The sequence below is a fragment of the Pagrus pagrus genome, assembly GCF_965226575.1.
Source record: "Pagrus pagrus genome assembly, chromosome: 21".
NCBI classification, from domain to species: Eukaryota; Metazoa; Chordata; class Actinopteri; order Spariformes; family Sparidae; genus Pagrus; species Pagrus pagrus.
In genome coordinates this window covers 9,573,783-9,827,485 of record NC_140208.1, presented here as the reverse complement: position 1 = coordinate 9,827,485, position 253,703 = coordinate 9,573,783, and the positions used below count along the sequence as shown (strand labels likewise).

Below are 253,703 nucleotides of genomic sequence, written 5' to 3'. Positions count from 1 at the left end.
GTGGACGGCATCCAGGTCTCCTCCAGTCGAAAACGGATCCATTCGAAGACCGCAGAGGAAAATAAATTTAGAAAAGAATCAAGGCCGGGACCGGCTGGGCAGGAATTTGTCAAGAGAATAGATGAGTCAAGAGGTAGCATCAGATCTATAGAGTCATCCTGCCTGTAGAGAGAAAAAAATGATGCTTATTAAAGCATCTTTAATCCTCAAATGTCAAACACTTCTGCTTTCAAAGCATGACTCTCCATTACCACTCTAATTCCCGCAGCAGACCTTTGCACCTTCGCTTTTGTCGACGTGATGTTATATGTTGTTCGACATGGCAGAGACGCGGCCTGGACTTCTCTCGCAGGCATTACGTAAACCCGTAATGAGGAGCAGCCTGGCGTGATTAGTATAGTCCTGGGCACATATTAAACCCTGATTGGATGACACAGAGCAAAACTCAAACATTTCCCATGCAGTCATGGCGGCTGCTCATTTACCCGGGTTTGTTTTGAGCACCGCAGCTGGTTTCATTTCACCCTTAAGAGTACGCATGAATATTTAAGGTGCTGCACGTAGCCGATGAGACTACCTGATGGTCTGTTTAACCAAGGCCGGCTGCTTTTTTTTTCAGCAGACTCCCTCTCGTCTTTAACTACTACAGCGCCCCAGTGAGAGTCCCCTTGAAAACAATTGATTCATAGTCATCTATCTCATAGCCGAGGGCTGGGCAATCACAGCCAGAGAATCGAATACACCACACTCCTGTTCCACCAGGGAGAGGAGTGTGTAATGAAATAACCGTCCTCTCTGCCTTAATTGTCTTTTTGGCCAATGGCATACAGATTCAGGAGTTGGTATGTTGTTTTTTGATCACCGATGGAATTAAGAAAATCATTTAATTAGGGTGTGTTTTTGCCAGAATAAAATGTTAGCGGTTAACGTTTCTGCAAAGCATTGATACGTTCATATTTTTACGTGTCGTAGGCTCCATACCATATTGACACGTACGTTTACGTTACATGTTTTACGTATCTGGAGGTGGAGGGGATGGTCAAGCCAGGGACCACTGTTCAAGACTGAGTTACTTCTGTGTTCCAACATTTGTAAGCGTTACAACGCTGGATATTTTTAAGTAAACGTCAGGACAATTTCGAGATGTGTTTGAGGCTACGAAAACTGTATATTTTTGATGGGAAGTAGGGACATCTCTAGACATGATTGTGGCAACAAAAGCGAGAAGGCTGCTAAGCCAGTGACCACTGTTCAAGACTGTGTTTCAACATTTGTAAGTGTGACACAACTGGACATTTTAAGGAGACCATGGAACAATATGTGCAAGTCTATTATTGTCAATAAGCATGAGCTGGTGGCCTCACAAAGGCGAAATAGTACCATTCACATACGCTAAACTCAAGAACAGCTTCCCAGTATGTAAATATATGTTTAATATGCTTCTTTAAAGGGTCAGTTCACTGAAAATTACACAAACACATATTTTTTCCCTTACTTGTGGTGTCTAGGGATGCAAACAGTTGGTTTTTTGTGTTGAGATTTTGAGATATCTGCCTATTAATCTTTTGCAGCCGACACAATACCGTGGAGATGAGAGATTTTAATAGTGAAAGCACGACAGCAATGTGGATTAACATAAACGGATTCTTTGTTACACTGGATAACCCACACCTAAACGCGTTTCAATGAAAACTCTTGAAATACCACAAGAGCCGAGAAGGAAAATGTTAAGTGACCCTTATTTAAAAGAAAAAAACAGGATTCTAGGAGAGTTGTGTGTTAATACACACAGATATTCACGGCACACACACATTTTCACTCAACTCCGATCTCTCAGATTGTGCAGTATGCAAATGTTTTGCCATCAACTCGGCCTAGCGGAGAATGACAGGAACATTTGATGCAGCGCGGCTTTTTAGTGGAGTCCCTGCAGAAAGCTATTTTCACAGGATGTTATGTATGCATTTTTCAGACAGATTGCTGCAGGAGACAGGAGCTCAGGAGGGGAGCAAACACGACTGGAATGAAACACAAGCCAGAGTCTGCTGAATGAAGCCAACCACAACGCTAGCTGTAAAGAAAAGCGGCATTCATCTCGCATTTTTGCACAACCAAAATAACATGTTCAATAAATCTTTGAAATCCTATCCATCAAGCCACCCCAGGACTCATGAGAGGAAAATTTAAACCATTTTATTCTCGTAGTATGAGTCATTTTGGCGTTTCAACTCTACTGGTTCACACAGAAGCAATACTTGTTCGTTTAATGAATACATTATTCAACCAATTATACAATACGCTGAGAATCACTGTGAATCTTTGACTCCCCAATCTGCTTCTGTAGTTTATTAGCATAATATAAATAAAGTATAAGTCATTACAGTGAGTGAGCGTCTTGCCACCCCACACGGGGTTTATACAGTGAGACACCTTTATGAAACAGTAATATTCAGGGCGTATCATTTTCCCTGTATAGAAAACAGAAACAGGTTCCAGCTGTGCAGATCACACATGAACTGATTATTAGTCTGGAGTGCATAATAGATACACGAGCAAACAAATCACACACACACTTTATTAATATTGTTCGATGCGCTCTTCATTAGCTCCCTGCGGCTTCTATATAATCCACCAATTTAAATTTGAAACAACAACTTTATCTTTCTGATCATTATCACATTATTTTAGCAAACACAGAATCAGAAATGTTCCAGAGTAAAGGACAGTAGTGAAAGAAAATAACACTCATTTATTTATTTATTTCCACCATATCGTGCATTTGAAGAACACAAGTTGACCTAATTCTTCCAAAACATCCTCCAGAGATCACAAAGCACATTTTTCAGTAAAGGAATGATAAAGCCTCTAAGAGTTAGAGCATGGATACCTGATGGGATGGCACCAGACCAGACCGGACCGTATAATTACGTCCAGGGTTGGGCCGGGATCAAACAGATCAATTGTCATGATGCTTTCAAGTTCTTTTAGTGAAAATGTAGTAGTTACTGCCAGAGTTAGGAGGGTTACTTTAAAAATATATTTCAATACAGTTACTTATTACCTGTTAAAAATGTAACCAGTAACCTATTCAAAGTATCACAATATTTAAGTAATGTAACTTGGTTGCTTTTCCAGTTACAGACTAGTATATCATTCTTTATTTTAAAATTAAAATCCTGTTAGTAATCCCCTTTTCTACTGAAAGTATCTGTAATCTAATTACATCTTTTTTCCCCTGTAACTTAAATGGAATACATTGCGTACGTGTAACCATAGTTTTAAGTATATGTATATATTTTTTCATTTTTTATTTATGTGCATAGAATAATACATTTTCATGGTCATCTACGCTGCACATGTCTGTAATCAGGGTAAACAGGCAAACTGTAACCATGGTAACAACTGTGTGACAGGTTAACAAAAAACTGAGCTTTAAATAGTATGTTGTTACAACCCTTTGCTTATGTTCTGGTTAGGTTTAGGGTGAGGAAAAGATCAGTCTTTGGCTTAAAATCCCTCTTTGGTCGCCACAATCCCAACTGGTCACAGGAAATACATCTGGAAATTGGAGATCTCCTTAAAAATCTCCAATGGTATCACACTTACAAACACTGAAACACAGTCTTGTCACCACTCTGGTCACTGGCTTGGCAGCATTCTCGCCTGTCACTCAAACAACATCTCCTCCGCCTCATGCTATGATAGTCATGTCATAAAAATGTAATGTGAATGTGATATGACCCGTACTGCAGATATGTCAATATGCGTATATGTGAACGACTCAGTGGTTTACAGAAACGATACCTGCCAACATTTTATCCTGCCGCCTGGGCTGAACAATTACACAGCTTGTTCAAGAATCAGAGCTTCTTCGATAAAAAGGTGGTTAGGATGTTATTTTTTTTACAATAAAATCCCTAAAAACATCCCATTAAACTAACACTAGTTTGGCCACTTATCATTTATATCAGGTAAACCTGTCCGTCAATCGTCAGAAGGCTTCTGATACTACAGAAATTGTTGCACAGTTATGCCCAAGAGCAACCAGACTACCCAGATAAATACCTTCACTCCTTCAGTATAACCAAGAGCTGGAAAAATCACCGTGACAGATCACATACATTGAAATACCAACATATCCCTCCTCTTACATCCTGCTGCCGTTTATGTGTGGTGGATTAAAGGAGGCACAGGCGGTGAGTGCTTCAAGAAATGTGACTGTTTCCTTGGCTCTCTGCAGTCTTTCCCTGGAGAGGCCCAGAACCCAACCCTGCCATCTGCTGGCTCCATCCAGGTGAACAAAAACTTGTACCGGCAGATGACCCAGGGCACCCCGTGTTCCCACACACGAGGGGAAAAAAAAGACGTCAGACATCCTGATCGCATTATCCATTTCTAGGATTATGATTACAAAAATGCCACTTGTGTGAGCAATAACAAGTGCTCTGAAATAGTCTTGGCAGGAAGAAATGGTTCATTTATGTAGGAAAGAGAGAGCAGGAGGGAGAAAACACGGCGAGGAGAGAGGGAGAAGAGAAGTGTGGGGAGGGTCGTTGGAGGGGGGTTTGAATGCTTCTGAGAGGTGCCTCATTTTCCAGCACCATCTGTTCTTGGTTTCTGCGAGCTGGAAGCCTCGTTTGTGTCAAACACCTCCCACACGCTCCGAGCAGCCAGACACCAACAGCAAGCCTCCATCACCTGTTTCAAACAACTGCACAATGTGACCCGCTGCATCCGTTAACTACTAATCACACCATGTTTGATGATGTTGTTAACCCGCTGCTTGAGAGGTTCCTTCCCTCAGGCTCCTTTACAAAAAGTTCCAGCCCGCCCCTGAGCCACGGCTAATCTGTGCTACGACGGAGGACGACAATGACAAAGGTTAAAGGAGGAAGAGAGGGATGGAGGACCGGACCGGACCTGGAGGCTGAAGGCTGGAGTCAGCCCAACCTCCACCCCCCCACCCCCCCCAGGAGGACAGAGATAGAAAGGAGACAGAGGCGCACGAACAAGGCCATGCTCCTCCATTTCAATCAGCCGCTGCCGTCTCACATGGCAGCAGAGCATCCGGAGGGGAGGCGCCGTCATGAATCCTAATTGCTCCCTTTTCACCACATTGCAGGGTGTTTCTATGCAAATCTGTCCAGAGAGGTATCTAGTTTATGCAAGGCCAACTGTATGAACTGAAATGTGAGCAGGAATCTCACTCAGACAAAAGCCTTGGTGGGGAGATGCTGGTATTATAATTCATTTGGATAAATTATTCATTTTGCACATGGCTCTCCTGAGTGCAGGACAGAGCGCGCTTTCACACACGTTGCTAATGTTTTGACATGTATGTATTCCACCACGTCGACGGGCTCTGGCCTCCAGTTAAGATATATGGCTTTAATAAGAGTGACGAAGATGCAAAATAATGAGACGTCTGGGAGGAGAGCGCAGGAGTGTCCGCGGAGAAGAGAGACACGGTACCATTATTCTTCGGCGTGCGGACGTGTGGCTGTGGCAGCAGATTCTGACACAGGTTTTTTTTTCTTCTTTTAATACCTTTATGAATACCCAGCGACGCACATTTGCACCTCCATTGTCTTAAAAATTGAGAGGGCATTTGTACAACTGTAACTGTGTAAATCTTTAGATTTGCTCACAGTCAACACAAGTGGCCAACAGGGACCGCGTGCTGACACGACGAGCATGTTTTATGTTGAATCCCTGTCACCATCTTTCTCTTTGCTGTTTCAGCACAATAACACACACTCAGGGATTGATAAAAGTCATTTCATTTACTGTAATACCTCCTACACTTTTCTAGCTTCTTGCTACGTAAACACGTGATGACAGCTGATTCTTTTTCCTGATGATTTGGACTTCTTGGAGCCGCGGTGGTAACGGGTTGGACCCATCTTCCACCGTATGTGCTGAGGTTATTCTCCTTGTTTCTTCAACCCTTGCTCTTAAGCTTCAGTTGTCACTTATGGTCAGGGTCTAATCCAACACCTATATACACCAAGCAGCAGAAAAGTACTTCCCAGTGACTCTGATAATTGATTAATCGCACAAGTGATTTGGGTCACTATCCACTGTCCTTGCAAGAATGTGAAAAACACGAGGCTTCAGCACTAATCAAACGGGGATGTCCAAAAGTTAGTCTTTTTTTTGTGCAGGATTCGCTCTTTATGTTTCCACAGACAGCGCTGTTAGCACATTCCTGGGAAGTATTGTGCCAAAAAGATGGCAACCTTGGAAGACACTCACCTTATTCATCTGCCCCAGACTGCTGAAGCCTCATATTAGCTTCGGCTGAACTAAACAATGGATTTTTGCACAGAACAAAGACTGTGAGGGCTGATTTTCTCTTCCACTACAACTGAATTTAACACCTCTTTAAGCATTTAAGTGATGTTTTATGACCATATATACTCACATGGTCAACATGTTACCTATATATGTTAGTATTGACATGACATTATTAGTTTTTTGACAAAATATTCCCTTGTTTGATACGAGGAAGTACAGTTCACCTGTTTCTGCCAAACTCACTTCACTCATGTCCGGTCTCGCGAGACGGCCTGTTGTTTTTACGTAACGTCTCAGGGCGGACGGGAATGATTGAAAGTAGGATACAGTTGATCCGTTGATCCGTGACTTAAAGTAAATGTGGCCCAGGGGCCTACAGAAGAGAGGCCCTTCCTACTTCCTACCCCCTTATCACAACAATCCAAACCAGACTCGGCCTTCATTTCTATCCCAGCTACACACTTGTGAAATTTCGTGACACTATCATGTGGCAGACAGAAATATAAACACCTGGCAAAGTACTCAAAACTACAAAACCACAGTTCCTGCTGCAATAGGCGTCTCCAGGACCACATTTGCCACCGTGACGCACACAAACAAACACACACAGACTCACAAGGCGAAAACAAAACCATGCACATCCTCATATCTACACGACTGAATAGGTCGATTGTCAGCTTCCCCCAGAATGACATGACGGGCCTTTGTCCTCTGGTCTCGGTTGGTTTGGTTTTTACAAGACAACAACTTGGTTACGTTTGTGGCTTTGGTTCAAATCAATACGTTACTGCTGTCACTACCATTACACATACGTACTTTACCTGAGTAACCTACGTTATGCACGTGGCGTCTCTTCACTACATTAGAACTCGTTGACTTCTGGTTTCTCCTGAATGAAAGTCTTGTGCTTGTTTATCCCAACCGTCCATCCTCAGCCTCCTCCCTGTACGGGCTTTTCACTCGATGTGGTTTTGTAGAAGAAATAATACAAACACAGATGTGTTTATTTTTTTCCATAACTGAATAAATAAGCTGTTCTCAGTGGAAAATAAGCTCCCCAGAACACCATTTGAAGCTAGAAAAGGTGGCAGGGTCCGCCCGATGTAAACAAAGCTAAACAGTATGAAATTGTGTTGTCCTTTAAGGTCAGTTTGTTTATTCAGTCATGAAAACAAAGAGAGTTTGTTTATTTAGTTTGTTTATATAAAAACTCAGTCAATGGAGATTTTTCTCTTCTTTTTAAAACTACATAGTGCTCCTTTAATACCGACTCTTCGCAGCTGTACGGTTGCCACTTCATGGGTTTGGATCTACAGTATATGGCCGTTTTCCTGATGAGGACAGGCTTACAGTATCAATTAACTATCAATGGCTTTTCAAACATGAAGACACGCTGCTCTTCTCTCTTTTATATTTTTGCAAATCTCACATGTTTTGGATCTTTAAGTGTCGGTCAGACAGAACCAGACAACTAGTGAAAATGATGACCAGCTGTAATGTTTCTTAAACCGGTGCATGTTTGAGATTTACCGTTATATTACACTGTCCATGTTGTGTTAGTTAACTTGATGATGGGTCACACTACAATAACACTTTACGTACAGTGTTATAATATGCATAATGAACAAATAAACAGGCCACACATACTAAAGGTGCATCCATCCCCAGGCCTTCTACACAGAGGAATCCAGCACTGTTTCCAGTCCAACAGGGGAATCTGCGTCTTCACTTACTGCCTGTGCTGTTGCATCCATTAATAAAGCTCAGTGAATAACACCACTAACAGCGCGTGCTGATTGATGACCGGCCATGTCTCGCGGATCAAACACCACTGTCGTTACACAACTCCATGTAAATTGCGCCGATCAATACGAGCTGTGAGGAGAATACAATGAAGCCCATCTCTGGGTCCGACGCGCGGTCCACATTACGCACAAACGCGCTCTGGACACGTGGGGGGGGGGCTCTTATTACAAACCCCTGTCCCTCACAAATGACCATAATCTATACCGTGCTCTCCAATGGCTCTCCTGGGGAAGCCCCCCCCCTCCTCTTCCTCATTTCATTTTTCATCTCATCCTCTTTCACTTTATTTCCCAGTAATTCAAACCCACTAAATCCAAATATGAGGAGACACGGAGCCCTGCTGTTTTGACAAGTTAAATGACTACGGGCGATGATGATGTGCTTCCCAGCCAAGTCTGTAAGCAGCACACGTCGTCAAGCCACCGCCTCGACTGGAAAAAAAAAAAAACGCGCGTGTTTGTGCGCGCACGGCGCTCCTCCATCCCTGCAGCCACCCCGACCCCTCTCTGCAGCATCTTTTTTTTTTTTTTGAGGTGAAATTGAAATGGATTGTGTAGCTCAATATTTTATTGACATCAACTTCACAGAATGTTGCTACAGTGACACCGGGGATAATTATTTCACCACAGATTTCTTCCTCTCCGCATTTCTCTCCCTCCCCTCCTCTCCTCTCTCCCTCTCTCTTTCTGCCTTCCTCCAAGCCCTTCCATTCCTGTAGAGAATTAGTTCTGCATAAATTACCCGGTGGAATATATTGAATCAGTCTCCAGCCACCAAAGGCGAGTCTGTGTGGCTGATTACCGAGCCAGTGCGCACAACATGCGTGCAGGCAAACACACACATGCGATGGAGGAGGAAAGAGGGAGTAGGGGGGAGGTGGGGGGGCTCTGAGCGAGGAGCTGACACCATTGCAGAAAACATGGTACGAAGAAGAGGAGGAGGAAGAGGAGAGGGGGAGAAGCAGCCAATCTGGGTATGGAGAGTGAAAGCAGTATTAGCCACCCTAGCTCTACACACACTATCTGCTCATTACTTAGTCATTAGCAAGGGGCATGGTTTTAAAGGAGGGAGGGATCAATCAATTGTCATGGGTCAATGTTTTGCAGCCCCATTATGAACCTTGGGTGGCTCTGTAAATTAAGCACAGTAATTACTCATGTTAATTACACCAAAGATGGTGGGCCACATTGATCTGCAAATACACTCTGCATAATGTAAAAGGTATGAAGAGTAAACACCGGAGTGTTTAGGAGAGCATGGCGCGCTGATCAAATGAGGGAAGAAGAAGAGGAAGAAGAAGAGGAGGAGGACTGAGGGGCTTTCTGATCATCTCTGTACTCTAAAGCGTGCAGGGCTTGATTAATTGAGTAGCCGCTTAACAGAAAAATAATGTTGATGATTGATTAATCGACTAATTCATCCAGCAAAAACACATTCCCTCGTTTCAGCTTCTAACATGCTTCTTTTTCTCTGTTTAATTGAATGCATTTGAATCTTGACCCCGAGGTCAAGCATTGCATTTGATTGCCATTTCTCACCACTCTCTGGCTAAATGATTGGTCAATTAATCGAAGAAGAAGAAGAAAAAAATCATCTAGAGATCGCTGCAACTGGTGCCTATAATTACATTAATCTCTAGAGCTGGTGGGGGAACTGCAAAGGGCATTATCAGATCATCACACACCCTAAGGGCTCCAGCAAAAAAGGGGGAATTTTAATTCATCTGAGAGCATTTTCCTCAATCTAAATCTAATACTGTATTGAGCACGGGGATGGTGACCAAATCCCCCGGATCCCCACTCCTGGGAGAGACCCAGTTTTCCCTCGATCTGAGCAGTCTTGAGATATTCAATTCCTCCACAGGGAGTACTGTGTGTACGTACACTCATGATTGGACGATTAGCCGGCTGTATTTGATACACAGCATCCTACATGGGGGATGCTCAAGAGGCACTCTCAGGGAGGATCATGCTGAAAAGCACTGCAGCAGTCCCTTAAGTGTTTTTCAACATCGTTCCTTATACTCTTCTTTACATATATTTACACATCTGTACGCTCACAAACTTACGAGTCCCCTGATGCAAAGGTTTCAAAGGCACCGGGCTCGTTCAGACAGGTTTTTAGAAAGCACAGGCCATGTTGAATACAATATTAGAGGTTTAATTAGAGGCCTTTGTAGATCTAAGTGGCAGCAGGATTAGAAATTGGAAAATCAGATCCAGCCAGGTAATTTTCTCTGTCGGTGGTTACAAGTTGGCAGGACAATTAATCAGCACAAGCGCGCTGAGGAAGGAAGTCCTCATCAGGAAGTAATCTGTCGCCATCAGTGCTTCCAAGCCGATGCATGAAACAACACAGGTATCAAAGGTTGGTTCAGTCTCTGCACCTCCTCTCTCTCTAAGCCTTTTTCCAGCTGTTGGGAATGCATTTGGTGCCATCTAGAGGTAAGACTTCAGACTGCGGCAGATATCTGACCCACTGGGGCTACAGTGATGTCTTTTGAATGAGGCACATATAACATCAGTGCAGATATAATGTAAACACACCCCTCAGAAATAAAGCTGCTTCCTGGCTGCGTCCCTGAGCTATGCAACTTGGCAACACCCCGAGCCATAAGAAGACTAGTCTCCTTTCTCCCCTCTGACGACACATCGATTCCAGCCTTTTTGTGAAACCCGTCCATAACAAGCCTCAGCAATCGATTTGTCAGGAAGTGCACTTATTTGCTTTCTTGATGTGAATTAGATGAGAAGATTTATACCACTCTGATGTCTGTGTGTTATGTTCAGAGCTAGAGCCCGGAGGCAGTAAGCTTAGCTTAGCACGAAGACTGGAAGCAGGTGGAAATAGTTAGCCTCACTGCGTCCAAAGTTAAAAAACTAAATTTAGCCTAATTAAAATTAACAACAGTATAAGTTTCCTGACTGTTACTTACTTATTCCCTCATTTTAGATCTCGTTACCTTGTCGGCTACCTAATATAGCTTACTGGTATGGTATCTGTCACTGCACCAGGTGAAAGATAATTTGTTCGTCATTATACAACTCTCTATTGGTGCAGCAAGAAATCCCCCAGAAATAGTTAAGAGTTATGTTTTTATGTTATGTGTGTAACCAATTATCACCGTTATTCTTTGCTTCCAGTCTTTATGCTAAGCTAAGCTAACTGCCTCCTGAATCTAGCTATGCACTTAACGCTCAAAGTGGCGGCATCAGTCTGCTATACTTGCTCTTGGAAAAAAAAAGGGATGTTACCTATGGAACAACTTTTCACTCTTATTCTTAGAGATAAATAAAATATTTGACATTATATATCCAGTCCAGACTTTAATGGTAAATGGACTTGCATTTCTATAGCACTTTTCCAGTCTACTAACCGCTCAAAGCGCTTTACAACACTTGTCACATTCACCCATTCACACACACATTCATACACTGATGGCAGAGGCTGCCATGCAAGGTGCCAACTGCTCATCAGGAGCAATTTGGGCTTCAGTATCTTGCTCAAGGACACTTCGACATGCAGCTGGGAGAGCCGGGGATTCGAGACCAGCGATCTTCCGATTACTAGACAACCCGCTCTACCTCCTGAGCTAAAAGAAAAATGAATGATTATGAAAATCTGGATAAAAGTATTATTTTTACATCTTATTCAGTCAGAAAAGGTTGTTTTTATCCGTCTGGTTGTCTGATGTTAAAAGGATCTATCAGTTATTCATGCATGAAAGAGTTGCATTTTTTAATTAGGGTTATTTAAGTGATTATTGTTGAAGATTAAGGGATTTAACAAACACAAACCTCTATGGAAATATGACACATTTTGGCCGCTAGGTGTCAGCACTCACTTCACACTGAGCGTGCTCGTGCTCCCTTCTCTCTCTTTCTGGTAGTTGTTGTGCATGGGCTTGTGCTGCCTTCGGGTACTATCGTAAAATAGAAACTTCTACAAACCCAGTCATAAATAAATACGGGTTTTCGTTGGCTTAGTTGCAGATTACGCTTTCGTTGGGGTTGTCTCTAAATGATAATAAGAAAATAGAAGATACGATAAAATTACTCTTTGCTACCTCAAAATAAATCCAACATGCATTTATTTCGTGATTACAGGAGAAAGTAGTTCATGATGTAAATATTATATTGATCACTTACCATCAGGAGGGGACACCACACTGCTGTAATCCATGCTCCTAGAAAGTCACACCCTGTCAACTTTTTTGATCATTCAGGAGTAAAAACGCTAGATTACTGATCGACCGTGAAGGCAGCGCCGCTGAGGCTCACACGCTATCAACACATTGCATGCTGGCTGCTAGCATTCCCACAACATGGGACAGCAAAGTGACAGCGTGCTGGTCACAAGTGAAGCCTAGCCTGCTGGACATGAGGACAGAATTAAAATTAAAGTAGTCGTGTTGCTATTTGTTAAGGAAAAACTGCCAAAATGGTGAAGGAGCAGTTCAGAGAGACAGATGTGGCCAAAAAGATGTGAGTACAACAAACTGCTAGCTAGTTAGCTAGCTAGCTAGCTCGCCGGCTAGCCAGTGTCAGACAGCTTGCAAAGTGGCTAATGTTGACAAGTTGTTCAGTACGTTCATATAAAAGAGGATACAGTAGAACTAAAGTTACCAAAGTGTTAAGTAATTTAGTGGCGTTAAAGTTAAGTTGTTGTAGTTCTGATACGGTAATGAACTGTCAGCTAACTTTGCATGGTATGCAAAGAAATTCATGTCAAACTGTTCAAAATGCAACAGTTGAGCTGCTGTTTATTTTATCTGCACAGTAGCTACGAGTGTCCATCAAGACATTTAGATGACGGATAGTGGGGTGATGAGAGGATACATTAACCTGAAATGAGTGTCAGTTAGATGTTTTTTGAAGTAACTTGTTTATCACTTATAGAAGAATGTGTTGCAGCAGGAATACTGATAAGACAATAAAGCAGACAGTAGCCTGTTATCTTCAGTTGAACTGTAAGGTAACCTTTCCTTTGCTTTTCTGTTTGTACTTGTTTACAGAAGCCACATCTGCTTTGGGATGAAATCTGCTGAGCAGATGCGACAGCAGGCCCACATCCAGGTGGTCAGCAAGAATCTGTACAGTCAAGACACCAAACACACTCCTCTGTCCTATGGAGTGTTGGACCACCGTATGGTATGACATGAGCAAACACACTTTATTGCTGCTCGAACACATGACAACACACTCCTGTACACTGTGTAGTAGGGGTAGACCGATTATCAGTCCTCACTGATTATCGGGGCCGATATTCAGCGTTTTCTTGCAGATTGCCGATGAAATAAAACTAATTAATAAATGTGTTACTTTGGCTCTGATGCGACATCCTCTCACTCAATCTTCCACCCACAATAATATCTGATAGGTAACACGTCATAATTAAAAGCCTATCAACACTGCATAATCTGAATCTGCAATGCAACTAGCAATGTATGTAGTGGAGACGAAGTATTACGTAGCTGACAAAGGAAATACTCTTTACAAAGTACCTCAAAATTGTACTTCAGTCAGCCATCATAATCAAACTGATGCAGGCATAACTGCACAGGGTTAACAATTAGTCATATACACGCATTGAAGGAATAATCACATAAAAAGTAGTATTACGTCGTCTAATTTTATCATCCATTTCTGATATGAAGCATGACATCATATAGCTTCTAGGCTCATCTCTCTGTCCTCATGCTTCCTGCAGGGCACCAGTGAGAAGGACAGACCCTGTTTGACATGTGGGAAGAATCTGGCAGATTGCTTGGGACATTACGGCTACTTGGATCTGGAGCTGCCATGTTTTCACGTCGGATATTTCAAAGCCATCATAGGGATTTTACAGGTGAGTTTACAGTCAAGTAATAAGTCAATGAGTTTGCATAACAGATGACACAGATACACATGGTCTTAAAAGGCTGGATATAAATAAACAAATGAAATAATGTCCACTTAAGATGGTCATTTGTAGACTCACATTATTGAATGAGTTGCTTAGCATAATCAGTAGGGAGACCAGAATGTAATCAGAAGGCTCATACTCCACACTGTGCAAGAAGAAGCATTGATATTGGTTGAAAAGATGACTTCGTGTTAAATGCAGCAAGCAGTAATACCATTTTTCCATTGGGTGTCACTAGACTGTCAAAATTAGAACAGGTAGAATAGACTGGTTTTGAGAATATAGAGTTCCCTCAGTCTAATGTGGTGTTTTGTCATGTCTCCAGATGATTTGCAAGACGTGCTCGAGCATCATGCTGACAAAAGAGGAGAAACTGCAGTTCACGGATCAACTGAAGAGGCCCAACCTGGCCTATCTCCAGAAACGAGGGCTGAAGAAGAAGATCTCTGACAAATGCCGCAAAAGGACAATCTGTCTCAGTTGTGCCGCTTTCAATGGTGAAAAGAGATATTCTCATCGCTGATATTTACTTTTTGACTTCTCGTGGCAGCCATCCTGATGCAATAATAGGCAAAAGTTTGAGTCAAGTGTCTCTTTTACCCTTTAGGACCGGTGAAAAAGTGCGGCCTGCTGAAGATCATACACGAGAAGTACAAAACGACCAAGAAGGTTGTGGATCCTTTTGTGTCAGAATTCATGCAGTCCTTTGATATCGCCATCGAGCACAATAAAGTGATGGAGCCTCTGCTGACCAGAGCACAGGTGACCTTTTCGCTCTTTCACACTGTGCAGCTGGTTTCATTAGGTGTGGCATAGCAAGTTGTGAACAGCAGAAATATAGCCGGGTATCAAACTGCAGTATTATTCACTTACTGACACAATAACTGTTTAAAGTTGACTTTGAATGGTTGGTCTCATGAAATACAAGCCTTCATTTGGCCTCATCTTTCTTGATTATCATTGCCTCTCTAGGAAAACCTGAACCCTCTGGTCGTGCTGAACATGTTCAGGAGGATTCCCCAAGAAGACATTTCCCTGCTGCTGATGAACCCCGAGGCAGGGAAACCTGCCGATCTCATCCTCACCCGCCTCCTGGTGCCTCCTCTCTGCATACGACCCTCTGTGGTCAGCGACCTGAAGTCGGGCACCAACGAGGACGACCTCACCATGAAGCTGACCGAGATAATCTTCCTCAACGATGTCATCAAAAAGGTTCATATCTGTTATTGACAGTGGCTACTTATGATGTATCCTGTACAGGATATCCTCAGGGTCTTAGAAGACTTCTCGTTGAAGACTGTATTTCAGACTAAAATAAGGGTCTTATTTAAAAATAATGAGCTGTGGTGGGCCAACTGACTACAAGCTACCAATATCATCATCCCTCATCCCAACATTATTTCAGTTTCCACCAGCCTCCAGCTAGAAAAAATCACATTTTTCTGAGCAAACAGCTTCTTAACAATAATGCCAGAGGGCAAAACCTGGGTCCAGGGTCATCTCAGCATGAGGGCATATCTCCTTTACCTTCAATGCTGCCTATTTAGAGGACTTATTTTCTAAAAAAACAAACAAAAGTTTTCAGATGTCTAATTTTTCACGGAGAAGGCCCACATTCACAAACTCTTTTCGTATTTAGCATCGGATGACGGGGGCGAAGACCCAGATGATCATGGAGGACTGGGACTTCCTCCAGCTGCAGTGCGCTCTTTACATCAACAGTGAGCTTTCTGGCATCCCCCTCAACATGGCACCTAAGAAATGGACAAGAGGATTTGTGCAGAGACTCAAGGGGAAGCAAGGTAAATATATTTTTCTGTAATATGGACGCAATCTTCACAATTATCTGGGAAATGAAAGAAGATACAACCCCTACTGTATATACCTCCCAAGACTGATTTTTACCTGCGACATTGCCTCATTTTTCTTAAAAATCTGTTAACTCACCAGTTTTCAGTTTGGTAAAGTAGAGAATAAAGTAATCCAGGACAGTATAAAACATTCAATATGGAGAAGAAAGTGCACATTTTTAATCGCAGACTGACTGATTTATTTACTGTAAAAAATCAGGTCGTTTCAGAGGAAACCTCTCAGGAAAAAGAGTGGACTTCTCTGGCAGAACTGTTATTTCTCCCGACCCAAACCTGAGGATCGACGAGGTGGCTGTCCCCGTGCACGTAGCCAAAATCCTGACGTACCCAGAGAGGGTAAACCCTGCTCCACAGCTACAACAAATACACTGAACAACCACTTCCATGACAGAACTGAAGTCATCTAAATTTGATATTATATTACAGGTGAACAAAGCCAATCTGGAGCTAATGAGGAAACTCGTCCGTAACGGTCCTGAAGTTCACCCCGGAGCCAACTTTATCCAGAACCGTCACACACAGATGAAAAGGTGAGGATGGCTGCTTCTGCCCACAGGTTAAAAACCAGCTTACCTGACGTGGATCAGCACATAACATGAATCCTCTTTTTCTGTCAGGTTTTTAAAATATGGAAACCGTGAGAAGATCGCTCAGGAGCTGAGGTTTGGTGACGTGGTGGAAAGGCACCTGATAGACGGAGACATCGTCCTCTTCAATCGGCAGCCGTCTCTGCACAAGCTCAGCATCATGGCCCACATTGTAATTTACATCACAAAAGCTCCCTCTCTAATTTCTAAATGACATGAGGTCCCCTGATAACTTATCCCATTTGAATAAGTCATTCGTTGTTAATATTTTCCTCTCCTGCATTAAATAACTTTGGCCCTTTGATATTCCCTTTTGTTGATCACATCTCATCATTATTCTGAATGAACCCTCCGCGGTTTGCTCGCAAAAGTAATTTTCAGGCTCAGCGCAGAGACCAAAAGTCACTGTTTTTATCTCTTGATCAGAAAAAAATGAAAAGAAATTACTTTCTATGACAACCTGAAAAAACAGGAGGAAAATTGAAGCAAATGTGGAATCTATTTATACTTTTATGCTCTGATAATAACTTAAATTATCTACTGAGCAGAAATAATTATCTGTTTTGCACTGATCAGGCACAGAGATCCGTGACAGATGGCAACAAAATAGAAAATTGAAGTTATTATCTGCGCCTGAAATTTTCCATCATCTGTCCCAGTAAACCGAAATAAATTACTAAATTTTCCAGTTTTTTAAATAATCCGTCTGTCCATACTTCCAGAGTTTAAAATTGTTTTATTCAGTGTTCCTGTATTCGGTCTTTATTCTGATCATAAAGTAAGTCTCGTCTTTGTTGCGTCTTTATTCATGACATTTGTTTTCACTCACAGGCCAGAGTCAAACCTCACAGAACCTTCCGGTTCAACGAGTGCGTGTGCACCCCGTACAACGCCGACTTTGATGGCGACGAAATGAACCTTCATCTTCCTCAGACAGAAGAAGCCAAAGCCGAGGCCCTCGTCCTGATGGGTGTATGTATCATCACAACGCACGTTTGTACAGTACAAACGCATCCAGTAGTGCAGGCATTGGGCAATGAAAAGCTGCCTGTAGGAACTGTATTGTTCATTGGAAATTGACTGCAATTTAACACAAATTACTCTCCTTCCTTCCAGACAAAAGCTAATCTTGTCACTCCAAGAAATGGCGAACCTCTGATTGCTGCTATTCAGGACTTTCTAACAGGTTAGTGCCTTGATGTTTGACAGATAATCACAGTGCTCCTTTATGATGTGAGGCTCCAGGAGCTTTACCACAGATGAAAGGGAAAACTGTCATTTCCAGCACATGTATGTGTCTGGAAAAGCATACGATGTATGTTGAACAGGTCACTGATTGCCTAAGTGCTTAAGATATTTAAAGAATCAATAACCATTTTCTGTTTTTCCACCTGATGGGGGAGCACTTCAGTCATATTTCAACAGCTACTGTGTATTTCATTTCCATTAACCTTTAAGAATATTTCTCCCTCCTAGGAGCGTACCTGTTGACGCTGAAGGACACCTTCTTTGAGAGATCAAAAGCCTGCCAGATCGTGGCATCCATTCTCGTGGGCAAAGATGAAAAAGTCAGGGTCTCTCTCCCCCGCCCGGCTGTAATGAAGGTACATCGCTGTTGTGACATTGTTGCATAACTCTTTGTTTGTGGCCTGCCGCTGACATTGTGCTGTGCTGTGTGTCCATCAGCCCATGTCTCTGTGGACGGGCAAACAGATCTTCAGCATGATTCTGAAGCCGAGTAAAGAATGTCCGGTCAAAGCGAACCTGAGGACCAAGGGCAAACAGTACAGCGGCAAGGGAGAGGATCTCTGCTCCAACGACTCGTGTGAGTTTCTTCAGTACAGCTGCCACTAAATGCATCATATTAAAAGGTTTTATTTGGCTACATCATGAAGTTTAATGTTCTATATAATGTCAGTTTATAACCTTTAATTGAAAAAGACTTTCACAACATAGGCTCAAGTGCAGCAGCAGAAACATGCAAAGAGACGAAAAACATTTCAGTAACAAAGTCGTGTATTGTCAGTCATATTACAATCGATGCACTTTTATAGTTCAAGATCAAAAACAATCACAAACCTGTTTGCCTGTTTGGTTTTTGGAGCATTCCACAACTTTCTCAGTCTTTTGTTGCCCCTGTCCCGACTTTTTGAAACATATATAAACCTATATTTACAAAAATCAATGAAGTCGATGAGGTAAAACATTAAATATATTGTGTTTGTACTGTTTTCAATTAAGTTTGTGTCAAAAAGAATCGGCAAATTGTCACAGTCTGTTTTCTTTATTAACTTTTTTTGAAGGTGATTTGTCATTTGACAAGTTTGTAAACTCCTTCCTGCAATGCAAACATAGAGCTTGTATACAGTTATTTATCAGGGTGGTATGAAATATTTAAAAAGTCAACAAAATCACATCAAAAATAAAGGTTTAATGCGCTGAACTTGCATAGCCATACGTTAGACAAAACTCTTTACGTGTATAAAAAAAACTTAAATGACACGTTTTGTTAGTTTTTGATCAGGTTTCTATGAAACATCAGTTCGGACAATGCAAACATTATCATCTCAATGGACCCAATTTGAAGTCTGTTAATGATAATATTGTGTTAATGCCCATTTGGATTTAAATTATAATTTAAAAAAAAACAAAAACAAACTGAAGGTCTTTCAGCCTTCACCAACCCTCTCAGAATGCACCAGGGGTCTTCAGGCGAGCTCCCACGCTGTGTTGTATTCACCTTGGTCGTCTTTCTATTCTGAGATCTAATGACGTCTGTTCCTATCACTTTCCCTTGTCTCACTCCCAGTTGTGGTGATCCACAACAGCGAGCTGATGTGTGGTAGCATGGACAAGGGCACCTTGGGATCTGGTTCCAAGAAGAACATCTTTTACATCCTGCTGAGAGACTGGGGACAGCTGGAGGCCGCTAATGCCATGTCCCGCCTGGCAAGACTCGCTCCTGTTTATCTCTGTAGGTGGTCAACTTTTATCTTCCAGTGAACTATAAACTGAGATATCTGTCAATCTAAGCAGAAATAAACCCAGAAAAATATTTAGTTAGGATCCGTTTGATTCGTAGTAGGTCATTGTAAACCCTTTGTCTACAGTTAGCAATTCTGCTAACTGGAAAATCCATAGAGATATTGATTGAAGCTTTTTCTTAACCCCGTCATTCAGCCAACCGCGGGTTTTCTATCGGCATCGGTGACGTGACACCTGGCCAGGGTCTGCTGAAGGCCAAACAGGACCTGCTGGATGATGGTTACCAGAAGTGTGACGAATACATCGAAGCCCTTCAGACGGGAAAGTTGCAGCAGCAGCCCGGCTGCACGGCGGAGGAGACTCTGGAGGTGAGTGTGACGCCATATATTTATACATTTATACATGTCTTCTGGATCCTCGCTGCTACACATCACTTAATGAGCCATGTGCCACAACACAACACATGTAAGGGTTCATTTAACACCTTTATTTGCAATTGACACCTTCCCCGCATATGGCACATTCACACCAGGGGTGACTCATCAGTTGTGTGACACACTCTGACCTCAATAGAGGCCAAACACTGTCATTAATAGAATAGTTTACAAATTAGTTGATGAGCTTTCTACTTCCCTTTCAGCAGCTGAGCAGATCTGTAGTGCAAGAAGAAAACTAGTTGGCTAATAGTGTAAATGCCACCAAAACAGTAGATGTTTAATAAACCTTAAACAGACAAGATTTTCCAGCTGACCCACACAGAACAAGGCCAGAATAGAAGCTGAATAGAACCTTTATCTGCAGGCAGCTGCTGAAAGAGCACCCCAACACACGACTACACCTTAGACGTATAAAGACTTTTTGTTATTAGCATCTATGCAAGTGCTTTAGATTTGGTTTGTGGCACAGCAGTAATTGTGGCCTCGCTGGCGAGTACACCACGTGCATCTTCCAGCACTCAGCTTATTTGAGAAATGGCCGTATTCATGCAGTTGAAAAGGAAGTAGATAGAAATCTTGAGTTCACATAACACGCGCCTCTTGGTCCGTGTGGATAAAAACATTTATTGGACCTAATAAAAGTTGTTTGTTTGTTTGTGTTTGTTGATAGGCGCTCATCTTGAGAGAGCTGTCCGTCATCAGAGACCGAGCCGGCAGCGCTTGTCTCAGGGAGCTCGACAAGAGTAACAGCCCTCTGATAATGGCTCTTTGCGGCTCCAAGGGTAAGCTCGCTAAAAATTCAATCTTCATTTTGCTACGTGTTTCTTTTAGTACAAGACCTTTTTGTGAAGGCCGAGGACACGGCAGCAGCAGCGGCAGCCTTAAGATTGTCAGTAATCTGGAGGCCTTTTTCCCCAGAACCAAACAGCTCTTCAAATACAGATAAAATCAGCTCCACTCTTCTGCTCAAATGGATGCTAAATTGGGAAACTTTGCGCATGTTTCTTGTACTTTTGATAAGATTCATGTTTTGTTGGTGTTCTTACTGTGACTCACCTTTAAATCTGTCTCCTCTGGCTACATACAGGATCCTTTATTAATATCTCTCAGATGATTGCCTGTGTTGGCCAGCAGGCCATAAGTGGCTCAAGAGTGCCCGACGGCTTTGAGAATCGATCCCTGCCTCACTTTGAAAAGCACTCAAAGGTAAGATCCAATTTATTTACTGTAATCAATTGTCTTTGTGTTCCTCGAGGGGAGCATACACATTGTATTCTGAAATTGTTTGTTGGGAAGTGCTAAGACATGCTAAGATGTCTCCTTTTTCTATTGCATTATTAATTGTCACATGATATCGTCACCATGTGATGTCACATCAAGGGTTCACACAGACTTTCTTTGATTGATTTCAATTATTTTGTCTATTCGTATCTCTAAGGATCATGTAAAGAGGAAAAACAAATGAAATGATTGGATAAAGAACATCAAAACTGCAGAACAACAATAAAAACTCTAGTCACATTTCTATTATAATTAAAAGACTTGCTTTGCTCGTTCAACAGCTGCCTGCCGCGAAAGGTTTTGTGGCCGACAGCTTCTATTCTGGCCTGACGCCCACAGAGTTTTTCTTCCACACCATGGCTGGACGTGAGGGTCTCGTGGACACTGCTGTGAAAACTGCAGAGACTGGATACATGCAGGTAACGCCACATAGCTGAACGGAAGTGTGTGTCTTTAAGGCCTGTGTTGTTAGTCCAGTAAAGTACATGTTGAGCAACAATAACAGCGATCTCTTCATCACTTCTGATATTTCTTTGCTCTTTAAATAAAATCCAGCTCAAACTTTGCTTTGGAATAAGAAACGTCTCAGACGCCAAACACAGGCTTACTGTATCAGGGTAGCTAAGGGGTTGGGGTTGTGTCAGAGACCTCTTCAAACACATATTCATAATCGCTGTTGTCTTTAGAAAGTGACTAACATGCATCATCACATAATTACCCTTCAAGGATATGACATTAAACCTCACATATGCCCACACATCATCACTATCCTGAGGAAGACATGCACTCGATCTGTCTTTTACGCTCTTTAATAACGTTATACCACAAAGCCGACCCACAGTGCCCTTCACTGAAAAATGCTCTGTGCAGTAATGGCCTCCAAAATAAACAGTTTTATTATATAAAATGGTATAAAAGAAGCTGGCCTTCCAAATACCACCTAGTGAAAATAATAATTATCAAAATAATAAAAATCGGTGATAAAAAATGATGATGATTTAAAATCTTGACAGAAAAGTATTTTTACATGGCATAACGAACTTGAAAACCTTGTAGTCAACACAGTCTGACAAGCCCTGAATGTAACCATGAAAGTTTGAATTAAAGGGCCAATATATATATAATAACATTTAGCCTCACTCGATGTCGGGGAACAACTTTTTGCTATGGAAGGATATAGTGGAGTAAAGTCGTCGTTAGCAGAGTGACATCACACTCCCTCTCTGTTGCTGTTGTTGTTATTATTATTGAGCTGCTCTGTTTTTTGTTTTAGACGGCCGTTCTGGCCACTCGTGCATGTGCCCCCCTCCCTTTGGAAGCATTTGGACCGCCCCGTTTATAGACACAGCGAGCAGAGTTGTGTGTGTTCCGTCTTCTGCCACTTTTGGGGACAAACACCAGAGTCAAGACCCCATTTTCACTTCCTATTATTACCTACCTACCTATCTAACTTCTATTAGTATTTTCATGCAAATGCAGCCTGACTCTCATTCCCAACTCTGCTAGTTACTGAAGCAAATAATAGCCAAGATACATCCTCATGCTTGCCTAATGTACTTACAATCGTCACCTGACATGGTCCACAAAAGGGAAACTTTATTTGGGAGTGAAGGGAGAGGGGGGGCTGTGGCCGACACGTTGGTTTGTTTGGCCTAGGATGCTGGCGCTGAACTGCGACCACTAGTGGTGCTCGATTTGGCATTTAGGACCTTTTTAATTAAATTAAGATAATCCACAAGCTTTATTTTGGTAAGATGGCGCTCAATGTTTTAACTTCTAGATGTGACTTAACTAGATTATGTGTACACAGAATCAAATTTCTGTTTCAGCAAAGTGAAAACTAGCAGAGATCACTGGAACCATTCAGGAACAACTATTTAAATGAATACATGATGCTAAATTTCTTTAGGGTCTCTTGGATGTTCAGGACAAATTTCAACCCAATCCAGTGAAAAGAAGCCCTTGGTGAGGCTGAGAGGACAGAGAGACAAAAACATGACAAATCAGTAAATTCTCACAGGGTTGCATCTGCGGTGAAGTTTCAGATAAATACGTGGATTGTGAGTAATTTCATTCATTTGTTATCGGTGCAGATAATTTACTTTTTCACCTTTGTCCGGACAGAGGCGTCTGGTGAAGTCCCTGGAGGATTTGTGCTCGCAGTACGACCTGACGGTTCGCAGCTCCACCGGCGACATCATCCAGTTTATTTATGGCGGCGATGGACTGGACCCCGCTGACATGGAGGGAAAGGATGAGCCGCTGGAGTTCAAGAGAGTCCTGGACAACATTCGAGTGAGTTTAATCGGGAGTGAACAGTTTATGGACATGCTTGGCCTCGCATTTTCTTTCTTTGTGGTTTTATTTATAAAGCCCAAAACAACACCCGCATTGCCTTGGGCTTTGCAATCTGTACAGTGAACGTCATCCTCTGTCCTTAGACCCACGATTCGATTCAGGGAAAACTTTAAAAAACCTTTTTAACAGGAGGACGACTGAGCAAGGCTGAGTCACATGGCCACCACCCCACTGTGGTGACCTGGAAGAAGACAGGCCACACAAGAAAATTAGCACACACAAAAAAAACCTTTCAGTATGTAAAAAGATTTCTAAAAAGTTGGTGTTCTCTAGTTGAAATGATAAAACAAATCTGGAGAGGTGCCGCTCATGACCAGAAGGTCATCCGTTCACTTTCCAGAGTGAGGAAGAAGTCTTTCCTTCATTGATGCAGGCTCAACCAACCTATCCTGAATCAGTGAATACTTGGATTGAACAAGGGATGGTTGTCATCAGCCCTGTACCATAAAATGGACATATATTAAAAATGCTTCTCTGTCTCAGAGGGGCTTCCTGTAGGGAAGAACTTTACATCTGTGTAACAGTATAATGTGCCAGCGCTGTGGGAGAACAAATACCGGTATATATAGAGTAGATTCCCACTGCGAGAAGCCTCCCGCCAGCCAGAGCGGCTGCTCATTAGCAGCAAAGCTCCTTATTGAAACAAGGAAGCTGAATAGTTGGAAAAAATCATTTTTACTAATAAATCTTGCATCATTTGAGTTAATTGGATAAAATTACAGGAAGTTTAATAGATTTTCTCTGCAGGAAAGTGGTCGTCTTGGCAGAGTAATTTGATTGCTGGTTTAGAATTGATTTTCCGGCTAACAGTGTTGTTAAAGGAGCGCAGATCTCTAGGCTATTTTAATGGATTAGATTCACCTCCAGGTCTTTGCTCATTGCTCAATCCTCTACATCATAGATGTCATCTTTTTGTTGTTGCATTAAAGGCACTTCAGGATGAAAACCATCACTCCCAAATTAAAGGGTAACACAATTTTACACATCAAACATGTTTACAGGCCTGCGGAGTACTGGTTATGTAAAAGGGTGGAATAAAGCCTTTTGTGGCTCCAGAGGAAGCGGCATGTAATCTAATTGAATCTGCCTCCAATGATGTTACTCAGTGGCTCGGTTGCATTGTGGGTAATGTGGGCGGCATGCTCTGAAAAGGTTGTTGCGCTGACGCTCGATGCACATTGATTTTGATCAGCTGCAAAATGAACAACGAGCTTCCTCCATACACGTCTCACCTCCAGTGAATCGTGGGCATAAAAAGAAAAATCCTAAGCACTTTTTGCAAGCAAGTTTTTGTATTTCTGGCCAATGTTATAAAAAACTTAAACCAGATAACGCAGCAAGACAACGTCCTCAGTTATGTTTGTGAATTGAAGACGCATTTAAAGTGGAAACCAACAACTTCAGCCCCCCTAGCGTTTCCAACTGAAGTGTTTCTTTTTTACTCAGACTCACAACCACCAATAACACAGAACAGTTTAGTTTATACATTCGTTTAGTCCATAGTGGAGACGTGAAAGCAGATAGAAATGGTTTCAGGCTGCCAGCCTGTGTGGATCGCCAGTCAGTCTTCATTTTCCCAGGAGATTTCATGCCCCATGGCAGACAAAATTACTCAGTGAATGCACAGTTGATAGGGAACCAATCTACTCGCTGAAGGTATCATTATTCTATAGCCATTACATCGTGCAATCAACATTTACCTCATGATGAACAGTAAATGAAACGCTTGTCTATTGGCAGTTGAATTTGTCACAACTGCAAGAATCGGGCCTTTTTATAACCGTAATTAAGAATGTATTGACTCTAGTCTCTAGGCGTCTGTGTTATGTCGTTATTATGGTGTGATGAGCAGGCTGCCGTTAGTGTATATTGCCACCTGTGTTTACCGCAGTGAGTGTGGTAATTAATAGCAGAAGCCTGTTTGCAAGAGGAGATTGATCCCAGGGAAGGAGAGCTCAGCAGGAAAATCCTCTGCTGCATGTTAATTTGTTTTCAGCAAGGCCTTTTTTCTTTTTTCAAATTGCACAAACGGTAATAAAAAGAAAAAAAGTGCAGAAATCTGTCACTAATCTCTCTGTCCCACATTTAACGGTACAAGCAAATGTTGCGATAAATGCCAACACATGCACCTGCAAGTAAATGCAGATCAGAATAAATATGAGCGATACTGATTGTGAGGTCACTTTCTTTTTGTACTGAGGCTGAAGTCACTTCAGATGCAATTAGAATCGCCTATCAGGAGGTGTTAACCCTGAATGAGGGAGCCATCAAGAACTGATGACCTTTTGAGCGAGCGCTGCTTATGCAGTGTCAGCAATGAAAAATCTCTTTTTTCCATTCCTCTCCATTGTCCCTCCCCCCACACAGGCGGTCTACACTTGTCCAGATGAGCCGGCACTCAGTCAGAACGAGCTGGTCCTCACTGCAGATGCTATCATGAAGAGAGCTGACTTCCTGTGCTGCAGGGACAGCTTCTTGGAGGTAAACTCAGCACAACACAAATGTATTTTTCTATTTATTAGTTTTATTAAAGATCCCCTCCACACATGTATTAAGGCATGAGATGAGATTCAAACTCAATCTCAGCAATATTTATTTATTCCATAACTGAATAAACAAGCTGTTCTCGGAGGAAAATAATGTCCCTAGAGCACTGTTCGAAGCTAGAAAGGTGGCAGGGTCCGCCACGTAAAAACAAAGTAAAACAGTATGAAACTTTGCTGTCCTTTAAGGTCAGTTTGTTTGCGTCAACCTTCTTTCCCAAATCTACACGGTGCACCTTTAACACGACGTGTGCTGTCCTTTAAGTATTCATGTATTCAGCCATGAAAACAAAGAGAGTTTGTTAATTTAGTTTGTTTAGGCATAAAAAAATAAAACGCCAACCTGTGTTTCAGAATAAAACTTTCTGTTTTGTACAAAGGTAGAAAACTATGCAAAACTTGTGTTAAGGTTTTGGAAGCTAGGTGCTTCTCAATAGTACTGTCTCAACTCAAGTGTTATTCGGCATTTACTGACTGATGGTGCAGTGACGGTGACAGTGGTTAATGGTGCAGAGAGAAAATCTATATGCCTCCTGTGGTCATCGCGATGCAGCGCTCCTCATCCTTTGTCGGCTTTATGCAGTGTGCTATAATGAGGAATAACATGGCAATTATCACTGTGTTATAATTATCGTTATTACAGTCCAGAGAAACACCGTCATTATATGAATTTAAAGCCATGCAGTAAATTGTGTGCAGGCTGTAATACATGTGAACCTTTCCCCTCCCTTTTGTGAAGGAGTTAACAGACACAGGCTCAGAGAAGTACCTGGAGGTATTGTGACAGAGCATGTTGGATTGTGGTTGAACTGAAATGAGAATGGTGTGAAGGCGAGCGTTGGAACGGTTGAATATTTTATTCAAGTTGTCGGTGTGCTGCGATCCACGCTTTCACATCTGACTGCTCTTTTTAAAGCACTGCTGATGTTTTTTGTAATGTTGTGATTTACTGGGCATTCTCAACAGTTTTATTGTAATAATAACGACTGCATGAGATGTGTTTCATGTGTCAAACAGCACACAGGTTTGTCCTAACATATGAATGAGCCTTTCGACCCCTGAACCTGTTGAATTGTCTTCCCTCAACTGTAGGAGATAAAGAAATTTATTAAGAGCATGTCAGATAGGATCAAGAAGACCAGAGACAAGTATGGCATCAACGACAACGGCACCAGCGAGGTAGGCCCCACACACGGTGGATTAATGTGCCGAAGCAGCAATGTCCTTCAGCTTTACATGAAACTTAATTGCTTGTCTCTCTACTTTCTGTTGCAGCCAAAAGTTCTTTATCAACTGGACCGCATAACTCCCACACAGCTGGAGAAGTTCCTTGAAACCTGCAGAGACAAGTACATGAGGTACAAGACACTTGAGTCATTGGTTTTGTTTGTTTCCTAATGTCAACAGAGCATGTACTTTTTGAGAGGACTAAATTGGTTTGGAAAGAGTTATTAAGGTATTTCAGAGTTGTTTTTATGTTCCCACGCACCCAAAACCTGTGTTTTTGCTGCAAAGACACACTTATCACTTATCGACAAGGAGGTTCAAAATGCGCCTCTGGGTTTAGAAAGTTGAGAGGAAGAAAGTTGAGGACATAGGCACTTATGCCAACCTAATGGAGGAGGAAGCAAAAAAGTCAGTGGATTGGCAAAGTCATAAGGCTTCCTAATGGTTCCTATGGGAACCATGGGTATCTGTAATGAATTTAGTGTCAGTCCATCCCAAGAGCCACTAGCAGTCTGTTAAAATGTGTTGGCAGCAGGGGTGGTGTTTTTCAAAACCAGACTCTCTCTTGAGGCTGTTAGGATGATGATCATTTTGTATAATATCTGCCAAGTTTCCGCTAATTGTCAGTTAAATGAAAACAATGGATGTTAAGAGACTCTCTTCTCGTGTGTTTACTCCTCCAGAGCTCAGATGGAGCCAGGCTCGGCGGTCGGGGCCCTTTGTGCTCAGAGCATCGGCGAGCCTGGAACTCAGATGACCCTGAAAACTTTCCACTTTGCCGGCGTCGCGTCCATGAACATCACTCTAGGTGTCCCTCGCATCAAAGAGATCATCAATGCCTCCAAGAACATCAGGTACGATATACAAGTAAAGAGATGTTTCTTCATGTTACCTGTGCCAGAGGAGAAAAAGAAAAAGCGTTTTCATCTTTTAAAGTCAACTACAGGCTTTGTAGGAAGTCGTATAATGACAATAATGTGTGAAGAGTAATTTATTGAAAGTCCTCTGCTCACCGCTCAGCACCCCCATCATCACTGCTCATTTGGATGTGGAGGACGACGCTGACTTTGCCAGGTTGGTGAAGGGAAGGATCGAGAAAACTCTTCTGGGAGAGGTACTTCACGCCTATAATAACTTACTCACTTAATCGACTGATGTGCTGAGCCGTGATAAAGACAAGGTCTCGTGTTGTCCTCTTCAGATTTCTGAGTACATAGAAGAGGTTTTTCTACCAGACGACTGCCTCATTCTGGTGAAATTGTCCCTGGAAAGAATAAGACTGCTGCGACTCGAGGTATCACTGCTTCCCTTATGTTACTGAAACAATGTGTTCATATGTCACAGATATTTTTCACGTCTATTTCCATGGTTAGAAATGAGTCATCAAAGCATTTGGCCATAATATAGAAAAGGCATCTGTGACCCTCATTCTTGATATCGGGGTTGATATGACTCACCACTTAAGTCTTTGTTCTTCCACATACTACAGCTCATGTGAGGGTTACAGCTGAGGGCTCTCTCAGTTTATTGTTACCAGGTTTTCAAGTGCTACAATATAGATGAGAGCTTTTGTGTGTGTGCGGTGTGTGTGGGTAGCCGTGCCTCTGATTCCCTTGACGTTTTTCAGGTTAATGCAGAAACGGTGCGTTACTCCATCTGCATGTCTAAACTGCGAGTGAAGCCAGGAGACATCGCCGTGCACGGCGAGGCGGTCGTGTGCGTGTCTCCACGAGAGAACAGCAAAAGCTCCATGTACTACGTGCTGCAGTCTTTGAAAGAGGAGCTTCCCAAGGTGAGAAAAACATGTTTGAAATCAAAAACAAGCCAGGATGCACGAGACAAACACAAGCTTAAACTGATTGATGAAAACTATGTCTTACATTATCTATTTTAAGTCAACAGCACAGTGAGAGTGAGAGAACATGGATGAAAACCTTTTTGCACAATGATTCTGCTTACTCAGATACTCATACAGTATCACAGGTTCATATGGATGGTTTTTATATTTTCACTTGTATCACCATGTGACTGAAGAAGAGCATTCATTGGAAACGTCACTAGTACATAAATTGCATTTAACGGGGCAACAGTTTACAGAGTTGTTTGCAAAAATGATCCTTCCTACTATTTGTGAATCAATCGCAGTATCTGTCGAAATAGCCGCATAATGATTTTTTGACCATATTGTGCAGCCCGCTTACCGCCACATAGAGCTTTCTGCCATCAGTAGTGAATGTTCAGCTATTCGCATGTCCAGGAAGACAGACCAAAATGAATTACGCTCATTAAATACTTAATAACAGTAACTTGGAGTTGTGCTGCTGTAGGTTATTTACAGAGTTGGGTCATCCTCCTCCGTCAGGTCACCTGGCTTAAAAACTTTCTCGTTTGTCACTTGAAAGGTGGTGGTTCAAGGTATCCCAGAGGTCGCCCGAGCTGTCATTCACATCGACGAACAGAGCGGCAAGAACAAGTACAAACTCCTGGTGGAGGGGGACAACCTGAGATCTGTCATGGCGACGCACGGAGTGAATGGAAGCAGGACCACTTCAAATAATACGTATGAGGTATCTACCGAGGGAGATTTTAAGCCTGGATTAGAGGCACGCATGCGGGTTTATTGAGGTTCAGTGTCTTCCATCTGTCACATGGCTTCAGATCTGAACAGACGACAGATTGTGTGAGAGAATGTGTGTATGGATCTGTAGGTGCAGCAGCAATCACGTCAAGGTGTCGCAGCAAGACACTATTTTAGTGTTCAGGTGAGATTGGGAAGAAAAAGAGATGCAGAGCCAAGCTGCTCTCCTCATCTTTCACTTTGTGCATCCTTGATTCCTTTCCTTACCTCCTCACCCTTACAGCCTACCACTGTATTTTATCACTCTGTCATATTACAGTGCTTTTTTTTACAGTGGTGCGCCCAACTTCTTCATTTAGTTGAAACCAATAATACATTTTTATTGAATTCTTAAGACATTATGTAAATGATTTTAACAGAAACTATGTTTATAGGAATAAGGTGGATAGAATTTAAAATCAGAACAAACAAACACTACACGCTAAAAATGACAATTTAGCCCTTTGGGCACTAATAGTAAAACGAACCTTAACAAACCAGCAGTTGTGACCTTTTCCCTTGCGTGGTTGTAGCCATTTTAAAGCCACGAATAGCCTCTCGCATTCAAATGTCCCCCCCCCCCCCCCCCGACACTTTTGCAGGTGCATTGCCGCTGCATCCCAGGCTTTGTGAGGCCCAAGACGATTGTTATTACTTTACAGAAATGCAAACAAACCAGTGTTTTCCCCCCATCCTCATGTGGTAATGAATGAGGAGACTGTCATGACAAACATTGCCAGATGTCCCCTCCTGTTCTTACCAGCAGACTTCTGTTGAATCTGAATCTCTAATTTGTGTTTCACAGCCTTGCTCACATTTTCTCTCCGGTTTATTTCAGCCTCTGACAGAAACCAAATGATTTCATAGCAGGTTAAAGGCAGTCACTAGCAGGAATTTGCTGGGCTGCTTCACGGAGGTCATACTGTAGTCTGACAACAAAGCGATCGGGCGATTAGAAAAGTTATTATCGCTGCTGAGTGGAGCATTCAGCAATGTCAGTGAAGGCTGCAAGTAGATTTTATCTCAATTTCAAGTATATCCATGGGAGGTGGTGGCTCTCTCTGTGTGATTTTTGAAATGTAGCCCACCTCAACTACAAGTGATTACAAGTTGAACCTTTACAGTAGAATACACAGTTACCTTACCTGAACTGATGTGACTGATTACTTTTATTGATTGCGGGGACTTTTCCATGTATTTTTCTAGGTTGAGAAGACTCTGGGAATTGAGGCTGCTAGATCCACCATCATCAACGAGATTCAGTACACCATGGTGAACCATGGAATGAGCATCGACCGGCGTCACGTCATGCTTCTGGCAGATCTCATGTCCTACAAGGTGTGAACAGTAATAACCTTGGAGCACGTCCTCGTAGTATCGATGTAGTTAGAGGTAATTTCACCTGTGTGTGTACTGTCGTCCGTCCATGCAGGGGGAGATTCTGGGAATCACCAGGTTCGGTTTGGCCAAAATGAAGGAGAGCGTCCTCATGCTGGCCTCCTTCGAGAAAACAGCTGATCATCTCTTCGACGCCGCCTACTTCGGACAGAAGGATTCTGTCTGTGGTAAGCTTCATCTCTGTAGTGAAATAGCACTCAAACCTTCGATCGAACCGGGTGTCAACATTTCCTGTGTTCCTGTTTCAGGCGTGTCGGAGTGCATCATTATGGGGATCCCAATGAATATCGGAACAGGACTGTTTAAACTCCTCCACAAGGCCGACAAGGATCCCTCTCCAGTCAAAAGGCCTCTCCTCTTCGACAGTGCAGACTTCCATATACCTCTGATCACATAGCATTGATGAAAGACGCAGCCTGCTGTCCACGGACATCTTAAGATCATCTTCAGCAAATACAGAAGTGCCTGCCGGAGTGTCACTTTCCTTTAGGATTGTGTCTTCTTTTTCTGCTGATGCCACAGACCGTATGAACGTTGCATTTTACTTTACAAAGTAAGTTCGTTGGCGTGTAAGAGATAGTGGGATTGCTTTTTATTTCAATTGAAGGAGGAGATAACAAAATACTGAAGAAGCTTTAAACAATTGTTCTTTACTGCTTTTTTACTTGTTTGTAAAACAGTGTGTTTCCTCTGTTATTAGGATGTTACTTAATTATATGTTTCCTCGCTGCATTGGCACTGAACTCCGTGAAGTTCTTGCCAAACTTGAGAAAGATTACCTCCTAATCATGAAGTAGACATGATGTGATTTTGTTTTGCGGTATAATATGAACTGTTTGTTTCTTAGCATTGCAGTTTACCAAAAATGACTTTTCATTCACACTGTAAGATCCACTTCCTCAATGTTCAGTTTGTCTTTTCTGTAAAGATTCAGATCAGCAGCGGTTCATTGAGGTTAAGATTTCCCATACTGTATGAAGCCTTTTCATATAATAATGTAATAATGTATATAATGTAATACAAATAAATGAACCAGAAAATCATGGGGAAGAAATTTTCGAGTCGAAGGCCAGAATCATTGACTGTTTGCCAATCAATTTTTAAACGGCAGTCACCTCAAGTGTCAACACTTCTTGGGAATGAACTATAATGTTCGAGATATTGGGGGGAGGGTTGAAAAAAGTAGGAATAACCGCAGGGTGCGCCTTGTTTTATTATAAAGTGAAACATAATGTTCAGGCCTCCATTGATTTAACACAATGTGTGCTGAAAACAAGGAAACAAGTTGTTCATTTTATTCAATAGAAATATATTCTGATCTGCATTTCAAAAGAAAGACATTTACTTTAAACAAGTGATTACATCTTCTTCAAATTGAAAACAACTTTAAAATCAACAATCTGCACAGAACCATGAATAAAAGCCAAGCTGCCATTACCGAACATATAAATACAGAATGTGTAATAACCTTTAAATATACAACAAAATGATTACATTCACCGGAGTCTCATTAAGACATCAACATTACAAAAATATTGTCCACAACACCATTTAGTAACATTAAAAACACCATTTTGTCCCCTGTACAGTGATTTAAGGGCTGCGTGAAGTGCAAATAACTCGATATGTGCTCCTCTATTTCAATCTTTACCAAACTGCACTGTGCTTGCAGGTTCCTCCTCCTCAGTTAAGCAGCAAAAATTCAAAATAAATCACAAAATCATTAAGCTGTTGAACCGAAAATCAGTAAGATGTATTTCATTCTCTGATCTGAAAGATTTAAAAAGCAACAAAAACGTCCAAGAGACTTCACGGTAAAAAACAGGTCTCACTAAGAAAATACAGGTTTGCAACAGAGTCATTTTGTGTGAGCTGAGTGCACATTTAGCCGCGCAGTGAAAGCAGAGGCATCATCTCGGTCATCCTTTGCTGAAAGTGTGGCTCTGTTAAGCCATAGCCCTCTGTGTTGTGTTTCCAGACGGTTTCCATCGGTAACAGTTTGTGCCCATTTGGGATGAGATTGAACATGGTTCCTTCTGAGAGGTTGAATGTCCTGCAGAGACATTCAACAGAAACTATTTTTGTGCTTCACATGACAACCTGCTGTTATATTGTCTGACCAGGGCAGACTTTAAGGGAAAATGGCCTCTTTTTGGACCTTTGCTTCCTTCCTTGCTGCTGCTCTCCTTACCAGAATGAAACAAACACTCACTACTGGCCCCACAGAGATGGCTTCAAGCTGTTGGACTTTTTAAGCGTTTGAACAGCAGCTGTGATAATTGCATCCTACACATCTGCAGCTGGAAGGGGCAGCAAACGAGAGTAAAGTTCAACAGATAAACACCTGAACCTTGAGCCCGGTTCTCCTCATTTGACCTGAGAGGAGGTGTTTGCCGGGAGTTCTGTTTGGATGGTGGAGATTTTTTCACCCAGGCCAATAATTTCCAGCGAGCTCTCTCCATGCGAGGAACTTCCAGGGGCTTTCTCTGCCGAGTTCTGCTTTGAGCTGTTACCTTCATCTGATTGGAGGAAGGCCTCTCTACTCTGGGGTTTGACGAACTGCACGCTCAGCCTGGGCGCCACCGCAGCGCGGCCCTGCTGGTTGCGTTTTCGGATGCATTGGGAGAGGGTGGAGACGCAGCTCTTCTTGAAGTTCTCGTTCATGAAGGCGTAGACGATGGGATTGTTGAAGCTGTTGAAGAAGCCGATGGCCTGAACGATGGCGATGATCATGTTAAGTGTGACTCCGTCGTATTTGTTTTCCAGGTCATCTGGACAAGAGACAGAAGTCAAAATGATTAACTTGACAGAGACTTCGAATTATGGCAATGTGCGCTGAAAGGGACAGTTCACCCCAAAATCAAACACAATTTCCCTTTCCCTTACGTGTAATGGTATTTATCCATCTAAACTGGTTTGGTGCACCCTCTGGTTTTCTTGTAAGTCCGCTCTACTCTGCTTTCATTGGTTGAATTCTCTACGCTTGGCTCAAACTGTTAACTTGTAGTGTCTCTGGGCAAGACAGAGCGGACAGGTACTAACTAGCCCAGAGACACTGCAGCTTATGACAGCCCAAGAGGTTGGTGTGTTCACCTGGGAAACTACAGCTCACAATCCAACTCAACTAGATGAATAAATAGCACTGAAAGCACGGTGAGGTGAAGTGTGTATGTGTATGACTCCAGCAATACTTACAGTACTCAAACAGCATGTGGACCGTGTGGAAAGGGGCCCAGCAAACGGTGAACAGCAGAACTATGGTGATCATCATTTTGACGGCTCTTTTCTTTTTCCTGTAGGAGGTGAAGTTATTAGAAATCAAAGATGTAGTTTTTCTGTAATTATTCTGTAAAAGTGCAGAGTAGTCAAGGCAACACTAAACTGTCATGGTTTGGGTTTTTGGTAAGTGGTTTTCTGTTTATTTTGTAGATTATATCCCGGTGTTCTGCTTCCTGTCTTTGTCTTTTTCCCGCCCTTTTTCTGTGTACACCTGTCTTCCATTATTTAATCATTTGAGTGTATTTTAGCCTTTGTTTTCCTCTCACTCTTTGTTGGTTCGTCTGTGTCTCCTGTGTTCCTGTGCCCGTTACCCAGTCCTTGTGTGTCCTTTGTATTTGAATCTCAGTGGCTTCTGGTTTGTCTTCAGTTTTGTATCTCTCTTGAGTTTTTTCCTTGGACTTTCCTTTCCCTGCCTCTTTTTTTGTTAGATGGGGTGTAATTTGCATACTGGACCGTCTGTCTTAGAAAAAAAATAAAAATACAATTTGTTCCTCTTAAACTCAAACTTCAAGCGAGCATGGTGATATTCCTCTTTGAGCAGATGAATGTGAAAACAGCCTTCTGATGTTGAACATTCATCTGCACAGTGAAGGTCAAACATTGGCACTTCTGGCATTTTGAATGCTTGCCTGTCACATGTATTCTCCAGAAAAAAAGATTTTTCCCCGGCCTTCCACAATTCATACATAATGTATACACAAAATGACCATCTAAACTCAACTATTTAACCGACCAACATTAAGTGTTGGTAGGAAACACGATGCGAGCAGCGCTCAATCCCCTTCACCAGTGGGAGTTGCTAATACAACAACAAGGATGTGATCCCTCGCTGGCTTCCCAGCTGCAAACACTTGCAACTGTTTTAATTGGAATTCAGAAAAGAAGCCAAAAATACCCTGTGAGGAGATTATGCTTATATACTAAATATTTGTATGTGTTGAGAATACACAAATATTAATACGTCTGGATGTGTCTCTGCTGTGTAACCTACCTCGAGATCTTATTGATCTCTCTGTGGTTCATGGTGTTGAGGACCGAGGAGTCGCCCACCCTCTTGCGGATCCACAGCTCGATGCCGATGCGCGTGTAGAGGAACAGCATGGCTGCCAAAGGGAGCAGGAAAAGTGCCACCATGATGAAGGTGGTGTACACCTGCCTGTGAGTCACAGAGCGCCAACTCTCCTGACAGCACACGTGGTAGTGATCGTACAGGAAGTCGTACTTCACCTTGAGAGGGAGGAAGACGAGGGTTAAGTCCTGGAGGAACAATCAAGGACAATCTGGCGTGCAACCTGTGATATCACTTTGAAATATTTGTGTCATGCTCTGTTGTTTATCGTTCATTTATCAAATAAAAAAATGATGACGTGCGTTGTTTTGTTGATACTCAACAGTGAGTTTTTATTTTATTTTTTATATGCTATCAAATAGAAATAAGCTTTATTGGCGAGAATGTTTAGGTTACATTATTGCAGAAGGAGATCGACAGACTCAAGATAACATACAGTTTGAATATACACACTCTTAATCACTTAGAGGCATTTAGTGCTGAGGTCAGGCACTCTGCTATCATCTCCTCTGTAGTCGTGGCCAAAATGATTTCTAATTTACTTTGTGTTTTGGTGTTTTTGTCAAATATTTGTTATCATTTTCTTTTGCTTTCGATATGAGCTGGTTGGGCAACTCTCAGGACCAGCCGGTGGAGTGGAATCCTTGGGACTGAAGGGTCTTGTATGAGAGCCAGAGAGGGTAGCTAGATAAGAGGGATAATATTGTAGCGACTGACAGTCTGTGTCCCGGATTTGTCTCCTGGTCACAGAAGCTGCTGCAGCAGCCAAAGATGAGCAGATTAGGTAGAATATTCATGAAAACACCCACATCTGGTCCGCTGAGACAGAGAGACCATGCAAGGCAATATTCAACAGACAGTAATCTGCCAAACAAGAACAACATCCCTTCAATACCAAGTGCACAACACTGGTCGGAAAACTATCGGCAAGATTTTTAGCTGCATAAATTAACATCATCATCAGGAATTTCACTATAGTATGAGTCCACTAAAACTGTCCACTAAATACTAAAACAGCCACTGAAGTCCACTAAAACAGCAATGCAAAACAAAAGTCAAGGACTCTCAGACACACAACATTGTAGAACAACAACAGTTCCACCAGAACAGACAGATACATCACAGCAAATACAGTAAGAGAGCCGGGACACGGGCCATGCTGATCTATGCTAATCTCCAAGGCTGCTCCTGGCAGGTCGTAGGAAAATTAAATGGACTGGCAGGACTGGCCAAACAACAGGAAATCAGAGACTGTTGTGCCCACATCTCTACAGAGACCTGTCTCCACCACTACATCCCGAATCAAGCTGCTGCACTTGTCGGACGGACAAGTGTTGCAAGCCGACAAAGAGGTGGACTCTGTGTTTACATCACTGATGCTTGATATTCAAATGCAGTCTAAGTCGTAGTCCAAAAACTCTTCAGTTACCACCACAGTTTCTCCTGTTTTTCTGATTCTTTGGCTTTAAAAGCAAGTAGATCTTTATATTTACAGTCTCGACTTCACAACAATTCTATGCTCTTCAGTGCTGAATCAGTATTTCTGATATTCAGCTGTACAGTAGGAGTGTTTTTTTGCAGTCACAGCTGAAAGAGGCTACATAAAATGCAAGATAATGGCTTGCTTTGAAGGGCACCGCTCACCTGTAGCTGTTGCACAAACAACATCGGCGAACCCACTATCAGTGAGGCGATCCATACCAGCCCTGCAGGACACAGAGATAAAACACAAACGAACTGTCGATGAGATTAAAATTGTGTGCAGAGAATACAGCTTTACACATTCAGCAGGTGCCTGGAAGTTTAAAAGAGAGAAACCTGCAGGTGAGTAATGCAAAACAGCAGTCAAAGCAGCTGCACAACTGAAGTAATCTTTCCTGTAATTAACAGGCTGCCAATCACGATGAGTCTCTGTGAGGTTCCTCTGCCTTTCTCTGCTTTCAGCTCCACAGGTCTTAACACACAACACCACACCTGCCGATGTTAGGTTGTGAAAAAGAGGGAGGTTTCTGGTGTACTAGAGGAACGCAAATTAAAGAGCAGTTTGGCTTTGTTCTCACTTTTGAGCGCTAATATTGATTGAATTTCAGATTAAAAAGGAAAAATCCAGTAACTCTTAACAACCCTTTCATCACTAAAGAGCTGTGACAAATATATGCACATTTCTTACAGTTGAAAAGTAAATATTATTTTGCAATCGGCAATACTAAGTGGCGATAAACTATATACCTTACCCATATAAAATGCACCCTGTATAATATTTACAGTACTCTTTTCATCTCTAATGCCTAATGAGCAATCTTTCTTCTCTTTCCCCTACTAAATCTCAATAACGCTCTGTGTGAACCTGCTCCTCAAGCAAGCGGATTGGTTAATCCAGCTCTATTTTTAATGATGGCAAAAGAAGAAACATGTAAACATTACGCTTAAAACCCATTCAAGCAGGGAGACAACCAACTCAGCCCCATGCAGCCCTGTGAAACACCTTTGTCGCTCTGCCTTTGTTGAGTTTTTTTTTTACTTTAATTGAATTTCCCAGAATCAGAGTATTCATTTGGCTGCCATTGTTAACGTGTGTGGCACATGAAAAAAACAAACACACCCACTCCTACAAGCTTAACAAGACACTCTTCCAGACATTGAATACCTAGCATCTTGTATGCTCTTTTGGACGAGTACTGCCTCCTCATTTTCAGCGGGTAGACAATGCCCTGGTATCTCTCAATGGCGATGCAGGTCATGGTGAGGATGCCGGTCACTATGGCCGTCGTCTGTACAAAGGGCACCGTCTTGCAAACGAGAACCCCTGCAGGAAAATCAGAGGGATGAAACAAAGAGGCAGTGAGCAGCAGCAGAGATAATCAGGCATGTCTATTTCAGTTCACATCACTCCTTTTGTTCGACAGGGAACAGAGGAAAGCTGTCACTTCGGTGTGGACGTCACCTCACTGACTTCTCTTTGGCGATAAGGCTTTTAATAATCTCACTCCACTATATCAGTAATCTACTAATATCATATAGAAGGCCCCTCGGGTCCTCTGAACAATGCCTGGGGTTCGCTGTCCTGTGTAACAGCTGTCTCCCCCTGGGGATCAGCTCAGTTTACTCTCTTGGCTCTTTCATATCACAGTCTTAGACCAAATGTCAACCTCCGGGGCTGTTTACAGCCTGGCACGAACACAGTTTTGGTCTCTATAGCTTATTTCTCCAGTCACAGACACCAGTGTCTTGCATTATCGAGCAACAGCAGACCGTCGAGCTCTGGAGGAGACAGCAGGGAGCCCAGAGCTTCCGGAAGAATAAACACCCAGAGTCGAGGACAGGACAGAGTCTGTTTTATAAACTTCTGGGATTGAGAAGTGGATTTATCTTCAATCTCGCCTCTCAATTTCTTCAGCAGCGAGTGTGGAGTGGCTGAAATCCATTGCAATGTACTCTAATTCTCTATTTGACTGCTGAATTGGAGGGAAAATGTACTTTGCTTGATGAACGTACAGAGAACAGATGGGAGAAAGAAAAGACAGCAGGATAACAAAAGAAACTGAGTGTCTGGTGAGTGCTGAGTTCGGTCAGAAACAAAACTGAACACAAACACAGACGCAACTAACTCAAATAAGCACGGATGATTCAGCGATTGAACTCACACAAGAGATAAATCTCTATGAGCGTGAGCACTGATGGTTTGTTAGCCTTGTCTAGCTTGGCAGCTTCGAGCTAGGTTAATAGACTCCCTTCAGCTCCATCCACGCTCCACCTCTTCGCCCATTTTTTTGATTATCTGGGAGCTAGGCAGAGTCATACACCCTGCACCACTTACCACTTGCTTCATTCTGGCTCTTCAGAAACCTGCGGGTGACGTCACAGTGTTTCTGTCCACTATAGACAGTAAAAAAAACAGTTTTGCGCAAAACCACTCAGCAAACTACATCGTCTCGCTCATTATATGTCAGCAACAGAGAGTGCAAACGTTCTCAATGTAAAGAAAAGATAAGCAACAGACACAAACAATTACAAAAACCTCATATTGTCTACACACGTGACAATATATAGTAAATCTAGCACGTGCCTGGGTACGAAAAGTGGGAGGTGCACGACCACGACCCTGCCTGCCAGGTTTAATTGAAACGACAGAGCCACCATCCCTGACGACACCCGAACACAGTCGTGACACACATTTCTCAGTTAACGAAGGACAGAGCTGAAACCCTGGTGACACTGACCAACAAAAATATTTCTTCCTGAAACTAATTGTGACGCATTGTGCGCATTTTAATAGGAGCGCATGCTTTGAGCTCAGCTTCTATTGCTACGATACGCTGCACATCAGCTGTTCTGTGTTGTTAAGTGCATATCTATATACAGTGTTCTTGTGTGTACCAGAGGATGGTGTTACAGATATTGGCCATGTAATTATATTTCATCTGTAAAAGCTTATTTTCTGCTGACGTTGAGAAGACTCTTTGGAGAAAAATTGCTTTCTGGTGCTTTGTAGAAGAGTATAGTATAAAGTCAGGCGTCCATCATATCAACAGAAGAGCCTTGCAAAGCAATACATAAGGCTACAGTTGGATCAGTGTTCATTATATTGTCAGTTGCTTGGTTTTTGTTGGCTTACACAAAAGCTAGAAAGTGCATCTTGTGAAAAACAAATAAAAGAAACAGCCTGTAAAATGCGTCAGAGTTGTGCACTCATCAATGCACTGAGTGCTCTAGTGGCACAGATTCGGGGCTGACCACCTGCTGGTGGTCGCCTCAGGTTTGTGACTCAATAAAAAAAACAAAAACAACCTGTGGTTTCTATTATTTCTAACCCTTGAGGAGACCCGAGGGCTCAATCTGACATTTAGAGGTGTCAGCTCCTGCTGCAGCTTCCCTCAGCTCCCTTTGTTAAGTCCTTGATATCACTCGATCAGAGATTATTTATACAGGAAGGCACCTTTCAAACAAATCAAAACACAAGTCACAGTGCTTTGAAAACACGGTATAAAAACAGGTTTAGAGACTAATGCGCACCCATTGCAATGAAATAAATAGTTAGAATAATAAAAGAAATGGAAGTCCATATCAGTGTTTTGTTGCCTGATCGACATACTGTAATTTGCAGAGTTTGTGGTTTTGCTCACTCAGTTATTTTGAGTCGCAATGACATGATAATTACTTTGCTTTTTTGAGTTAATAACACATTTGACAGACTGCATTATTAATGTGCTTGTACATTACAACTCAGAATTTTAACATTTTGAATGTTAATGAGGTAATAAAACACAGAAATGTTCATTTTTTCCATAATTGAATAAACAAGCTGTTCTCAGAAGAAAATAAGGTCCCAGAACACTGTTTGATGATGGAAGGTGGCAGGGTCCGCCACATATAAACAAAGAAATTGTGTTGTCTTTTAAGGTCAGTTTGTTTATTCAGTTTATTAAGGCACGGACACTAAGACAGATTGTTTATTTAGTTTGTTTAGGAATAATAGTAAACAAGTCAATGCAGATCTTTCTCTTCTGATTTCTTCTCCAAAACTACGTGATGCACCTTTAAATTGGCGCATTTATAATAAGACTGTGCGTCCTCATTCAACAGGTAGCCTACATGTTTGCATTTTCTTATCTTAAAGTCGTCCCAAGTGCAAATAAGAGTAAAGTTGTGCACTTTGGGTGAAGTTGGACAGACACTCACAGACTAGAACTTCTCGGATCAGTGATCATCAATTTTCAAAATAAAATAAAATAAACTTTATTGCCCTGTGGAAAACGCTTCTTTGCTCGCCACGTGGTCTTTAAAAGCGTGAAATCTAAAAGTTCTGGGAAGGTTTCAAACTCACCTCCGAACCACTCCGAGGAGATGTTCTGCAGCAGGGTGAAGGGTATGCAGAAGAAAGTGATGAGCAGGTCGCTGACCGCCAGGGAGCAGATGAAAATGTCCGTCGCCGTCTGAAACGCGCGCTTCTTCACAACTATGTAGATGACCAAACTATTCCCAGCCAGGGCCATGGCGAAGATCACCATGTACATGATGACGAAGGTGGTCTTGGCGCTGTAGGGCAACTCGGGGATGTAGACGAGCGGCTGGATGTTGTAGGTGCTGATGAACTCCTGGCGGCTCAGGTTGTAGTACTGGAGCATCTCCTGCAGCACCTCGGGGGTTATCTTGTTGCTCCTGTCTCCTGAATCTGTCGAGGCTGCAGCTGCTGATGCTGCTGCTGCTGTTGCTGCCATCCCGTAACCAGAGGCAAGAAGTCACAAGTGGGAAAAATAATGAAGAGTCAGAGAATAAATCTTCTCTTGAAGCCACAGATGCGTCTCTGTGTTGCGCTGCTTCCTTCAGCCAGCAGGACATGCTGCTGCCTGCTGCAGCTGTTGCTCTGTGTGAGTGTGTGTGTGTGTGTGTGTGTGTGTGTCCATGCTGAGCTGGTGACCACCAATGACAGGTCTGCTGGCGAAAATCTCATGTGTGATGTATGAATTTGTTTTCCTGCATGGTCAGTAATGATGTTAGGGTGGCGCTTTAAATCTATTATAGTGGACACAACAGGGAAACACACAATTATATGTTACTCAGTGGAGGAAAGTAACGTAGTACATTTACTCATGTGCTTAGGTGCAATTTTGAGCCACTTGTACTGTATTTTTTATTTCTGTTTTATGCTACTCCACTATGGAAAACCATTTTAGTCAACATTAAATAGATAATTACATAAAAATTAAAATACATTATAAAATAATTATATAATTTAAATTTTTTTTAACCATTTTTAAAAATGTATTTATTTAAAAGGGGCGCTATGTAGTTTTGGAGAAGAAATTTAAATTCATTTTTAATATTCACAATATTAATGAGGTAATAATACAAACTTATAAATATTTATTTTGTTCATAACTGAATAAACAAGCAGTTCTCAGAGGAAAATAAGGTCCCCAGAACACTGTTTGAAGCTAGAAAGGTGGCAGGGTCCGCCACATATAAACAAAGAAATGGTGTTGTCCTATAAGGTCAGTTTGTTTATGCAGTTTATAAAGTCATGAAAACGAAGATAGTTTGTTTATTTAGTCATAAAAAATAAAAATATTTACTATAATGCATAATGAATACTTATTTGTGGTACTTTAAAGGGTAACTCCACTCATTTAACACAATGAAATATATTTACAGGTATTTTGGAGGACTACTAGATATGTGAAAAAATAAGCATAAAGGCTTTTGTGGCTCCGGAGGAAGCTGCATGTTATCAGACAAACTGCCTCCAGTGATGTCACTCTGTGGCTCAGCTGCATTGTGGGTAATGTAGAAACATGTTTTGAAAAAGAAGAGAGTGGAATAAAAATGTTTTCCTCACTTGTTTTTAAACGGTCTTATCAGTCCCAACACTGTTATAAGCGGCGATGCTAGACCAGTGGGCTGCTTTTTTAAAACTTGGTGCCTACAGTACTCACAATGCAATGCCACAAAATACTTTATTGTTATGTATAAGGCAAACACTCTGGTGAGGACCCACATGCACAAACACAAAGGAGGTCCAAGACGAGCGTCTCAAGGATGTCAAGGGCCTCATAAGGGCTCAAGGCTTTTTAAACAGTCTTTTTATATTTGATTTAATGTGTAAGAGGTCAGAGTAGATATTAATGGTGGGAAAAAATGCATAATGGCACGTCAAAATGAATTTCTTCTCATTTGTTAGTTAAATATTCTTGGTGCAAGCTATTTATTTTTTTTACGACATTTTGACAAATTCTGCTTTCAAAAAGTGAGCTTTCCCTACATCTTTCTGTGCATGTATAAGTGCTGGCAGCAGAGTTGTTACGTGTCTCATCTAGAAAGTAATTATATGGGCGGCGAACTGCAATTTGCTTCAGCCCATACCTCTCAGGGGAGCTTGTACTGTATCTTTAGCGCTATGGGCTCTTTTGTGATTCATTCAAATGTCATTTTGACATCCTGAGAAGTTCAATTTAAGTGAGGTGCAATTGCCGGAGTGTTTAATCATATTTCAAAGTACACCCGCTATTCAAAGTTGTTCTCCGGAAGTCTTTTATGTAACTGCTTACAGCTCTTACAGAACAGAGAAGCTGAGCTGTGTTTGTTCCAGTTTATACTTTGTCTTGTTTTTGCTCCATTAAGTTGCATGACATTTCCTTTTTCTAGGGTCATGAGCTCGCACAAAATTTGGTCTGTTTTCCTGCACCATGATGATGGTACTGATCATTTTCTTTATGCTGTGTCTCGTTTCAGTCCTTTCTGGATAAAAGCCTTATATCAGAGCAGTGATTCATCACCTACCCAGCAGCCGTCACTGCTGAGTTGTCCTGCTCTGTTCCTGCCACTTAAAATGCATATTCACCTTCCCAATTAGTCACAGTGTATATGCAGAGGAGAGATAACAGATTTTTTTGTGTTGTCACACTGCTTTTTTTTGGTTCATACATCAAAGTTCTGCCTAGATTGCCAAAATGTTGCCAGACTTTGCATTCTCTGTGATTTAAAAGGCTGTGTGAACTCCAGCATCAGACACACTGTTTGTGAGATTAACGCTGTCGGAAACTTAATGTAGAATCATGTTTTTTTCTTTTACTGGCAGATAAACTAAACAAAAACATCCACTAAAGGGTAACCGCCACTGCATACGTGAAAAAGTAAAACCATTTGTGGCTCCAGGGGAAGCTGCCTACAGTGACGTCTCTCATTGGCTATGTTGCATTGTGGGTAATGTAGGCATCAGGATGTGAAAAGCAGTCCACTGGTCTAGCATTTCACTTCTATAACACTGTTGGACTCATTAAGGTCAGTTTAAAAACAAATGAACAAAGTCGATACAGCAGAACCAGACATATCACCTCTTTTATTCCACATGTTCTTCTTCCTTTTCAAAACCTGGTACCTCCATTACCCAAGATGCAACTTACCCACTGAGTGACATCATTGAAGGTACTCTGTTAGATTACATGCAGCTTCCTCTGGAGCCAAAAGATGATATAAACTACTTTTTTCACATATGCAGTAGTCCTCCCCATGACCTGTCAACACACTTTATGTGTAAAATTGGTGTAGTTACCCTTTAATCGCTGAACACTGGCACGGTTTAATCTTTCCTGACAGAAGACCAAATCACAAGATGTTAGGAGTGTTTCATTATATACAAAATTAACACTCTTTAGCCGTGCTATTGGCTCTAAGAGGCGATATTTAGGTGCAGCAGTACTTTCAGCGAACTGCTAACATCAGCATGCAAATAGTGAAAATGCTAATGATGCTGATGTTCAGCACATGTATATTTGCCATGGTCCTCATCTTTAGTTTCACCTGTCAGCATGCTAAATAGCAGTAAATACAAAATGCAAGTGAAGCGAACAGGAATATCATCACTTTTTTTTATTATCATAAAACAAAGTATTGGACAATTTAATATCTGAACAGGTGATGGCTGAACAGTTCATCTAGAGCCAGTTCAAGTGGGGCATTAATGTCTGAGACAAACTTCATGGAAGTCCGTCCAATAGTTGATGAAATCAAAATTTCAGGTTTCAACCTCATGGAGCAAATGTCAGGGGATCAATGAAGTCAAGAGGCCACATCCGCCAGGGACCAGACCAAACAAATCCCACTGGCTCATGGTGCCATGGCAACGGGAGTGCAGCAGTCCTATAGAGCTGCACGTATGCCGAGCTCTGATAAGCAGTTCTGAAAGTAAAGCCGGGCAGCATTTAACAGAAGTGGAGAGACTGTTTCTGAATACATTTATTCAAAGAAAGGGATAATGGTTCTGTCAATCTCAACATAATTTATAAAGCAAGGCCTGTATTTGATAAGCCGTTTCAATGTATTGCCATCCCATAGCTGAGCTTCAAAAAAAAAAGGCAAAATGTTTTAAATTGCAATGATTTCAACTGAAATTTGCAGTGCTTACAAAAATCGCCTTTTTGTTTGGACAAAAAAAATCCATCCAATTCTACAATTTTAAACTTTGTAGAGTTTTAAAAAACAGATTTATGTGCACAAATTTCACCTCTGATCCATCCCATTCACGTTGCAAGCCTGCCTCTAACAAAACCCTGACCAAAGATTCAAAAAAATGTCTGTACAAATGGGTGCCAGCCCGAAACGTGCTCCCAAACACTTTCTGGAGGAATAATTGAAAAATGTTGCCCCTGACACTTCCATCCATCCCATTCACTTTGCAAGCCTGCCTCTAACCAAACCCTAACCGTAGATGTGTCAATTTTCACAAGTTGTTCCCCCTGAAAGTGTTTAGGAGCACGTTTCAGGCCATTTGGGGTTGGTTGGTACCTATTTGCATTGACATTTTTTGGATCTAGGGTTAGGGTTTGGTCAGAGGGTTGTCCGCAGAGCCTTTGATGTGCAAAACCGATACGAGACTGGTAAGTAGAGCGTTATAGTTGGAAGCTTAGGGCCGCTGACCAAGCTGCCACGTTTGACCAGTTGGGAGTAAGAATATGTTTTGTCATATCAGGTTGCATGCATATGAGCAGACTTGGTGGTGGTGTGACAGCTAGTCAATACAGGCGAGACTCCACTGTTTGTAATACTGAAACAACTGAATATGTTTAATGACAGGCTGGGACAATGTTCAGCCATGTAATCGACAACAAAACCAGGACAGGCTTTCTTTTCCCCTCTGGCTATGTGTGGATTTGTTTTTTTCTTCTTCTTCTTCAAGCCCAAGCCCTAAGGCAGCCTATTTGCAGCGCACCATACAGGGAATGTGTTCCTGCTGCACCAAGCTGCCCTTTTTAAAATTCTTTCTCTATAACTTGATACCAGTGTGCCCACAGTCCACGTCAGTGTCCTGTTGAGCAGCAGACAGGAACTTGTTATCTGTGACACACAATATCACCAATCGCTTTTTCACTTGCAATGATAACAAGCTGGCGAGTCCAGATGTTAGGCAAGTGTACAGTAGTGTACTGATTACCATACCCACCATCTTGTTAGGATGCTAACATTAGCTATTTAGCTGTGTACAGTAGTAGAAGAAACAAACAACTATGTGGTAAATTGAGAAAACTGCTACGGAAAACTCATTTAGAGTCTAGCAAGTGTCTAATGAATCCAAAACATCACCAGAAACGTCTTTACAAGCCAGGACGACTGTGTTGATGCAGTGGCTTCACTCGCCATGATGATGTAAATTCAGATTTAAAGGTTTGTAGTTCTGGGGAAGAAATTTTAATCAGAAGAGAAAGATCTTCACTGACTGATTTTTTATTATGCCTAAACAAACTAAATAAACAAAGTCTTTGTTTTCGCGACTGAATAAACTGAATAAATAATAAATAATAATTCAGCTTTAAATGAGATGACTCACTTAGCTGAACTTGACTGAGTTGTTTAATTAAACATAAAATAGTTAAACTCTACTAGGCTTTGCATACAAATGTCCTGTCTGTCTGTCTGTCTGTCTGAGAATGGCATTCACTCATTGTGCTCAGATGCCTTTGTGTCTTGTTTAGTTCAGGTTTCATAGCAACAGAGGCAACACAGAGCACCAAAGGTTTGGAGCTGGAGCCTGTTTTCAGAGGTAAAGTCGATCTTCAAAGTTATGTTTTTATAAATCTGTAATGTTATTTTTCTGGTAGAACATGAAACATTAATTTATTGGTCCACCTTGAAAGTTATCATAGTGGACTACTGGAGTGAATCAAGTTTGACAAGTCTCTGTCCTGCTCCTTGTTAGATTTTAGCTTTAAAATGCCTGTAAGCAGGTTTTTGCAATCAAAATTGAGTATTGATATTTTAGTATTTCTATCACCTCAGTTCAGAAAGGGACTTTCACAGTTTTTTCTTGTATTCCCTCAGATTTAAATAAAACCTCCAGCTGTCATTCCAAGAAATGTCGATAGCAGGGACTCCAGACTCCCGGGGGACGACAGGAGCGAGGAGCCACAGTCAGACTATTCAGGTGCCGTTCACAGCTGAATTTACCAAGAAGCTGACGACAAGCAGTCCACGGTTCGGCGCCTTGAGTCACCACTCGTTCTTCTCCCGACACAACCCTCATCCAAACAGGGTGAGACATATTCAAGGTGAGCAGGTTGATTTGAAAATTAAATACATTTCTTGCTTCTGTAAATTGCAGTAAATTGATGTTTTTCTCATTTCTTCAGTACAGACGTCAGAAGGTGTTTTGAACATTTATTTATATTTTCCCTGGGTAATTGACGGCAATACACAAAGACACAATGAATACATGAAGTAGACAGATATTTCTGGTTCCTATCCAGGTTCTCAAAATGGTTTTCAATTAATTTGCAAGATAGAGGATATTGGAGGTGTGTTAAATGTTGGCACACTGCTGCTTAGAGCTAAATGCTCACAATGACAATGCTAACATGCCCATATAATGTCATTTGTCTGCTCCGGCTCCGATGAGCAGTGAAGAAAATAATTTCTGTCCCTTTTCCAACGCAATGCTATGGCGCGTTTAGTTTTCCATCGTAAATTGGGGGTTGAGTTTGAAAGAGTAACCAAAAGGTAAGCATTTTATCATTGTCACTGACCTCCTTGCTGCTTTGCTTGCTTGTTTCTAGTTTTCCAGCGTATTCATGACATCAAATGTGACACGCCAGAAAAACAAACAGATAAACAAAATGTCAGATAAAGAAGTCAATGACTATTTTTTTTTTTTTAAACTACATATATGTACTCACTAATTGTGATGTAAAAATGGTATTCTTTCTTTTAGTATTAGCATGCTAACATTAGCTAGCTTACCAATGCATTAAGTTTATGTTGGGATAATTCACTGGTGGTGCTGTAGAGGAAAGAATCAGTGGATAACCAAACTTTGTAGGATTCATCGTCTGGGCAACATTAATATCTGTCCCAAATTTAATAATTTAATGAAATCACTTCACAAAAACATTTCACAATTGGTAGCGCTAGAGAAAAATGTCAGGCATCACCAAAGTTGTTGGAATCCACCATCTGGGGACCGTGAATGTCAAATAGACCTCCTACCTGCCCAGCACCAAAGACAAAATTAGAATCTAGTGAGTAAACACAAGTGGAGCATTTGGCAGCTAATATGTTATCAGCTTAAACAATGTATTTGATATGTTAAAGCATACGTTCACCAAAAGTCTTAGTCCTCAAAACAATGGCGTCTGTTTAAAGCAATTTGGGATGTCAGAGCTTTCAGAGACTTGGATTACACCAGAGAGCTGCATGGAGCCATTTTAAGCTTGTTTTTTTTTAATGTTTTAAAACAGCATTTTGGTCAGGTGAGCCAAAAATGACGTTTTCCTTTTCAATTTTGGGTGAACGTATCCTTTCAAGCAATTATGTGTGCATGTCTTGCTCCGTCTCCCACAAGTGGTATTTTTCCTTTACTACCGTCAAGTACTGTAATCAGAAAACTGTTATCAACAGACTCTTAAAACCACATTTCTTTAACAACTTGGGTCACACTGAAGAACCACAGTCCATTTAATCACAGGTGATTACTTATAAGAGCTAATTACGTGTTATGCATTAATTTAGCTTCAAAGGATTTCACAACTTTGCTCTGAAACCAGCAGCTCCTTATTCCAATGTTGCTGTGGAAGCATCTGTTCCTGAGATGATTTCTTATTCACAGGTTCCCTACTGTGTATATGAATCTTTTATGAGTGTAGCTCTACAGACACTTAGATAAGCAATATGGTATATGTCAGAGGGGTCTGCATTATTGGCAGAGAGGAAGTATTCCTCATCAGATTTTGCCTCTGGAGGTTCTCAACACGGTCTTTGATTTCAGCAGGAATCTTACTGATTGCCCCACACTTCTGAAGCATTTTAGCCCCTCTGTGTGTGTGTGTGTGTGTGTGTGTGTCTTTCCCCCAGGACTCAACGGTCGCCCTGTTTGCATGGTGAGAGATGACTGGTGTGTCACCTCATCATTATACCCTCACCCACTTCTAAAGAGCCACATCCTCAGGAGGGCGGCCGGTCCGTCCTTCGCCTCTCCGGTGTCGCAGAGTCTTTTTGGAGTCAGAACTAATAAAAGCAAATCAGGTTTGTTTACACTCACACACAACGGCTTTAATTTTCTCATTACGCCACTAAAGTGGGCTTCAAAGAATCCCACTGAGCTTATGTAAATTTTGCTCATTATTTCACAGCACTGTTTTCAGAAGCCTGGAGGGATGAACTGAAAGAACTGGCTGCAAAAGTCAGTTCGGCTTCTCAGGCACAAATGGACAAAAAAGAGGTATGACATTGCTGTAATTACTGCCACCCACTATGTCCCACCCATACGCAAACCCTCCAGGACAAACAAAGACTACTAACCAAGAATAACAAACTACTACTTGCACTTTAGCGCAATATAATTGCAAGTGCTGCGAAGTAGAGATTATGTAAATAATGAACTTTAGTTGTATTTCCATCACTCTGTTTAGGGGAAATGGTAAACATCACACCTTCGAAAAAAATCTGCATGTAAACAATGTCTTGTGACCACGTCTGGTTCCTAAGTTCCTAAATTACTAACTAATTTTAAAAAAGAAGATGATAGTGTGACATATTTTAAAGTGTTTCTGTACTGAACAACATGATCTTGTTTTCTAGGAGCAACCAGAGGAAGAATTACCCCGCCGAAAGACTCAATATTCAGCTGAAACTGGGAGGATCATTCCTCCACCCACCAAGTCTTACCAACGCAGATCTCATTCCCAGGGCCTGGTCTACCCTCAGCTCTTCCATGATCAAGAGCTCATGGTGAAATACTCTTCCACTGACGTCTAGCTTTCCATCAGTTGTGTCACTGAGAAAAGTTCGGGCTTCAAATGAAGGACAGCCATTTAATATTTTTTTTCCGGAGATGAAGGATTTAGCTGCAGATTAAAAGCAGCTTTCTAAAATCAAAGTAATTCTCCGGAGCACACAGCTTTTGCAAGGTCACGCTGCATTTGCGTTGTCGCTGGAAAAAAAGCCTCCCAGCGCAGCTTTGTCACCAGGGGGTTATGAGAAATTCAAATAAAACTTAGATACAGTACAAACATATGTGGCTTGCAAGCTAATGTTGTGCTGGTCTTACTGCTCTCTTGACAGGTGTTGGAGCTACTTTGTCAGATCCTGCAGACGGACTCCCTGTCCACAGTCCAGCAGTGGCTTCTGCTCACAGGCCAAAGAGGTGACATTTATTTCTCATAGATAATTTCACTATGCATGCTAATGTGCTAGTGCATATTGTTATAATTACACATTATAAGAATAATTCAGACTGTTGACAGAAGACAAGCAGCTTTGATGGTACAGAAGCTCCCAATCACTTAAATAAATAAAATATCTCCCAACATGTTGTTTTGAATGGCCCAACGTGCACACGAAGCGTCATGAAGCATGTCAAACTGCCTCAACGCCCCACCTCCAACCTTCACTTTTTTTTTTCAGTGACAGAAAAGCAGCTCAGGTCACTCCGTTTTCATTTGACACTGAAAAACTGAAGGTTGGAGTTGGGGTGTCAAGGCAGTTTGACATGCCTCACAAAACCTGAGAGAGACAGCTAAACCCAGCTTGACGCTGCCCACTGCTGCACCCTGTGAGGACACTGCCCTGAATTCTCTCTTCAGTAAGGACCAAATACAGCTATTGTTCCCTCATACTGAGGGAGCGTAATAATGTTCTGTCAGGGGGAGCTGAGACTGACCCAGCGGGTTTGACACGGAGGCTGCATCAATAATATCTGTGTCTTGGGGCGTCCTTGTGGCAAATGAGGATAATATGAGACTCACATCCGTGGAGGTGGCATTTCAAACCTGATGCCTGCAGTGCACCATACAGGTGGAGCATTAAATGACATGCATCAATTATTGATCAGTGGCTAGGGAAGCAAGCTTGTGACCTCAGGGTTGTCGGCTCAAATCCCCAAAGCGAAAGGCAGCTCTTGTGAAGAAAACTTAAAAACATCCTGATTCTCATGACGTTTCTGCAGTTTTCCCCTTGTTTTTCACAAGACTGGCATGTACCTGTCCTAGTGGCGGCTGCATGAGGGGCAGGGGTTAAATAATAAATAAGAAGGGTACCAGCTGCATAGAGTGGGAACACAGGGAACACACAAGGACCAAGGAACAGGCACAGGAGCACATGAGACGCATGGATGAAAACCGACGAACCATCAAAAGTGTGAGGGTACAACACAGGCTTACATACAAACCAAACTTCACGAGGCTGATGTGACACAGGTGTGGGGGGGAAATCAGGCTGGAGAGGAACACAGGAGGGAAAAAGGGACCCTGGGAACACAGGTAAGCTGGGAGTAGAGAGTGACAACAAGACACAAGAGGATATAAGTCCAAAACAAAAGAGTAATTAACAACCAAAACAATGACGGTCGGCGCAATTGCTGCATTTTTTTTTTTGTTCGTTTTGTTTTTCATACATGGGCAAAGCATGAGGGCAAAATGATTATGATTATCCATTATTATGTGTATTTTGAGGCAGATTAAACATTTAATTGCTGAACTTTCCGAAAGGTTAATCACAATCAGTTAATGAAGTGATGCCTTTGGAAACCACTGACAAAGTAGTTCATTTAACTGACATTTAAATACATTTTACCATTGCTGCCAGTCCTTCGTCTGCTCCTGCTGCCCTCAGAAGATTTAATTACTTTATAAATTGCTTTTTAATTGCTTTAGTTAATACGGTTATTGGTATCATACAGTGCAAGAGCGTATAATTGGTTGCCGCATTGCCGATGAAAAGAATCATTGAACTGTTGTCTTGGCATTGATGTTGTGCTCCCTCAGAGAAAGACCTGGTGATGGGAATGATCAAACAAGCCCTTGATGGTGTCGACCCTTCAGGCCGTCATCAGCAGCTACAGGCTCTTCATCCTGGTGCGTCTCCGCCGGTATATGGTCCATCATTCGACCAGTCATGGAGAAAACCACAGAGAACAAGGTCAGGAGTTCTCTTAAATTTTCATCTGGTTCTCCCTTTCAAAAATCTCTCAAGCTTATTTACTGTTCTTTCTTTACCTCCATAGCTCACACAGAGTGAACCGAGCTTTCAATGTGGACAAGCCAGGTAACTATACTCCTCTCGTTCTTAGTGTGTTTTAGTTTGGTGTTTGAACATTTGCTTCTCTTCCTCTTGCCTGCCGAAGCAACTTTCATCTTAAAACACCATCAGAGTAAATGTGTGTGCTTGGATTAAATGACAGTTCTTTCCCTTCCACGATACCGTCTATAGGAACCGAGTCTCTTTTCATTTGGCAGCAGTCTGTTTGATGGCACAGCAGGTGTTCCTGAAATCCATTGAAATCCCTCTGCCATCTCCTGTTTTGAAATGTTCTTTTTTCCTCCGGTGAATTTCTCTTGGTGGTTCCTTCATGTCTGGGAGTCTTTGAAATTTTCTTATTCACAAAGGCCAGCAGGTGATTTGAGGGAGGATGCCATCCCCCTTGTTAACCTGCCACCCCCCCCTCTCCATCCCCCAGTGGCAGAAGAGTGTGCAGGGGCGGAGGGTACATTAAAGGACACCTACGCTTTTTCATAATTTTCCTTTCCCTCAGTGTTTTATATATGTTCTTGTGCATGTAAAAGATCTTAAGTTAACAAAGGCCAAAGTCCGCCCCGACAAGCAGGCGATTGAAAAGAGCTGTTTTCACAACAGGCGACAGACAGAGCTAGCCAGTGCATTCAGAATGAACACTTCAGGAAATGTATGTAACAACTTATATTGTCAGCTTATTCTATAGAACCGAACAGATAGACCTGTGGCAAATGTACAGTACAGTGATTACTGGCTTTGCACTGTTTGAGTCTGACTCTATATTCTTTTGCAGAGAGGATCGGAGATGCAGAGGTCCTTGAAGTCCACGTGGAAGCTCAGGATCACATGCAAGATCCTCCCCCTCGGCACACAGAGAGCGTGTAGAGTTCCCAAACTTTTCATCATGGCGATAACTGTTTTATGGTGTCCTTGTTATGACAATTGATGCGTCCATGAGTCTTTCTTTTGCATATTTGCTTAATAGATGTTTCTTAGTAACAAAATCCAAATGAATGAGAGGACTTCTCCAGATTTCATTTGCATTAGGGTTAGGGGTTACATAATTGTAGGCCTATATCACTTTTCTGGAGGATCATGTTTTCAGATTGAGTGGTAAGTTTAACAAGTGTAGCCTGTTGTTTGAAGGGACATTAAACTTCGATTATAATGATAAATGTTCATGTGGTTTACTGCATACAGTGGGCCTAATTAGAGTACTGATGCAAGCCAAAAATAATTTTAAAACAAAAAAATGCTAATATTAATGTTTTTTCCATCATACTGTGTGGTTCTCGGGGTGGCAGTGTTGATCTGTCCACCATTTCGGTCCAGATTGAAATATCTGTACAAACATTTATGGGATTACGTTTTCTAACATTTTCTCAGCGCCACCATGAAGCTGACATTTGTGGTTTGCTGTGAAGTGTCTTGACAGCTATCGGACAGATTGCCATGAATTTTCCTTTTTCCCCAAACTTTTAATTCATCCAATACATACTTTGGTTAGACTGCAGAATGACTAACATCCTCTTCAGTCCTGGCTTAAGTGCTAACAAGCAAATGTCATCATCCTAACAAGCTAAACTAAGATTGCAATAAACATTATACCAGCTTAACATCAGCATTGTCATTGTTTCCATTAACTCTTCTCCAGTACAGCATGGTTTTTCATTGTTACTATGTTAGCAGGTAGCTAACAGCCTCAGTCTTGTTTAAAAACAATACACGGTGACTTTGTTTCCTCATATAAAGGCTTTTTAATTCTCGAATAATGCTAACAAGAAAGTAGGTGACTCTTGGGTGTAGTCTGACTCATCACCGGATGTGGACTGTTGATATAAACCTGCCATTGGGCACCTATTCCCACCCTTCATTCCGCTTTCTGCCGATAGCGTTCTCAAAATGCATATCATGAGAAACAGCAACAGCCTCAGAACTAGCAACCTGCACACTGGAAATGGTAAGTCGCCCTAACATTACCCTGGTTGCTAACACTAGTGTAAATGAGCTAGCCACCGGGATTTAGCGCATTGCACAATGAGAACTGAATACAATGTCAGGGGTGGGGCCAGTGTAATGTTGTAATTACCGGGTTTGGCATCTTTGTCATATTGGCTTCAAAGCCCTGTACTTGCACCGACCTGGTCGCTAATTGTACAAATGTACACAAGCTAGCAGCTGTTACCTTTTCTATCGGAGGATTTAGTGGTGTCACTGCCAGGGCTTACCTTCCCAACGTGCAAAACAAGTCACCCAAAACACTATTTGTCAGGGGAGGGTTGCTGCATCCTGGGTTTAGCGCCTCCCAAGATGATTTTGATTGGTTAAAAGAAATACAAACAAACCATTATGAATGAATTAAGTCTCACTTCTGATGACAACTGGTGTTCTGGCGGTATAGCAAACCTGCTAACTGCATAACTAACCAGCAGACCTGAGAAGCTTCTTTCCCTTGAGAAGAGTTAATGACAAAAGTGATGAAAAGTATACTTGCAAGACCCATGTTAGCATAATCTTGGTTCTATTTCTTTCTCTCGTCACTATCCCCCCCTTTCTCTGTAAAGAGAAATGTACCTAGCGTACATACACACATTGCACATCAGGTTGGAATTGGCAAAATATTATCAAGATTAAGCTGACCTAATCACATAGCAGACTGAATGAAATGTCACAATATCACATATCATTTGCAAGAATGGCTTAGACTGTCATGCTAGTGCATGTTCGTTCTCTTATAACAGTGTAAATGGCAATGAAAAACACTATCAGTCCAAACTGTCATATTATGAAACAATTTTAAATCCAGTGATTGTAGAAAATAATGAGTGTTGTGATGGGACTGACTTGAGAAAACGGATTTTGAAGATGGTGACATTCAACTTGGGCTGCTGACATTTTTTAAAAGTCAGGTCTGTAGGCAGATGAGTGCATGGCAGAGCAAACAGGTGGAGAGAAGTGAAGTCTGTGACACCAAGATAGGCAAGAAGGCTGGAGAATCAAATAGTAGTTGGATCCTTTACTTAAACACATATAACTAAAAGGTCATGGCTCTTAATTTAATACTGATGCCCTAATATGATCAACATGTAACAAGCAAAGTTCATCCCCGAGGCATTCAACCAGCCTTCTCTCATCCACTTACCGTACCTCGATCCCCTTCCTATCATTCTCAAACATTTGATCAATTCAAATAAAACTACCTTTATGCTTTCTACCTTTACACGGTGATGTGGTCTTTGTTAATTATGTTACTGGCAGCATTAAAAACTCTCCTCTGGTCTGGTTGCCCTTTTTCCAATAATGTTCGAAAAGAGGCCCTCAAGCTTCGCGTTATCTTTGGCTCAGAACTGCCCATTGATACTCGGGAGAATTAAGTGGTCTTTATAATGATAATAATAATAATAATGTAACGTCTCTATAATGTCACTGGTGCATTTCTAACCAAGATCACGTCATTCCTTTCCTCTGCAGAATGAGAAAAGGTCATTCATGCTTATCTCTTCCAGACTATTTCAATGCACTTTATTCTGGAATTAGCAAATGTAATACCTAGGATTTTAACACGTACAATGAGAAGTGACCACGTTGTCACCCTGCCCTTTGCTGGTTACCTCAGAGATTTAGAATTGATTGAAAGACTTTGATGCTTGGATTCAAAGCCATTCTTGAATGGTCTGGGCCTTTGCCTACGTCTTTGATTTACCCACCCCCTATGAGCCCGATGGCTGCTGGAGATCCTCAGACGGGGCACCACTAATTGTTCCAAAATCTCGACTCATGACCGTGGTTACCGAGGTTTACTCATGACACTGGATCTCAGTGTTATGAAAAGACAGAATCTGTGGTTGATCAAATAATGTAGGTAGGCTTCGCTCCTTCCACATCGAGTAGGAATGCCGGTCTTGGACTGTCTCAATTCCCCGGTGTTGAGAAGAATTTGATGCAAACCGTAGCGTGCTCTCCATCGAGTGAATGCATATCCGTTCACTCTTGTTTTACCTCGGTTTCTATCACTCTCCCTCTTCGCCTTCTTTGCCTCCTTCATCAGAGGGTCCTTTTTCTTTTGCAGTTTCCACAGTTATTACAGTTGTTCCACCGTTACCTGTGGACAGCGACCAGGGAAAACAATGTCACTTTCTGTTTTGGTTGCGCAATGAAAGATGTACTTCCTTTGTGCTATAATTCAGCCTGGTAGCAGACCGAATAGCATAGTGAAACTGAAGTTTATAGGGAACAAATCTATATGCGTATGGTGTCATCTTCTTACAGCCATTCTGTTGACAGTCTACTGACAGTTAAACTGATGGTATTTGTTATTTATATATTTTTTTCCCTGTTCATATCTGAAGTTCTGGGCCTTGTTTGCTTTTACTTTATGTTTTAATTACAAAGCACTGACTTTGTTTTTGAAAGGTGCCGTATAAAATAAAGTTATTCTTATTATTGTTGACGAAGTTGTCAGTCATTCAGGTCATGGTAATTCTAAGTGCTGTATCGTAGGCAACTGGACTTGTTTTCCAGTTATTATTCTAATTATTATGCTCTTGAGTGGGGCAGACAATTAAGTGCGATTTTAAACCCTGAATTGGCCACTTCCAAACAATAGTGGGAGCTTGAGGGGGGTCACAACGTCTGATTAGTTGTCAGCATGATCAAAAATCTGGCGCTGGACAGATGGATTAGATCGCTGGCTGTCTTATGGTTTTAGCATTTCTGGCTATCAAAATATTTGTGGTTAACTGTAGTGAGCTTGTTTAAATATTATTGAAGTATTATTTTACATATTAAGACTTAGAGGTCTTGAATTAAACTGCAGTGTAACGAAGCTGAATCAGGACAAACACTTTTTTATTTCTTTTTCAACATTTTTTAGGACACAGATGTCTTCATTTGATTTGTCAATGGACAAAACTGACCAGTGGTTCCTCAAGTTCAGTGTGAGTGCCCACGTCCTGGTCTGTCAATTGATCCATACAGTGTGAGCATAAATGTTGCAGGGGTCAGCCGGTGCAGAAAGGCTGAGAGTGTATGCTTACACAGCATACAAGTTGTGTGCATTGTGTCAGTTCATGGCAGCCATTTGCTGCTACGGAGAGAGAGAAAAAAAAACAGAGAACATGAAGAGGCGGAAGCTACTTCGCAGCCTTTTCTATGACCTCATGCACATTCACAGGAAGGAGATGAAAGTTTTCAAGGACACAGCCCTGAGCTGAAAGATGTACAGACTTAAAGTACGACCCACTGAAATTCAGCTGAAGACTTCCTGTCACAAGGCTGCATCAAAAGAAAGCTGAAGAAAAGATAATAAAAAGTACCCACTGTACCCACATGTCTGGATGTAGTGTGATGACGTGACACCAGTTTAAAACAGAAAGGCAATGTTGTCTACTGGCATTAGGAAAATGAGTCAATTGCCTATTTCTAGGTGGTTTACCCATATTTTAAAAAACCTGCAGATACAGGCTATGGTTTTTTGGGGGGGTGAAAAATGTAAGTATTTAAACTGCAATAGCTGATATTTTGGTTGTAAAGACACACATAATTGACATATCACCATATAAGTTGATTTTAGTTGGTACTTACAGCTCCAGCTCTAACAGAGCAACATCAGTCATTTGGAGTTGTGCTTCTGGCCACCTGGTGAATGTCAGTCCACTACTGTCTTTTGGCTCTGTTTTTGCCAAACCCTGAAGGGAATATTTGGCGGTCTAGCTGCTGTGCCGCTGTGTTCGCTATCTGATCGCTAACCATCTGCTATTTGGTAATGGGCAAGTGCAATGTGGGGTTTTAAGAGCTTTTTTGCTGAAAACAGCTGCCTGGTGTGGCTGAAAATTGATGCTATGAAAGTGGAAAGTTGACCAAAACAGTGAAGTTGTAGGCTAGCGGGCTAAACGATGAGCTGCAACTAGTCATAGAGCCACGTAAAGGCAAGGAGAACTGACGATTTCCCCTTTAGGTTCATAACAACAAGCTGAAACCTCTCACCATGTCTTCAAATTATTATTTGATACTTGGAGTTCTTCTGTCACTAAGTGCCCAAAAAAGCCAATTAATATTCTGCTTTTTCAGTAGTGTTTTTTTTCAAATTAATTGGTTTTGGAGATTAAGCACCACTCCACACAAATTTAATGCTCACAGTCAAATGCTAAAGTACTCTCTTCTGCCCCTGGTAGAATTTGCGTATTTTATAAATATAAAAAAACCTTTAACAGACCTGGAGCAAATAACATCAGCCCACACACAACCACTCTGAATAGTAACAGAATAATTGTGCCTTCACAATGAAATAAACAAACATGGGAGAATCGCTGTAAAGCTCTGCAAGCCAAGGGCAGCCAGGTAATAAATCACCTTTCATTGTTTCCTTGTTATGCAACCATTAATTATAGCAGCTACAATGTTTCCTCATCATATTTACAATATAATATCAGGAGTAACTGCATTACGAGAACACGCTGTTTCTTTATTCCCATTTCTTCTATGTGGATGGTCTCTGAGCACAGCCATGAAATGCATTATTGAGACCCCTTTTACAAAAAAAGTCAACTGGGAGCTTTAAAGAGTCAGCCGACGCTAAGCTGCAGCTATGGCATATCTTTGCATGCTAATCCTGGAGTTAGCATCACCGTGGTTCCCTTGACAAAAAGCCGATGAGAGTTTGTTGGTAATTACGCATTTCATGCAGCATGATAAACTTCACTAATGAACACCACCTTCATGATTTTTGAAGCGTAAATGAATCGCCAGGATTAAAAAGCTAACGTCAGACTATAAAAGGAACTACATGGCGGTCGTATGATTTCAACATCACTACCACTAAGCGTCTCACTACATTATCGTGTACATACTTATATAAAAACTATGAGTTGATCAATATACAAGTTGGAAAGTTGGAGTCAGAAAAGTTTGCTGCTAAAGTTTGCCACGTTGTTAACGTCGCGACTTGCGAGCTTCCATCTTTTTTTAAGACATAAACACTCTTCTTAAGCTTGTGTTAACCACAGTTATTATTTCAGGCATCTAACTGACAACCCATGTAAAAAAACCATTGGAACAAAGGGAACCAGAAATGCAAAAATGCTCATTTCTGGGTTTCCTGCAGCGTTCTGTTGTCATAATTCAGAAATTCTTTGATCACTGAAAAGACAAAAATAGTTGCACAACTCAGGCTTGTTTGAAGGAGAGAAAGGGGTCGTTATGTTACTGTTGCATACATGTTAGGCACCCCAGCCCAGGAGAGCTCAACTCAGCAGGGTTAAACTGGTAATGGAAAAGCCAATCAGTGTGGCAACATGAGCTTGTGAAAATAGCCACAGATCATCACAACCCACTACTTTTCCGTTGGACAGGCATAGAGCTAACAGCAAAACTTCAGGAACCATAAAGGAAAAAGTTTTTGGTGCTGACAGCATATTGAGCAAAACTGGTAAAATACAGTCAAAGAAGTGTCAGTGAGCCATTTCATCCTCAATACAGGTTATTTCCCGAGAGCTGGAATGAAGGCATCATTATCTCCAGACACAGCCAAGAAGGGCTAATACCCCAAAAATGACAGGAATATTTTTAAAATGGCCGAGCTCTACTGCTGCTTAATCAACTCATGTTACATCGGTTTTATTTATATTGGCTAAAATTACACTTTTGTCAAGGAGGGCTTTATAGTCTCTGCACCCTCTACCGTACTCTCGGTTTGAAAAAGAAAAAAATATACATTTCCAAGAACTACCTGATATCAGACTAAATATTTAACTTCATTACACTTTTGGTTTACTTGCCTGGGCCCAGACTAAGGTCTGGACCCAGGCAATTCCTTGAAGATTTAAAACACCAAATGTAAATTAGGTTTATGCCTTAGCAATGACCATAAACGAACACAAAGTGATGCTGTTGGTAAAACCTTCACTGACTGTGAAGTTTAAACATGACAGGAGTAACTTTAAAAGGATGTGCAGCGAAGCAAGGCTTTTATCTCAGCCCCCTGTAGTTCAGTAAAGAAACCTGCTCAGAAATTGGGAAAATATAACTAACCCTAACCCGAACTCATAGACCCGGTGATAACATTTTTCCCTTTTGCAGATTATTTAGGTCTTCTGCTACTTTAAAGACAGCGGACATGTGAAGCCCGAACTTCTTACAAAAACCTAAGCTGTTATCGTAAACCCAAAGCAAACAGATGTGCAGTATTTGCTACTATTATATAGTAGTCTAGACTGAGAAAAAACATGACAAGTCAAGTCTATCAACACAGACAGACCTGCTGTCCAGAGAGGAAAGATTGTGTTCACTCTGGAGACATCGAAGCATTTCCTCTTCCCAGACTGTGACTGGTGCCCAACTATAGCTGGTCAAACCCTCTCTGTGCCTTCAGTGTTTATAATTGCTGTTATTGAAGTTATTCTGCACTTATTTTTGTAAATGTATCAGATGCTTTTTAAGCATTTAAGCTATGGGCATATACAGTATATGTAAATAAAAGTGTTCAAGTAGAGGAACACAGAGAAAGGTCAAATTGAGTGTCTTCTAGATCGTTAAAAAAGAAAGAAGGGAAGGCAAACTGCAGTCTGACTCTCAGCATTCATTCTCATTTCTATTAAATATCAGCCAGAATGCAGATTGATTGATCAGTGAACACTGTCATCTGAAGTGACAATGATAAAACGGTGCAAAACAGCTTCAAAGCGTCACAAGATGAGTCCCAAATTGACCAGACATGCCAAAAAGACTGCACTAGATGCACAAAAAGATCACAAGGGGACATAAATCAACCACAAACAGATGCTAAATGAGCATAGATAAATCCTAAGAGACTTAAAATGACCACAAAAAGATGCATACTGCCTACAAAGAATCAAATTGACCACCGAGAGTCGCAAAATGACTATAGAGGGACCAAAGCAACCACAAAGCAAATGAAAAATAGGAAATAGAGACACAAAACGACGTTGAAAAGATGCTAAAGGACCCCAGCGAACCCAACCACAAAGAGGCAGCTAATGGCTGGAAACAGAATATGATTGCAAACAGAAAAAAAAGGTATAAAGAGTCAAAAAAACACCCACAAACAGACAGAAGACCACCACGAATAGACAGAAAATGTCTACAAAGAGAGACCCCCCCCCACCTGATCCTTGTGTGCTTGAGGGCTTGGTGTAATAATGATCCTGCCCTCTCTTCAGTGCCAGATTGTTCCGTGTCGTCCGGTGACTAGGCTACTGATTATTCCATGTTTCTTGAATGCTTTCGCTTGGCTTACGTGCAGATACCTCATCCATCTCTCTGCTCAGTAATCAGCTCAACGGCCTTCACTTCCTCACCTGTGATCCCTAATCCTCTCAGGAAACAAAGTGAAATCACTCCACTTTGGCTCAACCTGTTCATCTGCCTGCCCTAATCAAGTTCCCTTTTGTGAAAATAAACCTTTTACCTAACACCTGTCTTCGTGTCTCTGCCAGCAGCCCGGACATAACATAAAACAACCATAAAAAGGAAGTAACAGAGGCAGAAAATGACTGCAGACAGAACACTACGCAAAAGAGACACAAAACAAATATAAAGTGGGAAAAAATTACCACAAACAGACAGAAATTGACCACCAAAAGACAAAAAACACCTAAAGGAATTAAATGACCAGACAACAACTACATGGGGAACTGAAAATGACTATGAATTAAATGGTCACAGCATGCTTTATCTGCTATTATTCAACATCCACATCAGGGTTGCTCCTCAATGGTCTTTTAAAACTGCCCACTTGACCTCTCAGGTCAGCACTGATCCATTGTAGCTCCAAGAATTAATTCAAAGCATGAAGAAAATTAGTTTGGATACTACTCTGCAGAAGATCTGTGATGTTTCTTTGCTTCTGTTCTGTCCGTTATGCTGTTTTTTTTTGTCTTTTTTTTTATAGATCTGCATTATATTTTTTCATGCTTTCACTTAACCTTTATGTTGTTTTTATTCAAGTCTGAAACTTAATTAATTTCCTGTATTTTATTCTGTCTTTTCCTTATGAGTGTGTTACAGTATGTAAATCACTTTGAACGACGGGTACAAAACAAGACAAGCTTCCTCGAATAGTCACAGTTGGTGCATTCAAGTCATGTAACACTTGACCAGCACTTCATTTGCTTAATCGATTTTAATTTTCAACTCAGTTTAATGCAACTTGATGTCTTGACACAAGGCCAGCACTTGATCACACTCATTTAGGGAATCATTAGCATGTTCGTGCCAATGATACGGCTTCAGAGGCCTCAGAGACGACTGCTCGCAATCCACAAGCGAGTCCTTGCTTTTGCCTCTTCCCTTGTGGCATGACTGCAGTTTGAGTTCAGCTGGCCCGGTCAGCAGGTGAAGTTCAGCATTCGCGTCATGAATCCTTCCCACAAGGACACCTGTTTGCTCTGGCGATAAGAGGCAGCTGTCTCCTGCTGCTCTATCAGCAACGCTTCTGCAAGGCAGCATTGAGAGGAGAAGGCAGCACTGGGCCCTCTACCAAGTATTTATTACAGATATGAGAGTAACCCCCCCTTCACACACACAGTTCGCAGTAATGCCTCATATGGAGGAGAACGACGTGGAGCTCCTCCAGAGTGAGAGGGTGGAGCTGAAAGCAGATCTGTTTTTTCCTTTCCTGCAATATCTATTTTGAAAAAGAAGCGTTGATGATGAATTGAGGAGTCTCACAGCCTGGGGAATGAAGCTGCTCCGTAGTCGGGTGTTGAACACTAACTTAGATGAGGTTTGACTGACAATTCGAACTCTCTTGGGTCTGCTTGCGAGGAAGTCCAACATACAGTTGCAGATTGTTGTAGTCAAGCCTCAAGAGAGTGTTTTTCAATCACCTTCATGGGTGAGGCTGTGTTGAATGCTGAGCTGAAGTCAACAAACAGCATCCTGATGTAGCCGTTCTTATTCTCCAGGTGCGTGAAGACTGAGTGAAGGGCAGTAGATATGGCATCCTCTGTGGGTCTGTTAGTTAGTGGCTGGAATCGTATGTGACAAAGAAATGGTAACTAAACTACCATTAAAGGAGTTGAATGAATGAACAAGTGAATCTGAATGAATCAAATCCGAAACTATTAAGTTACCACTTCTCATCAGACCCAAGGGAATGTGTTCAGAAGTGGATCACATATGCTGAAGAGTCTCTTTTCATCGCTGATTTTGTAGGACCGACTTCGAGATGAACTCGTGGTATATATATGTATATATGTTTTATGACACCACTTACCAGCCATCACACCCAGCATGCGGTTGCCTATAACCAGAAACTGACGTGCCCTCGCTCAGTGGTGGCTCAGTCACTGAACCACTGTGAACAGGCCAGTGGCAATGCTTAGCTCAGCAGGTGGCAAGCTTTTATACACACCTGAAAAAATTGACAAAATAATAATGGCCTGCTGTGTTCTGCACAATATTGCAGTGGAACACTTCACCCACCAGCACTTGAGAACATGGAGGTTGTTGGGTTTGTGTGATGTGACCCTTTTTATTCATTTTTATTATGTAAGCAGATCACTTCTGTTGCATTGTGGAAGGACCAAGGCCTGTACTCGAAGCACATAAACCGCAGTGGCATCCACTTGATGGGTTTTTATATCTTGTTATTTTAAATTCCCTTATTTCTTTCAGTGTCCCTTATTTGTGAACAAGTGGATGATTTGCTAAATAGTCTTTAATATCTCTGGTTGACCTTGTACCACCAACTTTGAGATGATCTCAGCTTGGGTAGATCATCCTTTCCCTCCTTCCACTGTTTTTCAGCTTTTCCAGCCTATCAACCGCTCCCCTGTTTCCAGTGTTTTTCCGTTCGTTTCCCTCACCTGCGTTTTTCACCCCACCTGAACCTTATCACCTCGTTAGTTTTGTTCGTCCTGTGTTTCCACTTGTGTTTGACTTGAGCCCGTTCCTGTGTCAGTCTGTGGTACGTTTCTGTTTTTTTTTTTGTTCCTCTTGTTTTTCCTGAGTTGTACTTTGCTCCTCTTGGTTGATACTTTGTTTAGCATTCATTTTTCTACTTTGTAGTTTAAGGATTTACGCTTCTCGGTTGATTTTGGTTTACTCAGCTTTTTGTAAAAAATAAAGCTCACCTTTTGTTTTTAATCCTGCCTGCCTCCCTGGTGTTTTGCAATTGGGTCCTCACCTTTTTACCACAAATTGTAACACATTGTTTTCTAATGATAAGCATTTGTTTCCTTTATTCGTACACAAATTGTTTAAAATCTGCATGTAGCTTAAAACAGAGGTGCATATGGAAGGCTAATGATTAGGTAGAATCCAAGTGTTTAAATGTGGAATTAAAGCAATCAACCTCATTACATTTCCTTTTGAAGATTGAACATTTGGATTGATGCTTACTGTTGTTGTCTTCAAATCCCAGCTGATCCTGGAGTATGCTGTCTGGATGTTTCCTGGCTGTGGTCTGTCACTGTCCAGAGGAACGTCAGACTGGACCCCTGCAGAGAAAAACCTCTCTAGTGATATCCCCAGTGTGCTCATCCATGTCTGTTTTGACAGTTTCCTGGCTCCCCTCCCGTGGCAGTAATAGTATGCCTGGCATGCAGCAGTCATTTTATGGTGTCACTTTTTTCTTTTCTTTTCTTGAAATTTCACGTAGAGTTTTTTCTTCTGCACTTATAGCTTTAATTGCAGTGGTGTCTTGACAGCTCAGCCATGAAAGATATTTTCATTCTGTAAAAGTTTCTCTTTATGCTGAAAGGTTATTTTGTCGTTGCTGCCCTTAGGTGGCATTTCCTTCCCTTATTTCTTTTCTTCTTTTGTTGAGTTATATATTAGCCGTTGAATGCCAGTGGCTTGTTGTTTTCTGGCTTGCAAGTGGCCCTGAAGTCTGCTGCTTTTATGTTATAACTGGTGCGTTTCCAAATTTTCAGCAATTTCCAGCAATTTACCATGCACAGGCACCTGTTCAAGATCAAATGAAATTAATCAACATAACACTGGTGGCTAAGAACAGACTTGGCTGTCAGCACATATTTTACAAATCCCACATTGGATTTTCGAACTTTTTTGAGCACTGCAAGATCAAAACATTATTCCACAATGATTGTGGATTTACAATATAAATCAGAATCAGGCAAAGCATTATACATTTGCATACAAATAATGCAACTTTGACTTTCAAATTGCAAGCAGAAGGTCTACACCTAAGTCCCATTTTTTATGCAGGTGGTACTCTAATCCTTCCTGGTAAGTTCTGTGGAAAACAGGCGTGTCCAAATAGGATGCATTGAACAAAAAGGTGACTTGGTATTAAGAGCGAGAAAGTCCAAGTAGGGTTTAGTTTGGGGTTGATGGATGGGGTAAACAAATACAGGACTTTGTCTTAAGATGTCTGAGGCACTCGAGATGTTGATGAGTTGGAAAGCCTTTAATATCTCATGGCTATTGAATAATAGCAACAGTAAAAACATGGCATGGGCATGTTTTAACTCATCACCCTGCTGAGTGCATCAGACTTAACCAACACTTCTGAACTAGTAGGATCCCAAAGTCAGTGTTTGCTTGTTGAAATGTTAAAACGCTGATAATACAGCTATTTGTTTTTATCGAAAACCCAGCTAAGTAGATTTGTTGCATAAACCTACACAAACTGCAACATGTGGTAACTGGCCATTGATTTCTCGAAGCCATTCATGCATATCACTGCTGACCAAACACTCCTGGTTGGCCCTGCGGGAGCAGGGAGAAGGATATTGCACTTTACAGAAGGAAAGGGAAGCAATCCATGCAGCGTTGGATAATTAACCCCAACTTGCTTTTCCCTTACCACCTTCTTATTCCCTCTCTGTATGATATATGTAGGCACAAGTGTATAATGATCTCAGTCTGTAACACGTCCGACAGTTGATTAGCATTCGTCCTACTTGCTGTGCAGAGATTTCTTTTGCTCGTGCAGAGAAACCCCATGATTACCATTCAGATGACATCATGTCATAATGAGGATAATTACTGTACGATTGTAGGACCATATTGATGTTTTTTTTCCTGTTCATTTATCCACATCCAGTGTTTGATTAGACCCATGTAAAGCAGTGAAGTGCATTTGCCTCTTTTCACATTATCCACAGCTGGCTTATCAGTGTGACTGACAGTCGACCTTACAGAGCGGCTCGAGTCTTCGCCGTCGTTCAGGGTGACATGTCAGGGCTCTGTAGTAGTGGTCCCTGGCAACTGGAGCAAAGAGCTTGTAGTAAAGACTGACACGTCAAACTGCATCCGCCAACAAGTTCTAACCTCTTTATTTTGCCCATTTTAAGTGTATTGACTATTTATTTTTGTATTCTTTTATGAATCTGTGCACATGATTTAGTATTTCAGGCTCTCATCAATAATTTGTGCTGTGTGAGGTTCAGTTTTATTATCATTGCACACAGCAATCATTGCACACAGCAAGTTCCAGTACATTGTTATCTTAAACACATTTTAGAGGATAACGGACTGTGTTCCTCTGAAAAATTGGATTTTTTTCTCTTTTATTTTAAAAATGGTATTTTTCTGAAGCTCTTCATGAATACAGATGGATGCACAGTAAGTACAAAGAACATGGCCTCATTAAATCTGAAATAAAGAGGACAAATTATTAATTGAGGTTTAATTAAGTAAATGTGCGCCTTTTTTTTATTTGAAAGCACAAATTATTCATTTGTGTCCAGGGTTGACATGTTTTAGTTAGCAGCATACCACTAAACCTGGAGCTTACATTACCCACAATGCAACTTAGCCACTGAGTGACATCACTGGAGGCAATTAATCAGATTACATGCAGTTTCCCAAATTTCTCAACAATTATATAACATCTTGCAGTAAGATTTTCCCCTCTGTGTTGCATCCGATGCTGTGTCTTAGTTGATAAAATTCACGTGTGGCCTTCAGTGCTGAATTAAGAAGAGGCCCTATCTTCTTCTCTGCCCTTATCTCGGCGGGTTGTCCTTCACAGGCCGTATAAAGACCAGAGACGCGCTCTGGTACTTTGCTGTCACTGCCAAAGACAGACAACATGCTGCCTGCTGTTGTAAAGCTCTGCTGTGGAATCTCCTACCCCCATCTGAGGAGTGTGGCAGGTAAACACTCGCAATAACCTGAAGGAAGACGATTCTCTGTTCTATTTTCACACAAATGCTGCGATCCCGGTAAGACTACTGAGCTTTTTCTCTCCTGTTTCAATCACGCAGGCCTTCAACGCACAGCTGTGGCAGTGATAGGCCAGGAGATAACACACCTGCAGAGATGGGGACTGATCCAACATCATATGAGAGCACATGCTGGATTAAAGTGTGATGGTAAAAAAACCAAACATATTTCTTTTGGTTTCATGACATTTTTTTATATATAAAGCATAGCTGTTGAAGATTACAAAGAAGTATCTTTTACAGAGGCCAAAACTGAAGATTTAAAGCCGGCACCATCGAAGGAAGACCAGCTGTTCTTTGTACAACAAGGCCGAGAGGCGATGAGGAAGGCTCTCAGTATGATAGAGGACGAGGAAGGTTGGAAGCTTGAGGTCACAGAGGTAACATTCGCTTGATTTAAGTGCATCAATCCAGACTCTGCTGATTAGAGTGCCTTGTACCCTTACGATCTACCTAAATGACTATTATGATTATATACATCTGCCTATTTTTTTTTTACTTGCCCTCTCAGAATGACGGGGATGTTATCTGTAGCAAAGTGCTGCCGGGGGCCAGGAAGGTCTTCAGGCTGGAGGCGGTCCTGGAGGCCAGCGTGGACGAGCTGTACGACATCCTGTTCGTCAGAGTGGAGGAGATGCACCAGTGGAACCCGAGCATACAGCATATCAAAGTGAGCCGCTGACCTTCTCGTAACCCACATGAGGCTGCTGATAATTGAATATGTTGCTATTATGTTGCTCTTTTCAAAGCGCTGTGTTTGTGCTCCATTAGCTGTTAAATCCATTATGCTTGAGAGAATGCCCAAATTAATGAAACTCCATACCACATTTTTTACTGCCATCTCGCACTGAGGCAGATTGAAACAAAAGTTAGCGAGTCATTGAGTGAAGGTGGGTCAGACACTGTCACCACAAAAAGCCTTGAACAAAGAGAGAGTGACCCAGGTGGGAAGAAGGGAAATGTGACAGGGAAGAGGAAAGGCAAATCAGACTTAAAGAGAGGGAGGAGGAAGGGATGAAATGGAGCGTTAAAGAAGGAACAGTAATCTAAACAAACAAACGTTGTTTTATTTATTACTTATATTATGAGTTATTTTCTTTTTGAAGTGTTAGCAAATATGTATTTTTAGCTAAAAAAGTACAGTATATTGTGAGCCTTTGCCACACAGCTATAATAAATTAGTCATTGTATCAATATACATACTTTTAGCATGAGTTCTTGAAAGAGACATTGCTGTTGAGTTTTGAGCCGAGCGCCATCTAGTTCTATTATAACGAAGAGAAGGCAGACATCTCTACGGCTGATACCTCTAAAACTCAGCAATTTGCATCAGAAAAGGAAAGAAAAAGAAAAATCAAGATGGGTAAGAAGCACTGCAGGTAAAAGAAAAAAATATGGATTTCTGATTTTGGGGTGAACTGTATCTTTGTTAAGGGGTCTTTTTACCTTCTGAGCGTCTAGTTGCATTTCAGGAATCCACGTACGCACTAAATGTTATACTTGTGCCTCTTCTGTTTTAGGTTCTGAAGCAGGTCGGACCTGAAACAATGGTCACTCATGAGGCTTCAGCCGAGACAGCAGGAAATCTGATTGGCCAGAGGGATTTCCTGAGTGTCAGACACAGTTGCAAACAAAAGTCCAGGGTTTATCTCGGAGGAGCAGCGATTCAGCTGGAGTCCTTCCCACCTCAAACAGGCTTTGTGAGGTAAGATTGTAATTCAATCCAGCAGTAATAGTTATGTCTTTATATATTCACATACATATTCAACAGTTTTATCTAACTTTCTCTCATATACAGCGCCTGAGTACATTCTCAGTCGTCTAGGTGATAAGATGTCAGAACAAAATGGAAAATAACATGGGCAGTGTTATGGTTTGACATTTTAATTTATTCTGACAGCCTGTGATTATATGCTCAGCAGCACCAGCTGATATCAGTGGCCTTAAAACATATGCAGTCACAACTCGTTTGAAATAAAAATGTCTCCCTAGTCGAACTTCAGATAAAGTTGAAGGATTCGAAGATGAGCGAATAGCCATTATATTCAGAGTGCTACTTAGCTGAGCAAATGTTAATTCCAATAAACAAGACTACATCCATCCTAGCAGCTATGAAAGGACGTATCACTGTAGAAACAGGCAAATGAAATGCACTCTGAATTAAAAGCTCTCAGGGACACTCTCGCATTTGTTATCTGCATGGCCTCATCTCAAGATGTGCCAATCGAAGGAGAGTTGGACAACACTGTCTAATAGGTGTGGTACAGAGCATATTCTATGAAAAGGGTAATAAGTATTATACAGGCACATATTGACTCACATCAGAAGTTGAGTCAAATAAATAACAGAAATCATCCAGAAAAAAGCTTCATATTAAGGTCTTTTTAATAGGTGTAGGTAATAATGCACTTATTAGATAATGATTAATATGGATAGGTTGTAATAAAAGCATCATAAACACGTTTATTGTTAAGTTACGAGTTATAACAAACGTGTTTACAGTTATTGACACCTTAAGAATGTCAATAAAAGCTTTATGAGTTTCTGATTTTTGTTTATAACATCTTTACAAACACATTTATTGAGTTTAACTAACATACTTATGTCACTGTTGAACCTTTAATAAGCTCTATTGTTGCTTTATTAAGATTATTATATTGTAGCAGTCAACTATCATAAACATTTAGCTGTTTTTTGCAGTTAACGGATCTAAATCTATAACAATGCCTTAATAACTAGGACTAATATATAATATATATAATGTACTGTCAGTGTACCTTTGCTAAGGACCTCATGGTGAAAAGAAGGATTATGTAAAGAATTCAACGCAAACTCTTGGAAACAAAAGTTTCAAACTAAGAAAGGATAGGCTGTGCCTTTCAACTGCAAACATAGAAAAAGCTTTGTACCGGAGTCCTTCAGTGAGGCTTTCTGAGACAAATACTCAACAGTTTCATTGGTTTGGATTTTACACTTTCATTTGGTCTATGTATCTACAGTCTTGACTTTTGTTTTATTAGAAGGTTGTTAAAGAAACTTGAAGAACGTGGGGACAGAGGAATGGCCATTATATTAAAAGTGATACTTGGCTGAGCATACAGCTCCATCCAGTAGTTGTTGAGACCAACAGACAATCAGAGTCAAGCACACACTCCATAATACACCTTTGCAATGTGTTTGTATGCTTACAGAGCCGAGGACGGACCGACCTGCATCATCATTCAGCCTCTGGATGAGGACACAAGTAAAAGCCGCTTCACATGGCTTCTCAATATGGACGTAAAGGTAAATCCATATGCGCTGTGTTTTCCATTCTGTAAAGGATAATAGCAAAAGCACCTGCACGCTCCCTTTTGTACAATACTCAAATTAATATTGCACAAAAGGGAGCGTGCAGATGCTTTTCCTATCACTGCACATTGTTGAGCTCCAGCATTTCCACAAGGTTTTTTATCCGATGACCTTCTCAGGATGGACGTTTTCTGCTGTGTGCAATAGGTAAACAACTCATAAACAAAAACAGTACGGCAAACAACTCGTATATATTTCAGTAAAGCATCATGCAACAATGATGTGCAGGTTTCAGTCTCAGGGAAGCATCGGGGCAATTGTTGCCACAGAAATGCCTGCAAACATTTCATCTCTGTATCTGCTGCTGTAAAATCCATATTCTCCCAGGATTAACAGAGCAGAAGCCAGCACACACAACTCAAAAAGTGGTAGCTACAAATAAAAAGATAAAGTGAGCAGGCTGGGGTTGGCCGAGGGCAGCACAATTGATCGAGAGCAGCCTCGCAAGTGAGGAATGAAGGAAGGGCTGGTGGTTTACACTAGATAAACCTGCAGGTGTGTGGAGCCAGATACAGCCATTGTTTTTGCGGATTCAAGTGGTAGTGATTGAATGTGCGAGCAGCACCATGTGGATGGAGCTAGATTTAATTACTTGATATACAGTTTATAGTTCATTTGATTGGTTTCAACTGTCAGCCAAGAGTTGTCACGAGATGATTAATGAGGTATTGTGAAATCTTTGAAGCCTCAGTAAACAGTCATTAAAAGTTCACTCTCTGAAGGGTGAGAGGGGAAATGGCTCGTTTGAAAAGGCGTAGTGCAGGCCAATATCAAGGGCTCACAGGCCAAGGAAGGGTAAGAACTGCTGGTTTGATGTATCTAAAAGCTTGTCACATGTTGTCTGAGGTGAAATCTTCACCTGACAAGCAACTGGTAACTCCAGCTGTTAGATAAATCTAAGAGCCATCTAAGAGAGATACTTCTTTGCCTCTGAATGAAAACATATAAGCTCCTTTAAGTTTGAAAGATTAAGAAGAAGATTAAAAACTGATGATGTCATAGTTTAACAGAAATCCCTCATTACAAACTGAAGGTGTGGGGCTTGAAAGATGTGGGCGCTTGGTACTGTAGGCAGGGAGGTTCTAATAAAGGACTCTGTCAAGCTGCATTATGGGAAATGTAGGATCCAGCATTTTTGAGAATTCTAGGCGATAAAAATCAGGATATCTTCGCTTCCACTGCTTCGATTTTGACCATTTGCGTTTTGATCTGTCTTTTTTGAGTTCCCTAACTTTACAGAAGTTTAATGCAGAATTAATGGAGTACCCTGTTAACTCAAAATCCATTTACTTGGCTGTGTTTGCCGCTTTCAACTGCAGCAACTGCATGGTCTCCCAGTTCAATCAGGTTTTTGTCATTGTTGTCATTCCAATAAAGCCTTTTGAGTTGAATTGAACTGAAATGACAACTGAGAAAACACCAACAGAGATGGTATAACTGATGAAGATAATAATGCAGACAAATCCTCTCATACTTAAATGCATATTTTCTTGTTTGCCAGGACTAACCAAAAGGTTTATCAAAGAGTTGTTGTTGATTTCAGGGCTGGCTGCCAAAGTCCATTGTGAATCAGGCTTTGCCCCGAGCACAGCTGGATTTCACCAGACACCTTCGCAGACGTCTCACCGCGAGCGCCACCCTGGGCTGATTGAGCCTCCGTGGCACCCACATCCCAGCAGCACCCTGTCATCGCTCCCTGGGGAGAGACTGGGAGAAGGAGGCACGGTGACAGCCTGGCTGCTCAAATGAACGCTGCCCTTTCAGCGAAGGCAGAAACACTGACTGGAGGAGGTGTCAGCAGCCCCAGTGCCAGCCTGGCAGAAGGAAGCTGGCTTATAATAGGAATATAATGTCAACCTGTGTCACTCAAACCTCATTAAGATTTCCTGATTAGGAGTCATCGCTTGTATGTTGACACACGATTGCATATGACAAAATGAATAAAGAGCTTGTTAAAGTGCCTCGTTCGACCGATTCTTTTTTCATCCATCACATTGTAAACATATTTTGAATTCCTCATGAGTAGCAACACTACATAACTGACTTAAGGACACTTGATTACAGCAGCTTTAACAAATCCCATACATGCCAGCCTCTAAATGGAAGTAAGATAAAGCTCAAATCTAAAATGAACAAAAGCAAACGGAGGCTAGAGATGGAAGTGAAATGACAAAAATCTCAGTTCTTTCAAATGTGTTTTACTTTGTTCTCCATACCACTTAAAAATTCAATAAATATTAACATTTAAAGCTTTCATTCACGTACGTATATACAAGAACTATACAATAAACATAATGATGTTATGAACTGCAATGCAGGAATGGTGTGACAGCATGACCAACCACAGTCTGTAGACTTACAGCATCGCCTGTATTTTCCAATTGCAACATACTTTCCGTTCTACTCCTGGTTGTTAATTTCTTTCTCATAACTTGAAATTTACACTATATACATTATTATCTGAAAAATATATCAGTTACAAAAAAAAAAATAACATAGTTGAGTTTTTTCTTCAATCGTTTTGTTTTTAAAGCATAAGTGACTGACTTCCACAAAGGCAGACGGAGGGAGTGCTACAGTGGGGTTGGCTTACAAACAGTCATGATTTTTTTTTTTTTTTTTTACCAGCGAGGACGATCACCAGTACGTTGGGTTTGGGGAACAAGAAAACAAAGAGCACCGGGGACAGAGAAGCCGAGAGGCTCCCTGCCAGGAGTGATGGCTGTGGAGTCTGGAGTGTGCCACTGGAATAAGTGTAGACCTCTTATCAATTAGATACATACGTTAACTAATCATATTGACTTTTAAATGACGAATAATAAAAACACTTGATTGGATTGATACCAGTTTCATGCATTGGTGATAGAAAAAGATGGATGGCAGCTCCCAAAAATAAGGCCAAAAGATGTTGATCGCCCCCTGGTGGCTGGCTGCACTACCGGTCATAACCCGGCTCCATCCCTGTTATCAGATGGGACACGGGCCAAACTAAAGAAGTACATGCCAATTAAGTTTGTCCCAAAGATAGTTTTTGCCGTCTTAGATAGTTCTTATGATGCTGATGTGTTTTAAAGAGTTAATTTTTCTGAGAAGTTTGGTTGTAATTAGTCATTTCATGCCAAATAACGGGGGCGTAACCTCGTGTGCCCTTCTGTCAGGCAGTGACGACACTGTGATGAAAGGTGGCTGCGCCCGTATATGTGATATTTTGGCTTCATTTTAGGAGGAAGTGGAGACGCGTCGTCCATCTTTATATACGGTTAATACTCTAATGCCTGTATTCTAAACATGGCGCTAGAGTTACGAGGTGATTAGCTTAGCGTAGCATAAAGACGGGATGCAGTGGGAAACCTCGCCTGGCTCCATTCAAGGTAATTTAATAAGTCTATCAACACCTCTAAATACTGCAAAGAAAAAGTTTCTAACAGGTTGGCTTTTGTCACTGACTGTATGAATATGAAGCTGGATTTAGGAGGTGATTAGCTTAGCATAACTGCAGGGGGAAACACTGCCGGGCTCTGTTAACACTTATGAATGATGAAAAGAAAAGGTTTTTTGGGGGGGCTGTAGATATTTCTTGATTTACTTTTTTGTCCTGTAATGAAACCAAAAACTTGTTGTTTCTGTAATATATTTGAATTAAACAAACAAAATACAACATGCTATAAGCGCTACCACTAGGCACATTTATAGCAGGGTTTCTAGTCTTTCTGCTAAGCTAAGAGCCTGCTAGCTGGCTCTAGCTCCGTAGTTGATGTGCAGATATGAGATGGGCATCAAACTAATTTTTTACTATTCTGTTTTATATTCTATTAAATTGACTTTGTTATTCAATGCATCATTAAAACGTCTTATATGATTATATTCTTATATTAACGTAGCATTTCAATAAGTGATTATAAGTGAACACTGGCAGAGTCTATAACTATTCTGGTGGCACGCTCTAGTTTCCATAGCTGACACGTGCACCTCCAAAGCCATGGCCTTTGACCTCTCCTCACATGTTCACAATACAAGTTCAATAGTAGTTCTAATGCACTTGAAAAAAACAGGCTTACACAACTGTACACAGATAAAAACATGAATGTAGCAATGCAGTCATCACATTTTGAACACGTCTTGTAGTCGTTTTTAGTTTACAGCACCTGACAACTTTTTTTTTTTTCTTCCGTTTCGTACTCGAAGCACAGAGGGCAGAGCGACGCTGCACACAGATCACTCCGGAGTTTTGATGAGGTAACCATCTCTGGTCTGGTCTAAGTTCACTGGCATGGAAAAAAAAAACCTTTGTAAAAAAAAAAAAAAAAAAAGAAAGAAAAACATCTGCAGCAAGACTGCGAGTCTATCAGATGCTGCAAAAGGTGAGTTGATGTATGAGACCGTCTCACTGAGCAGCACGTTCACAACATCGCTCACTGTTCATTTCGGAGCTGACAGGGTTCTGTGACTCGAGTCCCTCTCGGATCCTAAATCGTCCCTTCTTGACCTGGCAGCGACTTGGCCTAAAGTGCTGTTTGGACTGTGCTCTTTAGAGGCACCTCCACTGGAGTCTGCTGTGGGCTGTGGCGGCCCTGGAGGTAGAAGAGGCCCCGGGTCTGAGTCTCCCTTCCCAGCTGTGAGGAAGGAGTCGCTGGTGGGACCCTGGGGCGGAGCAGCACCCGTTGATGGCGAGGCTTCAGCAGCAGCAGCAGCAGCAGCCGTGGTTGGCACCGGGGCGGTGGAGCGCAGTCGTCTGCCGATGGCTTTAGTGGTTTGCTGCGGGCTCTGGGTCGTAGCGGGTAGATGAGGCTTGGGTGATGCGGGGTGAGAAGGAGCGGAGGGGTCTGGTTCAACAGAGGCCACTGGGGTGCTCTGGAGGTCGGGATCATGTGTGCCAAGGTTTTCCTTCTTGTTGCAAGACTCACAACAAAGCTTATTATATCCAGGGATGGAACAGTAACGGGCAAGGACCTCCATTTGACAGAAAATCGATTTATCCCCCAGACATGGTTCATCTGGAAATAACAGACAAGAGTAGTTCAATAAGTGCAAGGTTTAAAAACACTTCTGTGGATGATGAATTTCTGAAACAGAAAATATTGACCTACTTGAAGAGATTTTGTGGACAGGGTTGTCAGCAGCCCTTTGGTGTATGGCGTCATCTTTTATCGTGGAGTTGTCCATCGTTTCAATGGTGAGAGAAGACACTGGCTGTCCTGCAGGGGAAGACAAAATTAGGCTGAAAAACAGACATTAAACAGCAGCCACAACACCCGAGAAAAGCTCTTGACAACCTCTTGCTACTGTAAGAAAACAGAGCCGAGTCGTTTGAAACCTGTAATAAAGCTCAGTGTTATTTACAGAAACGCAGGGCACAACCTGGGCTGTTTCTTCTCGTCTCTGACAGGAAGAAAAAGTCCAGACAGTGTTCTCTCACTGCCTGTGAAGGGAGACGGACAAAAATAGGAGGCTTTTGCCCCTTTGAAGAGGAAGCGAGAATAGAAAAGCTGCAAGAGAGCATCGGAGCAGAAATGTTTATGACAGAGAGGCTGAAATGTCTTTGAGTTTAGATGTCGTCCTTTAGTTATTCAGAAGTTTCTGAATTAAAAGTCATATGGGTAAACTTTTTTATTTTTAACTACAGTGCAAAATAAAAGTAGCTCTGTTTGTCGGGTCCAAAATGATTTTTTTGTTTCTCTCCGTGCAAGAATCTGACAGCTGTTTTTTTGTGCCAGTAGTACAACGCCGTTGCTATCATGTGGTATCTTCATCAGCGGTAGAGGCACTCAGCTAGTCAGCTAGCATTGGCAACACTGATATTAGCTTGCAACATTGACGTTTGTGAGTTGGTAACATTAGCAAAGTTAGCTAGTGTTAGCAACATTAGCTAGTGCACAGACTGGCAGCCACATGAGGGGAAGATGACTCGAACAACAGTGGTGTTGTGACGTGAATGCAACGAGGGAGATGGGACGCTACATTTAGTGGCTGAATGTTATCAATAACGCTTTTAAGGGTTTTATTTTCGAGCAAACCAGCGTCGCTGATGATGAAACAGTGGAAAGACGAAAGACAGTTTTGGTAAGAAGAGAAAAGTAAAGAGAAAGAGTTTTAAAAGTGACGCTCCTGATGAAAAACATCTCCAATCAGGGCCAGTTGCACCTGTTTTTCACATAAGACACGTTGACTCTTTTCACTACGGACAAGACAGATTAATTTATCATTTCCAGCTGCAGGTAATGTAACAGTCTGTTCATCTTACCGAGGCAATTATCGTGGAAAAAAATTAAATGTGTTCAGTTTGATCTGGCTGTGTAACAGCTTCTGACTCAGAAAAACATCATGTACTATGTGAAGCATCCTCATTTAGCCGTGCCTATATCTGCAGAGGATAGAGAGTAATTAGCAGGATGCAGCTGACATTAACCGCCCACATGTTCTGCAAAAGAAACAGATTGTTTGTGCCAGTTCTTTACAGTCAGTCTTACTGCATCATGAAAGAAAGGCAGTGAATGTATCTGTTAAGCTGTTGAGTATTGTGAACATTGTTCCCTTATTACATGCAGGTGGATCTCACCTGGACATGGACTGAGTTTGCAGATGAGGACCGTCTCCGGCTTCTCGCCCTCACATTCTCCGATGGTGTTGTCGCTGGCTTTGCAGACCACCTGTCTCTGCTGAATCCCTTCGTCACAGGTTACCGAACACTGAAATACACAGAAACACACATGTTAAAGCTACAGGAAACGTGATTTATTTATGAAGTCACACCTCTTGACACTGTCAGGGTCGACCACATACAACAGTTCAATACTGATACATACGTCCAAACAGGTCATTTGTGTTTGAGAATAGTGCCCTGACAGGACACTTAAGAACAGCTGGTGCAGCTGGCCGTCCTCCTCGCTCACCTGAGACCACGCCCCTGTCCTCCACTGGGCGGGGCACACGGTGTGGTTACAGGCTCTCCTCATCTCGGGACGATCCTCGGTGCAGTGTTTGCTGTGGACGGGCCTGTTGGTGCCGTTGTGGAGCGCCTGCATGCACTGCACCACTCTGCTCTGGTAGCCAAGTTTTCCACAAGTCTTACTGCAGGGAGTCCACTCTTCCAACACCCACCTGTCAGCAGAGCACGCTCTTTGAAAAGGTTTTCTTGTCACACAGCGAGACATTTTTTCTCTCCATTGGTACATACAATGAATCTAAAATGTCATGTGAGGGTAGGCATATGGAGGCAAAGCTATTATCACCACTTAATGCTGCAGAAATATAAAACTAGAACCGTACCACAGTTTGAGTTCACTTACGTGGGCTGGCTGCACTCTTGAACGTTGCAACGTTTCCGGATGGGTTTGGGCTTTTTGCTGGTTTCACAAAAGTTACGATGGACCAAACGGCTGTCGCTCTTCCTCCTGCATCCATATTTTGTGTACTGTATGCCTGAGGGGTGGCAAAAAGTTCACATCATTAATCTTCCATCAAGGTTACACAGACGTATAGCACAGTAAAATACACTAATGTTTTTAACTTTAAATTTAATCACCATGGTCATCTTTTTTCAGTAATCAGTTCATTGATTAGTTAACAATCAATGCGTTATTCCCTGAGAAATTAACAAAGATGTCAAAAGATTCTAGTATCCATCCCTTTACCCGGATCTGCACGAAAAGTTAATTGGGTCTCTTTTGGGCCGAGACCCATCCTCCATCCAAATTTTGTTGAAATCCGTTCAGTAGTATTTGTGTAATCAAGCCCACAAACCAACAAACCAACAGATAGACAAGGGTGAAAACAGAACCACCTTGGTGGAGGTAAAAAACAATAAAAACAAATGCTAGTTTTCCAAAGCCCTGAGCTCCAAATAAGTTTGAAAAGAAGTTATTTAAAAGTGACATAGCTGATAAGCTAAAAAGCTTTAGCAGTCACCCCATCTAAAGTCGGTGCACAAGCTCAACTGCGTACCTAGGGATGAAAATAACGTCTTTTCAAATCTAGAGACTCGGATGACCCTGGATTTTTCTCCTTCAGTTGTTTTTTTATGTTTTAAAACAAGTCTGCATCTACTTCAATTGTTAACAGAATGCTGCAACGCTGTTTTGCTGCAAAGCTCAGGAAATGTTTTGTGGACCACAAAACTTGAACACTCTTCATCCCTCTTTCCATGAGGGTGACCGAATTGTCATTTTTGCGTGAGTTTATCCTTTAACTGAAGCTCTAAACTGCTTATTTATTTAAAAATACACTCACTGACCTCCCCCACAAGGTTTGGAGCACTGAGACCAGCTCTTCAGCGCCCACTCATAGGTGTCAAGTTCAGCCAGAAGGACATTGTTGTTGGTGATTAGCGGTAAAAGGTCCTCGTGTATGATATACTTGTATGTCAAGCTGATCTTTGCATCTTCTTCCATGGGAATGACCTGCGACGAGGTGAAGAAAGCTTATTAGACAATAAAACTCGTAAAAACGCAAAAGACGGAGGATGTAGTCGCACTCACCAGCACGACGATGCCTTCATGCAGAGGGCCGCTTGTTTTTAGCGTCTCCTTCTCGCCATCTATTGAATACTCCCACTGTAAGCCATTTTCGATGAAGGTCTTTGATTCGGCGTCTTCGCTCTTCGCATTCAGTATGAAGTTTCCAGTAACTTGATTCTTCACAGCTGTCAGTGATGAGGACAAGAAAAAAAAAAAAAAAAAAAAGGTTTCTGAGCAAGTGTGGTGGGAAAGAATGTCATTCATTCATTAAAAATCTCGAAACTTGAACAGAAACCTCCCCGCTGCCAAACTACTCTGAGATTTTCCTTTAAGCGGAGAGCGTGTCAGTATGTATTTTGAGATGTTTGGTGCTGTGGTAAGCCAACAGTCATTTCTCCAAGTTGTGTGTCATCTCTTCTTCCCATGAGCTAATAAAAGCCAGAGAGGACAGGGAGGAAAGAGGAGAGGGAGGCTGAGCCTGTCTTACCCACGGCAGTCACAGCACAGAAAGATAATGCAAGACGTGAGCCTGTAACACCTCCTCACACCTGAAGGCATTACTTCCTGCGAATGCGTCGCATTTAGGGATAAAGCCTTCATCAGAGCACCCACTCAGCGACGAGTAGCTCAAATTGAAAAGTCATTAGCGCTCCAGTGTTGCTCAAATGAAAAAACAACAAACTCCCTTTCACACCAGCACCTGTTATGTGACTCATCAGCTGTGCTGCAGAAATCACAAAGTCGAAGGTCGTTTTAAATCTCAGTTTAAATCCGAAGTCAGGTTACTCAAAGATACAGCAGTCTCGTGTCTTTATAAAGAAAAGTAAAAGGTATCAGTGCCTGTCTTGCTATGATATTATTGGCCGATTTGTCGAACTAACCTGTGAAGTCTGACCGTTAATCAAGTTTGACCCTCTGCTCTGGTCTGTGCCAGTCAGTGCAGTTGCAGCTGGTCTTACAGGGCAAACAACAGCAGGCACAAACAAGAAAGCTGTAACATTTGGAAAAAAACTGCTCCTGTGTTTTCGAATTCAATCCAACAAAATTCAAACCAACTCTGTAACTGAGCATCTGTTGTATCGTGCGTTTCTGTAGGTGGGAAAGGATGTGAGACACTCACCAATTATATGAGGGGAAGTCTCGTTCTCCTCGATAACGATGTGTCGGGCTCCTATTGGGATGTCGAACATTTTCAGCAGTCCTAACGAGACAAGGAGACACGGCACGGTTCAGCTCGGTGCCTAGGACAGCAGGCATCTGTTCTGATTTGTGATAGCGGCTAATTATGTGCAAACATTGTAACAGAAAGTTTGGTCCAAGAGAAGATTGGGTCAGACAGATGATTGGGAACATGTGGTTATGGTCTCTGGGTAAATGATTTTGAGCTTTATATAATAAGTCATGTGAAGCGGAGCCGCTGAGCTGTGGGCGATATTTACCGTTCTTTTTGGGGGTCTTGGTGAGCGTCAGCTTCACGGTGCGACAGTGCGAGTTGTCCCCCTCGCACACTCCACATTTGTCCTCCTGTTTGTAAGAGCCGACTTCTTTGTCGCAGCCGACATGCTGCGAGGGGGAAAAGAGCGGAGACAGTCAGTCAAATCAGCTTGACTTTTACACAGACTCGGATGACTCCGCTGGGAAAATGATGCCATGAGAACACACTGCAGGCGTCTGGCTCGGAGCCTGATGATGATGCATGATGGAAACACACCCAGACAAAACGGGAGAGCAGCCAAAACACTGAGCAGCTGGTCTGCAACAATAAAAGTCTCAACGTTTTACGTCCCAGGTGAGCACTGAGATGTAAGTGTTTGTGCTGTGCGTGACGTTTATTTACAGATTGTTCGTCAAATAACTGCGTAACGAGGACACTGTTTACATCATCAAAATACACTCTAGTAAAGGTTAAAGCACCACTGGAGTGAGAATGATATAAAATCTGCAGTGAGATATTTAATATTCACCTCAGTATGTCTTTTGCGTGTTATGACTTCACTTGGATGTTTGACCTTCACTGCGCAGGGTGATAAATGTGCAGAGTTTGACGCTAGAAGGCTGTTTTCATATCGAACTTACATTCATTACATTCATTTTGCACACCTAATGTTAACGTACATTTACTGTACATGAAACTCTCACGTTCGTACTTGTGATATTTGTTTTTTGCACCATTCTGTGTGGTTTATTTGTGTCCTGCTGCTTCGAGTTTTCCCCTCAGGATTAAAGTGTGTATTATACAGTAGGTGCAAATATGCTGTGCAATTGTCCCCTATTTGTCATATCTGTAATATAAGTGAAAGGTGAATGGCGTGTATATAATCTTATCATCATCATTACTTACTACTATTGCTATTTTTGTCTTTGTCTCATTTCTATCGATCATTCGATCGCTGTTTTCCTTCTGCTTATGACTCTCGAGCTGTTGCAACGATAGAAAAATCTTATGTAATCCATCTTGCTCACACACTGTCTCGCTCTCTCTGTCTTGCTGTGCCCTCCAGGGCGCTCCAGTGTTTCATTTCCACAATCGTCAGGCGGTGGGAATCATTAAAGCGTGACACGTCAACGACTCTGATTGACAGCCAGTGTGAAGGAGGATAGCGAGGAGGGAGAACTGATCGCTTTATTGTGCGGAGAAGTTCAGTTTTTAGGTCTGTGACCTGCGTGTGATGCTGCTTTTATGTACACAACTTAATGAGTTTTTAAAAAAAAGTTTTTTTTAAGTTTATTTGCTTTATTATTAGATAAAAATAACCATGTACAGAGTGATTAGATAATTAGTGTTATGACGGCTGTTTTTAACAGATATGAATCCTTAAGTGCGCCTTGACATTTAAGCTTGTATTAAAAGTTTTAAAACCACTGCCTGCCTGCTCAATTTATATCTATAAAATTTATAAAATCTTTTAGCATGAAAGTTTAAAAAACACACATCAAAGTACAAAATTACTAAATATTTGCCCATTTTACTTAAATGGAAATAAGCAATAATAAACTATATAACAGCAGCAACATAAAAAAGAAAGTACACCATCCAAAAGTTTGTGCATATGTGACTTTATGTGTGTTTGTGTGTGTGATACTAATGAGTTCAACTTTTGCAATTAAAAAAATATTGCTTATTCACAGATTCTGGGTTACTTAATGAAGGAGGAACGGTCAGTGTAATTTAAAGAAAGTTTTTCAGTGTCATCAGAGACAAGTAATTATTTTTAATGTCCCAAAACAAGGCAAAGTTTGTGTTTGTGTGCATGTAGTTTTAGTAGAAACGTACCAGACACTCTCCTCGAGCGCACACGCTGAAGGGCTCCGAGTAGCTGCAGCGGGTCCCATCGTGCATCACTTGGTTCATAAACACCACCTCTCCTGTTTCCTTTGACTTGCAGCTCAGCTCGCACTTACGACCCTCTGCAAACGCAAAAAACACACGCGCGCCTCGTATCTTCAGGATCCAATAAACAGATCAGCCTCCTGCAAATATCATCTTCCCACTTCTGAGCTTAACTTTGAGCCGACTTTGCTTTAGCTCTTCACAGACTTACCATCTGGGTGCTCGTACGGCAGCCAGGTGTGCTTGATGTTTTTGTGGTATTTGTTGCTCCTCTGGACGCACTGCTGAGCGCGGAAGTCCTCGTACGGGCCAGCGCACTCCTCTGTGTTGCACATCTGGTAGTCAAAAGTGGAGCCGGGGCAGTCTCGGCCCCCGTAGGCAGGCCTGAGGGGTGACAATAACAAAATGATGCTTTTCAAGACATCATGATATTCACAAAGATCCAAAGGAAACATGAACCTCCTTCATTCAAAGTATTGATGGGAACAAATGATATGTGCACTAAACTCCTGAAGTTATTAGAGAAAGTCGACTATTTAATCCTTAACATGTTACTAATCCCGATCGGATCCTTAGTTCTCTCAGTAAGGATGCTTTTATTTTGAAGGTGTTTTAAGCAGCTGATTTTGTAGATGTGGAGTTACTTCAGCAGTTACTTAACTTGGCACAGTGGGCCTTTTTCACAGCATACGTTTTGAAGAAAAGCAGAGGTATAATTAATGAACTTAAAGATGACTCTGTCCTTTTCGAGGCTGAAACTAGCAAAAGTTCAAAATGCGATGACGAACTGTGTCAAATTCAGCTTTACAAAGAGAAAAGCTCCATGTGTGTCAAAGACTCGACATTTGTTTCAGCCGTGTTGCAGCTCCTGTATTTCTCTGTCGCACTGTATCTGCTTCACAGTGTGCCTACAGACTTTTTGGAGTGTATTAAAGTGTGTCAGCTGTGTCCCAATTCCCAACCACCGGCTAACTGTATGCAGTAAGTATTTAGTTTACTGTTTGACATACTTTTTTCTTTTCCAAAAATGTCCTACTTGTTTGTTGTACGTGCCGATGATAAAGACATTTCCAAACACAGTGCGTCAGTGTTTCTATTGGTAAGCTGTGCACATCTGCAGGGTCAGTGTTTACACTGAAACAGGAAACACACGCTTAACATGACCGTATCTTAAGTCCAAGTGTCGGCTGAGAGGCCGCTTAAACAACCTGGTGCCTGCTGATCACGGTAGACTGAGAAAGCCAAACTAAATTACAGCAACTCTGTTTTGTTATTTCTCTTCATTAACATTTAAAATGGACCGTTTTGTGCCTAAATACTCACAATACACAATAGCTCAGAATTCGGACGGGCCCTTAAATGAAGATAAATGCTTCATTATATCATGTTTGGGTAACATAGTAGCTCAGACTCTTAACTCTTCAAAGCCAAGTTTTAGTCAAACTTAATCAAAACCAGTGTTGGCCCTGATCTCCAGCTCCGCACTCACACTTTTACAGTACGTCATCATCTGCTGGATGAACACACACACAACATATAAACTGTCTGGCAGCTGAGAGTTTCCCCGCTGCTGCAGCACTCACGGAGGGTTGTTGCACTGTCTGTTGCGGGAGCGGACTCCACCTCCGCACGTTCTGGAGCAGGTGCCGAACTTCGACCAGGAGCCCCAACTCCCGTCGTGGCCCTGAGGCTGCTGGCTGGATCTCCAGATGCAGTGGCCCTTGAAGCACCACTAAAATCAGGACAAAGACAGGAAGAAATGTCAACGAAGCCCAGACTACAGACAGCGACATTTGAAAACACCCTGATTATCTCTTACTTCCTATCATCAGAGAGCTCCACTTTGTTATTACCGCCCCAAAATACATTAGAGTTCGAGACATTTCCTACCTTTCCTGGTGCGCACTCCGTCCCGTCCACCGGAGGACCTTTTTTGGTTTTACAAAAGTACTGGTTGTCGGGATGGCTGCACCACAGTTGCTTGCAGGGGTCGTAGGTCCGAAACTAAATAAGGAAACAGCAATTAAGAAAATGAAGGCAAGTAAACAAATGCCTTCATTTAGCCTTTTTATACCGGAGGCAGAAAATCCACCCTCACAGTACACCTCGTTCACACTCAACCTGTTGTGTTTTGTGTGTTATCATGTGTTTACATATTCTGTATGTGTGCTGCATTGTCGTATCATAACATATTTTATTTTTCATGTAATGCATTAAAGGGGCAACGTGTGAGATACGGCCAGAAGTCAAAGGTAGCTCCAAAAATATAGGGGGAAGCATATCACGAGAGTAACTACCAACTGCTGCTTACTGCTGTAGTCTTAGCTAGTTAGCTCAGTTAGCTGTGGAGCTAGTGTCTGGACACAAGAATAGGACTGAACACAGCCTCCAAAAGTGGTATAAAGAGACAGGTCAGGCCAGGCTAGCTGGTTAGCATGCTAATTTGAGTGGACATCCCAGCCATATGTGCCGACCTCCTCCAAAATAAAACAGGAAGCGGGATTGTGGTGGTCCTTCTCCCCAAAACTTTGACATTAAAGGAGTATTTCCTGCATTCTGGTGCGTTTTAAAGAATGAAAACAACAAATAATGAGTGAGATGCAACAGCATTTTTAAAAAAAATTAAAATTGTACTTTTTATCCTCAAATAAGAACGTAGAACAATTCGCCCTCTAGCATAAAATTGTGTAAATCTGGGACATGAAGTAACACTAATCACTTTTCAGTCATTCATTGATTTTTTTTGCCCCTGCCCTTTAGTGATGTGCACATCTCTGCCCTTCGTTTGTCAGCCCCCTCGATGGGGATTGACGTGATCCTGACTAAGGAGGATGAGGCGCAACAGTACAGCAGACTACACGCTGTACAGCGCCAGAAACAGTGCTTTAAACTAAAATTCTGGCCATGTCTTACACCTTGCACCTTTGACAGCTTTTCCAATCATGTAAGAAACTATCAAGGAGGCCTCAGTATTACTGCTGACTCAAAGGAATGAATGAATCAATCAATACTTTGGCGATTAAATGGTGCAAGGGACTTACAGCGGTGCACATTTTATAACCGACACCAAAATCGAAGCGGCACTGCTCGTCCATTGAATAATTTATCCCAGGGAGCTCGGGAAGCTTGGGCCACTTGTGCTCAAAGGGATCATCCAGCAGGCAGTCATAGGAGCTGAAAATAGGACGAGAATGATAGAGTCATAAATGTGAGGATCTGGATAACAGACACGATAGAAGAACATTTAAAAAAAAAAAAAAAATCAATAACGTATTGAGCTGCTCCACACATAAGCTGCGCAGCATCAAACCAATATGGTGCGAGCTGATGACCTGCGATAAACACAACATACTGGATGTATCGATTGAGCTCCTGCTTGCTGCAACGTGACCAGTGATAGCGATGGAAAGCTGCTTGGACGAGCGGCGCCATGATGCTGCCCATGCTGGTCTCATCCGCACAGCGATTCCCCTGGCCGTCGTGCTCCATGCCGAGCCTGATGGGGAAAAATGTAGTTTACGAAAAATGTGGTTTACTGGACAGGAAATGCACAACATGGAGGAAAACGATGACGATGACCAGCAGAGTCACAGCATTTTTCCGTGTTAGGTTAAAGGAGTGCTGATTGAAATGTGTCCGTGGAGCTTCAGCTGCTTCAGCTGCTCGTGTTTAGACAGCAATAAACGCCGATGCATTGATACATTTGGTATATTTCACGAGATACAGTTACTACACCAGATGTTTTCTTTCACAAAATATACTTTTAGGCTCTTTGTGATGTAGATTTTAAAAGAAAGACGTAACTTAAATTCATAATAATAATAATAATAATAAATACATAATTCTTCCTATTGATGGGTAGATTGATACCTATGGTAAAACAGACTGCAGTCAAACATGAGACGAACATGAGACTGTAGATAGATGTGTGTGTGTTTTTAATGCTCACAAAATAAATTTATCTTTAATCAAATTAAATAGTAAACACCAGCAACACCTTTCAGAGAGGTGGATGAAATAAAATGTCACTGAGTTAGAGAGACAACTGGAACAAGAGGATGAGGAGGGGGGGGGCGGGGAGTCTGGTGTCCTAAGGAGCTTCATTTGCCATGTCTTTGTCCTGAAATAAAAAGAAATGTTGTCCGAAGGGGGATTAGGATGTCATGCGAGCTCTCTATTAGCGCTGAGGCTTCACCCACTGACAGCTCTGTCGCCAGAGCCTCTCCAAACACAAAGACATTTCCAATCACATTCAGGTCGAGCTTGTATCACCACATCTCATCAGGCACTGGCAAAGCCTCATGAGAGCTTTTGTTTGAATCTTGCTAGCCATTAAGGCGGTAGGTAGGTATTTGTGAATTTTTTTGAATATTGAAAAGAAAAACCCGCAGGGACACATTTCAGCTGTTCACAGAGACTGATTAAATGCATCCTCGACAAGAAAGTGACACAAGCTAATAGAAGAGGAGAGGAGGCAGGACTTGGGCCCTCTGTGGTGCTGCTGACGTCTTTCTTTTCTTTGTACTGACAGCGCGCTGTCTGGACGGGGAGACGGGAGGAGATCTGGTAACACGCACCAATAGTCTCCCAGTGAGATCGGACAAGACGTGAAGTTTCTGGTTTATTTCAAGCCTATTACAGAGATATTTAGTGATGGTTCAGAAATTAATCATTAGGCTACAACCTGCCCTTGACAACCCAATCCAAGTAATTACTATGAAACAGGGTACTCCCGCAGACCACAATAAAACTAATTGTCAATGTGAAGGTCAAACACCTTCCGCTTTTCTTCTGTTTTGTATTACTGGGAACGGTGAATTAAAACGACTCGAACATCTACAGTATTCAGACAAGAGAGGAGACAGTAACTGTGTTGAGTGCTGACCTCCAATCAGTTCTTGAACCACGTGAAATAGCTGGCTCTTTAGTAAGCTCACCAGCCGGTTTTTAGCTGTGTTTGCCTTTGACGCAAATGTCAGTATGAAAGAGGATCATTAAAGTCATTTAGAAGAAGAAGAAGAAGAAGAAGAAGAAGAAGAAAAAGAAGAAAAAGATGAAGACAAAGAAAAAGAAAAGAAGAAGAAGAAGAACGAAATTGCGATACTCGTTCCACAAGGGTTCTGAGAGGAGGGAGAACGTTTATGTCAACACAACAAATCCAGGTATAGAATATGACATCATCTTTGCTCACTACATCTGAGACTTTTTCCCTTTAGGTGTGAATAAACTACAGCATATTAACTTAAATTATAAAAATGTGAAATTCATCGATTGTCGGTGTCGGCTGAAAAAAATCAATTTTGTGGGCTCGAATCATGGTTCATGATCACAAGTACTATGATCTAAAGAACAAGCACTTTCTAATTATTTCAAACCTTTGAACACTCGATGAAACCTTTCTTTTATTATTTCCAGACTCAATCGACTTCATTATCTTATCCAGCCTCTCTCTTGGGGACAGCATAATAACTATAATATATCCATCTAACGCTTATTCTCCCTTAGCCTCTTTGTGGTCATGAAAGCTTTAAGTAAAAGGCTGAGAAGTGGTGATTGCCAGTCTATCACAGAGCTCAAACCTGTGAACATATTCACACCTACTGAAGATGTACAGATCTTATTTCACCTGCCAGCGTTTGAACTGAAGAAACCAGAGGAAACCCACGCCGACACCAGGACACACACTGGACCCAGCTGGTCATGGCTGGATGTAACCACAGGTCTGAGTCAGCATGCTAATTAAAAGTTTCTGCATGAACGAGCGAATGAGAATCCTTTAGGTTTAGAAAAACTTTCAAAAGCTCTGGCTGATGATATTCTGGGAAGCTGGGCTGTGATTCTGTGAAAGGACAGTGAGGACATCATAGTTAGTATCCACTTTTTAAAAAGTTTTTCTGTTTCTCACTGCAAGAGGACGCTGTTTCACTGATGACAATGTGGAGTGAAGGAAGAAGGGGGCAAAGATGAAGATGCAAAAATGCTGCTGAGTGCATTTCTTTCCCATTTTCACCTTTTAATCTGCTTTATTTGGGGGTTTTTTATCAAATGGTGGAGAAACTGAAGGCAGCAAGAGCTCTAAAACGCTGAGCTGCTGTACAAGCACCATTACAGAGTTGGTGACACCCAGTTCTGTGAACGTGACGCTTTCGATCAATGAGTCAGCCATGCTCATTGACCAGGTCTTTCAGCGTGACGATCGCAGCGTGGAGTCTGCCACGTTTCCCCAGGGAGCAGATGAAGAGGTGACCTGTTCGTCTATTCTTTTGTGCGATGTGACAGCCAGTCAAGCCTGTCTGAGCAGTTTTTTTTTTTTTAAATGTTCGTGCCACAGTGGGGGCACAGGTCAAACACGTTTCTTCATGAACCTTTAAATGGTCCATTAGAGAGAAAGCTGGTGTGAAGTGGACCAGGAGTTATTGACTCTCTTTATGAAAAAATGTCAAATGGAAGGTGGGTGCGAGTTCACAGACGGAGTGGATACGGCCCTAACTTTAAATTATGAGCCACTGAGACTTAGAAAGTATCTTTATACTTTTACTTACTGTATATACCTCACTTAAAGACATTCAAAGCCAACTTTCAGCCGACCTGCTGATGCTATGGACACATTCTTGTGGATCCTGGAAATGTATTGATGTTTGACTAATACTTTTGTAGTCTGGCTACATGCTAGTGATAATACTTACTACTTAATACAATTGCTGGGAATTTTAAAGGAAAAGTTTAAACATTTTTATGTAATAAGATGCTTATTTTTCTGAATTATTCTACATGATCCATGTGTCAATTACATTATATAATGCAAAGGCAGAATTTTACGCCTCTCTCCTGCCCAACATTTAGCAGAAAGCGGAGCGGCATTCAAAATATTGTTTCAGTAATACTTTTTAAATAAAGCCCAACATATCAGTCAGTGATATAATTGGCTGATACTGGACTGTTACCTGTAAAACATCCTGCATCTTGTGTTTTGTCCTCACCATTTACATAAACAAGGGGGCATGGTGTACCTAATAAAGTGGACAGTGAGTATACATGTGTATATATGACACAGCATATAAAATACATTGACATACACATGTGGTATTTATATATATGGTATTGATCAGTGTATTTACTCAGTTGTTTTCCCCACAAAGAGCTGACTCAGCTCGTGCTGAAGCAGCCAGATGCTTTGTTTTGTTAAGACAACAGACTGCCGTTAAAGCGCCCTGCCTTTAATTACAGGCTACAGTTACCGTGCAAAACTATCGGCCTAATTGGATGCGGTAAGACCCTGTGAGACTCTGCTGGTGCTTTCATCGTCATGCCATTACTCACACATGGCCGGTTTCGTGAGCAACCACAAAGGCGGAGGAGAAGCCGTCCTCATGGTTCAGAGTGCAGCTCCTCAGTGGGTGGCACATCCCTGTCACTGGAGCGTAACCTGGGCAACAGAAAAGACCACACAGCCCTAATAATCAAGTACCAGGATGAAGGTCGGGGTATTCTCACTAAGCGCCGGTGATCAAGGTGGAAAATGAGCTCTTGATGTGACATTATTGAACTCCGAGGCCTATACTTACATACTACAATATGATGTGATTTCAGTGATTTGTGAATGCCTGCGTCTATTCTAGCGGTCGCCATGGAGCTGTGACGAAACCCATGCGTCTATATGGATGCACTGGTTTTGATCTGATGCAGTAGGTTGTTTATGTGCAGTGACACTCAAGGTGAACTAGCAGGGACTGACAATGCTTGTGCAATGCATGAAAATTAAAGGAACACTGAAGGTTAACGCGGTATCAGCCATTCAAACTGAAGCCTTTATCTCAAATGAAAAACACCTTTCAGCAGATAAAACAGAAGCAATAGAGGGGATCTTAAGAGGCCAGAAGCTCCTTTGTGACAGATTGTATGGGACATCTCGTAAAGAAAGGTACCAAGGTAAACTGAAAGCCTGTGATCTTTACCCGGCAGCAACATTTCACACAGTTCATCAAACTCTTAAGCAAAGCACAAACATGAAACATGACTCGATCAAGAGGTGTGCAGCGATTCAGCTTAGCGCGTTTGATTTCGGTTCAGAAGCACGCTGGGGTTTTTTTTCCCGGCCTTCTTTTTGGCGGCTTTTCAGACAAATTTTTCATGCTCTCTGACCGTCCGAAGACCTTTTTTTGGCATGCAGGTAAAAAGCAGAAAATGCAGCAGACAGGCAGCCGGTGACGACGGGTTATTTTGGTGGTGTTGAAAAGGAGAAACATCTGCAGAGAGTTATTTCAGTCATAGCTAAAAAGTAACAATTTGAATTCAGGTTTTGATCCGGATCGTTGATGGTTTCGATTAATAGATGACAACAAAATGGACACATTTAGCGACTGCGAGTGAAACATGAAGCAGTTGTGGAGCACGACCCCTTTATCTGAGAGGCAGATAAAAGGGAATGCAGGCTACATTCCCATGAAGAGGTCATTGGGAGCTTTGCACATTGAAGCGAAAAGGTGCAGCAGCAGCAGCAGCAACAGCAGCAGCAGCAGCTTGGGTCAAAAAAAATCAGTTTCTGGAACTGCTGGTGTCACGAGAGAGGAGCGAGGGGGTCTCTGTCATCTGGTGGTGAACTCAAACATGGGAAATCAGCCAGGAGAGCAGATCAGAAACACTTACGGTGCACGTGCAAACGCATGTGTGCACATCTGCAGCTACTCCAGAAAATGTGTGGATTTTTCTTCTATTTATCCCACAGTCCAATATCTGTTTTTGGATACAGAATCTACCATCTCACAGCTAAACTTTGGCAAGGGAGTGCGATGTCTCCGCGTGACCCTGAGACACAGCACCCGGTCCAGCACAACACAGAGCAAGGTGCCTTAGAAACCAGGGCTTGTTTTGAACACAACAGAACGGCAGCTATGGCAACATCCGGAGGTGTGACAAGCAAACCAGGTAGCCTCGGGGTCGTCCTCTAAACATGACACTCGTGCTTTAAAAAGTTAAAAATACACACAGTGCAAAAGTTTTGAACTTGTGCACAGAGGATGTTTGTTCACTCTGGGTGCAGATTCTCTGGCGGTTAGGCTGCTCGCTTCAAATTTTGTTTTTGAAGGGCTGAAAAGAAGAAATACAGCATGAGGCAAATGCTAGATAATTGCAAACATGTGTTATTAGGATTGAGGACTTCCTACTTATTATTTGTGAGTGAAGTTTAAAAAAAAAACACTGTTAAAAAACAAGTTAGTTCACATTAAATGACAACCTCACAAACATCTCTGTTTTTTTCTCTACATGCCAAAAAACCTTCTTCAACAGTATCAATCTCAATTTTTCATTTCCAGGGTGGCGTCAATGTCAAGTCAGCAAGGTTTCGGAAAGCTGCTCGGTAATTATTTCCCTGCTAGGTCGCTGTGGGGCACAATTGGTTTAGCGACCTCAGCTGCAGCCTCCGCTTTTAAAGTTTCCGTCGACCTTACCTGGGCGAGACTTGAAGCCAACCCCCTTTTTGTGAATGGAAGCAGATACCAGCACTCAGTCTGCACAGGCCTCGATCGAGAGAAAATACAGTACCTTGCATACCTGCGGGACCAAAATCTTGCCTTGTGAGGAAGATGGCGTGGTCGTGGTACTCGGCGTGGTCGGGGTCGCGCCGCTGCTGCGTGTTGGCCCACCGACACACCTGCTCCAGGCTGCGGGATGGGTTGCCACGCTCGATCAGGCTTATAGACTGCAGAAACACAACGACGGGGGAGGTTATGTCACTCAAAGTGTAAACAGAAATGTAATTGCTGACCTTTTCAGTTTACTCCAGGGGGCGCCGCACTTGTTAAATACAATGAAAGACTTTATAGTGCTTTTGAAATGTTTAGATTAATTATTGTGGGGAAAATAACACATTACAGCAACGGTCTGAGTGGTAAAAACCATATTTGACAAATCTAATGGCAGCCTTCTGGATTATAGGCATTAGTTTTACTGAAGAAATGTAGTGAAAGCTTTTGAACAAATGCCTATAAATAGTAGCCAGCCAGTTATAAGAATTATTTTTTTTTATACTGGTCAGTTATTCATTCATTCATTCAATGTACTGTTTGATAGCCATCATCACCTTTAAGTTAACTTTTTTGCCAGAATGTTCAAGAATATAAAGTAAAATCTCATATCTTTACTTTTAATCCAGTATGACGTTTGGGTACTTTTTACAACACTGCACATTTCAGTTTGAATCACACTTAATGGAAGTTTGTGTGCGCATGAATCCAATTCCAAAAAGACTTCTCCCTCCTCTGCTCGATGTGTTGCCAGCAGGACCTGATTATCATTGTGAACATGAGAAAAAACAGCCTTGTGTGTGTTTTCTCAAGCTGGCACCGAGTGTCGCAAAATGATTTGCCATCGATTTCCAATTGGAAACTGTTGTTGGAAACTGAAACAGCGTGACAAGTATAAAGAAGCAATTTCTCCTGTTTAGTCTCCCGTGTTATGAAAATCCATCCGGCTCAACAACAAAACTCAGCGAAGGGTGAAGCGGCGCCGTAATTGACAGCAATAAATTAAAGACTCGCAGAGGAGCTGGTGAAACATGTCGTCTTTCATCTCTGACTGAAAGGCCCGGTGACACATTCAACAAGTTCGAGCTCATCTAATTGGTACTGTGCAAACATACTCTCTCAAATGTCAGTCGACAGCCAACATCAGTCAGGTATTTAAATTAACAGGCAGGAAAATAATTCTTGCGTCCTCATACGTCATTACCACATGTTCTGCAGCCTTTCTAACAACCAAATCATAAAAGGTGACATCGCCTCAGTAACAACATGTGAATAGAAAAACAAATTCGTCATACATGCAGTACAACAGAAATGCAAATAGTGTAGATTTAGTTTTTCTCCTCACACCTCACTCTCTACTGTATGTCCCTTTATAGTTCTTATGTAATATGGGTTATTTAAACAAGCACATCTGCCTCTGAATGTTTAATTACGTTGATAAATGTCAGATGGCGTTATTTCTACTGCGTGCATTTGATTTCCCCGATGCATGATCAGAATGTGGCCCCTGCTGACAGAGCTAATGAGCAGCAGGCAGCGCTGAGCGGTGTGATTATCAATCGCTGTAATGATCTAACTACATTTGGCTGAGTCTTTATCAGAATCGTCTCTGGTATTAGACCTGATTTCATCTTTTCTTTGTTTTACAGTGGGCCCGTCAATCAAACAGCGAATGCAGCGCTGAGTGGACCCAGGACATCGTCAAATCGCACGCTGCTGAGGGCCACTCGACAGCCAGGGGAATGCCAGATGCATTAAAAAAGGTGATATCTCCCTAATGAGATACATTATACTTCAAACTGTGGCACCCCACTTAGCACTCTGTCATCAGTTCTGCACGTGAAGGGGTTTGTGGTCAAGTTTGGCAATAAAACAACTTTAAGCGTCTAGTAAGACTTTCAAAATAAAGCGTGCTGACATATTATGACATATTATGACTTTTGGTTGCCAGGCGGTCCTGGTTTGGTTCGGTTTAGGCACTAAGACATCTTGGTTTGGTTGAGAAAAATATCCTGCTTTGTGTTAAAATGATGTTCAGGCACATCACTTGCGTAACTTAGATTAACTGACTGACGTAACCTAACTCAGACACGAATCATCATCGACATTTGGTCACACGTGGGACGCCAACCGCGGTCTCCTTGGGAAAAATCCTGCGCATGACAGACCGAACCACCCTCTGACTCAGACCTTTCCTGCTCTTTATACTACTACTGCTTCCAGAGATGACGCTAGATGGGTAGCTCCAGCTTCACACATAGAAAGCACATGGCAACTGACCAGGCTGCTGTATTTAACTTGGTTATTACAAATCCATTTACAAGCAGCAGGTCAGAAAGAAGCACCCACGACCTTATTTTAACTGTAGATGTGTTAGAATGAGCTGTTGAAGAAAGCAGGCTATACAGTGACAGATCAAAGTAGTGGAAACCGATTTATTTAGACTTTTTGCGTTAGTTATTGTGATCATGTAGGTGCATTGGGACTCATCTTTCTCCAGGCAAAGTCTCGCTCAGGTTCCTCTAATCCCTGAGCCCAATCACAGGAACCAGGTTTCTCATTAACATGATGTTAGAAAAAATTTAGATTACTGCAGAAAGCCGACTGTAATCCAGTCACTTAAATGTCCGTCTCAGAGGAATAGGTCTAAATTTCTTATTTTCCTGCCAAGAGTAAGATGAGAGTATCAACACCAGTCTTACATCTATACAGGAAATAAGTGGGTTAGCTGGAAACAGGTGGAAACGTGAAAAATGAATCTGCCTTTCTGTTTTTTCTTTCTATAATTTTTTTTATTCAGATGGTGGCAAACTCAGTCCTCGTTCTCCTTCCAAACATAATGTCATATATACTAAATTGCTTCCTGTAGGCAAGGTGTATCATATACTGTTGCATTTTGAGCAATTTATATGAAAATATGTCTGTTTTCTAACATGTCTTTGAAAATATACTCCCATATATAGACAATAACAATCTGTGACATAGCTCACCTGTCGGTACCCGACCATTATCATGCGAACGAGGACGATGTTGATGTTGGTTCCCAGAGATTCATCGTGGTAGATTTCATCAACCTGAAAGGGAATTACAGAGCGGCACCTGTCATTGACATGAACGATGACATGATCGCAACGCATATGATGATTGAGAAGGTCTCACAATATTGAGGCTGCAGATCACGCACAGGCCAATAACACAAACAAGGGCACGGCTGAGCATTTGTACGAACACACTGCAGTCAGTCTGAGGTGAGCGAATGCATGGCTTCAGATCGAGTCAAATACTGTACCTGAAGTAAGCGAGAGCAGATACAAAAGAAAATAAGAGACGTTCTTGCGTTCATCTCTAGTTCCCAGAGGTGTCGACTGGCATCGAAATGAAAGGAATAAAAAGTGCAGCTTGACTCTCAGAGGTCTATTATCTAACTTCACTTGTGTGAAGCTTTATACCGAGAGTAATCAAAGGCAAAGAGAAGATGTAAGAGGTCTAACAGTTTATCCTGGGTTGGAGCTGTGCTGCCTGCATCTTTGAAGTGAAGACAAGTGCTGTTTGTTTGTGCTGCTGAGCGGTGTATGAAGTCTTTACACTTTCAATCTGAAGCAAGTCGCAAACAGTTGTTTAAAACCATTTAAAGTGATCGGTACAAGATGAAACGATCACGCTGGTGTGTTGCTGCTTCCTCAGATTCTGTTTCTGAGGTGCAGCAGCAGGCCGTTGAAAAATGTGGGAGTTTTGTTTGTTTTTTCATCTCTTACAACAAGCCGGGAATCGTGATGAAATATGCTGTTAAGATGTTGGCAGACATCCAATCAAACCAGCGCTGTTATGCAAAAAAAAAAAAAGCCTGACCCAGAAATGTGTATCGACTGCTATTTGGCTTTATAATAATGCCTCGGTATGCGGATGCTTAACCCAAGGCCGAGCGAGGACCCCATTCAGGCCAATTTCCACTTTATTTTCACCGAACGGTCTCTACGCTCCTCCAGGGAGCCATAAAGTCAATCAGCTGCTTCACTTTGCGGGTGATAAATACAGCTCAGAGGAAAACAAGAGGGGAATATTCCTTTTACCATAAATCAGTAAGCCCTTAAGTTTGGACATGTTGGTTATGGGTTGTAATTAACGACGCACCAAACAAACAGGGCGACTCTGGATTGGTAAACATGGAGTCATTTCGCTTCACAAAGTGCCCTCACATTTCTCCACGTGACTTCTGGACTTGAGAGGAAACATGTGTTTTACAACACTTTTAAGGCACGTGGGTGCGACAGACTCATAAAACTTAACTTCAAGTTGTGTTACACAAGCTTAGGAAATAATTCACGAAACATCTGTGCTTAATTTAACGCCATCTACATCATTTGTTCTATTGACATTGTGATGGAGAAGTAACACTCATCGGCTCAGCCACTTATGCAATTTCAAACTAAATTAACAATGGCAGGGTCAATTAGACTTGCGCAGTGGAAGAGCGACAGTGTGTCAAGTGGAGGTAAGCGCCATTCATTTCTCCTATAGACAACATTCAGTGGCTCACAGACAATCAGAGAGCTTCAGTTCAGCTTCGGGAAACTAATAATACAATATGGAGCTTAAATTATTCAATTTTCAGGCAACAGGGATCTTAGTTCAGTCATAGTGTACGATGTATTTTTCTGTTTAGTGAGGAAAATAAGTGGAAAAACATTCCTTTCTTGACAGTTTGCGATTTTATTTTGCTTACTAAGTAGTGAACTCGCTGCTCGCCCACATCTCTGAGCTGAAACTACGAGGGCTATCAGACTAAGTGGTACTAAGTGGTATCACGGGACAGGACGGGCCTGTGCTAGCTGGTTAGCACGTTTGCTTCGGTAGACATCTCTGCAACACGGCACATAGACGTCTTTGACGTAACGTCAGCACATTCAGCTGACGATGTTAGCACATTTTTTGTACACATTGCACCTTTAAATATATTCAAAAGAAAAATGGTTTCCTAAAATATTTAGAGCCCAATCACGCCGTTATGCTTCACAAATGATTTACGGTCATTTACACTTTTCTGGACTGGAAAACAAATTCAAAATCGAAAGGTATTTAATTCTTCTTTTGGGGCCCAAACTATTTCCATTCCATTGTATGGTGTCTGAATTATTCTGTTTTTATCTATGTTTAAATGGCTGTTAATGAAGGAAAGAAGAAAAACATTAGTCCCTCGAATGGTAGTGCATACTTTCAGGGACAACCAGCCATCCATAAACCCACGATGACGTATAAACAAAGAAATTACACAAATAAAATTGAAAGCACTCAGCTTCACCAAGGCTGTTAGCAGCTTCATTTTCTTTCTCTCTTTGTGCTGAAGTTTCAAGAAAACTTTGCATTTTGTTTTCTTGGTTTGAAATGAGACGCGAGAGCTAAAGCGTTAAGCATCCACATTCAGTTTTGGAAATGTGGAGCTTTCATATATGTGGAGAGTGATGTTTGTCCAATGCAAAAACCAGAGGCATCAGTATTTGTTCTTGTGCAGGCTCATAAAAGACAGAAATGCTCACAAGGTTTCAGATGTGGCAAACAGAAAAACAGAAGAGCTACTCTTTGCTAAAACACCAACAAGTGTGTGTCACTCAGCTTTCTCTGGGTACAAATTATGACCCGTGCAGAACAAAAGCTCTGTCACTGAAGAAAGGTATCTTGGCTTAAGTCCAAATTTGCTCTGGGACGCAGGGTTACACCCAAGGCATTTAAGCAAATATTCCATTCACAGAAGCCTATTCAGGTCAATAAATGCTTTAAAGAACACTCGAGTGACCCCGAAGTTCTCCCAGATTTGTTACGAGCTCAAATTCCTAGACTGGTCCATACTGACCTATATACGTGTGTTTATGTTGGAACTGAAACAGAGAAGCTGCTGAAAATGAGGACAGAACCAAAAAATGGCATCATAGAAGCTCCATGACGACTTTTGTGAACACTGAAGTTGCATATTTTTCTTGACAGGTCAAAACATTTCGGCGAGTCCTGCCGAGGGATGGGCCAACCTCACGTTTACTGGGATAATGACAAAGCCAGGAGGAGGGGCTGGAGTCGTACTGTTGCGGCTGAAAATGAGAGTAGCAGCTGTGGTCTGCAGGCGCTAGGTGTCCCTGGCTTGTGTACAGCATCACATCGACGTGGACAAAACCTGGTCCGCGCTCAAACAACACAGCCATTGTGCGGCAGGCACCTCGGCAGTCACCTTGGCTTCGCGCAGACAGGATGTCCAGTAATCAATCCCTCAGGGAGAGTTTCTCCAGGTGGTACTACACATTCTGCAGCCACGGAGCAGGGATTCAGAGGGATTTGAGTGGGCAGAGCTCTTTCAGACACAGCAAGCCTATGGCTTACGAGTGGAACTAAAGACTTTAGACCCTCATTTGTTTAAACTGCACCTTTCTTTCTGGAAGTTGCACATTTTCTTATGTCAAATTTCACTTAGCCTGACTGCGAATGCATGAATATTAAGAAGAGAGAAAACTCATAACTCAGTCGATTTCTTCCCCTTACAACTTCCACAAATTCTCTTCTTCTGCCAGTGACCTGAAACATTCATAAGTGCTTATCAAAGAGCAGTAGACACCGAGGACTGACAGTTACAGCGCGCACTCTCGTAGGCACTTCACAGTTTAATCAGCCGAGGTCATTAAAATGAGACATTTCGCTCTGCTGAAGACATTTGTGGACAGAATGTGAATATAATATCCTAATTAAATAAACACATCATCATGTAAGCACAGCTTGGCAGCGCAAGCGGACTTCTGGCGCTGCTTTCCACGGCTGCCCCGCTCAGCTCCCACTCAACTTTCTAATTGGTCTTGTGCAGCTAATCAGACCACCATGCAGGGTCCAAATGGTAACTGTTACAGAGTGAAACCAGCACCCTGTGAAAATCTGACTTGGGGGATTTGGGCCCAGTAAGCAGATTATGGTGGTAGGAGCTGGTGGAACCCGTAATGAATGAGCTGAGAGTTTCCATTTTTTTTTCTACCTCTCGCTCTCATCAGTAATCCATAAACAGCTAGAGAGGGGGGGAGGTCTGGGAAGAAGTGCGGCGAGGTCTGATATTAGAGAGGTCATGGAGGAAAAAATAACAGGTGGATAAAAGCAGAGAAAGATCATCAAACTCAGCAGCGTATTCAAGTCAACAAAGGATATTTGTAGAGCTGCAGCTATTACGTAATTATTTGGCAACTATTTTAATAATAAAGCGATATTCTTTGGTTTTGGGCTGTGGGTCAAACAAACAGACACAAGCAATTTCAAGTTGTCATTTTTGACTTATTCCCAATAAACAGAAATCTGCATGTGAATGCAGAAACTGTGGGCAAGAGATAAAGGGGACAAAATGATGGTATCAAAGGCCTTCTGGTTTCCATTTGCAGAGAGAGTAGTATTGACTAATCACATTTCAGCAGGATTTGGTTTCATGCATGTAAACAGTCAATATGGAGAGCAAAAGCGGCAGAACACATTGGCCGAAATGAAGGGTCTGACAGCGATTAAGCTGCTAATTAGTGTTTTTTGGATTTATATTTATATTTTCATTCACATGTAAATATCTGTTTGCAAAGATAAGCCAAAATGCTGTCTGGACATCTGAAGTGACTAATCTGACTGTAAACAATGATTTGCACGCAGAAGATGAAGTCGAGGTCCAAATATCTGTTATCAGAGGCGGAAAAAGTACTAGTAAAAGTAGTAGTACAGAACCACAGTGTAGAAATACTCTGTTAGAAGTAAAAATCATGCATTTTTACTTAAAGGTGCAGTATGTAAGAATTGGCCCCCTGTTGAATTCATATTTTAAACAAAAAGAGGGCAGCATATCATAGAGTAACTTCTTACTGCTGCTGACTGTTGCTGCCATTAGCTAGTTAGCTCAGTTAGCCATGCAGCTAGCAGCCCAGACTGGGAGCTCGGAGCAGTGGGGAAGTGTTGCTGTTTACACCGCTAGGAAAAGAAGCTTTGGACCGAGACGGGCCGCGGCTAGCTGGTTAGCATGCTAACTCCGGCTCACATCTCTGCAACACAATAAGCAGACATCATAATGTCAGGGCTGATAATTTTAGTTAAGTTATGAGAGTAAAAGTACAAAAGTATTGGTATCAAATTAGACTAAAACTGAAAGTACGAATTTTGCAGAATGGTGCATTTCATTTTCACCACCGTCCATTATCTGTTATCCGTTGGCTACAGCGGAAACATTGGCCATTGCCTCTATAAGCCAAATCATCGTCAGACGATAACCAGTGGGATCCAAGACTGCCTTTGACTCTCTCTCTCTCTCTCTCTCTCTCTCTCTATATATATATATATATATATATATATATATATATATATATATGTATATATATCATGTTGGGATAAACAAACAAACAAACATAAACATAAACAGGCAGCAGATGGCGAGCATTTCACTGCAAAACCCAAACAGGACTTACTATGTTCATGAGCGTGAGAACATAATTCTGCACATGCTCTTTGCCGTGGAAGCGCACCACCGAGTCGTCCACAGCCAGCAGCACCTCGATGTTGTAGTCGTCTTTCTTGGCGTGCCTCCTCTTGCGCTCGGACTCAGACAGTTTATGTTCGACAAGATCCAGAGCCGCAGGGAGGTTTGCGATCCCGAAGTCTGCAACTGCAAAACACAGCCAGAACATTAACAAGTCAGTGAATGGACTGCGGGGAATCTGGTGATACTTCTTCTCTTGTTTCAGCCGCTGTGAAGCGTAATTCAGTTTGTCTGTGTCAAAACCGACAACAAAATACCTCAGGATGCTCAGGAGCAATCCTGAAAGGCCTGTGCACTCTAGTCAAAATATTCCTCTTAGACTCATAAATGGTTGGCCCACTGAGTCCGGAGTGTATTTCCTCTCCGCTCCACATTCCACCAAACTATAATATGTGCATTCAGAGCACGAATCCCAGCTGAGTCATGCCAACTCCAAACAACATATGAAAGCACTCCAGCTATTTTCTGCCATATTCCTGTACGCTATGTTGTCAAACTATGGCTGTGTTTGTCAGAGCTGAAACACTTGAAAAATATATAAATTGCGTGATATTTGATGCTATAGATTCAGGCAATGGCAGAGACTGTGAGATGGAAAAGGTCTCTTGAGAAAATAGAGTGTTGTCTGAGACATGCTTTTGATAAACTGGAAATTGAAATGCAATCATGTGTGAAAACAGCACAGAGGCATGAATAGAAAGGTCTCAGAGAGAGCGTCATCGCTTTCAAGAGTGCACAACAATAGAAAATGTTTGTTTTTGGAGTCATTTCTAATCTACATCTGGATCTGCATTAAAAAAAAACACTATAAGGAACATTAGCCAATTATATTTAGCAGTCAGTTAAAAATGGAATGAAATCATTGACAAGATTCTGATTTTCTGCTATGAAAACAACTAACATACAAAAATACCTATACAGAAGGTAATAACATGTCTGGCTGAAATTGCTCTGCTCAAACATTCATGGCATGTTTTGCTTGAAGCTATGAATTATTGCAATCTTTTGTAGAGGCAGTGATTAAAGCCTGTCTGATATAAATGGAGACATGTAACATTTTCTCATGCATTCAAGAAAATCCCTTCGGCACAAAGCTGCAAAATGGAAATAAGGGATAAATACAGTGCTCTGTAAACATTCAAACAACAAGCTCCAGATCAATCTACTGATATGCAATTCATTTGAAATGCATAACAAACAGATAACAAAGGCATGGAAGATGACAACTGCAAAAAACAAATTTACTGTTTGCAGTAGCTGTAAAACTTTGACTGCCGCGGTAAGATTATTCTAAAGTCTACTGTTGATGACTGATATATTCGGTGGCCGATAAAAGCCCATCACAGACATCTGTATTGGCTTATAGCAGGTTTGACACCGTAGTCTGCGTCCCTGGTGTTACAAGGTGGTCGGGCATACACCAGTTACATTACTTGTCCACCGCCCAAGCGTCGTTTTGCCTTTTTAAAAATGAATTGCAGTTGCAGCACAGAGCAGCAGGAGTCACACTTCAGTTATTACGAAACGAGAGTAAGAACTGTTGAATGACAAGACGACAGCAGAGGGTTTGTTGTCAAGGCGAAAAGCAAAAGCACCTATTTGGCAATAGTTTGGATTTAAACACAATGCTGACTAGTAGAGAACCTGATAACGTCAAAGAGGGAAAAGGAGTTGGGCACCTCACTGAGAAGTTGTAGGTGTGCAGACTGCAAACTGATCTGCTGTCAACCAATGTAGAAAATGACCATGGTTTGCTCTGAAGACACATTTTCGATGAATGACAGCAGTGCAAAACTCACTGAACACACTGTATTTTCCTGCGACCAGCCTACTTCAAAATAAGAGCCAACTTGTTAACCGGTTAAATGCTTTCAATGTGGGAACATTTTGTCACCGCAGACACCCTAGCATACTTGTTGCCCGATATGCATCGATATGAAAACTTTCTCTTTGGGAGAATAAAATGCAGAGAAAGATGCAAAATATGTAAAATATCAATAATGGCCCCTCCATTACATTTCTTTTGTCACAAGTGTTTGATAACCACATTTGAGGGATCATTCCCAAAAATGTGTGTATTTCTGGTGATAAATTGATGATGGAATTTTTTCAGTCAGGCTCTAGTCTGTTCACTGTTGTGGAAAAAGCCTCATCACCTGTTGTAAGCCTTTATTGGGATGCTGGCCCAGAAGTAACACTGTGAAAAGCCTTCAAACAATCAAGTGTATGATTATTTGGTACAAGGCCACAAATGCAGGACAGCAACACTGCTCCTCTTCAAATAACATCTTTCTAATGGGAGTCGACAATTGAGGTATTACATCAGTAATGGAAAAAAGGTTAACAACAACACAGCTATGCTATTCTAATGCAAAGGTGATCCCACATCTGACAGCTGCATCACTACACAAAAGAAGGCATCTTGTTCAAAACTGAACAAAACCCATTTCACGAGGGCGGTGAAAACGAAAAATAAGGAGGCTTGGAAAATGTGAATGGACGACTTGATTAGAATTGTTGTGGAGGTTGTGGAGTAAAATGAAAAGACTCACTCAACAGTTTTACAGGCACTGGGAAATGGAGTGAATCAGTGGGTGATTCTTCCACCAGATGCTCAAGCTATTGTTGTAGCAAAGGAAGAAGGAATAGAAGAGGAATTCATGATGGAGGTGGGTCGGTTGACTCCGAAGGGAAGGTCACTCCTCTCTCCTCCTCCTCACCTACTCCCCCACCTTCCCCTGTCCCCAGTACTACCGCTTGAGCCCAGCATTCCTCACTTTACCAGCTGGTTTTAGGGAGCACTGCCTCTGCTGTTGAGCCTAATAAATACAGAGGAGTGATAGGAGTTTAAAAAGCTGCAGAGTCCTAGCACCATACAAAAAGCTACAGGGTGAAGTGAAGCTATTTTGTGCGTATATACCCAAACAGCTGGTTTCCATTCATATCAGTTCAGTATGTAAATACATGAGCAGGATCTGGTTGTGTTGAAATAGCAGCTACCTCTAAATTAGGGCTAATTATAAGTAACAGTCAGAATGTGTCTGTAGAAACTGTCAAGTCCTAAAAGCTGGTGTTGTTAGTAATCTTGTTTACTTTTTCCTTGAATCGATTGTACCTACCTGAATTTTATGTTTATTTTTTTGCTAAATTTAGGCAAAGTTCACATACTGCTGCTTGTGTTGTGAAAACATTAAACATTTGTGTAGTTTGCCTTTTGTTTACGCTGCAAAAACTTGCATATTGCCACAACTCAGACACATAAAGCAACATCAGCATTCATTTAGAGTTACGTTTCTGGCCATCTGTTGGATTTAAGCCCAATATTAATTCTCCTTTTAGCTCTGTTTTTGGTCTCCACCAGCCCCCGAGAAAGTATCTAGAATATCTAGTTCTTTAGCTGCTAAATACTCCACTATGTTCACCAGCTAGTTGCTAACTATATCTGTGTATAATATTGTTGTTTGATGGCCGAGTAACATACAGTAGGTTTATCAGAGCTTAGTGTTGTGGGCTGTAAAACCAAATCAAGTAGCTAAAAGACGTAAAAATGCCTTTTAGATTTCAGAGTTACACGAGCGACCTCTTTCACATTAAACATCGTACTTCGATCTGATGAAAAATATTGATTAGTGCAGCTTTAAGTGCAATTTGTAGCAATTTTTGCAATTTTTAAGTGCCAGTATTGCTCTGGTGCTGCCATTTCTCATTGACAGTTCAGAAAGACTTGTCTTATGGATGTTGCTGAGACCCTGAACATCTACCGGATGAATGAAGAAATGTTTAGTACAGATGTGTGTACATGCAAGGATTGTGACCGCTTTATAGCTTGCAAGAATGTTCTTGCCACATTGTGGTAGTATAATATTTTAAGGGTTGTTATGTTGTCCTCATAAAACAGTTTCATACAGTTGTAGTTAAACTATATTTAAAGTTATAGCCACCAAAGAAAAGCCTATTTATTCATTTATTGTAGCTGTTTGTTTGTTTGGGATAGTGCACAGCTTCTTAGCTGTGCTGGAGTTAAATTTAAAATAAGTGGCGCTGCAACACTCTCTGATATATAAGTTGTCATTGAACTCCAAAGCTTTGTCGCTCTAACAGAGAGGGCTGATTGGCCAAACTCAGAGAATTGGTGCTGTATTAGACCCTCACCTCTGTAGGTCATCCAAAGCTGTCCTCGCTTTATCTGAGCACAGTGTTATGAACTCTTCTCGGGGACAGGGCAGATCATTGATCACTTTGTACAATAAATTAGCATCAGCAATTGGCATGGGACAATGTGCAAAATTTCATGTCACGATTATCCTGTCCAACATGATTGCCATTCAGGATGTGATTTTAGTTTCAGTGTGTTTTCTAGGTTTTTTGTTGTGTGTTTTGCCCTTTTTCTAGTCTTCTGTTTTCCCTCCTGTTTTTTTTCACCAGCCTGATTTTCCCTCCACACCTGCACCACATCTCCATCATTAGCCCTTCCCTCCTTCCAGTGTTTTTCCAGCTTTTTGCAGCCAATCAGCACCATCCCTGTTTCTGGTGTTTTTCCTTTCATTAGCCTCACCTGTGTTTCTCCACCTCACTACACCTGTACCTGTAAGTTGTATTTAAGTCCAGTCTTTAGTTCAGTCATTGTTGAGTCATCTGCTTAGTGTCTCCGTTCCTGCTGTTGTTGCTCTTGCCATGTTTTTGCCATGACCAAGATTAAAATTATATCCATTACACTCCCCAGATGCCATCTCGTGCATGTCAGTCCAGCCTTCTCTGCTTAAACGTGTACAAAGTTTTCCAAAACGCAGTATTCTACGCATAAAAAGAGACAAAACTGCTTAAAAAACTGCTACTATGGATGCGTTTTCATGTTTTTTTCAGTCAAAAGACTCAATTCACAGCAGACGCCATTATGTCTTTATACTGGATATGAGCTTCTATGCCCGCCCTAGAGCCTACAACAGCTAGTGAGTGATAGTGTAGATGAGAGACCCACGCTGTCTTCTTTCACCTCTCTCCTGAGCCACTCACACGCCAGCCTCCAGATGACTGATGCATCATGTAGCCAATGAGATTTCAAATCCAGTAATATATAGTTTATTACATTTTTCTAAGGCCTAAACTTGGCAATATTTCTCTGTTTTAGGATAATTGTATATACATTTCTAACTAAATACACACTAAATGCTGTGACATAATGAAAATACATGCATAAGTTATAATAAAAACAGCAGAACCACTTGTGCTTTAAATACAGTTGAACCACTGCAAGTCTTACAGTACTGTATCCTACTTTACTATCATACAGTCCTTGCTGTTATGAACCTCCTGTGTGCACTTACTCACACGTGCACACCCACGCACCCACACACAGTCAAAACACACACACACACACACAACCGCACACAGTGCTTTATGTTTCCACTGACATCACTGCTGCTGCTCCTCGCCTACCTTCATTGTGGAGGTCCTCCCTCCGCTGGCCCGTCTCCCGTTTGATGGCTGACCTGCGGTACACCACGTGGACGCGCCCCTTCACTTCCACGTCCTGCTGGCCCTTCTCGAGGGGCTCGATGAAAAACTCCCCATTATCAGTCCGGATCAGACCTGCCTGGAAAAAAAGAGGGTTTCAAATTAGTGCATCCCTCCTACTTCAAAGGATTGGTAATTCAACTGGAGCCTGTAATTATAGTGTGCCGGATCAATTGGGACATTTAGAGAAGGGCTGGATGTGGGGAATGACGCAGGTAGACGCAACTTGGGGCCCTTCACCAGAGACCTTCACCAAGCTGTTTTGAGTGCCAACATGATTTCACACTGAACGAGCAGCAATGTCTCAATTCAGCCGCACATTTCCATCTGCTTCATGTCTTCAAAGAAAACCTCTCTGCGGGATGTAACCTCCAATACGGGGACGTAGAATTCAAAGCCTGTGGACTTTCTTAATTTACCTTCTTTCAACCTTTCTGGTGTGCGCCAGATACTGTAAGAAAAAATTAATCATTTTCATCAGTCGGTGATCTTCAAAAAGGTTGTTCATGCTTTAATCTATTCTCAGCTTGATTATCATACTGCACAGACGGGGCTGCCTCCACCATCCCAAATCATACAAAATGCTGCTGCTTGACTCATCCGACAGATAGCCATGACCACATCCCCCCCGTGCTTGCCTTCCTGCGTTTGCTTCTCATTAGCTTTAAAATTGATTTAAAAATTGTATTACTTATACCTTTAACGTCTACAATAGACTTGCTCTTGAATACATTTATATTCACATTACTGACATGATATCTACCCTAGTGACCACTGAGATCTGCAGACGGAGCCTACTGGTTGTCCCAGGTCACAGGGACAAAGGGTTTTTTTCTGTTATCTTTCCTGTTATTTATTCATATTCTTGTATTTTGTATTGTTCACTTTTTATACCTTGTGTTTTCCTTGTTTCAGGCTTTCAGAGGCAAAGACAAAAGAATTTCATTGTGCAGGGTTATTGGTTTTAACTGAGCATAGGACAATGAACGCTTTCCGAGCCGCAATCTTGTCGGTGAAAACTGAATCGAATGATATCGGGAGGAAATAAACAATCTTGCAGAGTGGTGCAAAGAGAACAATCGACTGCTCAACGTCAACAAAACCAAGGAGCTGATTGTAGATTTTAGCGAAATCTGAGACAAAGACACCCCTCTCTACTTCAGTGGAGCTGAGGTGGAGCAGGTGAACAGTTAAAGGTTCCTTACCATCACTGAGAACATATACTTTCTACTGCATCCATTTGATACTTCAGTTACTAGTTACTTTGCAGATTTCATGCTACATCAGAGCCAAAGTCGGCAATCAGAGCAGGTAACTGGACAGCTAGTACAGTTTTTACATACTTTTCTGCTGTACTTTTGATACCTAAGTACATTCATTGCCGGATCATTACTTCAGTATATTCAATATCAGATACTTTGTACAATTCATGTGGGTGACTTTCACTTTTCCCCAAAGTAATATTTCATAGTTTCTCTCAGTGCTGGACTATTAAAACTATGTCAGGGCCACTTAGTGTCTACATTTTCTCACAGACCTTTTTGGCATTTGCTCTCTGTCTGCATATTTGCTGATAACTAAATGTCTGTGTAGCATATTTGTGGCCCACACAGTTGATTACCTCAACACAACATCAGCCAAGTTTCCTTATAAACCTAATGAGTGATGTTGCCCTGCGAACCGACAGTACTGTTGGTCTTTGCTCAGTGAACCTACCAGAAAAAAAAGGACACCTCAATCACGGGTTAGCTGTTGCTGCAGCAAGGCAATAAATCTGAGCTAAGATGAGCTATCAAACGCACATCGCCTAATCGCCATTCTTTCTTCGTCTGTGAAACAGCAGACAATCAACGTTAGCGACTAGCTGGTGAATATAGTGGCACATTTAGCAGCTTAAGAGCCAGATATTTCCCCCAGGATTAGGTGGAGACCAAAAACAGAGCTAAAAACAATAGATTCACGAGGTTGTGTTGAAAGCTTGTTTCTGTTGCTCCAAGTTTGCCGAATAAAGTTGTAAGTGCATCAAACCTTGAATTTGAAGTCAGAGCGCTGGACTCTATTGTTCACTGAGTCTTACAAACCTCTCTGCTGTGTCTGCTGTGTCAATTAAAGGTCATGTACCCCACCGAGCTGTGAGTAAACAAAGGGGAGTTCTACGATGTGCAATCGATCAGTCAAAGGGCATTTCGTGCAAAGCTTCTCCTTCCATCCATGATGCTTTGTTGGGTTACGGAGGATAGTGACTATCTCAGCTCACACTCACATTCACATTCACACAAGCACAAAAAAAGTTTTTGAAAGTGTTTGTTAAAAATGTGGTTATGAGGCTTATTGGCGGACGAATGGTGTGACAGTGCTCAAATCCACCCAGAGAACATTGTCTCCTCATGTTTCCTGTCCCACTCTGCCATGAGCTGTGTCTAATAAAGCCAAAACAAAAACAAGAAACACACATTTCCTGTCATCACCGGCGGATCCAGAGGTGATAATTGAGTGGCTTTGAAAGTACCAACGTGTAATTCTTAATTAAGTGAGTAAATATCACAGCAATTTGACCTCAGTGAGGCAAAAGCAATGATCCATCCTGTAGTAATGAACAGGTTTGAAGTCGACGCATTGCTGTCTCGTTTCTATTAAACCTAATAAGCACAAAATGCTTTCTGAACACACTGCACAGTGCAAATGACATTTCTCATATTCCTACTCGCTACCAAGAAAAAAGAAATCCATCCAGCCTATCATTATACTCATGAAGAAGGCACACCAACAAGATTCTGGCAAGAATGTGTGTATTTACAGCTGCAAAAAGAAATCTAAATACAGTGCAGCAAAGAGAAAATTGTGCCTAAAAAAAAAAAAAAAAAAACCCTCAGGACTCGGGAGTAACAACACAAACGCTGTGAACTGAAGGTTGGACATGTGACAGTAAGGGCAAAGAGGAGTGAAGGAATCTGTCCAGCCCCCTGACCAGGAAATGCCAAGTAAGACATGCTCGAATACTTCCTCTGTGGTCTCTTATTTCAGCAGTGGGTGGAAAGTGAAGCCGGGTCTGTGAGGGGAGAGAGCAGCAGCATCTGGAAGGGCCCAGAGAGGAACCAAATGTAAACATGTGTACGCTGCGTGGTGAAGTCTGGGGCTAAAAGGCTGTCAAGTGAGGAGGGGATATTAGATTATTGGATTTTCATCGTTTCTGCCTTAATTTCTGTGTTATTAATGGCTTCATCCCAGTGAAATTTACATTTAGATTAAGTAATTAAGACCTGACAGCGGTGATGTATCAGCTTCTATAATGTAAAAAAATAATTACTGTGTCAGGAACGCTGCCTTGGCGCTCATTTAGAGCTGAAACAATAGAGATTAACAGTAAATTAACAGAAAATGTTTCATTAATGTACATTAATCAAGGAAGGTGTCCAAATGGATTTGCTGCCTTTATCTGTTTAACATCACTGTAAATTGAATATCCTTGGCTGTTAGACTGTTGGTTTGGCAACAAAAGCATTTTGACGATGTCACCTTAATGTCATAAATTAAATAAATTGTCCCCTGAGGCCCTTTTTTATCCATACTCATTAGCCTTAGCTGTAATGTAACCCTTGATTAGAAGTGGATGTATTGCGAGAGCGGTGTCAAAAAACGCTGCTTTAGCATAACAACGGTTTGCGTATCCGCCGCCCGTAGTCCACAGCTGTCCGTCAGCTGTAGTCTTTGCGGTGTGTTCAAGTGCAGAGACAAAGTCTGCCTGCATTGCCGCTAGTTCTTTTACTGTGGGCATGTTAGCATGCTAATGTCAACATCTAGCTCAGAGCGCCTCACAGAGCCGACAGCATGGCTACAGACTCTTGTTATAGAGCTTCTGTCATTTGGATAGTGACAGCTGGTCAGTGGGAGGCACCTAAACCTAAACAATAACTGTAAAACAGTTCAACTTGGGGATAAACCTGGAGACATGTTACTTCGTCTCTGGAGGAAATTGCACCCTTGAGGTGGCTTGAATCTCCTCTCGGACTCAAAGCCAAAATCTCACTTTTGTTTTGGATCTTCTCATCACAATGAACTGAGTGTGTTCTCTGAGCCAAAGCCATTAGTGAGAATTTATGCTTTTGCCACATTTATAGTTCTTCAGATGTCACACTGTGATACTTAAAAACAGACAAATTAGCTTTTCTAAGCCAGTTGTGATCATGGTGGTTATCGGGTTAGTCCGCATGATGTGACTGAAATTATTGCGAGAGCTGAAAAAGCTCAGTGGAGGCCACAAATTATATCGGCGTGAGGTGCAGCCAGCTTCCTGCCTCTGCACTTAACAGCGCCCTGAAGTCGAGGCAATGAGGCATCCGGCGGTGTCACACCTTAAAAGAAAAGGCAAATACAACCGAAGCTTAAGCTCACCAGTGCACTAAATTCCACACGTCGGTAAGAGCAACTTTGAAGGTGGACATTAACTGTATGTAATTTCAGGGAGACTTCTTTCTGCTCTCCAAACTAGCAGCTGGGAGTCTGTCACCTGCTTAGTGCAGCACAAGAACGGAGGCAGCGGACAAATGAGCTGAATTTGAGCTGAATTATAAATAGACTGATACTTGATATCTGGGGCTGATGCCAACACCAAGATCAGGAAGAACAAAATCCTGATATCAATATATTGGTGGATATACACACATTTTTTTTGCATTGATCCCTCAAATTTGTTCATCAAACTTTTGTTTCAAAGATATGACTTGTTTATATTATGACATCCATGCACTGAAACGGTAAACTTTACTGAGAATTTACTAATTTTTAATAACCCTAAGCATCTTTTCCTGGATTATATTTCCCCAAAAAGTTGGAATATTGAAAAACATATACGTAAATACCAATATTTCTGTGATAGGAGACTATTGGCTGATAATATGTGCCAATCGATATTTGTCCCCCTCTAATTATTACATTTATTATTTCAGATTTATGAGCAGGTATTCATTTCAAACTGCATACTGCCCCAGCAATCTCCATCAGTAATGTAGGGCAGCCTGTGTAGCCTGAGAGGCGAGACTCAGGGCAAATAAAGACTACAAACAACTAACCTGCTTGTCGCTTTCTGTGCGTGGTATAGATTGAGGGCATCTCAGATAAATATCATTATGAACTCTGATCTACACTGCGATGGCTGTAAAATTCAGAGAGACTCGAGTACGAAAACTAATGTGAGAAAAACATGTCTCCTCCGGCACAGTGGAAATTACATCCTTGCTTTCAGAGATGACAGGTTCTTACAACACACTCCGCATGAATAGAGAAGTGGCAGACAGACGGTGTCACGATACACCACTGTTATTAAACTGTTGTGACACACATCAAACCTGACAGTCTTTTGAAGGTAAGAGGCAACTCTCAATGCGCGCAACTCAAAAACACAATCTAAAAACGGAAAAAGCCACGGGCGACGGATGCTCGTGCTGCAACGTGCAAGAAAATCAAAGTCCGGCTGTCACTCCGGGAGCGCAACCTGTAATTTGTGGTAGATTGATTAGAAATGTGCCATTTCGCTCACAGGCACGCTCTTTTGTTGATCCACAAATGAGTGACGGAGACGGAGAGAGCAAAAAGGTAATCCAGTGTCGAGCACTGAGATCAAAGTTTGCACGGTTACCGTCGCAAAGGTCATTTGGTTTACTGTGTGAATTTTACTCACAGAATCTATAACATATCTGATCTATATCGAGGTAGAAATGACGCTTCAGACTTAATATTCATAAGATACTGACAGAAACGGACATGTCAGTGATTTTTGCCTCTGAGGTTAAACCAGGAGGATCAATAAGCCGGAGAGTGAATCATGGCTGAGTGGTGCCGGTCTCAGCGGAGTCGCAGGGTTTGAGGTGATCGTGTGAGACAGCTTGTGGGAGCAGAGGATTATACGTAATTCCTTTTTTATCAGCTTTCACATCTCACTGTGCAAAGGCCACAAAAGGCAAGCATAGCTGGTGATCAAGACGGGGATTTTAAAGAGAAAACCGGGCACATAATCACGGCACTCATCTGCATAGGACTGACATCAAAGAGGAGAAAAATTATACTAATTTAGCCATTAAGAGGAGCACTTCGTTTAAGTGGGAGATTAGCTGCAATCAGCCGGTAATTGGTTTTCATAACATGGCTAGAATTAATAGCAGTAATCATAGTATGGCTGTAGAGAAGTGGTCGTAGTAATAGCAGTAACACTAGCAGCATCAAAGTGAGTAGTTGTAATAGTGTTAGTGGTACTAGTAACAGACTGTAGTAGTAGTCATAGCAGTTTTAGCAGTACTTTTAAGAGAAGAAAGAAGAACTGTAGGATTATTATTACTAGTAGTAGTGGAAAAAGAAGTATGTAGTGTTAGTAGTGGCAGTAGCAGTATTATGGTAAGAGGAGTAGAGGTCGTAGCGAGTGTAGTAGTAGTAAAGGAAGAAAAAGTACTATATGTGTAGTTGTAGTAGAAATAGTCGTAGAAGAAGAGGTTGGTGTAGTAATGTAAGTCGTTGTACTACCTAAGGTAAGTAGAAGAAGATGTGGTTGTAACAGAAGAAGTACCAGTAGTAGAACAGTTAGTTGTACAATGTAGTAGTGGAAGTATTAGCAGAAGTAGTAGAAAAGAAAGAGGTACTATAGGTGTACTATAGGAGTACCAAACATAAGTAGAATAGTTAAGTAGTTGGAGTCGTGCTGGTAGTAATCATAGTAGCTTCGTAGTAAAGTAAAGATGCAGTTGTAGTCGTGGTACTATTTGTAGCAGAAGTAGCACGTGGCAGTCAAGAGAAGAAAAAGAAGTAGTAGTAGAGGTAGATGAGTAGCAAAGTGAAGTAGTAGTGGAAGAGTAGTTTTAGTAGTGGTAGTGTAAGTCTATTACGTAGTATCACAAGTATTAATAATAGTTATTGCAGCAGTATTAGTAGTAGCAGAGGAGGTAGTAGTAGTAGTACCAAAGGTAAGAAGAAGAATCCTGAAAACGATTACTTGAGAATTTTTCTATTCGGTTATGTATTGATGTGATCACAAATCATGATGTGATTTGTGATGTGTGTGTGTGTGTGTGTGTGTGTGTGTGTGTGTGTGTGTGTGTGTGTGTGTGTGTGTGTGTGTGTGTGTTTGAATGCGCACACGTTTAGACAGCCATGCTGTAGCTTGCTGCAAATAGGCTGCAGATTAGACTGAGAGCAAATAAATCACATCATTGGCCGGGATGTCGGGCCTCGACTGATGGAGCTCTTTATTTAGTGCTGTTAGCTCCGTGCCAGCGGAGTACTGGAACACCGGAGGATACTGGATCGGCCCTGTACAGAACTCCTGCAAACATTCATGAATAGAACAATTTATGCAAGCATTTTCCACCTCCGATGGATGGAAAACTGCACACCCTCCCCGACCCCACCCCCCAAAAATGCCGGCTGACTGTTGCTAGGTGGCTCTCTCTCTTTTTAACTGATGGGACACAGAAATAGCGCTCTTCCGCCTGCGGTTATCCGGCACTCGTGTTTCCATCACACATGTAATTCAATCAGCCCGTCATCTGCGCTAATTCCCGACACATGAGCAGCGCCGGTATAATCATAGCCATCACTCATCGCTCCACAACAATAGTTCATGCACGTCTGGAGCGCCCAGCTGTTGCCATCTCGCAAGAGTTACAGTCGGTGTGGGAGATAACTCAGACGCTGACATGTAGGTCAATCACACATAAATTATATTGAAATGAAACTGAAAGTGCAGGTCTGTTTTAGAACAGCATTTCATTCACTTTCTTCACAACCCTCAGCTGACCGGCGTCTAGTAGTGCTGCGAAGCCAAATATATCCCAAAGATATCAGATTCATTTGCAGCTTTACTGTATGCATGTCTTATCTGTCATAAGCTAGGAATGCCATAAATCATGCGCCTCCGGGTTGATGGCAGGAGGACAAGTTAATGTAATCTGTAGCGGGTGACGTCACGCCGCGACTGTTAGGGAGTCCTCCCTGTGTGTGTGGCCTCACAGCAGAGGACACTCCGATAGCAAAGCTTATCTTGAGAATTCAGTCGTGTTGAAGTAGTAAGAAGCTGTGACGACTGCTGGTGTGTTCTCAAGTCTTTCCAGGAATGCTATAGTAATAAAAAACAAAATATATCTCATACATATATCTGCTCAAATACAGCACACGTCTGTTCTCCCTTACACCTACACTTGAAGATGGAGTGCTGGTAGCATTTAAGGATGTACGATGCGGTGCATCTCAGAGATATGGCCCACATGCGGTGACCCAAGTGCATGATTCATGTTCTTACTCCTTTCAGACTGGGTCCTTTCATCAGACATGATCTTGCGTGTGTCCTTCCACATCAAGTAGACACTTCAGACTAAATAATTTGCTTGCGAGCGGTCGGCACATCTTCAAACGCTTCCCGAACCCCACTGCATGCACGGACAGGTCTTTGTTTATGTTGGCTTTGATGCAAGGAAACGCATGGACAATAATCCTGAGAGTCAACCAAAATTGACAGTGAAGGACAAGGCTTTCGGCTCTCTCTGGGTTTAAAAGCAGTTGCTTTACCATTCACAGATGCAACACAACCCATTATAATAACATAACAATCTTAACCATAAATCTACCATCCATCCAACAAGAAGGGATCGAACGCCATTTAAAGACCAAATAAAGTCTCCTCTTCTTCTGCTAGTGTTTCTGACAAGCTGGAATATGACGCTGAAGTCTTTGTCCATATTATATGCCAAACTGTACTAGCTAGTAAAGCTGTCATCAAAGTTGACGAAGATGTCATAATTAAAAAAAAAAGTCACATTTCGATGTTGACATGCTGACGCTATTTACAGGTCGGAAAGTGGTAATTACGGTAACTCTGACACGCCATAAACACGCATGCCCTTTTACCACAAAAGTGGTGTCAAAGCCTCACGGGAGCTGTAGTTGTTGAGTTATAACAAAATTACACGTCTTATCATGTAGGCCAGGCCGATTATGAGTAAGAAGGTGCTGAATGTCTACTGACCACACCAGAAGTATCACATCTAAGCTTTTCATGATCAATATGAAAGAAACAGCAGAACAAAAGGACAGAAGATAACAGAACGGGCGAGAGGACAACAGAAGCCAGAAGAACGGAAGATAGCAAAAGAAACCTGGTAGAACGGAAGCAAAACAAACAGAAACCACACAAAAGCTACGAGAAGAGACAATGCAGAAGACGGCAGAACAGAAAAACAGACAATAGTAGTACGAAAGCTAGAAATCAGAAACAAGCACAAAACAAGACACTTGTTAGATGTATGCTCTCTGCAGCTCTTCATAACTTTATTGCTTTGTTTAAAATCAAATAACACTGTGATAAAGACTGCCACGGTTGGCCTGCTCGGGCCCCGAAAACAAACAATGCCTTTCATGCCCAATGTGTAGCATTGTGCTGCATAGTGCCGCTGTGTCACTGTTAGCCTTGGGTCACTGAAGGGCACACACAGTCGCCTTTCAGGAAATTACTTTGTGATTAGGAGAACACAGCACGGCATTGTCCACACCCTTGCATCAAGAGAGAAGAAATAACTCTGCGACATCTTCAGCGCGGTTTGTCGTATTGATACAGAAAAACTATGAGAACGAGAAAATGCATTGCGATGATGACGATGTAGGAGTTAAGACACGTGGATTGTTTCTTTGTGTTGTGCTGATGCAACACAGAAAGATGAACTTTCCTAACAAACACATCGTGAAAAGCAGGGAGATTAAATTGCTGGCTTGTGAAAATTCAAGCCAAATCAGAGGTTTTTCTCAGTTGAGGAGTCAGATTGTGATAATTTAGAAAAAATGATTCACAACAGGGTGTGTGTGTGTGTCTCATTTAGAGGGTATCAAAAGTTCAGTTCAAGAGGCTATCTTCTGACTAAGAACAGCTCGGGAGTAGCTTTGCTCAGGTCAACCAAATGTCAAACGAGTGTCTGAAAATTAACCCTAATTTGCTTGACCGCAAACACCCATTAGTGGCTCTGCTCACCTCCAGTCACTCTGTCGCATAACAATGCAGCTGATGACCCCAGATGACTGTGTCGGAGCAGAGAGATGAACAGATCGGTGGTACTGGAGCAGACACACAGGTCTGCTGGGATTGTGGCCCTTGAGTAGATTTTTTACCTTGATAGACCTCAAATACCATCAGTGAAAGCACGCCAAGACTTGGGATGCTTAAAACAGCTGTCTGAAGAGATATTCCACCCCAAATGCGTCTCTTTAGATTCAAACACAACTCAATTAGTGTAGATGGCTGTTAAATGTTTGTAGTTTGCTTGGATTTAACTCTTCAGGTGACGAGTGTTTATAGTAAGTGGACAATCAGACCTTCTGTCCCCCCATTTCCAGGTGTTATGGTAAGAAAATGTGACGTCTGAGCCAGGTACTACCGTCATTGAACATTGCCAATGATGTCCTGAGGCGGGCTTTGCGGCAGGTAGCGTAACAAATGTGTTGCACAGCAGGAACAACCGCGCATGTATTGATGAACTGGATCCAGTGATTGATCGCAGAATGTATCGTTTTCTTTTGTGATTTTATTTTGCTTGCAACGGCAAAGAATGACCCGCAGACACCAATCTATTCCCAATTTACTCTATCTGTGAACCAGTCCTGCACCTTCAGGCCTATAAAGTGAAAATTATGCAAAAACAGCCCAAACTCTGCTGGAGTACGCAGTCTCCTCATGACCTTCACAAAAAAATGTTTTCTGTTTAACCAGAGTCAGCACCACTGTGTCTATCTGTACGCTCATATGTTCCAATCACTCATATTTTGGCAAAATAAACTGCGACACAGGGTTTCCATTTTGGATCCAATTCCAGGTTGGCAAAACACTTTGAATGCTAAGCTCCAAGTTCCAGCAGAATTGTCTCCTCACAGCTGGTTCCTGATGCGCTAAATTTGTCAATTAGCTGTTGAAGATAGTGGAGCAGCTGGCAGCTAAAGAGCATCATTTTTTTCTTAAGTGTTGCAGCGCACAAAGAACAGAGTCAAAGAGACAAAATGAATATTGAAACTGCTGTGGCACACATGCCAGGTGGGCAGGAGACGGGTCTCACTATAAACTTGGTCTCCCCCCGATGGGTGTGTGTCAGGGCATGTTGTTTTTCAATAATGTGTGTATTTTACCTTATTTATGTGCATGGAAGGTGATATTCTGCCTTGTCAAACAGTTTGGGCGGTTTTATGGAAAGTTTTCTGCCGAGAAGCCTCAAGGAAGTCAGGTGATAAGGTATGAAGATGGACCAAGACTACGTTCACATCAAGTTGTGTTCGTTGAATGTGTTTTTAGACTTTTTTAAACTACTCTTTTCGGGTATTTAAAAAAATATTTCAGTTTTCGGTTGCGGTTTGGTTAGGTTTAGGCAACAAAACTTCTTGGTTAAGTTTAGGAAAAGATCATGGTTTGGATTAAAGAAAATAAGTCGACTCACACTTTTGATTTCACGTGGGACGCGGACAGCAATGATCACAAAAATAAAACTCATCTCTGAAGTTAGAAGCAATGAGAGCCGACGAGAAGGCGCATCAGGCACGACGCACTCAAGGCACCATCCCCAGGTGACATACCAAGTTTTGTGTGTTTTTTGTTGTGCTGGATTCAAACGTAGTATCCCAACCCTACTGCTCCATCTCTGTCTCCATTCTCATGCTCAACCATTTGACCTTGGTCAGACCCGCTCGATTCTCGTCCAACTGGCTGCCTGACAAACCCCTGATCAACGGAAGAGCAGTATCCTGACGCTCAAACTGCTGCATGTGCCTGCTCGGGATGAGAGGAATACTTTGGCAAAAATATGAGGGTTTGGACGATACGGAGCATACAGATGGAAAGCGTAGAAATCGTGATGCAGAAGTGGTTGTTTCATCTATGTCTTATGTAAGAATTTGATGCACGTGCAAGTTCAGGCCAGAAAATGTGTGAAATGGCCATCGTAAAGGAAAAAACACATGCCAACCCATGAGCCTCCAAAATCTTTTCCCTCGGCTAAATCCCTCCATCACACTAATATTTCAAGCATGCGTTGGCGACTTACCAGTCCGTCACAGTTGCTGATAGCCACGGAGGCCTCCGGCATGTCACTCACATCTCCAGTGAAAACACAGTCCCCGTGGATACGCTCCTTGGCCTTTTCCACAAAGTCCTCCTGCCATTCCACAAAAGCCCCCGGGGCCACCAGCCTCCTGTTGGCCCTCAGGCGGAGGTGCAGCTCTTTCCCAAACACGGTGACATTGAAAAACAAGTGCTGAGCCGAGGCAGGGGTGACCGAGGGCATCTCGGGGGCACCGCGGGCCACCCTTCTTCTGCTGCCAAAGGTTGAGGAGGCATCAGCAGCGGCGGCGGGACCAGCAGCAGCAGCAGCAGCACCACCTCCACCACCTTTACTTCCACTTCCAGCAGAGACCACGTGAGAAATGTACCGGCCATGGGAGTCTGTGCTGAATGGCACGATAAGACCATATTCACTTAACTTTCCAGAGAGTTTTTCTGATGGGACAGATAGTGTCAAGTGAGAATCACATTCACAGAGCTGTGGCAAGTTCCAGTGGAAAAAGATTATGAAGGAGAGCGAGCTGAACTATTGAAAAGACTGTATGAACTTCTATTTATTTCATGCATATTATTATATAAAGCATAAAGAGATGACTCAGAATGTCTTTAAGGCATTTATTTGTAAAGATACTGTGGACATGAAGGGAAATCCAGCAGCTCGACAGTCTGTATTGACTTTATCCTGGCTGTCAAAACACATTATTGATTATTTCAGGTCAACATACTGACATTATGTTGACTTATAAATAAAAACAGGCTATATTTTTTTTATTATTATCATCACTTCCCCACATTTGGGCTTTAAAGTGCATTTCTTTACACGTTGCAGAAGCAAAGAGAAGGGAAAAAAAGGGAAAATAAAGGGATAACTCACCATGTGTTTCTGCAGCGAAAATATGATCCAAAAATACTTGACTGAGTGAAAAGCACATCAATAAATACATACAATCCATAGCGAGGGCTTTTAGTGTGAGAGCTGCCACTTCAGCGCTGAGTTTTCCTTTCTGTTGTAAACTTTTGCACAGAGTCCTTCCTCCTGAAAAAAAAGAAGAAGAAAAAAAGAAAAAGAAACGCACAAATGCAGGAGAAAAGTCCTCAGAGTTGAGCTCCAGCGAAGCAGCCGGGCATTTCTGAGCGTTTCCCCCTCTTAGACGCCAAACTGACGGATATTCACAAGTTGTTTCCAATCTTTTGGCCTGTGCTGAACTGCATAGACCAAGACTGCCCCATCCATTTAGGGAGCCAAGAGAGGGGGATATCTGGGGTGCTGATGACGACAACTCCCCCGGTAAAGAACCGGGACGGTTTGAAGAGGTAGCCCACTTTTTTTTTTCTCCTTCTTCTTCTTCTTCTTCCTTTCCTTCCTCAGATTACTTTTTTTAAAAAGGCAGGAGAGCGAGTTTACGCACGCCTACGCTGAGGAAGAAAAAAAAAAAAAAAAAAAAAAAAGTCGGAAGAGTTCAGATAAAGTGTGCGGAGACAGAGTGTCCCGGTGGTGAAACATCTGCCGTCCAGTCGTGCACCATTACGCACCAATGGTTCGGCTGCGGGACTCTCAACTGCTCAACTTGAAGCCACTGCCAGCCAACAGTGGGAGCGCCTTCTCCCCACTAGACAACCACATATTTAGTCAAGCGATTTTTTTTTTCTTCTCAACTCAAAGAAGAAACTGTTATATCATCATATCCTGCAAAGAGAAATAAAAAAAAAAAATGAATGCCCACCTCCACTGTTAATATTCAGTCTTCAAATCCTTTTTTTTTTTTCTTTTCTTGCTCAAACGGGGTGAAAAACTCTTCCAGATGCGAGGTGAATAACGCATACATGTTTACATAAGGTCACAAACACATGCCAGTGATAACATGGTGATAAATCAGGGAGGCAGGGGTCAGAAAGTTCCGATGCACATGTCAGAAGAAAAGGAGGGACTCAAAGGCATCACGCACGCATTGTAGATTACAGAGGCACAGACACAGGGCGACGATTCTCAATCAAAACGTCAAATGAGTACAGAAATATGTGAATATTAAAGGTGCAGTATGTAAGAATTCATACTTCAAACAAATAGGGGGCAGGGGTTCATTCCTGTGAAAGCTGCTCAGTGGCACGTGAAGCCAAAATGGCTCGACTTCCCGGCGATAAAAATACCCGGATCTTACGTGTTGTAAGAGAAGACTTCTGCCGACCGAGCCGGCTAACTTCTGGTTAACTTGAACGGGGATAAAATAATGTAATCATGCGGCCCCAAATTTTATTGGACCTAACGGCTCAAATTATGACAGTCAAACGAATCATTTCATGGGGGTTGTGACGCTCAAAAAAATGTATCCAGCCACTTCTTTCGCAATGTAAGCTTATGGGAAAAAGTATATTTGGGCCCCAGTGCGTCAATGACGATGTAATTACACAGTTTGGCCACTACGAAGACTGTATTCAAAGCCTGGCGCTCTTCCTGGGGGCTTGACTGGGGCCCAAAAATACTTTTTCCCATAAGATTACGTTGTAAAAGAAGTGGCTGTAAAGCGTTGGATAGATTTTTTTTGAGCCTCACAACCCCCACGAAATGACTGGTTTCAATATCATAATTTAAAGCATTCAAGCCAAAAAAAGTTTGGAAAGTCTATAAGAGACGCACAATTAAATTATTTAGGCTTTATTCAAGTCAACCGAGCTCAACACTGAAGATCCAGGTAATTTTATAGCCAGGAAGTTGAGTCATGTTGGCTTCATGAGCCACTGAGCAGCGTAATGCTGGCTCCGCCTCCAACACTGTATCCAGGCTCTAATGTAAACTCTTGGGCCTAGCTAGTTAGCATGCTAACGTCAGAGGATATCTCTGTAACACAATACGTAGACGTCTTCGGCATAACATCATTACTGTTATTTCTTAACACTGTCGATAATTTTTGTTAATTGTTGAATGTTTCTTACATAACGCACCTTTAAGAACTTAGAAACAGGAAACTGAAGAGAAAAGACAGACACACATCTACCATCCTGGATGAAAGTAAAAGATAATAGGGAAATTCAGCCAAAGCTAATATAAGTTTTCAGCAATTGAAAATAGATAAATGAAAGCTGATATCTGCCAAAGTTTCAGTGTTTTTGGTACAAACTGTCTTCTTTATGTTACTTACTGTCTGTGGAGACATTTCACACTAAAAACACTGACTTTAAATACCTCCAACGTTGAAATTATGCTTTCTATCTCCTCGGGACAGGAGGAACTCTTACAGCGACCAGAAACTGTGTCAATGAACTGTTGTTTTAAAGGTGCACTGTGTAGTTTTGGAGAAGACATTTTCATCAGAAGAGAAAGATCTTCATTGACTTATCTTGTTTGCCTAAACAGACTGAATAAACAAACTCTTTTTGTTTTCATGACTGAATAAACTGAATAAACAAACTGACCTTAAAGGACAACACAGTTTCATACTGTATAACTTTGTTTATATGTGGCGGACCCTGCCACCTTTCCTTCAAACAGTGTTCCGGATCTTATTTTCCTCTGAGAACAGCTTGTTTATTCAGTTATGAAGATAAATTACCTCATTAATATTGTAAATATTAAAATTCTGAAACTACGTAGTGCCCCTTTAAGACAGACTTGGAAACCTATCTATAAGGAGACAAACAAAGTGCATTTAAAGGTAATGTCCATGAAGCCTATCATCATGAAAGCACATCTGCTACGTCTGTTGCATTCTAGCATCAACAAAGCACATCTCGCATTATCCAATTTGATGACCTCATGCCGTTTGTATCTCAGGTTTTCATAATCTGGCCTAATCCTGCAGATGTCACTGTGAGCATGTGTTCCCTTTGCAGCGGGGGGAACAAACCCAACACCATCGTGAGAGGCTTAGAAGGTGTGAAAACTGTACAGTAGATTTCATCAGTGGAATGACAGCCTGTTAAAACTCTGGGTGACTGCTCAAGCAACAAGGATTTTTTTTTTTCCTTTTTTCTTTTCTGGCCCCGGCTCACCCTGCACCCTGGAGTCCAGACTTTTAGTCAGACATGACCACGCAGAGACTGAACCAACAACTCTGGAATCCTTCTCGGAGGAAGAGAAGGGGGTTGGGTTTGATCTTCAGGTACTTTCTGAGGGGGAAAAAGGTGTCTAGACTGGACGTGCTTTTCCCTCCGCAGTTCCTCGAGTGTGTCTGGGCCGACCTCCCCCCACGATACTCTCGCTCTGTGGCTAATTAGCTCCATGCTCCCAGGATGGTCGATGTAGAGCAGGTGTGGGTTTTTACGTAGTCGTCCCCCAAGGGCGGCTGTGAGAGGATTGGATGGTGATGCGGAGTTTGTGCATTAATAAGCGATGGAAACTAACCACAGCATTAAGAGATGGAAACCATTAACTGCCTTGTAAGAAGTTTTATGCTCTTTTTCCATCCATACTGCTTCGAGTGTTTTCTCTCTTTTTTTTTTTTGTTTTTTCTCTCGTTTGTGTCTAAAAGCCAGGATGGCATTCCACAATATAGTATAGTATTCAATTAGAAACCTTGTTTTTTCCCCTTCAGAGATGAATAGCTCCACTCACAGTCTGTGGTTTAGTCCACACACCAGAACAATTTTCTACTACAGTGCTCGCATTAGAACACTCTGTCCTCCACTATAAACACTCAAAATGATTAAAGTCTCTCTTCTTTCTCCCTCTCGGAGACGTGTTTCAAAGTCGAACATCAAAATCTCTGTATGCATACATTTGAAAAAGGACAAAACTCTGAGGGTGGAGCTGCAAAGAATCGTCGCTCTCCCCTTTGTGTTTCCACCAGAGACGTTACAGTACAGCGTGTGGAGCAAGCGGATGCCTCAGTGTGTGCTGTAATGTGGTCTAGCCATGCCAGCGTGCTGAGAAAATATGTGACTTTTCATCTCCGAGATGCAGCGAGATGCAAAGCAGCTGCTAGTCTGCCCGGCAGCTTGAGGGAAGAGCAGCGTCTGCTTCTGCCAAGTTACAAACCAGCGACTTGGAGAAGTTGTTATTATGCTCCTCTAACCCTTGTGGATGGAGGGATTTGGGACTGAGAGAGGCTCGCAATGAACGCTGAGTTATGACCCGGGTCAGCCTCGATTGAGTTTTTCACTTGACCTTTCTTAAGAAAATGTGATTAGCCTGTAATGAGTGTGGGAGTCTTTTCTGTAGCTGCAGCAGCGCTCCGTCATGTTTCTATATTTGGGTAAAAGGTTACTTTCTCCAAAGAGGTTTATGTTTCATGGCCTGTTTGGTTTGTCGTATCTCAAAACCTACAGTTTCCAATTAAATTTAGTGGAAATTTGGGGGAAATAGTAATTCGCTTTGTTGCAGACAGATTGAGATGATCTTTCCCGTCAGTCCTTGGTTTCAAGACCGATGCATCTGACTTTCTGCCATTGTGTTTTTTACTTTTCCAACACTTTTAGCCAATTTTCATCGAATTTTGGGCAGAGAAGCAACTTCTTGAGTTGGGGCTACACAAATGACATGACTGTGTCCCTCTTACTGGCTACCAACCTCTGACATAATCTGCCATTACTCAATTACAGATACATACAGATTTAATTGAAGACATCCATGCGTCACGTAATCGCCAGAATAGATGTTTGGTGCATTTCTGCAAAGCCGCATATAAAAAACAAGAGTCAGTTGGTTATGGTTGGGGAAACATCACAGTTTGGCTTATAAACCTCTTTCGGTCACCACAAACATGGACGGAGATGGCCCAGCTTGCTGTGAGAAATATCCAGAGTCTCATCCCCGACTCATCAAATACTGCTGCTTTGGGATTGTAGGTCGGGTCGGACGCCATCTCAAAGCATCAGCATTTGACAAGTTGGGAATAAGACTAAAAAATCAACCATTTTACCAATTGGACACTGCCTCACTTTGAGCTCTGTGTTGGAAGTATTTAATTTCTACTTCGATACTGCCATCGGTCGCTCTGCTTCAGGACGTTGTCATCTTGTTATGTATTTTAGGTCCGGCCCGGCTCACGAGATAATAAACCACTTAAACTTTAAATAAGAAAAACCCTAATCGATGGGATATATTTCAAAAGATCGAAATGGAGGAAAGCAAAGAGCATTTAAGAGCTCTCCATCAAGTCGGTCAGTATTTTTTCATCCTGCCACGGGAGACTTTTCATTACCTCGCTCAGTGGAGTGTGTAATACCGGGCCTATCAGGGATTGTGTGTTATTGCCCAGAGTAAATAAGGGCCTGGACATTTATTTGCCGGTGCAGATTTGTGAACATCCCTTTAAAGATTTTCATAGTGTTGTTATTGATCACATCCCTGCGAGGGGCCAGGAACACGCGTCTCCGAGGTGTTTGTGATGCTGCCTTCATCCACACAAGAACAATCAAAGAGGAACGCCGGTGCACCCATGCACCCCTCGCGCCGGCACCGTGCCTCCTCTCCTGAACAGCTCTCTCATCTGCAGAGGGAAGCTTTTCACATGAAGTTCATTACATCCCCTCTCGCCGCTCACCTCTCAAAGCCACTCTTTGTCCGCCGTAATCTCGGGATCCTTCAGAACCGCTAGCTTGAGTTTCACATTGGGGAGTATCTCAATGAGTCTGGAAGGGATTTCAAAGGCAAGGGGCCGCTATATCATCCAAGCATGGTCTTCATGTCCTGGGCTTATCTTGACCCGGAGTCAAGTTGGCCACATGCTGCAACTGAATAGCCCCTCTCCATATCCGAATGTTGTTTTAACCAATTTGTCCCTGTTGGTAGAGTCAAGAGAATTTTTGCAAAACTGACACCGTGCTCTGTTAAAAGTGTGTTTATCTCCCAAACACGGGGATGATGCAGAAAAGGAAACAAAGTGTGACAAACTATAAAAGGAGCGTTTCAAATCTGAACCACTTGGTTTCCATTTACAATAATCCAGGATAGGCTGTGGTGTGATAAAATCCTAACAACTTCCGTGCTCCCAAAGATAAGCCTGCTATGCACTTACAAGACGGGAAGTGATCTGGGATATCAGCCTTTCAAAGCAGGCCAGCAAAGCCAAGTGAGCTTCACTGATGTGCCGGCCGGTGCCTTTTAATCCCCACACAGCCCTCCATTCTTGAGAGAGTGACCATATTTTTTTCTTTTAATTAAGACCTTACCTGTCCACATCAAAAGGCGACTCAGATTAGTCTTTTGATCTGCCTAAGCTCTTTATTACTGTATATGGAATATGTTAAGATTTCAGCCCAAACAATGAATCATCTGTTTTGTGTAAATGTATGCCGCCCGATGCTTCATAACCTCCTCTGCTCTCCGAGGCTGGCATTGACACAAGACAAAGAGGCCATCCGGATATACGAGCGGAGTCTTAGCGGTGCGTATCTGGAGCAAAAGATGATGCCGAGATAAGGAGGAAAAAAGACAGGAAGCCGAGGAGGGAAGAGACAATTATTTGGCTCCGCTGCGCAGCGTTGTTTTATTGAAAATCCTCCCACACTTTTTAAACCCAAATCCTTGACACAGATGGATCGGTTTCAGAAAAGTCAACAAGAAAGCGATACAAAAAGCAAAACACAGACAGTTAAATCTTTTTGAATTATTTATTTTAGCCCCCAAAGAAGAAATAAGTGGCACACACAGTGGATAAAGGGTAATGCATCGCCTCTATGAAGAAAGGCTGTTTAAAAAACAAAAACGTTAAATTAAAATCATAGCTAAGACATTAGGGTGTTATTGTGCACATGTACTGGTGTTATCAAGTCACACGAAGATGGGTTTTTACAAATTATCATCATAACCTTTTTGCTCAACTTGTCTGAATCGATTATATGCAGTACACAGACACTGAGAAAGACAAATGATCGAAAAAATAACAACATAATGACAGGCATCTGGAGGAGGGATTTTTTTTTCTGGCTTATCTTTCTGGTTTTAAGGCAGGATTCATGGTTTTTAAAGCACACCTCGAGTTACTGTACAACTGAAAGCATATTGGCAAATTAAAGATTAACAAAATAATCAAACAAAGAAGTGATAAGAAATACTGTAGAGTAAAAAGCTATTCTGGATGTGTAGGTACACTAAACAATAAGCCACCAAGTGGTTAAAAGGTATATTTATCCTTCACTTTACAGGTCTAAGCTAACCAGACCTCTGTAGCCCGCTCGTCGTCTCTGCTTTAGGCTAGTAAATCGAGGCTACATTAGCCGCTGCTAGCATAACACAGCTGAATCTCCAACCAAACTGTTGTATTGTGGGGAATATAGATGCCAGGGTTTAAGAGCTAACCATGCCTCTGTAGCATTGCCCGTCATATCTACTTGAGGCTAGCACATCTAGGCTACATTAGCCACTGCTAGCATAACATGCCCGAATCTCGAATCAAGATGTGTGTTGATGTGTATTTTAGAATTAATTTGTTGCTTTCCTGTCATATTGTGAAACACTATTAAACTGTTATGTTGGCTGGGAAGTGGTTGAATGCTAACGTTAGCTGTTGTCTAACAGAAGCTAATTTTAGCTTCCCACCCCGAGTGTGATGTCAGAACAACATGGCCGCTGTGTTAGTAAGGTCAACTGGCTGACTTTTTCAGTCTGTATCTCTTCCCGTCCGCCGTTTCTACAGAAAACACAACAACGTCCGAGCTAGTATCATACCCGCTGAAAATGGCAAGTCAGCCTAACCTATTCGCTAACAGGGCGAACGTTAACAAACTAGCAGCTTTTACCTTTTCTTTTGCCACTTTTAATGCCAGGGCTCGCCTCCCACGTGCAAAAACAGTTCCCGCTTTTTACCCCCTTTCGCAGTATGATAATAGGTGCAGCAGGACCAGGATGTGATGTGACAATTTCGATTTTAAGAAGAAGAAAAAGTATGCAATATCGTTCCAACGTTAACAAATAAAAGGACACATTAACAGCTTTTAAAGTAAAACCAAACTAGCATAAAAACTGACATGCTGTACTGTTAGTACCTGTATCATGAGCCATGTAAATAAATGTAAAAAAGAAACTGGTACAACAGATTACTGCCGTTATACTGAAGCAAAAGAAAGCATCTCCTCTCCAAAACAAACTCTCTGACCAGCTTTAGAAAGACATTAACATTTAAATAAAAACAGCTTTCATATGTACACAGGGAGTCTTCTTAAAAAAAAGTTTAAAAAAGCAAGTCGGATAAACGCAAAGCCACTGATGACAGCTGTGCCCGCAAGAGAAAGAAAAAAGGGCTCAAGGAAAATATCAGGTCACACGACAGCAAACAGTTGTGACATACAGCCATAATTGTTGGCTGACACCACAGTGGAATTTGCTTCTCTCCTCAACAACAACAACACTTAACTCCCATCTTACTCTAACAGAAGTTTTAAAAGCTCGTCTCGTCTTCAAAAAGTGAGAACGTACGACGGTTGATTCTGAAAAAAGTAACATAAATATTAGTACATTGAAATTCTATGTTCTACAATTGATAAAAAAAAAAATATGCAAAGGCACAAATATCAACTTCTAATATAGGAGCAACATTCTGCTAAGGCTCGTCAATGAAACACAACAAAAGGCCAACATCGCCAGTGGGTTAGAAAAAAAAAAGAAGAAGCAGTAACACAAACAATAGATGAAGTGATGCATAATACAGGGGTAAATATAGAAGGCGTAACAATGTTAATGTAAATGTCTTTTATTCTGAAAAGCACAGTACTGGCGTGGTGCGTTCACAGTGATCCTCTCTCAGATGAACTCCCCTCGGAAAGGAAGTGACTGAATGTTTTGCCGTTGCCAGCGGCAGCGCAGCCTGGCCAGCGGCGTGTCCCTCGGGTTTTCAAACTCGGAGAAGCCCAGCTGGTTGAGGATGTCATAAACTCCGGCTCTGGCAGCCACCTACCACAGAAACACACGAAATGTTAATGAAGAGGCAACACGGCGAGCCAGGCATTTTTTTTATTTGTCCGTCATGACCACACAAACGCTTGACCGCCACTTTTTTAGAGTTCAAACATGTTATCTGACGGTTTTTCTTCTTGTGCAGCTGTGACATTGGAATAAAAAGGTATCTACTGTGGGTTTGGAAACAACAGGAAGTGGTAGAAGAAGTATTCAGATCCTTCACTTGAGTAAAAACATAAACACCACAATGTAAAAATAATACATTACAAGCAAAATCCACAGAATATAAAGTTTAGTTAAAGGGCCACTTCACTGATTTTTGTTTAGTCTTCACAAATGCTCAGACTTTTCAATAATGTTTTCTCTAATATGCCAGGGTGATTTCATCTGGGACGACAGGAAGCTTGCATTACAAACTGGAGCTGTTGAGTCTAGAAGACAGGTAAAAGTCAGAATATGTCGGGCTCTGCTCCTTCGATTTGGATAATTCTTAAAAAGAAAATGTCAAACTGATTTTGTTAGAGGTGGTCTTTGGATACGGATCCAAGTAGACGTAAAAATTAAAAGGAAACTCCAAGAAAATGGCTTTTTTTGTCACAGCATGGTCATGCTAGATCTTATAAATGAGTTAAAGACGTGACAGTAAAGGCATTTCAATATTTCCTAGTAATTTTGGGATAATCATTTCAATGTATCTTTTGTTAGTCCCCAAACTTGCAATTTGCTTACCATAAAAATGATTGACGGATTAATGCAGATAGAGGGGTACTCTTCCCTTTATCTGCATTAATCCGTCAATCATTTTTAAGGGTAATCGATTAAAAAAATATATATCAGAAAAGAGTGAAAAATGCCCCACACACGATCTCAGTGCAAACACGTTGTGAATCGAACCTTTTAAAAGCTGGGAGTGTGACCTTTATAAGTGACTTCATCGATTAGACTCTTGCTTAAATGGTCGCCAATTCATTCTCAGTCACGACTTTGTCTCGACGCTGCTCATTACGCAGAATTTGCCCTTTCAGAAAGGAATATTATGTATATTCAATTTTTCTTCCCAGGGTGGCGAAATCATGGTTCTGACTCCGGCTCTGAGGGTGAAAACAGCTGCAGTGGGTCATGCCTTTGTCATCCTGGGAAAAAAAATATAGTGGGTGGAGGTGATGTTGGTTTTTATCTAAAAATGTAAATAAGATGTAAATAAATGTTGCGTATGTGTGTGTGTGTGTGTGTGTGTGTGTGTAAAATATTGAGCGGCGATGGCGGATTGCTCTCTGGCTCTTGAGCAAACCTCAATTGTTCCAGATGGCCAGCCCTTGCATGGTCACTCGTTACATATGTGTGTGAATGAATGGGGGAATAAGGATAAAGCATAATGAGCGCTTTGGATAAAAACACTTTTACCACTGAGGAACATCTATAAAGAGCTTCCTCTTGTTTAAAGTGTTTACAATGAATATGCAGTGGACTACGCATACACCGACGACTCGTCCTTAAGCATAGTAATGGGACAACGCCATGGCAACGGTATATGTTATTCAGTTTCTCTGAGTCATTACTGAATGAATGAGCGCAGCCAGGACCACTTTGACAATTCCCACGAGACAGAGTTCAATGTCCATGTTAGGTCACGCTGACTCATGATCTGCCGCGGCTGTCGAACACCATAGGACTGATGGGAGGCACCATGGACAACCAGAAACATCTGGCCGTAAAGCCAAACAACACAAACAAATAGAAATAAACCCAGCGGACGACGACTTAAAGATTGAATACCCCATTAGAGGTGCCACAGCTTGGCCAGTTTACTCTGCAGGAGAAGCTCCAAGGAAGCGTCGAGTAACCAAAGTCTGATCTTAAAAAGGATTTCTGATCATTTTGCAATCTAAACACAGCACAGTTGACCCACAAGCTGTTTGCATGTTTCTTGGTAGATCAAGAAAAAAACTCAATCGAGGCAACGTGGCCGCAAACATTTCACCTCTCCCTCCTAAGGCAGTCAAGAAGTCTGCAGATTCAGAGCGAAAGAACGCTGGGATGAAAAAAGGGCACCGATTGTGGATGCATACTTGAAATTATAAAAAAAAAAAAAAAAACAAAGAATGCGACTGCGGTTATGTTCTCGAGGCTGTGAGGTAATCCTGTATGAGGTGCTGCTTAAAAATGCCCTGTCAGGTTGAGTGCTGAGGAGGCCACAATGGAACAATGAACAGGAATAATAGTATCAAGATATCCCTTTCACTTACAATGATTATAGCTTTGCTGGCCAGCTTTGTGAAGAAATAAACACAAGGCACCGCAGAGTGTGGTCTAGATTACCTACTTGCTGACCGGGCAAAATCAAATCTCACAATAGATATCATGTAACGCTAAAACTTCTGCTCTTTTTTTTTTTGAGTCGACGCTGGTTCAAACCCTTTCCTCAGCCCTGCGAGCCGTCTCTCCAAGAACCCGTGACCGTGCGGCTTCCCATCTTAATCTCGCTTTTTATGGCGAACACAAGCAGTGATGGATCTTTCAGTACATTCATGTTTGTGTCTGATGCGTTCCTGGACGCCGGCCAGGCGGACTGCCAGTGTGTGAGCTCGTTGGTGGGAACAAATGAGTGGGTGCAGCTGAGCCGTTAGTCAGCGGATGGGACTCCCAAGAGAAACTGTGGGTTTGAGTTGTTAACCGGGACACTTAACCTGACTCATGTTCTCCACAGTGCAGCTGTCTAAATAGGCGATGAGTAGAAAATCTGAACCAGCAAAAAAGTTGTGTTTCGAAAGGCCCATCTCGAGGGTTTCAAGACCTCCTAAAAAGAGGATGACGGGTGACGGCATGCGGTGAACACTCCACCAAACATCTATCTTTTGTGTATCAAATCCTCGGAAAAGTCTGCTCTCTCACAACAGACGCCAGCTGCAGTCAGGTTGGATTTATTAGCAGTCACAGTCGAATGGGTTTTAATGCTGACACAGACGTGGCAGAGAAAGGGGCATCAAAACTTCCAAAGAAACCACTTCTCAAGAAAATCCACTTCTCGTGAATCCATCCATATATTCGGTATATTCCCATCACACAGATTCTCCACCACAGAGGTCAATGCACCACGTGCGTGACTTAGTGTTGCCACCTTGAAGCTCAGAAGCTCTGCTGAACGTTTTTCAGGGATTTTCTGGTCGAATGATATCACGTACTGACCATCTGGATCAACAGTATGTATGAATGCTCCGTTTCCAGATATAGGTGCTGGAAAATAACATGTACAATGTCGTCCGTTACCTTATGTGTCGTTTATCCTCCTCTGGTTCAGTTATAGTACGAGGACGCTGCAATGCTGAAGGTTCACGTGCCAAGAAACACCATTTTGTTACCATCAGCTATTCCCTTTTAGTCTTCTGTGCTTGTTTCTTGCTCTGATTTCAACACTAACCTGCCTGAAAACATGCTGCATTCCCCTGACGATAGGCTAATGTTAGCAACAGTGTTAGCAATGCCGTATTTAATGTTTTTTCTTTCATTTTGACTCGTTTAAATGAGCAATATATAGTTTTGACGATATGACTTCTTTGTATTGTGTTGCAGAGAAATCTACCGAAGTTAGCATGTTAACCAGCTAGCCCGGTCCAGTCCCGTTCATAATTAGCTCCTGTGCTCGCGATGTAAACACAAACACTCCCCTGGGTGCTCCGAGCTCACAGTCCGGACAGCTAGATGCACGGCTAACCGAGCTAACTAGCTGTTGGCAGGTATGGTTAGCTACAGTTGGCAGCTACTCCGGTGACACGCTGCCCTCTGTTTGTTTTCAGGTATTAATTTGGACAGGTGGGCAAAACTTACTTAAAAAAGGAATGTAACACAAGTCATTTAAATGCATCTTCACTTTTATAAATGTGAAAATTCAATGAATATAAAGTTGTCATGGCTCTACGGGGTGCTGCTGATGTGGAAAGACCAGCTAAAGACAACAGCATGAGATGTACAACAGCATCAAAGTAACGAAAAAAATAAATAAAATCAAAGCAGATCTGATCTTCGGTGGTAAATCGCTGCATCTTGCCCCACTGTGTTTGTATAATGTGCCCTTGAAGTTGTTTGTGCGTGGTGACAGGCTTTCTGGGTGACACCATGCAAAGCTGGTCTTTCATGCCGCATTGAACAGATCTCAAACGCCAATACTCATTAGGCGCCTGGAGCGACTGGAGAGAAACGAGGCAGCGGGGAGGAGGCGCTGGTCTTTCCCACAGTCGGCTATCTCAAAGGGTGCACATACCGGGCCCGTGCAGGGGGACAGGGAGGCCTCTGTGCCACACATCAAAACAGCTGGAGTGACTGATAGGGTACCTCTCCTGCAGGCATCCGTGGTATGCACTGTACACAAGTCCTGCCATTGTGTGAAGGGCCGTGTTTTGGATTAGCAAACATGGATTTCAATTCCAATAACTCCTCTGATGTTTCTGCTCTGATCTCACTATACGACCACATGGCAACACGGGGTAATGAGGCTAGGGATAATATTTATCCAATATGCACACAATGTTGCAGTAATGTGGCATTTATTTCCTGCACTACGATAGATACACCGCTTTGAATGTGTCCCGCTGCCTCCTGCATCGCTACACGCTAGTTAGCATCTTTGATCCTGCAGCGAAACGAGACGAAACACGTTTCTGTGTTCAAATTATCCGACTGAACAGAAGCATCGAGGCCAAACAAACCAGAGGATAACTATCAGCTGGATGAGGCTGCTGCTCTGCACTACTGGGAACAGTGTGCTCCTGCCTTCAGTCGCTGTACAATATCAAATTAATCGACGCACACACACACACATGCAGGACGGACTGTACTGCTCAGATCTGGCGGGTTGTGTAACCACAGCTTCAAATGCACAACCAGGAACGGCGATGACCCCCGACTGCCGCCCCCGGCCTTCGCGGTTTGTCATTAATGATCCTGCCACGGTCACTGGTGATAGGCTAATGATTGCGCCTCTGGGTCGGTTGGTCGGGTCAGACCGGTTGTGCTGCTGCCAGATTCTGATGCAAGTGGGCCACTAAACTCATCACAATACTGACGGTGGAGGGGGGGAATGTGTTATATGTCACCAAGACTTTCCTGCACTATATTTGTGTTTGACTATTATTTTTAGAGATTCTTCTTATTTTCTCTTATACGTTATTTGGGAACACAGTCAAATCAGTATTAACTAGTTGAACACTAAATTTTGCACATCTGAAAGGTTTCGTTATGCGGCGTCACAAGCTTTGCACTATTTTTCGAAGAACATTTTGTGTGCCGACTTTCTCGTCAGACTGCGTTAAGCGGACGTAGAAATGTTTTGCATGGGATTAGGCTTCTTGATTCATCGATTTGTTTTATGAAATGTGTTGATAAATGTTAATCAGTACGTCCCACAACCCAAAGATGTTACGGCCACAGAGGAGTTTTATGTTTTACATTCAGTTGCATTTAGAAGAGACGCCTCTCACTGCAAAAACTGTGCTCCGTCCGACCAGAGCTGTTGGCCTCGCTGTACTACAGATGTTGTCCTGGGCTGAAAACTAAACTGAAAAAGGTGGGGACATTGTCATTTTGTAGGCAGCAACATGAAGGGGTTAGGGTTAGGTTAGGGACCCTTGCAGGGGAGTACATTATTGAAGAATAGACACAAATTAGGATTTTATGAGCGCACTAAAGGTAGGGAGTCACCACCTTTTTCCCCAAATCTGAATGAATTATTCATCGGTTGTTATGGTTTCAGTTAAATGAACTGAACGACCGATCTAATCACGTGTAGCAAGTCCAAAGTGACGAAAGTTAAAACATTTATATCGTTAGGCTCCTCTTATCGAGCTTAAACACGTCGCCAGTGGGACTTAATTTGGGGTGGTAATGCATTAATGGTGATTATATTACCGCAAATCCTTTTAGAAAGACGTTTTATTACTGCTTAAACTAATATATCACTGTTGAGCCTCACTTTTGACAAGTAATCGATTAATCATTGCAGCTCTCCATGAGATTAGGATAACAATTAAACACTGAAGGTAACTATGTGAAGAGAAAAGCAAAGACAACACTCACATAATCCACAAGGACAGAAAACATTTGGATGTTTGAATATCTATGTCCTGTCTGTCAGTCCTTCACGGGCGTAAAACGTGAATCAGAATAACGATCTCTGTAAAATAACACCTAATCCAGACCACAGCGTGAGACACAGTGGTTGCTTCAGCAGCCGTCTCACCCTCACACAGTCACGCTGGTTCAAATCAAATTCTAGCTGCTGCAGGTACGTTTTAACAGACAGTTCACCTTGAAGAAATAGTTTAATTTAAATGTGTTCAGAAAATCTTTTGTGCTCAACAGCTTTGCGTTCGTGCACTTTGCAGAGATTTTCTGTGATTTAAAGCTGTTCTTTCTATTCAGTCCAAACAAATCACCGCTGCTCAAAATGAATATACCTGTGAAGAATAAAATAGAAATGCACAGGAGAATTGAAGAGACGTTAATGGATGACTTTCCTCTGACATTTTGGCAGTGCGCACTTCCATTATGTTCATCCTGACGTCCTCCTTTCCGTTTTATGTTCACAGCAGGTTTCTGCTTTTTCATTCGTGCCACGTAGCCACCACATCGTTGGTCTGAATCAAAGCCAGGGACCCTTCACCTCACCTCTCTATCACACACACACACACACACACACACACACACACACACACACACACTACGGTCACAATGTCAATGACGTGCTGTAAATGTTTGCAAAGCAAATATATAAGCAGGAGAGGAAAAAAAGGAGGTTCAGTTTGTTCAGTCAGTGTTCATCTCCGACCAGAAGTAGGACAGTAATGTGACTTTGATGAGTTCTTCACAAGAGTTTCAGCCAGCAGTGACGAAGCATCCCAAACACTGCACTCTGTGGCTGATGTTGGTGATCATCTGTTAGCAACTGGTTGAGGGACATAGTGGAGCATTCAAGGGTGAAGAGTCAGAGTTGGTAGAGACCAAACCAGAGCTAAAAGAGTAGCCAGGAAACATGACTCCTTCATAGCTGCTACGTTCAAGATATCAACTGTAAAGATGATGATATGTCATCATCTTTCTACTGCAAAACCTCTGTTGCAAAAACGTTATTGCTAGGGATGAACTGATGTCTCGGTCAAACATCGGTATCGGATGATATTACGCATGTGCACGCTCTGTCCAACCCCTGGAGACCACAGCCATCACGTTCTCCACGACTCTGGCAACGTGCCGTGCGGTTTGTAGAACAAAGACAACGAGTCGCAGTTTGCAAAATATTCCAGTGGCATTTGCTCACCTGATCCCCTCGGTGAGAGCACTGAGACGTCTGGTGACCGCGGTGTTAAAACAACAAAGACCGCATGATTAGAGGCTGTAAGTTGCATGGCGACTTCGCTGGATCCCAGATATGAGGAGCGTGAAAGTGGTACGAGGGCATCACAGCAACCGTGATTCTTTCTTTTATATTTCATTGCTTGTCTGATCTTTTTATAATTAATTCCATGAATTAAAGTTGCACAAAAACATTGACTTTGTTGGGCTTTGTACTGAAAATCTTTTCTCATTGAGTAGGTAGTTGCACAGAATGATGAAATGGTTATGATGAAAGAAAGTTATATTACAGGTTGTTTTAAAAATCTGAACGGCTGAATGACTTTCAAGCAGTTCAGTTATTCTTTATAAACAAGGTAAGAGCTGAATATTTACGATTTCTGATAAAAGGTATGCGACTGGCTTCATAAACTGCACTATGTGACCTTGTTTTAGTTGCTATGAACCAAAAAGAAAGACAGAAAGGGACAAAGGGGCTACACCAAGATGATAAAGTACTGAAATATCCGATAGTGACAAGTGTATTCTGCTGCCTACTTCACCGTCGAGCGTTCCTGCTCCGTGTGTGCATGCCTGTATTTTCTCATGGCATAACTGGGCCATTAGAGTCACTCTGATGCACCACATATATTCGCTATTCATAACAGGAAGAATATGACCTGATTGACCGCGTTTATTTCTGTGACAATTGTTTGCACAGCTATTGTTCGAGTCTATTTTGGAATTCGGCGTTTTTTCTTTGCGTTTATCCCACCTCGGTAAGGACAAAGAAGGAAGAGATTTCAATTCAGTGATTTTTTTCAAACATTCCAGGCTTTCCAGGCCGGGTTTCTCCAGGACGCCTGCTCGCCAATAAGAACAGCAGGGCCGAGGTCCAAATTATGACCAAAGCTTGTTTGTTAGCTTCGTAGCATAAGTTCTGGATACTCCAACAGAACCTTCAGATGTTGCTTTAAGAGGTTTTAACAGGTCTGGTTTAAGAGGTTTTGCTCAGCGCTGAAGTTGGGATAACACCTTTTAATTAAAAACAAATGCACTGGATGCAAATGAAACCATTTAACGCAGATTCATCAGTTGTTTACTTACTCTGTGCGCTGCGGCTTCAACTGATCACACTGAATGTGGTTTGTCAACCTGCCAAACTGCTTATTTGTTACCACCATGTGAGTTTAACCTATTGCAACATGCATTTTAATTGCAGTGTGTGTGTGTGTCTGTGTCAGTGCGTGTGTGTGTGTGTGTGTGTCGGGCACCACTTACAGACTACTCATTTGTTTGGAATGCACATAAATTCTCGACTTTACTGTAGAGGGCACAGCTGGCCAAACGATTAATGTACCAACAAAAACAAAGAGCCGAGACGTTATGAAGTTCCGTGTGTGAGGAACCAGGCCACAATAGAACCAGAACCAGCTTGTAAATTCCTGCAGGAAAACCCAGATGAAACTCTGGTAACCGGTTTACAATGTGCACGAACTGAGTGTAAAAAAAAAAGAAAAGTGGTCGACACTCGCGGCATCGTAGGAGATTTCAGAGTTGTTCCCCAACCAGGATTTTAATGACAAGTGCACAGCAGCAAATGACAAAGTGCAAATTATTCTCAGAGGCCACCAGCAGCTCCTCTTGCCCTTTTCTAGTGCCTGATGGCAAAGTCTGACGTATTCAAAAGCCGGGACATTGTTTTATCCCCAGAGGAATTTTTCTGATTGATTGAATACTCGCAGCAGTTTATTTCCACAACCATTTTCTGGAGTTTGAGAAGAAAAAATACAAACTCTTGAGACTTCGGCCCACTAAGAAAAGGGCTAATTTTGTTGAAAATTCATAACAACCAACAGACGATCAACCACGATTAAATTAAACAAGTGTAACATTTTTACACGTTTGTTCATAATTTATATGATTATACTGTATGTCAGCCCAGTACCCACAAAACCAGTTGTCCCAAAACAAGAGAATAACATCTCATAACATATAAACATATTCCAGATGAAAGAGCAGAATGTAAAACATCTTTAAAACTACAAGAGAATAAATGAATATTACAACAATATCTATTCTTATTTTGCGGTTAGTCAAAACGTGTCTCAAGTTTTTGTCAACACCAGGTGGTTAACTATATTCCTGAGGACGCCTTTCCGTCCTCCATGTTTGTTAAATGCACACAAGGTCAAACGAAGTTACTGCCTGCAAAACATCTGTCGCCTTTTTCATAGGTCAACTGACTACTTTGCCTGACATTCATGGGTGTTTAGACCGCGGGCAGAGGAGACTGTTGGAAAGTTGCAGTTACTCAGCACAGACCGAACCTGCAGGTGGTTTAGTTTGCACAGCTTGTCTGATATTTTTCTAAGGGCAGTTCAGTAGCAACAGGAATAAAATGGCCAAGGAGGTTACACTATGTTTTCACCTGTGTTTGTTTTCCGGATAAAGGGACGAATCTCTTTTTCTCAATCTCTTTAACATAGCGGGGTCGGGTGTTTTTCGCCATTTTCGTTCATTTCTCGAGGGATAATGCATGGACCTTGATAAAAAAAATAATAAATCAGGTGCATTTAGGTGGCCGGTATCAATGAGTGAGAACACTTTAATGCAGATCGTAGATCTGGCGAGCTTATATAATGGTTGAGCAGTTCTGTGTGGCTTAAAATTTAGAGAGATTTTGAGCTATTGAGTTTGATATTGGATTAGGCTTGATTGAATTAGAGGCAACTGGTGTGCCTTGGTGGAGGTATGCGCTCTACCGAGTATACAGATATCAAAGTGAGATAGACATGTGGCGGAGGTCATGTACCTGTTCCATCCACAGAGTGAAGGAGCGCTGCCAGGAGTTTTTCTTCTCTAGATGCAGGTATGTGTTGAAGAGGATGAGGTACATGTAGCGCTCCAGGTACTGCAGGCTCCTCAGCAGCAGCTGCTGACTCTCCTTCTCCGTCTTGCCACTTTTGATCTGTGAAAAGAGGAGCAACAACAACAGAGGTCAGTAGCTAACAGATTCACAAGCATCAAAAACCGAGGCAGTTTGTCTCTCTTGTACCGTAACCATTTAAATGTCCCTAATTGCCTCCTGCATGTAAGCTCTGTTTGCATGATGTCGCACTTTCACCAAAGACGATCAAGAGGGACCATGAGCCTATTTTTCTTCCATTCATTGTAAGTGTAGTAATCACAAAATGCTTTTCTAGGGTCCAAACCTCAAACAAATCTATTGTTCAGTGACCCACTCGCCACAAAATCTCACTGATATTTGTGGATCCTACTGATAAAATGGCATGCAAACTGGTCCTGAACAACGACACACCAAAGGAAAGTGACGGTTAAAAATCCGCAAACAGCAAATTCACACAGAAAAGAGAAATAAAACGCGCCAACAACATTTAAGTTGAGCGTACAGTGGTCGAGGACATGTGTGGCGAACTTGGACGATCAATGAGATTAGGCATGTGTCGCGCTTATATAACGTCCTCATTCCTGCGCTGTGTTTCTCCTATATCCCCTCGAACCTCCCACCCCTGCCTGCATGGACATTATTTCCGCTTAGCGCCAACATAATATTGTTTATCTTAGTCTCCCTCAGGCCACCAGCTCAACCAACAGAGGGTCTGTGTCCTCTAAAGTGCAGGCACAGCAGCAAACACGTATTGTGAGTCCACATCAACAGCTTTGAATAATTAATAGGCAATACACCGTAAAAAAAAAAGCCAAGGCTGAGGAAGAGAAAGCTCTCAGCAACAAGTTCACGGTGTTACACGCTTTGAAAGAGACATAAAAAGATCATTAAAAAGGAGAAACCACAGTAATTTAGTAGATGAAACCTGTCGTAATACCATGCTCAGTATGAAAATGGGATAAGAGCTCATGTTTCAGCCTGAAGAGACGCTGGAGATTTATTTTCGATTAACCCCAAGTATTTTACACGAGAAGTCAACTGTGTAGATTTCAAATATGGCCATTTATACGCAGCAGTATTAACAGATTACTGTATTTAACGTCCTCTTTTGGACTTCGGTTTCCAAACTTCACATAACATCTCTGACTAAAGGACGATCCTTAGTGCAATATAGTGTTTAAACTGTGCAAATGTAGAAATGTATAGGCTATTTCAAGTCTGGCTGAAGCCTGCAGGCCATTTCTAATTTGAGCGAACAGATCGTAGTTTACATTGTGGATTGTGATTGCCATTATTTTCACCCACGCTTACTAAACAGCTACATAAATAAGCAGAGATGGGTTATAGTAAGTCACCGTGTATGAAGTGTATCCTGCTTTTTCATGCCTGTACTTACCTTGACACAGAAAACACAACCATCTGCCAGCTTGGCCTTGAAAGCCCTCCCAGCACCTTGTGATTTACACAACGTGGGTGATCATAGTTATGTGACAGCAACGACAAAGTGAAGTAAGAAACTTTCTCCACAGGTAGACCATCCTCTCGTATCGTATACTTTAATCTTCTCTCCCCTTTTGTCTTTGAAGAAACCCCACGGGCAGAAAGCAGTTTTGACATTTGGAAGGAGCTCAGCTGGTAAGCCGTGTACAAAAACGTCACCCACGCTTCACCCTAGTATTTGCGAGAGTTGTTTACTCCCTGTATTTATCAATAAACACCATAGTTACATGGTGGGGGCATGATAATTACAAAATGATTCGAATTTTCATGGCAAAGCCCTATGTTCAGAAGCAACAAAGCAGTGCAATTATCCAAAGTATGAGATGCTCCTATAATTCCCTTGATTGTTATTCCAGAGGCAAGATAATAGTACTCTCACAGGGCTATGCGCAGTTTACAGAGGGGTGAGAGGTAACAGTGTCAGTCCACCTTAGCCTGTAGAAAGTAACCTATCAAAGCAGAAGTTAGCAAAGAGGCAACTGTGCAACAGCACCCTTACATGCCATGTCTGACAAAGTAAGGCTGATAATTGGGTTGCTCTTCAATTATAGGCTTTGAGGAGCTCAGTGCTAAAAGGCTTTCATGACCGTGACGAGTCGGTGTCATGATGTTTTTCCTCTTAATATCGTTCTTTTATTCTTTTTTCCTGATAGCTAAGAGCCTTGAGGACTTCCAGGTGTCAAGTTAAAAGGTCTGCCAACCAGCTGTGTGACTGTGTCGCTAAGTGCGAGGTGCGTGCTGGACTGGATAATATGTCAATTGGGGTTAAGAGACAGTAACAAGCAGGGACGAGGTGTAGCGTAGCTCCACGAACTGTCAGCAGTTCTTCAACCGCTAATGAGCGTTTGTGTGCTCGTGGTCTATGTGTCCTCACAAAAGCCGATATAGGTCATAAGAGGTTATAAAGTTTCTCATAACTCGACAACTCAAAAAACAGTGATTTTTCAATGGAGTCTGGGGACTTCCTCCACAGGCCTCGCAGAAGTAGTCTATACTGGTTACGGTTTACTGTATTTTGTAAAATTTGACATGTTTACTGTCAATAAAATGTCCTCTTCTTTCACAGATTTGCCCTGAATGTGGTCCGAGTGATTGGATCTCAAATGCGTCCTCGATGAGTGTTGGGTGCATTCACATCTGTGTTCAGAGCCGTATACCAATCAGGACTCGGCACTCATCTACTGTAGCTCAAGCCTCAAAAAACACTTGAATCAGAGCAGTCAAAACAGTCCTTTTTGATGGATTAAACAGAGTTAACAGCTTATCTGCACACAGTTAGCAGCATTTTAGGGAAGTATATTAAAGACATTGTGGGGGCTGCACAGAGAATAATGTAAAGTTTAACATGTAGGTGGGCTAGCACTCAGGGTAATTTGAAAAATGTGCACTGTGCACCATAATACAGTCATTCCAGAGCTGAATGACGCAATAGAGAGAGAAGGGGAATGAGTAGGGTTTCCTGTTCATTCCCAAACAGCCGTGGTCGGATCCCAGTTTTCCAAGCATCTGCAGCAGAGCGGAGGAGAAACTACACCTAGGCAAACAGTAGATGTGCTGTCTGTTGCTTATCAAGTCCCCCCGAACACAGAGGAAGAAAGAAAGCACGCACAGACGTCACTTTCTCCAATCTCTCTCAGTCCACGCTGACCACAGTGGCAAGAGCAGGTGAACACTGGCGGTGAACCCAATCACCCTGTGCGCCCTGCTACCCCAGGGGGCTTTTCAGCATTTCATCTCGTAGCCTGAAAATCCTCAGTGCCAAAGCCTGCCAGCTATCTGCGCACGAGCCAGGGCCAAATACCGATCTCATAACACACACATATGTAGAAACACACATGTTCTCAGATCAGTTTGCAGAGATTACATAAATCACACCTCTACAATGTGCAGAACCTTAATTCTGTGGCTGCCATCTGTCTGTCTGCATCGACCGAGCCATGTGTGTGGTTGAGTGGACTCTGGTGCACTCTCAGAAATCCCTTCAGAAAACAATGTTGGGGAAGATGCGGTGAAGAACCAGCAAATGTCTTCCATTCCATGTAAAAGAGACAGCCTTGAAGGGCTTTGGGTTTGCATGGGTTACATTTTTTAAGTTCTGGGAAAACCCTGTACTGTACTGATAATCATACGCAGCTATTTGCTGAGTCAAGTCAAGAATGTATTACTTGATATACACGATAAAAATATATATTTCTAATTCCAAAAGGTGAAGCAATTTCATAATCTTTCGAAGATAAAGAAGAAAACGTTCTGCTGAGATGGCGAAACAAGGAAAAAAGTTGGAAGTACAGCATCCTCTCATCCCGTCTGGTCAGACCAAAAGGATCGACCGGTCAGTCCTCGTTCGCCATCAAAGGTGAAGCTGTAAGTCAGCCGACCGCTGAGGTGTGATGATGAACGTCCTCGGCTCTCCAAGGTCCCGGGTGGGATGGGAGGCCGGCCAAACACAGACCGCATACCATTGTTGAGAGAGTCTAGGAATGCTGGTCGGCCGAGCAGAGCTTTAAGCGAGGACAATGTGGAAGTGAGCGGTTAAGAAGGTGAAGGCCGAGCTACCACTAATGAGAAGTGACAGCTTTCTGTTAAATGTATGACTGGGAAACCTTCATCTCGTACTCCTCAGTACAAGCAGCACAGATTTTTTTTCTTACCGACTTTGTGCTAACTTGTGTAATCAAACTAGTTTTCCTTGTCTGGAAGTAAGAAAAAGCAAAGAGAGAGAAAAAAATGTAAAGAGGACAAGAGATGCGTTTCCTGACGCTAATGCACCTCACATAAAGACACTTTGCAACAGAGTGGTCATTACGCTGTAAGATACAAAACGATTCAGAAAATCAGCTCGAAACTGATGGAAATGTGCCTGCTGAGGAGCAGACGCTCTGTGTCCATAACGCCGTTAAGTGGATGCAAGGACAATGCAGTCTGGAACAGTCATTTGAGGTCATATGATTCACAGAGTGGTCTCCCTTATCAACAAACAAAGGCAATGAAAACTTCACTTCTATGTAACAATCTGTCTATGATCTCCCTTTAAAAAAGGGAATGTACTTGGAAGCAACAGCATAAATGCCCTCGATACCTGCGAGTGATTCGAGACCGCCCCGGGCAACCGTTTCAGTCTCTGTCCTTTAATTCAAACACGTCAGAAAGTTCACAATAATCCCAGGATAAACGTCACAGCCTGCGGCCTGCAGGTGTAGGTGTATTAAAGATAAACACCACCATATATGAGACACACTGCCTGACCCGTGCCTGTGTCTTGTGTAAACAGGCGCGTCTCGAGGTTTTGGTATAAAAGGGTTCCACATGTTCGGCAGTCCAACATGTGGTCCTCGATGTAAAAGGGATGACGGGTCGACCTGAAAATCTCATGTCGTCAGAAAGTGCTCGGCATTCGTACAAAAAGATTATTTACGGGCTGAAATCACAGTGACGATGTGAACCCCCCCCCCCCAGCGCTCTCCTTCCACACACATACTAACAGAGATGTTAGTCAATCCTTAGCTGGTGAGTGCTATTGATTTATCATCACAGTGTTTGAGGGCACTAGCAACTTCTGTCTAATTTCATCTCCCGCAGTGAATCAGTCAGCAGTGTTGTCCGTGTGTGTGAAAGGCATTGACAGCACTGACATCTCTCTCAGAGGCCAGTTTATCAATTCCACTTTGAGACTCTCGCACTAAAAGCTGTGATGAAAACATCAGACAGCACAGAAAAGCCAACGCACGTCCAAGAGTGGAGGATCGGGAAAGCAATTTTTGGGTATCAGCTGTTTTTTTGACCCCTGACATTCGCCTGGCAGGCCCAATTCAGCTGGTTTATTATGCGGTCAGTGCCCAGTTGGCAATAATCTTCTGTTGGGACGGCCTATTGCCTCAAGTTGTTGTGGTGTGTCAGGCAGCATTGGCACTGATCTGCTCTTACTGGCAGCCGTTCAGCCAGCTGAGCATGTTGAATCAGCAGCAGAGGCAGCCACTAAAAGAGAGACCTCTTATTGGTCATTCAGTTAAGTACATTAGTAGATGAAATAGCCAAATGGTATGAAGACAGTCAGCGAGTTTGTGGTCTTTCCTCACAGCTGGGACTTGAAGGCTTGTTTTCTGTTTCTGGTTAAAGATACAGCCACCTCAAGAAACACTGCGAGTGTTGTTTACTCTTTTCACTCTTCGCTCGAGTTTCCTCCTCTTTACTTTCTTATATGGGAAGATTTCGGAGCTTCGAGAGGACACTGATGACTGACGTCAGGGGTTATTTTGTAGCAGGAAACAACGTGTGGGTGTATGAGAACATAAAATGTCAATGGAAATCATCTGAAGAGGATCTGGCTCTGGCTCTGACTTTGTACTATAAACTTTATTCCCACAGTTTAATCCCTCAATGATGGCAGACAACCGTGTAAAGGTCTCCGGGCTCATGTGGGCGAGGACTGAACTGAGAAGTGCGCATTATGGAGACGTCCGTCTGCTTGACATATGGGGCCAATTACCAGCTGATGGGGTTGCTGAGGTAAAAAGGCCAATCCATATTGGCCCTTCCCACCCAGGTTTGCACAAGCAGCCATTCATGAGATTCTGCGAGAACACCTCCCACCCAAATCCTAAACCAAACCCCAACCTGCCCGGAGTGGACAGGCAGCCTACACATGGCTCCGTGACTCAATCAACAGACAACTCAAAGTCAAGTATACATGCTGATGTTCAGGTGGGTTCATTACAAACCAGCACCCAACTGCAAATCTTTAGACTTCTTTCCATTCAAGCCGACAGACGCCACATCTAAACTTTATGACATGAGTGACATTTAAAGATATGCCTTTGCTCTGACCTGACCACGCCGACTCATAACTAAAAAGAAGTTAACGGTTATTACAATTCCCATTCTTGGACGGCTAAAACTCTACCATTTCAAACACGGCTAAACTTTCATCAGTCCGAGCTGCGATGTGAAAGCTAACTTACATCCTGGTGGTAACATTCATTACCCCTGCGCCCGTTTTACCAGTCTTTAAATCATCCATTGGTCTTGAAACGCACCAAATGCCACGTTGGGGTATCGACACAGCTGTTGAAGGAGTACAACATATTTTCAAAAGCCTTTCATGTCAACTTCAGAGCTCATTTTCAGCATCAGACTTTCACAGCAGGCAATTTTAATAACTTTGCTGCTATTTTTGTGCTCTCTTGTGAATGCCATACAAGACTGGTGCTAAATTATAGCATGTCAAAATGAAAAATATGATCCTCATCGAACCTTCACTCTGTTGGTTAGCGCTCCACCTATGCTCTAAGTGAAAGCTCCTATCATCATTATTTCTTTTCTATCCTGTCTACTTTTTAAAAGCTATATGTATTTTAACTTATGTAGAAGTCTTTGTAAAGCAGTCTAACTTTCATTAGAAAGGTACAATATTATTATTAGTGGGTAATAAAGTTGCATGAAGCCAACAAGCTCATGTATGTGATGTTTTTGGGTTCCCCCCCCCCCCCCACCATCCACCCATCCAGTCTGCCGCCTGCCAGCTTGGCCAGTAGCAGAGCAATCCAAGTTATACATCATCTGGCTTCAAGCTGCAGAACTGATCTTTATGGATCAAGATGGTGCCCAAAACTCCTTCTTTAAAAAAAACAAAAAAAAAAGGAGCACAGAGGCCATGTAGCAGCCAGTCAGAGGAGGGGAAGGAGATGCCTTTATGTTAATGGTTTCTACAGATTCCAATCCTCTGTCTGTCTTTTTCCAGTCGCTCAGCCACACTACGCTGATTAAATCATGAAGTGGAGGTTGAGGTGGATTTTAGGGGCGAGCTGTGTCAATCTGTGCGAAGAGATCTGCCATCGAACAATCTATCCATCTAGCCAAGGGCATGAAAGTGAATGCGAGAAGTTCGGATATGTTCTCATGACGTTACAAGAAAAGGTCAGAAAAGCCTAAAAAAATAACCCTACTGAAGGAATGTGCTGTAAAATCAATCGTCAATAAGCATTTGACGAGAAAAAGCCAATTTCTCAGAAGAACAAGCCGAGATGCATCACGTGTCTGGAGAGCAGAGATTACAAAAGCCACAGGAGGAGACAGGGCTCATCAACTTAGCCTACACAGAGACTGGAATATCTGCCCGCAGTAACCGCACGCATTATGGTACATTCTGTACGTGCACATGCCTGGCAAGGGAGCTCATGTCGACTCCCACTGTGAATCAATCATTTACGGGGCTATCAAAATATCTTGCGCATGCAAACCCAGCACTGGGGCATTAAAAATGGTATGTCTGCGAGCTACAGCTAATCAGACATTCAATGCTCAAAACCCCACTGGAGTTCTTCGAATCAAATTTCGACCGAATGATGTTCGTGTCGCTGCTGGCGGTTAATAGAAAGCAAATGTATCGATGGTCGGCTTTTATCCTCTGAGGAAGCCGCAAAGCTGCTGCGAAGATGATGATGTTTGTTAGCCACAGTGCTGCCAAGAGAGCTGGAGCAGACAGTTAGAGATCCCCGGTGGATACGACCTTAAGAACTGGATGGTTCCACTTAGCACCCACAAACAGGCAAACATTTTCAATTGACACGAACACGTCAGCCTCTACGCTGATATCTGTATAGTGAGCTTACAACCGCACAGCTATGTTCACGTCACACGAGATGTGTTTGAATCACAAAACACAGACGGCAAAGAGTTGGCGGCAAATCAAAGGACGATGCTTTTGCGCCACCCTACAGTTTTTGCCCCGATTGCGATAAGGATTTTGTCTCCCTTTTTCGGTATAAAACATTTCTTTTCCTGTTGTCTAATGGTTATTATATCCACGTGTGGCTGTTGCTGTGCCTAAAGGCTTGATTACTTTTTCTGTCCTCACTAAGGATGAGTCACACAAACAGCAACACCTGTTCACGTCAATCTTTGCACGTAATGCTTTCAAGCGGTTACTATATTCACAAAGAATGTATTTTTGACCTCAATTTACCGCCAGCACATATAAAAAACGTTCCCATAATGATTACCTCGAGAAACAGAGTGCAGGAAGAAAGCATTTTGCGTCCCACTGTGGGAAAGAAAAAACATGTTGGACAAGGCAGATCTGAATGTTCCTCGCTGACCCGTGTGAGCCGTTGGCACATCGGGAGTAGTTATGGCGTCGTTAACACGGGATTCATCTGTCGCTCAACTGTCCTCACGTATGAAACATGGCTTCCCCCGCTGGGGCCATCGCAAAAGTGCAATTCCTGGAGCGACTCCACCAAGTCACGACTTCTGCATTTCCCACATGGTTGGCATTTGAGTGACTTCCCCACTGGGATTGTGTTCCCAGTAGGTATTTGTTCAGTGACAGTAGCTAGCTAGTGTGAAAGCTTAGACAAAAAAAAAAAAAGAAGAAGGTGGGCCTTTTCCTGGTGAAATGATTTGGGGCTTAGCAGGATCCGTCAGATACCATGACCACAGCTACTGGGGGCATGTTTAAACACTCACGCATGGTTTTGGAGGTAGTTATTCCTGGTCTGTGGGCCTGGGGCAATGACAGGTTTAGTGTGTGGGGGCAGGAAATGGCAACCCTTCTGTGCCGGGCTCAGCGAGGTCTGAAGCGCTGTCCTGGGGCCTTGTGGTTGAGACGGGGGTGGGGGACATGAGGGAGGTCAGGGCAAAGGGCAGGCCAGGGCAGTTCAGTTATTCAGGGGACAGACTGAGAAAAACATAACGGTTTCTGAAGCGGTCAGCATGTGGGGAGTGAGGCAGAGCACGAGAGCTCGATCCCTCGCAGGGAACGTCTGAAATAAAACACACAGTACTATGATGACTGCGGAGGCCTTTGGCAGTGGCTGCTGCATCACAAATCCAAAAATAAAACAGAGATTTGAAGCAAAGGCCAGTGAGTGATTTTTGATTCATGCAGTCACATACAGTAGCTGCTTGTTACATTGCAGATTACCTCTGTACTGCCTTCAACATTTTTTTTCATTATTGGGAACGACAATGCGTTATGATATGTTTGGAAACAATTCAAAGAGGCGCAGAGGTGGACGCGATGTATTAAGTGGACGAGGGAGTGAAGCGACTGCATGGTCCGAGTGGAAAGTAAGATACATGTCACTATTCTGCATGTTTAAATAGAGATAACTTGGCAATAGAAATCCATGTGCATGAGCCTCTACATAAGCATATTTGAAAGGTTTCTTCAGGACACTGTTGTGCAGAAAGGCTACTTTTCAGAGTTGTATTGTTGACTGTAATTTAATGCAAAACGAAGGTCTCGCTCAATGTTTTTTTATGAAGGTATTTACTGAAATTCACAGCCGATGGACACCGCGACACATTTATCCAAGAATGAGGTTTAATAGGCAATGAAATACCTGTTATTACCTAACGTATTAGTCCTAGAATAAATAACTGTCATCGAAAAATAATCTAAGAAAACAATTGAATGGAGTGCTTGTTTCAGTTTTTCCTTGGCATTTCAATATCCATTCTCATTTATACATTTACATTGCAACCGCTTAGCGTTTTTTAGATGCTTTTTAGCAAAAGTTAGTTTCACATTAAAGCAAGACTGTTGTTACCGTCGCTAAACAACAGGGAATAGTGAAAGATGAAACCTGATAGTGAAGTCAAAAAGGCAGCAAACTGAATCAGTAATGTATGTTACAAAGCAATATCTTTGATGATGAGCTAGAATTAGCCACCATGAGCTAGCCTACGGGTCATTTGAGACAAAGCTAAGCTGTAGCTGCGAATGGCCTGACCCATCGGTAGGTTGGTGGTTCGATTACAGGCCCCTGCAGTTTCCTTGTCGAAGTATCCTTGGGCAAGATACTGAACCCCAAATCGCTTCCATCGGTGAATGCGCGGGTACGAATGGTTATCGCTCCTGGTGAGCAGGTGGCGCCTTTCATGGTAACCTGTGTGTGAATGGGTGAATGCTGACTTGTGTTGTAAAGCGAGCTTGTGATTGGTTGCTAAGACTAGAAAGGCGCCATGTAAGTTCAGTCCATTTACTATTTTCAACTGAGCAACAAAGATTTTTCCTTTTCATTTCTAGTGAATTGTTTCTGTTTTATCAAGTGTGCTTACAAGGCTGTAATTGCGGAAAAATGGCTCCCTAGAATCAAAAGACGACCTGCAGCTTTTTTTCTCATAATAGTACAGAGCACTACTTGCCCAGTGTGGAGTGGCAGCTGAATAAGAATTGGCTTTTCATAACAGAAACATTTCTTTTTTTTTCTTTCAGCAGGATAAAAACAATATTGAATTTTGACCGGAAAAACAACAGGTGGTGAGAGCTAGAAACCCAGCGAGCTTCCATGCTGCTTTATGCTGGATGTGAAACTCGGTAACCGAAACTCATGCAGCTTCACAATAAGAGAAAAAATTACCTACATGAAACAAAGTATTGAGAATTAGATGTTGTTCCCACAGTAAATAATAACTATATTGAAAGAAAACTTTGATTTATTTCCAGTTATGACTAAGTCAGAGACCAAAAGTACGTAGTTCACAGGTGTCATTCTGTTGAGAATAGCATTTTAAGTCAGGGTTAGTGACAAAACACTTCAAATTTCAAACGAAAGTTGGTGGAAAAGGCTTGAACAGGTGGTCTGAACTCTGAATGTGATTAGAATTTAGGGGTTTTGAAGTGATTTTCACTGATTAGCAGCTCGACTTAAAAAAAAACAACGCAGCAATCAGTGAAATCACCTGGTGCGGCATCGAAAAAAAGCCCACCCTGGAATCATTCCACGCAGGGAGCATGATTAGTCCGCTGACAGAAAAATAGAAATGGCTCATTCAAATTTTTGTTTGCGTAAACTCTCTGGTATCAGAAAGTCAGAAGAATCTAGTTACATTTAGTTTTTGTTTCGTGGTATCTGCTGCAAATGTTCAACAAGACACAAAGAGCATCGATGATGACACCGTTTTAAGTCGATTCTCACGGATCACGTCATGTTGGACACCAGAGCGCACATTAGGTGTATTAGAAAGATCATCTGAAGTCATTTACAGCTGTGGAAAGTACACTTAAAATAACTGAGCTCCTGAATAGCAGCTGACTCGTAGCAGCTGCCTGCAACAACCCCCCCGACACACAACTACTCTCTGCACTAAGAGGTGCACAGAGAGACGGTGTTATGCACGTCCAAATACCTCAGCTGGCTGCACCTGCTCAGATGGGTTCAGTCATTTTTGCAGACAGCCGCAGCAAACGTTGCTATTGGCATTGGCATGCGAGAGGCTGGAAATTATGAATAAAAACAACAACCCCCGGCTCTCCCACTCTGCTCCCTCACACTCTGTGCTGGATCTAAATAAGAGGCTCTTTTCAGGAGCCGTGAGTCAACACGCACCTCAGGCGAGGAGAAGAACAACCTGTCTCTGGTTCAGGTGGGGGATCGTTTTTCCTGCCAATATTTCCTTTGGCCGTCATCGACCCCACCTTGTAATTGGCCCACTTGTGTCAAGTGGTCGTCCTAATTGAGAAGAAAACAGTTGAAACAAAAGACCCTCCAGCCAGAGGAGCATTGAATATAGCTGAGATTAACATACAAAGCTGCAAAAAAAACGAGTTCCAAATAGGATAACAAGGTTCGTTAACCTTGCAGCATGGCCGCCTTTCTCATTTTCTTTCCTTTTAATCCCCTGCGCTTTTTTCTTAGTAAAATTAATCTGGCTGTCGGTGCTGCGGTGGTCCCCTCAACCACTCTAAACACGGAGCGCTTGGCCCCACTTCTTCCTCCCCCCCGTCTTCTCTCCGAAAGACGTCCACTACCTTTCCTCGAGGAAACCTGCTCGCAGCATTCTCCCCTTTCTGAAAATATTTTTCCACTGCCCCGTCCAAACCATGAGGGCCTTTCTTTGGACACACACACACACACATTCACATGGTTCGCCGCTCATTCACTCTCACTCTGTGCGTTTCTCACCACCTGAGTGAAAAAGCTTTTGATTTTTAAAAAGAGATCGCCCAGCAAACAGGATCAGAAGTCAGGTTTCTTAACTCTGCTCTCTTTGTTTTGAAAAGACTCTTGAGAGTCTAGGTGGAACCCAGCGAGCTTCAATGATCATATCCTCTCTGTGCACGCAGTGTGAAGCCCTGGTCAAGGTAAATCTGACAAGGCTAGACAATCCCCAGCCTGGTGGTCCAAAGGGGAACACTACACATGCTAAAGCTAACAGATGTACTGGACAGACAGAGAAATATGATACAACCAGAGACATTATAAGAAAGAGACAGACTGGCTGCATGACACAAATCCTGCCCCTTCCCCCCCAGAAGCAAATCGTAGCAGCTGAACCAAGACATATCAGCCGATGTCGTCGTTGCACTGGCACGCCGCGGCACGGCACGGCACTCTGTATTGAGCCGTAAAAGAAGTCGTGAAACCATGCACATGCACAGTAGAAGTATAATCTGTGGGAAAAGTAAAGTTCTGGCTCTAATAATAGATATACGATACTATCGTGTAATTAATCCAGCGCCCCTTTAACAGTTTCTGTTTCTTTCTGTTCTCGTCTTGTTACAGTAGGTGGCGGTGATGCGCCTTAACACAACGGTTGTCGACCGCCACACAAAGGAAAAAGAAGAAGAAAAAGCTGCAGGAACTGTCAGCTAGGTAGTGTGTGGCATGGAGATATCTGATGACAGACGTTGCCTCATTTGAATCGCTAATGGAAAGAATTAATAAATACCAAGGAGAAGTTTTATGACGTCTGGTCTAATTTTTGAAAGAAACATATGGAATGGAAAGATCTCTCCTGTCATAGGAAAATGTGCTACTTTATCCTCTACTACTGTCGTCCACGGCGTCCCAACTCTTAGTTTTGTTTTATTTTTATCGCATTAAAATATAAACTGTGGATTAGATATCCTGGTAAGAAAAAAGCCACATTAATGACAAAACAAACAATCAGTTGTGTAGGAAGAGATGTTGGCGCGTCAGATCGTAAACATTAGATTTCCTGCTCAACTCTGAATCATTCTAATAAATTCAGTCTGTGTCAGATGGTGAATCACACACCTGTAAACACACACAGCTCCACAAAGAGAGGGAACAATATCAAAGTAAACAGCCAGTGTGCAGATCGCTCGAGGCAATTTTCTTCCCGACGGTGGAAAGAAAAGCCCTTGTAGCTGAGTCCTGAGGAGGAGGAGGAGAGGAAGTAACCTCTCCACCACGGCGGACCTGATGTCGGAGGATGCATCTGCAATGTGAGGTCGCGCTCGGTCGACAGTCGGCGTTTACAGGCCCTTTAAGAAGAACTCACCGCTGCAGCCTCCTCAAAAAAAAAAACCACCAACCCCCTACCTCAATTCCACCCATTCCCAGGCCCCTCTGGGAGCTGGCGGACGGTTCGGGTCCCAGTGTAAATATATTTTTTCTCTATCAAAGACACATTTTCCGACCACTGTCAAAGGGGAGGAGGGTGCTTTAGAGGGCTACGAGAGGAGCGGGAGAGAGAGAGAGAGTGTGTGGGGGTGAAATTTTTCCCCTATTCTTTCCCCCCTTTTCTCCCCCGCTCTCTCGTCTGCTGCTGCCTGCCGGGTTCTAGTAACATCTGGCACTGTTTATCACCTGGCCTGCTGGTTCAGGCAGGAAGGGAAAGGCTGAAAGGGGGACAGAGTGCCAACCTGAGGTCTGCTATAGCAGGGTTAAGAGATCATTTTGATTTCGTACAATCTGGGTCCTATTTCTGGAGTTTTAGGCATCGTTTCTATTGGTTGCGATAGCGTTTGATGACAACCAGGGGAATTGCGAGGAAGGGTTTTTATTTATTTATCCTTTTTTTCCACTTTTAAAGTGTGTTTACTGCTGCATATGTTAAAAGTAGTATAACGCCTTTTGTGGCTGCGTGTAATCCAGTGATGTCACTCAGTGGCTGATGTAGGCGCCAGGTTTTTCTAGCATCGCTCTCCTATATGTAATATCAACCTTTTTTATTTCACACATTCTTCTTCCTTTTCAAACCCTGGCACCTACATTACCCACAATGCAATTTAGCCACTGAGTGACATCACTTGGAGGCAATTTATCAGAGTACGTGCAGCTTCCTCTGGAGCCACAAAAGGCACACTCTCATTAAGTGTAAACACACATAATGTGTAAAATTGGTGGAGTTACCCTTTAAACACACACAGGCTCTGTTCACGGTTGGCGTTACTCACCTCGCATCCTTCTACTGTCTAACAAATGAAAAAAATATGCATTTCCTTCCACCTAAAACTGATTTTTAAATCTCTTTACACTTGCGGTCTTCTTCACCATCTTTGCTGAAGCACTGCTGTGCTGCCTTGCATCCGCCAAATGTCAATCGACAGCAAAGCTTGAAGCTGGCACCGGGAATGTGTGAATATGGCGGCCCACTGGTAAAAAACATTGTTGTAAAACACCACAGGGTCCAAAGTCATCACTACCAAGAGAGATAAAGTCCAAAACTACCAAAGTTCGAGCCAAATTTATCTTTTTGAATTCTGGGTAAGTTTGAGGTCAGTGCAGTTCTACCTAATGTACAAATATGTGAAAAATATATGTCTAAAATTTCAGTTTCTGCTTGTACAAATTACCTAATTGAAATTGAAAGTGAGCCTTTTCCTGGAGCCGGGCATCAGAAAGTGACAGACTGAGAGAGAATATAGGCGAAAGACAAGGTTCACGGGACAATGAGGCCCATTGATACGGTGGAGACAGGACCGGGTGCCTCCAGCGCGCTGACGGTGCACAGAGGCACAATGATTACAGTCTGCATTACAAATGGCTAAAACAGAGCCGAGCCGTGGCCCTGCAGAGGCCACAGCATCAGGAGAGACCTGGTCCAGAAACACCACTAAAAGCTTGTTTTGTATTTTGTTCTCTTTTTGTATTGTTGAATGTCAAATTACCTTTATTTTTATCCTTTTTCCCACAATGCAAAGATTAGAAATACTACCTTGTGTGTTTCTTCTTACCTGCATTTCCTCCCAGAATATTCAATATAGGAAATCAGGAAGAAAATGTAGCTCGTCAGTGGACACCCAATGTATGTGTCAAACAAAGCAGCTGCCTTTATATAACTGACGTTATAAGCTATTTCACACTACTCGGGCCATAGACAGCACAAGTGCGCCCTTGTGCATTGCACAGCAGGCCCACTAAATAAAACTTCAAGAGGTCAAGCCTGAGAAATCCCACCAGTAATCATTTATTTCCCTGCCTTTTCTCCTGCTCTGCTCTTTTCCCTCTTAGACCCGAAGGAATTCCATTGAGTTTCACAGATAAGTTATGTTGCACAACAATCGTTTTCCACGCTCTGCAGCTCGTGCTCACACAGAGCTCTGGATCGCTCTCATTCATGTCCGAGCTGCAGCTGCGGAGGACGCCTAAACAAGTTCTCAACGCCATCTATGGGGGCTCGTGCGAAACTGCACCCGAGTCCTTAATAACATGCTGATTGTGTCTCAGCATGAAGAGCACAGATTCATAAATAATTGGGTTTGATTTCCCCTCGAGGAGAAGACGTTGCCAGAACTTCAGAGGACGGTTTGATGATTCTTTGCTTTCGAACTGTTTGTCCTTAATATGAAGTATATAATCAACACAAAAGTGGAACACTCGTCTGGACTTTCAGTTCGCATTGATTGGGCACACTTGTATTTGTAGTCCTCCATGACATCACGCATTCCCTGACATGGCCTGACAAAGTAACAAAGTGCTTTAAAAGACTGAAATATGATCAAAACAAATGGACAGGGGCTATTATAGACAAGTAATTAAAGGTGCAGTGTGTAGGATTTAGGGGCATTTAAAGGGATATATAGGAAGAAATTGAATATACTATCCACATCTATGTTTTCATCACTGTATAATCATATGAAACTATGAATCTTGTGTATTTGTTACCTTAGAATGAGGGTTTTATACCTACAGAGGAAGCACATCCTCTTCAGCAGAGTGGTTTTTCACATTTTTAGCACCCACCATAGGTAGGTTGAGACGAAAGGCATTTTCTTCTTATTATTTCCTTTTTTGCTTTTTTCATGGCTTCATTTAACAGTGAAGCTGCAGAGAGACAGGAGACAGGGGGGATGACATGCAGCAAAGGGCCACAGGTCAGATTCAAACGCTACAGCAAGGACAAATCCTCTGTACGTGTGGTGCATGCTCTAGCGACTGAGCTACTCGGTCGCCCCCGAAGGGTATTTTCTTTACTTAACACTACTATTTGCCACTAAATCTTACACACTGCAGCCTTGAAAAATTGCTTAAACCACCAACATTTTTTGGCTAGTTAGTAGGTTAATTCTACATTAACCCCCCAAAAAAGTCTCGATCCTCAAAACAAGCTCTTGACGAAGACCAAAATGTTCGAAAACGTCGCACTCAAAACTGATCCTCACAAAGATAGACGTACAAGAACACACACACACACACACACCTCCAACTATTCACGCTCTTCTTGGTTTTCCTGTATTTTAAACACCAGGTAATGAATACGACAGGGATGTGTGCTGTACCTGTCTGTACGTGGAGATGATGACCTCCCTCAGGTGGTAGTGCATGGGGGTCATGGTCTCGCTGACAGAGTCCAGGGCCATGTCCACCTCCCTCTTCATCCTGTGGCCGTCGGGGAGCAGACGCACCAGCTGCATGACGACCTGCGCACCGCAAAGCAACATCGACACTCGTTATCCAGGACAGCAAAAGTTTCAAGAATGTTTCAAAAGTTGTTTCAAGGACACAACACCTCCCTCCTCACACAGCTTTATGTTATTTAGTGCTCCTCCTGCAGTAGAAATAGTGCACCACGTTAAATAACTCTGATTTTTTATTTTTCTTCTTCTGCTTAGTGGCTGAAAATAAAAAAATAACAAGTTATGGTTTTCTAAGCCTTTCTAAGACCTTCAGTTGACAAAACACTCAACACAAGGTCTATTTTGCAGATGTTCTGGTTGTGCTACCTGATTGTTCTCGTATCGAAATCACGCTGTCAAAAAGGAACAAAAACACACTTGACTAATTTCCTCTTTTGAAATGATTTACGTCTTTTTAAATACTTTCTAAACACGCAGCTGTTTGTAGTCACGTCTACTTGAAGTGCAATGAAATAACCAACAAAAAAATGTGTTTTTATGTCTTATACCGTCTGTTTTAATGCATTTCATGAAGCAATTTGAACTGCCCTTATGTATGCAATGTGCAATGAATGTCCATCATCATCATGCCATACGTAATTTTATACTTTACCACCATTAGAACAAATTATATACACACAAATCCAATGAGACTGATTAAAACAAACCAGGCGAACTGTGATTCTTGTGAGGTCTGTCGATAAGAGAATCTGTGCGCGTGTGTCCTGACCTAATTTAAACATCGGTGCGAATGTGTGTCAGCATGTTCGTTTCCAGCGTCGGCCTCGCACAGACGGGGAATGTTTCCATCAGCATCTAGTTTAATAAACCTCACTGGTGACCCCCCCGCTGATTGTTTACTTACAACACCAATGATGTCACCGATAGGAAGAAGAAGCAGGAGGCCGAGAGGGAGGAAGCCCAAAGAGCCGGATCAGAGGACAGAACAGGCCTGCAGGCAAAAAACCTGTTTTCTCATTCACAGTGTGTGTGTCAGATCAGCAGCATCAGCATGCAGCCTGACCGCTGACACACAATCTGTGTCAGGTTTCATAAAACCTTTACACTTTCCTGTATTCTGCAAAGGACACGACTTCACACATCAACTAAATCTGGTTGTTTTGGGGAAGAGATTGTAAGCAGGAGAGAAAGATCATATGCCATCGATCATGGCTGGATAAACTAAATAAAAAAACTGACATTTTACCTCATTAATATTGTAAATATTCAAATTTGAGTTTCTTCTCCAAAACAACACAGTGCCCCTTTAAGAAAGTCACAAAAAGCCAGTTTCATGGTTCAGGTCAGAGATCAAAATTCAAGCAATTTCTTGAAGCTTCAAACATACGCAAAAATTGAAGTAAAGAAATGTATTCAAGGCTTTTTTTTGTTTAACTCAAGTTGATCAGCTCCTGTTTTTGGCCACTTGAGGGCAGCAGAAACAAGTGTGACTATTTAGGAAAATGTTCAAGTTGGGGAATGTTTCTGGGATATGTAAAACCGAAGGAATGCAGAGTAATGTACCTCGTGTCTCCGGTAGTGATAGAAATTCAACCAAGATGTAACTGATAACAAGCAAAGAGGCAATGACAAGACTGCTCACCCTACTATTGATCAGTGACTGTAAGAGAGCTTTATATTAAGAAACCTATCAGCTCAGAGCGAGAGAATGTGTTTTTGCCGGTAAATGGAAGAAACGGATGATTTATGAGACTGTGGAAAACGGATGTATACATTTAAAGACAATGGGGTTGTACACTTCCTTTTCTGTTCTGTTTTTGTTCCTTGTTTGTTTTATATTTGATCCGATCAGGCTCTTTCCATCTCTCTGGTTGTAAAAGTGATAATCTAACATACACAATGCCCTGTGCGCTCAAACAAAGGCTCAATTCATGTTAAAGCTTAAAAAAGATAAAAAATTTCATTTTTTTGTCTGTTTTTCTGTCTCTACCTCTTCCTGAGGGAAATATCTGGCTCCTTGACAGCTAAATGCTCCACTGGCTAATCACAAAACTTGTCTTTATCTGCTGTTTGGGCTGAGCAGGTAGTGTACAGCGGGTTTTTAAGAGCTTTTTCGCTGAAAACAACTGCCTGCTGTGGCAGAAAACAATGCCATATCGGTGAAAATGAACCCAAGACAGTGAAGTTGCAGGTCAGTTAAAGAACAAACTCTTATGTCATTTCTCATTTGGTACGTTTGTCTTGTAAAAAAATAGAATTTAAACCAGATCTATAAAACGCAAATATTTATCACGATGCTTCAAACACCTACGCACTGATAATCAGACACTACGTCACACCTCGAGTTTCTATATCACACCAGGAAACCGCACCAGTTGCTCCGTCCCTCAATGCTTTGGACCTCACAGCCACAGCAAACGCCGCCTATTTTGGCAGATAAGCCAGCGGAGGTGGCGACATCACACATCCTTCACAGGCTGAATTGGAGGCAGACAAGGTTTCTGTGGCGACCACTCTGTGTATCCCAGAAACTGCCGCTGTGATTGGCACGCCGCATTGTGTGCCTGCGGAGCGCGGCCTCTCTCTGTGTGTCCATGTTTACTGTGCCGAGGACACGGCCAGCAGGTCCCAACCACTGACTCATTGTCACAACTCTGAATCAAGAAAAACCACCCAGAGCAGAGGGAGAAAGGCTTCGGCTTCAAGCCTTTGTTTGGGTGAAGCTTTCAATCACAGGTGCAGACAGCGGGTTTTCGAATAAAAAGCTATAAAAGGGCTGTTTTAAAATACAGTTTTTTCTTCCCCTAATGAAATCTGTAAAAAGCTGCTTGTCTAAGGAGAATGTGCAGAAAACGTTAATGCGTTTCACGTTCGCAGCGGTGCCACCCACAGAAATCCAAGCTCACCAGAGAGGTCACAGTGTGAATGCAACGCAGCCACAGAACAGCAATGACAAGTCAAAACTAAAGGAGGTCATTAGCATCCACCCAAACCTTTCTTTTTCATAAGTTGGACTGCAGTGACAAGATGCAGCTTTGCTACATGCATTTAGAGACTTTTTTCCCCAACCCCACCCCCCACACACACTGCTGACGCTCTTAATTATCTGCTGATAACCGCTGAGCGACCACAGATTGTGTCTGATATGAACGCTGTGATGGAAACATAACACTGACAGAAGAGACAGAACTAAAAAAGGAAATCCGCCGAGTCCCGCAGCACAACAACTAATGATTATAATCAGTGTTGACTAATCATTTTATCTATAAAATGCCAGAAAACACTGAATAAAGGCTCCGTTTAATATCCAACAATAAAAAAAGACATCTTAAAATGTCTGACTGACCCGCCATAACCCAAATATATTCACTGCACTGTCATGTATGACAAAGAAAGTAACAAATCTTCACTTTTAAGACAAAAATTCAGTGCAAACAGAAAATATTTGGCACCCACCTCAAATTCTCCTTTTGTGTACTTGGCGTCCGGAACGCTCACGATCTCGTCGTCTGCAAACTCTGGGAAACCCTGCGGGTAAAGGACACCAGATTACACGTTTATATTTTGGATGATGGAAACATTGTAGCCACATGCGATCACTCTTAATCTACAGTGCATTATTAAAATACTGAGGGCCTTAATGAATGTGTAGGAAACTCGAGGAGGCGTCTTACGTTGAAGTGCCAGAGAGTCAGAATGGAGACGACCATGGCGGTCGTCGTCCTGCCTTTGCCGTTAGAGCAGTTGAAAACGAAGGCCGAGCGAGAGTCTTCGGCCAGGGCGCTCTTCATGGCCTCCAGCAGCTTATCAAACTCCTGAGAGCAAACACATACAAACTCAACCATAAGATCTCTGTATCTGAGAAGTGTTTAAGTGTGTCATTAGGAGGTATAACAACATATAAGTCTGATGTTTATTCACAAATTACGCAGAATCTGAGAAGAAGGTCATGCATAGTTACTTAAAACACATGAATTAAAGTGATTTCTATCTCTAATCTGACTTTCTCACATTACATTCACATAAAAATTCTCATAGGAATCCAGAAAATTAATGAATAAGAATGAACAATGGGATCAAATATGAGTGGATGTGGACGTGGTTGTGGTGAATAGCTCGGTAGGACCACTGGAGGGAGCACAAGGCTCATTCATCGTCACCTCATCATCACAATGAGAAACCAGAAGCACCCTGTGAGCTCTCTCTGCACGTTTTGTGAGTACATCCTCATCTTTACCTCCTCCCTGGGCGCACAGCAGTCGGGCAGAGGGATGCGTTTGTAGACGAGGCCCTGGTGGGAGCTCTTGTGCTGGTTGAAGATCTCCTGCACCGTCAGGCAGCTTTTAAACATCTTCATCTGTTTCTCCTGCTCCAGCGTCACCTCCAGCCACTTCTGAGCTTGCAGGATCTCCTCCTTCAAAGACGTCTCCAGTTTCTGCAGAGACATCGGAGCAATTTCACTTCACCTGCGCGAAAGCTAGACCAAAAATCCTAAAGCTTCTGACGGTAAACCTACCTCTATCAGCTGCGGGTCAGATGATGGGACGGGAATGTGCTGGTCCAGGCACGACGGCTCCCTCGGCGTAAAAATCTGGCCGTTCCCTTCCAGCACCAGCTCCTCCTGCAGGTTGACCCACAACACGTGGCTGTGCTTCCTCTTCTCGTCCGTCAGGTGGGCTAGAACTGCACCGGTCGCCTGCACACAAGAAAGTTTACGATTAGACGGAAAGGAAGTGGAAGTCCGGCTCGAGCATCCTGAGGTGGGCGTGCGAGTGTCCGCCAAATCATCATGAGTCACTTCTCTGAGTCTATTTGTACTCTTGTGAATATTCATGAGTGCAAGGATGCACAATGTGCAAATGAAACGAGAATGAGACCTCCTGTTTCGAGTGTCTTTAGATAAAAGAAGGAGTAAGACAATAAATAATCCCCTTTTCAATCCTTCATGATGATGTTTAGGATTTAAAGTAAAGATGAGAGAACACGAGGGAATCTGCTGCACCTCTGACGTCGGCTGAGCCACTCCGTATATCGGCATCTTGGGCACTCGTCTGAAGTTGACCGCCTTCATCTCCTTCACTGTGCTGAGAACGTCCAGAGCCAAGCACTCGTCAGCAACCTGAGCAGAAATGCACATTACGCAAAACATATAAAGAGCGCAGATGGTTGCGTAATTGTGTGGGAAGACGATGAGAGATTTGAGATGTGGCGAGCTTTATCAGTATTACAAAAACCAAGTTTTGAAAACCATGCGTGAACACTGAGAATGCAACTATATCTTGCATGATGCGGGTTTGGTTTCGCATTGCAGCCAAAGATCAGAATTGAGATGACGACAGCGACAATCTTCTGTTTCCTCACCAGGACGCGAGCTCCTCTGGTGACCAGCTCGGCCGGGGCCGACAGCTCCGACAGGTCCATGCGGGCCAGCAACCTGTACAGCCACGCGTGGCAGCACATCCACTGGCTGAAGTTGGACATGAAGGCAAGAGGATACTGCAAGAAAGCAACATATAGGTTACAAGATCATTATATATCAATAAAGAAATGTGCATTTAAAGAAGAAATGTTACCTGTTCGTGAAGGTATGCATTAAATACAATCAAGTAGAAGTAGCGCTCCAAGCTCTGCATGGTTCTGTTGAGAAAGTAGTCTTTGGTACTGCTTCCCTAAGAAACAAAGGAAAGCTTCAATATCTGCTCACAGCAGCAGCTCATACTGCTGAACTTGAACATTAACAGACTCTTGAAGCCTTTATCATCACGTCTAAACACTTTATTCATCTACCAGCTGTTCATGTTAACTTTTACTCGAAGTTTTGATCATGATTATTTTAATTTTTGCTCATTTCTACACCAGAAGACTCGAAACAAATATGACGATGGGCTGCATGAGTGATTGCGAAATTAAAGAAAGTAACAGAGGAAGAGACGCAACGCCAGATTATGTTGAAAGTCAAGCGTTTGTCAAGGGGTTATTTTCCAGGATTATGACTGTCCAGTGTTTCCCATTACTCAAGCCCTCAATCAGCTCAAGGGCTCATCGCCATCCTTAGATTTCTATCTTACTCTCGCTTTATTTAGCCGAACATAAACTGAGTAGCAGAGCGGAGGCTGTTAGAAATCAAGCGTCATCAAGGAATCAGCTTTAAAAGAGGAATTACAGGTTGTTGTCATCACTAACCTGAATTTGATAATCTTCTCCGATCCCTTCCAGCTTACTCTTGTTCTCGTATATTGCTTCTTTTATGTTGTGCATTTCTGAACACAGGGCGATCGCCTGGTCAACCTGTCAGGTAATAAAAAAAGGAAAGTTTACATGTTTTTAACGGCATCAAGTCCTTGAATTAAATAATACAAGTTGAAGAAATGTGTGAAGACATAAAAATGCTAATGTCTTTCGAAGAATTATAAGAATGTAGCTTATTTCCCCCCAAAACTCTTCTCAGTCTCTACACATCCAATACTTCCTGTTTCAAAAGTTAAATTTCCAGACACAAGATTCACTGAAAAGTCCATTTTAAATTAATGTGTGTGTGGCTCAAGTTTCCACATCACACTTGTGTAAGTTGCACATTGAACCACAATTGGTTGCCACAGATATTGTGATGTCACACACACCTTACACTAAGATTTAAGATAAAGGGGGACTTGCTGCTGTGATGCTGTAGGTTAACGTGGCTCTGCTTTACCTCCTCCATGACCTGCGGCCCGTTAGGCAGCTTGTTGATCAGAGACTGGATGACCCGGAACACAGGTTTGGGCTCAGAAGCTGCTGCTGCCTCCTCCACTCTGCAAAACAAGGCAAACCAGCTCAGGTTCCCTTTTATCTGGCATCAGAAAAAAGGCTGGAAGAAACCAATTTCTGTGCTGCGTTATTGAACGTGATGAAGTTTTAAATTGAGTTCTTACTGAGGCTCTGGTCGGGAATCTCCCCTCAGGCGATTCATGACCAGCGTGCCCAGGATCATGGCTAGGTTGGTGCGGCCGACGCCCACCTGGCAGCTAAAGAGGAGAGCAGGCAGCCGGCGGGACGCGTCATGGCCCCGAGACAAGCTGGTGCTTTCCTGGAAAACAGACAAAATACAGAGGAGACTCTCAGAGATGACCGGTGTTACGTCTGTAATGACATGTCGTTATCGTATCAACAGCGCTAAAGATGGAAATGTTCCCAGGCAAGTGTTGGTTTGTTCATGAAAAGTACGTTTTTTAAAAATCTGGTTTCTAAAGTCATTTAGCAAAAGTATTCAGAGATAAGGAAACTGTTTTTAAATGCTACTTCTCACTTCTCTTTACCGTAGCCGTCTACGACTGTAGCTACTAGCTGCTGTTATCGAGTTAGCTGTGCAGGCAGTTTTAATAAACTAACAGAGGATGCGAAACGTTGCAGACTTGCCATTCTCTTTATCAGGAGATGAGCCAACTGTGGTCTTTAAAGGAGTAATATATAAGAATTGGCCACCTGTTGAAGGACGCTCATAAGGTCGTAGGTAACCGCTGTAGCTGTAGCGACTAGCTGCGGTTAGCTAGTTAGCTGTGCAGCTTGTGGTCTTATTAGCCGACTCCAGTCAATTAAGCTTGTCTGGGTTCAGTTAGAGAGAGAAACTTAAATTCAGAAGGTAAATGTTGTATTTTTCTGTTTCATAAGGAAAATAGGTAGAGGAATATTTCTTGTCTTGACATTTTGTGAGTTAATTTTCTTCATTAATCAGATGAAAAAAAGCTAAGAGAGCTTCTGAAATGACATCTCCCAGCTGAAACTATTCGACTAGGACCGAGCTAGCTGGTCAGCATGCTAACTTCACGAGATATCTCTGCAGCACAACACATATACTGTACACCTTTGACACAATGTCAAAAATGTTATTTCTTCACATTATGCTGATAATTTATTAACTTTTGAAGGTTTTCAACCAAAATTCTTCACATTTTTATGACATATTGCACCTTTAAATCATGTTTAAACCACAGAAGAGGGATGTAAGGGGAATATCCTGTGAATTATTAATGCAATAAAAAATATGAAGATCTGCCATGCCTGAAAGAAAAGCTCAACAAGGACAATGCCTTAAGTGAGAATTAAAAAAAGGAAAGATTGAAAGAAAGACTGCAGCTCCAATCCAAACACTGTTTAAAAAAAAACAGCGAGCCACTTTCCAACCACAGGGAACTGGACCGGCTGCTGCAAGTCACTCCAAAAAAGGGCAAAACGAGACGAAAAAGAACATCCTGTGTGAGTGAAGGGCAGGACGGAAACCAGACAGAGCGGATGAGCGAAGAGCGGACATAAAATAAGGAAAGACTGCAGGTTTTCTGCCATTTTTATAACCATCACACTTATTAGTGATGGAGTAGACACATTCAAACTGCTGCGTGTGGATGAGAAAAAGCAACCATGACCTTCTCACTACCTCAGTGAGACAGTCCAGACGCTCTCCAACATATTCCAGACATTAATAACTTTAATAACACATCAAAACAAGAGGAGCGAAACCAAAGAGGGCCGTCTGATTGGTGGACTGCTCCCATGATGGACGTTTTCACGCGAGCTTACCCTGAGTATGTTAACAAACGCGTCAAAGTCTTCTTCCATCGGTGCTCCCTCCATTGGCAGTGGTAATCTGTAGTACCTGCAACACAACAGATCGTTACCCGGAGATGAACCTGCGCCTGTGTTGTGTCAATATTGCCCTTATGTAGGTCATAATAACACGCCGCACATATGCATCTGACCTAAAGTAAGACTCGACAGCTGAGCTCCCTCACGTAGTGTTTACTAATCTCACAGAGACATTTCGCCTGCTTCAACAAGGGATGATGGGCGGGATGGAAATGTTGGCATCATTAACCAGAGTTTCTGCAGGTTGCAAGCTAAATTTAAGACTATTTAAGACCATAAGCCTAACCCTAACCTGAGTGGTGAGTGGGTTGCACCGGGGCCAGACCGAAATAATACTTCGGATTGCAAATACAGAACATTTGCAGAAACAATGTTAACTTTTTAACTATTTTTTGGATGAGCGGAGACACCACGTATGTCTCTGCAGCGTTGCGGCCGCACTGGACAAAGGCCTGGCTGCACGCATTATCTTGCTGGTATATGGGGGAGAAAAAAACATTCTGGCTTGTTTGTATTTCTTTAAACAAATCATTATCATCTTTGCGGCGGCACTAAACCCAGGATACAGTTACAGGGGAGACTTGTTTAGCACATGTTGGGGCGAACCCCTGCCATTAAAATGGTTAAATGCCCACAAAAGAAAATCTAACAGCTGCTAGCTTGTTTAGTTTTGTATTGTTAGCAACCAGCTGAGGGGAACTTGCCAATTTTCAGTGTGGTTGCTAGCACAGATAGTGTTGTTGTTTACCGTGGTGATGGGGAGTTAACACACAGGTAGAGGAAGGGAGAACCCACATCCCACCACAGTAGCTGGGTGTGCTCCACTAGATTAGTGGTTAGTGCTTCCATGCTGGCTTCATTTTCAAGTTAATGCAACTTCATAAAAGTACCATCAACTTCATAATGCAATCAATTTTTAAACGTGTTAAATATCCCAATATGACATTCATGGACCTGCAGAAACCTTGATTAACGTTCCCTTGCAAATCCACCAACTGCAATTTTCATTATCCTCATCATCATCATCGCATCACATACAAACTATGACTATAATAAAACATCCTGCTGCTTTATTTGGACTATAAAACTGCAGTAAAGTCAGAGACGAGGCCTCAGCGCTCTCCTCTGGGAATAATAAATTCTCTTGCCCTGGAAATGTTGTGAGCGGCTCACATCGTCTCATTAGAGCCAACTCTGTTGATCTGATTGCAAACAGGAAGCAGCAATCTGTAGTTTTTACGCCTCCCTCCCTTTCTTCCTTAAAAGCGGGGCAACCGGCCTTTGCGCAAACAAGCGCCACTATTTATAACTCGCCCTGCATATTCTGCTGCAGGCAGCCGCACGTGCGAGCTGAGGAGCTAAGGGCTAATAAAGGAACAATGTAAACAACCTGTAGGCCGGCATGGTGAACATGGGCCTCTTATAGACCTCTTCGGTCACATGGATGTCCTCCTCGCACGTGATGGAGATCTTCTGCGGCTCGTCTTTGAAGAACTCGATGTCGTTGTAGACGTAGAAGACGTTTTCGTTGAGCTTGGCGAAGTCGTGGAGCTGTGGAGGAAGGAAGAGGGGAGCCTTTTACTACGGCTGTGAAATGCATATTGCGCCAAAAACCCTCCTTTGTCACACGCAGATGCTGACTAAGTGTTCGGTGTGTTCATCACCTCCTTCCTGACTATGAGCTCCAGGCCCTCCACCAGCTCCTCCTTCTCTAGGCCGTGAAGGTTCTCATGGAGGTTTTCCTTCCTCCTCGGGGTGTACGGGACAAAGTCGTCATCCTTGTGCAGGAAAACCACCGGCTCCTCTCTCACACAGAAGAATATCACCTCCTGTTTGCAAGACAAGCGTCAAATAATAGTTTTTCTAAAGTACAGAATAACTTTGAGGATGTTTTACTTTTTTTAAAGCATGACGATGACAAGAGACATTCAAAGCTTCACTGGAAAACCTCAGAAGAAGCTTGAAATGTACAAAACTGACATTCGATGCAGCCTTAAGTAAATGGCTGCTGCCTTCCAAGAGCAACTGGAAACAATCTGTTGTCATATAACATGCAGCACATGAGTAAGGAGTTTAGAGAGGCCTGATGTATAATTTTGTCAATTTCTTTTCAATTACGGTCAGTTTCTAGCTGCTGCAAGCACAGAGATTTATTTTCCACTGGTCCACACGACCACAACTTTCTGTTTGCTTAGTTCTACAATTCAGCCACAGCCTCCGCTGAGCACTTGACTCCTCAAATATTTACTGACAACACGGCTAGAAAGAGGCCAGGCAGAGCGCACAGGCGGCGACACGGGGAGATTGAGGGCATAAAATCTACAGATCAACATATACACAAGTTATGTGAGCTCATTGTGTGTAAATTCTGCCTGTATAAATGTGTAAATACAAGAAAATAACAGTGACCTCGTGTCCTTGCGCCTGGAGCCTCTGGAGGACCTGTCTGAAGCCGTTCAGGCTCGGCTGACCCATCCCGTACAGCGGGTAGGACCCCTTGACTTGGCGGAAGTTGGGCGCTCCATAGCTGCCCGTGGTATTGAGGACGTCTGCCTTGCTGTACACATCCTGGACCATGAAGAACTCCCCCTGGAAAGCAATGTCACAAACTGATTTCATCCGAGAGCATGAACCGAACACGTTTCTTCACTCGAGCAGGCATTAGCATTTGTAAATTAAAGTATATTTTTTAAGTATTAAATGAATTGAAAAGAGTTTAAATCTCTACTTCTTCTTCCCGTTTCTGTTGGCAGTTAACAAAACTGACACAGTCTGGTTACTCTGTTGTCTCAACAGGTTAAATCTCTGCTCTGCCACCTGCAGATCTCCAAGATTACTTTGACTGCGTTTTAATAAACAGTATGTCAGAATTTATAAACATATTTCACAGTTTCCTTGTCAAGTGTAAAGTATCGGCAGTGACAATCGATTCCTGCATCGCTGCATGTTATCTGTCAGATCACTGACAACTAAAACAGGGCTTCAGCTAACAGTTATTTATGTTATTGTTTCATCTGCCAATCATCTTCTCGATTAATTTATTAGTTTTCTGGTTCAGAAAAAGCCAAAGATGACGTCCTAAAATGTGAAAAATGTTCAGTTTTACAATCCAGTAACAATCCACTGATCTGAATCGATCAATCAATGATGAAAACATTGATCCATGTCATCATTTTCAAGATGTGCCTTTATTTTTTAAATTCCCCAGACAAACGGAGCATCTCACCAGCAGTCCGCTAACTCGTTGCTCTCGCTACGGCACTAGTAGCTGCTCTGTTTCAACAATGTTAGGCTGACAAAGTTTAAATAGTGAATGCATTTTGTTAAGCTATGGGTAGAGGAAAAGTCTGCTAGCCTCTAGGCTAATTTATGCAATGGTGAAGGCCAGAAGCTCAAGCTAAAAAGGGTGTCTTTGCTGCTTACAAGTTCTTCATGTTGGGGTTTTTAAGTGGGCAAAAGCAGAAAGATAAGTGGTGTGAGCATCTTCTGTAGCTGATTGTGTTGTATGCACCCCCCGAGTTTGTCAGTTCCCACACTCATTTCATCAACATTTCGCATCAACTTTTTTAAATGTTTCCGCTTTCACAAACCTACTGACCTATCTCTACATGTGAGCAGAAGCTGTGGGTTGAGACTGATAAAATACTGCGAGCCTGAACAGACACAGCAGAGGTGACAGAGCAGATCAAAGCCCTGATAGGAGGGTGACAACAATCCTGTTTCAATGGAGGCCTCAGATCATAAAACAGCGCATGACAATGTTCCTGCGCCACTCGGCAATTTGGACATGTGATGTGAAAAAAAAGAAAAGAAATCAGTCTTAAAGACAGGTGAGACCATTCAACGTCTTTCAACAGTGCAGCTTAAGAAGTTAGCCCCTAACCTGCACCAGGTAGTGCTCGGGCATGGTGTCCGATATCCGACCGACTTTGTAGTTCGTCTTGAGGATGTCATCGTGAATCTGAAATTCCTGTCTGCAATTATACCTGTAAAACAAGAGCACAACAGCAGGTCTGGGTGGTAAACAGAGGTCAATTCAATTATCAGCTACTATTTGCCCGGCCTGGATTGACAAATGAGATGATAACGGGGGCAAACACTTCGGCTGGGAGGTGGGGGGGGATGTCACCACAGTGATCAAAGAGGATTAACACCCAATTGTGAGAACGCGGATTCGGGGAGGGACTTACGTGATGACGACAGGTGCGACTTTGTTGGTGATAATGGACTTGGCCTTGTTGTTGTGGATGTTGACTGTCTGAAAGGGGCTCATGCTAAGAGACTGCCTGCTGTCGGCCATCCCGTTGACATGGACACTCTCAAGTGGCGACGCTACGGAAACAGGCTGTGGCGCGGCACTGGCAGTTGTACCCATGCTCCACAAGCAGCTGTGAATGACATCGCAGTGGACTCAGAAACAGGAAGCAAACACACTCACACACATAACACACACAGGGAGTATATTTGAGGAGCGACAACACCTACAGGCATATCAAACGTGTGAAAAGCTATTCAGTTGTCTCACACTTCCACACTGAAGTGAAAAATGTTGTTTTACTGACTTTATATAAAGAACACATGAAGTGTGGCGTTATAAGGATTTAAAGTAACATAAAAAATGACTATAATGTTTTTGCTGTTTGATTTTTGTGGTAAAAATCACCTTTAAATGTGTAGGGTCACTAGTTATCAATTATTTTTTATAGTCGGAGCATGACAGGCAGAGTGACACTTTCCGCAGGAAGTTAAATAGTTAAAGGAACAGGGACAGTACCATTCTGCATCTGAACAATACAATACAATACAATACAATACAATAGGTGCTTGCTTTTATCCAGTGACCAACCATTGACCTCTTCATGCAAAACCCTCCTTAAGCACCACATGGGTCAAAATTGAATCGTATTAATTTCCTGTTATTTTAGGGTTAAAAAAAAGTTAAAAGTTCAATTATTTGTCATTTTGCAACGAAGTGAAACTGAGTAGGGATGTTGACTTTAACCTTATGTTTACATATCATGTACAGTTCACGAGATATTATAAATCTTTAAATGTAAAACTATTGTAAAACCAAAGAACAGCGGGCAGGAATAACAGAGCAACATTCCTCCTAGCCAGCAGCCATTTAGCTTAGCTTAGCATAAATAAAAAATAATTCAAATGATCAACAAAATATGAAGAAATTACAATTTTGATGTAATGCAAAAGACATCTATGTATTCTGTTGCCGGGATATTTATTGAAGTTTGCATGCTAACCAGCTAGCCTATAGCCATTTTAAACCTGAAGAGTGTATAAAGCTCTCCCAGTCTGGGCAGAGCCATCAAATACAACCACTAGCTGCACGGTTAGCTGAGTTTAATAGCTAATGAAAGCTACAGTTAGCAGCAGTTAACGGCTATGTTTTGATGTTTCTCGCTCTTTCCCCCTATTTCCAGTCTCTGTGCTAAGCTAAGCTAACTGGCTGCCGCTAGCTGTTGCTTCATATTAAAACACACAGACAATAAACCAATGCCAACAAATCAGTGCATTTCCCCAAACATAAGACTTGTATTTTTAATGTGGGTTCTTCAGAGACTTATCGTTCGTACAAATGTTTATTTTATCTAGCAGCTGAATCTAAAACCTGTAAATATGATTAACTATTGTGTCAAACTGCTCCAGCTGGTATTTCTGATATACTACACGAGATAAAACAGAACAGATGCAACCTGTTAGATGCCTCTGTATGTGCCAAACAAGCAGTTAAGGCTGTGTGATAAATCAGTTTTATTCAGTTTTGTGACTCTTCAGAACATGCAGAGGTTCAGCCAGTGACTCATGAAATCCCCCTTTACAAAACATTAATTACACATCTCAACGATTTAATCAGACAGTATTTATATTTTAATCGTACCACTTGATACGGAGCACTCAGACCCCCACACGAGCCAGCCACAGGTTTCAACCAACCCTCCTCCGCTCTGAATAAACAGTGAGCTTTGCAGGGAGCTCTGCAGATAAACAAACGAGCCTTCCGAACAAGCCACACTGCTTCTCGGCATCACTTCATAGCATGTAGCTGCTCAGGAAGCTACAGCGCCAGAGAAACACACAGAAAGCCTTAGACAATACACAGAAAAAGCGTAGTACGTCACCCAGCACAAACTCATACTGTAACACCGGAGCTGCCGAGCGTAGACCAAAAGCAATCAATCCAACATCAAAAATCTACTTGATGGGACACAGCTGAGGGCTACGGCAGGGTTGACTCTTGCCGCCAGAGCTCAAAGCACCTCTGTGTGATCTCCAGCTCTGAACGGAGCCGACTCTCATTGTGCAGAGAGGATCTGTGGAGAGAGAAGTGCCGGTGAGTCACCACCTCTCTCCTCTTTGTTGCATCTGGAGGTGAGTGGGCAGGTCAACCTTGTACTCCGAGACCTTTTGATTCAGTAGGGAGTCTCTCTTCACACAAGCACAACAGGGAAGACGACATATTGATTTTTTTTCTTTTTTTTTTTTTTATTACTTTGTCTGCTGGCATGGCTAAAAGAGATACACTCTGAAATGTTCTCCAGCTTCCCTTGAATAACTGTACGGTTTTAGGAAATACGCTGTGAAGTGACTGCGGAGTAAAAAAGAGGCAGAATCTTTTCCTAAGTTCCTTAAAAGGACGCTAAGTTTTCAAGAATACTGTGCTCCCGCTGCCCAGATCTATTTGAGTCCCCACCACAAGCATCTCTGTCGCCATAATTTTGTGACTACCACAAGAAAAACAACAAAAAGCCTTCCACACTGCATAAGTCCACTAAAAATCTGGCATCTTACGTGTGAGATGAGGAGCGATCTGTGCCTCGAGATCCTTTTCTTTGCTGCTTGTTTTCCGCCATGGTCCAAAAGGAGTGTGAGAACTTGGCATCACATCCAAAAAGAAAATCTTCCCTCTTTTTAGATCCCCTTGCCCACCCCCAGTCGGTGGGAAACACCCCTCGCGGGAGCTCAAAGTGCCCGGCTGCTTGGCATTGGGCAAAAAAAAACTTGAGGAGTGTTCAAACGGCGTCCTCCTCGTACTATCTCCTGTGTGATGTGAGGGAGTAGCTTCATGCAGGAGACTCGAGTCTCTACGGAGGGGACCGGGGGAAGTAGTGGTACATCTGGCAGCCAGATGGCCAAAGTTCAGCTCCCTTTCACAGGGACAGGCTGCGCACAAAGACGACACAGTTGGCTCTCGTACTGTACAGCGAGCACACGAAGGAACATGCTGGAATGATAACCGAGTCGAAATGTATCGAAATCAATTATCGGGCAAAAAATGCCAAATACGTGCCGGTTACAGCTTCTCAAATGTGAGGATGGTCTGCTTCTTTGTGTTTTATAGAACCGATTATTTCATATTGTTGGTTTTGGGCCAGGAGTCGACCGACATGGCTTTTTCCAGGGCTGATACCGAAACCAATTATTAGAAATCAAGGAGTGTGAAAACCGATATCTGGGACCGATATTCATAAAAATTTAACTCTTCTTCTTCCTCTCTTCCTACATATACATTTCAGGTACTTTACATGAGTATTTCCATTTCCTGCTACTTTATACTTCCTCTTCCTCTCACATTTGATACATTTAGTTACTAGTCACTTTGCATATTCAGATTATTAAAGCTATAAATTGTGACATGTTACCAATCAGATAGTCTTGGACGAGACGTTGTGTGAGAGGATGCTGCATCAGAGCCAAATAAGGACATTATTTCATCAGCAATCTGATTAAAAATTACCCACACCGATAATCGGAAAATGCTGAATATCGGCCCAGATAATCGGTCTACACGTATTTTGGACTGTTGGTCAGACATAAAGACGTCAACTTGAGCTCTGGGAACTTTTCTTGGTATTACACAGACTAAACAAAAGATACTATCTTTCTGTATCTCAGTGTTGCACATTGCTTTTGGTATTGCTCAAGTTTCAAGATTAATATTTCACGTCAATATCAGGAGCTGAGTGCATCAGGACAAGGTTCCCACACCTTCTTAAACATCAAATTCAAGAACTTTTCAAAAGGTAGCTCAGTCCCTATTCCCCTCAAAATCAAGAACCCAACGCAGCACAGTTTGAGTCACTGATCACGGATAATTACCATGAGAACAGGAATTTTTAAGTGAAAAATAGCAGGATTAACAGAAGCTCACCGAAAATAAGAAAAAAAACAGAATGACACCTTGGACAATAGCCTCAAAATCTGGTGTTTGATTGGTGCGCCGTGGGCTTAATACTGCCGACAAACCAATCCACCAACCAACCAGCAGACACACGCAAATACATAACCTCCTCGGCCGAGGCACAAAATGTATTCAGTCAAGCACTTTCAACGACCCATGTCTATTTCTGTCAGTTGGGTGCCATTAGACCAAACCAGCAGGAGAGGGTACGACGAGATGACAATGAAAAGCGCCAGTCAAATCTCAAAACCGTTCCCTTGAGTTCGTCCGTGATGAATGTGGAAAAACTGATGGAGATATTCAAATCTGCTCCGTGTATTAATACTCATCGTTCCATGCATTTTCCGTCTCCCCAGTGGAGCAGAAACTTCAGTGGATTTATCGATACAATAACTTTTCCACCAAACTTTGTTGAGACATTCGAGTCCTTTTTCAGATTTCTAATGTTTCCACTCGGATATAAAACAGGTGAATGGAAAGGACCCAAGTGTCTACTCTTTATTTAAGACATCTATGGCATGCCTGTTCTGGAAGAGGGATCCATCATCGTTGCTCTTCCTGAAGTTTCTTCTTTTTCCCCCCATTAAATTAGTACGTTTAGGGAGTTTATACTGATCCAAACCACAGGTCTAATGATAGAGGGTGTTGTCTGCTGTACAGATTGTAAAGCCTCCTGAAGCCCTTTGAGACAAATTTAGACCCGACCTGAAATACTCCAACTATAAGGCCAGGAACCTGTCTGTCCGTTTGTTACTCGCATATTTCGAGAACCATTCATCTGATATACATCACAGGTGGCAGGTTTGTGGTTGGATGCACGAGGAAGTGCAGTGTCAAATTTCATTCATGTGAATACATTTTGGATAAAGAGTGAATACACAGTGTGCAGCAGCAGCAGCAGCAGCAGCAGCAGCAGCAGCGGTGTGGCTTCACTGCTCCGCAGACTGAGGCTGGGCTGATCCCTCTCACGTGATCTCACGGGGAAGCAGCCGTAAACAAAAAAGAGATTAGCGAGACGCAACAACTCGCACCAAGAAAAGATTTTAAGTTTCTGTCAACACTAGCATTCCAGCTAACGTTAGCCTCAAGGGCCTGGATGTTAATCAGCTGCTCCTGGGTGCTTCTCCCATTGCTTGTTTTGGCCCCCTGCTCAGAAAGAAGCCATTTAATCATCCAGATTTGACATCGCAATTATCAAACATGTTTGATATTATCGGGCGGCCCCGGTAAGTCTTGGAGCAGTTCAGGAGGCTTAAGACTGGATCTGTAAACCCCTCACATTACCAGATAATGTGTGCCAGACAGCATGTAGCCCTGCAGTAGCAGCAGTAAAAAAATAAACAACTGCAGCCCGAGTGTCATGTCTTCTGCTTTAGTGAAAAAGCAACAATAAGTTTAGTACCAAACATACTAGATATGAGATGTCTTCTGCGTGTCCTTGACTTCCTATTTGGACTCAAAACAGAGCTTACAGTCTGTGCATTCCTCACAGTAAAGAGCATTTACGTAGCAAACCCTTTTCAATCTCTGCCACTTTAAGGACATTTAATCAGTAGGTTTCCTTTGCCCACCACCACAGTCATGCATGATAATATGCACGTCCCTCTACGAGGCTCAGTCGCAGGCTATAAAACACTCTGACAGCAGATTCTCCCCTTATCCTCACAAGAACTTCCTACATCTTCACATCACCGATGTGATGTTGTCATTTGTGAAACGTGTTAAATGATCTAACTGACGCTTCCTGACTTCGGCCGCACAGTCCTGCAAAGGAAACGTGACATCATTAACGCTGCAGCTCGCTCCCTGAAACTAGACCATCATAAACCCTGCTCTGTCTTACCTTACAATCTGTCACCTCTGCTGCGAGACCATGGCGCGCACACACACACACACACACACACACACACTTTGATGACGGAAGTTCAAGCTAGACACAACCTCAGCCACACTGATTTCAGCCTGGGCAGGCCTGGTGTAGCGGGCGGGCAGCTGGGGCGGAGGCCTGAGTAGAAATAGCCCTCAGTCATAAACATCCTCCTGGAGATCCAATCAAGGCAACTCATCAGAGAGGCTGTTTATCCCACATGTCAGCCAGAGCAGTGAGCGGCCAATAAAATGACAAGACAAACTCGGATGTCCTCTGCAGCAATACATAAAGGCCAGACAAAGACGAGACGATCTTGAGTTCACCTTTTGTGTGTTTCTACACTGGCCAGCCAGGTCGTGAAGCAGCTGGCTGGGCACTAATATTTAAATCCACCGATTGCACAGTAAGAATAAGGCCATGGAAACTGGAGCCTCCTGCCAGCCTACCAGCATTGCTCCATTCAGGGCCGCCCCATTTAAATTCAGCCGGTGTCCCAACTTTGCTGTAGCAACGTCTTCAGACAAAAGGGCCCGAGCGCAGACAGGAAGGAGCGTGCAGCTGCAGGATGCATCTGTTGGTGGCCCCGAGGAAGGATGCAGAGCGCTCTTCATTCACAAGAGATGCAAGGGGTTCAAGGGAGATGGGTATCACTTCGTAACGCTTTGGGAGATCTTTCAACACGGCTTCCCATATCAAGATGGAGAAGGGAGCCGCGAGCGTCGCGCAACGACCACAAAAGAAGTCAAAGTTCAATGCTACTTGCTTACTTGGCAGCGTCGCTCATCCTATTCAAGGATCCTGGGCATTTCTGGTCTCCAAGGAAGCCGCTCGTTCAGTCTGCCAATGTTATGTTTGAAAGACTGCTGGCTGCACAAAACCACATAATGAAAGGCGGCGTAACATGAATGCATCACTTCAGAAGCAGCGCCACATATATCTGCCTCAGATTTCATTTAATTCGGTGTAATGAAATCAGAGCCGTATGTGCAACAATGCTACCCACGCTCTCCCAATCATCACAGGATACCGGTCCACCAAACCATTCATCGCGACCCAGTCACACCCCCCCCCCCACCCCCAGGCAGAGGAAGCGTGTGCACACCTTGACAGGAAACGCTTAGTTGTACTCTCTGAAACTTCCTCCCTGCAGCTGTACACATATTTCACCAATGAGGTGAAGGGTTACATACAGGCGTGATTCCACAGGACATTGCTAGTTCCTGAGCTAAATATCAGTGGTGCTCGGAAATGAGCTCAGCGCTTCCTCTGCAGAAAATCTTTTTTGTTTTTCCTCCTCCCCTCAACCGTTCCAAAGACCTCATTGTGCGAGTTTGTGTCAGCTTTACAGCTCCGATGTTTGTTTTCGTCCAAAACAAAATCGCCCGGCGGCAGCCTGGACGGAAAGAGACTGTGGCAGAGAGGAAGCCGCGCATCGATGCATCGTTCAAGGATGCAATTTTCTAGAATCTGATCAAACTATAGACAGATAGCGCAGATAAACAGACTGAGCGCACTGGTTTTTTTTTCTTCCAGTTAAAGCAACAAATCTATGGGGACAAAACAAACCATGTTACAGCGATGAATAAGACATAAATCACATGAGTAACCTTTAGCCTTCCACATTCCTGCTTTCATCACAGCGTGACGCTGAGCTGCTAAAAAGGGTGTGCAAATCTATTTTTTGAACCCTGCCTGTAATTTATTTCACTCCAAGATGGCAATTTTATCCCCCTATGATTTCCAGGCTGCAGTAATTTGCCTTTCCTTTTTTTTTTTTCTCTACAAACCCAAGCGTCTCACCACAATATTCTGTCGGCACCGTCAGGGTGGCTGACAGCAGTTTTTGTTTGTCAAACCCCTGGGAGAACGTCTCCAACGCACCAATTTGTGAGCATGTTTGGTTTCGCTCGCCGCTCGGACTGAAACGGTAAACTTGTGTGTCAGTACGCAAACACATCCTGACTGACTTTGCAGCTGCATTTTTCTAAGTTGGCGTGGGAAGCCAGGATCCTGTCAAACAGGCACCGGTCCTCCTGTTAATGGAATGAGAGCTGATAAACACTTCAGAGGAGAGAGCAGGCATCACATGCCAGGAAGAATGTAATCCATGCAGCTATGTGGACATCAGACATGACTGGTGTTGGAGAAGAATGTGTAGCTTTTATAATCCACGATAAATCAAGATAATTCTTGGTTTGAGACATTTAGATAGTTTGGTTTTAAAACAATCACACATATTTCCTTTTGGGTCACACCGATGACATTTTCTAGCGATCGCAAGCTTGCAACAGGACGCAGGTATCACAACGCAAAGTACCACAACTATACCTGACATCCAGCTGATCAGTCCTCCATCCGAGAGGTGCTCAAGTCTCTAAGGAACGCAATAAAAAAAAAAAGACAGCAGGCGGTTAAAAATAACCAAAATGACAGCTCTCCCGACAGGCAGCGGCACCGGTCTCAGTCAGACATCCTCTCTGGCATCTCTCTCTCAATGATCTGTGAGGCAATCTGTCTCTGCCTGCTGATCACACTACTGCAGACGGCGGTGGCGGTCTTGCATCATTAAGGCGTCCTTATAAAGCGAGTCAATGAATGTGTCCTTTTAGTGAGGACAGATCCCAGACAGGCACTCAGCAGAGCAGGCAGGCGGGAGGAGGGAGGAGGAGGCGGAGGAGGAGGGAGGTGAGGGACTCAGCTCTACCGTCAGGGTGCTCCTCTTTGCTGTTACTTTTTTGCATGCATCCCCTGTGCATGAGGTGCAGGGCTGCTCGCGCATGCTGGCGTTTGTGTGGATGTGTAAAGAGGATGTGGGGGCGGACCCAGAGAGGCTTACTCATCATTCGCTCCACTATCCAATCACTACCGGAGCCTCCTGGCAGCACGATGCCTCCCACACATGGCAGACCTTTTAACAAGTGTGTCAAAGGCAGAAATTAAACCTTCACTTATTAAACCAATCAAGCCGTTTCACCCCTCACCGACGTGATGTGATGCAATGTGGACCTGCCAGGGAGGCTGGCGATCGGTGACAACTGCACACAGACGACATCGCATAAGCCTAATTCACTACGATGCCGTAATCACTCTGCTCATTAGTGGTTAACACATGCCATGTTGAGGGCAAACAGGCTTACAGCTGGGCAAATACTTAGATTTAAGCTTCAGCTGCGAGGGGATGTGTGCTCTGCCTCTTGTAGTCGTAACCCTGAGGTCAGACCATCTCGAGTGTCCCGTTTCGTGCTGCAGGCTGTATGAAGCCAGAACAAAAGCCAGCAGAGTACCTGACTTCGACTGTGACTCCGATAACATCAAGCCTATCTTGCCCGTGAGAAAATTCTCTCGCAGCAGCGTGTCACAAGATGTTGTCTAATTTCAGCTTATTTGCAAAAGTGGCGAGCAGGATTTCGAGATATGGATGTAAAATCTACTGCTGCCACACCTGTTCCTTCCTTCCTGCAGCAGCGCGGGCCGAGACTCTGATGTTTCTCACAACACAATGTGAAACATGACCCTGCCGCGGCTTCGAGAAAACCTCAGGACGGGAATGAATCAATCAAGAGAGTGAGCAATCGTGAATCACATAAATCAGAGCCAAATATCGAGAAGCAAGTAGTTTTCCAGTAACAGCGATGGAATGTAATAAAGTACAGGGACTATTTTCTGTTACATTAAACTTCCACTTCACAAGTTACTTTTGGTACTTAGGTACAGAGACTTTTACTCAAAGTATTATTCGTATCAATGACTTTCACTTCGACCAAAGTAATACTTTAACACCCTGTCTTTACTTTTACTCTCTTTGGTACACTTTACATCACTGTCTAGTAGAGGCAGGGCTGCACCTAATGTGTATTTCCATTGATGATTAATCTGTCGCCTATTTTCTCATTAATCGATAAGTTGTTTGGTCTATAAAATACTGGAAAATGGTGAAAAACGTCAAGATGACGTCCTCAAATGTCTTGTTTTGTCCACAACCCAAAGATATCCAGTTCACTGTCGTAAAGGAGTGAAGAAAACAGGAAATATTCACATTTAAGAAGCTTTAACAATCAGAGAATTTTGACTTTTTTGATATAAAAGATTATCAAAATAGTTGAGAATGAATTTAAAAGTTGACTGATTAATCACTGCAGCTCTACTAGTAGTCGTCACTGAAATTTAAGGGAAATAAGGCACCAAAAAAGCTGTTGAATGACACATTCGGTTTCTCTGACAGGTTAATTTCCGTCGATTTGAAGTGTGCGGATGTTCCTTCCTCTCTGTTAAACATTCCTGACGGGAGGGGAAAAAAAAAAAAAAAAGGAGCGTACAGCTAATATCACCTGTCTTGTCCAAACACTTTCTCAGGTCTGGTGTCTGTCTTAGTCAGAGATAGTGGAGGGAAATATTTCACCTGAGACAAAGTTCAGCTCCTCGGAGTGTGGAGACATTATTGGAAAGTCGTTGTTTTTCCTTTGAAGCTACATCAGAAACAAATGACAGCAAGATGACCCAAAGGGGCACGTTTTAAGGGATATTTAATATTCCTGAGTTCTTTAATGTACTCGAGTCCAGTGATCACATATGACACCTTGTGGTAAAAATAATCCATTGCACTGAGGCGTGTACACAAGGTTTCCAGTCACTGAGACACAGATGTTCATTATCTTACGACAACTTTATCAAACAGGTGCTTATACAATAATCTGGCACAACGTTACGGACACCAGGGCGTAAGGAAAGAGGGGTGTTGTTCAGCGTACGGACTGTAAAGCCTCCTGTGTCACTGAATAATGATTCTGGGCTATATGAATAAACTTGACAACATTATTTTAAAGGCTGCGCCAATTAAATCAAAGCAAAAAGACTCAAATTTATAAAGAAAATCAACCATTTCTGTGTTTTTAGGGGGTTAAACCTGCCTAAATAATCCCCAAACCTAACTGGACCCATGTTTTGAGTTCCTATAACTCATAAATACTTCATAATAAAGCAACATTTCACAAGTTAAGCCCGGGAGGAGCAACGTTTCTGATCTCTTATCAAGAATAAACAGCTCAATCATTTATGATCCGGGCGTCCATTGATGGAGGAGTTTCACGCTCTCGCTCTTGATTAATTGTGATGTCCGGCGGTTTGATCTGCGCCCTCGCTTGTCAGCAGCCAGTTTCTGTCTCACTTCTCCCCCCGGGGATGTGAAGGTAAAGTGATATGAGCGATATGAGGAGACTGATCCCAGCTGCACGGGTTAAAAAATAAATAATAATCTAACAAAAGGGCCGGGACTGGAAAACATCAAAGCGTAACATCATGTGCTTTGTCTTACTGACTCTGTGCACATAATTAACATTACACCTAATGGGAAGAATGAACATGTCTCGGTACATTTCATGCAGGTTGATCACGAAAAGATTAAGTGTTGTATGTTTTAGTAAGGTGTTTGCATTTTTTATATATATATGTTGGCTATAACATTGTATAATTCAGCATGGGAGGTCATTTTTTTTATGTGATGTGTGTGACAAAAGAAGTTTAAGCCTCCACTATCAGAGCCTTTCAGAGCTTTCAACCCCATCTCTCAGTCTTCTTTAGTGAGGAAGCGAGTCAATGGATCTTTAAGTTGAAATGATTTTGTGTTCAGTATATGAAAAATACATTAAAGTGCTGAAATTTGCCTTTGATAACGTCGTACATCAGTGGTTTCCACACACCGAGGGGCACGCCAAAGTTTCAAGGTACACTTGCATTCATATCTCTATAACACGTGTTATCTTATCGCTCTGTACATGTTCAAATGATCTATTAATGCCAGATAAAGTTTGCCAAACATGGGGCTCCCTGGAAGGTTTTTTAGGATAGACTTAGCCTTCGTATTGGGAAATTAAAGGGGCAGTATGTAGTTTTGGAGAAGAGATTCAAACTAGGACAGTTGTGGTGATAATACAAACACAGAAATATTTATTTTTTTCCATAACTGAAGCTATGCTCAGAGGAAAATTAGATCCTGAGACTCGCTGTTTGAAGCTAGGAAGGTGGCAGGGTCCGCCACATATAAACAAAGTAAAACTGCGTTGTCCTTCAAGGTCAGATCTTTCTCTTCTTATTAAAATGTCCTCCCCAAAACTACATACAGCACCTTTAATGCGTTCAAAGCACTGATATCAGCCCCGTAAATTACAAACTCATTTGTTACTTGTCTTACAGTTGCATTTTGCACAAACACACACACATTGCATTGTTTGATTGTGTTGTAGTTTTCATGCAAGCGTTTCACAACACAGTAAACGAGAAATAAAAGCATAAATTAACTTTTATCTGCACAACAACTTTGGCTGATAATGAGCACAATCTGCAGGACAGGTCACAGTTGATCACTGACTCGATGCACAATACAGTGCAGGCATGGAGAGAGTGTGTGTGGGGGGGGTGGGGGATGCCAAGCACATGTGTGCCCCATCAAGCACACAAATACCTCACATCACGATGAAAATATCTCTTCCTCGGCCGCAAATATCCACAATGCATGATCAATAAAAAGGCATCAGATGCCGTTAAAGAGCGTTATCATCCAAACACGACACGCGACTGGGCACTTTTTTCAGTCTGCCGTGGCTCGTTCAACAACAGCCCGTAAACTTTAAAGCTACTCACCATTTCAGCACACGGTGGGTGAAGAAAACATGATTTCAACCCGAGAAAACATGTTTTCACAGCTCGGCGTGTCCTCTGCTGGGTGTGCGGGCTGAGGGGGAGGATGTGCGCCGCTTTCTCTTCACAGCGCTGGAAAAAACGTCCATTGATGTTTTTTTTTTGTTTTTTTTTGCTCCTTTCTCGGGAAATTTACGAGGAAAAGGATTTCGCTATGTGAATAAAGACGGAGAGCGCATGCGCAGTCTGCGGTCATCCTCGGATGCTCTGCGCTGGTCTCTCTCTCTCTCTCTCTCTCTCTCTCTCTCTCTCTCTCTCTCTCTACCCAGTTATTCTCATCTAGACCTGAACTAAAACATTCATTATTCAGCTTTGTGACACTGTGGGCAAAATGTCAGTTGTCCAACACTTAAAACAGTATAAATGTTATAGGAATATTCGCATTATAGGAGTAATAATGCCATAAAAATATGGTTAAGTTGCTTAAACTTCAGAAAATTGGCCATAAGAAGCTACAAAACTCAATATGAACAGTGTTTGCAGTGTTGTAAAATGTACCCAAAAGTCCTACTTGAGTAAAAGTAAAGATTTACTTTGGCAAAAGTGAAAAATAGTCAAATATTACTTGAGTAAAAGCCTCAAAGTACGCCAATCTGATGTTAAATGTAAAAGTATAGGCAAAATATACACAGTGATGGATGTAACTAAGTCCATTTACTCAAGTACTCTACTTAAGTACACTTTCTTAGTAGTTTTTCCATTTACTTTATACTTCTACTCTACATTTACAGGCAGGTATTGTGCTCTCTTTACTTACTACATCTTTATTTGATAACTTTAGTTACTTGTTACTTTGCAGATTACATGAAGCTTCAGAGCCAGATTTATATGTTTATTGATCTGACCTGAAATCAGATTAAAAACACACACACACATTGATTTTTATTATTAGAAAAATGCTAAATATCAGATCCAATAATCATCCAGGCTGATAATCAGTCGACATGTAGTAAGTAATATATGTAAATATATGTATATTTAATCTTTGAAGTTTAAAGTAGCCTATCAAAAAAGGGAATTACTCCAAATTTAACCTACTGTACTTAAGTAAATGTACTTAGTTACATCCAGTGTGTGCATATTAAAGGAAGAGAACACTGGGAAAATAAAACATGATAAAGAGATAAGCTGACTGCTTCCTGTTTCTACATGTCTGAGCTCAATACTGACTCTTTATTGCGCTTATCTCATGTCGTGTTGCTCCTCTTGTTATCTCAGACTGCATCTTTTTATCTCAATATCCTTGTGCAAAGCCCTCAATGCAAACACAGCTACACGACAGATGCTTAAAACAGAAGATGGACTGCACATGAGGGCCACACTGTGCTGTAAATGTTACACAGCAGAACATTTAGTGCTGATTCTGGTGTGTTAATGTTTGTGATGTTTCATTAGTCATAAGCGCAGCAGCCCGATCGTCCAGACTGCATCACACTATGGGAAAGCCTAACAATTAGTGTAAGACAAATAGCTGGAACAATTAATCCAAGGATGGGAGGATGGGAGGGGGAATCAGGCTGCAAGGGGAGAAAGAAAAAAAAAAGCGCTCCTTGTAAACACGCACCCAGGCGCCTCATTACCACCTGAATGGATGATGAGCTGTCAGGTAACAAGTCTTGAGGACGCATGTCAATTTCCTTTAATGTTCTCAGCTACTTGTTAAACATGAAAGGGGGTGGGTGAGAGTATATAAGACACCCCTAATCTCCCGGTAGAGGAATTTGTCATTAAACATGCGCTCATTGGGACTGCTGGCCGTCGCGCTGCACGCATCCCTGCTCGCCCTGCTGCAGGCGCAGGGGATCCACAAGACCACCAGGGATGGAGTGTACATGCGGTCGCTGCAGAGGTTCTCCCTGCTGGACCGAACCTCCTCGTACCACCTGCCCACCTACATGATGCACCTCTACAGGAACTTCAAGTCGAACTTTTCCTCCAGGCCTTTGGATACTATGGAGCGTTACGCAGCGAGGCAGGCGGACACGGTGAAGAGCGTGGTGGCCAAAGGTGAGAGATCTGGAGCAAAAGGGAGGAAATGCGTGTATTTTTTTTTATTATCTCCTCTATCTTTTAAAGGAGCCTCTGAAATGTTAAGTTGTTTTCCTGTCAAAAAAAAAAACTGCGTCCCAGACGACCTCAGAGGGTCTGAATCCACATCCCCATCACAAGGGGAGGCGAATAACCATGCAGGGATCAGCGTGTGAAAAGGGGCCGCAGGGTTTTTCTGTCTAATTCTCAAAGCAAACCTCTTTTTTTCCCCTTCTTCTTCTTTTCCTTAAATAGCTGATGTTGATTAGATACCTCGCCAGACGTCCCCCCCCTCCCCTCCCCTCCTCCCCTCCAACACTCCCCCCCTCCCCTATACAAATCTCTTGTTAGTTCAAATCAACAACTTCCCTCAGTTCTTCCTTCACACTTGGCTTGATTAGATTAGAGCTCGGGATTTAATGGCACAAGCAGCCACGCAGAGAAAAACAGGCCTCCCTGCTGCTGGAGCTGGAGCTGCTGGAGCTGACTCCACATCGCTGCTAGGTGTCAGAGTTATTACCTATTTGTTTGACTGAGGATATGCAGAAGCCAGGAGAGGCAGGGATGTGTTAAATGATTGGTTTCGGGCCTCGGTGTTTGCTTTGAGTGGATTAATAGGTTTGCACTTTTGATCAACGGTCTGCGCTTAATAGGCCAATGCACTGGACAATACGGGAGCTGAAATGTTTAAGATGCTTTAATCCTTTAAATTAATCTGAGCCACACCTGTTCATTGAATCACAATGAGCTGCCTCTTACAGCTGTGGGCGCAGCACATGTCGTCCTGCTGGAACAATGGCTGGATGGTTTTGTTTTTAATACATCTGTGATTAATACGAGCATTAATCACGAGGTCAGAGCAGAAGGAATTATGTTTTGCATTTTATTCATGTCAACCTTCAAAGTAACTAGTAACTAAAGTCGTTAAATACATGTAGTGGGGTAAAAAGTGCAATATTTGCATCTTAAATGAAGTTGAGTGGGGGGAAAGGAAATAAAGTACAAGTACTTCAAAATTTAACTTAAGCACTGTATTTGAGTACATGTACTTAGTTACATTTAATCACTGGGCGTATGTATGCACATGTTAAGTGAACTTTAGGGGAGTTAAAATATGATCAAGAGAAATAAGATGTCATACTTTGGCTCCGAGTGTGAATGCAACCTTCAACCTTCAAAGTAACTGGTAACTAAAGTTATTACATAAGTGTAGTGGAGTAAAAAGTACAGCAGAAAAGTACACTTTTGATCAACAGTCTACTCGTAATAGGCCAATGCACTGGACAATACACAAGTTTAAATGTTTAAGATGCTTTAATCCTTTAAATTAATCTGAGCCACACCTGTCCAATGAATCACAATGAGCTGCCTCTTACAGCTGTGGGCGCAGCACATGTCGTCCTGCTGGAACAATGACTGGATTGTTTTGTTTTTAATACATCTGTGAGCAATACGAGCATTAATCATGAGGTCAGAGCAGAAGTTATCAAAAGGAATTATATTTTGCATTTATTATTGCTCCTGCAGCCGACTTTGCAAAACAAAAGAGGCGGTAAGCCGTACGAATAACATAAACCTGGATTGTAATTAATATACACAACTAAAAATAAGTTAGGGATATGTTTTATATGTGTTTGTAGTGCTATTATTAATAGTTATATAGTCATATCAATAATAACATGCATATATTATACCTATTAACTAACACTTATCATGACAATTTTCATAACAAAACATGTTGCCTCTCACATTTTCTCTCTACAACAGGTGGATTTTGTTCTCCTTGAAAAGCTCACTGGTGTCTTGTCATTTATCCTGATTTTAGCATAATGTCCACTAATGATAAGCTGTCTGACTCAATGTGTTTGGCTAATCTCTCTCTTGTCACTACATCAGGTTTGACGTACAGACACAGGCGCTGGATTGCGACCTTTGACCTCTACGCCCTGCTGGCCGACAAACGGATCCAGGCAGCGGAGCTGAGAATCAGGCTTCCTCGGACACGGAGTGCTTCCAACATCACCGTGGAGGTCTATCACCAGCACGGCCAGGCGTGCCATACGCACAAGAGCTGCCAGGAACAGCAGCTGGTGGGGCTGCTCACTGAATCATCACTGGTCACTTCATCGCTGAGCTGGAAAGTGTTCAACATGACAACTCCTCTCTTGAGCTGGCTCCGGCAAAAATCAACAGCGAGAAATCGACACAAAAGAGTGTCAAGAAGGAGGAAAGTGGTAAAGACAAAGAGGGGCCTGTCGCTTCCTGATCAGCCTGTCTATTTGGCGAGAAGAGAGCAGGACGCGAGTGACCGGGCCTTGTTGGTCGTCTTCTCACACACTGGCTCTGATGAAAACTCAAAGGCCAGAGCGAGCTTACTCCACACAGCTGAACAATCCAAGTTCTTGTCCCCCGCCGAAATCAAAAAGGCCCGCTGGCCCAAGAGGCGCAGGAGCAAACGGGGCCAGCGAGAACAAACAGTGAGAAGCCTGCAGGCGCCCAAGAGAGGGAGTGAAAAATCTCTCTGCCGCAGAGTCGACCTGCATGTGGACTTTAATCAAATCGGCTGGGGGTCCTGGATCGTCTTTCCTAAAAGATATAACGCCTACCGCTGTGAGGGTTCCTGCCCCGGCCCCCTGGGAGAAGACCTAAATCCAACAAATCATGCGTACATGCAGGTGAGTGGTGCAGATGATCTATCCCTCTATATATCTATGATGCTGTTATTGTGTATATCCGCCTTTTAGGACACAAAATGTTGGATAATGGACACAAAAAACATCCTTACAATCACTACAGCATAGACTTTGAGATGAGAGAACTGGAAGTGCAAAAATGCTAACTCATATCTGGGTTTAGGACTCATTTCTGCGGCACTCCATTAGTAATTTCACTGGTTTTGCTGTTTGGAAGGTCACATTTACAGTAATTCATACAGTAATTGAATGCAGCATAACAGTTGACAGTCCAGGAAGAAGAAAATAATCCTTCAACAAAAGATATGCAACTGTAAAAACAAACGATATCGAAAAAGAGAACAACTACAGCAATTAGGTGTTTATTTAATTAGTCGAATGAGCTAGCATCGAGTTTTTCTAGCAAAAAAAATGCTAACAATCGCTGGCTGCAACTTCACACATGAGGATTTGATGCTTTTCATCACCTTGGGCTGTGGGAAATGAAAGTTGTATTCAAATAATTTCAGAAAAAAGGATTAACTAAGATTAAAAAAGCAGGAAATATTGATGGGTGCAGCCACATGAAAGAGATTAGCTGCTTACCGAAAAACGACGGGCATAAAGCCCAAAAACTGAACCCAAAATAAGCATTTCTCTATCTTCATTTACATAAAGTGAGTATTTTCAAACTGGAATTATTGATCTAAATCCTCTGCTCTGTTTTTCTTTCTCCTCCAGAGTTTACTGAAACATTACCACCCCGACCGAGTGGCGGCGCCCTGCTGCGCCCCGACCAAAATGAGCCCGCTGAGCATGCTGTACTACGAGAGCGGCGAGATGCTCCTCCGACATCACGAAGACATGATTGTGGATGAATGCGGCTGCCAGTGACGGCCACAGCCACCTCGAAACCATTAACCCTGAAGCAACCGATTTCTGAAAAAACAAAAGAAAACACTTAGCCAGACGAGAAATAAAAAAAGCTCTTTGATATTTGTCAGTGTGCACTGTGAGATTGTAGCTGATCTATGTGCAGAGACAGGTTTGTAGTTCGTGATGTGAGCTTTGGTTTGTAAGGAGAACATTGTTGTTTTTAAGATGTGCTGAAATACAACAACAAGCATCCAGCCGATTCCAGCTGTTTGTACAACTTTATTCCCCTTATCAATTTCATCAATGTAAACATGAAGTGGCAATGTTGTTGAATATTCCAGCACTGTTTTTTATTGTACGCCACCATTTTATGTAACTGTGAATTAATGCATATTTATTGTAAATATTAAAAAGAATTGTATTTATGTACATTTTACACATCGGTTGTATATTTTGTTATGTTTTATTGCGTGAATCTTAGTTTTTTGGCTTGTGAACATGAAGAAAAGGTACCGATCGGAGGCTGGCGTTAAAGGCTTGACTGTTGACCATTTGATCGAATATTTAATTTAAGCAGCTCTTGCTGGACTGTCAGAAAACAATAGAAACACAACATACTTGCACACATATCCACAAAACACAATACATGCCATGGCTCAGATCGCTGGCATGTGAGATACAAAAGTACCGACGCCCCAAAACAGGTGGACTTTTCTAGTTTTCGAGCATTTCAGTCATCCAGCAGTGAGTCGTAGCCAAATTCCCCCCCGCAATCAAAACGAAGCATAATAGTAGAGGGCATATCCAGCAAATACTGTAAACTGACAGTTAGTTTTAACAATGGTAAACTAAGTTCTATTCTTCTGAAGCCACAGAGCTCATTGTATTCAAATCCTTTGAAAATACACTGACTAACCAGGAATCTGCCAGAGTCATGACCGTTACACTGGTCAAACTGGGAATAGTTGACCAGCACTCAGAGGTAAGACAACATTTAACTTTCTCAGGTGATTATTTATATGGAAAAAGGTCTAAATTCAAAATATATTTAAGTTAGGGCTTGGGAATATATCAATATTATACTGCTACCATGTATGTATCATTTTAGATTTTTGTGATATGGCAAAACTGTCTTTTCCTGGTTTTAAAGGCTGCTACAGTAAAGTTATGTGATTTTATTATCTTACCAGACTACTGTACTTTACCCACTTACTCATTACATCTACATTATAGGTTAGGCTATTTATTTAAAATCTCATGGTGTTAATATTTTGTTAAAACTATTGTGACATTTGATATTGTCGCCCAGTCCGAGCGTTTATGATGTGCTCTTGAGGATATTTCAATATATCTGGAGATATATGTCATGTATATATAGCCTACATTTAGCAATATAATTTTAAGGCTGAAATTTAAGCTAAAAGGAGGACAAGAATCGCCTGAAAAACTGTCTAAATATTCTGATTAAATGTTAAAATATTAAAAAAGCAGGATTCACATATGAATTTTGAATGTGGTGACAAAATTAACATGATATTGAACATATCATTAACCAAATATTGGCTGAATTAAATTATTAATTTAGTAATAATTAGTATTACCACTACATGTCTGAAGCTACTTAAAGGGGCACTATGTAGTTTTTGGGAAGAAATGTTAATCAGAAGAGAAAGATTTTTTTTTCATGCCTAAACAAACTAAATAAACAAACTCTCTTTGTTTTCATGACTGAATAAACTGAATAAACCAACTGACCTTAAAGGACAACACAATTTCACACTGTTTTACTTTGTTTATATGTGGCGGACCCTGCCACCTTCGACCTTATTTTCCTCTGAGAACAGCTTGTTTATTCAGTTATGGAAAAAAATAAATATCTCTGACTTATTAACATTGTAAATATCAAAATTATGAGTTTGTATTTCCTCTCTAAAACTACATAGTGCCCCTTTAACTCCAGCTAACATCGTCTGCACGCTGAGCGCGCAGCACTGACGCTCCTGAGTCAGCCAGCTCATATGAAGCTGTTTGCTAGCAGCCTTAGTTAGCATGTGCCTTAGTTACCAATAGTGGCTGAGAGCAACAACGACTTTTACAAAGTGTGTTTAACGTTACTGTGTGAGGTTTTACTAGTGGGTCTGTTGTAATGGCTAGCGACACAGCCAGGTGAATTGCTCTCTGCGTGGCTAAAAATACACACTCACCAAATTTGACTGTGGTTGAGCCGCTGTTGCTAACGTTAGCCAACTGACAGCTGCCAGGCTGTGTAACAGTAGCTGTTAGCTAGCTTCTAGTTTGGGTAAGTGGCTTCTTAAGCGTGGTTTTAATTGAGTATTAAAGTTGATAATGGCTCAACAGGCTGCGTTTGTATGGGAGTATTAGTGTCTGTAGCATGCCTAAAGCTAGTCTTAGATTGACATACCTCACAGTAACAGCTCTTCTGTGTCTGTCTAACATTTAGTACAAGTGTCCACTAACACAGACAAATATACAGCTGGTACAAAAGTATTTTCATGTTTGGGAGACTTTCTAACGTGCCTTTATTACATGTATGTCTGCATTGGCTGTCAGGTTTACATTTTTCATTCATTTCCAGATAAATAACTTGTATTAAACTATAACAGACAGGCTAAAGAAGATCTATCTATTTAAGTTTGAGTAGCAAAACCACAGTGGAAAAATTAGGGATCGACCGATATATGACTTTTACATGGCTGATACCGATGATCAGAAATCAAGGAGACTGAAAACTGATATTTGGGACCAACAAAAACAAATCACAGACACCGGTAATTGGAAAATGCTGAATATCAGCCCTGATAATCTGTTTACCCCCAGTAAAAATACTCTGATACCAGTAAAAGTCCTGCATCCAAAATCTTATTGAGGTCAAATATTAGCATCGACATTATAAGAGTAAGAGTAAACGTACTCAATACGTGTAACACTTTATAATAACTAATGATAAAAGGTAAATTTATTGTTAATTAAACTTTAGTAAGGAGCTTATCTTTACTGATAACTATTAATTTTACGTTGTCAAGAAATGGAGTGATGGTATAAAGTCACATAAATGATTATACTCAAGTAAAGTTTACTATGATATAGTACAAGAGTATAGTATATAATCCTTCATCTCATCTAGCACCTTAAAAACTCATAAAGACACATTTCATCATCTCTAGTTTTATGTGTCACGCTTCAAAATGAGTACTGATTCTTCAAAAATTTGAATGAAGGCGTGTGATGGGGTATTTTATGAAATAACAGAAAATAATGACAGGGAATTTGACTTGTTGCTTGTTGTTAACAGGATCCTATTACTCTCACAGCTAGGTGAACAGAACCAGTGTTAAATGGACCAATTGCATGTAGCTGCACATTTTAATAATATAATCTCATTGTTAGTTACTGTAACTGTTTTTCTGCTGTTATACATTTAATGTAAAAATGAAAGTGTACGTAAGAGTGATGTTGTACGACCTCCCTCAGGATCAGTGACCACAGAAAAATGGCTGAAGCAGTCGCAAATGTGGCCCGGAGGATTAATGCCACGGTAGAGGAGGAGAAGGACAGTTTGGGTAAGACTCCCCTTTCGTTTTATCTCTCACTCGCTCTATCTGCAGTGTCCCAGCATGTGTTTGAAGGGCCCTGATTTAATATTCTGGTTGATGCTATTTCAGATGTCGCCAGCAGGTGGTGGCAGAGGCTTAAATAACCATAACTTTGAATCTTAATTATCTATGATGGCTCCTGTTACAGTAATGCTTATTACTTTGATAATGATGTTCTTCTTCTTTGCAGATCTGTCCAACTGCAAGCTCATATCCTTCCCAGATGGTGTGTTCAAGGTCCTGCGGAGTGTCTCAGACAACATCCGCATGGTCACGTTGGCTGACAATGAGATGAAGGCCCTTTCCAGCAAGTTCTTCTCAACCTTCACTCAGCTGAGAGGTAGTAAATTATGCACGTAATTCATGGGCTCAGTCTTCAAGAGAACATTGTGTTGATACATGCTGTTGATCTGACTAACGTCGTGACTCCTCGATTTGCTCCAGAACTGGACCTGCGAGGCAATGTCCTCACCAAACTGCCTAACACCGTGGCAGAAATGGAGCATCTGACCTGCATCAATCTGGCTAATAACAGCTTCTCCATCTTCCCTGATAAGCTGACTGAAATAGCCACACTGGAGAGGATTAACCTGGAGGGAAATAGCATCACCGGTAATCATAATATATTTAAGCAAAGGGTTTTATATTCCTACATGGCTTGATTTGAGCTAACATTTGCTCCTTATTCTTATTTTTCTTATAGAAATACCAGTGGAGAAGCTGTCTGCTATGCCTGCTCTGAAGTGGATAAACGTGAAGTCAAACCCTCTGGACTCAAACACTCTGTCTGCACTGCAATCGCCACATAATTTTGACATCGTGTCCAGCACAGAGTCCTAAAAATAAGTCACCCAGTGACCCACCTATAGACTGCATGCTGTGTGCCTTTCGGTTGGATGCTTCTGTGTGCCTGGTGGTGGAGGAAACGTGATACTTGAAGATATTGAACTGATCATGATATCAGAGTGGGTTTACAAGAGACAAAAAAACAAAGGTGTGGAGATGGCGTCCTCCTTGATTGAATTACCAAGAGCTTAAAAATGATGTTTGGAGATTAAATCAGTCCGTCTTGAAGCGCCATTTTTAGAAACATGTTTTTTGGACTTATTTATTATTTTTGATAGTATAAAAAAGGTTTTTCAATTAAAAATTATACACTGGAGGCTGTGTAGTCTTCTTTTCATTGCTGAGTCGATGTTTACAGAAATGTACCCTGAAGTAAGGTTCAGATACACTGTTTTATTTAGTGCTTATTTTCATTTTCATTTAGTCTGAGGAGGATTTTCATGAATAAGTGATTATTCAGGGTGTCTGCAGGTAAGTAATTACATTTGAACCAATATTTTTTCTAATGTCATAACAAATCTTTACACCTTAAACCTAATGCTGCCTTTATACTTGATACTTACACAAATTGATACTTGTCCAAAAATCCGTCTTGAATCTGGTATAAAATTATCTTGAAAAAGTCTTTAAAAGTATCAGATTTAAAAGTCTGATAGCCATATGCATCCTGTTATTGTTGATAATATAAAAATGTAATAGAGTAGTCAATATTTGACTACGTTTTCTAAATATCTTGTTTTGTCTGCCCAACAGTCCAGAACCCCTGATCTGTTTACAGCAGCACAAAACACAAACTAGTCACAAGTGAGAAGCTTAAATCAGGGAATGTTTGTATTCTGGGAAACAGTTAATTGGCTTTTAAACACTGGGTGGTTAATTACTTCAGCCCTTGTTTCATTATAAAGTCACTAAGGTTCACTTTCACAATCGTTGAATACAATCATAGTTGTACAAAAGGACCTCAGAGTCTTGATTTAGTCCGGGACAGATCCTGTAAACACCGCTCCAGCCCTCCATCTGTAACAGAGGCTGCAGAGACTCGTCCCACAGGACAACCATTCAGAGTATTTTGCTCGGGCTTTTCAAGAATTCTTTAAATAGCAACGCTGCTGAGTCTGGATCAACCATAAGCTGATGTTTGGGCTCACTGTCTGGTATAGTTGTGGCATATCAACACAGAAGAGCAAGAGGAGGGAGGTGGTACTATATGTGTTTTTTACATCCATTTTCGGTGTAAAACACTTTATATAATGCCTGGTTTATGCAAAGGTAGGATGCCAGACTCTTAAAATCAAAGTATTTAGCAAAGTGGCCGGCTTACAGCCTCATGACTCCTCTGCTGACCACTCTGTGACCTTTTATTCTGCGACTGCCCTCTTACTCACTGCGTATTGATTGTATACAGTAGAGGGAAGCTTTTATTGTGTACAGTTGTAGATATTTCTCTCTCTGTAGGCAACAAGCATTTTAATTATGTTCACAGTTGGAGGCATTTTTCTTCCAAATTATCAGCTCGCTGTTAGCAGGTGCTGTGTAAACATCTATTCAAGCTTCAGTTTCAACTTAATTGCACCATGTTGTGAGGCCATTGTTGCATTTCAATGACTTAATTATTAAATAACCCAGCAACATCATTAATAACTTATATACAAATACACAATATAGTTTTATAAAAATGTGCAAAAGCATAAAAACGGTACGGTCAATTAATCACTACCATGATGTACTGTAGCTCTGGTAGATGTAACATTAAAACTACAGCTCGCTATAATGATGTCAAAGCTAAATGAGCTTCTATATTAATTAATCATTCACATTTATACAAAGTGCAGAGTCACCATGCAGCATAGTCTCAATACACTTTACAATTAAGAAGGGCACATACAGCAGGACAAAGCATGAATTAAGTGCATAAAATAGTTGAAATAAAACTACATAAGCTACACTGTGTCACTTTATTTGAAATGATTTCTTTCATTGCAGTTATATGCTTTACTTTAACATAAATAACTTAAAACATTGAAAGTTAACAGATAGATTTAGAAAAGGTACTTGGTTACACTATTATTCAGCATTTGTACCACGGCAAGGGCCATAAAATGCCATCCATGACCCTCAAAATGCAAGTGATGGATCTGAGACACAAAAGATAAGTCACTATTTTAGTAGTAGCGGTATTTTCATCATGTCATCACACATAAAACAATAATTATAAACAGTATAGACATTATAAACAAAGTCAACAGTCTGTGTATATAAATAAATTACTTTGTAGACCATTATTTTGAAAACCAAAAGTTTACATTTTGCTTTTTTAGCTTACAAACATTTCATAACATGTGGATTTTATTTTTGGGGGAACAATCAATCCTGTTAATAATGTTCAGAGATAATGTTTCTAAAAATAGGCCCATAAGTATGTTATCAAATAGTTAGAGTGAAACTCGAGAGGCAAGAAGTCACGACACCGGCACGCCACCTAATCCGTCTCGCTAATTGGTTTACGGCTAACACCAGTCAGCTCCATCTGTTTTTGTCTGAAAAGAGCTCTCCAGCCTCAGCTTACAGCAGGGAAATGGAAAAACAAATCACTTCACACGCTAAGAAGGCACTAGAAACGTCACATTAAACCTATGTAGAGGTGGTAATCAGAACAAATCAGCTGGTGTTTACTATTCTGATCATCTCTCACAGGTTCATTTACACTTGTTAGCAGCAGATGCCAATCATGTAACCATGCATGAAACCCAGCATGGCTCTGTCATCTGTCTGCCATACTGTCCATACAGCAGGGCCTATTGTCACATACAGGAAGCTGTCAGCTCTTTAACCCTCGGCTTAAGCAGTGCGCATGGCTGCTGCCTCTGTCTCAATGACTGCCTGTCAGTCAGGAGCTTCTTAGTCCTCCTGAAACAGTGCTCAGACCACCGAGGAAGAGTCCGACAGCAGCAGCAGACATGAGCTTCAGCGTCGAGGAGAGGGGCAGGCCGAACACACAGGACTACAGGCTGTTTTTCAGTAAGCACAGCTGCTCTGATGGACTAGTTTGTGTGTGTTAGTGGGGGATGTTCCCTCTTTGAATTGTGCATAGTGTGATAGTTGCTTAATTAACTTCCTATGTAGCAAAAACTACTGTAACGGCTGTGAGGACAAGTGATCCTGGAGCTTCGTGAATAGATCCTCTCATAGAGTTTAATGTTATTTGTCCTTTTCATAGAAAACTCTGCAGGCAAGTACGTCTCTCCTTTCCACGACATCCCCGTCTACGCAAATGAAGCAGAGGTGAGCTTCATGTGTCACAGATAATACTGCAGATGGTTTAAACCAGCAAAACAATGAGAGAAAACATGTATAGACCTACTTAGACCAATCTGCTGCCTTTAAAATGTAAAAATGCCTTCATATATATGAGTTTTTAAATATGGATATGTATATAAATGAATTGTAGTTTCAAAAGTATTAACTATGTCCTCCAGGGGACCAAAATGAGTCGACACTATTGAGAAAATCAATAATATGTACTTTATTTCCTAACTGTTGTTGCTATTTTAGCCTTAAGATAGAGTCTACTCTACACTGTAGTGCCAATTTGTCTGCAGTAGTGAACAGATGCTTTTCCATGTACCACCTGGGGGCCATAGTCAGTGTGCTACCTTACTTAGCACCACAACACTACAACAACTACAACTAAAACCTTTGGAGAGGAAAAAAAGGTTCATCACAGGTTCAAGAGTCCATTATTTGCCTGTTATAGGTTAGATGTAAAAATACTTTGCCTGTTACACCTCCCAGTTATAGAAGTTTGAGCTTTGTCTTTCTGCCTATAATCACTGTCACGCATTTTAGGAGGATGGGTCCCTAAAACAGGAACATAAATGTATCCTTGGTGTAACAAAGCTGTATTAACTGCTGATCATCTTGCAGAATATTTTCCACGCCGTTGTTGAGGTTCCAAGATGGACGAATGCAAAGATGGAGGTATGCATTCATATTTTTTTGTTATTCATTTATTACATCAATGCATATTCCCTTCTGATACTCTGGCTCCAGGTGTATGTGAATATGATGTCCACTAGGCAATCACACAATCAGATATCCAAGGCTGGACTTGATATCGTGTCTGATGCATTCATGTTTTGTCAAGCTTTAAAAGCTTAATCCTTCTGTTTATTAACCCTGACAATACAGTGACTATAAAGAGCAGAACATAAATACGACCATGGCAACTTAGCTTCGAAAGATTTTATTCTATTCTTTACTCTCCTCCACTTTTTTGCATTTGCAAAAATGTCCCTGGCATCCTTACTTACAGCCAACTTAAGAGCTCAAGGAAGGACTGGCTTACCTGTGGAAGAGCTGACTACAGTGTTCTCCAATCAAAGTGCCACCTCAAGTGCTTGTCCTCAACAGTGTCCTCCTTGGCACACTAATCTTTCACAATCCTTGTTTGGCTGAATTTGCAACAATCTTTATCCTTTCTTTGAAACAAAACGAGTTTCATGGTTTTATTAAAAAGTAAAGAAATCATGAGATATATTTTCCCAGTCCACATAGTGGGTCAGTGCCACCTTCTGTTTCTAGTAAGTTGTTGTGACTGTGTTTTGACCGTCTGTTTCTCAGATCGCCACCAAAGATCCCCTCAACCCGCTGAAACAAGACCTAAAGAAGGGGAATCTTCGTTACGTTGCGAACGTGTTCCCTCACAAAGGCTACATCTGGAATTATGGGGCTATTCCACAGGCAAGTCCCACTCCGACAATATTCAGATAACAGGAAACCAGAATGTTTTTTCTGCTCTACCCAACATGTGCTGTCTCTTCTCATAGACATGGGAGGACCCCAACCACAAGGACAGCGACACAGGATGCTGCGGAGACAATGATCCTATTGACATATGTGATATTGGAAATAAGGTGATGGAACATCTCTGAGGAGCTTTGAAGAGACAGATTTGATTCAACTGTTTGCAGCTCTTTCTAAACGGTGCCTTTGATTCTCAGGTGTGCTCTCGAGGAGAAATAATCAAAGTGAAGGTGTTGGGAACTCTGGCTCTGATCGATGAGGGTGAAACAGACTGGAAGGTCATTGTGATCAATACTGAAGACCCTGAAGCTGCCGACTTTAACGGTACAAATAACCTGCAATAGAATCTGCTGGTACCGCTGGAAAACATGTCACCAGTTGGACAGATTATTCTGAATTTCAGAGTTCTTCTTTGTTTTTGATGTGCCGCAGATATCGATGATGTCAGACGACTTAAGCCTGGATACCTGGAGGCGACTTTTGATTGGTTCAAAAGATATAAAGTCCCAGATGGGAAGCCTGAAAACCAGTTTGCTTTCAATGGAGAGTTCAAGGACAGGGTACGCTTCTGTGTTCCTTATTAAAAATGTCAGACTACTGATATATGACTGTTTTTATATATATTTCTGAGCAGTTCTATCAAATGAATGCACAACTGACAAATTAAAACATAATAAAACATTTTTAGAGGGATAAAATGTTCTTAGATTGCTTCATCTTTTTATGTTAAAGGCGCAACATGTAAGATTTGGCCACCTGTTGAATCCAGACTCCAAACCAACAGGGGGCAGTATATCACCAGAGCAACCGCTAACTGCTGCATTAGCTAGTTAGCTCAGTTAGCTGTGCAGCTAGTGGGCATAGACTGGGAGCTCGGAGCAGTGTTGATGTTTACACCGCTAGCTCAAGAGCTTTGGACTGTGACAGGCCTGGGCTAGCTAGTTAGCATGCTAACTTCAGTAAATATCTTTGCAACAACGCATAGGTGCCATAAACTGTCAATTCTTCACATTCTGTCGATAAGTTTAGTCAATTTTTTGATGTTTTTAACTTACATAGTGCACCTTTAAGCATATTTACTCTTTTCAAACCCTATGTTAAGATAAAGAAATTAAATATATATGTATGTCTTGCAGGACTTTGCCATTAAAACAGTCAAGAGCACCCATGAGTTCTGGAAGGCTCTGATTTCTAAGAAGACTGATGCTGGGGAGTTAAACTGGTGAGTTCAACTTAGCATATGAGACGAATGCTTTTAATGTTATTTCCTGCCAGAACATCCTTGAGATAATTATCAGGCAGTGAGTGAAAGTCGACAGAGCGCTGACAGCAGAGTGTGAATCCGCTTAGTTAATGGACTGTTAAATAACCTTCTTACTGCACTTGAAGTGGTGACATTCTGAATATATGCCTTTCTCGGTCCCCTTAATGTTTTTCTTGGCTAAGAGGCGCTTATAGGGAGAGGATATTGTTTGAAAGCTGAAGTTGTTTCTTTTTTTCTTTCTCTCTCTTTCTTGACTCAGCATGAACACCAGTGTGTCAGATAGTCCGTTCTGCTGCTCAGCTGGAGATGCAGAGACTGTTGTCAAGTCTGTAAGTCTGTTTTATTTTGAAATTCAGCAACTTAAAAGACCATCCATAAAAGGGACAGTACACCCCCACATCGAAAATCCATATTTTGCCTCTTACCTGTAGTGCTATTTATCCCTATTGACTTTTTTATTGTGAGTTGCCAAGTTTTAGAGATATTGACTGTGGAGAGATCTGCCTCCTCTTGAATATAATGAAACTAGATGGCACTCAAAAAAACTCAACAGCAATGTCTCTTTCCAGGAATCATGACCCAGTTACTCGAGATAATCCTCAGACCTTGTTGTGAACAGTTCGGTGCAGGAACTATTTTCTTTCTTACAAACCAAATCCGTACAGAATCATTCTCCTACCCATGGATGAAAGGCTTGTCCTCGTGACAGCGCGGCAGGATGTACACAGTGACGGCTTCTGTCTTGGTTAAGCTTTAACGTTAGCTAGTTTAGTGGACTGATGCTGCGTTCATGTGCTCCTCGGATGGTCCCAAACTGCTCATAAAGAGTTATGTGGATTATCTTGATTAACTGGGTCATGATTTCTAGAAAGAGACATTGCTGTTGAGTTCTCTAAATTGAATGATAGAATGATTTCGTTGACTCTTACAGGCCAGCGCTTTTGGAGCTGAAGAGCCCATTCCAAGTTCAGGTGAGTGTTTGCACATTTATTTGGTTTATTAAAGCTACAATATGGTTGTGCTCTATGGAAATGACATATTTCTTTATTTTTGTGTTTTCTTTCAGTTGACAAATGGTTCTATTATGAAAAGTAAGAAGGAAATCCCGGGCAGAAACCTTCACTCCTCCCATCACTTCTGTCTTTCTTTATCTGATTTAGGTCACATTGCTTTTGCTTCCATTATAGGCTGCTGCTGTTTAGGCCTCATGGTTCCTCATGTAGAGTCATTTCATTTATCTTCTGATCTTTACATTTGGCTCATATTGTGTTTTACTGTCCTGTTGATACTGTGTGATTTTGTTTCTGCAATCACTTTGTTGAAGCTAATGTGGTCCCAAATAAAGAATGAAGAATGCTTCTTTTTTCACTTCTTCTTGGATGCCTGATGCTGCTGTTGTCAAAACTGCCCGCCAATAATTTCAAGCTTGACAGAACATTATAATAAACCACCGTAAATCCCAGGGTCGTGTATAGTATTCATTTTATTGCCACTAGCTCACATAGACTTGAGCTTACAGTATAGATCTATAGTGGGTGATGGTGTCCTGATGGGAAAAGACAGACAGAGATCACACACACACACACACACACACACACACACACACACACACACACACACACACACACAATGCTTTACAATGCTCCACCCAATGATTCATGTGGCCATACAACAAATTGCACTACTGCCTGCGGGCTAATAAATGGGGTATTTTGTGTTCCTAAAATATAACAGCTACTTAACAGTGCAAATGACTGGTTATTAAAGTCTTTGGCTGTAAGTGGATAAGCCCCCATGGGTTTTTTCTGCAGGCTGCAATTAAACAATAAGCTTCGATAAGCACTATATCATGAGCACTATACATGATTACAACACATAAAAGGTGTTCCCATGCAGCTAGTAAGATGAGACCATTACCTGTTTTCCTTATGTTCACCTGATTACAGATTTCCTTATCATGATCGACAGTCTTTGTAATTTACTACCCATTATTTGTTCGAAATGTGCTTGAAAATAATGCAGTTCAACACTAAAATAAAGGTTTCAAAGAATTTTGAGGAAGAAAGCTTCACCATTTCAAGCACATTTACAGATATAGGCTTACTTGTAGTCCACTTTGGTAGATATTTCCCGTTTTAATATTTTTTATTTTTTTGCCATAAAGGATTAAAGAGAGAAGACGCAGCTCATTTCATCATGTAGAAAGCATTTTACCATAGGAGTATGTGAAGGAAAAGGAAATTGAGGAAGAGGTAAGAGTTCCTACACCAATATTCGGTCACACATGCACTGTATAATAAAACATTACATTCAGATGTATATCTCAACCATGTCATGGCTTTTAGTTTTATAGAATTTATTTTATTATTATTATTATTATTATTATTTATATAAATATCCATATTACGGAGGGAAGATGTTCCTGTATGTCGACATGAGGGCGCTACTGCAGCAACATGGCTGCCAAACGCCCAATTGTAACCCACGAAGAAGAAGAAACCGGAACTCTACTGACTGTTTCCAAGGAGACCACCGATACTACTTAGCGCTGGGCTGCTGGTCAGTACCGAGGGGTAAGTCAGCTAACGCTAAAGTTAGCAAATCATCTAGATGTAAATATATAATAAAACCATATTGCGCTGTTATCTTGTTACTAACGAGCTTTCGCGCTGTCGCTGGACCAATTAGCTTCGGCCTGACGCACGTGAGATCAGACTCTAGAAAGTGCCAGCGGTTTAACGTTAGCTAACATGCTAATGCTAACTAGCTATAAAGCGTTTTCTATCATTAAGCAAAGGCACACTGAAACAAGCTCAATACCTACAGACACATGGCTACATATGCTTCACTGTTATAATACCGTTTGTAATTGTCTTTTTTCCCCCTTTTTAATAAAAAGGAGCGCTGTTAAATAAGAATTTAGCTAGCTAATTGTTAACTGTTAAATCTAATAAATCATAGCATCGGACTTTCAGCTGGATTTATTATAACAACCAGAAACGGTGATAGTTAAAACAGGTCTACTTACGCACTAATTAAGTCCATGAAGTTCAGCTTGCTGAACATAAGGTAACGTTACTGCAAGGCACCTGCTACACGCGTGGGTGGAGCTGTAGTGTTGCGTCAGGGATATTAAAACACCTGAATGATCTAATGCAGTGTAATTATTCGACCTTCCACAGGTGGAAAAAACAGTGAGCCTACCTGCACAATACCTGATCCCTGAAACCAGATCATCTACAATTCTTGTCATTTAATATTATTAATTACACAAGTGGTTTTCCTGCCATGACAAGCCAAAATGTAACATAGTACTTTTACCTGAGGTCGTCAGGTACAGGTCTGATTTCAGTCCCCAGAGTCAAAACTAAACATGGAGAAGCAGCGTTCAGTCATCAATATTTCGATATTTTTAGACAATACAACTCACAATATAATGTGATCCAATACAAGATCACAAATAATGCCAACTGTGTGCAGTATGTGGTATTAATCTGACCTCTTTCTCGTTTCAGTCAAAGACCGTCAAGATGTCATTTTTATTTGACTGGATCTACAGGGGGTTTAGTAGTGTTTTACAGTTCTTAGGTAAGTACTTTCTTAAGTTTTGCAATATCTAAAAGTGTTGGAAAAGTATTTAAATGATCTATTTAAAATGTACAAATAAAATTTTTGCGGGTGATTTCTGACACGTGAAATATTTTCTTCCAGGTCTGTACAAAAAGTCTGGGAAGCTGGTTTTCCTGGGCCTGGACAACGCTGGTAAAACAACACTCCTACACATGTTGAAAGATGACCGACTCGGCCAACACGTGCCGACGCTTCATCCAAGTAAGGAGAGATTCAGACAGCAATGTGTCATACTACATAAGGTGGCATGTTACCTGATATTATCATGTAGGCAAATTATTGTGATAGTTTTGCATCTTTAGTTACTGTGTCATTTCCAGCCTTGTTGAATGTAATCTTCTTTTCAAAGCTTCTGAAGAGCTGACAATCGGTGGGATGACATTCACTACATTTGATCTGGGAGGACATGTACAAGGTGAGATCTCTCTCCATTTATGCCACACTATGTAAATGAGGCAGTTGTCAGTGTTTTCTGCTGCCTAAACAGATTGTAGTGATACAAATATGTTAAAACTGTTGTCGATTGTCAGTTGAAAAGCAGAAAATGACTGAACCTTTTTGTTAACTTGCTCCCTGTTGCCTTACTGTCAGAAATCTTTTGACCAATTGTCAGTTGACTAATCACAATTCTCATTGCTGCCACATGGTGTCTCTGTAGCCCCCACAGCTCTGATGTGTCATTTAAATCAGCTGCTGAAGCTAAAATAGTGAGCACATTTGAACTGACATTCAAAGGTGGAGAGTTCCTGTATACAGAGGTTGTGACAGAAAGAAGAGTCTCTACATCTAGATTATGATAAGGTGGTTTATGTAAATTTTTAGTGATTATCACAGCATCTAAATCTCATGGTAAGATGGTGAATTTATCTTTTGTCTTGTGGAGTCAAATCAATATCCTGTAAGTAAAGGTACAGCTCCTGACAGTGCCCCCTGCCTGATTAGACCTTTTCCAAGACTGTGTGGGCAGTACATGTGCCTGACTTACAGCTCCATCACTCTCTCATCTGTTAAGGCAGTTACACTATTTTCATTGTTATTAATTAAAATGAAATGACTTAATTTAATTCCCCAAGATAGTTTCTACCAACTTCAACCTGACTAGAGGTCTAATTCGCCGAAGTAGTTGAAAACATTTACTAAAACTCAATAATTTAGCCACCATACCACTATATGAAGGTGATTGTAGGCAGAAACAGTAAGGATACAGTGGTATTTTCACCAGTTTCGTGTTAAACCTGCTGTATTACAAGCTGAGAATATAATTCACCATCCTATGAATTGCTGTGAGGACGAACTGTTCTTTTCTTTGATAGCTCGTCGAGTGTGGAAGAACTACCTGCCGGCTGTGAATGGAGTTGTTTTTCTTGTGGACTGTGCAGATCACGAAAGACTCATAGAATCCAAGACTGAACTCGATGTAAGATTAAACATCACTGTTTCAAGCTATATCCACCACGCAGCACTGGCTGCTGCCTCTTAACAGCAGATTGATGATGATTGTACTGCTCTTGTATATCTAGGCTCTCCTAGGAGATGAGACTATAGTCAATGTTCCCGTGTTGGTGTTGGGTAATAAAATCGACCGTCCTGAGGCCATCAGTGAAGGAGGACTGAGAGGAGCTTTTGCACTTGATGGTCAAGTTACCGGAAAGGTAGGCGTGTGGTTTTAATTCACAGAAATGATAAAATCTCACTCCCTCTATGCGTGGATACACTGATTGTCGTCGTCCTCATTAATTCATATTGTTCTTGACAGGGAAATGTCTCTTTGAAGGAGCTGAACGCCCGACCGCTGGAGATTTTCATGTGCAGCGTGTTGAAAAAACAAGGCTATGGGGAAGGTTTCAGATGGTTATCACAGTACATTGACTGACATGAGGCTTAACCAGAAGGGATTTCCTTGACACATTTTCATGAAGCATGACAAAGACCTTGTCTCTTTGCCAGTGTCAATCAGCCTCGATTTCAAACAGTATTATTATTAAGAGCATATTAAGAGCATATTCTTTTTAATACTTAAAGCAATTATTCAGGATTTAAAGGTTTCTATGCAAACTTTTAAAAGTGGTTCATGGTGAACTGTCCTTTGTGTGTTATTAGTGTGAGTGTTAACTGAGTTGTAACAAAAGAAGTCATACATTATGCAAGAATGTAGATATGTACACGTCAGTGTTGCTTTATTTGGTGATTGTGGTGGGTAGTTTACTGCTTGTCTGACATCAGATTAAGATGGCCAAGTTTAGATTTCAAAATTAGACAAACAAGTAAACAAAATATTAATTTTAGTTCATTTAATCCTATGCTATGCAGCCACTGCCTTCAAAGCATATAGCCAAAGATGTATGCTAATGACTTTGGGATTAGCAGGGAGAGATTTGGACTTCAACAAAAGATATTTTTCATGTGGAGCACTGAGCCAAAATAACGTCAAATCCCCTTTAGAAACCAAAAAAAGCAGAAAAGACAGCACGTCCCACAAATAAATCCAAAGATGATGAAGTAAACAGAGTCAAATTGAACACTAATGAGTGCGCTCTGACGAGGGTGCTTCTCAAATTCAATGTCTGATTGGCTTGTTTATTTTTCTATCTTTTCTTCAATACACTGATCAGCCTCAACATTTAAAAGGACTAAAAGGTAGTGAATAATATTGATCATCTTGTTACATTGGCAACAGTCAGCTTTTGAACTTGATGTGTTTGAACCAGGAAAAATGGGCAAGTATAAAGACCTGAGCGACTTTGACGAGAGCCAATTTTTGAAGGCTAGACAACTGGGTCAGGACAGGTCCAAAATGGCCAGTCTGGCGTAGATTGATTCAGTGGTTAGTACCACTAAAATGGTACACAGCAAAAATTGTTCAGAAATGGTTTGAGGAACATGACAAAGAGTTCAAGGTGTTGACTTGGCCTCTAATTTGCCAAGATCTCAATCCAATTGAGCATCTGTGTGATGTACTGGAACAACAAGTCAGATCCATCGAGGTCCCACCTTGCGACAAAGTTCTGGATCTGGGCTGGTAGTAGTGCAGAACACAGAACATAGGGCAGAACACACTACATTAGCTCTGGGTTTTAAAAATGGCAGTCGTAAGCGGTTTTAGTTGGTCCTTGGCCACGATAACCCCGCTCCAAGCCCCTGACATAAGCGATTCTTTGTTCTAGACCAGCAAAAGTGATTGTGCGGTTCTGGAACCAGTTTTCCTGGCAGAGAGCTAGTTCACTGGCTATCGAAACGCAAAGAACTGCTTCCAGAGTTGGCACTGCCTCCGAACTAGCACCTGAATGGTCTAAAAGGGATGTTAGAAGAGTTAAAGGTTCTGCTGCTAACATCTTGGTGCCAGATACCACAGGACACCTTTAGAGGCCTTGTGGAGTCCATGCCTTGAGGCGTCACAGCTGTTTTGGCAGCAAGAGGGGAACCTACACAATATTAGGCAGGTCCTTTTTAATGTTACGGCTGATCGATGTATGTTGGCCCACAGCGATGTTACACGTTGCGCTGAAGGAAACTAATTTAAGGTGTCTTCTACGGACCAAAATAAGTCTTTATTATCTTTGACTTTGGGGTGAGCTCAAAGATAAAATGTTGATACAGAACCTTTACGACTTCCAATGGCTGCTCTTGCTTAATTATGTCATGAAGGCTGTAATAATGCATTGCCCTTAAAATGTCAGTATGCAATAAAGTAGAATAATCAACTGCACCATAGCAGAGACAATCTTACTCCACTGTATTTGAGAGTAAGAAGGAAAAAATCTAGCTCTGAGCAATTAATGAATAAATTAGTTTCTTCTTTTTTTTTTTTGTTAATTATTACTTTATAGCAATATGAGGGCACATATTCAGCATGTAAGCTGTGCAACAGGGTTAAAGTGCTGCATGTGATTTACTTTTTGACTATCTGAAAAGATATGAGAGTGAACCTGCAAACATTAACATGCTAACCTGTAATTTTCTATTATTTTCTCAATCTGGATACTAAAGTATTTTTGTTGTTTGACTTGTCTCCTGCATCCCGTGTTTACAGTCTAACAGTTTGAGTGTTTTATTTATTAATATTTGCAGGGATATTTGTGACTGAGATGAAAAGATACAGTTGAAACAGATTTTATACAGCAAATCGTGAGTGTTTACTCAGATATAGCATGCATGTAAACAAACCGCTTTTCCTTTGAACAGTGTTCTGACCCAGTTGCTGAGTCCTGTAAATTATGTATAATACAGATGTAAATGTTTGTACAGTAGCTGCCCTTTAGCTGACACTTAAAGCACTGGAGTTATTTCTAACTGACTATAACTTGAATAATTATCTGTGCAATTAGTTTCACCTGAAAATGACAACATCCACACATAAAGATAGATCTATGTATGTAATGAGTGGTTCATGTGTAATAAAGACTAAACTGATCATGTGTCATTTTGATTTTTAACTTCAATTAAAGTCTTTTCACACACTTGTATTCCTTGTTCTGTTTATTAAAGCAACCAGCATATATCCCTTCAGGGGAAACGTCTGAAGTGTCACCTCTACTTGTCATGTTACATCATTCTCTCAACATCTGCTTTAGTCCTTATGGAATAAAAATATATTGTGAGTGACACCGGAGAGGAGAGATATTACAAGATAAACCTGTTTCCTGGTGTTGGAAGTGAACACAACTAAGGTCCTCTGTTGTGGTTGGAGGAGCCTTGTCCTCTAGTGACAATTTGTTGTGGCATCCCCCAGGGCTCAAATCTCGGGTTACTTATTATTCTCTCTTTAACACTAAGTGTCTATAAAAATTCAGAAAACTCTACCTCCTGTTGCCGTTATAATGACAACAAATAAGGTTGGAATAAAACTACAAAATATATGTAATATGGTAATTAAAGTCTAAGGTAGTAAATAAACCAAAACACTGTATGTTAAGAGGCTTATCTATCGACTAATGTGAAGCCAGACAGCTGTAATCTTGGAGTAATTTTTGATTCAGGACTGCAATTAGACAAGTGGTGCAATTATGTTTTGTTTTGACACATCACTGACATTTTCTTTTCATTCTCAGACGTGGAGAAATTCGTAGATGCTTTTATCTCCAGGCTTAATTATTGTGAAATGCCTTGTTGTAGTATCAGCCAACTGCAGCAAATTGCTGTGTGCTGCCTCGAGGCTTTTGTGACCACATTACCCTAATCCTTGCAGCCTTTCACTGTCTGCCTGGCAGTTTTGGAAATCATTTGACTTGAAAATATCTCGACATCTGCGGGATGGATTGGCAGGAAATTTTGCACTAATTGTAGCCAGCTGATTGTGGTAATCACCTGACCTTTCCTCTAGGGCTGGCCACCATGAGGTTGCCATTTGTGTTTTTAATAGTCATTGGATGAATTGTCAGGAAATTTGGTTCGCACGTTCTCCTCAGGATGAATCTTCAATTTGTTGTTGAGCATGGTAAAACATGGTTAGCATACAGATTTAAGCTGATTTTATACAGACACTAGCACTGCTGTAGTATTTTATTATTTTATATACCATAATCATGAGCATTTATTTGGTGTAACATTGTAAGTATTGATCCATTTACATTGTTTTGGAGTCCTGGTACTTGAGTTTTTCCATTTTGGAAGACTTTCTAGTTTTCCTCCACTATTGATAAAATAGGGCTGCTATTTTTTCTATTTGACGATTTTTTCTCGGACCTGGCCTTGTTTCTGCTCAATTACACGTTTTTTTTACAGTTTACACGTATGTCTACTGTTTTTCAACTGTGTATGTCTACTACTTATTTCCACTGTGTTCTTTGTATTTCTACTGTGTGCTGTGTATTTCTACTGTGTATTGTGTATCTCTACTATGTATTTCTACTGTGTACTGTGTATCTCTACTGTGTACTGTATATCTCTACTGTGTATTTCTACTGTGTTTTTCTACTGTGTACTGTGTATCTCTACTGTGTATTTCTACTGTGTATCTCTACTGTCTATCTCTATTGTGTATTTCTACTGTGTACTGTGTATCTCTACTGTGTACTGTGTATCTCTACTGTGTATTTCTATTGTGTATTTCTACTGTGTACTGTGTATCTCTACTGTGTATTTCTACTGTGCATTTCTACTATGTATTTCTATTGTTTGTTGTTTGTTTCTGCTCAATTACACGTTTTTTTTTACAGTTTACACGTATGTCTACTGTTTTTCAACTGTGTATGTCTACTACTTATTTCCACTGTGTTCTGTGTATTTCTACTGTGTGCTGTGTATTTCTACTGTGTATTGTGTATCTCTACTATGTATTTCTACTGTGTACTGTGTATCTCTACTGTGTACTGTATATCTCTACTGTGTATTTCTACTGTGTTTTTCTACTGTGTACTGTGTATCTCTACTGTGTATTTCTACTGTGTATCTCTACTGTCTATCTCTATTGTGTATTTCTACTGTGTACTGTGTATCTCTACTGTGTACTGTGTATCTCTACTGTGTATTTCTATTGTGTATTTCTACTGTGTACTGTGTATCTCTACTGTGTATTTCTACTGTGCATTTCTACTATGTATTTCTATTGTTTGTTGTTTGTTTCTGCTCAATTACACGTTTTTTTTTACAGTTTACACGTATGTCTACTGTTTTTCAACTGTGTATGTCTACTACTTATTTCCACTGTGTTCTTTGTATTTCTACTGTGTGCTGTGTATTTCTACTGTGTATTGTGTATCTCTACTATGTATTTCTACTGTGTACTGTGTATCTCTACTGTGTACTGTATATCTCTACTGTGTATTTCTACTGTGTTTTTCTACTGTGTACTGTGTATCTCTACTGTGTATTTCTACTGTGTATCTCTACTGTCTATCTCTATTGTGTATTTCTACTGTGTACTGTGTATCTCTACTGTGTACTGTGTATCTCTACTGTGTATTTCTATTGTGTATTTCTACTGTGTACTGTGTATCTCTACTGTGTATTTCTACTGTGCATTTCTACTATGTATTTCTATTGTTTGTTGTTTGTTTCTGCTCAATTACACGTTTTTTTTACAGTTTACACGTATGTCTACTGTTTTTCAACTGTGTATGTCTACTACTTATTTCCACTGTGTTCTTTGTATTTCTACTGTGTGCTGTGTATTTCTACTGTGTATTGTGTATCTCTACTATGTATTTCTACTGTGTACTGTGTATCTCTACTGTGTACTGTATATCTCTACTGTGTATTTCTACTGTGTTTTTCTACTGTGTACTGTGTATCTCTACTGTGTATTTCTACTGTGTTTTTCTACTGTGTACTGTGTATCTCTACTGTGTATTTCTACTGTGTATCTCTACTGTCTATCTCTATTGTGTATTTCTACTGTGTACTGTGTATCTCTACTGTGTACTGTGTATCTCTACTGTGTATTTCTATTGTGTATTTCTACTGTGTACTGTGTATCTCTACTGTGTATTTCTACTGTGCATTTCTACTATGTATTTCTATTGTGTATTTCTACTGTGTACTGTGTATCTCTACTGTGTACTGTGTATCTCCACTGTGTATTTCTATTGTGTATTTCTACTGTGTACTGTGTATCTCTACTGTGTATTTCTACTGTGCATTTCTACTGTGTATGTCTACTGCTTATTTCCACTGTGTTCTTTGTATTTCTACTGTGTGGTGTATTTCTGCTGTGTATTTCTACTGTGTGATGTGTAATTTCTACTGTGTGCTTTGTATTTCTACTGTGCATTTCTACTGTGTATGTCTACTGCTTATTTCCACTGTGTTCTTTGTATTTCTACTGTGTGGTGTATTTCTGCTGTGTATTTCTACTGTGTGATGTGTAATTTCTACTGTGTGCTTTGTATTTCTACTGTATATTTCTACTGTGTGAGGTGTATTTCTACTGTCTATTTCTACACTGTAAAAAAAGTATGTGAAATAAACAGTGAAGTTCTGTTAAATCATGACATTAAAAAACTGTAAATAGAGAAACAATGCAGCAGTGTGTAATTTACAGTCATATTTTGTAAAATACTAAACCAAACACAGCGAAAAGTGAAAAGAATCATGTTACAGCATTTGGTACCTTATCTAAAATGTAACACAAGACTTAAAGGATAAGTTCTCCTGAAAATGTATATTTTGTCATTATCTTCTCACCCTCATACCGATGGAAGTCAGATCCTGGAAAATTCAGAGCAAAATAGCACTGCGGAATTTTCCTAAACAACTGAATAGGTGTATATGTTTTAAAATATATATACATAAATAACTGAAAGCAAACACAAAATGGCTCCATAGTTTGTCTCCAGAAGCCCTTATTTGAAAAGACCTTATTTAAACTCCCTTTTAAGCTGAAAGCACGCACCCCATCTCAACTGGAGGCACAAGCTTAATTGGGTGTCGAGAGTATAAATAACGTCTCTTTAAATTGGCTTCAGGAGAGTCGAATTACACCACATTAACTGTACGGAGCCATTTTATTTTTCCTCTCAGTTGTTTTTTATAAAACATATCCCCATCTGCTTCAGTTAACAAGGACAATGCTGCAGTGCTGTTTTGCTGTGAAGCTCCAGAAATGTTTTATGGACTACGAAGCTTCACCGTATTAAAGAAAACTGGTACGGATCCAGTCATTGCAGTTTTTATCATCCATATGCCCTATGACAGTGTTGCCTTTTACATTGTGGTCAATTAGTGTGATGCCATTCGGGCTGTAATTTGTTCTTCTAGCATGAGGTGGCAGCTGAGCACCAAAATATCCCCATGCAGATAATATCCCCCTCTGCTTGTGACTCAACTCAGAGGAGAGACTCTGGAGCTTGATCAACTTCCTCATTTTTTAATTCCACTGCGGGTCCAATGACTGTAGATGATGATGAAATTGTGTTTAGTTAATGCCTTGTTAAACATAATCAGATGTAATTGCGGTAGTTACAGGCTTTAGCTGTAATAAGCTTCAGTAATCAGTGCTTCACACACCAGGTGGGGGACCCAAAGGTCATGAGAAAGTAGTTCTGCGCTCCAAAATATTCACATTTATGCATCCAGCTTGTGTTTGATAAGCGAAAATGCTGTGTGTAAGGTTGGCTGGGGTGCCGGTCCGTTTATGCTCAAAAGCTGTTTTTACCGCACAAGCTAAATTTAAAAAATATGGATCTCCAGAGGTAAAAAAGCTGAGCGCTGCAGTCTGTGATACATATCCTCTCCTGACCACCTTCCCACAGTGAAGACAATCAACCTACCTTTATCTTGTGAATTCATTTAATTTCCCCACAGGCACCCAAAGCCCACTGTTCCTTTTCTTTATCTGGCAAGATCATTACAACAAAACCTCATTGTTAAATATAGAGGACGATATAGATATGACTCAGTGGCACCGCAGCAACAACAGGGATCATTTTTTAAACTTGTTCCAACAGATTACAGTCAACATACAGTTTTGGCTCCAGTGCCTTTATTAGTAAAGTGCTCAGCCTAGAAGTACATTCTTATTTACTAACATGCAATACTAAAAACAACCAAATGTCTGGCCTACCGATAGCATGAATGAAAGACATGGCAACGATATTCTCATAGAAAAAAATTACAATGTGAATTCAAGTATACACACAGAACTTCAAGTAATGCACACATTTTTTCCATATAAACACAAAATACAGATTTTTTTTTTTCAAGTTGCAAACTCATAAAACATAGTTGTGGCACATTCTTTGACATGATTTCAGAGTTAGCAGAACAGAGCGACTAGTGGTTTTCTACTGTAGGTGCAGTTTGGGGTCATTAAAGTACATTCTACAGGTTTTCAATAAAAGTAATCCAACTGGAAATGTAGGTCCTGTATAAGTGGATCCATCCTGTGGTTCACCTTTTAATCACAAAGGTTGCTCGAAACCGAAGCGACCTGAAATCTGCGTCACAGATCATTTACACTGGATTTATGTACAGAATCGGTTTGGAAATACATAACCACATTGCACTGACCTGCTTTAGAGGAATACTTTGACATTTTGGGGAAAATGACGCTCGGATTAGTTTAGCTCAAAGCTGCAATGACTGATTTGTTTGGCCACTAGGGGGCAGTGGAAATCAAACATAACATTGACGTATCATCACTTTTAAGGGTGATATGGTGAACGTGTTAGCAAACGAAACCAGTTGTTCAATAATGAGCTTTGGGCTGATTTGTACCTTGCACAGAGGAAACTGTTTCCAGTGTTTATTCTAAGCTAAGCTATCCCTCTCCAAGCTCTAGCTTCTGTTTAAAGGTGCAATATGTAAGAATTTTAGTTTAAAACATTAAAAAACGGTGAGGCTGCTGAGCCCAGAACCAGCTTGGGTTCTGGTACCCATTCCTGTGTTGCTACCCGTTAGCAAACCCTGAAAACCTCCTCCTTCCAGCAGTCCAAAGCTCCTATGCTAATGGTGCAAACAACACCAGCACTCACCTGGTAATCCCACTCCGGGCAGATCCAGCTAATAGGATCGCTAGCTGCACTGCTAACTGAGCTAACTAGCTAATGGCAGCCACTGTTAGCAGATAATAGCTGTCCCCTCTTTGTTTGGAGAATTAATCTGACAGGTGACAATTTCTTACATATTGCACACCTTTAATGTGAGAGTGATGAAACTCCCTGCGAGAAAGCAAACAAACTTATTTCCCAAAATGTCAAACTAATCCCTAAAAATTGAAATCTCCGGTCATTCCAGTGGGACGGCGGCTCTAATACTCAAGCAATTGTTCACACAATACAAAATTATGGGTAATCTCTATATGCATAGATGGCGGTCGGACAAGATTGGAATTCTGATGGACTTTAGCTACCTATGGCGCAGTAGTCAGTGGGTCCTGCTTTCCAGGACGGCAAAACAAAAAGCTCCGTTGCTCAAAAAACAGAGAGGAGAATGAAGCAATTACACATATCTAAGACAAAAACTGGTCGTTGTCTCATCCCCAGGACCAGCACCACATATCCCACCAGGATGATACACAATTCCATGCCTCCCGAGTCCGATACCAAAATCTTTTGCTGCAAGGAGAGAGCCATCTTTGTAGATTTTCAGGCCAGCAGCTGTGACTCGGCTCTCCGCGTGGTGTCAGACAGTTCTACCAGATGTATCCGCCATCGTCTGCCTCGCCCTCCTCCTCCTCTTCCTCTTCTGCTTCCTCTCCGTTGTCCTCTGTCTCCTTCTCCTCTTCATCCTCCCATCCCACTCCACTGCCAAAATCTCCAGAATATCCCGCCACTTCATCTGGAACCAGATATTAAACACATGCGGATTGAATTTGTATCGATAGCGAAACAATTAGCTTGTTGATTAGCTGACAGACGGATAATGATCCAATAAAAATGCCAAACACTAGCTTGTTCTTAGCGGTACGATATTTGAGTCCAAAAAACATTTAAAATGTTCAAAAACAAGTGAAAGAAAACTGCAAATATATTAAAGGGACAGTTCACACAAACCTGAAATATTACCTGTGGTGCTATTTATTCATCTAGATTGTTTTGGTAGGAGTAGCCGAGTTTTGGAGATATCTGCTAAACTATATGGCGCCATGACACAGCGCTGAGGGATGTGGGCATCTACTCATGGACGAGAAGCTCGTGCCCATGACATGTAAACATTAATGGCGTCCACCTCGGCTGAGCTGTGACCATAGTTAGCTAGCCTCTCGTCCATAAGTAGACATATGTTTCCTTCCGTGCGGTGATACGGTTGACCGTGTAGTTCAGTAGAAAGAAAATAGTTCCTATATCAAACCGCTCACAAGGAGGACTGTGGATTATCTCAACTGACCGGGTCACGGTTTCTGTAAAGAGACATTGCTGTTGAGTTTTTCAAATGTAATTTTTCCTTTAGAAATATGTTGTTTTGAGAAAAAAGTGTGTGTTTTCTAACATGAAAGAAATGAGGCAGCTCTGTGATTTAAAGCAGCATTATGTATGTAACGCTGTGATCCTACCCTCTCACTGAAGTTACATAGCGCAGAAACAAGTGATGGGGGTGCAGAGTGGCTGAGACAGAGACACCATTCACCCTATTACAAGACACTGAACCATCAAAATGATATTGAAGCTGTTATTTTAAGGTCAAAAAGTGACATAATGTTGCTTTAAAGTCAAGAAAACAAGAATAATATCGTTTCATAAGAACATTTTAATGACGAGAAGGAGATTTTCCTGCTGTGTCGAGTGCAAGAAATTCCTTTTGCCAAATGCCCCCTTCCTCCTCTTACCGCAGTCTGGGTTGCCATGGATTCTGGTGCCCATCATCTCTCCGCCATGCTGGTCGACGCACCAGCACTCCCCTCGGCTCTGGTCACACTGAACTTTCCTGTAGTAGCCGTCTTCGTCGCAGCTGGGGATGTACATCCCTGCGAGCATGTGCACATGATTATTAGTTGTCAAATATTTATACCCTCAGCACGCCGCCTCGCGCTGCTGAGTGCTGCGCAAACGAGGATGCCAGCGTGCCTTAGTGAACCTGTGATAAGACCATCAGTCAGGATGGAGAGGCTGAAAGACATTTTGGCAGAAAACGCCACAGAGACGGAAGAAAAAAGCTGTTTTGTTTTACACACTCATGCATATGCTGCTGGATGTGATTTCACACAGTATGACGACAAAGTGTGTTTCTTTGTGCTGTGACAGTGGCATGTAAAAAATGTAGTGACAGCCTCGGTGACAGAGCTCCAGTGTTTCGTCCTCCCTGAGGACACTCTTGTCAAACCCAGAGCGAAGTTCTCTAACAAGCAGTGAGTCCCCCCACCACCACCGCCACCCAGCCGTCACCACCACCTCCAAACTAGAGGAAGCACAAGCAATGAGACAAGAGGGCTTCAGGGATGGAAGAACAAGATCTTTGTGTTTGGAGCATGCTGGGTAGAAACTGTGGCATGGGGTTTCACAGAGAGCCAAACAGGCGCATTAGCCTTGCTCTTTCCCAAAGCCAGCGCTGCCCTCTAATCCCCCCACCCCCCCACCCCCCACCATCGCCTGATTAGGGCCTAATCCTAGCCGTGTGCTTGTGATCTCTTAAATGAGCCTCCTCCAGCCTCTCGCCTGCTGCACCGGGCTCCTCGTTACGTAAGAGCACCCAGGAGACCCGGTGCGAGCGCGGGGGCACACGCCAGCTAGGCGGTGCAGTTCACGGCTAACTGCGCAGCCTTGAAATGATCTAAACTGGTGATTTCATGTCGAGAAAAGGTGTCGAGTGGAGAAACCTTCAATCAAACACACATCCTGAACTGCACAGCGCTCTTTTGATAAATGCATTTACCGGGCTTCTTCTTGGCCGCCTCCTGCACTTGGATCCTCTCCAGCTCAGCGAGGCACGGCGGCTCTGAGAGGATCAAAGAAAGAAAAGTGATGACAGACAATACCTAAAAACTGCTCTGCCCAAACTTTGTCTCAATCAATGCTCTTCATAATTACACTTTTTTTTTTTTTTTGGGCGGTATTGATTTGTTTAAGAAGTCTTAGATTTCATTCCCTCAGAGACCGATCGATTTTGGAGAGCTTAGGTGAAAGAACATATGGATGCAGTCTGCGAATGACAAGGAAGTGCACCTCTGGAACAGATAGAAATAGCAACAAAGAGGAGAGAGACGGCTCGTATTGACCCCCGAGGCGATAAATCTTCCCCAAGCATTTGTAGATGTTCACAAAAAATGTTTCTCACTGCATTTCTATTTCCCACAAACCTGGATGACACACATGTAGGGTGACGTCACGTTTTCAGATCGTTATCGGAACACTTCAGCGTGAGGCAGTTTATAAATATCACCGGCTAGTGATGAAAAATTGATTAGGGAGCCGGTGTAATCTATTGCACGCAGGTTAAATGCCCGATCAATGAGATAATCGGCGCGCAAATGAGGTTACCGCCATGAATATCCTGTATTTGTTTAGTAAAGGTCAAACGGTGCGAATGTGCGCCGCTGAGTGGTGATAACATCCGTGGAGACACCTGATCGTTTCACATTATACAACATGATAACCACACGTGAAATGTCAGGAACATGGCCTTCAAAAAGGGAGGCTTCGTTTCTCAATGAATAATTCAAGCACACCGGGGGGTGTTTCAGATTCACTCTGTGATCATGTTGCCTGATATCCTCTCATGTCGTCATGTAACTCTGGTAATCTGCTTTCAACTTCTGTGCAGCCAACAAATGAAACATTTAATTCCATTCCTCGAAAACGAGAACTTTGATCTCGACGGAGCGCTGCAGGAACGAGTGCCACGTTTGCGTTCTTGCACTTCCAGGTCCCCCCGTCTCAATGTCAGTGGGTTTTGTTTAAAAGCCTGAAATAAGGTGTCTGGATTAACAAAAGCTTAAAGGATTATTTCACCCTAAAATGAAAATGAAGTCATCATCTTCTAACCCACGTGCTGATGGAAAGTCAGGTGAAGTTTTGTCGTCCACAAAACATTTCTGGAGCTTCGCAGCAAAAGAGCGCTGCAGCATTCTCCTAAACAACTGAAACAGATGGGGACTTGTTTTAAATCTTAAAAAAAAAAGGCTCCATACAGTCTGTCTGGCGTAATCCAGGTCTCTGGAAGCCCCAAAGACATCGTGTAACACATGATTTGCGTCCTCGACACACAGTCCAGCTTGTGAGACCTCTTCAGACGGGGTGCACGCTAACATTTTTAGCTCAGCAGCTACAGAGAAGATTTCAGCTTTAGTAAGGGTGCAAATAACAACTTTTCAAATCAATTCGGGATCTTGGGGACTTGGATTACACCGGATGGATTGTATGGAGCCATTTTTGGTTTTTTTATCTGTTGTTCTTTTATGTTTTAAAACAAGTCTCCATCTACTTCAGTTGCTGCGGAGAGTGCCGCAACGCTGTTTTGCTGCGAGGCTCCAGAAATGTTTTGTGGACGACGAAACTTCACCTGACTTTCCACCGACATGAGGGTGAGTAGATAATGACAGAATTTTCATTTTTGGGTGAATTTATCCTTTAAAAGACTTTCACGTTTTTGTTCTATAACATAAATCAGGTCATTAAACACCCCACTTGTGAGTTTTCAAAGCTTTTTTTGTCTTTGTCTTTAAAAAGGTTGTTGCTAACTGGTAAAGTGGTGTTCAAGTTTTTTTTTTGTTCAGGGACAAAAAGCCTTTGGAGTTGACCTACAAAATTCATTATCCTGGCAGCACTCTATTGAAGTCCTTCATCAAAATAACAACACTAAACCACAAACCAGACCTTAAACCATATTTGAATATTTAATGACATTTAAAACATCTACGGCACTCAGATGTGGGGATATTGTTTGACCTCATTAAAGCTCAGAAAGCACTAATATAGAGGGTATACACCTAATATTAACATATACTATCTACAATTGTGCACTCACACGTAAAAACAAACAATAAAATTGTGATTGCTGATGTGCAATCAACAAATAGACGAAGAGCTTCTACTCCCCAGAATGAGACAGTCGCATCTACGTGACTGCATGTGGCACCGAGAGGGGAAAAAACAATCGTTTTTCTGTTGAATCTGGACGCCCACGTGATCGACGATGAGAGAGACACCAGGAGGGGGTTGATTGAAGGGAACAGTCTGCCTGATCAGGACACAATGATGCTCTGTTTCTGGACTTCTGTGCTGACCAGGGACTGTCCGAAGGGAACACCATGTTCAAGTGTAGTTCATGGATGTACCTGGTATCAGGTGGTGGAGGACGCTCACGGACGGACCAAATAAACCCCAAGCATGCAGGGAGGGTGAGCTGGGAACGCCTGGCTAGGGGCTCTGTGAGCAGCTGGTTTATCTGATATCTGTTATCTGACATCATAATTAATGTCAGATAAGCATTAATCATTATGTCAGATTATAAAAGACAGACAGTCCGCCTATTAGTAAGTCATTTTGGCTGAATAGGATAAGTATAAGACTCTAGATATCTAAGGAATACATTGTTATGGTAGTTTGTTTTCAGTTGTCAGTTTGGTTATGTTTAGGCAACAATAATAGTCGGGTAGGTTTAAGAATACTGCATTTTCTCAGCAATGAGGACATAAAATTCGCCAGAAAGTGATTTCTGGCAAACCGTCAGATGACTTAGATAATAGAGGTCGTGCCCAGATTGTTCTCAGCAGGGGAGAAGAACTGCTGATCTTGTCTGGGAATATTGTCGGGCCCAGATAAGCCGTGAAAAATAGATGAACGGACAGAAAATTTAAGCGTAGGTTCGTACAAAATGCCGAAGGTTAAAGAGAGGAGAAGCAGAGAAACCTGAATGTGCTTTGAAGTTGTCGATTAGGCCGACGAGTCCTGTTTTAAAATAACAGCCTGTAGGGTGGGGGAATAGTTTGACATCTTTAAAAAAGTACATGTTCTCAATTTCTTAAAGGGAGTTTGATGAAAATATTGAAACTACCTTCACACCTGTGCGCCAAAATAAGAGCAGGAGAAGACGAAGAAACGGGGAAACAGCTAGTCCGGCTTTGACAGTGAAGGAGCTATGAAGTGCTGTAACTATTTAGTACTAGTAGCTGATTGAGAGAACAGAAGCAAATTAAAACAAATAGCAATTTATGTCGCATTTTGTAAATTAATCCATGCCTCCATTTATTTTTGACATTACCTTTGGTGCATTTAATGGCATAATTTATTAACTGAGTCGTTTTATTTATTTATTTTTAATTAATTTAGATTTTGGCAGTTTGGGTACAAATACAGTTTATGCGTTTTTCAACGTCTACAGACCAAAAACATTTTGGTAATTAGGTTTCAAAGATACTCATTTGTTTATCCCCTTTCACAGCAGCCACGGCAGCTTTTTTTGGATCTCACTAGTGGCGAGGAGGTTGGAATAAAGTGACGTCACTGCATATCCTCTGTTTCCCAGTGATGTAACCTTGCTATTACTTCACCCTTTTAGAGATGTGACTCAGAATAGACTAGTGGAGTGGAGATCCCTTCACTCACTTTCCCTCCAGAAGCAGAGGCACCACTCCGCCGTGGAGACCTTCCCGTCCTTGTAGCTGTCGCAGGAGTTGAAGAAGGGTCGGATGCAGACCTCGTACTTGTCCAGGTTGATAGCAGCCAGCTCAGCCTGGTCCAGATACAGGTCGCTGTTGGTGTCCAGCCTCGAGAACATCCAGCCGATGGAGTCCTTGCAGCTGGCCACGAGGCTCTTGTCCAGCGCTGTCAGACAGAATTTGCTCACTTTACTTTAGTTTCTTTCTGTTTCTACAACTTTTCTTTGCATAGACGACTGAGTTGTGAGTTTGGTAGCAAAAGACAAAAAAGCCGCTTTGTGAGTCCCTGACCTGAAGCGGTGCCAGCACCGAGCTTGCCAGAGTTATTCTGCTTCGCGTTTCCATGAAGGAGTTGGAACCAGTCTCTCAGGCGGTCGCCCAGGTCTGCCAGGTCCTGGCCGGTGCAGCTCTCTGAGGGAGCAAAGACGAAGAATCAAAGGATTCAGACACTTAACAGCAATCTGACAAACTCTTCCTCAAAAGACATGCATGGACTGCTTCATGCTGACGTACAGATAGCTGAATGAACGGTTTCCCCTCTGGTTTGTTGGATTTCCATGCTGTCATTTAGAAGTGTACAAACTGCTAATCAAAGAAAACATCATTTCGCAATCAACCCCGCTGCAGCAAATTGCTGTTTCTCTGATAGAAATCCACTTTTCCGTTTCAGGCTAAGCGCTAAGTCCAGAAAAACAGGAGTAACATTTCATCCTTTTGATCAATTGGCATTTTCACGTGCCCGAGAGCTCGGACAATCAATAGTGTTTGGCTGCAATGATAGATAGTGTACACTCTAAATAATTAATTACCACATGATTGAAGGAGCGGTTTAACCACATGGGGGATATTTGGCTAACAGTAATCTCCGAAATTGGTGAGTATTGATCCCCGAAGCACTGGGTTGATTGGATCTGTGAGAAAATTGGAAGTTTGCTTTGTGTTTCTTCTGTTTTTTGAAACCTTGACTCATAAAAGGGATGACAGCGATGCAGATAAGGGAGGCGTGAATCCCAAAATTAGGCTGCACAAACACAAGGAGGCGGCGAGGAGGGAACTTGCCGCGTTTCGTGTCGGTATTCGTGACGGAGGCCGTGGCACACGGGCAGAAGCCGGCGCACATGATGTTCAGGTCTTTGCCCGTGAGGCAGGCCTGCTGCTCCAGCTTACACTGTAAGGAGAGAGAGAGAGATGCGGTTAAAATATTTATGGGGGTGACCGCAGGAAAAAAGAGATTGCTCATTCAGATGAGACAGTGCACTTAGAGAAAGGCAGCAAGAATGAGCTGTCATTTTCCGCTGCCTTCTCATGCAAGGTCAGAATTAAAAAGTGTACATAAATCAATAAAGAGTCCTGGCAGCGGCCGTCGCACGGTGATGCCACTCAAAACCACGTCAGCCATTAATCACGCGGCCGCGTTGAGCCGATGCACTTGTCCTCCCGCGAGCAGTGATGAACTGTGCTGCCCTGCTGCGCCCACGTATATATGTCAGCGCAGCAGGAAACAGCACTTGACTGGACTCCTCTCATTATTTAAAACGATGACACGGCCACTTTCCATTTCTTTTCAGGGATTTTATGGCTGCTGAATTCAGTGATAAAGCGGAGGGAAAATTATCTAAGCGAGCGCTCTGGAGAAGAGATGCCGCTGCAGAATATTTTCTGTTACCTCGGAGGCGTAGTTGTGTCCGTCAGAGCCACAGACAGGTGAGGAGGCGGTGACAGGACAAGGCTTGCAGCTGCTGTCGTGGGCCTCCGGCTGGCCTGACTGCTTGACCCTGAACATGGAAGGGAAACAAGTTAAAATCCAGAATAATTACTCATTCATGTACATCTGCCTTGATTGGTGATTATTCTGATTAATGATTGTTTAACTGTTTATCCACCTTTTATTGCTGTTTACTTTACATTGCCATTCATATTCTGTTTTTGTGTTAACTGCTCTCATACCTCATTTCTCGTCTTTTTATACCCTTTGTTGCGTGCGCTTGTAAAATGGGGAGTGACATTTAACATCTTCAAATCTTCAATCCGTCAACTGACTTTCATTTCATTTCATCATCATTCATAGTGGTCGAATGAACACCAGGACAGCAGATCACCTTTTCAGACACCATCTTGACACCACGCTTCTTACTTCGTTCTCATTTCTCTTGCAGCCAATAAACAAACAGGAGGCCTTGCACCGCAGCACTTAACATGCTTTTAGTTGCTTGTTTTTTTTTTTTTTTGAGGGGTGCATTACCACTTCTCCAATCTAGCCCTTGTCCCTGTCAAGTTTGAATGCACTTACTGTAAGTTGCTTCAGACAAAAGTATCCGCAAAATGAGCGTGATGTAATGGGGACGGACGTGTCTTTGGGGAAGACCCAAATCTTTTGAAATGTGCGAGCGCCATTTGCTTTTTCGCCGTGGCGGGGCGGAAGCAGAAGCCTCGGAGGAGTTTCTCCCCGATCGCGGGTAAATAAAACCAAAATTGACTGCATTGCTTAATATTTGGATGCACAACTACTTCATAAAAACCCCCCCTCTTGCTTGCTTTGCTCTCATACGGTGATTGACTTCATGTTCAGTGAGCACAAGCATTAGGCTCCGCACTTCTGAGGCTGCTACTTAATGACGCTCGGATGGTTTAGTGTGCTTGCGTTCGTGCTTATTACCCATTATTCGACACAGTCTCTCTCATCTCTGGAGTGACTCTGTAAATGAAGCACTTTATTGAAAAAGATAAATGCCTGTCGCAGCAGATAGACTTTGCAGGTAGCAATAATTCACTCCATTAATTCTTTTCAGACTGCAACCCTGCTCATTTGTTTTTCAGTCAGCGAGGAACGAATGTGAATTGATAAATACCTTTCAGAGAGGTCTTTGTGAAGGGAGGAGCATTTGAAATACTACAAACCCCAGAGTTTAATGTTTTAAATAGCCAAAATATATTATATTTTCAATTTGCTTTTGTTGTCATGGTTTCAAGCTCGTCTTCTTTCTTCTCTGCCTCAATTTCCACTGATTAGTTTCTAAAACCGGCCTATTATTGACTAAAGGCTAAGCTCGCTGTCGGGTCGTTCAAGACGTAAGAACACTGTCGCCAAGTGACAATAAAATCAACCTTGGTTCGTTTCTATTTCAAAAATGGTATGATGATCGAAAAAATGAGAAAAAAAAGAGATTACGAGATGTTTTACGGTCCTTTCTTTATAAAAAGTTTAAACAATGGCTGCTAGTTTGCTTACGTCTCTGCAGCTAACTAGCTAGCCAGCCAACGTCGTATTGTTATTGCTGATTTGTGCATGACAGTCCATCATTTTGACATATTTCAATGCAGCGTCGTAATGTTTGTTTTCTTTTGTTTACCTGCCCAGGGACAACAGATGCGAGTTAGCTGACGGCTTAACTCTGGTGCTGTCTCCGTCAGATAAATGGAGAATGGCATTGTAATTATACAAGGAGGATGGCCACAGTAACACAAGAAGTAACCACATCTGAGGACGGCACATAACATAGTTAGTTCCTTAAAGCAAGGCCATGCAATGCAATGCAAAAAGTCATATGCCCTTGCTCACCAATACACTGACTGTTTTGCTGCTTCACCCTGACTCGGTCTGGTATGACCAGTAGCTTATGGCAGCTCATAAAGCTTGTTGTTGTGTAAGTGTCATCATTGAGTCAGTTCACTGACTCTTCTCCTCTTGCGCTGCTGCTAAGGCTACACTAGGTTTTACAATCATCTCAGAAACTTTTTCAGACTGTATATCATGTCTCAATGTTACGGGCTTCTCGATGTCTGTCTGTCCTTCCTGCCTGTTTTCCCGTCTGCCATTTAGATTTAGCCTTCACTGACTTTAGACCAAATGACGACAGTTTTACATCATTTGGTTTTTCTCCTGAGTCATGCACTGATGTATCATGGGGCGCAATTCAGAGACATTACAGTTGTCTGGCAGAGGAATCGTGTTTCTGGCCACCTGATGAATATATGTCCAATATTCACTCTACATAAGCTCTGCTTTTGGTCTCTACAAACGCTTTAGGGAACTTTCAATTTGATAATCATCTGTGGATTTGTCACCTGAGCACCGACTTTCACACACGTCATCTGATCTGTCTGCTTTGTTTTTCATGTATGTGACATAACTGCAGCGATACGCTAAACAAGATGCAAACACAATGTGTAGGTTTTTATGTATATTTGTGTAGTTATACTCTGAAAATCAGCCTTTCCTGTCTCGCTGAGCTGATAAGACTGTCCACTTTCATTAGTTTGCATCTGATTTGATGAATTTCAGTCTGGCTTAACTACATAAATGTATGAGTTCACGAACTGATGATCCATGTAGTTTTAAGTAATTAAACTAAGTAATAGTGGCTTCATTATTAATTAGAACTGAGCCACGAGAGTTCATGATACATCATGCATTAGTTGGGATCATGATGAGTCATGTATTAGTTAAGCATTAATTAATCATGAGATATGTGCCCTTGACATTAAGTGTAAGCCATTAAAGTAGCATCTCTTTCTCCTGTGTCTGATGCGAGCATAATTGTTTTGACTTGAGGTGTAGTCAAGGACGGTCTGTAGAAGTAAATAACGGCCATAAAAATTTTAATCTTATAAGAGATTAAATAATTTAAAATGTATGTAAATAATACCTGATTTTGACATTTAATCACTGCTGGCTTATTAATGTTGCAGTTTACTTCATGTACCATCTATCTGAATTTATGTCGTCTAAATTCATTAATTTTAAGTTGTGCCGTTTCAAAGACTTATTGCAGGTTTATATATTTTTTTAAGTTTCTCAAGTTCAGATAGAAAATTCAAGTTTTCTAAAAATCGAGCTAATTGGTCAATGTTGGCATGCTAACACGCTGAGTAAGGATGAAAAGGTAAACATTACACTTTCTCATGTTTAGGTGGAGTTAGTATTGTCATAAAGTATTCAGTAGTTAATAAACTTCAAAATAAAGTATTTAGTTGCTGAGAAAACAAAATCTATGGTTTTTCTTATGTTCATCATGACCTATTATTTGATCTGTCTTCTACATCTAATTCTGATTACATCATATTTCATTGTTTTAGAGTGTGTTTGTTTAAAGAGTTGACATAGATGAGCGATTTAAAAAAAATCACGCAATCCTCAAGTTGTATTTTGTGAGGTTTAACCTGTTAAGATGTCTTTATATATTTAGTGTCATTGTAAAATTATGCAAAACCTTTTTTTATGAATGATATGCTCTCATACAATATGATCCAGTCCCTGTCTAAAAGGTTATATTGATACAGTCAGACTTTTAAGTGGACAAATCAATTTTAAAATATATTTTCACATCACCTTTTCCCTTAGATAGAGCAAGACTGAACTTAAAAATAGTGTCACAAGATAAAACAGACATTTAGAAAAGTAAAATTTCAGTCATAGCTCAATTCTGTGCTTTGGATTTGTAGGGCAGAGCTGTCTGTGTCCAGTTTTACCCCTTTAAATCCACACAGTTAATTAGTCACTGCTCAGCATGAGTGTTCCAGCTGAAATTACGTCACTCCGCCTGACTCATGACACTCTCTGGCCTTGTTACTGAGTTTAATCAATAGCTCTCCAACCATACACTGAAGGCCTCTCAACTGACACACATCCAACAGCTGTTGACACCGACGCCGCAGAAATGTCTGCAGAGATCTCCTCAACAGCGTCGACGTGTCCCGCAAACACAAAAACAACTCTCCCTCCGGCCGCCGCGCCGAAACCTCCACCTACCTGTGCTCCAGTTTCTTGCGATTGACACACATGGCCCTCTGGTAGCCCTGAGCGACGCACACCTTATGGCGGCTGCACTTCACATTCTGGCACGGGTCCTTGGTGGTGTCCACGGCTGCACACACAAAGACAACAACACATGAGGATCCAGAGGTGTCAATCACAGCTGAGGCTGCTTTCATTCTCTATGTTCGTCACCTCCAGGAGAAAAATATAGAGCTTCCGGCTGCTTTTTTCTTTTCTATGTTTTTTGACAAGGAGCATGTGTTCCCCAGATTGATGGCAAGTACCACTCAAAAAAACAAAAAAAACCCTATTTTATGTGCAGTATAATCACGTTCTGTGTATTTACATGGTCTAAAATCATTTCCCATCCTCACAAACTATCTTTTACACACGCACATGCCATAAAAATCATGAAATGTGTAATGAAAAATATTCTCGCAGTGTGCACAAATGAGCCCATTGATTTTATAGTCAGCGCTGCTGAAAACATGGACGCCTAGCTGTCATTAGCGAGGCAGCCCATCGTCAATAGTACTGCCTGCAGTCTCCAACGTCTGTCTCTGATTGCGAGAAACCCTGACAGCACTGATTGAGCATCTCTTTCTCTCGGCTTGTCACATCTCACTTCCCCCATGTCAACTTATCACTGTCTCTCCCCGTCTTGCCTTTTTTCTCTCTCGCACACAAACACACACACTCCATCTTTGTCTCCCACGTTCCCTTTCTTTCTCTTCTCCCCCTCCCTCCCCCCTCAGCACCTCACTCTATCTTTGGAGAGTTGAACCGTTCAATGCCAGCCTCTCTTCCCGCTGATAGACTGAGATGGAAATAGCACCGCGTCCTCCACCTGCCTCAGCCCGTGGTCAATGCCATCCGAAACTGGATGTCACATTGTCCCAGTCCATTTACCGCCTTGCCGGAGAGGCCTCGGAAAACTCACAGGCTCGCGGATGAATTTGAGAGTTGAGTGGCAAGTCGGCGGTCGCTGTGAGAAATTTAAGCTGTGAAGTCCTGAGTCAGCTCCGAGCAGCTGCTTTGCAGTCAACACGGTCAACAGACGAGGTGGCTGGCAGCCAGATCCCTGCAAATCCCGAGACTAGGTGATACTCTGGTGCTACAGCAGGGACGTTTGAGGGAACAGTTGACTTTTATGGATGACATGACAACTCAGAGGGAATCCAAAAATACTGGAAGGAGGCTGTGAGCCTGTGGTGCTTTTTGTTCTATACGATCAGGTATTTTGAGACTAGGCTGGCGACTGCAGTTTATGAAGAGCCGAAGTCCTGATCCACTTCCGAGCTAGCTTGTTATTTACAAGCCTTTGTTCCACAACGCATTTTTATCGTGGAGGTTGAGAATAGTCCCATTCAACCAAGCTTCTAAGATACCTACCTGCCCTGTATACGCCACGCTGCGATTCACCACTATTTTTACAGCAAAACTGGCACATATATGAAGGTTTAAGTAAACCTGCTAAATAGGCAATTGACTCTGTTCCCACTTCTGTTTTTCTTCTGGTGTGTCCTGTTCAACGTCATGAACGTGGCGGAAAAATAAAAAAACATAAAAAGAAGCATGGAGGCCAGTGACAATACTGTATAACTGTGGGTACTTTTTTATTTTCTACCTCAGTTTCTTTTTTATCAATCTAAACGCAGACTGAACGGCACTGCTATAAAGGTGCGATATGTAAGAATTGGCCACCTGTCCAATTAATACTTATCACCAGAATAAAGGTTGATTCATGGTTGCATGTAGGCTCTACGCAAAGTTCACTCTCTCGAGCCCAGAGACGAAGAGCAACACTGCAACAGCCGAAGAGGTCAGTATGTTTACTGGGGCAACTACAAGTCAGAACACACCCAAAAAGGGCAAAATTAGGTTGTCCACCTGGTTTTGATGTTTTTATCACTACCTGCAGTGAAGACGATAAATATCTGTGACTACCGCGGAGTCATTTGACTGCCAATTGTACCTTTTCCCTTTGTAGGCAAATGACAGATGTTAGTGGGTTTTTTGTCCAGTGTTAAAAAAGGATAATGCACTATGCAAACCTTGAAAAATCAAAAAATTGGAAGGACCTTCACTGGTAAAATTTCACAACACAAACATCACACAAAAAAGTATTTCCACATACACAACGATGGGAATGTGAGAGCTGTATTTCTTTAAATATAATTTTGAGCTATAAAAGCTGAAATGTAATGCTTTTTTAAAGTATCCTCTATCCCCAAGTGTTACTCTCTTATGCTTTTTCAATAAAAAGCTAAAGACCAAAAATGTAATTGCGTCCTACGTTATATGAGCTCTGAATCCTAACAGCTCACCTGAGAAGAGGAGCAGAGCAGGGCAGCCTCTGTGGTGTGGTGGAAATATTGGATTTAAATGTTGGTTTTGCCCTCAAGCAACTACTTTATCATTCAGGGCAGACAGAAGATGTCTGTGGGATCAAAATACCTTTGAAGACACAAGAAGCAGCTGGATAACAGGTAGAGAAAATAACATTTTGATGTTCCTCTGAAGGGTCCAGAGTTTTGAGGTCACACAAGGCTGAGTGTCTCGAAACCTTGTTTAAAGAGTTCACTTCAGTTTAAAAGGAAAATTATTTATTTATGAAGATCCTGGAATTTCTCAAATCATAGCTGCAGTGGCCTCTATGGGCTGAAAGTTTTGAGTTTTGGCTGGATGTGGTTATGCACGTTGTACTATATGGTACCACGCTACATCACTGCTGCACAGCAGGGTTGCCAAGTCTGCTTATAAGCAATCCTGGGCTTGTTGTTCTGCAAAGTCGTTCACAAATATTGGTAGCCGCGACTTACTCACATGTCTCCTGTCTCTCCCCTCTAAGAAAAATAGTGTGATTTATGCAAGTTTTCTTTTTTAACTACTTAGCTTATATTGCCTGGCATGAAATACAGCACGTTCCCATCATGCAGATCTCATCTTCTGCCAGTGTATATAGATCTGGCAACACCGCTGCACAGGGTGTGGAAAAAGCATGTTAACTCCTCTAGTTAGGGTGAGCAGGATTATTAGACTGAGTGCAGGTTGATTGTCTGTTAAATTTCTGCTCTTACGTGAATAGGACTTGTTTATCAGGTACAGATGAAGAATAAACATTCGTATACATTTTCAGTTATGAACATAACCAATTCAGAGGACTGTTTAGGTTTGGCAGAGGTTTATCTTTTGAGTGCTTTCTCCTTCTATTAAGGTTTTGTTTTACATTAGTTTGTCAGAAAAGGCTAAAAACATGAAAATGGATTTGCAGACACAACACGAGCAGAAAAGTTCATCTTCGCAGACCCAAAGATCAAAGAAACCCTGAACCGTAAGGAAAAATCCCTTAAGCAACGGAGGTTCATGAGACAGGAGCCAACTCCAAAGTAGAGTAGGACCTCAACTGTATTTACAAATAAGCAGCTCCAGGGATACTTCACCCATATCGAAGGCAATAACTAGAAAATAGACATAAATGAAAGAAAAATAATATCAGCGAGACAGTACCGGTATTATCATAACTGATTTCCATTTGTCCAAATTCCACTTGTCAGGAAGGAGGAAACTCATAAATATACAGGACGATGCTGGATTCTGACAGAGCTGAAATAAAACCTGAAAGTTGTTCCATATGAAATATTTCGTGACTACTTGACTTTTATTCACTTCATCTGTTCCAGCAGGTATTCATCTCTGTCATGATTTAACCCCGGCGGCTGAGCAATATCCAGACTGCGGCGCCGATGGTGCATTTGTCTGCTATTTCTCTTTTGATTTAAGACATAAAACCTCTTAAAAATCACCCCAGACTGTCACCATACATATCATTTTGACTTTTTCTTTACGATAAAGAAAGTAAAGACCTCTCATATTTTCTGTATGCCTCGATGGATCACATCAGTTCTCTACAGCGAAGGTTTTCCTCAGGATTTCTTCTGGTTTGTCATGTTGGCGGTTGCTATCAGACGTTTAACATTTCATTTCTTTAACAAAAAGGCTCCAGTCATGGACCATAAACCTTTATGGAAACTGTATGGGGTTTTTTTTTTAGTGGTGTAATATACCTCAAACTATTCCCACTTTCTTCTGTGCCATTTTATTATTTTTAGGCCACTGAGCAGTGGCTGTACCTGCTGTCCACTCGCACAGAAACGACAGCTACAGACTGTGCAGTGAGCCGTGCACAGCACAGACTGAATGTATGAGGAAGAATCAAATAAAACCAGAAAGCACTCAGAGAGCACACGCAGGTACCAAGGCTGTACAATCCTCTTTATGTGTTGGCTTAATAATAGAAAATGTAGGTCTGAATCTGGCTGAAATGTGCTCATAGTGAGATAAAATCACACATTACATGCATAGCTGATGGTGGCCATGATTTCCTGAGAATATTTTATTCCCATCCAGTAATATCATGGTTTTACAGAATGGTGAATATCATTCATTGCTGTGGATGAATTGAGCAGCATTTCAAATGAATCAGACTCATGACCCATGGCTTACTGCTACTGCTGCAGCTCCACCAGTGAAATGTCATCAGGTTTTGCAGGATTGTTGATACTGTACAGTCGGTGCACGTGCCATCTACTTTGGTTTTAATTGCACGATACATTTTTTGTGATTTATGTCAGAAAAGGCCACGCCCACAAGAAATTTGGCAATCAACAACAGAAAAACTGGAACAGAAAAAAGACCAACAAGTAATGTTCTTCAATAGCGATTTTGATAGCGAGGTCATCAAATAAATGAAACTTAAGGTTTGTTTATGTTGTAACTTTATGTCTCTCCAGATTAAACTTTCCTATTTTTCTCCTTTTAAAACACTGTGCTTATGCTCTGGTTAGGTTTAGGCACAAAAACGACTTGGTTAGGGTTAGGAAAAGATTAGCTTTGGCTTAAAATACCTGTTTTGGTCGCCACAAACACAGCTTGAAAATGTCCCCCTCAAAAATATCCATCATTTGATCCGTTGTTCAAAGAAAAAGGTTGATGATAGCCGCTTTAAAGTAAGTTGAAGAATTCAAGAAACACTAAAAATATACATTTACATACAGCCACCTGTGAGTGCAGCTGGATTTGCATTACCCACTGTAAATAATCATGTTAATTGGTGTAACCTTTTACTGAAAAATATATTTTTTAATAATGTTAACACACACCATCGCTCTGCTGTATGTTCCCATAGAAACACAGCTTGGCGTTTCCAGTATAGTTTCAGCTTCTCGCTCATTGCTGCCCATGTTCAGCATTTATGAGCACCTTCAAGTCTGCCTCCGAGCTACATCTTAAAACGAAAACACATCGCTCACGCGGTATTCTTATACGACTCCTACATGCTGAAAATGAAAACCAAACACAAGATTTAATTTGCATTAAAGATCAAGAGTGTTTGCCACATCCCCTGCTTGAGAATCGAGACTCCGGCGCTGATAGAGCCGGTGCGTGTACGAGCCGTTATGGGTTTTAAATCCTCCTGTAATCATGTCAGCAAAAGCGTCGGGACTGCTCTGAGCCTGCGACCAATCTCTCTGAGGTTATCATTATTATTATTATTATCCAGAACATAAAAGAACATGACTGCTTTTCTCAGCTTCGATCGGCTCCCTCCCTGTTGTCTGCGCTCACATTTGAAGCCTTCCATCAAGGGCCTTCATCACCCATTTGTTTTACATTCAAACTGCCAGAGCGTGCTTTTAATAAAGTCCTTTAGAGGTTCAAGACGAAAAGAGAAAAAAAGGAAAGTGTGCTATAGACCTGTAAAGAAATCTTAGTGCCCGTCTGCAACTGAAAAGACTTAACTCTGATAAATATTAAAAGGATGAGCGAGACAAGCCCGTTTGACAGCTTTAAGTGAATTAGCTTCAACTGGATTCGCAATTACTGTCTTCCTAGAAGACTCTTTTTAGATTTAATTGGTGGTCGCTGTGTTAAAGCAGCCTGCAGCTTTTATTCAACTCCAACGGAACGATAATATTATTTACGTCTGATGAGAGAGGATGCAACAAATTATGCCTGAATAATATCTCGCAGTTGTTGTACAAATGGAAGCATAATCACACCATTATTACATTTTTTCTCGAGGCACAAGAGACGTTTCACCTTTCAGCTGAAACAAAGGATGTCAAGGTCAAATGTGGCAGAGAAGTCGGAGCGGCGGGCACCTCATTGTTTTGAAATGGCCTTCAAACGCGGAGACGACTCCGCGGAGCCGAGCTGACGTCTCTATCAGCTCACTTTAAAAAGCACTGAGGATGTCTGAAATCTCCTTTCAGGTCTTTTGTTCTATCCGGGGATCGCAGGTACACCATGTCGGCATTTCCGCTGTCTTGTTGAATTTGCGATGAAGAGGGCCCTGATCAATTAGGTCTGCAGAATTGGTCCCGGTGGGAGCTGGGACTGGGATGAAATCAATGGTATTCAAATGAACATCGCCCACACTACAGCAAGCGAGGCGTTTTCTTGAGACTACATTAGTTATTCCCCCTGTTGTAAGAACAGATGACTGGGATAACGTCTGGAGACGCTTCTCCTCACATCTTTCCTCTTTGATGCGAGGCTTTCATGTGAGGCTGTGTGGGCGTGGCGCTACACTCGACCTCCCACACTCACCTCGCAGCAGGGACACGCTGCTAACCCCGAGGGCCTGCACAATTGGCTACAACACGTATGAATAGCACCTCTCATAACCTGACTCGTGAAGTGATTCAGACTTTATTACATGATCCAGCGCAGAAGGTTTAGCATTTTACTCACTCCATCCACAGTTCGGTGAAACCAGCGCCTCAGGTCAGTGTGACTCCTCTGTTGCAACAAGCGCAGGTTCAACTGAACGGCAGCCAACCAGGATCGACTATGGATTTGCTTTAAAATACCAGTGGTCCACATGGATGCTGTATCTGGTTTCTAATTTCTATTACCTCAAAATTTTCTCTTGTAGTATCAGTTCATTTCTTGTTATTCTTAAAAATGTAGGGTTTTTGGTGGCTTCTGGTGATTTAAATCTCCAGCTGTGTTCGTGGTGATAAAACAGGTATTTTAAGCCAAAACATGATCTTTTCTTAACTCTAACCAAGTGTTTTTTGTATCTAACCTAACCAGAGCATAAACACAGTGTTGTGACAAGAGAAAAATTTTAAAATGTAACCTTAAGAAGCGTAAAGTTGTAGCATATCTGTGGTTTGCAGAAAAGTACACTGCCAACATTTACTTTGGCGAAATGGGTTGAAAACGGTAAAGTTGAGGCAAAACAATGAGCTGAAAGATGCTACAGGGCTCCGCAGAGCTGAGGGACACTGCATGGTCATGTGATTAATCGTCTATCACAGGCTAATTTCAGCCAATCAGATCAACAGATGGAGAACGCTACCAGTGGGGCCAGTTTGTAAATCAAACTCTTGTCGAAGCCTTTGAGAAAAGCCTCCGGTTCTGATTTGACAGATGCTAGCAGCATCCATGCTGACCTCAAGAGGTGCCGCCATTGTTGTTTTGAAACAAAACAGTCACTTATCCTGCTGGATTGTCACAACAAAACAACGTCCATAGCTGGCTGGTCGCTGGTTGTTCCTCAGCCGACACTAATTGGGTAAATACCTGTGAGTTTGGACACAAAGCTTGAAGCCTGGCAAAATGGATTTGCGAAATGCAGCTTCATCACATGGCAAAGAGGTGTGCACTCTCTAAGGGCTTTTTAAAATAATTTCTCTCTTGCATACAATGACCATTTGACTGAAATAACACAGAACCGTTCACAGTTTTCACATCTATTCCTCCTTCGCAGCTGATTTTCTAAAAGTGAGATGTTTTTTTTCCCAACGAGAAACAGACCCCATGGAGGTAAATGGAGCCTGGTGGGAGTTCTGACTTGAGCCCTCAGCAACAAAGGCAATTATAGCAGGCTTTTCAAACTAATGGATCTAACTGAAGGCTCTGCCTCTCTCCTTTTCTGTATCACAACCGCGTTCTCACCCTCCACAGGCTCTGACACCCCGGACCAGCGCTCACCTCGTGCTGGATGACCTCAGACAAGTGCCGCAATTAAGAGAAGCCAGCACTTCAATAATGTGCACTGCACTATTTTATTGTCTGGACCAGATGTAAAAGGCAGACTGCACTTAGCATTGATTATGCTCGAAGAATCTAAAATACAGCAGATTTTTTTCCTCCGCAGTGAAACTGGTCGTTTAAGTAAAGCCATTTAAATATTGAAAGTCTTTGCAAACTGCCTCTGCATATAGCACACACTGACACACTCAGGCTATAAGTGGGAGACGCTTGAGATAAAACCACACAGACACAGAAAAATCTTTTCTAATCAATCAAAATAATTTCTTACTTTCATCAGAGCCCATGTTCTCTTCTGTGTTTTTGATGTAGTCATCCTGGAAAGAAAACATATTTGCATTAATGGATTCAATAATTCAAGTTAAGTAACACGACGGAGGAAGTGTGCTCTTGGCCTCACGTGTAATGAAAATTCAGAAGAGCATAAATAATGAAGGAAGTTAACAGACATGCAAAATGACACAGAATCTTTGCAGCATGCTATGAATAGCAATTTCAGTGTGAGTATTCATTGAGCAATGCAAATATATTCAGCACTTATGTTGAAGAGATGGGTTTCAAGAGAGCGGGCGAGAAAAAATCATAACACATACATTTTTTTTTAGTCCACGTTAAATCAATTTTAGTTGACTGATTACTGATTTTTAATTACAACTAGGCATATTAATGATGAATCAATTAATCGCCTTAAGAATTTAACCACAAAAAATCAGAGATGGGCATACAAAGTGATTGTATTGTCTTTAAGTCATTTAGTAGCCTCAATGAAATGAATGAAATAAATAAATTTTTTGTTGTTGAGCTCCGCAATTAAAATGACGGTACGATTTTGAGATCAAATCAGTGGTTAAATCAGTTTTCTAATGTAAAAACATCCAGAAATTACATGTATTATTTATAATTTAATGATAATCGATTGTTAAGGCTGCCGACTATCAATTGAAGAAATTGCTTAAAATTTGCATCCCCAACACATTTCAACTCATTGATTTATCTCTTTATTTTGCTCTTTTAGTTAAAATAAATAAAACAAACTACACACTGAAATGTAACCAAGTGCTAACACAGCCAGGAAAATAAAGAATCTTTATCAAAAAAGAGATTATATTTCCATCTGGCATGTTATTTATCGCTATCCCTGCAAAACTTCACTCTTTTGCTGATGACACTTAATTATACTTTCCGAAAATGATTTTAAGTGGTGTATGGATACACATTTCTGTCAGAATAGTCACATACCAACCTGGTTTATTGCTTGCTATTATGCATAGTCTCAAGTTCATAATTTTATTTTATGTTATTACTAGAATAGGTTTACATGCTTTCATGCTAAAAAACACTCAGTTTTCTCATGTCTCTTTAAGGTCGCCCCTCCTGAAGCCCCAGTCTGCTCTGATTGGTCAGCTCACACACGCCTGAGCCAGCACTGCTCACCCTGTGTTCAGTCGACTCTTTTGTATTTTCAGCTTCCAGTTAGCTTCACTTCTACCATTAATATAGGCATAAATTATGCAAATGTGTGACACGGTGACTTACGAGGCGTTTTTCGGAGCAGTGTTTTCTGTGGGAGAGAGGAGCTTTCGTTGTCGCGGACTTTGGGCTTTTTAACTTTCAAGACCTTTTACGTGCACAAAAACCTATACAACACACTGAAGGACAGGGAAAAAAGGAAAAAGCATAATAGGTCTCCTTTAAAAAAAACAAAGTCTATATTGTGGAGCCATTCTTGAAGATGAGATCATATAAGGCTTGTTTACTACCTGTGGCTTGATTACAGTCGTTAACATTTAAGTACGCGGCTACACATCAGATCTGTCCGTCCTCATATGAGTCAGTGAGCAGTCTGAGATCATCCAGCTTGGACCCTTCTGGCTGTTTCCCCCTGAAGGATTTGTTCTGGAGGTGACTTTGCCTCTGAGGGCCTGTAGGCTCAGTGTGAATGCCCTGAGGAGATCAGGCTGGCTGACTCAGATAATAACTAGAAAGACATGTGTACTACAAGGCCTCCTTAAAAAATCTTTGTAGCGTCTAAAGGATTTTCTGAGGTTTTTTTCTTAGAGAGAAGATTTTTATCAGTCTGATGGGTTTACGCTAAATATTTAGCTTACCATGGCACAAAGACTGAGAACAGGGAAGCAGCTAACCTGAAAACAATTGTAAAACCTACAGTTTTTATTGGACGGAGCCCAAGACAAGCTGTAGGTTTTACAGTTTTGTATGGCTTGAACAAAAAAGATATAAGGTGTTAAGTTGTGAGTCTTGGAGGCCCTGGTATGCTGATTTTATTAACTCTGTGAAGAGCCTGGGTAACTGATTCCCCCGTCTCTAGTCCAGCTATGCTAAGCTAAGCTAAGCAGCTGTTGGCTCTGTCTTCACATTTGGCAAAAAGACATGAGATAGATACTTTATGGGTTGAGAAAACCTTTTATCTGCAAAATAATAAGTAACTATTTTAAAACCTTCTGGATTATTGGGAATTTTCACTGTCGCAAAGCTGAAAACAGGGCAGTTTTTCTTGACTCATAAAAAGTTGATGTTTTAGGCCGTGATCAAACTGAGACTTGTTGCTCCAACCGCTTCAAAGACGCCTCGGAAAAGTGTGTCAGGCAAAACAGCTTGATGCGCCGTATTGCAACTTCTTAAATTCACTAGAAAAACAGAAAACAATGGTTTTGCTGGTGACGCATCTCAGTGTGATGGGTCGGTTTAAGATACATGAGACGGAACAGAGTGCCACAGGAATGAGTTAGCATTTTTGCACTTCCAGTTCACTCACTGTCAAATGTCTTCATCACAGCGCTGAGCTGCACTTAGCTGCTCACTTGTCCCTCTTCACAGGACGACTTTAGTTGCAAACTATTCCGACTCTAACTTTACAAATCAAAGAAAGTTTGAACATCCACGACTTTGTGACAAATGAGCTGATGAGGACCGCGTGAGTCGACAAAAAACGACCAAGTCAGCGGACCGTGTGTTGAGACGTTTTGTCAAGGTCAAGAACAAACTGCCCAATCACCTCCTCTTTTGACAAGCGCTATAAAAATCCCATGATTGTTCCATTCTTTTCGTATTATTGCCTCTAACATAAAGTAAACAGCACAAGGCAAGACTCCATGAGAGCTTAAATGTATCTCATAAAAGGACTTGGACTATCTTAGCTCCTGCGCTGTTGCGGAGGGAATATTTGCAAACTAACTCCGGTTTTTAGATTGGGTCCCCGGCGGCGTTGCACTGGAGCGATAATAAAAATTCAACGTCCCCCCCTGCTGTATCCATTCTGACCCATTTCTCTCTCTGTGTGTCAGGACAGAGAGGATCAACTATAAAGCGGTTACTACTCGGCACGAGGCCCAGAGAGGACCCTGAGGATCAGGTCTGTGCAGTTTAGCTCGGTCTTACTCCGCTCAGGGGACACAAAGACTGAGCGCTCAAGTCAAGCTGAACAAGTACAGCCGACGGCATCTTAAATATTGAGCACAGGGTGAGGAGTTAAGGGGAGAGTTTTTGTGTGCATGCTTGTTTTTACCGCAGCGAATTGATCGCTTTCGAGCCTAAAAAGATGCCTCTACTTATTTTCTCGAGGAAGCAGTTCGCATTCGTCTCTAGATGTCCTTTGTTTTTCCTGCTCAAAGACATATTTCTAGACAGTGACGTTATGTATTATTTTGTCCTTTAGCCAAGATGAGCACTTACTCACCGGGCAGCCGACACCTCCGAGCCTGAAAGAGACGTCAACAGAAAAAGACAGACAGATTTACAAAAGAGACACTAACCTCGACTTCCTGTGGCAATGACAAGCAGCAGCAGGGGAGAAAGAAGGAAAGAAAGAGAAAGCCATTGTTAAAAGTGATAAAAAAAAAACCACTTTGCAGTTTTCATTTTGCCTCCATTCAGCATGCAAACAGTGTGTGTTGGTTTATTACAGTTGTGGCGGCAGTTAAACTGTCAGCCCTTAATGCACGCTGATTGCGAATACATGCCTCAGTCTCGCTCCTCTCGGGGGACAACATAAGACATTCACAGAGGATTATGAGCGCCTATTAACCGAGGATGATCCGCTGCCACTTCTATGAGCTGGCAGGGGTCCTGATCACTGAGGGCTCATTCTCTGGCTGTGTTTACAAGCGAGCGCCAAACGCCAGCCTCCTCCTGCCAGCTCAGAAGTTGTGGATAAGCCACGACGGCCTTGAGGAGAAATACAAGCAAATTGTCGGGAATCTCGGGCAGATGTGATTTAGATGTTTTTTATAGTTTGCGGCGGACGCGCGGAGCACATTTACTAAGCGTAGCACTGACAACACAGACAGATATAGCTCCTGTAAAGTACAACCTTGAGTTAACAGGGGAGTGACTGCTTTCCTTTCATTCTATTTCACCGTCTTGGCGCCGGTCCAAGGGCATTACACATCAATACCCACCACAGCCGCTCTCCCTGTGTGTTTCATCATTCAATGCTCCGGTGTGTTGGAAAGAAATATAGCACTGCATGGTTTATTTCAGCAACTCAACCCAGTAAATAAACCTAATTCCCGTGCACACACACACACACACACACACACACACACACACACACACACACACACACACAAGCAGCAGCCACACCTTTCTACTTAATATATCACGATGAACAATTTACAGGCCCCACAAGGACGAGCCAAAAAAGCAGCGGCACTAAAAGCCGAGCTGCAGCAGGACTCTAGATTTCACCTCAGAGGCTGTTTTCTTGGAGGTAAATGTTTTCTCCGCAGCAGTGAAAACGTCCGACTGCTACATATACGAGAGGCAATATCACAGTCGGGGAAGCACTAAAAGAGCAGAAGTACGTCAAATGAAATCTAAACACCTCCTTCTCTCCAGATCTGCATCTTTACGCGGCATTTTAAAGGTTATACCGTGGCTGTAGCACTAAACTTTCAGGGTGACACGGCAGAGTTAAAATATCGCTGAGCCCTTAAATCAGCTGCAGATTCTGCTTCTGCACAAAAATCCCACGAAACAACCGGCCTCGTCATCGGTGTTACGCGTCAGACGTGATGATTGCTTAATTAATTTATTCGCAGCACTTCTGCAATTACCCCGGCTCAGAGTGCTGCAGGGGGCCGATGGGAGCCTTGCAGCGTGTCCTAAAGGCTGGAGTGCTTATCTTCTCCCAACAGCAGTGTGACAGCAAGGACACCAGACTGAGGCTGCATTTTAGTCCTTCACCAAGGTTGAGGAGAGCTAATGCTGTCCCACTGAATCCCAGCCAGCAAGCCCAGACAAGAGGGAGGAACGGGGGAGGGAGGAGGGGAAAGATCAGGGAGCAAGGGGGTATGATATTCATGGTGGAGGTCCCCTGAGTTATGTGATTCATATCACACACACCACCTCTTCTGCCATTTGTCAACAAGGCTGTAATGCAGCCGGTGTAAAACAGAGCCGGGAGGCTAATGGAGCTTGACTATCCAGATGCTGCGACTGCTCCTCCCGGACCGCTCGCTGGTATTAGGCTGACAGCGTTTGGCCGCAAGCCTGACTGCGCTGCTCGGCGTTAACGTCTGTGTCACCTCGCCCGAGCCTCGTCTGCCGGTGACATAAATACCACAGATAACCCTGAACCAGCCAACCCCGACGTCACACACACGCACCCGCGCACACATCAGTCCTGCGCGCTGACACCGAGATGTTCATACACATCGCAGCTCTGCACGACAACCCAAGAGGCAAGGTGAACTTTTGACTCTTAAACCATTACACTACATGATGTTGGAGCATGTGAGCCAGCTTGTAAAGCTCCAGTCCAGTACTCAGTATTGGTTTGGCAAAAACACTGGAATGGAAACCAGATAAAAGGTGGCCTAGTGGTCTACGCATCCTTATCTTATCTGGATTACATTCGATGACGATGATTTTAAAATTGAGCATTTGATAATATCTGTGTAAGGGATCCATGACATGGCTAAGGTTAAGAAAGAGGTTGTCTCTTCATCTCAGCAAAAATGTTAAGTCCAATTTGAACTGTCTAATAAATGTGTTGTGAAGCCGTACTTTGTGCGAAACAAAGCAACATCAGGCCACACGAGTGACCCAGATGCCCTCGCCATGTCGACCGCATGGTCATTTTTTACGTTAAAGCCGAAAAACTGCCAGTCCGTGGTCTTTAAATGTCACCAAATCAGTGCTTCGAGCTTCAACAGAAACCACGAACGTGATAAACTTGCGGAGGCATGATGCAAACTGTACCAGCAACAAGTGCAGAGAAGAAACAACAAAGATTTTTAAAAAAGGTGTGAAGTGGGAGCAACTCCTCCACAATGAAGTGAAGACAATAGGCTGAGAAAATCATACATGGATTTATTTTAACGGATGACCAAACATTCTCAGTCCTGATCCTGAATCTGACTCAGCTACCTAATTATTATGGCTTTAGCTTTTCAATAAAAGCCAGTAGTGCATGAGGGATCAGACTTAAATTGGCACTGCAAAGATTACTTTCCGATAGCACACGGGCTCGGTTAATTAATCGTAAAATGGCGAGTACACACACAGACGTGTTGCGCTGGATTCACCTTCACCTTCGGTCTTAATGGTGCGATCCCGGCTGTGACAGGTCGAAGATATATTTCTGTAATTTCAAACAGTCTTTTCAGCAGCCACAGGACTTTCATCATTAAGCCGGAGGAGCATTTACAATTTCATGAGTTATTCTCTCAAAATTCCTCCCTCAGTAGGCGGCCGCCCCCTCCGATGTCTTGTTTAAAACAGGGCAGATGGCATGGAAAATATGTTGTATCTGATAGACAAATGAAAACACGTTAATGATACTCTTGAATATTTAACAAAAAGAAAAAGGAGTTCAGAATAATTTTGGAGGTCGTGGAGACGCAGCGTGCGTTATAGTGATGTTATCAGATTGATTTATTTATGATAGCTTGGCAGAGCTCCGAAAAAAAGCAAATCTATGTGCATCTTTGAATATTTGGGGTTCATAAAGTCAAGTCTCCTCAGTTTTTTGGCCTTCAAGTGTGAAGTCGAGTCGATTCTTCAGGCATTTAAGTCTCAAGTAAGCGGAGTCTCACAGCAGATCTGCATTTGAAAACAGACTTTTCATCTCTGACTCGGTGGTCTCAACATCTGACCAGGCAACTTAGAAAATTCAGCTGATGTTTCAAGCCTAAAGATACGTCGATATGATACGTTCTGACTCATTTTTAAACATGTTATGAATCTTCGCTTTTGGGGTTTAGGAACCTTAAAATATAATAAACCACGTTTTTAGACTCCTAGTTTCAGCAAAGGGGTGATTACGGCTCATGAACAGCTTAGCAGAAGACGAAAAACGAGCGCTGGATTAGTAATAGCAGCAACTCAGTGTTGTTTAAATGGTATCTGAAGAAGTGGTGTCGAGCCTTCTGTGATGTTTACATGTGCGTCCTCTGCTTTCATGTTAGAGGTCAAGTGCAATTCACAGACGACGCCCTGCATCCTTGACACATCTGAAGCTGAATACAAACTAAGATCTAAAGAAAAAAAAAGACAGTTTCCACATCCAAAGAGATGATTTTAAGAAAGAAAAAAAAAAACTCAAGTAGAAATGTCGAAGAGAAGCTTATGGGCTCTGGGTGTTTGAGCTGAGAGGCGTCGGAGCACGACCTGACTTCAGTTTGCCGGAGAAACGCTCGCCGAGTAAAAGAAATGTCACAGTGGAAATCTGCATCTCCTCGCCCTGCTGCAATGATCCATCACGTGCGTGCAGCCCGCTCGCTCCGTCACTGCAGCTCATCTGTCCCTGTAATGTGACAGGACGGGTACAGTCTGAGTCCTGAAGGATACTCACACTCGCAATCTTAAATCTTAACAGACACACACACACACGGACAATGTGCTGGGAATGGAGGAAACGTTTGAAATCAAACCGAGGTGGATGTCAAAGAATAAACACGTCTATACACACACAGCCATGTGCACACAGTATTATATATCAGATAATGATCATCTACAGCTGATACGATGATAAGCTCCTCTCTGACCGCAGGACATCATATTTCCTAATCGAATTCGGAAAGATCATACTTATTTGTTGATTGCGTCTTCATCTGCAGCCACTGTAACTGTATCCAATGCTCCAGTGAACAGGTAACCCCACCTTGAAGAAATAATTTGATATTTTGGGAAATACGCTCATTTGCTTTGTGGTGACAAGATGATATGTCCGTATATTACTGTAGCTTAGCTTAGCACAAAGATTGGAAAAACAGGATAAACAGCTAGCCTGGGTTTATCCATATCTGTAAGCTAAGTTAAGCTAACAGGCTACTAGCTCTCGCCTCATATTAGCATATAGATGTGGTATCAATCCTCTCATCTAACTCTCAGCATATGTCCAAGAATGACGACCTACAGACTATTTTCACACGGCAGCCATTTTCCTCTGACGTCATGCTCAGTGTGGGAAGCTCAAAACTTGTATAAACTCAGGGAATCTGACACGCTGTTATCATTTCACTGCTTCCTGATCTATCAGCAACTGAAAAGATTATGGAGAGTGAAAGTCTGGAGGGACGTCGGGCCATATTTCAAGGTGAAGCAACATATTTGATAACCCATTAGCTAACGTTAGCATCCAACCACTTCCAAGCTGACGTGACCATCTAGTGTGTTTCACCTTCAGGCTTAAATGAATGTGAGCAAGATGCTTGTTGATACTTTTGAATAAAATTTGCACATTTCTTATTGCGTTGTGTAACATCATCAAACGAAAGTGGCTGCACGCTAACGTCAGCTAACATGTTATCAAATATGTTGAAACACGGCCCGATTTCACTGTATATTGTCCGCTAGATGGTGACGTGACGTCAGAGGAAAATGACCGCCATGCGAATAGGGTGTACTCCTTTGAAATCAGCACACATTTCGATTAAGTTTGGTGGAAAGTTTTGGGGGTTTTTTTGGTGTGGATCTGGATCCAATAGCACCAACGAGCGTGTTATGTTTAGCATGTAATTTCTTTTGTTTGACTTTTGTTTTGTTTTGCATGTTTATTTATCGCAGTCAGATTCCTTGTACAGTATGTGACCACAAAGCCTCCTTCGCCAGTAAAACTGACTCTGCTTCCGACTTCTGGATGAGCCCAATAAAAGAAACATTACAAGCCATTTTCAAAAAATTGGCTCCTAAACTTTTACGACAAATTCCACATAAACTACTTTGTCTATCGAACCAGCACATGAACGCATTTAAATGGCAATAACTCGGTAATCGTGCACAAAGCCCTGATATTCTTAGACGGGCTGTATTCTCTGAAAACCGTGGCTGTGATGCATGTTCATGTATAGCTGTATTTATTTTGATGCAGATCTGATCCAGATGCAGATGTCTAGACTGATTTCCAAACGGTTCAAACAGCAAAGCGTTAATACTGTCTTCAATAAATGTTGCTGAACTCCGGCTCACACAGACACACATATTTCAAGAGCTTTCTGCTTTTCAAATGGAAGCCGTCTTCTCTCTCGGGGTAATAACTGTGCCCTTCATCCTCTGCAATATTCCTTATTGATATTCTGAAGAGGATATTTGCAGTGAAGACATCACTAAAGCAGCAGGATATGAGTTGGAGGTTAAATGATGATCGGGACATTTTGAATTTCATCCAGTTGTCATTTATCCAGCTTCATGAAGTCATTTACCCTGGCACTGACTGGATAAACACAGGCTGATGGATGGACTGGTGAGCCGGGTCATGTCAGTAATGAACGGAGACCTGCAAGAGGCTTTCCTCAGCTGATTGCTCCGCTCTGGGACGGGTCTATGTCATCCTATCAGATCACTGAGGTGTGTCTGCCTCTCCGACTGGCAGGGCATTGTCAGCCCGTCATTCCCCCCGCCCGTCATTTGCACAGTAATGTGCTTTACTTGATTAATGTCACCGAATTAGCTACGTCTCCCTGCCTACTTTAAATCGCTGCAAAGGGCACACAGGCGGAGGTAGTCGTGAATCTACATTCCACCCTCTGTGTCTCTGTAGTTACCAGGGAGCAGCGGGAGTGCATCTCGCCTTTGCCGTGTCATTATGGCGCCCCCGATTCAGCATGCTGGGCCCTGAGTGGTGGAGGTAATGTCTCGCTCTGTTTGTACCCCGCCGTCTTTGAAAACGACGGAGAAATGGGAGAGACACTAATGGCGCAGACCCACCACAGATTGAACCACTTAGAAATGCATTAGAGTGTTCCAAAATGACGCCGTGTGTCTTTCGGCCTGAACCCACTGGCTTCAGAGTGGCAAAACATTGCATTTTCACTCGAACATCAAGGCAGGAAACGCACAGAAAGCGGCTGAGGACATATTTTCACATCTCCTTTTGAATTCCACACACCGACTCAAAGAAACAATTCCTCAGTTTACTCTCATCGAAGCGTGACAGCTCCGAGATTCCTCCACCGTATTCGCCCTGACGTGATCAGTGATTGTATTACACAGCGTTTGAGGTGATTACATGCCGTGTATGTGAAAGACACATGAGATTTTTCATCATGCTCTTGTAGATAAAATAAGAAGCCCACAGAGAAAAATGGGGGGTGTCTCGATTGCAACAAAACACCAGAGCATTATGGGATTAAGTCGCAGACCGGCAACACGGAGCTGGATCAAATTGATCATCCGAGCCGGAGCGCTCGGGGGCATGCAGGCGAAGGACACATGTTGTTTCACAAGGTAAGACGCCTGCCTGCAATGCAGTACAGTACGGAGCACAATCTGCAGCCATCTCTGCGCGCTGAAGGGCACGTCTTGCTCAACTGTCAAGCGTGCATCCATCTGAGACATTTGCACTGTGCTGAAATGCAAAAATAATCAGGCTGACTGGAGAGCGTGGCTCTTTCTTAAGAATGCAGATGATTTAACTAACTGGCAATGACACTTTCTGTCAAGTCAGAGGCTGTTTTATGTGTAGTTAACATAAAAGAAGCTCTTTTCAAGAGTCTTAAAACATTAAGACCTTCTGACAAGCGGCTTTTTCTACTGAGCCGCAGCCCCTCGGCTAATAAGAGCACATTTCAGGAAGTTGCATCACAGAAATGAACCTTTTCCGCTCTCAGGAGCCTTTTAGCGCCGGTCTCCGAATCGCTGATGAAGTGGCACATCAAACGGTGGCCGGGGCTCACTTCTCCGTGGCAGACTCCGCAGTTGAATCACGGCATTGCACGCTCCGAGAGATGCGGTAATTGGAGAGGAGGAGGACGGCGCAGATGCAGAAAAAATGGATTCTGTTGGACCTCGCTGCTGAGCCAAGCAGAACCCCGGAGTCTCTGCAGCATCTTATCGCTCCCTCCCCCCCATTTGCAAAACAAAGAGGCAGAAAGAAAGAAGAGGCGAGCCTTCAGGTTGAGCTCCAAACAGATGCCCCAGGGAGCTCGCGGCTTATGCAGGGCCGTCTCTACTGTGCTGAGCCACGCTGCTTCTGCATACAATAGTAGCAGAGCCAAATAAAAAAAACACATAATGAGACAAGCCGAAGCATGTGGCTCCACGGAAACAAAAATATCTGATGCCACTGTGCTATTTTCACTTTGTTGTAGCTAGACTCATCAGTATTGATCTGCAAACACAAAAAAGTATCAGCATACATAAATAGATGAATGGGCTTAAATCTTGTTTGGTGTTGGCATACTTATCTACTGCAGGAAACTTAAATCAATATTGAATACGGTGGAGGCTGAGAAAATAAATTCTACTCCAACAGACTCGAAACAAACTGACTTCAGTGCCCTGCAGAAAAGAAAAAAAAAACTACAAGCTCTGCAGGTTTTACGACTGGAAATGCAAACTATCTTCGTGATGACAGAGTTGTGATTGATTGGGAAGTTCTCAGCGACATTTTGAGAGCAGATTCAAGTTCGCTTCTTTTCATAGATCATTTATTTAACGTATGTAAAACATTAAGAAACAGTTATTCAACCACGTTTGTTTTTCTGCTAATCTAATTTTGAGTCCTGACTTGCTATCATCCTAATCATTATCATTTTTATTGGTACAAATGCATCAGCTCTTCACATCATGTTTTCATTGGCTGAAGAAACGCTTTCTTTAGTCCGTGGAGTACTAATCCACATTCTCTCTGATTGCTAATTCATATTTGCTTCTGCTTAGTACAAGGTTATGTTAAGCATAGTCGAGGGAGGAGAGTAAATAAAGCTGCAGTCTGTTTAAAAATTACTCTGATTGAGTCATTTTAGGGCTGCATCTGACATGTATTTTCAATGTTGATTAATTTGCGGCACATGTTCTCGAACGATCAATAAGTTATTTGGTTAGAAAATGTAAGAAAATTATGAAAAATGCAGAATTCCCAAAGCCCAAGATGACGTCAGCAATGTCTTGTTTCGTCCACAACCCAATGATATTCAGTTTACGGTCATAAAGGAGTGAAGAAACCAGAAAATATTCCTATTTGAAGAAGCTGGAATCAGATCACTTTATCTTTTTTTTCTATAAAACATCACTCAAACTGATAAATCTATGATCAAAACAGTCGGTGATTAACTTAACAGTTGAGAAATAATCAATAAATGATGTCCTGAAAGACACAAAACTTGAAATAAAGTAAAAACATATATATAACCAGCAGTCAGTGGACACCGGACCTGTCAAACAGGTCAACAAGTCATTTATTCATTCAGTAGAAACCAATGGATTAGGAGTGAGACTCACGGACAGGGCCGGGAAGTCAGGAAGTCGGGAGGTGGACTGACACACTGTTGGTTTAAATGGGAAGAAACACTAAAAATAATGTAAGTCTTTGTTCCTTAACTGGACAGATCCAAAAAATACACAAGCATCCAAAAAAAACATGTGTAAAGATAGTTGTCGTACTGAGCAGCCGTGTAACCGCTGTACTGTTCTGTCAGCATGTGTGTTCAGCAAACCTCCCAAAAATGATGATTACAATATCATTTTCCCACCATGTATCTGTGCCTGTGATTATTATCGTATTTGCTCTTTCCAAAAATTTCAACAGCTACGCCTGCTGTTTAAATTAATTAGACTCCATTGACAGGTCCATTTAAGCGCCGCGGCTCTTTTTTTTCTTACAACTGTCAGACACACGAGTTCAGGAACAAGCAGCATGGTTAAGGGAAGATAATGATGATAACCATCCCGGTTGAGATACCGCAGGGATCGGCGTGAGACAGCTCACAGGGAGTAGCTAAGTTAAATATGCTAGCTGGCTGATTACATTTAATTCCCCCCGTCTGCCACGGCAATGAGAACAAATTGGGTTGTTGTGGCTGCTGATAATGCTAATCTCCCGCGGTGGCGGCGGGATATTACAGTAAAACAGGGAGCAACATTGAGATGTCACGTTATGGCTTTAGGAGGGACTACATCACGCACAAATGGGATTCTGTCGAGTTCTTTCAACTGAGAAAAAAGCTATTAGTGCTTCAGCTCGCCGTCCTATCCCCTCTATACGATTCGCTTGATTAAGGTCATTTCAATATGACTTTGTAGGGTGTATCCATTACCGTGCCAACTCGACAAATTAACAGTCTCTCTCCCCACACGCACAAACACATGCATCCGCCACAAGCCACACATACTAAATACAGCTTGTGCACATAAGATCACAGTCCCTTCCAAGCAAGCATGTCCTTGACACCTCCTTCTTGCTGTGACAGTTAATGCAGAGAGGAGCTCTCCCGGCTCCTCCATATGCAGCTTCGGGGACGTTCGAGCCGAAGACGAGCAGTCACCCGGCATCTCGTTCAAAATCAAAAAGACAGAAGACAGTAAAAGAGGAGGATTGTCCCCAGGCAAGAGCATGTCCTTTAAGTTTCTGTAGCTGCCTGGCCTAATTGTACAGTGCTTGCCCTGCTGTTTCAACAGTGAGTGATTTGTGGCCTAGAGCAAAGAATCTATCAATGCCAGGTTGAACCTGAGCACCTCACATTATTACACCGTTTGTACCTGAACATAAGCGGTACGCCTGTGTTTGTTTAGCGCGGCTCACAATGATGGCGGCCCCAAACACACATCTATCAGAAACCGCCCGAAGCGGACCTGAATATATTCAGGGCAGCATCTTTCTGCAGCCTAAATATATTTCCACCTGGCTAATCTATGCACAACGGTGTTTGCAAGGGTTTTTTAATAATTTCCAGTCAAATAACAGGTCCCACGACTACGCCCGTGCTGGAGAGTGATTCGAGCAGGTGAAGCCCGCTCTAAAGTGTTTACCCAGCGAAGGGTAAACTGAGGTTTGTGCCTCGTGTCTGCGAGAGATAACAATAAAGGTCATCGCAGATAAACAGATAGGGATGTCGTTGTTGTCGAGTGGCAGATGAATTTCCAGGTGACAATAAATACAGGTGGACTTCTTATCATCGGGTTCCTTGTATCTGTAATGAAATATATCATATTTTATCTTACCCCAAAACAGAAAAAGAAGCCTCAGCCCGGTCAGTTATCTCCTCCCAAACCTGAAATGATCTGAATCCCATCAAACATATCAGCTCAGATACAACGAGGTTAACGTTAGAAGTGAAACAGACCAGACAGCCGGGTTTATTGCCAAAAGGGTTCAGATGGAAACAAATGGTCCAAATATGTTGCTGTATTTTACAATTTAAACTTGATGTGTTTTATTAATATGAACATTTGACTCTGGTGTCGTCTTTTTGGGCCAGCCTTTCATTTTAGTTTTATTTTTGCTGCATTCTATGTTCCTACTCTTGGTTTTTAGCAGCATGGCTTCAGGGATGCTAATGTTGTTCATGTCATTGGGTCGTTCTGAAGTATCTCAACAACTACTGAATCAATTGCCATAAAATGTTGTTATGGTTGTCATTGTGAGCATATCGCTGAATGATGAACGCCGACATGTTAGCAATGTAAGTTTCTGCAAACAACAGCTATGTTGAAATATTAAATTTCTTTATGTCACAACTTTAGGTCCAATCTTCTATCTGATGTTGTGACAATGCTGTGCTCATGATCTGGTTAGGTTTAGGCACAAAAAACACTTGGTTAGGAACCAGAAAATATCATGTTTCCACTTAAAATACATGTTTTTGTTACCATAAAACATGGAAATCTTTGCGGTCTCAATTATCCTGGGGTCTCATCAAAAATATCCAGAGGTGTCACCCTTACAAATTTTGAAACTAGTCTCAAAGTGCAGTCACTGGCTTGGCAGCCTTCTCTACTGTGACTCTACCACCTCTCGATATGAAAGTCAGGTCATTAACATGTAATGTTAATGTTATGTAAGGCCTATCATAGAAATGACAATATGGCATGTGGCCTATGACAAACGTGACCTCACAGAGCTGCTGGCATGGCTGTAGAGTCTTTTGTTTTGTATTTCTTTTACTTTTATGCAGAGATATGCAACTGTTACCATCTAGATTATTTAGTTTCTTGTCTTCATTGACCAGGTCATTTACCGACCACACCAACAGAACCACAGGGAGAACCTGCAAACAAAACAAAACGCCAAAGTTCAACCAGTTTCTGTTGTCGACTCATAGCAAGCGATCACATAGATTGTGTTTGTTTGCTGAAAAAGCTCGATCATTGATTGGGTGTCAGGTGTGACACCGTGCCCGCTTTGAACGAAGACAGACACACGAGCAGAGTGGCAGCATTTATCGCTCTGCCTGCAGCAAGGCATAGAGGAGCTTCGCGAGTACAGAGACGACTCTGAGGCAGATGCCACTATAAATAATGCATGAACAATAGAGCCAGAAGAAGAACCTTGCAACAGCTAATTATTCAGCCCGACATTTCAGGAACTTACAGAGAAGTTAACGGCTAAAAAAGATGGAATTCAGGCCATGGTTGCTACTGGTGCTCCATGGTGAAACACATTAATATACATACTGGACTATCACAACAAGTAGGCTTTTGCTTGTGGAAAAACTCTTCCTGCAGTTCCAGGCAGTCACACAGCTTCTATCAGTGTGTTTTTTTTCGTGTGTGTGCCTTTTTTTCTTTGCAAAGCGTAAATTGCTTTCCGACGTGTACAGCTTTTCCACAGGAGCAACAACACAAAACAGCCTCTCCACTCAATTAGGAGTCACCCACGCTTGTGTTGGGAAGCCAACAGGATCTCCTTTTCTTCTGTCTCCACCGTGAATCGTATCTGAGCAGTCCAAAACACTCGCGGCAAGTCTCCCCGACATTCACCTCCAGTGAAAGACAGGCATCGTAATGACAAGAAGAGGACGAGAAAACATCTCTTTACACCACTTCTGCCGTTTTGATCTCATTAGTGTGCAACGAGAAGCTTTTCGACACGGCTGACTTGATAGCTTGATCTTCAGATCCGCGCAGCAGAGGAAATACAGATAACTATTAGCTCATTTAACTGTTATAGTTTCTCCCATCTTCATTTCCCTCGCCCCCACTGCCATTCACTTTTAATTGGAAAAAGGCCTCATTATCATATTTTCTACAATTTGCACACTGTCCTCTTGATCTAATTTTTCTAATTTTTCATATCCGTAATTACACTGGCTGTTAGCGCCGCAGCATAAATCCTGTGGGAGGCTAATAAATGGCTGAGGTTGATGACAGGAGCAGAAAAACCCACAGCTGGCGGCGTGTCTTTGAGCTAAGTAAAGGAGCTCAGTGTCACTTAGGATGCAACAGCATCGTGTTCAGCAGAAAAACAGAGCGAACCCTGGTCCGGCATTTATCTAAGAGCTCTCACAGAGGAGCTGTGTTGATGAAGGATCAGTGACCGGGCCATCGCCATCGTCTCAATCACAGCAGCACAGATAAATGACTCTTATCTACTGTTGGATGAGGAATCAGGTTGCTTATTAGAGCTTAAGTGGTTCATCCAACATGCTTGCTGCCCTTTCTGTGCTCCATATAAAGTGCTTATATGAAACTGTGGATTGGAGGTGTTTCTGTTTAATATCCTCTTAGATTGAGTGTTTGCATTTTGGACTGTTTTTGGACAAAACATGCCATTTTAGGGCATCATCCTCGGCTCTAGGAACTTTTAATGGCCATTTTCCACAATTTTTTGACATTGTAGGCTCACTAAACATCCCAGTATCGTACTAAACATGCTGTAGCCGACCCACCGGCGCACAGCGTCACTGTCGTGTCCATGAAAACAACACAATCTCTTCTATGGCCAAGTTACTAGTAACAAACATAATATGTCCAGTCATATTTTCAAAATAAAGTCAGTAAAACTACTTGCATCACATGGGACTCTGGGTGAAAGTGCTTTAAATAAACCACCCAATCATCCTCTACCACCTCTCATTGGCTCATTGAGTTACGTTCGTCCATTGTCCATTGTTGGCTGAACTGAAACAATACTGAGCACCCACAGCCTTGAAAGTGATCTGTGAGGCTGTACTGTAAGTATGCACAGCAGTGCTTTGAGCTAAACGCTAACGTCAGCATGCTAACGTGCTCACGATGGCAGATGTCTCACCAGCTATTGGACGGATTGGATAAATGGATTGAACTCGGTACAGATAGAGAATTGTTTCTCTATTAACGGCTGCATCACATAAACATGTTATCATATCATCGAGAGCATGTTAGCATTCTGATATTAGCAGCACTGCTGCGCCCGCGTAGGCTAAGTGAAGTCTCACAGAGATGCTAGCATGGCCGTCGACTCTTGTTTACAATTTTTTAGCCTACGTTTTGTAAGTTGAAACAATAAATAGATTAATCAATTAAGAAAACAATCATTAGTTACAACCCAGAAGCTTTCACAGCGCAGAAACATTAAAGGTTTCACTCCCGTTCCTTTTCTTTATATTCCCTCATGAATATTGAGGATGTAGATTCAGGCACACCGAGAGGCCTGGGTAAAATATAAGGAACCACTCATAGTAATCTAATTAATGCATTTATCACTGTCCTAAATTAAACTAATTCATAAGCACCAATGAGGCTAATGACCACTCGTATTTTTGCCTCACTCTGTGCTAATCTTGACAACCAAACGACCCGAGGAGCCATTTACCTGAGAAAGATGTAGCAATTTTCCCTCATTAAATATGTAGCTGGCACTCGAGCAGGTGCAACCCTTAAAACAGCCCTCTGTGGTTGGCTGAAAGGCTGCGCAGCTACTTAATGACTTCCCTCTCTGCTCTGCTCTGCTAAGAGAGATGGGAGATTCTGGCCGTGAATGAACAGCACATATTGTCCACATGAGCCGCGGCCTAAGCTCCCACTGAGCGGATCCACCCAAAACGCACCAGAATGTAAAGTGGAACTTGACTTGCTAATTACAGCCGTCATTTGTCGACATTTGTAACCTGTTGGTTCGCTTTGTGCGGGTGAACGCGGCGCAGACGTGACTCTACGTGCATTGGAAGATTTGATGTCTTGACATTTGCAGTGTGTCGTGATTACAGCTTCAACATTGATGCCAGTCATAATGGAGCTTGTATAACACGCTGTAACCTGCTGTGGATTATCCCAACACCTCCTGCCTCTGCAGCTGTTGGTGTTATTGTTCTTCCTTTCGACGCTTCCTCATTATGCCTCCATGCTGGATAATCATATGTGCACTGGTCCAATTTAAACACCAGTCAGATCAATCAAACCGCCATCACTGCTTTATGGAGCCCACATGGTGATTTTTTTCCTTTTTTATTTAAATGCAGTATGAATATTCCTGCTCGCTGTTTTTTCACACCACCTGCTTGCCAAGACAGCTAGTAAACAAATACGACCCTTTCATATTTCATATGGCGCGGCTCACTGCGCGGCACAGCAAAGAATTCAATAGGACGAGCAGAACCGAGCCAGCTCGGCTGTCTGTCTCTCCCTACAGTGTTTCCTCCTGCGCTGTGGCTCAGTATCGCCTTGATGAGATTTAAATGAAGAGGCAGAATGAAGCAAGGGCACAGACACAACACAAACCTTTCCCATGCGATCCCATCAAAACCAGCTGGACTGACAATAAACCAAAACAAAAGCGCTAACCACTCATGATCATGCTGTGTAGCTACCTCTTCTTTCAAACCAAAAACAAAATAGCTAGTCCAGGACTACAAAACAACATCATTTTTTACACCTTCAAAGTTAAAAATAATTGGAAATATCTACTTTTCTGCATGGATTAAAAAAAAATAACGTGTGTTAATAATCTTTAGAGATACTGATAGGGATCTTTTTGAACTTGGTAGGGCACAAACCTTTCCCATGCTAACCCACTAGCTACTCATGATGGTATTGCGCACCACCTTTTTCAAACCGAAGGCAAATGCTAAGATAAAATAGCCAAAAAGCTGAAATTAGTCCAGATACAGGCACATATTTTACACCTTAAAGATTCAACATTTTGGGAAATATACTCTCGATCTTGTCGTCGTTAGGACTAGCTAGCACTACAGCCAGGAAGCAGTTAGCTTGGTGACGGAAGAGGTCGTCAGTCACCAAGAAATGTGTAGCTAGTTACAGCATGTCACTCCCTGTAAAAACACTGTTTGTGTATGGATTAAACAAATAAGATATGTGTTAATTAGCTTTAGAGATGTTGACAGGTGCACTTTGGATAGAGACAGGCTAGCTGTTTTCCCTGCTTCAAGTCTTTAGGCTGAGCTAATTGTCTGCTACCTCTCTAGCGTATATTTAGCTTACAGATATGAGAGTGGTATCGATCCTTTTATCTAACTCTTGAAGCAACTTTGCAAAATTTCCAAAATGTTGAAATAATTCTTTAACATAGGAATAAATAGACATCCCAATCAGAAAATTAAACTGAGTTAAAAGATTAAATAGACCCCGACTCGACTCGTGTTTCTGTTTTTTATGTCCAAACCCGACTTTTTCTTTGCACTACTCTACTTCTGTCCCATTTGTACATCTCTCCTTAAAGCTTTAACATGCCGCTGCAGTATCTTCCCTTTAATTATGTATTTACTGTAGCCTACTGAATAGCAATTAATACCCTTTGGGTCTCTACTACACACATTCACACTGTAGATATAAAAAGTATCCACCCCCAACCGTGACTTTTTAATCTTTTATGGTTTTATAAATTTTAATCACAGCAGATTAATTCGACTTTAATGAAACTGATCAACAGATTTGTTTTCACATTGACATTTAAGAGACTTTCTCTAATGATAAGTTGCAGAGGAGCCTAATTAATCCGCTGGGATTCAGAGTTGTACAACAATAAATCAAGGAAAAGTCAGAGGGGTGGATATCTCTTCCAGACACCAGCGGTGAAATGATTAGCCGATTAATCAGTTTGTCAATCAAGGAATCTAATTTCAACATTTGCATTCAGTCACTTGGCAGTCTGATTCAAGGCAAACACGAGGAACGATCCGAGCCACAGTAGATGAAGGAGAAGCGTCATATATGAGATGATCTTCTACTTTCCTCCGTTTTATATCATGTACATCTTTTTACTTCTGGACTGACAAAACATTTCAGAATGTCACCTTGAGATCTTGAGGACAACCCTCGCTGTTCCTCCCCTCTGTCACTCAACCACAGATCCAATCAGACAGGTGAAGCAAAAACCGGCAAAGATAATATGACAGCACATATTCGCAGTTCAATTACAAATTCTCCAACAAGCCTTCTGGGCCCTCAGGCACTCCAGGGCAGTAGGACACATGCATGCCACCGAGCATGGCCCAAATTAATGCAGCTGAGATCTGGCCGACATTGATAAGACTTTCCGTGCGAGGTGACATTTCTCAGCAATGAGATCAAACGACTGTCCGGTTGGCGAGGTAGAGGGCTTGGATGTGAGCTGACGGACTCCTCCTCAGAGATCCTCCACGTACTGATTCAGGCCATGTGTTCTGTCTTTTGGTACCAGGGAGGTGTCACCGCCGCACCGATGAGCCGCCTGACGCCTTAACCATAACTACTGCCTCCCATCGCCCACACATCCCCTGTTTGCTGTAACAAAATACAGCTCAACAGCACCACGAATACAAGCGTCCAGAATGACCATAAAGTTGAATTCTCAAAAACAATTTCAACAACATTATAGCCTTTGTGAGGGTAGAAGTTATTGCAGGGCTGTTGTGTAAAAACTATATTAGATTTAGCTTGGTAATAACCTGGAAACTGAGTGTATACTGGCGCACACAGTTGAGGTAATGAGCGAGAAAAAGTTAGACTCAACTCATCTTCAACCTCGCTGTCCCAGCAGGGAAATTTGTCTTGAAACCAGCTGAATAACAGAACCAAACAATATGTAAATCACATGCTGAAATGCTCCAAACAAGCTCACATAAAAAATATATAATTAGTGACAGCATAGTAAAATACCTGGCGTGCATCCAGCCATCATTATCCAACACACTCCTAAACAGTTTAAACAAGATCTCCAGTGTAACGCACCAACATTAAATCGAAGACTGATGGTCAGCAGAGTCATCCTCAGCGTTTGATCCTCAACAGTTTGATGGCATGAGAGGCTTAACCTATCAGTTATACTCTCTACCTTCTGTTTGTATCTGGCCTTTGTGGGCATTGGTGAAAATTCATGAATCTCGTGGCCATAAGCGGAGTTTGACATTCGCCCTAGAGGTGAGGCCAACCATTTCTGAACTGACGTGAGTACGCACAGTCCAACTATCGCCTGACGTGTTGTGCAAGAGAAGACGGTAGTGCCAAGCTTGCCATAAGGCCAAACAACAAGGGCATGAAATTGGTCTCTGACCCTCACTTTGTAGTCTATCAGACATCAGGGTATTTGTCTTTCATACATGAGCACACACAACTGAAGCGCAATCAGAAAAAGCAAAGCCTGCTCAAAGGGCACTCGCACCTAACGTTGCACGTCGCAGCGTGCCGTGTCACATGACCCCTCAAAAACGAATTTATACACAAAACCAAACATATCTGGTATTCAGATTTATTTCTTACAGTCATTTTCTATTTTATTGGATAACTATACGTATATAGAAGAAATATTTGGGGGTGACAGCGAGCGGATAACAGAGCAGGTCCTGTGTGTTAACTCCTTTATGTTCTGATTTGGACACAAGTAAAACTACAGTGTCGGATAAGGAACGGGGACTCATACAACGTAACGTCTCCAATACATCGTGCACAAACTTGAGAGAGATGCAGAGAGTCAGTGTAGTGACATATTTCAGCCGCTATACCACGGGCAACA

General features: G+C 42.0%; 11 protein-coding genes across 20 annotated transcripts; 7 read left to right on the top strand and 4 right to left on the bottom strand.

Annotated features, from left to right (window-relative positions):
* Positions 1–12,393: 12,393 nt before the first annotated feature.
* polr3a (polymerase (RNA) III (DNA directed) polypeptide A) lies at positions 12,394–32,365 on the top strand. Its single transcript, XM_084342836.1, has 31 exons — positions 12,394–12,587; positions 13,118–13,253; positions 13,813–13,950; positions 14,333–14,504; positions 14,615–14,769; positions 14,980–15,219; positions 15,647–15,809; positions 16,078–16,214; positions 16,305–16,408; positions 16,496–16,637; positions 17,297–17,437; positions 17,582–17,651; positions 17,942–18,069; positions 18,152–18,290; positions 19,275–19,439; positions 19,646–19,818; positions 20,558–20,669; positions 20,975–21,093; positions 21,450–21,587; positions 23,293–23,463; positions 25,894–26,007; positions 27,162–27,248; positions 27,345–27,427; positions 27,980–28,150; positions 28,317–28,410; positions 28,498–28,590; positions 28,924–29,088; positions 29,699–29,863; positions 31,120–31,251; positions 31,346–31,478; positions 31,560–32,365. Exons 1-31 carry the CDS (start codon positions 12,544–12,546, stop codon positions 31,706–31,708), a joined length of 4,173 nt encoding a protein of 1,390 aa, XP_084198962.1. The 5' UTR covers positions 12,394–12,543; the 3' UTR covers positions 31,709–32,365.
* A 225-nt stretch (positions 32,366–32,590) lies between these two features.
* On the bottom strand, positions 32,591–42,003 carry qrfprb (pyroglutamylated RFamide peptide receptor b). The gene is made up of 6 exons (XM_084342341.1): positions 41,484–42,003; positions 38,307–38,465; positions 37,304–37,365; positions 35,582–35,817; positions 34,507–34,604; positions 32,591–34,082 (listed from the first exon to the last, which is right to left on the bottom strand). Exons 1-6 carry the CDS (start codon positions 41,875–41,877, stop codon positions 33,679–33,681), a joined length of 1,353 nt encoding a protein of 450 aa, XP_084198467.1. The 5' UTR covers positions 41,878–42,003; the 3' UTR covers positions 32,591–33,678.
* A 5,132-nt stretch (positions 42,004–47,135) lies between these two features.
* tbata (thymus, brain and testes associated) lies at positions 47,136–57,101 on the top strand. Its single transcript, XM_084342342.1, has 9 exons — positions 47,136–47,192; positions 47,471–47,697; positions 49,496–49,666; positions 49,774–49,862; positions 50,222–50,371; positions 50,705–50,786; positions 52,405–52,558; positions 52,644–52,684; positions 53,445–57,101. Exons 2-9 carry the CDS (start codon positions 47,505–47,507, stop codon positions 53,534–53,536), a joined length of 972 nt encoding a protein of 323 aa, XP_084198468.1. The 5' UTR covers positions 47,136–47,192; positions 47,471–47,504; the 3' UTR covers positions 53,537–57,101.
* A 7,449-nt stretch (positions 57,102–64,550) lies between these two features.
* Positions 64,551–73,114, top strand: star2 (steroidogenic acute regulatory protein 2). 2 transcript variants are annotated; one of them, XM_084342343.1, is made up of 9 exons: positions 64,551–64,577; positions 65,034–65,200; positions 67,611–67,734; positions 67,846–67,953; positions 68,047–68,183; positions 68,315–68,473; positions 69,324–69,508; positions 70,995–71,088; positions 72,698–73,114. In XM_084342343.1, the coding sequence occupies exons 3-9, from the start codon at positions 67,671–67,673 to the stop codon at positions 72,800–72,802; spliced, it is 852 nt and encodes a 283-aa protein (XP_084198469.1). In that variant the 5' UTR covers positions 64,551–64,577; positions 65,034–65,200; positions 67,611–67,670; the 3' UTR covers positions 72,803–73,114. The 2 variants fall into 2 exon arrangements, with proteins under 2 accessions (XP_084198469.1, XP_084198470.1); XM_084342344.1 differs by lacking the exons at positions 64,551–64,577; positions 65,034–65,200 and adding an exon at positions 66,096–66,163.
* Positions 73,115–75,382: 2,268 nt separating this feature from the next.
* adamts14 (ADAM metallopeptidase with thrombospondin type 1 motif, 14) lies at positions 75,383–119,902 on the bottom strand. Of its 2 annotated transcripts, none has more exons than XM_084342954.1 (22): positions 119,454–119,902; positions 118,563–119,014; positions 106,429–106,585; positions 100,922–101,118; positions 95,453–95,536; positions 92,482–92,638; positions 90,259–90,364; positions 86,291–86,434; positions 85,980–86,112; positions 84,829–84,942; positions 84,522–84,670; positions 83,150–83,322; positions 82,882–83,015; positions 81,047–81,170; positions 80,728–80,808; positions 79,629–79,792; positions 79,385–79,550; positions 78,441–78,573; positions 78,045–78,252; positions 77,711–77,840; positions 76,242–76,349; positions 75,383–76,148 (listed from the first exon to the last, which is right to left on the bottom strand). In XM_084342954.1, exons 1-22 carry the CDS (start codon positions 119,530–119,532, stop codon positions 75,574–75,576), a joined length of 3,768 nt encoding a protein of 1,255 aa, XP_084199080.1. In that variant the 5' UTR covers positions 119,533–119,902; the 3' UTR covers positions 75,383–75,573. The 2 variants fall into 2 exon arrangements, with proteins under 2 accessions (XP_084199080.1, XP_084199081.1); XM_084342955.1 differs by having other exon boundaries at positions 92,491–92,638.
* A 6,211-nt stretch (positions 119,903–126,113) lies between these two features.
* pald1a (phosphatase domain containing paladin 1a) lies at positions 126,114–181,232 on the bottom strand. Of its 6 annotated transcripts, none has more exons than XM_084342959.1 (20): positions 181,018–181,232; positions 168,505–168,702; positions 168,198–168,300; positions 166,724–166,903; positions 165,979–166,143; positions 165,705–165,865; positions 164,249–164,324; positions 162,607–162,761; positions 162,387–162,486; positions 161,879–161,983; positions 161,269–161,364; positions 161,057–161,191; positions 160,698–160,814; positions 160,212–160,391; positions 159,933–160,130; positions 159,370–159,510; positions 159,152–159,223; positions 155,618–155,758; positions 138,550–138,705; positions 126,114–128,405 (listed from the first exon to the last, which is right to left on the bottom strand). In XM_084342959.1, the coding sequence occupies exons 2-20, from the start codon at positions 168,687–168,689 to the stop codon at positions 128,256–128,258; spliced, it is 2,616 nt and encodes an 871-aa protein (XP_084199085.1). In that variant the 5' UTR covers positions 168,690–168,702; positions 181,018–181,232; the 3' UTR covers positions 126,114–128,255. The 6 variants fall into 6 exon arrangements, with proteins under 6 accessions (XP_084199085.1, XP_084199084.1, XP_084199088.1 ...); XM_084342958.1 differs by lacking the exon at positions 181,018–181,232 and adding an exon at positions 176,710–177,097; XM_084342962.1 differs by lacking the exon at positions 181,018–181,232 and adding an exon at positions 176,182–176,202.
* Positions 181,233–182,807: 1,575 nt separating this feature from the next.
* ndr2 (nodal-related 2) lies at positions 182,808–187,028 on the top strand (the record flags this gene model as incomplete). Its single annotated transcript, XM_084341574.1, has 3 exons — positions 182,808–183,081; positions 184,999–185,777; positions 186,516–187,028. The coding sequence occupies 3 exons, from the start codon at positions 182,808–182,810 to the stop codon at positions 186,666–186,668; spliced, it is 1,206 nt and encodes a 401-aa protein (XP_084197700.1). The 3' UTR covers positions 186,669–187,028.
* Positions 187,029–188,658: 1,630 nt separating this feature from the next.
* On the top strand, positions 188,659–191,426 carry lrrc20 (leucine rich repeat containing 20). 3 transcript variants are annotated; one of them, XM_084341806.1, is made up of 5 exons: positions 188,659–188,816; positions 190,149–190,231; positions 190,455–190,604; positions 190,709–190,876; positions 190,968–191,426. In XM_084341806.1, exons 1-5 carry the CDS (start codon positions 188,797–188,799, stop codon positions 191,102–191,104), a joined length of 558 nt encoding a protein of 185 aa, XP_084197932.1. In that variant the 5' UTR covers positions 188,659–188,796; the 3' UTR covers positions 191,105–191,426. The 3 variants fall into 3 exon arrangements, with proteins under 3 accessions (XP_084197932.1, XP_084197931.1, XP_084197933.1); XM_084341805.1 differs by having other exon boundaries at positions 190,143–190,231; XM_084341807.1 differs by having other exon boundaries at positions 188,660–188,949; positions 190,143–190,231.
* Positions 191,427–194,047: 2,621 nt separating this feature from the next.
* Positions 194,048–198,535, top strand: ppa1a (inorganic pyrophosphatase 1a). The gene is made up of 11 exons (XM_084341980.1): positions 194,048–194,128; positions 194,328–194,392; positions 195,035–195,088; positions 195,731–195,850; positions 195,937–196,023; positions 196,111–196,237; positions 196,346–196,473; positions 197,050–197,135; positions 197,437–197,506; positions 198,109–198,148; positions 198,244–198,535. Exons 1-11 carry the CDS (start codon positions 194,068–194,070, stop codon positions 198,270–198,272), a joined length of 867 nt encoding a protein of 288 aa, XP_084198106.1. The 5' UTR covers positions 194,048–194,067; the 3' UTR covers positions 198,273–198,535.
* Positions 198,536–199,623: 1,088 nt separating this feature from the next.
* On the top strand, positions 199,624–205,270 carry sar1aa (secretion associated, Ras related GTPase 1Aa). Its single transcript, XM_084342263.1, has 7 exons — positions 199,624–199,750; positions 200,693–200,765; positions 200,889–201,008; positions 201,157–201,222; positions 202,121–202,224; positions 202,328–202,459; positions 202,564–205,270. The coding sequence occupies exons 2-7, from the start codon at positions 200,708–200,710 to the stop codon at positions 202,678–202,680; spliced, it is 597 nt and encodes a 198-aa protein (XP_084198389.1). The 5' UTR covers positions 199,624–199,750; positions 200,693–200,707; the 3' UTR covers positions 202,681–205,270.
* Positions 205,271–210,203: 4,933 nt separating this feature from the next.
* Positions 210,204–231,912, bottom strand: LOC311250929 (testican-2). Its single transcript, XM_084343084.1, has 9 exons — positions 231,867–231,912; positions 223,526–223,640; positions 219,443–219,551; positions 218,836–218,944; positions 218,068–218,187; positions 217,724–217,942; positions 214,053–214,115; positions 213,010–213,147; positions 210,204–212,021 (listed from the first exon to the last, which is right to left on the bottom strand). The coding sequence occupies exons 1-9, from the start codon at positions 231,880–231,882 to the stop codon at positions 211,876–211,878; spliced, it is 1,035 nt and encodes a 344-aa protein (XP_084199210.1). The 5' UTR covers positions 231,883–231,912; the 3' UTR covers positions 210,204–211,875.
* Positions 231,913–253,703: the final 21,791 nt, after the last annotated feature.

Bases quoted from the DNA above. Each gene is read 5' to 3' on its own strand.
- LOC311250929 (XM_084343084.1), bottom strand. The intron at 219,552-223,525 runs GTAGGTGGAGGT...TTCCATGTTCAG, and splicing joins CGCAAGAAACTGGAGCACAG to GGTCAAGCAGTCAGGCCAGC. The intron at 213,148-214,052 runs GTAAATGCATTT...ACATGCTCGCAG, and splicing joins GGCGGCCAAGAAGAAGCCCG to GGATGTACATCCCCAGCTGC.
- adamts14 (XM_084342954.1), bottom strand. From the start codon at position 119,532: ATGGATTGTATGTATTTATTGATGTGCTTTTCACTCAGTCAAGTATTT. The intron at 86,435-90,258 runs GTGAGTAATGGC...TTTCCCCATCAG, and splicing joins GCTCACGAAACCGGCCATGT to GCTCGGCATGGAGCACGACG. The intron at 83,016-83,149 runs GTAAGTCTGTGA...TTGCGTTTGCAG, and splicing joins GCCGTACGAGCACCCAGATG to AGGGTCGTAAGTGCGAGCTG.
- qrfprb (XM_084342341.1), bottom strand. From the start codon at position 41,877: ATGGCAGCAACAGCAGCAGCAGCATCAGCAGCTGCAGCCTCGACAGAT. The intron at 37,366-38,306 runs GTATTCAATGTC...TGTGTCCTGCAG, and splicing joins AAGAGCATACAAGATGCTAG to GGCTGGTATGGATCGCCTCA. The intron at 35,818-37,303 runs GTGAGCGGTGCC...CTCCCTCTCAAG, and splicing joins TGTTTGTGCAACAGCTACAG to GTGAAGTACGACTTCCTGTA.
- ppa1a (XM_084341980.1), top strand. From the start codon at position 194,068: ATGAGCTTCAGCGTCGAGGAGAGGGGCAGGCCGAACACACAGGACTAC. The intron at 195,851-195,936 runs GCAAGTCCCACT...CTCTTCTCATAG, and splicing joins ATTATGGGGCTATTCCACAG to ACATGGGAGGACCCCAACCA. The intron at 196,024-196,110 runs GTGATGGAACAT...TTTGATTCTCAG, and splicing joins TATGTGATATTGGAAATAAG to GTGTGCTCTCGAGGAGAAAT.
- star2 (XM_084342343.1), top strand. From the start codon at position 67,671: ATGCTGCCTGCTGTTGTAAAGCTCTGCTGTGGAATCTCCTACCCCCAT. The intron at 68,184-68,314 runs GTAACATTCGCT...TTGCCCTCTCAG, and splicing joins GGAAGCTTGAGGTCACAGAG to AATGACGGGGATGTTATCTG. The intron at 69,509-70,994 runs GTAAGATTGTAA...GTATGCTTACAG, and splicing joins CCTCAAACAGGCTTTGTGAG to AGCCGAGGACGGACCGACCT.
- polr3a (XM_084342836.1), top strand. From the start codon at position 12,544: ATGGTGAAGGAGCAGTTCAGAGAGACAGATGTGGCCAAAAAGAT. The intron at 17,438-17,581 runs GTATGTATCATC...CCTTCCTTCCAG, and splicing joins AGGCCCTCGTCCTGATGGGT to ACAAAAGCTAATCTTGTCAC. The intron at 29,089-29,698 runs GTGAGAAAAACA...GTCACTTGAAAG, and splicing joins TGAAAGAGGAGCTTCCCAAG to GTGGTGGTTCAAGGTATCCC.
- pald1a (XM_084342957.1), bottom strand. From the start codon at position 171,183: ATGGCGGAAAACAAGCAGCAAAGAAAAGGATCTCGAGGCACAGATCGC. The intron at 168,301-168,504 runs GTAAGTCCCTCC...CTTGTTTTACAG, and splicing joins GTCGCACCTGTCGTCATCAC to GTATAATTGCAGACAGGAAT. The intron at 164,325-165,704 runs GTTGTTTACATT...GTTGTGTTGCAG, and splicing joins TTCACCATGCCGGCCTACAG to GTACTACAGATTACCACTGC.
- lrrc20 (XM_084341805.1), top strand. From the start codon at position 188,797: ATGGCTAGCGACACAGCCAG. The intron at 188,817-190,142 runs GTGAATTGCTCT...GACCTCCCTCAG, and splicing joins ATGGCTAGCGACACAGCCAG to GATCAGTGACCACAGAAAAA. The intron at 190,877-190,967 runs GTAATCATAATA...TTTTTCTTATAG, and splicing joins GGAGGGAAATAGCATCACCG to AAATACCAGTGGAGAAGCTG.
- sar1aa (XM_084342263.1), top strand. From the start codon at position 200,708: ATGTCATTTTTATTTGACTGGATCTACAGGGGGTTTAGTAGTGTTTTA. The intron at 200,766-200,888 runs GTAAGTACTTTC...ATTTTCTTCCAG, and splicing joins TAGTGTTTTACAGTTCTTAG to GTCTGTACAAAAAGTCTGGG. The intron at 202,225-202,327 runs GTAAGATTAAAC...TTGTATATCTAG, and splicing joins AATCCAAGACTGAACTCGAT to GCTCTCCTAGGAGATGAGAC.
- tbata (XM_084342342.1), top strand. From the start codon at position 47,505: ATGTCGATAGCAGGGACTCCAGACTCCCGGGGGACGACAGGAGCGAGG. The intron at 47,698-49,495 runs GTGAGCAGGTTG...TCTTTCCCCCAG, and splicing joins CAGGGTGAGACATATTCAAG to GACTCAACGGTCGCCCTGTT. The intron at 50,787-52,404 runs GTGACATTTATT...GTGCTCCCTCAG, and splicing joins TCTGCTCACAGGCCAAAGAG to AGAAAGACCTGGTGATGGGA.